General features: G+C 43.1%; 1 protein-coding gene across 1 annotated transcript; it reads right to left on the bottom strand.

Moving 5' to 3' along the window:
* Positions 1–104,011: 104,011 nt before the first annotated feature.
* Positions 104,012–216,632, bottom strand: SI (sucrase-isomaltase). Its single transcript, XM_082223813.1, has 71 exons — positions 216,564–216,632; positions 214,105–214,222; positions 211,480–211,553; positions 205,184–205,304; positions 204,628–204,737; positions 202,302–202,453; positions 198,653–198,824; positions 197,208–197,307; positions 195,677–195,789; positions 194,905–195,030; positions 187,122–187,253; positions 186,874–186,993; positions 182,983–183,096; positions 182,334–182,418; positions 181,456–181,573; positions 179,317–179,488; positions 178,637–178,753; positions 178,377–178,531; positions 176,323–176,407; positions 173,936–173,992; positions 172,388–172,512; positions 171,642–171,730; positions 169,401–169,450; positions 168,239–168,409; positions 161,391–161,540; positions 159,722–159,925; positions 159,171–159,325; positions 155,924–156,092; positions 154,867–154,963; positions 154,120–154,232; positions 153,862–153,987; positions 152,256–152,384; positions 151,876–151,986; positions 151,219–151,281; positions 149,679–149,813; positions 148,298–148,382; positions 147,387–147,525; positions 142,480–142,613; positions 141,212–141,246; positions 141,003–141,119; positions 137,180–137,328; positions 136,114–136,198; positions 135,971–136,027; positions 133,509–133,633; positions 131,430–131,518; positions 130,250–130,299; positions 129,416–129,586; positions 128,322–128,471; positions 127,878–128,084; positions 126,658–126,812; positions 123,463–123,631; positions 121,899–121,995; positions 121,667–121,779; positions 121,270–121,395; positions 120,258–120,386; positions 118,758–118,868; positions 118,502–118,564; positions 117,882–117,998; positions 116,625–116,709; positions 115,320–115,458; positions 114,839–114,972; positions 114,375–114,409; positions 114,161–114,277; positions 112,366–112,514; positions 111,018–111,102; positions 110,864–110,920; positions 109,523–109,647; positions 108,815–108,903; positions 108,192–108,241; positions 107,495–107,659; positions 104,012–104,607 (listed from the first exon to the last, which is right to left on the bottom strand). The coding sequence occupies exons 2-71, from the start codon at positions 214,220–214,222 to the stop codon at positions 104,530–104,532; spliced, it is 8,109 nt and encodes a 2,702-aa protein (XP_082079939.1). The 5' UTR covers positions 216,564–216,632; the 3' UTR covers positions 104,012–104,529.
* Between the last annotated feature and the right edge of the window lie 71,726 nt (positions 216,633–288,358).

Genomic DNA, 288,358 nt, shown 5'->3' with positions numbered 1-288,358 from the left:
ACGCCACACTGGCTCTCTTAAGTTTGGAAATGTCTGGGGGCCCAAGGTTGCAGAACGCTGGCATTAACACTGGAGAAGAAGTAACAAGATGCTTTGGAAAAGAAATGCAAGATGCTTTGCACGAACCATTTAAGCCTATTTTGAAATACCCATAAGGGATCATGCCTTTTGGTATAATGCATGAACCAGATTGTGCTTTTGACAATGTTATGAGGGCTGCAGTCTCCCACACACTGACCTGGGAATAAGTCTTCTCTTCTGAGATTTACTGAGATAGATATGCATATGCTTGGTGTTTTAGTCTACAGATCTGGATTGTTTTGAGTTTCATTACACACCAAAACCGAAGCAAAGGAAAACAAACACCAGCAAATAAAACATAAAGTAAAGGTCTTTCATAACTCTGCTGTGGTGGAGAGAAATAATTATGGCATTCTTCACAGCAATATATAATTTTCATCTGCAGTAAATTTATAAGACTTTTAACATGATGGTTATGGCTTTTTATGTATTTTGTTTACATTTTATTAAAGCTTTCAAAATATACAAGGAGCAAATACTTGTTTAAAAAAATTAAAGAGAAAGAAACCCAATAATGAAATATTAACTCGGATTCAACAGCCCAGATACTGAATATATTTTCTTTATAAAGAAAAATGCATCTTTAAATGTCACATCATTAGTAATACAAACTCTTTATTCTCCCACAGAGAGGGAAAGATATGATTAGAAGATGCTGCATATAGAAGAAGTAGCATGTAGTTAAATAACTGGTATCTTTAATAACCTATTTCAAAACATATTGAGCATATTTGCTTAGCTCTTTAGATCAGCAAAGCCTATAGGGTAACTGTTAACCCTGCTGTCATCAAAGTTAAGTTGCTCTTGGTTATTTAATCCACTAACTAATATCTTCACTCATACAGGTAGCCACTTCAATCACTGAACAACAAAGCAAGCCACAGGTTTGAAATCCCGTTTCCTGATTTATAATTAGATTTTTTTTTTTAAAGAGTTCTTGCAATTCCACCTCTGGCTGTGTCTATGCAATTTACTAAACCACATCCCCCGACCCCCAGCTCTTCTGGAACGATAAACTATTTATGTAGCTCTGTCCAACTTTTTCACCCGGTATCCCCTGTTGAGCACTGTAATTATTCACACTCAATGCTATCCATGAGTGTGAGTGAGGATAAAACGACATTCTGTTAGACCATTTCCATGCAGCACAAAGAGCTGGATATGCAACTATACAGCTGAAATATATTTTGTGGAATGCCCTCCCATCAGATGTCAAGGAGATGAGAAACTATATAACCTTTAGAAGACATTTGAAGGCAGCCCTGTATCGGGAAGCTTTTTAACGTGTAGTGTTTTATTATGTTTTTATATACATTGGAAGCTGTCCAGAGTAGCTGGGGCAACCCAATCGGATGGACAGGGTATTATTATTATTATTATTATTATTATTATTATTATTATTATTATTATTATCTGAAGTAGAAGTGGCAGAAAAGAGGAAGGGGAACAGTGTCCCCCCAAATATAGTCCTGATTTCTAAATTCTGACAAATGCATTAAATATTTAGAATTTCCAAGCAAAGTAAAGCTAGTCTGATGCTCTGCTGTTTGAACCGTTACTTTGACGAGGCTTTGTAAGAAATCATGGAAGGAATTCCAGATATAAGCATAGCTGTCAACCGTCCCTTATTTGTCGGGAAACTCCCTTATCCCAGTGTCGTGTCCTGCTGCTGTCCCTTATTGATGATGTCCCTTAAATTTCCCGGGTTTCAAACAAAGCAGGTCCTCTCCCTCCCTCCCTGCCGGCCAGGGAGGAGGGAAGCTCCAACTGTGTTGCTTGGCTGCATTGCTCACCCAATAAGGAGTCTAAGAACGACTGGGGGGTGGAGCTTGAATGCCTTGTGCCTATCAAATTGGCCGTGTTGCCTGGGGACTTGCCTTTGCTCAGCACTTCCCAGCGGAGAGGTGACGGTGGTTTTCCTTGCTGCATCTCCTTTGCCGGGTTGCTGCGCTGTGGGAACCACCGCTCAAGGCTTCATTTGGCTGCTGGCTGGGCTTTCTGCTTTTGGCTCGGAGGGGCTCAGAAGTTGAACATACCTGTGCTTGGAAAATCTCTTATTTTGGCTGCTGATACCTTATTATTGTTAGGCTGCTGGTCCCTTATTTTCAAATCTGTAAGTTGACAGCTATGGATATAAGGGGCTCTTATAATGTCTTCATAGTAAGTCATTGCAGCACTATTTTAATAAGGTGTCTTCAAGCAGCTCATCTGTGTAAGAGAATCTGCAACCTCAAACTTCCCAGACGCCTCTCCTTACCGGAGGTTACATGGCCGCATTGGTTCAACTTTGATTAATTCCATCAGCGAACATTCATGTATAACTTCTCTAATCCACATTTGAGAAATCAGCTCCGTGTCTCCGGGAAAGACTTGAAAGTTATTTTTCAGCTTGAACTGTCTCAGTCTTCGAACATGCATAAAATATGAGCTGGAAGTCTTGGTGTTAAGGATAAGCAAACTGACAACCTGAACGGATGCCAGGACAACAAATGACAATGGAAGCTCCTTGAAGTGTGCTTTAGTGCATCGTAGGCTCTTAATTTATAAGGAACATGTTCTGTTCTCCCGCATTTGGAATAAGGTTAGACCATTAGTGTAAAAAGTGAGCCATTTCCCAAGCCACCTGAGCCTAAGCATTTGCAGTGACATGTCAGCCTATTATGTCACTGTAAGCTCCTGATTTTTGTGTCTCGGATTCTGTTCTCCTATGCATTGATGCAACTAATCACAGCAGTGAGTTGCAAGCAACGTAACTGAGCAGAATTCAATGGTTCGATCAATGGGCAAACAGCTCGGTCTACATTCCCAGTACATAGGCTTCCTCCAAAGGGACTAATATTTAGTACTGAAGTCTGGACACTCTTCATATATTAAGGTAAAGGTAAAGGGACCCCTGACCATTAGGTCCAGTCATGACCGACTCTGGGGTTGCGGCGTTCATCTCACTTTATTGGCTGAGGGAGCCGGCGTACAGCTTCCGGGTCAGGTGGCCAGCATGACTAAGCTGCTTCTGGTGAACCAGAGCAGTGAATGGAAACACCGTTTACCTTCCCGCAGGAGCGGTACCTATTTATCTACTTGCACTTTGACGTGCTTTCGAACTGCTAGGTTGGCAGGAGCAGGGACTGAGCAACGGGAGCTCACCACGTTGCGGGGATTCGAACTGCCGACCTTCTGATCGGCAAGTCCTAGGCTCTGTGGTTTAACCCACAGTGCCACCCACGTTCCTTCTTCATATATTACAATGTGTTAAATTCCAGAAGGGTAATGGAGCTAGGGGAACTTAATGCAGCTGTAGCTTCTAGGCCAATGATATGGGTCCTTAATGGCATGCAGTCAGAGTTTCCACACCTGCCCACTCCCACAGGGCTGACTTTATATTTTGTATTATTTATCTGTTTTAATATTTGAAAATTGTAAATTATCTTGGTTGCTTTGGTAGAAAGGTGGTATATACTGTAAACGCAATAAACAAATAACGGGTAGAATAACTTAAGAACTGTATAAAAGAAAAACACCGGCCTACTGTAGTGGCAAATGGAACTGAAGGAAATTATGTTCGGGAAGAGACAACTATAGATTATTTCTCTTCTTAAAAAGCTATTAAAAATGTCCCTTCTTTCTCCACTCCCCACCCAAAAAAATATTAAAAAATCAATTGCCATTTGAAAGTTCTTCATATCATCCTCCAAACTGCTTATTGAACAAAATGTACATTGAAATGTTTCCTCTTCCATTTATCATTTAAGTACAATTAGAAGAGCACTATAGAGATCTGAGAGTATCAAGTGCAGCAATTATCAACTGATCCAATCATTTATGTGCCATTTCAAAAGAACTATGGATTTGCTGCTCATTGTTGTGCTGTTTCCTCTAAGTTCTACATAAAAGTTAACAAGGTTAGAAAAAGAATATGATACGAGAAGTTGCATGCAGCATCCGAGGATCCTGCAATAGAGACTTTATCCTGTTGCAAATTCCCAATGTGCTTGGGCAGCAATGTACAGTGGTGCCTCGCAAGACGAAATTAATTCGTTCCGCAAGTTTTTTCTTCTTGCGAGTTTTTCATCTTGCGAAGCACGGTTTCCCATAGGAATGCATTGAAAATCAATCAATGCGTTCCTATGGAGACCGTCCGGGGACAGAGGGGACCTGTTTTAAAGCAAGGGAAGGGGCAGTGGGGAGAATCGCTTCTCCCCGTTGCCGCCCCTTGGTTCAAAAGGGGTCCGGGGACAGAGGGGAAGGCGCGCGCGTGCCTTCCCCTCTGTCCCCGGAGATTGCGGGGCTGGCAACGGGGAGAAGTAATCTTCTCCCCGCCGCCCCTTGCTTCAAAAGAGGTCCGGGGTGCGGGGGCAAGCTCCGTTTTGCGAAGCAAGCCCATAGGGAAATTCGTCTTGGGAAGCAAATCGAAAACGAAAAAACCTTTCGTCTTGCGAGTTTTTCGTCTCGCGAGGCGTTCGTCTTGCGGGGCACCACTGTAACTGCTTGCCTATGCAAGTAACATTTTGACTCCATAGAACTTCTTACATATTAAGAATACGGACTTTGGGCAATAACTAGCGCTGAAGCTGTGCACATGTTCCTGAGATCCAAAGCATTCTAAAAAGCAGATGGCAACACTATATAGGAGTGGAAGTAGAGGTCTGAACAAGTGCGACAAGCTTATCTCAACAGGAACAATGAAGGCTCAGTGGCGGAGCTTCATGCTCCAGCACTGGGGGGTGGGGTGGAGAGCAGGTGGGGGCAGGGCTGGTGCGTGTCCTGGGGGCGGGGCACCCAGCATGGGCGGGGGGGCAGCCACGATGGCACCCTACTGGGATCGCGCTGCCGGGGGCGATGCGCTCCCCTCGCACTCCTCTTCCTCTGCCAGTGGATGGGCTCACACCTCCTGTCTGTTGTGTTGGGATTTTCCATTCCACCTTTAGTTGCAGACATGGGATAGTTACATAGAATAGAATCATAGAGTTGGAATAGACCACAAGGGCCATCGAGTCCAACCCCCTGCCAAGCAGGAAACACCATCAGAGCACTCCTGACATATGGTTGTAATGGCCTCTGCTTAAAGAGCTCCAAAGAAGGAGACTCCACCACACTCCTTGGCAGCAAATTCCACTGTCGAACAGCTCTTATTGTCAGGAAGTTCTTCCTAATGTTTAGGTGGAATCTTCTTTCTTGTAGTTTGGATCCATTGCTCCGTGTCCGCTTCTCTGGAGCAGCAGAAAACAACCTTTCTCCCTCCTCTATGTGACATCCTTTTATATATTTGAACATGGCTATCATATCACCCCTTAACCTCCTCTTCTCCAGGCTAAACATGCCCAGCTCCCTTAGCCGTTCCTCATAAGGCATCGTTTCCAGGCCTTTGACCATTTTGGTTGCCCTCCTCTGGACACGTTCCAGTTTGTCAGTGTCCTTCTTGAACTGTGGTGCCCAGAACTGGACACAGTACTCCAGGTGAGGTCTGACCAGAGCAGAATACAGTGGCACTATTACTTCCCTTGATCTAGATGCTATACTCCTATTGATGCAGCCCAGAATTGCATTGGCTTTTTTAGCTGCTGCGTCACACTGTTGGCTCATGTCAAGTTTGTGGTCAACCAAGACTCCTATGTCACATGTCTATTTACATTCCAGCACAGTTTGCTGGTGTAAGCGGAACTTCCGCTGTATTGCTTTTGTTTTGACTCTCTCTCTGAGAAGACTGCAAGGAGAGATGACATGTTTCTTTGTCTTGATTTATGATTAATAAATCCATAGTTCATAGTATGTATCCACAGCCTCAGCCTCTTCTGTTTGTGCGGTTTACACTGCTGAATATAGTGTGCTCAAGTCTGGGAGGCTTGAGTCACTGATTTATGTCGGAGCCAGAGGTTGATGGATCTTCGCAGCGGCACAACTGGAAGGAGACAATCCAGCTGTTAGAATTCCTCCTCCATGATTGCAGTCATGGGCTTGTTGTCTATCACATGACAGTATATGTTTTGACTCCACAGAGTGGGAAGTGACGGAGACAGGATGTTTGTTTTACTGTGTTCCATGAAGTGGGACAATTGTCCTTTGTTCTTTTTCTCTTTGCTGTCTGATGCTAGAGTGGGGACCAGGTTGCAGTGCTCCGTGTGTGTTTATATGTAAATAAAGTAGATTAGCCAAAATGCTGAGTTGCTGAGGTCTGTTATGCATGATGTGCAAACTCTGTGATCCCTAAGTGTGCCGGTGACAGTTGGCATCAGTCACTGTGATGTTCGGGCTGAAAAAAGATTTTGAAGAACTTCCGGGTTGGTGCCTCCGGCAATGGCGGAATTCCTCTGATCGGGAGCAATTTGCCCTGTGGGAATTTGGGTCTGTACCGCCACGGCGAAGGCGGAGACCCATAAAAATCACAGGCGGGAGAAGCCTGTGAAAGTGGGATTTGGCGGGCACCTTTTGCGCCTCCCCTACTCACGAGGAAACCCGGTTTCGGGGATCCGGAGCAATGTGGGGTGAGTGGCGCGGTGCTTCGGATCGTCTGCTTCTTCCACAGAGCGAAGCCGCATAGCTGTTGTCGGAGAGCACTGACTTTTTCCTGTGGACAATTTGACTCTAAAGTAATTACCCGTGAGTAGAGCTGAATTGGGAAGAATTGGATTTTTAAACGTTTAATCTGGCATCGAAACGGGGAGGTTCAGTACAGGAAGTCCGCCTCCCCCTTTTGTAGATAAACTGAAGCACGGAGGCTGCAAGCTAAAGTCTTGGAAAGCCTTTTGTAACAGACTAAATTTCCACCGGTAAAGAACTAACCCCCCCCCCTTTTTGGAGACAGGAGAAGAGGGGGGGAGTGGTGGACTGAATATGCCTGTAGGAGAGAGTTAAGAGAGTTAAAATACCGCCGCTCTGACCCTGGAAACGGGCTGCTAGCAGGATTGATGTTTTTTGGAACATCCATTGACAGCGTTTAGAACGTTCATTGACAGGTAGCTAAACAAGAGAATACATTGTTTCTACCGTCTCCGGTTGTTTTCAAAAAAAGGAGGAAAGTAACTGAAAATTGAAACTAACTTTGGATTATTGAAACTGTGATTAAAAGAGGACATTCCCCTAGTGGAAGCTTTTGAAATTGGTTACTTTACAGGAGCTGGGCTGGGGGAATTTCCAGCTGCAAGATAAAAAAGTGTGAGACTTTGGAATTGACCTTGAATCTCTTAAGTGTTATGGCAAATGGAAAGGAAAAAACAGACGGGATGCCGACAGAAGAGGCCTTTAGTGGCTGCATTATTGAAAATAAATGATTTGCTGGAACAACTTCATAAGAAAACAGACGTGATAAATGTGAAAATGGATGCTGCAAGTATTGAAATTGACTTAATCATAGAAAGTTTAAATAACTTGGGACAAAAGGTGAATACCAATTCAGAAATCACCCAGAAACTGACACAGGAATCTACTCTGATACGGCAAAATGCAGATGAAGTCAGGGAAAAAACCCTTGCTGCTGAATCTAAAGCAATACAACTGGAGAGGAGAGTCCCATCCATACAAAGACAACCTGATGAACATAAGCTGACATTCGTTATGATTGAACTTAAAGAAGAACAGATGAATTTGAGGACCAGAGCCCTATCTGAACTGGAAAAGGAAAGCTTGACAGAGTTTCAGGAGGCGACAGGACTAACATCGGTTGAGAAAGAGAGGTATTTGGGGGTTAGTATGACTGCCAAAAATGTGAATCTGTTTAAGGATAACTGTGAAGGATGTTGGATTGAAGAGAAGGGGGATTTGGAAATATGGACTAATCAGAAGTTGTTACTGTTGGGCCGAGTTACTGTGGTGGGGATGAGGGCTGCTGTGTTGCTGTGGATGTTGCTTTTGTTTCAAACATTGCGAACTTTGGGTGGGATGGTTTGTTTCAGGAGGTGGCAGAGGAATGTTTCTAGAGTTGTTTGGCAGGGCAGGAAGCCTCGAGTAAAACTTAAGATATTGATGGATGCCAAAGAAGGAGGTGGACCTGCCCTGCCAGACCTTTAAATTTCGTTGTGAACCATCTGCTTTTTGCTGGTTGAGAGAATGGCTGCTTTTTGAAAGCACTGAAGTGTTGGATAATGGCAGACGAAGTTGATGGACTATATGGAATTGGCAGAAATGACTGGCAAGATCCGAGACCAGGGAGAAGAGTCGGTGGAAGAAGATTGGAAAAAATTTAAAGACTATTTATAGAAATATTGTAAAATTAAGGAATGTTAGAAAAATGTTGGAATGAAGTTATATGGCTTTAGTAGAAATGTCATAAGGAATTAAGTATAAATAGATTAATAGAAAATTAAAGGAAAAATAAGGCAAGAATGTGTTAAGATAATTACAGGATAGAAAACAGAGTAGAATGGAAAGGAATTGCTGAAACAATTAATAGAAGTGGAATACAAAAAGGGAGGTGTGAGGAGGTCGCTGGAAATAAGTGAATGAAATATAAGATATTGAAAATGTTTGAGGTGTTTTAAAATTGTTTTTGTTTGTTTTTGCTTTGTTTTGTTAGTCCATGTAGCATTTTTGTATTGTATTTGTATTGTTTTTTTCTTTTCTTTTTTGTTTGTAGTGTTGTGCTGAAAATGTTGAAAAACTAATAAATATCATTTTTTTTAAAAAAAAAAGAAAGAAAAAAGATTTTGAAGCTCCCGAATGATTGACCAGGAGGAAGAGAACATGCCAGTCAAGCATGTGCCTCTACTCAAGTGTAGGCTGGCCCGTCAACCCCGGATGCCGACATGTTGAACCCAAAAGGAATTCTGCAGCTTTGAGTGCCATATTCAAACATGGGGGAAAACTTTGAGAGTGTTTTTGAGTGCTTGATGGGGCATTAGAAGCCTGTTCATGCACCACTCATATGAAGGGATCGATAAATCTGTTTATTTCAGTTTCTCTCAATTTCACATTCTTCCAGTCTTCGATTCATCCTTTCACATTTCTTTAGCAACTTTCTGCTTAAAAAAATCCTCATGGAAATTCATCACCATTTCAGTGCGAACGCATTTTTGCATGCAGATTTGCCTAATATACACAATTCCTGCAAGAAATTTTCCTTCATAAGTTTGTATGTTATTTTCATCATTATATGTGTTTTCATACACCTTGTCTGTTTGGAGAACTGCATCTCAAAATTCAGAGAAGGGCAGGTTTTGCTTATTGTTTTGGTCCATGTGTTGGTTTGACAAGCGTGGGTCAAGCAATTTCTCACCAATGCAAGGCAAATAAAGTTTTATTTCTTCCCTATTTCTCACCAATGCATAGGGCATTGCATGTTTAATCTAGAGCACGACTATGCTTTTAACCCAATGTGGGCATCCCAGTCACAAAGAGCATTCCCATGTGAGTGGTTGCTTGTGCTCTAGGATTTCTTTCCAGGCAACCATGTACAACATTTGGTTGTTGGAGGAAGGTGATGTAACATTGCCGTAGGGCTGAATGCCCGATCCCACTCCATACTAAACACAGGAATGGCTGAATGCATGGGCAGGGCTTAGAAATTTCCTCTGTTCCTTTCTTCTTTCAGGCCCCTTTCTTCCAAAAGCTAATGAAGGAGAATCAATAGGAAACTAATGCGAATCCTGGAATGCTTCTATTCCTTGTTACCAGCGACCCTTTCCCAAATCTCTTAGTATTTCTGCTGACCTGCCAGAACGGTTTCTAAAACCACAATTAGGTTACAATATTAATGAAGCTTTTCCATAAGTCAGCAGATCAACTGCATCGCTTGCTGCGTGCTTAAGTCAGAATTTAGGTTTGTCATTTTTTTAAAAAAAAACACACCACACCACTGTTTTAATTTATTTTCATGGTACAGAATATTCATTTTGAGAGAACAATTGTTACAACCGTAAACAACAACCAACTTGTCCCAATAAAATTACAGGCTTTTATCATGCCATGTGTTAAAGTTTCATCTGATTATTCTAAGTGATCATGCCATGTTTCCCTGTGAGTGCTGGGTGGGATCCTGCCACAGTCTGAACAGTTTATGTATTCAGTAAACATTTGCCATATGTTATAAAAGGAATATGTTATAAAAGGAATATGGATTGTGTTTGCCCTTTGCCGCTCTCACCTGGCATGTTAGTTTCTCTGCCATACTTTGACCATGCTCTGTTATACCATATCAGTGTTCAGCCCATCACCGGTTTTCCAACATCTGGCTATCTCCATACAAGCAGCGGTCAATAGAAAGGCTAAGGAGTCATCGTTAGGATAATCATGAGCAGACGGGATCCTAAGCCCAAGTATTGCTAGTGCAGGGGACAATTCAATTGTTTTGTTTATATCAAGCTTCTATGTGGCGGCGGTGTGACATCATCAAACCCTTCGGGAATGCTGTCTTCAAAGGCTCATATTCTTAAACATTTTTATAGCCACCAAGTTGGCTTGTTATCTTGGCAGTTTCCCCACCACCACCACCTCTTGGACATCCCTTTTCAAAATCCAACTCCTTATGCAATCCAACGTAGCTGTACTGCTTTACTTAGACCTAAAAAATGAACACAATAGGAAGGAAAATGAAAGAATTGCTAGGAAGCTATGGACATGATATGCCTTTGCTGTCACTGTGATGGTCATCTGCCAAGACATTACTACTTACAATGGGCTCATAGGTTATAGCTGCCATGCGATGAGCTGCTTGAAATTCTTCCCTATGGTGGTTGTTTAGATGCAGTGTGGCTATACGGCATGAGAACAACTCATCATGTGGATTTCCTACATTCCTTTGGTCTGTCTTCACTTCATTGCGATGTGATTGCAATTTCCCACCCAGTGGTCAGCAACTGCACTTTCTCAGCATTTTCATTGTCATTTTGCTGACCACCTGAGAACACCTCTCAGAGATGGAATGACTTGTCAATTTCAGTTTTCCATTTTTCAAATATTAAGCGGAGATTGTCCTGCGTCAGTTTGTGCATTCCTCCATCGGTGTCCTTTATAAAAGTTCTCATAAAACTTTGGCCACATTCAAGCCATACATTTAAATCACTATGATACCACTTTAAATAGTCGTGTGTGTGTCCCCCCCAAAAAAAATAAATAAATAAATTCTGGGAGCTGTAGTTTGTTACAGGTGGTGAGAATTGTTAAGAAACCCCAACTCCCTGGGGACCTTACAGAGCACAGATGTGACAAAATTGCTAAACGATGATGATTCTCATGGCACCATAAATATTATCAAATTTTCTTATGGTGCAAGCTTTCATGGGCTAGAATTTACGCTATCATAAAATTAGTCTTTAATGTGCCACAATATTATTTGATGGCTTTGCTTCAACAGGCTAACATCACCACCATTGTTGTTGTTGTTATTTCACAATTGTTCAAAGCAGACATTTTCTATGTACAGATGATTCTCAACTCTCAATTCTCAATTCTCAACTTTCCGCAGGGTCTGTAAGGCAGAGTTGTTCTGCCTGGCCTTTGGCTTGGAGCCAATTTGATTCCCTCCGCCTCTTTCTTTTTCCTTTTTCCTTTCTCCTCCTGTGATGAGACTGCATTTTAATATTTTAATGTTTCAATATTTTAATGTTGTATTTTAATCTTGTTTTTAAGTTGTATTCATTCATCTTGCTTTTATTATTGCTTGTTAGCTGCCCTGAGCCCGGCCTTGGCTGGGGAGGGTGGGGTATAAATAAAAATTATTATTATTATTATTATTATTATTATTATTATTATTACTACTACTACTACTACTACTACTACTACTACTACTACTATTACTATCTCTCCTTTTTTCCAAAGCCCAAAACATGAAGTGCTCCTTGTTCATCTTCAGACCAATCTATAACTCTCTACTCAACCTGTGCTCTGTTGAAGAACATTTGTTATGGAAGTGGTAAGGTTGTTAGGAGACATCCATTTAGACATGGTGTATTTCTTTAATGAGGATGGTCATCCTGCAAAAAAGCACATAATTGATTCCTAACTATATTACATGCCTGCAGAAACAGAATGAGATAAAATCACTCAGACTGCAAATGGACACTGTATATGCAACAATTAAATTGTGGTCAGAAAACGAAAACTATAGTGTAGCTATCATCTTCTAATGTTGTTAAAGTGCTCAGATTAGGGTTTCCTTGATCACAGACGATATGTGATACAAGAGATATTTTTTTTAAAAAAAGAGGAGATGAGGAGAAATCTTATTCAGATAATAAGGTGCTCAGACACCATTACCATTCTTTGTGTAATGGATCGTAGGCTCAGCTCATCTTGAATTCCAGCAGTGCTGCTGTAGTATAGATCAAGGATAGTCAATGTAGTGCCCTCTGGGTGTTTCCTGGGCTACAATTGCCAGCAGTTCCAGTGGTTAGAGATGATAGGAGTTGGAGATCAGAAACATCTTTGGGACTGCAAGTTTCCCACCCTTTGGGGGCAATAAAAACCCAGCTACATGCTGCCACCAACCATAGCTCAGGAGGCAAAGGAATGTGCAAGATGGCCTGAATATATGTGTGTGTGTGTGTGTGTGTGTGTGTGTGTGTGTGTGTGTGTGTATCTGTATCTATATCTATAGCTATAGCTATAATTTCAGTGAAAAAATAAAGTAAAACAAAAACAAGAACTAGACTTTTTTAAAAAAAATTACAAATATCTAATTAATAAGCAAGGAGTCAAATGCTTGGGTGAGAATTAAGGATGCCAGAGGATTCTGATCCAACATGGATTTTGCTATGCTGCCCTCCCTGCACCACATACATTTGTCCCATCAAACTAGTCCTTGGAAGAGACTGCAGAGCTGTGGCTTTGTCTGCAGATCTACAGAGCCTTCTGAGAGTTCCCTGGATGAAATGAGGTCTAGCTGTCTCATTTTCTTGTTTTACCACTGTGGAGCTATTTGGAGCAGCTTCAAAGCATAGCACCTCCACTGTGCTGGAGGGAGAAAACACTTTTAAAAACCAGGCAGGAAGTAACTACATATTCCCCCCCCCCAATAATTGTATGTACAAAGGGGCATTGTACAAACATAAAACGTCTGTCCCCTCAGTACAACATGGAGGCAGATTTCTTTTTGTAAGTGCAATGCCCTTTGTGCCTACAGTTACATAGGAAATTATGTGTAGATGCTTCCTGCAGCATTTTCAAATGTGTTTTTACCTGATGTAGTAGCTGTAACACACTCTGAAGCAGCTCCAAACAGCTTAATAATTTTAAAACATAAAAAATAAGTGCATGTTGTGACTGTTCTATGCACTGTTTTGTTTTTATGATTTCCCAGAATTATCCTTTAAAAAATTGAACAGGAATGTGGCAGGGTGTAGTTTAAGACCTCCAGACCTGAAACTAGGTTGAGATGGATTAGGATAGATCCATCCACCCCTAATGGAAAAATGACGGACAAAGTTGGTGAGTGTTTGAGATAGAGAGGCAGGAAGGGAGAGAGCACTAAATATCTGGAAGTAACTTAATTTTAGTTTGTAAATTGGAGGTTGAACAAGCTTAAAGGAAGGTAGTTATGTCTAATTTGTAACCTGAGGCTTCTGAGGAACCCTACTGAAGTCATTTGGCTGACAAAATGGCTGATGCAGTGACAGCCATTGAGAGAGAGCCTGGCATTGCCATTTGCTTTTATCTAGCAAATCGAAAAAGAAGTACACCACACATCCCTTATCCCTGTCTCTGTGCCATTTGCGTGCTGCTTTCTCTGTATCTGTGACAGCTATCTGAACAATTTCAGCCCTATAACATATCATTTTGCGCTTTCTCAGAGCTTACTGTAAGCGTTAACCGACATCCCTTGGCAGACTGAAACTGAGCATAAACAAGGAGGAACAGGTTTGCCAACAACGGAATGAAAAACTATTGCTCCTACTTTTCTTTTCTTTTTCTTTTTTTGTTAACTTGCTTAGAAAAATCTACTGCTTCTAAAGCTGTCATCTCAACAGACCAATATGGCTGCCTCTCTGGAAACAGTTTCTGAACAATTGTTAATGCACTAAGCCAGGAGTGGCTGATGTTCTGTCCTCCAGATAGTGTTAGACTGCAAATCCAATCATCCCTGACCAATGGCCATGCTGGTCTGGTGGGAGTTGTAGTCTAACCACATGTGATTAGGACCCCTATAATTCTAGGCTCACACATCATCATCATCATCATCATCATCATCATCTAGTTACAGGTAGGTAGCAGTGTTGGTCTGCTGTAGTTGAAACAAAATTCCTTCCAGTAGATGCACACAAAAGCTCATACCAATAACAAACTTAGTTGGTCTCTAAGGTGCTACTGGAAGGGATTTTTTTATCATCATAATCATCATCATTTTATTTGTATGTCGCCTTTCCACAGTTAAAAACAATGCCCAAGGCGGCTTATAACATGACAAGATTCACGTAATTACAAAGCGTGTTCTTGTTCTCCCTCATGGAGAGCACGTGTTGCGGGTGGGGCTGACAAGACACCTCACTGTTGCTGGGCAAAAGAGTTTGGGCATTTTTAAGCAGGGGCGGGCTGTTACTGGGGAGATTTATATGTTGCCATTTATTGATTGACAGCCCTGTTTGTTAAATACACTGCACGCAGTGACAAGCTTCCTCTTTTGCTGCGTGCTTCGGATCACCCGCCCTCCCTCCCTAATGTTAGGCTGTTTGCTTGACCTTGCTATGCCTGTCATGGGGTCGTCCGCATTGGTGCGGGGGCCCGGTAGGAATTTTGTCCATTTGGCTGATTGGCTGGTGCCATTTGGTTTTTGCCTACTGCGTAGTAAATCATCACAACTTGTAAGGTTGCGGTTAGGCATTGGTTTGGGAACTGGTTGGTGGAGGGGTATGGATTTGGCTGTGCCTGCCCCTCCAAAATGCTGCTGCTGCTGCAAGGGTTTTCCATTAAAGGAACCCAGGGGCTCCCCATGCTTTTGTCCGAAACCCCCTGGCAAGGGGCTAGGGCCACGCAAGCCCCTGGGAGCATTCTGGGGAGAGGTGAGGCATGGTTCCCTGTCCCGTCTCTCTCCCCAGGTGACTTACCCTTTCTGACTTCGCGGGGGTGCGAATGTCAGAGCTGTCCCCGTGCGGGGTCAGTTAGTCGCTACCAATGCCTAAGCAACCACTCACGTTGCTGTATTTTTAATAAAGTTGTGGCCAAAATTATGCCAAAAACAAAAATCAAATGTCATTGTGTTCTTATTTGGGGTGTCTTGGGGACCTCGACGCGCAAAAGTCATAATAAATAAACCACATAAAAAAAAATACATACAACCAAATGGAAAACAATTTCCACATAAATCAAAATCTAAAACTAAGAATACAGGATTAATATCACAGTTTAAAATTACATAGGTAAAAAAATTACAGCAATTTAAAAACAACAACAACACAGAAGCTTGGAGGACTCAAAACCCCTTCCATACAGCCTGACGCAATGAGATAATCATGTAGAGGAGTCGCAACCCACCTCTGAAACCATGTTCAAGGGTGACATCTCAATATAGCACCTTGGGAAGAAATTCTAAAGGAAGACAGGATTTCTAGTGAAAAGGAGCGGAACACCTCTATTTGTTTTGATAGATGGATGCTCTTCTCATGGCACTCCCTGTTCTATTTAGGCCAGTACTTTTGTCAAGGGCAGTAGTTCTGATATGGATTCATAGAATCATAGAATTGTAGGACCCCGAGTATCATCTAGCCCAACCTCCTGCAATGCAAGAATCTCAACTAAAGCGTCCATGACAGATGGCTGTCCAACCTCTGTAATGAAAGCTTAAGCAACTAAACAAGTAGCTTTGTCACCCAATTTATCTACCCACAAGACCAAAGCATCCAAATGCTACATTTTCATGTGGAAGGCAACAGCAGAATAAAAGAGTGTTGTGAGGCAGCTACACCGGCAAGATAAAGTATTAATTGGGTCAGAGGAACACAAGAAGCTGCCTTCAGGGCCGGCCTACTTTTACCTTTACCCATGAGAGAGGCTGAGGCAGACGCCTCAGGCGGTGGAATCCCGAGAGACGCTGCCCCTGAGGGTGTCCTGCCTGCCCCGCTGCCAGCAGAGAAGCGCATCTCACCAGAACCTACCAGGTAAGGGTGGTGGCAGTGTTGCTCCTTCCCATTTTACCTCAGGTGAAACAGGACATGCTGCCTCTGGCTGCCTTATACTGAGTCAGACCTTAAAGGTAAAGGTAAAAAAAGGTAAAGGGCCCCTGGACAGTTAAGTCCAGTCAAAGGCGACTATGAGGTTGTGGTGCTCATCTCACTTTTCAGGTCGAGGGAGATGGTGTTTGTCCACAGACAGCGTTCCAGGTCATGTGGCCAGCCTGACAAAACCACTTCTGGTGCAATGGGACACCGTGATGGAAACCAGAGTGCACAGAAAGGCTGTTTACCTTCCCGCCACAGCGGTACCTATTTATCTACTTGCACTGGCGTGCTTTTGAACTGCTAGGTTGGCAGGAGCTAGGGCAGAGTAATGGAAGCGCACCCTGTCGTGGGGATTCGAACCACCAAATTCTGATCGGCAAGCCCAAGGGGCTCAGTGGTTTAGACCACAGCGCCACCCGCTCCCTCGGCCTGAAAGCATGATGAGTGCTGCAATCCCATAGTCACCTTTCACAGGACTTAAGGAGTCCTTTACCTTTTAGTTAGACCTTAGGTCCATTTAGCTCTGTATTACATTTGGCTCAATATTATCTGAACCTTCTGGCAGCTGCTCTCTAGGGTTTCAGGCAGGGGACACTTCCAGTCCAAACTGGAGATGGTGGGGACTGAAACTGGGACCTTCCTACATGCAAAGCAGATGATCTGCCACTGAGCGATGGTCCACCCCCCATCTAAGTCTGACCCTTATGGTTTATATCCCCGCCTTTCTTTTATTGTGTCTACTTCTCTGCCTCTCTGCCCATCTATCCACCTGCCCATAGTGAGAATCGCCTCCTCACCGAGGGCTTTGTTTTGATTACCTCCTACAATTTCTCACAGCTTGAAGCACAGCTGATAGTTTTCTTGGTTTAACAGCTTCTTTAAGACTGGCCAGATTTTCACCTCAGGAACTCTTAGACACATACACGTTGATGCATTTTACTTGAGTGCCCTAAAAGATCTGTGTCACCTTTGTTTGTAGCAATAAAAGGGGCAAAAAGCACAAATTATTTCTTTTTTTACTGTAATATTCCAGATAATTTCCTAGAAGCTTTTATTTCTTTTTTTAGTTCAGCTAACAATGCTTTTATAGACAAGTTTGTTTTGTGTTATCATCTCTGTATCATCTCATTTTGGTGTGTGAGAAACAGTAAAAAGGCAAGGTTGCAGCTGGGTCAATGAGACTTGAATGTTACCACAGCGATTTGCTACTTTCCGAAAAATATTTTCTGATAAAAATTAGAATTTTGAGACATGGAAACATGAAACAGATGCATCACAATACTATGCATGCTTACTCAGAATAAGTCCCCTGAATTCAGTGGGACTTACCCCCAAGTAAGTGTGAATATTAGACATATATCCACGTGGTTACTGGTCATATAGAAGCTATATAGAATCATAGAACTGTAGAGTCGGAAGGCTCCTGAGGGTCATCTAGTCCAGCCCCCATCAATGCAGGAATCTGAACTAAATCATCCATGACAGATGACCATCCAATCTCTCCTTAAAAACCTCCAAAGAAGGAGAGTCCTTCCACCTTCCAAGGGAGACCGTTCCAGTGTCGAACAGTTCTTACTGTCAGAAAGTTCTTCCCGATGTTTAGTCAGAATCACCCTTCTTGAATCCATTGGTTTGAGTCCTACCCTCTGGAGCAGGAGAAACAAGCTTGCTCCATGTACTACCTCAAGATCAAAGGCAGCAGGAGAATGCTTCCCATTCCTAGCTGCTGAACTCAAAGTTGAAGCAGAAGATTGAAGCATCTCATAAACATCTAATCAAACATAGACAATTGCCTAACGTTTTTGTTTTTGTTTTTAGGCAGCTGTTGAAAAGAGGGCTTTCCCTGAAGGGGGACTCAACCATTTTATATTGTAAACTGTGTTTGGTTGTGACCCTCCTTACAGCAATTGTCACAACCTTGGCAGTTTAGGCATTGGGTAAGCCTTAGTGTCAGGGAGTCTTGCTAACAAATGAGCATAGTTTATTAAAAGGAAGCTTTATTGCAAAAAGAGTTCACTGGAGCGGCGATCACAGCCATCCATCCATAAATCAAAGATGTCCCTTCTAAGGAGGGTGTTTCTGGCGAGACCAGAAACAACTGAACTTCCTCTTGTGACATATTCTGTCTTCAAGACCCCCATACACCTACACCTTGGGCTAAGGGGGTCAGCTCCCACCCCTTCCTCATTCTCTGAGAGTGTACTTCCATGGTCTTTCCCGCTCTCTGAGCTGCTTTCATTTCTAGCCCCTGCATTTTGTCCTTCACTTCTCCGCAGCTCTGCTATATGTTGGCATTCCTAAGGGTGGGGGAGTTGGCACTCTGCTATGCTCCTCTTGTCTGGTAGTTGTTGTTGTTGGTGGTTTTTTTTACAAATCAGTTTCATTTGTTGAGACATTAGGAAGAATAGGGGGAAAGAGGTGGAGGGGGAAAAGATGAGTGGGGGTGGGGTCAGGTGGTGATCTTTCTATTTTACTTAATATATGTGGGGTTTTGTGTCAGCGTTGCTTGTGTCGGTTCTCTGCTGTTCACTTGTGTTCCTTTGGTGGTGAGAGAGGTTGGGGTTGGCCTAGGGTGTGGCTGTTCATTTGTGGTTGGCTGTGGTGGTCTTTGTTTTCATGTGTGAGTGGGGAAGATGGATGTTTTGGATCAGGTTAGCCATATTGATTTGTATGCTGTTGGTGGATTCTTCTCATTGTATTGTTGGGATGTATGTGATAAAGGGGAGCCATACCGGGGTGAAGGCGTCTGCTTCTATTTTTCCCGTGTCAGTTTCAGTTTATTGGTTAATTTTTCTAGTAAAGCTTAATCCCATACTATTTGGTACCGTTGGTCCATGCTTACTCCTGACAGGTCTCTCCAGTGTCTGGTTATGATGTTTCTGGCTGCTGAGAGTAGGTGGGTTATGAGTTCTTTGTGGTGTAAGAAGAGAAGAAGAAGAAGAGTTTGGATTTGATATCCCGCCTTTCAGTCCCCTTCAGGAGTCTCAAAGCGGCTAACAATATCCTTTCCCTTCCTCCCCCACAACAAACACTCTGTGAGGTGAGTGGGGCTGAGAGACTTCACAGAAGTGTGACTAGCCCAAGGTCACCCAGCAGCTGCATGTGGAGGAGCGGAGACACGAACCCGGTTTCCCAGATTACATGACTACCGCTCTTAACCACTACACCACACTGGCATTGTTGTCTTGGAAGATGTTTAGTAGGACTATTTCTGGGGTGATTTCTAATACTGGCTTGGTTATTTTACATATTTTTTGTATGACTATTGTCCGGAATAGTTGGAGTTTGGGACACTCCCACCACATGTGGAGGTATGTGCCTGTGGAGGTGCACCCTCTCCAGCATTTCTCTTGTCTGGTAGTTAACTCTCTCTCTTCCTGGCTACTTCCTTCACTGGGAGCTGGCTGGGCTGGCTCATTCATGACACTTAGTCTTTGTTGGGGGGGGGGGAAGGTTGTAGACTGTCTGCCCCTCCAGACTGCTGGGGTGTCCTATTAAAGGGATCCATGAGAAGTTGCTTCTGTCTGGATGCCCTGGTGGTAGGTAGCTCCTGGTCCATAGAATGGGCATCCTGTGTAATGTATGAAATCCAACTAGAGCATCCCCCCACAAAAGAAATGGAATTTGAACTTGGTATGCAATGGTTTGTAGCTCATTCCCTTTAATACTAATGTAGCCCTGCACTCACTTTCATAAAATCAGCCAGACAGAGCATTGTAAGATTTAGATTCAGGGTAAACCAAAAACCAATCAGAAGTCCTTTGCCGCTGCTTCATTTAGAGTTTTGGCTATGTAGTGCCCTTATAGTGAGTGACATTCAGCAACTGGACTCATTTTTCATCTTGCCACAGCCTCTCATCATTTGAAGAAGTGGACAGGATTTTTCCAAACAACAGTTGAGGGCCATGTTCTTGATCTTAGTAATGCCTTTTCTAATGCATAATTTAGGTTTTTTTATTAATGTGGAAAAATGGCCAAACTAAGTTTTCTATTCATTACAGAGTTTTCCAAATGCAGCTAAAAAGATTTCTTAATGTCAAACCAGAAACTGACCTAAAAAATATAATTAGATCTTTCCTGAAAAACAACACTTGACTTTTGCTCATGGTATAAGATTAATGATGCTTGTGTTTTGTCATCAAGAAACAATAGAAGATAAAGTAGCTTGGTATTTTCATCTCTATCTTCCCTTTATGATACAATTCTGTGTTGATAGCTACTAGGTGGCTCATTTTAAGGCTCTCAGAAACAGTTGCATTAAAAATACAATTAAATTTTTCCTAGCTTTTAATGAAATGCTATTCTGGTTATCATTTCAGCATAAGTATTCTTAAAAGTTAGCTATGAACAAAATCGTAAACTTGGGCCTCACTCTACATGAGCAGATGGGTCCATTAAAACTTATGGATCTAGTTTAGCTGCCTGAATTGGTTGCCTGGGTTTCAGAGGCACCCAAGGTTAACTGAGATTAACAGGAACTGCTGCTCTACAATATTTCTGAAAGACTAGTCTTCTGAGATTGGCTGTTCTTTTGGATAGGATCCCTGGCTGCACAAATAAGGAATTAAATTCCAAAATATTCCATTAACAAGCTGCCTCTCATAGATTTGGGTTCGATTGCTCCCTAAATTGTTAAAATTGAATGTCTGTGTTCCAATGGCCTTAAAGGAGGGGAAAGCGGAGCAGGACAGAGTATCCTATCAATGTAGAAAAATAATGAGTGTGAAAATGCCCTCTTGTCTTTTCTCCCAAAATGGTAGGGCTGAGATTTGTCCTTGTGCTGTCAGGATATATCTCTGAGTCTACACCAGGGCTGTTAAAGGCTCTAGTCTGAAACTCAGGAATGAGGAACATGAAGTGTTATTGGACTGCCATCAACCACAGCCAACATGGCCAATGTTCATTGATAGTGGCATGTAAGTTCCTGCCTGGCTCCCACCCCAAAACATGCAAGCAGAGGCTCATGTAAGTAAGAAAGAAATCTTGATTTAGGCAAGTAATGGGTCAGGCTAAGCCACAGACACAAGACGCAAGAGTCACAGTTCGGGAGCTGAGGAGCAGGGCAAGAAATGCAGAATTGGATGGAGTGACAAAGATGTCTCAACAGGTTTCCCTGCCCAACCACCAAGCTTTGAAAGTCAAGGCATAGACCACTCACTCATGAGACTTTATGGGAATGTTGGGATTGAAAATGCACACTCTAGCAGGGCCTATAGATGTGCTCCAATCTGCTCCTGTACAGGCTCCTGTTCAGTTGCTGCCACCTCCTGTTCTGCCTCCTCCTTCCCCAGCTTCCACTGAGGAAGGTTGGAGTGAGGAAAGAGTCATCACTCCTGCTTCCTTTTACCAAGTAGCTGAAATCAAAGTAGAAAGGGGAGATTGCCCTCCAACCCATTTTCTCACTACCTCTTCCTCCTGCTGCTGCATTAAAGCTTGTCAATACAAGTCTGATCTTGACAGCACTGTGTGGCTCTGGGCACTTCTCCTGAAGCCTACAGGGCATCTCCAAACTGGGCTACAATATGAAGTGCTTCCACACATAATTTTCACACAGAAATGTAAAACAGGGCAAGAGTTGTACCAAACATATACTTGCACCTATGACAGAAGTGGAGCACACGCCAGCATTGCATACCTGTCAACTGCCCTTAAAAAAAGGGACATCCTGTTTGTTTGTTTTCTCATGAGAGTACAGTGGTCAATCTGGGCACCTTGCTCCCATGCAATTTTGAGCCAAGATCTCAAACCCATCCCCAAGTGCTCTTTGATCTCAGCATGGATGACTCACACAGGATTTCAAACACAGAAAAAGGTGTCCTGGATTTGGGCTGTGCCGCATTGGAAGGTGTGGCATTGTGTTTCTAAAAGCAAGATTTCTTCCAGGGCATTTATTGCTCTCGGTAATGGAGTGTTGGGATTGAAGAGTTAAATGATCGAAATGTTACACCGCTGTTATCAGATAAGGCATATGTTTGCCGCGTTACTACTTTGGCCTCTTTACATGAGATACAGTGGTACCTCTGGTTACAAACTTAATTCGTTCTGGAGGTCCATTCTTAACCTGAGGTACCACCTTAGCTAATGGGGCCTCTCGCTGCCACCGCACCGCTGGCACACGATTTCTATTCTCATCCTGAGGTAAAGTTCTTAACCTGAGGTACTACTTCCGGGTTAGCGGAGTCTATAACCCAAAGTGTTTGTAACCCAAGGTGTTTGTAACCCAAGGTACCACTGTACCGTAGTACCTAGGGTTACATACGCTTCAGGTAACAGACTCCACTAACCCAGAAATAGTACCTCAGGTTAAGAACTTTGCTTCAGGATGAGAACAGAAATCATGCGGTGGTGGTGTGGTGGCAGCGGGAGGCCCCATTAGCTAAGGTGGTACCTCAGGTTAAGAACAGTTTCAGGTTAAGAATGGACCTCCAGAACGAATTAAGTTCTTAACCTGAGGTACCACTGTACTGTAAAAGTTGGTGCTGACCCTCTAGAGAGGTTGGGCAGGCAAAGACTGGCAGACTGGTAACTTCATACACCATCTCTCCCCCCCCCCCAATAATACTTAGAGACTCCTGTCCTGTTAGCTGTAACTGATGCCAGCTAGGGATTTACTGACCTATATTAGGATGGAGTTTCCTCCTGATGGAAATGCTGGAGTATTCTATACATCCATTTAATTAGGCTTACCCAATGACTGATTCCCACGGAGCCAAACATAAAATTCTCTTAGCTAAAGGATGGGGGAAGAGTGACTGCAGAGTTTAACATGTGATTAATTTGCGGAAATGCTGCCTCAGATGACGGATGCCAGGATAACTCTGCATCTTACGAGATTCTGCAAATACTGTGCTTCCCAAACAAATTTGCTCCAAAGGGGATTCCCATAAAGCCCAACTAAATAGGTGTGTATTCTCAGCTGAGTCACGGACGCTCTATTTTTAACAGCCTAACTCCAGGCGCTACATTTGGAAAATGCCACTAAGTAAGCATTTTCTTTTCGTACTCTGTGGAATACTGAGCAACAATTTCTATTCCTAAATAAAAATGGTCACCTATTTTTAAATCTATCAGTGCAGGAACAAAGATGTGTGTTCTGAGAAGGCAAGCACACTGGGAGAACTTTGCTGGGGTCTCCAGGGTTTTAATTAGAGATCTTGATAGCTTTTGTATAACACCTCTAAGGCCTCTTTTACTTCAAAATAAATTCCAACTTTTGTACTCCCTTGATCAGATGTAAAGCCAAAAATAAAGATAGGTAAAGAGACCATCCTTCCAAGTTAATTAATGTCATCCTCAAATCAAGGAGAATTGCTAAATTGCAAAGAAGTCCCCTGAGTGAGTGCTTGAGGGCCCTGCTCTTGCCACTTACCATCTGGCCTGGGGCGGGGCCTGGGGCCTCACAAGGACTGCGTGCTACTTGCTGCCTGCTGCCCAGGAGGACTCCCCTGAGTGAGTGCTTGAGGGCCCTGCTCCTTCCTGCCACTTACCATCTGGCCTGGGGCAGGGCCTGGGGCCTCACAAGGACTGCGTGCTGCTTGCTGCCTGCTGCCCAGGAGGACTCCCCTGAGTGAGTGCCTGAGGGCCCTGCTCTTGCCACTTACCACCTGGCCTGGGGCGGGGCCTGGGGCCTCACAAGGACTGCGTGCTGCTTGCTGCCTGCTGCCCAGGAGGACTCCCTGAGTGAGTGCTTGAGGGCCCTGCTCTTGCCACTTACCATCTGGCCTGGGGCGGGGCCTGGGGCCTCATAAAGGACTGCGTGCTGCTTGCGGCCTGCTGCCCAGGAGGACTCCCCTGAGTGAGTGCTTGAGGGCCCTGCTCTTGCCACTTACCATCTGGCCTGGGGCGGGGCCTGGGGCCTCACAAGGACTGCGTGCTGCTTGCTGCCTGCTGCCCAGGAGGACTCCCCTGAGTGAGTGCTGGAGGGCCCTGCTCTTGCCACTTACCATCTGGCCTGGGGCAGGGCCTGGGGCCTCACAAGGACTGCGTGCTGCTTGCTGCCTGCTGCCCAGGAGGACTCCCCTGAGTGAGTGCCTGAGGGCCCTGCTCTTGCCACTTACCACCTGGCCTGGGGCGGGGCCTGGGGCCTCACAAGGACTGCGTGCTGCTTGCTGCCTGCTGCCCAGGAGGACTCCCTGAGTGAGTGCTTGAGGGCCCTGCTCTTGCCACTTACCATCTGGCCTGGGGCGGGGCCTGGGGCCTCATAAAGGACTGCGTGCTGCTTGCGGCCTGCTGCCCAGGAGGACTCCCCTGAGTGAGTCCTTGAGGGCCCTGCTCTTGCCACTTACCATCTGGCCTGGGGCGGGGCCTGGGGCCTCACAAGGACTGCGTGCTGCTTGCTGCCTGCTGCCCAGGAGGACTCCCCTGAGTGAGTGCTGGAGGGCCCTGCTCCTTCCTGCCACTTACCATCTGGCCTGGGGCGGGGCCTGGGGCCTCATAAGGACTGTGTGCTGCTTGCGGCCTGCTGCCCAGGAGGACTCCCCTGAGTGAGTGCCTGAGGGCCCTGCTCCTCTCTGCCACTTACCACCTGGCCCAGGGCGGGGCCTGACAGGCCTCACTAGGACAGTTGTTACTGCCGGAGAGGCACAGAGTGTTTTTAAAATGTTTTTAAAAATTTTCTCTGGATTTTTTGTATGTGGGGGGTGGGGGTGGGATTGATGTTTGGTTGGGCTTGGGGAATTATTATTTTTTTATTTTGATGTTTTTGTAATTTTTACATTAATTTGTTTGTATTGTTTTATTGGTTTTGTTTGTTTGTTTAAGGTGTTATTTTGTTTTTAGGGGGAGGGTTCAGGGCTGCCGGGGAGTGGGCCCCAGCCCATAAAATGGCTGGGGCATGTTCCACAGGGGGGGATGCACTGGGACAACCGATCTCAGTGATCACGGGCAGGAGGAGGAGTTACGCTAAGACCAGACCATGTCATTACAGAGGAGGCAGGTTTAGTCGTTGTCTGAGGACTATCCCTGCCTCCGGGTCTGGTCCTGACCGGATGGATACTAGAATCAGCAAGGGATACCCACATGACCTGAAGGTGCTGCTGTGCAATGCCAGGTCAATGATTCATAAGACCACTGCCATCCATGACTTGATCATGGATGGAGGATTTGACCTGGCATGTGTAACAGAGACTTGGTTGGATGAAGCAGATGGGCCTGTCCTTGCCGCTGCTTGTCCACCAGGTTTCTCTTACGCACAGCAACCCAGGTCATGTGGGCGGGGAGGGGGGGTTGCAGTGATTTTTAGGAAGTCATTAGTTTGCACCAGGCGTCCTATTGGGAAGACCCAGTTTTCTGAGTGCATGTTCTGGAAGTTGGGCAATAGGGGCAGTACAGGATTCCTTTTGGTGTACCGACCTCCCCGCTGCGCCAAGGATTCCCTGCCCGAGCTGCTTCAGGTCGTGGCGGATGTTCTCCTGGAGACACCTAGCTTGGTCGTCCTAGGGGATTTTAACATCCATGCCGACACGACCTTACAAGGGGCCGCTCGGGACTTCGTGGAAAGCATGGCCTCCATGGGGCTGTCCCTGAATAAGTTTGGCCCAACCCATAGCCGTGGACATGCCTTGGACCTGGTGTTTACCTCTATGGATGTTGGTGATCTGACACTAAGTAAAAGCGAAACGAAAGAAGTGCCATGGTCAGATCACTTCCTGGTGCAACTGGACTTCTCTGCGACCCATCCCCTCTGCAGGGAGGTGGGACCAATTCGGATGGTCCGCCCCCGCCACTTAATGGATCCAAATGGTTTCCAGAGAGTGGTAGGGGATGCTTTATCCCATGTTGATGGCCTTTCAGCTGATTCCCTGGTGGCCCGCTGGAATGTGGAGTTAACCAGGGCTATTGACTGTTTGGCTCCGAAGCACCCTCTCCGATTGCATGGAGCCCGGACAGCCCCGTGGTTTTCCACGGATCTGAGGGCAATGAAACAATCGTTGAGACGGCTAGAGCGCCGGTGGCGGATAACTCATTCCGAATCTGACCGGACACAGGTTAGAGCTCAACGTCGAGCCTACCAAGTGGCGATAGCGACGGCGAAGAAGAATTTCTTCACCGCCTCTATTGCATCTGCAGAAAACAGCAGCAGGAGACTTTTTCAGGTGGTTCACAATTTAGCGGAACCACCTGCAACATCAGGGCCCAGTACGGGCCACATGTTCTCCTGCAATGATTTTGCAAAGTTTTTTGCAGATAAAATCGCTCAGATTCGGGAAGAAGTAGACTCCACCGTGGGAGCAGGGCCGGGGCGGGAGAGTGCTAGAGTTCTGTCTAGTCAAGTTGAGTGGGATCAATTCCAATCTGTTACCTCCGAGGATGTGGACAGGCTGCTTGGACGAGTGAAACCAACCACCTGTCTCCTGGATCCTTGCCCATCCTGGCTTATAAAAGCTAGCCGGGAAGGACTGGGCGATGGGCTTCGTGGGGTGGTGAATGCTTCTCTCCGTGAGGGAGCCTTCCCAGACCCGCTGAAAGAGGCGGTTATTAAACCGCTTCTTAAAAAAACCATCTTTAGATGCGGCCACGATGGCCAACTATCGCCCAGTCTCAAATCTTCCATTCCTGGGCAAGGTGATTGAGCGAGCGGTTGCCGAACAACTCCAGGCACGCCTGGAAGAAGCGGACCATTTGGATCCCTTCCAGTCGGGATTCAGGCCTCATCATGGGACTGAAACTGCCTTGGTCGCACTGGTTGATGATCTCCGGCGGGCTAGGGACAAAGGTGAGAGCTGTTTCCTAGTTCTGCTGGATCTCTCAGCGGCGTTCGATACCATCGACCATAGCATCCTTCTGGACCGTCTTGAGGGGCTGGGAGCTGGGGGCACTGTTATACAGTGGTTCCGCTCCTTCCTCCTGGGCCGTGTTCAGAAAGTGGTGGTGGGGGATGAGTGTTCAGACCCCTGGGCTCTCACTTGTGGGGTGCCTCAGGGTTCTGTCCTCTCCCCCATGCTTTTCAACATCTACATGCGGCCGCTGGGAGAGATCATCAGGAGGTTTGGGCTGGGTGTTCATCAGTATGCGGATGATACCCAGCTCTACCTCTCTTTTAAATCAGAACCAGTGAAGGCAGTGAAGGTCCTGTGTGAGTGTCTGGAGGCGGTTGGAGGATGGATGGCGGCTAACAGATTGAGGTTGAATCCTGACAAGACAGAAGTACTGTTTTTGGGGGACAGGAGGCGGGCAGGTGTGGAGGATTCCCTGGTCCTGAATGGGGTAACTGTGCCCCTGAAGGACCAGGTGCGCAGCCTGGGAGTCATTTTGGACTCACAGCTGTCCATGGAGGCACAGGTTAAATCTGTGTCCAGGGCGGCTGTTTACCAGCTCCATCTGGTACGTAGGCTGAGACCCTATCTGCCTGCGGACTGTCTCGCCAGAGTGGTGCATGCTTTGGTTATCTCCCGCTTGGACTACTGCAATGCACTCTACGTGGGGCTACCTTTGAAGGTGACTCGGAAACTACAACTAATCCAGAATGCGGCAGCTAGACTGGTGACTGGGAGCGGCCGCCGAGACCATATAACACCGGTCTTGAAAGACCTGCATTGGCTCCCAGTACGTTTCCGAGCACAATTCAAAGTGTTGGTGCTGACCTTTAAAGCCCTAAACGGCCTCGGTCCAGTATACCTGAAGGAGCGTCTCCACCCCCATCATTCTGCCCGGACGCTGAGGTCCAGCGCCGAGGGCCTTCTGGCGGTTCCCTCATTGCGAGAAGCAAAGCTACAGGGAACCAGGCAGAGGGCCTTCTCGGTAGTGGCGCCCGCCCTGTGGAACGCCCTTCCAGCAGATGTCAAAGCGATAAACAACTACCTGACATTCAGGAGACATCTTAAGGCAGCCCTGTTCAGGGAAGTTTTTAACGTGTGATATTTTATTGTATTTTTGGTTTTTATGGAAGCCGCCCAGAGTGGCTGGGGAGGCCCAGCCAGATGGGCGGGGTATAAATAATAAATTATTATTATTATTATTATTATTATTAAGCAGGGGTTCTTTCCTTTCTCTCTCCTTTCCCTTTATTAAATGGGACGATTTACACATTCTCATCAATATTATATATTGCACCACATTTCTATGTATTTGCAGAGAGAGAGGCTACTTCTGCAGCATACATTTAAAGAACGATGATACCACTTTAAACAATCCTGGCTTTCTCCGAAGAATTCTGGGAGTTGTAGTTGTTAAGGCTGCTGGGAGTTGCTAGGAGGGCCTTTTCGGTAGTGGCACCCACCCTCTGGAACACCCTCCCTTCAGATGTGAAGGAAATAAGCAGCGATCCTATCTTTAAAAGACATCTGAAGGCAGCCCTGTTCAGGGAAGTTTTTAATATTTAACGCTGTACTGTTTTTAACGATTGGGAGCCACCCAGAGTGGCTGGGGAAACTCAGCCAGATGGGCGGGGTATAAATAATAAATTATTATTATTATTATTATTATTATTATTATTATTATTATTATTAACCCCCTATTTTCCCCTCCTGAGAGCTACAGCTTACAAAGTGGGTCTAGGGATCTCCTAACACCTCTCAGCACACTTAACAAACTACAGCTCCCAGAATTCTTTAGGAGAAGCCCCAGCTGTTTGAAGCGGGATCATAGAGCTTTAAATGTATGTTGTGAATAGGGGAAGAGAGAGAGAGACCCAAGGAAGGGGTGGGGAACCTGTGACCCCCCCCCCCCGAGACTACATATCTCATTGTCCATGATGATTGGTCAAGCAGATTGAGGCTGATGGGAGGTGCAGTACAGCAACATCTGGAGGGTCACAGCTTCCTCACCTCTGCCTGAAGGAAAGAGAAGTTGGTATTTGGTTTCCTAAGGTTGCTGGGCAAGTCAACTTCAGATTCAAGACTCAACACATCTCCCTTCAGGGACTCGTTTCCTTTTTTGACAGAGAGCTAGTGCTATGGATTCTGACACAAAATAAGGGTGTACTGAGGCTGCCTCCTTTCCAGCACTGTTGGCTCGGTGGCCAAGTCAAATAGCGAAGTATGGAGAACCTTGGCATTTAAGATATTAGAGTATAAATGAACCCATAGCTAACTCCCTGAGTAGTTGTAACAGCCTGCTGAGTCTCATCAATCATGCACCAGCCCTTGCTGGGCCTGAAGAATGAAGATGCTGTAAGAAAGCATGTAAATACACAAAGATTGCTTTATGATTGACTGTGATGCCAGTTTCCTACCTCTCGCACCTCTGATCTCAACTCTGCAGTTCAATATACTTGTTATCTTCACCAGTTCTCTGGGTGTGTGTGTAGCCGTATTGTTAAATTAGGACTTTTAAACACTAGTTTAAATATGATGGTGGTGGGCCAGAGGGACAAAGAAGAATCTCTCATTGGAAGGATGTAGGAAATGGATTGGTATTGGGCCCCATTGCTTTTAATATAGTCTACCACTTAGATATAGCACTTTCTCTCGATCCAGAACTGAGGGCCTTCTGGTGTTTCCCTCACTGTGAGAAATGAAGCTACAGGGAGAGGGCTTCTCAGTAGTGGCACCCACACTGCGGAACAGCCTCCCGTGAGGTGTCAAGGAGATGAGTAACTATACAGTGGTACCTCTAGTTATGAACTTAATTCGTTCCGGAGGCCCGTACTTAACCTGAAACTGTTCTTAACTAGAGGCATGCTTTTGCTAATGGGGCCTCTTGCTGCTGCTGCGCCGTTGGCACACGATTTCCATTCTCATCCTGGAGCAAAGTTCTCAACTTGAGGTAACTCTTCCTTGGTAACCTGAAGTGTTTGTAACCTGAGGCGTTTGTAACTTGAGGTACCACTGTATAACCTTTAGAAGACATCTAGAGGCAGCCCTGTATAAGGAAGAGTTTTAATGTGTAATGTTTTATTATTTATATATGTCAGAAAGCACCCAGAGTGACTGGGGCAGATGGGTGGAGTACAAATAATAAAAATATTCTTATTATTTATTATTATTATCAAAGTTCAGTGTCTGGTACTCATACCACTTATTCTCATCACTGCAACTTTATTTAAAGAGCAGAAGTAGCTACTAAAATGCATATGTATCTGTCAGGGTTACTTCCAGATCCTAGCTCACAGAGGATCACGCTAGCCAGCGGTTGTTGATTAAAAGTCTTTATTGAGTTACAGTCTCCATTCTTGAGCTGCTGCGTGCAACCCTACGCCTTATGCTTAGGTCGGCGAAGCTCCTTCTGAGTCTCCGCCCCTTGCGCACCAACTTAATATCCTAGCCCTGCTCCACCTTTTCCGCCTGACAGTTCTCCTCTGGGTCCCTCTGCCCCCCTGGGTCTCTCCCTTCCGGGATTCTTCTGACGCTGACCCCCCTGACTCCCCTGTCTCCTTGCGCCGGGCTTTAGGACCTGGCTCTCTTTCCGGGCTGCCTACTGCGCCACCTTCCTGTGCATTTGAACTTGGCGCGCGCGCCCAACCTTCCACTTTCCGTCTAACCGTCACTTCGCTCCCCGATGAAGGTGTGGCCACTCCTGACTCGTGCCCTCCCTCCTGTTGTGAGCTGCCAGCGCTAGTTCCCAGGCGCTCTTCCTCTTCCCTACTCTCTGGCGGTGACGTAGGTCCCGATCTCCAACTGCTCCCCTCTGAGTCCCCTCTGGCTCTTTCTTCCTGGGGTGTCCCCCTAGACTCCCCCCTTGCCCTTGCCACTGGTGCTCCTCTTTGTGAATCTTCTGATTCACTGGACAGACTCGGAGATCTCGGGTCGTCGTCGTCACTCATCCTTTCTTCTGCCTCCTCCCCCTCGCTCTCTGTTTCCTCCCTTGCCCTCGCCTCTGCTCCTGAACCCCTGACATCCATCCCCCCCTCAAAGCCCCCCCTTCCCCCCTCCCCTCCCTCCGGTGCGGGAACTGGGTGCTGCAGTGTCAAAGGGACGAATGTCGGGTACAGTTCGCTTCCCGTGGCCGGCCTCCATCCGCAGACTCCCGGTTCTTCCTCCCTGCTCTCGTCAACGACGGTCACCTCTGCTTCCATCTCCGTGCCGCCGTGCTCGAGACCCTGGTTGTCCCCGAAAAAGTCCATGTCGGTCTCTCCCTCGCTTCCTTCTGTAGGCGTAGCTCGTCCTGGACCCTCCAGCCACTTCCTGCACCACTGCTCCTCTGGTCGATCATCCCACCAATACGAGGGTTCTGAGGCAGATCCCGAGGGTGACCCCTCCGGGGAACGGGCGTCTCGTGTCGGTTCCTCATCCGAGTCGAACCCCCGGAACGTGCTGGCTGAAAGCGTGGGCGTGAAAAGCCAGTCGTCGAAAAAGTCCGCCGGCATTGGCCTATGGGGAAAGAGGGCATGAAACTCTTCCTTGAGCAGAGGTTCATCTAGAGCGTAGCCCGGCACCCAGCTGTTGGCATTGGCCGGGGTGCCCTCCTTAGCGAGAAGGTATTCTACCCCCTCTTCCCCCCATCTGGAGTCCAAAATCTCCGTGACTTCGTTGAGGCGCACCTCCTGTGCCACTCCCCGTTGCCTGGTTCCCTCTCGGAGCGGACTCGGCGCCGTGCCGGGTTCCTGAAACCTGTGCGGTGCCTTGTAGGGAGTGAGCACCGATCTGTGGAACACCGGATGCATTCTGGAACCCTCCGGAAGCGCCAGCCTGAAAGCCACCGGGTTGACCTGCTCTTCGACTTGGTAGGGCCCCAGTTGCTTATGCCCTAGTTTCTTCTTGGCCAACGACCTGGCCGGCACTGCGTGGGCTGCTAACCAGACCCAGTCTCCCACCTGGATCTCTTCGCCAACCCTTCTGTGTTTGTCTGCCTGCACCTTGTATGCGTGTTTGGCCAGCTCCAGGTGCCGCCGCAGCTGATCGTGAACCTCTTGCAACTCCGACGCGAACGCATCTGCTGTCTGCGGCTCCCCCTCCACCAGTCTTTCCAGTCCCGGGAAGGTTCTGGGGTGCCTCCCGTTGTTGGCGAAGAACGGCGTGACCCCCGTGGACACGTGCTTCGTGTTGTTGTAGGCGAACTCGGCGAGCGGCAGGTAATCCACCCACGTCGCAGGCTGTTGATTCGCATAGCATCTCAGGTACTGCTGCATGATGGCATTGACCCGCTCCGCTTGCCCGTTGGTCTGCGGGTGTCTCGCCGACGCCAGGTTGATCTTGACGTTTAGGAAGCCCATCAGCTTCTGCCAGAAGTTCGAGATGAACTGCCGCCCGCGGTCGGACAGAATAGACCGTGGCAGACCGTGAACCTTGAACACGTGGTCTATGAACAGTTTGGCGGTTTGTTCCGCCGTGGCCACCTTCGCACACGGGATGAAATGCGCCATCTTGGAGAACAAGTCCACCACCACCAGCACGGCCGTCTTGCCCCTCGAGCTGGGCAGATCCGTGACGAAGTCCAGGGCGACTCTCTCCCATGGCTCGACCGGAGTTTGCAGCGGTTCCAACAGTCCGGCCGGCGGTCTGTGCACTGGTTTGGCCCTCTGGCAGGTGTCGCACCTCGCCACGTAGTCCGCGACCTCCCCTCTCATTCCGGGCCACCAGAAATCCCTGGCGACTAATTCCACCGTCTTCTCCTTGCCAAAGTGCCCGGCAGTGGGCGCGTCGTGCAGCTGATGCAGTACCTTGGCGCGAAGTTCGTCTCCCGGCACGTAGATGGCCCCTTTGCGGATGAGCAATCCATCTCTCAGCTGGAACCCGTTGGTCGCTGCCGTGCCCCTTCGCATCTCAGCCATCTTTGCTTGCGCGAAAGAGTCATTCTGCAACGCTTGTCGCACCGCCTCCAGGTCCACTGTCGCCGCAGCGCACGCCCACACTGTTGGCGCGAAGATGTGCATGGCGGCCGCTGGCGTGGCGTCCTCCAGATACTGTGGCTTACGGGATAGCGCGTCCGCCATGATGTTGGTGTCCCCCGGGACATACTCTATTCGGAAGTCGAAATTCGCAAAGAACTCAGCCCAACGTATCTGCCTCTGGTTCAGGAACTGTGCCGTGCGCCAGTGCTCCAGATTCTTGTGGTCCGTGCAGACCTGCACCGTGTGCTTGGCTCCAATCAGGAAGTGCCTCCATGCTTTGAACGCTGCATGAATAGCCAGCAACTCCCTGTCCCAGATGGTGTAATTCTGTTCGGACTTGCTGAGCTTCCTGGAGTAAAACGCTCCGGGCCTCCAAACCCCCTGCGGGTCCTTCTGCAGCAGGACTCCTCCGACGGCCCTGTCCGAGGCGTCTGTTTCAACTCTCATCGGCCTGCTAGGATCGACATGAAGCAGCTGTTCCTCCGAGGCGAAAAGACGCTTGAGTGCCTGAAAGGACTGCTCCGCCTGCGCTGTCCAGATGAACTTCTTTTTCTTGGAACTGAGCGTGTCTGTAATGGCTGCAGTCTGCATAGCGAAGCCTTTGATGAACTTGCGATAGAAGTTCGCGAAGCCGACAAATCGTTGGACCTCCTTCCGGTTGCGTGGGCTTTTCCAATCCAACACCGCTCGAACCTTGGCGCTGTCCATGGCGAGCCCCTTGTCAGACAACCTGTATCCCAGGAAATCCACCTCCGTCACGTCGAATTGGCACTTCTCCAGCTTGGCGTAAAGCCTATGTTGCTGGAGCCTGCTCAGCACTTCCCTGACGTGTCTGTCATGCTCCTGCTGCGATTCCGAAAAGATCAGGATGTCATCCAAGAAACAGACGCACGTCTTGTAGAGGAGCCCCGCCAACACGTGATGCATGAAAGCTTGAAAAACGTGGGAGCCATTTTGCAATCCAAAAGGCATAACTCTTTATTCGTAGGTGCCCAGGGGTGTGAACATGGCTGTCTTCCACTCATCTCCTTCCCGCATGCGAATCAGGTTGTACGCCCCTCGCAGGTCCAACTTGGTGAACACGCTGCCCTTGCGTACTTTCGCGAGGAGGTCGTCGATTCGGGGCATGGGGAAGTCCGACGGCTTGGTGACACTGTTCAAAATGCGGTAGTCCACCACGAGCCTTTTCTGGGGCGTGTCTCGCTTCTTCACAAAGAATACAGGACTGCCCCCCGCTGCCTGGGACTCTCGGATGAAACCGCGTTTCAAATTATGATCAATGAACTCCTTGAGTTCCTGCAGTTCGTCTTCAGACATGGAATACAGCTTCCCTTTGGGCAGCGCCGCCCCCGGCAGCAGGTCAATCTTGCAGTCATATGGTCTGTGGGGGGGTAGCTTGTCTGCCTCCTTCTCGCAGAAAACCTCCAAAAATTCTGCGTACTTGTGGGGAATCGCTTGCAGCGTGCCGAGCAGCAGCTGTGACTCCTCTTGCTCCCCTTCTTGCTGGGGCATGATGCAGTGTTCAGCACAAAAGGAAGAACCGAAGGTCAGCTGCCTCTGGTACCAAGCCAGCGTCGGGCTGTGCCTGTCCAGCCAACTCATGCCCAATACGATAGACGTGTCTGAGAGTTGAGTGACGTTGAAGCTGATAATCTCCTTGTGATTTCCAAGCCGCAGCACCATAGGTGGCGTCTGCTTCACCACTTGCCCCCCTAACAGCTCCCTGCCATCCACCGTGACAACCTGCAGTGGCAGCGCGGCAGGCAGCAACTGTATAGCGTGCCGGTCGACAAAGTCCTGCCCTATGAAGTCTGCATTGCTTCCCGAGTCGACGGTGATTGGCACGTCCATGGTGATTCCATTGGGTAGCTGGAGCGATGCGGTGAGCCTCACTACTGGCTTGGGCGGGAGGGGGTCCATGGGCGGTAAAATCTCTGGGGACTGCTTCACTGACACGTCTGGCTGGGCCCCAGTGCCTCCTCTTCCAGCCAGACATCGTCGTTTCCCTGCTGTGGTTCTCCTTGCTGCGTTGCTGCAGTCACCATTGCTGAGGCTGCAGTGTGCTTGTGGAGCCTCCGGGGACACTCTTTCGCCAAATGGCCTGGATCCTCGCAGATGTAACACTTCCTGTTCCCTCTAGGAGGCTTCGCTTTCACTGCTGCCGGTGCTAGGGCTCTGGCTGCTGACTGAGCCCTTGCACTCCCAACCTCCATCGGTTCCACCCCTCCCCCTGTTGGGGGCGTGGATTGCGCACGCGCTGCTTCTCTGGGAAGGAAGGAGGAGCCCCTGGCTGGTTCGCGCCCGCTGCGCCCTTCGTCCCTGCTCCACGGACGTTCTTCCAGCCGCACTCCCACCGCCAGCGCCCTCTGAACGATCTCCTGCGTGGTCCGGGGTCTCTCCCCCCTCGCAATCTCATCTTTCACCGAGCTGTTCAAGCCCTCCCAAAAAAGGTCTCTGACGGGAGCCGAATCTCTGTCCCATTCCAGGGCACTGACCAAAGCGAAAAAGCGGGCATGATATTGCCGTACGCTGGCCCTCCCTTGTCTTAGTCCGTGCACCTCCCTTCGGGCAAGATCCACGTCAATGCTTGATAAAAAACAGCCATCCATCGCTTTAATAAAGGCGTCCGCATTTTGGAGCGCAGGATCCTTATCCCTCCACAAATTGCGCAGCCATGCTTTAGCGTCTCCATGCAAATGGGACATGATGAACCCCACTTTCTCTTGTTCATCTCTAAAGTCTTTGTGCAGTAGTTGTAGTGCACACATTACGTCTGCTCTAAAATTGGGGTACTGTTGCAAATTCCCATCGAAGTGCGAGACCAGACTGCCTGTGCGTCTCCCCAACCCAATCCCCTCTGATTTGGGTGTCTGTTGCCCCTGCTTCGTAAGCACGTCCAACCTGACCTGGAGATCCCTGTAGGCGGCCGCTGCGTCCTCCTCTCTCTTCCTGGACGCCACCGCCTCGGCAGTCAGTCGTGAAACCGCGTCTCTGAGTTCCGTTATTTGCTGTTCGGCCGTCATATTGTCTACCGTTCGTGAGCTTTCTTGTAGGCACCCGCTTTCCCTCCTCTCCGCGAGGTCGTGGATGTCCACAATTTGAAGAGAAGGAGCTTACTGTCAGGGTTACTTCCAGATCCTAGCTCACAGAGGATCACGCTAGCCAGCGGTTGTTGATTAAAAGTCTTTATTGAGTTACAGTCTCCATTCTTGAGCTGCTGCGTGCAACCCTACGCCTTATGCTTAGGTCGGCGAAGCTCCTTCTGAGTCTCCGCCCCTTGCGCACCAACTTAATATCCTAGCCCTGCTCCACCTTTTCCGCCTGACAGTTCTCCTCTGGGTCCCTCTGCCCCCCTGGGTCTCTCCCTTCCGGGATTCTTCTGACGCTGACCCCCCTGACTCCCCTGTCTCCTTGCGCCGGGCTTTAGGACCTGGCTCTCTTTCCGGGCTGCCTACTGCGCCACCTTCCTGTGCATTTGAACTTGGCGCGCGCGCCCAACCTTCCACTTTCCGTCTAACCATCACTTCGCTCCCCGATGAAGGTGTGGCCACTCCTGACTCGTGCCCTCCCTCCTGTTGTGAGCTGCCAGCGCTAGTTCCCAGGCGCTCTTCCTCTTCCCTACTCTCTGGCGGTGACGTAGGTCCCGATCTCCAACTGCTCCCCTCTGAGTCCCCTCTGGCTCTTTCTTCCTGGGGTGTCCCCCTAGTCTCCCCCCTTGCCCTTGCCACTGGTGCTCCTCTTTGTGAATCTTCTGATTCACTGGACAGACTCGGAGATCTCGGGTCGTCGTCATCACTCATCCTTTCTTCTGCCTCCTCCCCCTCGCTCTCTGTTTCCTCCCTTGCCCTCGCCTCTGCTCCTGAACCCCTGACAGTATCTTATATTTGTTATTGTCAGTATTTGCCCCTTAAACACAACCCACTGCGTGCTCTCCCCAGAAACCACATGGAACTTCCCTGATATCTCCTTTGACTCCATCTTCACAGCCACCTTTGCAAATGAAAGCCAGGCTGTGCCACAGTATTCCTTTGCTGTGCCACAAATCTCCTTGTTCATTCTTGTTAATTGAGACCAAGTAACCACAAAACTAGGGACGCGGGTGGCGCTGTGGGTTAAACCACAGAGCCTAGAACTTGCTGATCAGAAGGTTGGCGGTTCAAATCCCCGCAATGGGGTGAGTTCCCATTGCTTGGTCCCTGCTCCTGCCAACCTAGCAGTTCAAAAGCATGTCAAAGTGCAAGTAGATAAATAGGTACCGCTCCGGCGGGAAGGTAAACGGCGTTTCCGTGCGCTGCTCTGGTTTGCCAGAAGCGGCTTAGTCATGCTGGCCACATGACCCGGAAGCTGTATGCCGGCTCCCTCGGCCAATAAAGTGAGAAGAGCACCACAACCCCAGAGTCGGCCACGACTGGACCTAAGGGTCAGGGGTCCCTTTACCTTTACTAACAACAAAACTGGGGTGGAGGGACGATGCACATCACAGGGACAGCACAGTGTAGACAGTACAATTCCTCCTTTCTTGGCTCCTTTCTTGTTATAGCTAGTAACTGTGTTTGCCACCTGCTACAGCTCTCTCTCTCTCTCTCTCTCTCTCTCTCTCTCTCTGTTTTACTCTGTACTCCAGGCCAAGATATTGAGTTTTCATTAAGGCGATGTGCTGACAGTAACTGCCACAATCAGACACCATGAGAATCAAAGAACCAGTTGTTTACTAACTCAATTTCTAGTTTGATCCCAAATACCTGATGATTTTGTTTTTGCTTTTGCTTTGTATCACTCCAAGTCTTCCCATAACCCACCAGGCCAGCAGCAAATTGGTCCATTGACCCACCCAGGGATGTTGTTGTTCTTGTTTTTGTTGTTGTTGTTGTTACACCATTTGAAGGAATGGATGTGGGCTCATTCTCCACCACTGCCTGTCATGCCCATCTCCCTCTAACAACCCTCTCAAAATGCAAACTTTTTCCCCAAACCCATGCTTAACCAAACCAACCCATCTGCATTCCCGCCACATATTTCTATATATTTATTTACAGTTACTGCCTGTTATGACTGAAGTGAGACTGCATCTTCTTTTGCTCACCAAATTATAATTTAGCTATGAAAAAACAGAAAAGCAACTTGGACCTTCTGTTTGGCTTTTGTTTTTTGCCACTGTGCTGGAAGAAGCAGAGGTCCAAACAGAGGAGAAAGAGCATAAATGGTCCCTTGGCAAATGAGAGCAGACAGGAGGAGGGATCAGAATGTCAAATAGGAACACGCAGGGACTGACTTGCACTTCTTTTAAAGTTTCTTGTTTTACACAGATGCGAACTTTTTAAAAGCCTGTGATCTTTTCCTGTTGATATCGCTCAGTTGTTTGTTTTAATTACTGTTCTTGTTTTTCCCCTTCCATTGCTCCTGGTGTTCCACTGATACAAAAAGAATCACTGGAGAATATTCAGGCAGCACAGGAAGAGAATTATGAACCATAATGGAACTGGCTATTAAGTGATCCTTTTCAAATAAGAAAGTTTGCCTTGGAAAATTACATTTACTAATCATTGCTCAGGGAGGCTCACGGTTTTTATTAAAATGAAAACACATTACATTTGGGTAGTGCGGAAATTGAAAAAGAGATACAAGCCAGTTCTCAGAAGCAGGCACAGTTTAGGATTACCACATGCTCAGGACGCAAATGGAGATGTTCCTTTGGAACAGGAATGTAGGGACATCTCATTGATTCCAGGCACCTCGACCTTTGGTAGTTAGGCTGGAAATGTCCGAAAATCTCAATGCCAAGCTTATCAACATGAATATTGTTCCCTCTCATTCCCATCTTGCTCTTTCATCTCAAAGACTTGCAATTTTATTTTTACTTTTTTGAAGCTGCTTCACTAAAATACAAACAGGTCTTATATATTATAGGCATTGTTGGGGTCACTATTATATGCATTATTATATAACAGTAATAAAATCTGCAATCAGTTCAACCAACTATGAAAGTGTGGGCATGCGGGTTCTAGATAAATCAGGTAGTGATGCATCCTTTCATTTCCCTGGGGCTGTCCTCAGGCCCCGAAGTGGAAGAGGAAAGTGTCATACTTCATCCCCCACAATGGCAGTCATGTATTTGCAGACCTAACATCTGCACTCAGCAGTGTAGCATTCAGCAGGGCACACATATCATGCTCAACAGAGGACCCATCAAGTTGAGTACCAAAAGAAGGCGGTTGATTAGCACCCTTCACCCTATGATGCCTCAGAGAACTTATCCTTTATATCTCAAAATCCATTCACCTGCCCATATCAAATGCCAAGCAAGGAGTGGTATGCAATGCCATTTCTACTCAAGAGTAGAATGTAATAGTGACTTTAGAGTCGTCCATCTCAATGGCTTTAATCTGAGTAGGATTTGGTTGATTACAACACAATAAGAACGCCAATGACCTGGAATCACTCACAGAAGCCAATTTAATTTCAGGTGGTCTGGAGTAGGCAAAGAAAATGGAAGGAACCCAAAAGGCTGTTCAAGAATGCTTCCCTCCACTTCCTATCCAGACCCCACAAAGGAGGACTGGTACAGCCCACACCATCAAATGTGCTACAAGAAGAGAAGAAGAGTGGTCAGAGGGCTTAAATACTCAAACTTCTACACTTCCACAATTGGCCCTGGCAGCCAGGGGAATCTCCCTCCTCCTTTCTTTGTGAGGAAGTCTCTCAAGACTTCCTCTCATTTGGGGTGGGGCAAATTCACTGCCATTATACACATATAGACTCCAGGCTTCCTAAATCAGCATGGGGAACCTTTTTCATCTAAAACAGTTTAACTGTGCCAGTTTAATGTTAATACACAGGGAGTTCCAAATCTTATTTATTTATATTAATGTGCATCTTATTATTTTTAATTGTTTTCGTCTTTGCGTTTTAATGTTTTTATTGTATCGTGATTTTTAAAAATTGTTTAGTTTTTTAAAAATGGGTTTTGCATCAGTCTTTTAGGACAAGGAAACCTTAAGCTGTTAGTAATATACTATACATATAAATTTTACATAGGGCAAGTAACAGCCCGTTCGATTATAATTTTCTTGGGTGGTATTTATTAAATGTACGCTGTGAAATTACTATGAAATTGCAGTTAGTAATATTCAATATGGTGCATATAAATTGTCTAATAGAATCTTTGCAAGTAATTTATAACGTGAGTCGAACAGGTGTTCAGCGATGCTAAAAAAATCTGATGCTGGTGAAATTAGGCATGGCTATTGCTTGCGGCCTCATTGGCTGACCTGTGAAACAGTCCTCTCTCTCTCCCTCTCCCCCCCCCCCGCACAATTCTAAATATGATGTACCCAACTTTCATATAAGGAATGCATTTACCTAAAGTAATCATGAGGCGTGGGATGGTGGGGAGGGAGGGAAACAGGTATCAGCTTGTTCTGAAAATGGAATTTCCAGTCAGGTATCTTTCATTTCAGGTAAGGCAAACAATAATCCATGTGATAATTACCAGGTTTGGACAGTCTGTGCAGAAGGAAATGTCTCCATTAAGCAATTTTAGGCTTATTTCCTAAGTATTAAGCTTGAACCCAAGCCAGCTGAAAGCTCCTTAACTGGATAACAAGGGAATGAATTTTTGGATGCATGTCTATATGAGCGCAAGAGGACATATCATAGCAATGTCTGTAAATTGATGGAAGAAACCAGCACACTTAGACACTTCTCATTCCTTTCTACATAGATCCCATCTCAGAACCTCTTCCTTTACACCCCTTAAAAACAAAACAAGAAAACCTCATATTACTACCTGAAACTATGGACAGGTGATCCTTTGCAGGATTGATGCACAAATCAATTAGGCTGCTAAGTCAAACACACCGAAAACCTCAACCTGAATATTCAAGCAAACCCAGTTTCTCCATTCCACCCCATTTGCTCTTTTCCCCCTTCCCCAAGAAAAGAAACTTATCATCTGCAATCCCACTGTTTTCAAATATAAGATTAATTCAAGAACTTCCATCCCAGCAGAAAGAAAGAGGAATGGGTTCGCTCTTGGACAGACAGATTAAGAACGCAAAGTGTCCTCTTGAATCAGGTCAAAGGACCGTCTAGTCCAGCACCCTGTTTTCACAGTGGTCAACTAAAAGTATAAGTGATCCAAGTGCAGCAGTGCTGTTCTCACTTGTGATTCCCAGCAATGGGTATTCAGAAGCATACTGTCTCTTATACTGGTTTAACCCACAGCGCCACCCGCGTCCCATAATGGCAAGTGGCCAGATGTTAATACTCTTATCCTCCATGAATACTCCTTTTCTGATTTCTTTTTAATCATCAGTATAATATTCACATGTTAAACCATAGAAATTACCCATTCAACAATAGTAGAGGTTATCTGGGATTTATTACCAGAGGCTCATGGCACAAATATCTCCATCACAATATCCAGGTCCCTCTTGACCTGTGGGCTAGAGATATAGCAATTTCTCATGGTGGTTGGCAATGTTCTTGTATATGAATGAGTATGGAATGGCAGGATGCAGTTCTGGATCTTTGGACTTCAGCTACGTTCTCCACTTCTTTCCACTGAAAGCCCTGAAACAGACAGATGTGAAGTCCCCCAAACCCCTGAAGCAAATATGGTGGAGGGGTGAGAGGAAGGGAAAGCTCCATTGCATGAGTGGAAATCTGTTTTGCCAGCAGACATGAACAACTGGGTATCACTACAGACCATTCATCCAGAATTAACTCAATCTGACACCAACTCAAGTCCATTTCATGTTCTTTAAAGTTTAAAGGCTGCAGCTTCTGACCGAATATGTTTTGGCTGAGAAAAAGTTGAAAACGATTAAACCAGCCGGGTATGGGGAAATGTTTTACTGCAAATGAACCAGTGCCTATTAATGTCCAAGAGAGCTAAAGCTAAAGACTTTTCAGTACAATAAAACATTTTTGTGGTTGGATGGAAAAAGAGTCTTCCTTTTGGAAATGGAACGAGTGGCTAGTTAAGGCTTTTATTTCATTGAACAAGCAAAATGCTGGAAGGATGACTTGAAAACGACAGACTTCGTGTCCCTCAGTAACAAACCTAATCTTTACCTTTGTACGATAGGCAAGTTTCTGCACACACACACCACTTTGTATCCTCTATCCACGCAAGCAAGAGTCATTATCAGAGTTCAAATGCACTCAAGGATCAGAAGAAGAAAACTGGAATTCCTCATGGACCCTGGCCCAGGTGTTCCCCAACCCTGTCCTAAGAAGTGGTTCAATGAATAGCTTGGTCCTATGAACTGCAACAAACCATAGTCTAACCCTAGAATGATCCCTGGTTGAAGCTACTCAATCCATTGCAAAGCTGAGGTACAATCCTATTCTAGAAAAGCAGGGCCATGACCCTCCAGGGACACCATAGTTCTTTGCTTCTTGTTTGAGACAAGCCACCACATTTCGTTCCGAAGAGCTTGTTCCTGTTTCACAAAATCGGCACATGGAGGTGCCTTAACTTATTTCCCCCAGAGATGTGTAATTTCCCAGAAATAACCCTAGAGGAGAGCTGCTAGGAAATTCAACCTCTTCCGCTCATCCCAAACCACTATAACTGGGAATGTGAGAAGTGTTTAGCTTGTGGGAGGTGGGCAGCAGCCATCTACAATATTTGTGTAGGGTTCAAATCAAGAGTGTTGACCAAAATGAAGACGGTACCTCTCTTTGTTTGATAAATATCTTCCCTTGTGTTGACACTCTTGATTTGTTTCTTGCACAATCATTGCATATGGTTTTGTTTCGTTGTCTGGTTGGATGGGTGGTCTGGTCATGTAGTTCAAATGCAATCAATGAGAGCTTAATTGAGTGTAAGAAGCAAGCATTAAAGAATTTTATAGTTCTGTCAAGCAGCTGGCTTTGCAGTTCTCGTTGTTTTAGCGGCAATTAAAGATAATTTCAACGAAAGAAGGGGTTTAACAGAAAATAACTTCTGGGCACCTACGATGCATGTGTCCCTGTAATTCACATAGGAAGAGTTTCAATGACAGTAAGGGTGAAATCCTATGGGCCTTTGGAAGGCATCTCAGGAATGATTAGATAGCTCCAATCTACCCTTCTAAGGCAGATCAGAAGGAAATACTGCTTTAAATGTATAGTTCAGACAGGGGCAAATCTACTATAAAACCAATGAAGCTTAACCCTCAAGGCCCTTGAGCCCGGAGAGGCCCTAGAAGCAAAAAGTCCAAATTGCTTATAAAATTGGGTCTAGTAGAGCCAATTTGAGTTACATGACTCAATTTGATTAATTCTTTGTTGGATATATTTCAACAATCCCAAAGTCTGAGAGTCAGTAGATGCTGGTAGTTGCCCAGAGTGGCTGAGGCAACCCAGTCAGATGGGTGGGATACTATTGTTATTATTATTAGTCATGATCACTTCATTGAAGAAGATAACAGTGGTTGCCCAGACCTCATTGCTGGTTGTGAAAGGGCCCCCATAACAGTTCAAGTTTCAGGGCCCTAAAAATGTAGGTCTGTCACGGAGTGCAGATGTATCATAGAACTTTAAGCAGCAATGGCTTCCCCAAACAATTCTGGGAAATGTTAGGAGGCCACTATTGTCCCCACAATTCATGGAGTGGTTTAACTGTCAATCTCTCTTCTCAGAGAACCCTGAGAACTGTAGCTCTGTGAAGGGAATAGCAGCAATCAACAACATTAACTAAGTACAACTTCCAGAATTCTTTGGGGGAAGCCATGACAGTTTCAAGTGACATGATACTGCTTTAAATGTATGGTACAGATGGGACCTAATTGGCTTGCTCCCACTAAATCTGACAAATTAGCCAAGTTACAGAAGGAGACTGCGCCAACAGACTATTAAAGACTTTGGGAAAACTTGCAGTTGATTATGAGAGATGAAAACAAAGGAAAAAATGTGAAATGGTTCAAAAACTCCTCTGTATTTATCTTAAGGTGAGGGGGGGATTTCTTTTGTAATTCAAGTCTCTCAATGCGAGGATCACATCTAGGCAGTGAAAATGTTTCATGCTTTGTCGTGATTTCATTAATAAATTTGGGACGCGAGTGGTGCTGTGGTCTAAACCACTGAGCCTAGGGCTTGCCGATCGGAAGGTCAACGGTTTGAATCCCCACAATGGGGTGAGTGCCCGTTGCTCAGTCCCAGCTCTTGCCAACCTAGCAGTTTGAAAGTACGTCAAAGGGCAAGTAGATAAATAGGTAAGCGGGAAGGTAAGCAGTGTTTCCATGCTCTGCTCTGGTTTTGCCAGAAGCAGCTTAGTCATGCTGTCCACATGACCTGGAAAAACTGTCGGCTCCCTCAGCCAATAAGGTGAGATGAGCGCCGCAACCCCAAAGTCATTCATGACTGGACTTAACTGTCATGGGTCCTTTACCTTTACCTTTACCATCAATAAATTTAGGGAAGTTTTTAATGATTGATGTTTTAATGTACTTTTAATATTTTGTTGGAAGCCACCCACAGTGGCTGGGGAAAACCAGTAGGGTTTCACACGATGGAGGTGGAGGTAATGTAGTCCTTGCTCCCCACAGGAATCAAGGTCTCACCCTTCATAGATGACCAGGTACACCAGGGATGGAGAACCTGTGGTGCTCTAGATGTTGTTGAACTTCAACTCCCATCACTCTCAGTCAGGGATGAGGGAAGCTGTAGTCCAACAAAATCTGGAAGGCAACAAGTTCTCCACCCCTGAGATATGCCATGTGCTGTTGTTGTCTCTAGAGAGCTTATGCTCACTCCTCTTTCAACAAAACTTTCATATTTGATGTCTCCTACACACCATATGCCCTGACTCCAAGTAGGGATGGAGGATAAATTTGTTCAGTCTGAATTTCAAGGCAGAAATTCACATGCTTCCCAAACCAATAAGCAAACTAAAGGACAGAGAGCTTTCATAACTTGCACTTCTCTGAACATTTTAATGCAGCTTTCCAATCTAAGAGTGTGCTCATAAGGCATACAAAACTACCTTACATTAGGTGGGAAATGTTTGTGATAATGTGTGTATTAGGCAAAATTGCACACAAAAATGTACATGCTAGGGGCTAGGCAAAATGTACATGAAAAAGCTAACTTTTTTGTCTGATCTTTTAAAAAGAAACTGCAAATGGGTGAAGAAGTATGGCAATCTGACCAGTTAAGGCTGGGAAAATGAGAAATGGTAGTAAGCCAAAATGGACAGATTCATCCTTCAATAACTATAAGTACCTTTATTATTTCTTTTTTTTAAAAAAAAAAGCCTTAAATGCTTATTGTTTGAGAATATTTGAGCAGGATTTGTTCAGGATTTTTAAAAAGTTAAAAAGAAAGAAAAGAAAGAAAGAAATAGCATTGGCTGCCTTGTAAGGTTAAGTGACTACCACCCACATCCCAAAGCTTTTATAGAAAAAGAAGTTTTTTGGCAGAGCTTTAGTAAAGAGATCAGCAAAAAAGAGAGAGTTTAAAGTAAATAAATAAATGCCTCTTGTGCCTTTCTTGCGAAGCTGCATTGTTAATTAGTCTATAATATTGCTTTATTATTGATTAACACACCTCAACTCAGTCTCATTAAGTTTGTAGGTTATTACTAGCAACGTTATGAAGAACACTCTGTATGAGCGGCAGTGAAATGTGGTTTAAGTTTGGTAGTCAAGCATCAGGGAGACAGCTCATTTAGAAAACGGTAAGCCCAAAGGTGCCATTTGTGAGATGAAGCTGTCCACAATGGACTACGAGGACTTGTCTTCTTCAAAGTTCTCTTTACTTACTTACTAAAGTTGAAGAACTGTCAGACACTCAAGCTGTCAGCGGAGGGTGTGTGGGCCTGAGTGTATTGATCATCTAAATTGCATTCTTCTCCAGACGGAAATATTTATCTAATGCTTCTGTGGAAATTTAAGTCTGAAAGTGCCGTGCTTGCTCTGCTCAGTAAAATATATGATCATTAAAACCTCAAGGACAATAGGGGAGAGAATGCATTGCTTCTCTTTCATACGTGTGCTAAAGGTGAGCTTTTGAATGGTAAACTAGTGAGTCTTTCTTCACGGTTTGGTAAATTAGGAGAAATCTAACTAAGGGGTTAGAAGGAAGAATGAGCACCAGTTGAGAACCTGAAATGAATATTGTGTCTCTTTTCAATTATAATTCCTTCAGAGAAACGGCAATATAATGGCAGGAAAGCAGAACAATATTATTATTTTATAGTTTTAGAAAGCAAAAGTTAAAAAGACTCTTTAAAACATCCTAAGAAAGTAAAAAAAATAAAAATCTAAACAAAACAGTCTCAGCGTATTGTTGGAATGGGCCAGTTTACAGAAGTAAAAGTTTAGGGATATAGTAGGAGTAGTTAAGAGACCCGTCAACTATGGCATCATTGCAGGCATACAACATACTGATCCATGTCCTAGAGGCATGCAAAATGGTTTTGAGGACTGAATAGATCCATGCAGTGTGTGGTTAGATGGCCACATATTTACTGCACACCTGTTCCCTGACCCAATCCTTTTTTCAAAGTTCTCCCTGCTTTTTCAGGTATAGTATTCGTGGGAGATAATAGCAGGTAAATCACTACAGGGCAAAGGATAACCTGAATTGTAGAAATGCACTGTTTCAAGATATAAGACTGTACAACAGATAGCCAAGCCTTGGTCCCATTGGTTCCTGTCATCATGGCCCATGGCCAGGGATGATGGGCGCTGTAGTCCAACAAAAATTGGCAGGCCACAGACTACCCACCTCTGAGCAACATAGACATTTCCTCTTATTGCCTATTTTCCTAAGCATCCTCTCTTGCAATGTGAATAGGAATCACTGCTTGCAGGGCTGACTTAAGCATATGTGGTACCAGGGTACAAAGATCTGCCGGGCACCCCTAGGTTGCCCAAAGTTGTTGACCTTTCTCCTTTTTGTAAGGAAATAGTTTAGAATGGTTGCAGGACGCACAGACTCACAGCGCTAACCAATGGGGGTGCCAGTGCCCCATGCACAGGAGCGTACGAAGGTGGGTGCAGGTTCCATGCTTGGGGGGGGCAAAATGTTGGGTTGCACAGTCGCACTCCTATTCGCCGTCGGGTTTTGTTACTGCTGTTGGTGCTGTCAGCGCACGGCGGATCTCGTCCAGAGATGTTTCCTCTGCTGCCGCTTGCATTCCCCATCGTTCTGCACTGGCACCCCATGTTGGGTGGTGCTGGGACCGTGCGCTGGCAATGGAAAAGCCAGCAAAGGAACCCACACCTTGGCGCATGCAACAAGATGCATCGCATAGCACCCACAATGTTACACGGTGCTCTCGGCGTGGCGTCAAAACAGTTAGCCGCCATGCAGCTGGGGCAAGAGCTGACAGCTGAGTGGAGCAGAGCCCATTGGAGTGCCGTGGGCTCTTCTGCTGCGGGCTGCTTGGTGCGAGTTTGAGGGCGAACGTTGGAGTCTGGGGAAGAGCCGGTCGCAGCAGAAGAGCCAGTGGTGCTCCGACAGGCTCTGCTCTGCTCAGCTATCGGTGGCTCTTCCCCGGACTCCAACACTCAGCCCTGGACTCTCGGCTTGGCACCCCTGAGAGCCCAGTGCCCAGGTGCCATGCACCCCTAGCACCAGCGGTTAAGACAGCCCTGACTGCTGTCTTGCATTCTTTATCAGGTCACATAAGTTATATCTAAAAATTTAAATAATTTTAGGACTCAAAAGACATGCGAAGGGTGTTGGAGCACCTCCCTCCAAGTTACGAGTTTTGGATGGTTTGACACCACACTGTGAGCTGCTTATAACTTCAGTGCTTCATAATTGCTTGTGCCCATTCATTTTTAGTTGATGAAATATAGGGAGTAGTTGTTCTAAGGCATTTTTTCTATGTACTAATTCATTTTATATGTGTTACATTGAGACAGGATGTTTGAAGGCACTATGTAATCATGGAGATTGTTTGAAGAGGAATAGAGAGACGGAGAAACTGTCAGAGGCAGTTGATAAATGGTTATGGGCAACTGGAGGCTTTATTTGAGGGGAGATACAGTGACCTTGTCAAAAAGGTCATTCCTGAAATATTAGATTCAGTAAGAGTTACTGTTAGGACTGAACCCAAAGGAAGGGGAGATACGATTTTTGATTATGTTTTCATCAGCCTCAAAAGGCATGCCTTGTCTTCTATGTTCTTTCATGGATCACTGCAAAATGGATAAAGGATTCACCTGTTCAGCAAGCCTTGCCCCAAATAGGCTTGGCCCTAATGTTTCTGGTTGGCTAGGCTCATTGCTGTCACTGACCCAAAAAGTGTTACACTTTCTTTGAATAAACTTTATTCACTTTCAGAGTGAAATCAAATCTGATTTGCTACATAGTGTCATGGTATCATTGTGTTCGCTATGTTATCCCATATTGGCTGAGATCACTTTGTGTAGAAGAAAGAAACCCTCCAACCACAACAACAAAAAAAGGATGCTGTAGCAGCCACAACATATCATACATATGAATAGGTGAGTCCAAAAGGTAGCGGGTTCTCAAGGAGCATTTTGAGGTCCCCTGAAAGCACAACTTTTGTTCAAAAACCCTATTAAGAGTCTCATGCTCTACCATGTTGTGTCTCCCAAGGAGAACTCTGCTTCTTAATTCCAGGTGTGTGGGTAAATAAAAACTGCACTGGATCAATTGTGAGCAATAGTCAGTCTACGGGTGCTCCACAATGCACCTTGAGTTATTTCTGCTTAATAGTTCTGGATCTCAAATTCACCAAGTGATCTTGGTCTAGCCATTCATTGATTTGCCTCAATGTTCCTCAGGCAATGTAAAATGGGACTTTCTGTAGATATGGGACTTTCTCTTCTTTCCTCCCCTCCCCTTATGTCCTCCCCATGGCCTCTTAAAATCTGCTTCAGAGGGTTTGGAAGAGATTTAGGGCCACTTGGGGGAGGAGAGAGGGGCTTTCCATAGTGCAAGCAGAAATCCTTGTGCTAATGCACTTGTAGCACTACATTGGAGACAACCTATATATTTGTTTATGGCAGTTTGATTTTGCCATGTAATCTTTGATGATATTGTCAGAAAACCCATTATTGATCCATTAGTAGCATAAAACCAATGTTTAAGGTGGGCTAAGACTTCTGTTGATATACAGAGAACTGATATATATGAGCGTATAGAATCTTTCTCCCAGTTCCTGACTCTTTTTTGGTTTTTGGTTTTTTTAATGGCACCCATTCCTGTTATCTGATCAGGCTAATAAGCTCCACATGATACTAAGTGGGTCTTAGAAGTCCTTTAAGATAGTACTGTAAACACTCTAGAAAGAAACTGTACTATTACTTAAATGTCAAAACGTCTGTAAGAGACCCACTTTCATTAAATGCCGTTTCTCATTTGAAGTCAAAGTACTGTCATTCCAGTCTACGTAATAATGTCAAGGCAGGATATCACCCTCATTTTTGCTGAGGTTGACTTCATGGCTTCTGGCCCACAGGTAACAGAACTCTGCAATAAACAACAATGGGTTTTACAAAAAGCTCAAATTGGCCTCAGGCATACAAGACCCAGTGTATTTCCGCCTAAGGCACATCTATGACTTGGTCCAAATATTATGTCTTCAGCAGCTCCTTTGTACAAAAACAATAACAGAAAGGTCATGCTGAGAAGGAAGAATCTAGAAAGTTTTGCCAGGAGTTTTCATAACTCTATCCATTCAATACAAAGACACTTGCCAACTTTCCAGGTGCATCATTATTTTTTTTTAGGAAGTCACTTAGAGATATATATTTTTACTTTTGTATTAAGTGACTAAAAAGTTGACTCGGAGATGCATAATGTTCATTCCTATGTTCCAATGACATCTAGTAGCTGAGAGAGTCTTCAGTCTAGTCTTATTAAACCCCTTTTGTAATTCTTTTGAAATTCTCTAGATGTTTTGTCCAAACAGAAATATCCAAATTTGTGTTGAAATTTCACTTTGGTAGCCACTGGGTGAACTGCGGAATCCTCCTTAGATTCCCGCCCCTGCCCCCATCCCTATGTCACTCTTGTACAGTCATACCTCAGGTTACAGACACTTCAGGTTGCGTGATTTCGGGTTGCACACCCAGAACGGATTACTTCTGGGTTTCGGTGCTTGTGCATGTGCAGAAGTGCTAAATCATGCTTTGTGCATGTGCAGAAGCACCGAATCATGACCTGCGCGTGTGCAGATGCGCCACTGCGAGTTGTGAACGCTGTGGGTTACAAACGTGCTTCCCTCACAGATCACGTTCGCAACCCGAGCATCCACTGTATTTTGTTTTTAATTTAAAAAATACTAGGAGTGGGTGTTCATTCATGTAGCTGGGCTTATCCTTCCTCAAATGCACCTCCTTGTGCACCTCAAAAATCTGCTCCACAGTATTGGGGTCCCTCTGGGTCAGATTTTGAGGGCATGCATGCTGCTGGAATTGGAAAAGATAAATCAGTAGTTTCATTGTGCAGATTTCTGCTGCACAGATGGGAGAACTTCATGGCACGTCATCCTGTGTGATGGTGCTGGCTTTATCAGGAGCATAGTGCATGTGCTTCTAGCCACAATCCTGAGAAATTGACCCCCCCTGAAGCTATAAGGATTATACCTTATTGTCAGGGACTGGACGTCAGAGGAGGAAAGGTGGAGATTGCTCCCCCCTTCTCCTGCACTTCACAAAGAAGAGGGAGACAGTATAGATTTAGAACAGTGGTTTGCAGAAGGTCTTGGTTCAGAGGCTGCAGAGGGGAAAATCTGGGAAATATTGGAAGAGGAGCAGGAGGAAGAAGAAGCACCAGGGGAGAGACAGCTGACAGACTCACTGTCTTTAGAAAGCATTCCAGACCCCCATTCCCAGAACCCGGCGGGCACTGAAAGTAGGAAAACAAAAAGCTCAGAGACAGAAAGGACAGAGCAGCCAACACAGGGATGACATATAATCAGAGCCTTAGCTAGGTGTTCTTGTGCCCCTGGCAGAACCATCCAGATTGCACCCCCTAGCCAGGGACAAATTAGTTCTTTTTCCCACCTCTGCTCCACCCATTCAATTCACCCTCTATTTAAAACCTTTTCTTATGAGATAATAATTGATATTTTTATTTATAGACATATTATAGCCGATTTTGCATGCCCCCTCGCCTGCGCCCCTGGAGGGGGCTCACCACACCACCCCTTAGCCGCAGCCATGAGTATAATAGGAGAGATGGAGGGGGTGGGACTTTACTCAGAGCAACGCCATTATCCTAGAGACGGCAGCCTACATCTCTCTCTGTGAATATTGCATAAAATACCTTGGTAAGAGCTTCTTGCTTTTTCCATTACTGGCAGCCTGCCGTGAGGGAGGGGGATCAGATTCCCTGAAGCCTGACACGTATATCAACATGTTATATTTTTCTGAGATTCATTGTTGTGCAGGGTATATTTTGGGGAGGGATCATAACTGGGGAAGGAAGTGTTGTGCCTCACCTCTGCAGATACTTTGGTGCCAAACGAAATTAGCACCCCAAACCTATGATGCTGACATCCCATTGGGACCAGGTCATGAAAATGCATGGCAATAAAAACAGTTTAAAAAAACAACAGCTAAACCATGGGTCAGCAAATTAAGGCCCGGGGGCTGGATCCGGCCCAATCGCCTTCTAAATTCGTCCCGCGGATGGTCCGGGACTCAGCATGTTGTTACATGAGTAGAATGTGTGCTTTTATTTAAAATGCATCTCTGGGTTATTTGTGGGGCCTGCCTGGTGTTTTTACATGAGCAGAATGTGTTCTTTTATTTTTTAAATGCATCTCTTGGTTATTTGTGGGACATAGGAATTAGTTCACCCCCCCAAAAAAAAAATATAGTCCAGGCCTGCTGACCCCTGAAGATAGAATCAGAAGTTCATTCCAAGGGACTGCTCACTTAAATGAGTGTGTCTTCAGGAACTGGTAGGATACGCAGCGGCGTAGCGTGAGTTGTCAGCACCCGGGGCAACGCAAGTAATTTGCACCCCATAACCTGGGGCAAGGCAAGTAATTTGCGCCCCCCCAACCCCTAACCTGCGAGTTGCCGCTGGCGCTGCCGCCCAAACGACGCCGCTTGCCCGGAGGAGGAGGGGGGCAGAGAGGCGAGGAAAATGCAACGGCCCAGCAGCTGCAGCAGCACCGGCGGAGGCGGGGCTGTGAGGAGGGGCTGCCTGGCGCGTCCTCCGCGGCGAGCGCTGAGAGCCGCTGCCTGCCGGGTGCCTTCAGCCCGGACGCGCGCACAGCTCGTCGGTTCTGCGAGACATGCGGCTCCGCTACAGCCTGCGCCCGAGGCTCTTCGGCGACTCCGGAGGCAGCGAGCGCGCCCCCCCCAGATGTTGCGCCCGGTGCGGCCGGCACCCCTGGCACCCCCCACGCTACGCCACTGAGGATACGTCTCATATTCCAGCATCTAACTCAATTTTATCTGCATTGGATGGCAGTGGCTCTCCAGGGTTTGATGGAGGGGAATATTTCCCATTCCTACCTGAAGATGGCAGGAATTGAACCTGGGACCTTCAGCATGCAAAACAGATTAAAGGTAAAGGTAAAGGTACCCCTGCCCGAACGGGCCAGTCTTGACAGACTCTGGGGTTTGTGCGCCCATCTCACATCTATTGGCCGGGGGCCAGCGCTGTCCGCAGACACTTCCGGGTCACGTGGCCAGCGTGACAACGCTGCTCTGGCGAGCCAGAGCCGCACACGGAACGCCGTTTACCTTCCCGCTGGTAAGCGGTACCTATTTATCTACTTGCCCCCGGGGGTGCTTTCGAACTGCTAGGTGGGCAGGCGCTGGGACCGAGCAGCGGGAGCGCACCCCGCCGCGGGGATTCGAACCGCCGACCTTTCGATCGGCAAGCCCTAGGCGCTGAGGCTTTAGCCCACAGCGCCACCCGCGTCCCTGCACTACTCTACCACCAAACTATGGCCCTTTGTGGTCCCACTGTGGTCAATGAGTGAGTATGCATGTTGTTGTTTAGTTGTTTAGTTGTGTCCGACTCTTCGTGACCCCATGGACCAGAGCACGCCAGGCACTCCTATCTTCCACTGCCTCCCGCAGTTTGGTCAGACTCATGTTTGTGGTTTCGAGAACACTGTCCAAGCATCTCGTCCTCTGTCATCCCCTTCTCCTTGTGCCCTCCATCTTTCCCAACATCAGGGTCTTTTCCAGGGAGTCTTCCCTTCTCATGAGGTGGCCAAAGTATTGGAGCCTCACCTTCACAATCTGTTCTTCCAGCGAGCACTCAGGGCTAATTTCCTTAAGAATGGATGTGTTTGATCTTCTTGCAGTCCATGGGACTCTCAAGAGTCTCCTCCAGCACCATAATTCAAAAGCATCAATTCTTTGGCGATCAGCCTTCTTTATGGTCCAGCTCTCACTTCCATACATCACTACTGGGAAAACCATGGCTTGTACTATACAGACCTTTGTTGGCAAGGTGATGTCTCTGCTTTTTAAGATGCTGTCTAGGTTTGTCATTGCTTTTCTCCCAAGGAGCAGGCGTCTTTTAATTTTGTGGCTGCTGTCACCATCTGCAGTGATCATGGAGCCCAAGAAAGTAAAATCTCTCACTGCCTCCATTTCTTCCCCTTCTATTTGCCAGGAGGTGATGGGTCCAGTGGCCATGATCTTCGTTTTTTTGATGTTGAGCTTCAGACCATATTTTGCGCTCTCCTCTTTCACCCTCATTAAAAGGTTCTTTAATTCCTCTTCACTTTCTGCCATATGCATAGTATGCATAGGAATGCACTAGTCAAAAGATGGGGACATATGTGCCAAATAAGTATATTTTATGCTTGCTTTGGACCTATTGGCGCTAAGCAACCAGTTTCACACAGAAAGAGAAAGTGAGCTCATTATTTTCATGATACCGCAGAGTCTTTTTAATGCCAGGTAAAAAAAGAAACCCTTTTTATTCTCCCAGGTCTTCTAACACCATCTAATTTTAAACACCATTTGATGGTATTTTATCATTATTTAACTTCATTCATTTTAGCCTCTGCAAATTGATTGTGATTGGCATGTTTGGGGCTCTGTTTTGTTGTTGGGTTAACTGGATTGGTGGCTGGTTAGGTTTTGTGCAAACTAGCTGCTTATTTTGGGGTTTTATGGCTTTATTCTTATATGGTCACATTTAGGTTTTTTTAGGTTAGTTGTATACAGTTTTATGTCACCAGGAGAATATGAAATAACTAATAATAAATGGAGAAAACAAATAAACAACAGCAGAGCCTAGGATATGCATGTATGTGTATATTTATTAAATTTATCTCACACTTCCCACTAAAAAAAGAGAAAAAGGTCCTAAAGCAATTTTCAATGTCAGTTCTCCATATTTCTGCTAAAATTTCGAGAATGTGGCATAATTTGTTAGCATTTTAGGGCATTTTTTTCTAATAAGCGTATTTTGTTCATAGGTTTCCCTAATATAATGCATTTTTATATGTTGTTTTCACTAATATTTTCGTTTTATGCACACTATCTCCTAACATGTGCATTTCTGTAAAAATGGGTTGGTTGGAGAACTGCATAACAAAATTCAGATATACGTGAATTTTGGGGGGTGGTTGTGTTTCTGTAATCATACTGTTTTCAAAAGTGACAATTTTATAGATTCACTTTTAAATAAAATTTCTTGCTCATCCCTACAGCAAAGGGGGGAAAACACAGAATAATAAAATCACACAACCCTACTTAAAACGGACTTCACAGTGCAATATCATATCATTGGTTTAGTCCAAATACCTAGTGTTGGAACAATGACAAGATTGACACCTGGGGGAAAATAGCCTAAATCTTTAAGGGTGCATAGGTGGGTCTTGGAATTATTCCTGAGACATAGTGGCAAACTATTTAGAAATAGAAACTTTCTTTGAGCACAGCTGAAATGCTTCTAACCCGTTCGAGAGAAGATAAATTGAGTTCTGTTACCACATCCTGCATGTTTCTGTGGTGTTTCGAGGTCTGACATAATTTTAAAAGCTGCTTAGGCTTCCGGAAACAGCTGCTGCAAGATCCAATCGGCTGCTGACTCCCAAGTAAAATGACTGAAGGCAAACACAGCTCAGCAGCATTTAAGAATTATTTTCTTCATTAAATCCCTTTACTAAATTGGTCTGTAATTTCAGTTTTAAAAAAACGTGGCGAGAAAAGCTCAGGGTTGCTATCAGCTATGAAATTATACAATCTTTAGTTTAAATTCATTAAATAGTTATGTGGAAAGGGGAACAAGCCATCTGTAATAAGCCAAAATTGCTGACACAGTCCTCATAATAGGTTCTTTCCCAGAGGTTTTTATTACAGTTATATAAGAAACCATTGACTATGAAGTTCAAAGAAACTTTCAAAATAGATCTCCCTCTCTTGTTATATTTTTGAGTGATAAAGCTAGAGACTAGGAAGATGTTGCACGTAGTAATTAGAACTGTGACACCATAGGAAAAATATGCCCAGGGACTAAACATCTTTTTTTTTAATTATTTACCAGAAGTTAACAGTGCTTTTAAAGCTAAAGGAACAGAGATACCTTTGACTCTTAGGACAGTGTAGACATCTAGCTATTCTTTTCATTAATTAAACCACAGCTGAACAGCACACTCACTCAATGTCTCGCTCACTCACCCACCCACCCACTCACTCACCCTTGAGTGCATTTTCTGTTAGCTTTGCAGTGCTGATGTTCTAATTTGTGGAGAATATAGATCAACCACTGAGCCAGTAGTGCAGGCAAATACTCATTAGAAATAATGATGCTGCACAGATTGTCTGGATTGTAGTCCAAGCTGAGGGGAAATCCCTTTCCTCCTCATTCCTCCTTTTCTCCTGCCACTCTCTTATATGATCTGGCAGTTTCCAGCCTCCCTCCCTGTGTTGCTTTGATAATCCCTGCATCGTTGCCCTAGACACCAGGGAGAATGGGGAATGTGTTTTTGGTTTTTTTGTGGCAGGGGGAACCTGAACTATTTGTATGGATGCTATATTCCTGGAAACTTCATGTTCCAGAGCTCTTGCTGCCAGAAGTTGCTGCCACTAAATAACAAATAACATGGTGAAAGGGATGACTATTTGGGCTTACAGAAAGACATCTAGGATGGTTGAGGGAGAGACTGAGAGATAAATAAGCCCAGTTCTCAGACTGAGGGAACTTTACTCATCACTAGAATCAAACTGTTTGGATGCCATATTAGAAATGTCTTTAAACAACACAAGGGAACCAAAATTATTACTACCAGAATGAGAGCGAGATATCCCTGATTAGAAATTGACTATGAACACACCTGGATGAAAAAACAAAAAACAGAGGTCCAACTCCAACCCCACTCTGATAAATTGAGATCCAAAGGCCTGGGTGAGTAATAGTGTTTTTGCCTGGCACCTAAAAACAGCTAAGGACAGTTTCAGGCATGCCTCCCCAGGTGAGCATTCAACTGACAGGGGGCTACCACTGAAAAGGCCTGTTTTTGTGTTGCCACTCTCCACACTTCCCTCGGTTAATCCTCCCGATTGTTGAGTGGAGGTTGGGGCAAAATCCCATCCTTATGGCAACCAGTCCTTTGTTGTGAGTGAAGAGAGGATGTCTGCTTGATGATGCTCCTACCAAGTATTATTCAGGGATCCCAAGACTTACCTTGCACCACACGGACAGCATGAGCTTGGAAGCCAGGAGCTTGGAAAAAAGGACTCCAGGAGGATGCTAACCTGGTATATTCCTTAGTAAAGGGGTAAAAGGGACTCCAAGAGCCACAGCTGGGATCTTCATTAGGACCAACCAAAACATTAAAAAAAGGAGTTTGCAAGCTTTAGAGTCCTTATGGACCACTATGGATACATTTGTTTCTTAGAGCGGGAAGATAGCCTGAATAAAATAGGCTGCTTTTCATGGTGTTCTTTTGATTTCCATCCTCATCAATCATTTCATTGCCTTGACCATAGGTCAGCCCAAAATAAATGCAGAGACAATAGCAGACAGCAAAACATCCAGTTATCCACCCAACAGGCTACTGTTTTAGTACCCAGGTAAATTTGCCATAGCCTTTCTGCTGCAAGGGCAAATGAGGCCACCTTCTCTGCTGTTGACCTTTCTTAGTTTACAAGCACGAACTAAATTTCCTGTTGATTTGATGAAAGCCCAAAACACATAAGGAGTTGTATGAAGAATTTAGGTCTTGCCTCTTTGTAGATACAAACTTGAAACATATACTGTACTAGAACAGGGATACCAATGAGCTGACTTCCAGATTTTGTTGGACTCTCGTCATCCCCAACCAGACTGGCCAATGGCCAGGGATGTTGGACCTTGTTGATGAGAGGGCACCCACTGGCTAGAAATGGATTCAAAAACCGTCTGTGCATTTCATGCCTATTCCACCTTTCCTCCAAGGAGTTCAAAGTGGCATACATGGTTCACCTATTTTATCCTCACAACAGCTCCTTGAACTAGACTAGGTTAAGAGATAGTGTTCTCAGACGTTTGCCTGAACAGACAAATCCTGTGCCTATTTCTATTTTCTATCATATTTTCTATCATATCCCTTTCTTTTTAGAATTCTTCCAGTAAAACATCCAAATAATCCTGCAAAACCAAGTTTTCTCAGTCACAGGGAGCATTGTAAGCACATCCAGCCAAGTGACTTTCCCAGTATTACCTAGATAGCTTTATGGCCAGCACTCAATTGAACTCATCAAGGTGGAAAAACTGGACTGTAGTAATTCAAATGGTGCAGAAGGGCTCGTGTGTTTATCATAGGATCATAGGATCACTTCATTGCCTATTTAGAATCGTAGAACTGTAGAGTTGGAAGGGACCCTGAGGGTCCTCTAGACTAACTCCCTGTAATGCAGGAGTCTCAGCTAAAGCATCCATGACACATGACTATCCAAACTCTACTTTAAAACTTCCAAGAAAGGGTAGTCCACAACCTCCTGAGGGAGACGGTCAGAAAGTTCTTCCAGATGTTTAATTGGAATCTCCTTTCTTGTCACTTGAATCCATTGGTTTGAGTCCTACCACTGGAGCAGGAGAAAACCAGATTGAATTCTTTTTGAATTGTTGCTGTTGTTGTTTTTTATTAGATTTTCCACACCACCAAAAAGAGCTCAGAATGACCCATCTATGTCAAAAACATGTCAAAAGTTTTTTTGAATCCAGCCGATGTATTTTCTGACATGCTAATTTTCCATCTTTGGTGAATTTTATATGGAGGACCATTCAGTCATGTGAACCCTTAGCTGTCTTCTGAATTAATACAACCTCCATCTCAGTAAGAATGATGCTCGCCTATGCATTTTTCAGTTTAGGACTGGATGGAAGGGTTATGTTTCTATTTAATGTATATTAATATGGCATGCAAGAAAATGGGCAGCACTGCCTAATGTATTAAGTTGTAATCCAAATATAAAGAAACAAATTGCCCTGAGACCGAAGATGCCATTTCCGTTCCTTTATTTCCCAAACATAATTAAAGCTTAAGGTTGATAAGCGTGCTGAAAAGTGTTCCTTAATATTTGTTTACCGTAATTATAATGTGGGTTGCTTGAACTCTCGCTGCACCTGCTTAAAAACACACACAACTGTTTCATTTCTTCCGTGGAAATAAATTAATGTGGTCCATTACACTTTAATAATACACTCGGTAAATATAGCTATGTGATATTGATCACAAGAAAATTATTTCCTTTGACCTAATTAGCATTCTGACATGCTTAAAGATATCCTATAACCTCTTGAAAGGTTTGGTTTTCATGCTAGCCGTGATGAAGTGCTTACATGGGTCAAGATTTTCAAACTTATCAATTTAACCTTTTAGAACAGAAGACGTAAAAATAAGGATTATATTGTGCATGGCTCTGTGGCTTCCACTACAGAAAGCAGGGAGATACTGAGGATGAAGCCTTAAACTCAGAGCTGCTGCCTTATGTTTAATTGAAAGTGTTTAATCAGGCAGTGGGCTGCCTCCATGGACCAAAGTTTCTTTCCCCTTCCTGTACAACATCACTTTTCTTAAAGATGATGAGGATGAGGATTATTTTATTATATTCCACATTTCCCCTGATGGAACTCAAGACAGCCTACAGATATTCTATATAATTTGCCAGTGGTCCTCAGCTGGCATCCCTGTCAGTGTGACAGGTATTCTGTGTGTGTGTTTTCCATAATACAATACAATATAGAAAACTAATGTAAATAATAGTGATAACAATAAAACTGTATCAATCTCTAGGTTCTCATAGTTTGTGGAGTCGGCATGTCTCTTGTTTGCCAATAGGAAAGAGCCTATCTCTTATATAAGAGTCCGTTTAAACTGGGGAAACAATGTGAATGCAACAGTCAAGCTGAATTAATGGTGTTGTCTGTTGCAAATGACTATCCAGCCCTGGACATAAGAGGGAATGTGATATTATATGTGGAAACGTTGCACTAGACATTTTTGTTGCTGCAGCCTGGACTATATGGACTGTGAGCCAGTGTGGTGTAGTGGTTCAGAGTGGTAGTTTCATAATCTGGTGAACTGGGTTTGCTTCCCCACTCCTCCACATGCAGCTGCTGGGTGACCTTGGGCTAGTCACACTTCTTTGAAGTCTCTCAGTCCCACTTACCTCACAGAGTGTTGTTGTGGGGGAGGAAGGGAAAGGGGAATGTTAGCTACTTTGAGACTCCTTAGGGTAGTGATAAAGCGGGATATCAAATCCAAACTCCAATTTATTTTATTTTATTTTGACTGCGTCAAACCAACACGGCTACCTACCTGAATTGTATTTCACCACCAGGGTGACACCCTACCTTTCCTCCTCCTTGAAGACCTCCAAACAGCTGCTTTATATGTTTGAGAGACACTCTGAAGAAGACTTGGGGTGCATGGGGGAGCAGAGCAAAGGGCAAAATGGAAAACTGAGGGTATTCCACCCACAAGATAGGATTAGCAATCAGCAACATATTGTTGTCTAGATTCCCCCTGTCACAATGAAATTTAAATGGAGTTATCAGATGCAGCAAATCTATGGTCCTTCAGATGTTGGAATCCAACTCCCATCAGTTCCAACTAATATGTCCAGTGGTCAAGGATGATGGGAGTTGCAGTCCAGTGACATCCAGAGGGCCTTCCTCATCTGTGGAATAGCTAACATGTGCTCTGTACTTCAGATATACCAGCACTGAGCTGTGGATAGCAATTCCTCATTTAATTTATGATGATATAAAGGGCTTTTCCTCCCCTCTCCCGCCTCAGTCGACTGACAAACCAGCAGCTTGACATTTTCTTTGCTGGCCTGCTTCATTATGCTGAACATCTACATTAGTCCCATTGACTATTTTCATTAAGTTTACTAATGAGATTTAAAATGTTTATGGACCCTTGACCCCTGTTAGCACTCTTTTCAGCACTAAAGCCCTATAGAGTGGGCTTTATTTGGTTCGGGAACTCTGAACAGGGAAATCTCATTTACATGAGCCCTGGTTTTCAAAGTGGGGAGGGAAGCTTTACCATTTTGTTTGTTTCACAAGTGTTTCCCTATACAAGCATCAAAGGACTTTAAGAATTAGAATTATATGACTCGGCTTTATCTAAGTCAATTGTCTGATGATCAAGAAATGCTAGTGCAATAACAAATATTTGAAAAATTCATTTAAAGCATTATTCATTTATAGAGTCACATTATTTTCTGATTAATGCGGCAGTGTGGATAGATGAGTCAAAGAAAAGCAAAGTCTATTGTACTCATTTGGAGGCTCATTAAATGACTCCATCTCTCATTGTATCCCCCCTACAAATGGTTCTCAAACCAAGGAGACAAGATCGTTACCATGCACATAAAATGATTAGCTCTGCTATTCAAATACAACAAATGTTTTAATTAGGGAAGCTTCTTTAATAGCCCCAGAAAGTTTTTTTAGGGTGTTTTTTTAATGCATTCCAATGGGTTTTGAGCATCTCTCACTGAAATCCAAAGTAAGACCTCAGGACTATACTCTTTCCATTAAAGAATGCATTGTATTTTATCATGGGCTATTTTAACCCACATATTCATCAACTCCTCTTACCTGTCCGCATATACATAACTGTTGAGAGGTTGGAACAAAGGAAAACTACATGTTGCTCAAGACTGATTCAACTGTGCATGTGCATCAACATAGTACAAGACCACAAATTTGAGGGCCACGGCTCAGAGATAGAGCACTTCCCACCCTGAGCTTCTTCAGGGTAGATATAAATTTTCTCCTCTTCTTCTTCTTCTTCTTCTTCTTCTTCTTCTTCTTCTTCTTCTTCTTCTTCTTTGCCCTCCCTTCCAAAGGACCCCAGAGCAGCAAACAAGAAGACAGCAAAACTGGCAATTTTCTTCTGACAATTTAGGGGTCAATCCAATTGCAAGATTTATCAGGATGAGCACCTTAGACTACAGTGGACATTGGCTGTGAGTCCTGCAATACCTACTCCCTGCCCATTCATTTCAATGGCTCCATCCTTGGTATGATTTAGATATTACCCCTCCACCCACTGCCCAGTGCTATCTTATTACAAATTGGATGAGTAAAAAAAAGTCAGACTGGCTTTGGAATATAAGCAATGCTCTTTCTGCTTTTTCTTCTTCTTTTTTTTTGCCAGATGGCTCAACTCATTTTCCAAGACAATCCAAACTGAGCGACAGAGAAATTCCCCATGTCTATTCAAGGCACTAGTGCCATTAATTTCAACCCTTATATATATAATCCAATAATCGAGTGATGTTCTATTATAATGGCAGTTAGATTTTTGGCCTGTTGTACTGAAATTGCATACATTTTTAACTGGTTCTTTGGACAACTTTTTTTCTCTCTTTTAGTGATAATAGGTTCTGCTATACAATCCAGTGAACAGCTATCAAGGAGTATATAATAGCTCCTTTGTCCACCTACACACCCCTTTATTACCTGTACTTGGGCAGACCAGTATTGTTACATAAAGCCTAATTATTTTCTTCTTCATCTTCTTCTTGTGCCTACCTATTTTATGCTGTCATGTAATTTAAAAACCCAAATCAATGTGAAATATAGAACAGGGTAATATGGGAGAGAAAGCCGGAGGGGGGAGGGGGGAGAGAGGGAAAAGGAGAGAGACTCAAATTTTCTTTTGTTAAAGCTGATTTAACGGTGGTAGACTGACACAGAGTTACTATAGTTTTACAGGTATCTGAATTATACCTAAAAGACATTAACTCTTGGCTGTTCCGTTTTTTTGCAGGGATTTAAAGTGGAAATTGTTATAAGGGTATTGTATACCATCCAAGATCATAACTTATCAGAGTAAACGGATGCCTTACACAGAAGAATCAAATGTAGGTGAATGAGAAAATTGTATGGTTTGAATGGATTAATCAACTGACTCCTGCCATCACTTAGGGATAAATCCTGTGCACAAGAAGCTGGCATAAAGCAAGCAGGTTTATGTTAAAAAGGTAAAGGGACCCCTGATCATTAGGTCCAGTCGTGATCACCTCGGGGGATGCGGTGCTCATCTCGCTTTATTGGCCGAGGGAGCCAGCATACAGCTTCCGGGTCATGTGGCCAGCATGACTAAGCCACTTCTGGCGAACCAAGACAGCACATGGAAATGCCATTTACCTTCCCAACGGAGCGGTACCTATTTATCTATTTGCACTTTGACGTGCTTTCGAACTGCTAGGTTGGCAGGAGCAGGGACTGAGCAACGGGAGCACACCCTGTCGCGGGGATTCGAACTGGCGACCTTCTGATCAGCAAGTCCTAGGCTCTGTGGTTTAACCCACAGCGCCACCCTTATGGTTTATGTTAAGCTGGTGTAAATTTACCTCAGATCCAACCTCCATTCAGCAGCTGGGCTGCTAGGCTGCTGATGTTCTGCCTAAACCTGGAAGATGGAAAACAAGCCTGTAAAATAGACTGCCTCTTTTTTTACAAACACTCTTGAGCAGTGCTTTTATTTTCTAGAAAAAGAGGTGCTGGAACTCACCATGAACACCTCCCTTGTTCTCTTATAATGGCAATGGCGCCCACCTGAGAGGTGCCGGAACTGAGTTCCAGCAAGTTCCAGCTGGGGAAAAAGCCCTGCTCTTGAGTATAAAGATTGGCAGAAGGGGCTCAACTGGATGTTCCACCATCCTGATGAGATCGGGGGCCATTCTCTGTCAGAGAACCTAAATTGCGGAACTCCCTCCCCACAGAGGGGTAAATGGTAAAAAAAGAAAGGTAGACGATTCCTGGATGGTTAAGTCCAGAGAAAGGTGACTATGGGGTTGGGGCGCTCATCTTGCTTTCAGGGTGAGGGAGCCAGTGTTTGTCTGCAGACAGCTTTCTGGGTCATGTGGTCAGCATGACTAAACTGCTTCTGGCGCAACGTGACACCATGATGGAAACCAGAGCAGTTTACCTTCCCGCCACAGCAGTACCTATTTATCTACTTGCACTGGTGTGCTTTCAAACTGCTAGGTTGCCACAGAGGTGTACCTAGTGTCTTCATTATACAAGTTTTAATGAATGCCAAAGACACACCTCATTGCCCTGACTTTTGACACTTGAGGTGTACATTTTTAAGACCCATCTCACTTCTGCCATTGCATGTTGTTTTAAACTGATTTTAAAAATGTGATTTAATTCTTGCAAAATCACATATATTAGGCAAAGGTGTTTTTTCCCCCCCTGCCACTATCTGCTTACATTGGCTGGGAGAATAAGCACACCCCATGGCAAAAATCAATGCATCTCTGGTGCATTTTATGCTGAAGGTGTTTTTGTTTCCAGTGGCAACAGGTTGAAATCTGGCGATGTTGTGACAATTTGTTACAGTGCCCTTGAAGGACTCACAGAGGAATTATACCAGAAAGATATGGATGTCTCGTACACCCCAGGTAGTGTGGTTGCCGACCTTGAGCCAGACATCCTGGAGAGTGAAGTCAAATGGGCCTTAGAAAGCACTGCAAATAACAAGGCCAGTGGAAGTGATGGTATTCCAGCTGAACTATTTAAAATTTTAAAAGATGATGCTGTTAAGGTGCTACACTCAATATGCCAGCAAGTTTGGAAAACTCAGCAGTGGCCAGAGGATTGGAGAAGATCAGTCTACATCCCAATCCCAAAGAAGGGCAGTGCCAAAGAATGCTCCAACTACCACACAATTGCACTCATTTCACACGCTAGCAAGGTTATGCTTAAAATTCTACAAGGAAGGCTCAAGCAGTATGTGGACCGAGAACTCCCAGAAGTGCAAACTGGATTTCGAAGAGGCAGAGGAACCAGAGACCAAATTGCAAACATGCGCTGGATTATGGAGAAAACTAGAGAGTTCCAGAAAGACATCTACTTCTGCTTCATTGACTATGCAAAAGCCTTTGACTGTGTGGACCACAGCAAACTATGGCAAGTTCTTAAAGAAATGGGAGTGCCTGATCACCTCATCTGTCTCCTGAGAAATCTCTATGTGGGACAAGAAGCTACAGTTAGAACTGGATATGGAACAACTGATTGGTTCAAAATTGGGAAAGGAGTACAACAAGGCTGTATATTGTCTCCCTGCTTATTTAACTTATATGCAGAATTCATCATGCGAAAGGCTGGGCTGGATGAATCCCAAGCCGGAATTAAGATTGCCGGAAGAAATATCAACAACCTCAGATATGCAGATGACACAACCTTGATGGCAGAAAGTGAGGAGGAATTAAAGAACCTTTTATTGAGGGTGAAAGAGGAGAGCGCAAAATATGGTCTGAAGCACAACATCAAAAAAACGAAGATCATGGCCACTGGTCCCATCACCTCCTGGCAAATAGAAGGGGAAGAAATGGAGGCAGTAAGAGATTTTACTTTCTTGGGCTCCATGATCACTGCAGATGGTGACAGCAGTCACAAAATTAAAAGACGCCTGCTTCTTGGGAGAAAAGCAATGACAAACCTAGACAGCATCTTAAAAAGTAGAGACATCACCTTGCCAACAAAGGTCCGTATAGTACAAGCTATGGCTTTCCCAGTAGTGATATATGGAAGTGAGAGCTGGACCATAAAGAAGGCTGATCGCCGAAGAATTGATGCTTTTGAATTATGGTGCTGGAGGAGACTCTTGAGAGTCCCATGGACTGCAAGAAGATCAAACGTATCCATTCTTAAGGAAATCAGCCCTGGAAGGACAGCTTGTGAAGCTGAGGCTCCAATACTTTGGCCACCTCATGAGAAGAGAAGACTCCCTGGAAAAGACCCTGATGTTGGGAAAGATGAAGGGCACAAGGATAAGGGGACGACAGAGGATAAGATGGTTGGATGGTGTTCTTGAAGCTACCAGCATGAGTTTGATCAAACTGCGGGAGGCAGTGGAGGACAGAAGTGCCTGGCGTGCTCTGGTCCATGGGGTCACGAAGAGTCGGACACGACTAAACGACTAAACAACAACAACAGAAGGACTACCTGGGAGGTATACTTATGTACACACTGAAAAGTACACCTGGGCTAGGATCCCAACCCCATAAAAATGAATGGAGGATACATTGTACAGCCTAAGTAATTTTAGGTTATTCACATATAAAATATTAGGACAGTGGCAGCAGTGATTCACATTGATGATGATGAGAAAATAAAGCTAATCCATAGGATCAACATGGAATAAATAATGGGACTTCAAAGCACAGTTTTTGTCCATAAGTTTTCAAATGCATAAATCAGGAGTAGCCAATGTAGTGCATTCTACTTGTTGCACTACACCTTCCATGAGCCCTGACCATTTACAATGCACAGTGGACCTGATGGGAGTTGGAGTACAACAATATTTTGGGGGGGGCAATACATTAGCTACCCTTGGCATAAACTCTAACTCTTTCCTTTAATTCAAATAAAAGCTGTCCCAATAGATATACAAAGCCAACTGCAAGATATTGCACCACTGCAGCAAAACTCTAAACTGAATACAAAGGAGAAAAGTGGAGTGAGATTGGGGTGCTGAACCCTTAACAGAAGTATTCCAAGTTAATTAATGCCTCTTGTATAAGCTGCCTTTCAAGTATGTCTAATATCAGGTGCTTTTCTTCTTTTTTAATATCTTTGATCACATTTCCTCTTTCCTGTCCTCCAACACACAGGCCAATGGGGAGGGGGCTATTTCTATGCAAATACTGCACGGTAAAATAGCACTTCTGTGTAATCAGATCTTCTTTAGGGGTGCTGTTTATCTGCTGTGTGTCTTTCAATATTGGCAGCGTAGTGCTAGTGCGGTTTGCAACTCACACGGCACAATAATAGTGCTCTTGCACCTCATTTAAATATGCATGTGTTGCTTCTTTGGTGAGGATCATATGTGATTTTTGGAATAACAATGTATTCAGAAGAAAGGCACAAACATAATTGTTTCAATTCGTGGCAATAGCAGGAGGTAATTGGGATGAAAAGCAGACTGAGGATGCAATTCTGTACACACTTACCCACAGACAACAGTGGGTTATGTTTAGCATTGGACTGTGTGTTCATCATCTGCAGTTGTTGTTGTTGTTGTTGTTGTTATTATTATTATTATTATTATTATTATTATTATTATTATTATTATTATTATTCTCCATCTGATTGGGTTGCACCAGCTGCTCTGGGCGGCTTGCAAGATAATAAAGACACAGCAAACATCAGACATTAAAAACTATTGAAAACAATTAAGATAAACTAGTGAATTAGGGGGCTTACATATTTTTCTTCTTCTCTATATAGCTACTGATGATCTTCCTATTAAAAAGAAAACCTACATGTCATTTCCCAATGGTTCCTTTGCAGGATTGTCAACAGACCACATAAGACCAGCTACATTTGCTCCAGTGCCTAATGTAAAAGTGATTTATATAAATTGGAAGTTTAAGTGTTTCCTTTATTATGCTTTACGCCCCTTCTGAAAATGTATTTTTGCCCAGGCTTTTCTTAGCAGCTAATGCTGGTGTGTTAGAGGAAGGGTAGTACCTCTGATGGAGGGCATGTTGTGCTCCTTCTGGGGTAGTTTGTCCACCTTTGGTCCCCGCTTGCACTCAACTCTCACCTGTGGCTCCTAGAAGCTGTCAGCATGTGGCAGCAGCCACACTCCAGGAACGGCTACAACTGGCCGGCTAAACCAGATGAGGGTAGCTGATGGGTCTCAAAACCTTGGTGAGTTAAGGACTTCCCCTGCATGGGAAGACAGGTTCTGGAAGACTGAGTGGACAAGACTAGGTTCCAAAGCGCAAGAAGGCGGTTTCTGCACATGCTCTAGAGGGAAGTGAGGGACTGAAGAACCTGGGAAGGTCAGCTATCTAGGAGAAGGAAAACTCTGGTCCTAAACCTACTGCCTTGTGGGTTATCTTCAAGAGAAGAAAAGGCTAAGGAATAAACCCTACGCAAATCTGGAGTCCCTGTGATGTTGGATGGCATCTTATATGCCACCTCCTGGAAACTCTTGTAGCCAGGCAAGTGCCAAAAGTATTGCTCCACTTTCCTTTGGACCGCACCAGAAAGGCTTGGTGTGTGTGTGTGTGTGTGTGTGTCTTGTCATCTGGGCAGCCCAGCACCTCCATACACACTGCCCCCCAGGGAGGTCATTTTGGTGCTGCTAACATAGCAATTTGACTTCACACACACCCGGTATACTCATTATCTCTCTAGACAGATGGATGTCAACAACAATGTTGGGTTTATTGCTCATCGTGCATTCCGCTGTCTTCACACCATGTTTTACATTATGTTTTACATTATGTTGCATTTTATAGAATGCCACTTCAACATTTTTAAATGTTTGATAGTATGGGATTTTTAAAAGAATCAAATAATAAAGTATATTAATTATGCTTCTGCTAATGACATGCTTTCAGGTGCAGGGATGGGAACCTGTGGCCCTCCTGTTGTTTTTTTGGATTCAAACAGCCATCAGGTCTGGCCAGTATGGCCAATGGCCAAAGATGATGGACATTGCAGTCCAACAACCTCTGGAGAGTCACAAGTTCCTCAACCTGGTTCAAGAGGTAGTTGAAAAATTAGCAACACCTTGTTCCTTTGGCCTTCTGTCTCTATGCCCTTCTATCTCGATCTCCTTCTCCATCCATCAGGCCACCTCACTCTTCTCCTTCCAAAACTTCTACATAATCTTTCTTAAACCATAATGGTTTCACTCTGTCTGCACTTTTCAGTTGATCAATATTTACATTTTATGCACTTCGCATTCCAGTTTCAGTACATTTCTTAGAGTAGCCTAGTTTGACTGATCAGCTAAACAAATGTCTGTCAGAGTGCCAGCCATAATATCCCATTCAGGGCAGCAACTTGCAGATATATGGATCTAGTTTGGCTCTTTCTGCTGATATTGCTTGGGCCTGCCATGACCTTGTAACAAGTAGTTTGCTAGTGGAAGGCTTGCAGTTCACATAATAAGGTGGCTGATTCAATTTGTCTGCTAATTGAAGTTTACTTCATCTAACTCATCTCTGAAGATGTTTCCTAGACCTTTTATCTAATTAATGATTTGTGTAAACACAATTGTTCTCTCTCACTGCCTTGGGATTTGCTCTTTCTAATTTTTGTTGATATTTGTGCTGAATAGATGTACCAGTTGGACATTTGGAGAAGCTGACCTCTGTGATTTCTGGCAGTGAAATTTTCTATAAATACTTCGGGCTTAGAGTGTCACTATGCTGAAATCAAAACTCTGCTGAATTAATCCTTAGCTTCTTTGAAGCTTTGCAGCTTATGCTTGGAATCTGTCTGAATTGCCATTACTTTTGCATCTGGGGCATCCACGTAAAAAAAGAAAAAAGGAAAAGGAAGGAAGGAAGGAAGGAAGGAAGGAAGGAAGGAAGGAAGGAAGGAAAAAACCTTCATAGAACATTCATGTTCCCAGCTTACCTTGTGCGGGGAGAACAGCTTTGCTTCTACCTGTCTGGAGGATGAGGGAAGCATTGAAGTACTCTGACCATGCTGCTGGGGGATTGGATCTGCTTTGAAATTTAAAGCTGTTGGACCTCTCTGTGTGGCTATTTCTCAGTGCAGCTGGGCCTGCCATCAGACGTCAACGTGGTTGGGTGCTGCCAAGGACCCTGGGCTCACAGCAGCCCATCGCTAATCACCCAACCTATCGGGACTACCTATCAGGGCAACCTATCAAGTTGTAGATGCGCATGCCAACACTGAACCATGATTCGGGACTTTTTCTGACCCCCATCTCATCCCTCACATGTGTTTGTTTTTGTGGGCAGCAATAATGTTAGGACTTTTGGAGGGGGGTGAAGCCGGTGTTGTCAGTTTGGAGTTCAGTAAAGGTTCAGTCCTCTAATGCAGTGCCAAAATCTGTCTTCCAGTTTCTCAAAAGGTTTATTCTCCTGCAAAAGAGCCTTCCATTTTTCTGCCTTGTTTTCAGGGGACCTTTAGAATTTTGGAAGGTTCAGTATTTGGGTTTTACCATACTGTTGCAAGGTGGTCAAAGGTGATCTATGTGTTTTCCTCCTGAGAAAACATTTCTGCAGCACTCAGCAATCTTTCCTGCTGCCCACACTTCCTGATGTGAAAAAGGCCCAGGGAAGAAGTTGCATCAGTTGCGTGTTGAGACCCTGAAACCACCCCCTCGTTGATGAATAAGCCACAAGGCCACAGATATTAGGTTAATGTTCTTGGGCAAATATAGGCCACAACTTTATTGGTTACAGAATGTGAGCAGTATTGGCTTAGGCATTGGAATTGACCCGACTATATCTGACTCCTGCCCATCACGCAGGCTTTTAAGGGTCAACCAGTAGTAGGGTGATCCCCATCAATGCAAACCAACTCGAGCTCCCCCTGGGTTCCCGAAGGGGTCGTGGCTTGGCCCTAGCCCTGCCCCAGGCTTTGGACAAGATCCACACACACACACTGGATTCCTTTAAAGGAATACCCTTAAGCTTGGAGGGGCAAGTGATGGCCACACCTCCCCTCCCCCAGATAATCGAGAGAGAGAGAGAGAGAGAGAAAGGGACACTCACAAACACTCTTGGGTTACCCCAAAGGTAAGGTAAAGGTAAAGGTAAAGGTACCCCTGCCCGAACGGGCCAGTCTTGACAGACTCTGGGGTTTGTGCGCCCATCTCACATCTAGAGGCCGGGGGCCAGCGCTGTCCGGAGACACTTCCGGGTCACGTGGCCAGCGTGACAACGCTGCTCTGGCGAGCCAGAGCCGCACACGGAACGCCGTTTACCTTCCCGCTGGTAAGCGGTACCTATTTATCTACTTGCCCCCCGGGGTGCTTTCGAACTGCTAGGTTGGCAGGCGCTGGGACCGAGCAGCGGGAGCGCACCCCGCCGCGGGGATTCGAACCGCCGACCTTTCGATCGGCAAGCCCTAGGCGCTGAGGCTTTAGCCCACAGCGCCACCCGCGTCCCTAAAGGTAAGGTAAGCTGACCAATATCCCCGAATTTCACCAAAATGTTCTCTCACTTTTGATAATTTTTCAGAATAATTTTCATAGAATCATACAGTTGGAAGGAACCCTTCGTGTCATCTCGTCCAACCCCCTGCAATGCAGGAATATGCAGCTGTCTCATATGGGAATCGAACCTGGAACCTTGGTGTTATCAGCACCACGCTACAACCAACTGAGCTATCCAGCTGCATCATCTTCTCTCTTTGTTGATAGAGAATGGTAGGGGGAAATTTTGACATAGCGCCAGCCCTCTCATGCATGGTCATGGCCTGAGCAAACTGCTGTATGAGAGAATTAGAATTCATGTTTGTTTGTATGTTTAATTACAAGCAGAACTTTAAAAGTTCTGCTGCTCAGTGATGAAAGGAAGTGATCGATCGACATTGAGCATGCTCAGTACATTAGACCAGTGGCCTAGAACACTTACATTTTGTAAAATGGGATTGTGAAGCCTTGTAAAATGCAACCATCATCATATAAACTGTTTTGTAGTTTTATCTATACCTGGCGCTATTAAAGTGTCTGCCTGAGCATAGCAGACACACTAGGAGATGAATAGCCCCTGTTTCTCTCTTCACTTCAATGTTTTCACGCAATTTGTTGTTTAACTGGCTGCACTGCCCAACTCTTGTTCTGTTGTTGGTATAATTTTGCTCAATTGACCATTGTTTTTAGAGGTTCATGGTTTTACATTTTTCTTCAAAATTTTACAAGATTACATTTCAACAAGGCAGCCTAGGAAATTACCTCCCTTGCTAAACCCATTTCCTTGGGAACCAGCAATCTTCCTTGCTTATTGTCACCTGTAACAGCTGCCGGTACCTGCTCCCATTTAAATGAATGAGAAAAGTCATCATAAAAGATTTATTTCCCCATTTTTTCTTATTTACTCCTAACATTTGGCTCAGGCTTTCACACATTTCAGAAAACAGCTAGTCTTCCTGGAGAACAAAGTGTGCTATTTAGTTCTGACCTCCAAAGAAACAAATAGTTTAGTAGCTGAAATATCCATAACCATGAGGAGAATGGAAGAAATGCATCCTTGCTGAACAATTTCCAAGAGAAATCAGGACATCTCAAGGAACTCAAGACAGGCTCCCTGGTTCCTCCTCCACCTGCTTTTGGAAAGACTAATTGTGATTTGAAAAGCAGTAGAACCCATTCAGACAACTAAATCACCTTGGGAAAAGCTCTCTTATCCTGGGGTGGTTTGGAGATTTTGTATCCAGGAATGGGCAAAATTGTCTCTTTTCTGTCCATGTTAATTTTGCATAGCTTACACATCCATTTTCAGAATTCACCTGTGCTTTTCTTTTTTTAAAGAAATACTCTCAAAATACATATTTAAACATATTAAAATTTGTATTTTGTCTCTAAACATGTACAGTGGTGCCTCGCAAGACGAAATTAATTCGTTCCGCAAGTTTTTTCTTCTTGCGAGTTTTTCGTCTTGCGAAGCACGGTTTCCCATAGGAATGCATTGAAAATCAATTAATGCGTTCCTAGGGAAACCGCCTTCAGACCAGGTCCGGGGACAGTCTGTCCCCCGACCTCTTCTGAAGGCTGGGGGGGGGGGACAAGGGCTTTTCTTCCCACTGCCAGCCTTCAGAAGGCTGTTCTGAAGGCTGACGGTGGGAAGAAAGGCTTTTCTTCCCACCTCCCGCCCCGCAAGCTCCGGGGACAGGAGGGCTTTGCTGCCGACCGCCAGCATTTTAAAAGCCCCTGCTGTCCCGGGGCGATTTTAAAATGCTGGCGGGCGGGAGCGAAGCCTCCGCTGTCCCGGGGAGATTTTAAAATGCTGGGGGTCGGCAGCGAACACTTCGCTCCCGCCCGCCAGCATTTTAAGATCGCCCGGGGCAGTGGAGAAGTCTCCGCTGTCCCGGGAAGGCAGGCGGGGGGGAGCAAAGACTTTTGCCCCCCATCGGCCTTCAGAAGAGGTCCAGGACCTCTTCTGAAGGCCAGCTGTGGGCGAAAGTCTTTGCTCCCGACCGCCAGCAATTTAAAACAGGTCCCCGGAGATTTCCCTATGGGCTTTCGTCTTGCGAAGCAAGCCCATAGGGAAATTCGTCTTGCGAAGCGCCTCCAAAACAGAAAACCCTTTCGTCTTGCGGGTTTTCCGTCTTGCGAGGCATTCGTCTTGCGGGGTACCACTGTATTTAATTGTAGGTTTTACCTCAGAGTCATGTTTTAAACATTCACATTTTTGTAAGTTTAAACTGCCCAAAATTGAATTGAAATGTTTGGATAAATGCAAATTCTGGTAACGGAACTCACACTGAACACCTCCCTCATTCTCTTAGAATGGCAATGGTGCCCACCTGAGAGGTGTCAGAAATGAGCTCCAGTGAGTTCCAGCTGGAAAAAAGCCATGGTGATGATTAATTTCTCATACACACACACACACACACACACACACACACTCACACTCACTCACTCACTCACACACACATATGGATGGGGGGATTGCAAAGTGGTTTACAGCACATTAAAACATTAACTAAAACAAGCCAAAATAAAACATTACTGAAGAAAGCTCAATAAAAAAGTAAACATCCAAAGCAGCATAATAAAAAGGAGTTGACCTGAGAGAGGACATTCTCTGTGGCAGCCTCTAGGTTGTGGAAGTCCCTCCCCACAGAGGTTCATCTGGCAACTTCACAATACAGTGGTACCTTGGGTTAAGAACTTAATTCGTTCTGGAGGTCTGCTCTTAACCTGAAACTGTTCTTAACCTGAGATACCACTTTAGCTAATGGGGCCTCCCGCTGCTGCCGTGCCTCTGCCACACAATTTCTGTTCTCATCCTGAAGCAAAGTTCTTAACCCGAGGTACTATTTCTAGGTTAGCGGAGTCTGAGGTTAACTTCATTGTCCAGAAAGTGGGAGAAGCAACAAGAGGAACAGCCATTTTAGATCTGGTCCTAACCAATGTTGATGACCTGGTTAGTGGGGTAGAAGTGGAAGGATCATTAGGCGGGAGTGATCATGCTCTTCTGAAGTTTACTATACAGCGGAAAGGAGCAGCCAAGCATACTAGGACTCAATTTCTTGACTTTAAGAAAGCCGACTTCATAAAACTTAGGGAAGTGCTGGGTGAGATCCCATGGACAACAATACTAAAAGGAAAGGGAGTTCATGATGGCTGGGAGTTTGTTAAGAGGGAGATACTAAAAGCACAACGTCAGGCAATACCAATGAGACGGAAACATGGAAGGTGCCTAAAGAAGCCAGGGTGGCTATCTAAAGAACTTTTAACTGAATTAAGATTAAAAAAGGATGTGTACAAAAAATGGAAAAGGGGGAAAACCACCAAAGAGGAATTCAAACAAATAGCCAGCACGTGTAGACACAAAGTCAGAAAAGCTAAAGCACAGAATGAACTCAGGCTTGCTAGAGAGGTTAAAAGCAACAAAAAAGGCTTTTATGTTCATAGCAAAAGGAAGAACAAAGAAACAGTGGGGTCACTCAGAGGAGAAGATGGTGAAATGCAAACAGGGGACACAGAAAGGGCTGAACTCCTCAATGCCTTCTTTGCCTCAGTCTTCTCCGATAAAGAAAACAATGCCCGACCTGAAGAATTTGGAGCAAATGATTCAGCAAAGGAAACACAGCCCAGAATAACTAAGGAGATAGTACAAGAATATTTGGCTAGTTTAGATGTATTCAAGTCTCCAGGGCCAGATGAACTGCATCCAAGAGTATTAAAAGAGCTGGCAGATGTGATCTCAGAACCACTGGCAGTCATCTTTGAGAATTCCTGGAGAACAGGCGAAGTCCCGGCAGACTGGAGGAGGGCAAATGTTGTCCCTATTTTCAAAAAGGGGAAAAGAGAGGACCCAAATAATTACCGCCCAGTCAGTCTGACATCAATAGCAGGGAAGATTCTGGAGCAGATCATTAAGCAAACAGTCTGTGAGCACCTAGAAAGGAATGCTGTGACAACCAATAGTCAGCATGGATTTCTGAAAAATAAGTCATGTCAGACTAACCTGATCTCGTTTTTTGACAGAATTACAAGCCTGGTAGATGAAGGGAACGCAGTGGATGTAGCCTACCTTGATTTCAGCAAGGCATTTGACAAGGTGCCCCATGATATTCTTGTAAAGAAGCTGGTAAAATGCGGTCTTGACTATGCTACCACTCAGTGGATTTGTAACTGGCTGACTGACTGAACCCAAAGGGTGCTCATCAATGGTTCCTCTTCATCCTGGAGAAGAGTGACTAGTGGGGTGCCACAGGGTTCTGTCTTGGGCCCGGTCTTATTCAACATCTTTATCAACGACTTGGATGATGGACTCAAGGGCATCCTGATCAAATTTGCAGATGACACCAAACTGGGAGGGGTGGCTAACACCCCAGAGGACAGGATCACACTTCAAAACGACCTTGACAGATTAGAGAACTGGGCAAAAATAAACAAGATGAATTTTAACAGGGAGAAATGTAAAGTATTGCACTTGGGCAAAAAAAATGAGAGGCACAAATACAAGATGGGTGACACCTGGCTTGAGAGCAGTACATGTGAAAAGGATCTAAGAGTCTTGGTTGACCACAAACTTGACATGAGCCAACAGTGTGACGCGGCAGCTAAAAAAGCCAATGCAATTCTGGGCTGCATCATTAGGAGTATAGCATCTAGATCAAGGGAAGTAATAGTGCCACTGTATTCTGCTCTGGTCAGACCACACCTGGAGTACTGTGTCCAGTTCTGGGCACCACAATTCAAGAAGGACACTGACAAACTGGAACGTGTCCAGAGGAGGGCAACCAAAATGGTCAAAGGCCTGGAAACGATGCCTTATGAGGAACGGCTGAGGGAGCTGGGCATGTTTAGCCTGGAGAAGAGGAGGTTAAGGGGTGATATGATAGCCATGTTCAAATATATAAAAGGATGTCACATAGAGGAGGGAGAAAGGTTGTTTTCTGCTGCTCCGGAGAAGCGGACACGGAGCAATGGATCCAAACTACAAGAAAGAAGATTCCACCTAAACATTAGGAAGAACTTCCTGACAGTAAGAGCTGTTCGACAGTGGAATTTGCTGCCAAGGAGTGTGGTGGAGTCTCCTACTTTGGAGGTCTTTAAGCAGAGGCTTGACAACCATATGTCAGGAGTGCTCTGATGGTGTTTCCTGCTTGGCAGGGGGTTGGACTCGATGGCCCTTGTGGTCTCTTCCAACTCTAGGATTCGATGATTCGATGATTCGATGTAACCTGAAGCGTCTGTAACCTGAGGTAAAGGGTAAAGGGACCCCTGACCATTAGGTCCAGTTGTGACCGACTCTGGGGTTGCAGCGCTCATCTCGCTTTACTGGTCGAGGGAGCCGGCATACAGCTTCTGGGTCATGTGGCCAGCATGACTAAGCCACTTCTGTCAAACCAGAGCAGCGCACGGAAACGCCGTTTACCTTCCCGCTGGAGCGGTACCTATTTATCTATTTGCACTTTGACGTGCTTTCGAACTGCTAAGTTGGCAGGAGCAGGGACCGAGCAACGGGAGCTCACCCCATCGCGGGGATTTGAACCGCCGACCTTCTGATCGGCAAGTCCTAGGCTCTGTGGTTTAACCCACAGCGCCACCTGAGGTACCACTGTACAATTTTCAGGGAATGGTGAAGATGTTCCTCTCCTGAGATGTGTATTTTTTAGGACCCACCCTGTTTCTCAATGCTCTGTTTTAAATTGCTGAGATTCCTCCTGGGACCTTGGAGTGAAGGGTGGGAAATAGGACAGCAACAGTTCAGCTCTGGTGATGGAACAGCATCCACCATATTGCACCTGAGAGCAATAGGTTAGCTCAGGGAGTGGATGGCAGGCTGTATAACACACACCTCACTGCTGCTGCCTGCTCCTCATGATAATATGCCTGGGGCTGATGCCTCACTCTGTCTAATAGTAGGACTGGTCCTACTACCTTGATTATCACATGACAGCTATCAGCAATTTCACCTAGCGAATCATCCCCAGCTGCTGCTGAATACTCCTTTTGCTCAGCTTAATTTCTGAAATTTTTATGTTGTTATTGCCCCTGCACGTTATGTATGAAGGACCCCTTTGGCATGGAATCGTTTTTCTTTTCTTTTCTCTGTTTCCCTTCGCTATGCATTTGGTTCATGGCAAATAGATGCTAACATCATAATTATGTGTTTGCATTATTTTCTTCTTCCTTAGGAAATCCTATCAAGATCCTATCAAGATATAATTATATTTTCTCATTATCTGATTTCCCTCTGTAATCGCATTTTTGCACCCATAGGAACTGCTGTGCTGTTGCCTTTCAGTCTCAGACGACATAATTTGGAGCCTATTGTTTCAACCGTAGAAATCCCATCAAGAATTATTCACACTTTGCCATCAAATATGATATTATCGTGCTTTCCCCCAAAATGCTTTGCTCATGTTGCTTTTTTATAATATCTACAACTGGGTTAATTAAATTATGTCAGGAGGATATCCTCATTGCTTGGCATTTGGTTACTGCAGCTGTTTCTTTGGGGCATGGCAGAATGGTGGAGCACATACTTTGCATTATTTTATTTAAATCACTGCTGGAAAAATACCTAAAGGTGATTTCACAATAAAAAGGAAATAAAAGCAATTGCACAATTTCATATATATATGAAAGCATATATGCTTTCGTAGAACATATTGTTAGAATATATATTCTAACAATGAAAGAAGAAAATAAAACATGTTCGGATCTAAAAACAATTGCAAATTCATTGCAAAAGCAAATTTTCACTTCAAAGTCTTGCTGGCGAAATCTTCAATAGAATCCCAAATAGTGTTGCCAAGCAAAAAAATCCTGGAATATATATATATATTCAGGAGAGCTTCATTTCCACCTCATTCCATGGAGTTTGGGAGACAAAGACTCAAAGGCAACTCCCTTCAAAATGGAGATTTGTGACTCAATACCATCATCACATGATCTAAGGTTACATGTTAGCTACCAGAGAACAACAACCAGTTAAACTCATATTGCACTTTGGGAAAAACCCCAATGTTAGTAATTCTCACTTAGCTATTTTCCCTTTTAAGCCATTTTCCCATTTAAAACTTTCATTAATACACATACATTTTTATTACAGTGTCAGTTAAACCAATTATACACTAGGGTCCAGCTCCAAGGGCCTTCTGGCGGTTCCTTCAATGCGAGAAGTGAGGTTACAGGGAACCAGACAGAGGGCCTTCTCAGTAGTAACACCTGCCCTGTGGAACACCCTCCAACCAGATGTCAAGGAAATAAACAACTATCTGACTTTTGGAAGACATCTGAAGGAAGCCCTGTTTAGGGAAGTTTTTAATGTTTGATGTTTTATTCTGTTTTAATATTCTGTTGGGAGCCGCCCAGAGTGGCTGGGGAAACCCAGCCAGATGGGCAGGGTATAAATAATAAATTGTTGTTGTTGTTATAAATTATTATAAAACAAACTGCTCTCTGAAGTGGACCCACCCCACTTTTCATTTCTTTATTTTTTATTTTATTTATATCTGCCTTTTGACTGTCTTTTCCACACTTCTATTACAAAAATAACAAATCTGCCAAAACCCAGTGTTGACAGGAGAACTATGAAGCAGCAGGAAATGGTGGAATGGGGGTCGGGTGGGGACAAAAAGAGAGAGAAATAAAGATGCAAGATTCGGTTCCTGCACTGTATAGCTGCCATAGGTGACAGAGGATCACAACATTTCTTTTAATAGAAGTATACACTGTGCCTACATATATTGGGTCTGTTCTCCTGAAAAGGCTCTTTCTTTAAAATCCTTCCTGTCTCCTTGGGCAAAACGATCAAATCCATTTACTCTTTCACAATCAGTTGGAGAGAAGGTAGGCATGGAAAGATGTCAGCATTTCCGATAACAACCTATATTTTCAGGGATTTATAATACCTATGAAAGACATACACTGGCATTTGGCCTTACAGCTTTCTATTCAACCACTGTAGGCTTTTCTATTGATTCAGAGAAGAATAAATGTTGGGGTATAATCCAGTTCTGTGAAATACAATGGTGAGGCCATATATTCTGAAGATTTCTCACTCTCCTCAATGCACAGAGAAGACTTCCTCTTTATATTTTAAAATGCTAGACCTTTTTCATCTTTCTTCGTAAGTAGAATTCTTAAGAGGTACTCAAGAAGAGGAACAAATCTAACTTAAGAGCTAGGTTAGATGGCCATTTTGAGAGAAAACCTTTGCTATGTCTCCAGGAAACAATAGCTGGTTGCCATTGTGTTGAGGTGCTTGGCTGCTCTTTCTGCAGTCATACTCTGATGAGCACTCGATGCACCATTTGTGCTTCAGGTTTGTGTTCACTTCCAGCTTCCTGGCTGTGATTAATGGCATCCTTTGGATTTGGAAGAGCAAGCAAGCAGGTGGTTTGTTAGATTGCGTTTGAGATTCTCTCCCTTACACCATGCTCATTTCAGCCTCATTTGTAGAGCAACCTTACGCATGCTTACTCAGAAACACTATTTTGCTTAACGGGGCTGACTCACAGGTAAGATTTCAGCCTTCATATTTTCTGACTGGAATTTTGAAACCCCATCAAAATCAGTCTGGTGGAAGAGTGCCTAGCTTTTTGCCACTGGATCCTAAGAGAAGTTAATTCAATGAAGTTTGTTGAAGTTATAGGATCCAAGGCCTTGCCAGGCTTTCAGTCTAGCAGTAGAATCCAAAACACAGAAGGCCAAATGACACATGTTCCAAAAACCATTCAGGAATTTGACTTATGCCACATTTTTACCAGCTAACTTTGGCTAGGCTGCGGAAAGGGATTTGAAATAGGTGCAAGTCTCTCCCAGCCCCTGCTAAATCACCATTATGCCCCTTTTGGGGGACTTACAGCTGTGTAAATTACATTGGCTTAGGTTCCTCTAGCTGAGCTGAGGTGATGCTCTTATGCCAGATTAGCCAGGGTGAGGGATTCAGTCCCGGAACAGCAGGGAATGCCCAAGATCCACTGCATCCAAATTATCCCATCCCAGTGGGCCTTGGACTTGAATTGCACTATTAGATTCCAGTTCTAAACACTGTTTGCAGAGAAGTGGGTCAAATGTAAGTTTCTGCACTTAAGCATGAAGAACCTGCTACACAAATATAAGATAAGGGACACCTGGCTTGGAAGTAATACATTTTAAAAGGATCTAAGGCCAAGCTTTACATGAGTCAACTGTGTGATACAGCAGCAAAAAGTACTAATGCTATTCTAGGCTGCATCAACAGAACTATAGGGTCCACATGGAGGGAAGTAAAAATATCACTCTATTCTGCCTTGGCCAGACCACATTCTGTCCAATTCTGGGCACCACAATTTAAGAAGGCTGTTGACAAACTGGAACATATGCAGAGGATGGCAACCAAGATGATCAAGGGTCTGGAAACCAAACCTCATGAGGAATGGTTGAAGGATCTGGGTATGTTTAGTCTTGAAAAGAGGGGACTGAGAGGATATATGGTAGCCATCTTCAAATATCTTAAGAGCTGTCACATGGAAGATGGAGCAAACTTGTTTTCTCCTGCCCTAGAGGGTAGGACTCTAACCAATGGCTTCACGTTACAAAAAAGGAGATTCTAACTAAACATCAGGAAGAAGTTTCTGGCAGTAAGAGCTGTTTGACAGTGGAATGGTGGTCTTCAGGAGGTTGAGGACTCCCTTCGAGGTTTTTAAGCAGAGGTTGGATGGCCATCACTCAGGGATGCTTTAGCTGAGATTCCTGCATTGCAGGGGGTTGGACTAGAATACCCTCTACAATTCTATGATGCTTTGATTGCAATAGAACTTACTTTCAGTTGAAAACTAATGCATAGGATTGTGCCTGGCCTGTATCTTACGTATTGATTTCTGCAGTTTGTGGATTAGTGCATAGACCAAATAAGGCCATACTCCATGGTAAATAGATCACCAGTAGCACAACTGGATTTAAGAAACTCACATATGTCTTTGAAGAATGCAGCCTAATATTTCTGTGAGTCAATATTTTTGAAATACTCCTTGAAAGCTTTTCTTTAAGAAAAGAAAATGCATACAAGAAAATGACTGGCTATGCATTTCAACTGGTGTGGCTGTTCTTTAAAAAGAGAAAGTTCTAATGTGTTCACCTCCTTGAACTTGTTTCTGTAAAGCTCCTATTCACAGTGGATGTGCCATTATCTCTCCATCTAAGTCCCAGTTCTGTCACTGAAAGCTTCTTGAGTCATGTAGGGGCACCGTTTTTTTATTAGCTTTAACTTATAAGGGTTCATTTTCCCTTTGACAAAATACAGTCTTTGAGGATGTGAGCTCTCCATAATATCAAGAAGGATCTCCTTAAAATGAGAAGTTAAGTGCCCGTTGCTTTGATGGTAGGTATTTCAGGTTCGTGGCATTCAGTTTATTTTTTATATATTTTCCCTCCTCACACTTTGAATTTATTTCCTGGGGATTTATCTACAAGTGAATATCATTTCCCCACTGTTTCTGTACAATAATGATGCTGAAAGCAAAGGACTGAGGACAGTGTGGAATAGAAACCATCCGCAACAATAGTTCAGCAGCTTTATCATATTCCATAGTTCAGGGATGGATCTTGAGTAGGTTTTGTAGTGGCTTCTTTGAATGATCCTGTAAAATGTACACCATCTGCAATGGTTCTCTGCACATGCTTCTATAGATTGCATTATAGCTAGAGCCATTTCGATTTATCACTGGGGGAAGAAAGAGAATGGACAACTGATGTTCCTCAAATCTTACCCAAGATTGATCTTAGCCAATTGGTCTTGATGTTCCTCGTGAGGAGTTGTGCGAAATGAATTCTGATGGTGTAGGAAAACCACAGCAAACCAGAGGCCCAAATCAAATGAGATTTTTGCTTTCTGCACTCATTGTTAAATCAAAGAGAAGACCCTGAAATCCGTGGAAGGGAGCAGAAATTAAAGGGCTGCTATATCTATCATTCCTGTAAATTAAATTAAGGAAACTAAATCGAAAAGATTAAAAGCTGATAATCACGAACAACTGACTTTTAAGAACATACTGTACATGCAAGACCTGGAGCATCTCATTCATTATACAAATTGCATGCATCAGCCCCATCCTTCACATGAACTACTGAAACTATTTGGCAGGAGTGGTTGACAAGAGACATATGTCCCAACATCATTTAGCAGGCACATGTTAATATTTAGTTGCTACTCCTCTCGTATATTGAGCAGCACCTTCTCTTTCAAATTCTATCCCAATAAATATTTGACAGGTGCCTCCCTTGTTCCTTTTTGTGGTGGTTACTGAAGACCTTCCTCTTCCTTTACCTGTGAAAGTTTTTTCTTTAACAACCCCTCCCCCCCCCAGTAATATCTGATGAATATTAAGCAATCTATACCAAAGTATCCCTGTCTATCTGGTGAAAAGCTAATGATGGGTCTATGGGAGCAAGATAAAAATGTTGACCCTTTCTTGATGCACATTTAGTATTCAAGAAAGAAAGCACCTTGAGGCACCGGTGCTCTGGATCCCATGGGACCCAGCCTCTGATTATGTGAAGGGACCCTTTGTGTTTTGCAGAGGATGTTGAGGTAACCCCTCAATGCCCTGGATGCCCCTGTGCTTTCTCACCAGGTGGTACCCGGTGCGAAAAATTTCTTGTCACATCCCTACACACTGTTTTGGGGGGGTTTTTTGCCTGCAAAAATGGTTTTACATTATTTCATATTTTCTTGCAAAGGAATAATAATAAGTAATAATAATAATAATAAACTTTTATTTATATCCCGCCCTCCCCGGCCAAAGTCAGGCTCAGGGCAGCTAACATCAGATACATAACGTTGGTATAAAATCAAACAATAATTAAATTACCTCCTAAAAACATATCAAAATCAAATTAAAGTCTGATTAGATGGCTTTCCGCTGGGTTTGGGTTGGGAACAGTAAGTGCTCCACTGAATTGAAATTTCAGCCTTCACAACATAGGAAAACAGCCAAGTAAACATCTATTTTCAAGGGTCAAGATATGCATGAAACATATGCATGAAATTTCATATATAGCTATATAATCCCTAGTGTAGTAAGATAAGACCTTTGGAGCAGGCATTTTTTTAAAAAAGTTTTTTTATGAACTGCCCTAGTAGGGCAGTAATTGTTCCTTGATAATTTGTCATTCCCCTCCATGATGGAACCCTATGCCCCTGACTGACACAGCCTTGTCCTCTGTAACATTTGCTTTGGGGAGTATCAGGTGGTGTTCCCCCAGTGGGGACATGATAGTTACGTCTTAATAGGTATCCAAAACAGTCCAGTTCTAAAAAATTCAGTCCACCACCGTGCTTCAAAATGGCACCCTATCATAGACTGAGACCTATTCCTTGATCTCAAGAACCATCATGCCAAATTTGATGGAGATATCTTAAGGGGTGTCCAAATGCATAGAGAACAGATGGGCGGACAAGCAGCTTTCTAAAATATAGATGCAGAAGAAAGAAGAAGGTAAGTGGAAACTAGTGAGAGTCCTGGTTGTTGTTGTTGTTGTTGTTTGTCTCCTTAGTGAGGACCTTCCAAATTGAGCATTTTGTTTCTTGGTCCACCTGCTTTTCCCAAACACACACAGACACTCACACTTTTCCATGTCAAAATCTGAATTACCCACTACATTGCTTTTATTTACAACCACTTCCAGTGTGAGACTGTTTGCTTCCCATGGTGTGAGGTCGGAAGGGGGCCTACCATGCTTTAAAAAAGGAAAAGGAAAATAAAGTGGCCTCCAGTTAAACTCACTCAGGAGTTCAGAACCTTGTTCTGCAGGAAACTGATGATGAAATGGGCAACGTCCTGCCCTGATGGCACATCCTGCTGTTCAGTAACTGCTGGTTAATTTTTGCTAGCTTATTTCACATCTTTTAACTTGAATTATCCTTTTAAACTTGAATTGGAAGGCAGTAATTGTACAATCAGTCACCTGGTAGGAAGAATGTGTTCCCCCACCCACTCTTTCTGAGCTGGAATATATGTTGCTGGAGGAAGCAGGCAGTGCTGAAGTACGTACCATGCATATTTCCTTTGTGGGTGAACATGCTCTCATTTTCATTTCATTTCATTTCTTATATCTCTTGTGCCACTTTTCACTCAAACAAATCACAAAGCAGTTCATGAGCAACAAATAACAGTACATCACAATTACAACATAAATCATATAGAATAATTATTCTATAATCATATAGAATAGATCATCAGCAAAACAATTACAAATCATCAGTAAAACAACCACCTTCTATGAAAAACTATTAACAAAGTGACTAAAAGAATAAGCTAAACCATGCAACCATGACAAAAGTCATATTACAGTGATACCTTGGTTCTCAAATGTAATCCGTTCTGGAAGTCCGTTCCAAAACCAAAGTGTCCCAAAAACCAAGGCTTGCTTTCCCATACAAAGTAATGCAAAACAGATTAATCTGTTACAGACTTTTAAAAACAACTCCTAAAACAGCAATTTAATGTGAATTCTACTATCTAACGAGACCATTGATCCATAAAATGAAAGCAATAATCAATGTACTATACTGTAAAATAAATAAGACAGTATTGTAGATGATAAAAATTAAAATTATTATTTTTTCTTACTTGCACTGATGATAGTCATTGTTTGGATCGGGGGGGGGGGCTTTTATCCATTTCCATAGTCACATAATCAATCAATCAATCAGTAGCTGGACTGGGTTCCACATAGTCACAAAAACAAATTAACTGAAAAAAGCCTCAAAAACAGAAATGCAAAATAAATAGCAAAAACTAAAGCGCCAAACTTAATCCGTTCCGGAAGTCCATTTGACTTCTGAAATGTTCAAAAACCAAGGCGCAGCTTCTGAAAAATGTTTGATTACTGGAACGCTTACTTCCGGGTTTTCGGCATTTGAGAACCAAGGCACCACTATATAACTTTTCGCAAAGCACTGCAGCACTCATAATCCACAAAATAACATTAACCACATGAACAAACATGAATGAAAACAAACTAAGCACTGTTGGATTCACACACACACTCTTCCCACTCCATGACTCATAAGCTTCTACTCAGTTCATCAAATGGCAAATACACATAATGTCGATGACAGCAACTCGGTTCTGCAGGCTCCTAGGGCTGGAGGGTGAGGCAAGGCAGGTGGGAAAAGCCTTTGCCTGATGGTCAGCACAAAGTCTCACTCCTCTTACAGTTCTTCCTCTGGCAACGGCTTCCCCATGAAGGCCACTAGAGCTGGAGTCTCTGTCCCCCTTGGATCATAATGCACTGAAACCGAGTAATACATATGTCACTGGGTAACATCTGAAACACTCTTCCAGGACATTGTTGTGTTTTTAATTTCAATGCCTTTCCCGAATATTATGCTGATTTTGATGCTTATTTTCAAAATGGATAAATAGATAGATAGATAGATAGATAGATAGATAGATAGATAAGGGGTGGGGGTGCTAAATAGAAATTTAATAAATTGGGTTGTGGATTTGCTTCTTTCTCAAACTATTTGCATTATTTCAACATTGTTTTATGTCCTCGTGTTCCCGTTGCCATTCCTTTGTACTCACTGACCCTGGCATCATCTGTCTTCACTTTAATTGAATTAAATAAAGTGTCTCTCATTGTATTAATTGCCATTTAATTGTTTTGGCTATGGCAACCCATATGACTTAAAACAAAACAAAACTTGCAGACATGTTCCTATTGGGGAATGCTGATGACAAAAGCAAGTCAACATGAATTTCGGATGGCAGAAACAAATTTCTACAAAAAGAAGAAAATTTTAGACACTGACTTGTATCTAGGCTAAGGTAGCTGAATTGCCTTCCTATTGAAATCAATGAGACTTAAACGAAGTCATGACCCTCTTATCCCATTGATTTCCTAAGTTGAATCTGAGTGCAACAAACTTAGTCTGGACTCAACCAATCATATTTTCTTTCAAAGTGGGCCTAGAAGACATTCCCATTTTCAAAGGGCAATTTATACTGCAGTGTTTTGCTTGGAAAGAAACATCACTTTTAATTTGTGTAAGCATGCATGACAGAAACAAGAGGAGATTTTTCTTTTTAAGATATGTCATATGGTTCAGTGGCATTCTAAATGCAAATGTGGACCCAAACGGAAGACGCTCACCAGTCCCTAAATGAAACAGATGTTTCTGGGTTTCAGACCTTTATTCTCATTATTTTCTTAAAACAGTGTGAAGAATATAAACCATATTCTTTGTAACCATTGGTTACAAAATTCATGTTGTCAAAAAGTTTTGAGTCAATAGACCGCTGCTTATTCCCTTCTCCTTCAGTCTGGTTAAAAAAAAAACCCTTGCAAACGTTTAATACAGAGTTCTAAATTAGGTTGCTGGTGTCACAATTAATATTTTAAGATAGGCCTGGGGGTCAAATGCAGCCCTCTATGCCTCTTTATCTGGTTCTGAAGATATCTCTACATCATGCCACACTCCAAACTATCCCCTTTTCCACATAATCCTTGAGTGCTTTTGTCTGATTAGATTGTGTCTTTGATCTGTAATGATGCCTCTTCCATGCATATATGGAGGATAGAGAGCAGTATCTCTCCCTTTGTGTGTTTAGAAACCTCTGTCGTTTACCCACCCATCCCCAGCCCTGTCCACCACCACCTGCACTAGCACTTGGGGCAGGCATGTGGGGCAGGCTATGAGACAAAATGGCCCCTTCCCAGAATCACAGAATCACAGAGTTCAAAGGGACACTAAGGGTTATCTAGCCCAGCACACAGAATGCAGGAATTGCAGCTAAAGCATCCGTGACAGATGGCCATCCAACCTCTGCTTAAAAACATCCCATGAAGGAGAATCTACTGCCATCTGAGGGAGTCCATTCTGCTGTTGAACAGCTCTTATCATCAGAAAGTTCTTCCTGGTGTTTAGTGGGAATCTCCCAGAGTAGGAGAAAACAAGCTTGCTCCAAATTCCATATGATATTTCAAGATGGCTACCCTATTTCCTCTCAATCTCCGCTTTTCCAGGCTAAACATGCCCAGCTCCCTCAAATGTTCTTCCTAAAGCTTGGTTTCCAGATCCTTGATTACTTTGGTTGCCCTCCTCTGCACATGTTCCAGCATGTCAATAACCTTAAGAAATGATACCCAGAACCAGACACGGTATTCCAGCTATGGTCTGACCAAGGCAGAAAAGAGGAGTTGAGTAGCCAAGACTTTTAAGCTCTTTGCCACCCCATCCACTAAGGGCTCTTGTGAGATCCTGAATTCAGGAGGAGCATGGTGAGAGGTAGCTTATTGTATAGAAAGCCAACTGTTAGTGCAGCAGAGTGAGCTGACAGGTAGATTTTCTTTGATTTGCATTTGCCCTCTCTCTTGCCGACAAACTAAATTGGGAAGGAAGCCCCAGAATGCATTTCCCAACCTATGAAACTATTCAATAAGAAATAAATGTAATGGGTTGGAATCAGACTTCACTTTTTGTAGGTGAGTCAAATTCTGCCTAAGGGATTCTCTCACTGGTAGATAGAGGGGGTGATTTTCCCCAGCTCTCTACCCTTGCAGCCCCTGGGACTATTTCCATACTGTTCCATGGAGCTCTCCAGTAGGGGAACTGGAAATTACAGGTAAAAAGCCCCTTTCCCCCAATTCTGCCAGTGGGATCTCTCTAATGGATCAAAAGCCTTCTTTGAATTGAAGGCACCATTGCATTGGTGGGAGGTGATGTCTGCCTCTATCCCAGTGTATGCAGTCATAGACAGACAGACAGATGGATGGATAATCTTTACTCTTATATTTAGTTTCTATACCACTTTAAAGAAAAAATATATTCTAAAAACAGTTTACAACCTACATTAAGACATTGGATAAAACAATCCAATGTAATTAACAGGAATCTAGAAATGTCATCTTAAAGATTTCAAAATGAAACATTACAAAGGAGGTCAAGTAAAGAATGCACATTTAATGCATCAAAGTTAACACAAAAAATTATCTTAAACATTTCAAAACAGAACATTAGTAAAAGAAGCCAAATGTAAAATGAACATTGAAAACAGCATACTATCAAGAGAATAACATATTAACAGAATGTATTGTAGCAGGAACCCCCCACCCCAATCATTCTGTTTGCACAAACTTCACACACACTCACACTCACACACTACATACGCCACATTTCTGTTATAAATTCATAGAAAATCAACCATACATCGGATTTGCACTGTTCCATTTTATTTTACTCCATGTGACAAGGACTATCAAAGGGGGGGGGGGCTTGGTTCTGGTCAGCCATAATCCCTTCAGCATACCAGCACATCCACAGGAGCCCTGCCCAGTTGCTATGTCAGCCCTGATAATCCCAGACAGAAGACAATCAAAAAGACAAAGAACTTGCATATGGGAGTGGATTCAGCACAGACTGAAACAAAGGACAATAATCAGATTTTCCCTCTGGGGGCAGGAAAATGCAAACTCCCCTTTGTCACCTGGAAAGTACTCATGGGGAGGGGGAAAGGAGGAACCAGCCAGGTAACAGGACACTCAGGTTACCACCACAACTCCTCCCTCAACCCCTCCTTTCTGTAATGTATGCATGATGTCAACCCCTTCTGTAATGTATGCATGATGTCAACCCCTCCTTTCTGTAATGTATGCATGATGTTTCTGGGGGTGGGCTTGACCTAGAGGAGGGGAATTTCAAAAGTTTTTATAAGGTCTTGCACACCATCTTTCTGGGTCTTTCCTCTCTCTTGCAAGTGAAGGGAATACCCTGTTGCAACAGTTCAATAAAGGCCAAGCCTACAGGCTGCTGTTTTGCTCCAAGTTATCCTGGTTGGTGTCTTTGTTTTTGTCCAAGGGAGCCCTCAGATTTTTTCCGTTAACAGTATCAGCTGCCAGTCCTGCCAACAGTGGTTCATGGCAGGCGGTGGCTGTGGAAACTCAGGCTTAATGACCTGGGGTCTGCACTAAGAGACCAGAAGAAAATGCAGATTATTGCAGAGCCCCAGACTGATACCAATCCACTGGAGTGCAGCCATTCCCTTCTTCCAGCCAACAAACACACAATCATCAACATACACCCAGCACATCTGTGTTTTAAAGCTGTTGATATCTTCAAGAGTTGTTTGCTTTCAAAGAGGTGCCACTCTGGTGCCAAAGATCAAAATAAATGCTTAATCAAAAGTAATACGTAGGTTGCTTTTTTCTTTTCTTCTTTTGCAAATAATACCTAGGCTGCATGGGGGCGGGCAGTATGTTATCTACTATGTAATATAATAATTGTCTTTTCTTGATGCGTTGTCTTCCCAAGTTGTCATTAGCAGAAGAGAAAGTGTCATCTCTCCCCCCACTCTGCATCTTTATTTCCAGGACCAGATCTTTTGTCTTCCATCTCTTGTCAAAATGTCAGCCGCAGAGGGCATTCGTCTTTTTTCCTCCCTTTTGTGCTGGAAAATATTCTTGAAAGATGCTGTAAACTTCACTATCCTTGTGTTGCTTTAAAGTGGAACCTTTGAAGCGATGTTGTTATATTTGAAAGTTGACTCTGGGGTAGCTGATATCCATCTTTGTTATCATTGCACTCTTGTTCCTTTATACTAAAAAAGAAATAATCTGGTTTGGACATAATAAAAGTCATTGCTGTACTGGTACCTTCTAGCTTTTCCCATTTTATCCATTGTTTGTCACTCCATTTGAATCAAGCTTGCAAGAAAATATGTATACATTGTTTAGACAGGACAGTGGGGGTGGGATTGATGTTTGGTTGGGCTTGGGGAATTATTATTTTTTTATTTTGATGTTTTTGTAATTTTTACTGTTTCTTGTTTGTATTGTTTTATTGCCAGTGAGTCTTGGGGAGGACCGCTCCCCCTGCAAGCCCATTCTCCACCTTGGGCCTGGGGGCGGCCCCCATACTCACCACCGCCACAACTCTAAGGACACTGCTGCTGTGGCAGCAAATGTTTAAGCGTGTTATATATTTTAAAATGTTTTAAAGGTGTTTTTACTTTTTATTTTGTTGTACCACCAGAAACGGTGGTTTTTTATCCATGTATTTTTATTTTGTTTTGTTTTATTTTGGGTTGGGGTGGGATGGTTTGTTGAGTGGGGTGGGGATTGGTTTTGTTTCGGTGTATTTTTTGTTTGCTTTTATATTCTGTAAATGGAGGCGAGTATGAGGCTTGGGATTCCTACTGTGGAGGGGCGAGGGAGGTATGGCGGTGGGGGCAGATGGCATAGGCGAAGGGGATCGAGATACGGATATGCTCGTACCCCTTCCAATCTGCACCCCATCCCGAGAGACGAGGGTAGGGTGAGAAAGGATTACTCACCTCCGTCACTGGTGTTGTGCAATGCCAGGTCTATAGGCAACAAAACCGCCACCCTGCGAGATTTCATCATCTCGCAGGGGGTCGACCTGGCTTGTGTGACGGAGACCTGGGTGCGCGAAGGGGTAACTGTTACCTTACGAGAGATGGCGCCCCCGGGTTTCTCCGTCCTCCACCAGTCACGGACTGTGGGCCGGGGGGGAGGGGTGGCATTATTAATCCGGGAAGGTTGTTCTTTCAGGGCTCTACCACCGCCATCGATCCCCGGCATTGAATGTGTTGGCCTAGTGTGGGGCTCCAAGGTGAGCTTGGCTGTCTGGCTGGTGTACCGGCCACCTAGCGCACCAGCAGCCACCCTGTCAGGCCTGCTGGAGGCGGTGGCCGGCTGGGCCTTGGAGTTCCCTAACCTATTGGTATTGGGGGACTTCAACATCCATGCTGATGCCACTCCCTCCTCACAGGCTCTGGACCTGGTGTCTTCCATGGCGACACTAGGGCTCTCCCAGTTTGTTTCGGGCCCCACACATCAAGCAGGCCACACGCTGGATCTGATCTTTGGCGCTGGTATATATGTGATCATGTTTCCTTCGATGAAGGTGCCATGGTCTGATCACTATGCTATGAAAGCCAGGATTGATGTTCCACCCCCACCCTGCTTAGGTGGTGAGCCGATTTGGGCTCGCCCGCGGAGGCTGATGGACCCTGATAGATTCCGCCAAGCCTTGCGGGACCTTTCTCCCCCTGGCGACTCATTGACTGAGCTTGTTGAGGGCTGGAATACCCAGCTCCTGGCAGCCATCAATGAGATCGCACCTAAGCGCCCTCTGCGACCCCGCAGAAACCGGGCTCCCTGGTTTACTGAGGAGCTCCGGAAAATGAAGCGGGACCTCAGACGGCTAGAGCGAGTATGGCGGGGTGCCCGTGACGGAGCCTCAAGAACATCTTATAGGGTTTTTATGAAAACCTACGAGATGGCAGTGAAGGCCGCTAAGAAGTCCTACTTCTCGGCCTCCATTGCATCCGCTAGCTCTCGCCCGGCACAATTATTTAGTATAATTCGGTCTTTAACGTCCCTCGAAGGACAGCCAAATTTAAATAACAATTCGACACACAGCTGTGAGGCATTTGCGAGCTTTTTTGCGGAGAAGGTCCTGTCGCTCCGCCATGACCTCCCTGCCAATTTGGATACAATAAAGGAACTGGAGGCCCCTCGACTGTCCTCGGGTCCAGTACTGGACCACTTTGACCGGATATCCCCAGCCGATGTGGACAGACTCCTCCGAGCTGGAAAGCCCACCACTTGTCCTCTCGACCCGTGCCCGTCTTGGCTGATTAGAGCATGTCCAGACGAGGTGCGGGCCCCCCTGGGGGATATCATCAATTTGTCCCTTGGCACCGGGACATTCCCAGGGGAACTGAAGGAGGCAGTGGTGCGTCCGCTCTTAAAGAAAACATCATTAGATCCCTTAGATCTATCCAATTACCGCCCAGTTTCGAATCTTCCATTCCTGGGTAAGGTGATTGAGAGAGCGGTTGCTGAACAGCTTGGTAGGTTTCTGGATGAAACATCGGCTCTGGACCCATTCCAGTCCGGCTTCCGCGCTGGTCATGGGACCGAGACGGCTCTGGTCGCCCTAACAGATGATCTTCGTAGACAGCTGGATCGAGGCGGGTCGGGGCTGCTGATTCTTCTAGATCTGTCAGCAGCTTTCGACATAGTCGATCACGAACTTCTGGACCACCGCCTCGCCGACGTGGGGATCCAGGGCACAGTCCTTCAATGGCTGTGCTCGTTTCTCTCTGGTCGGGGACAGAGGGTGGCGCTTGGGGGGGAACTGTCATCCCGCCACTCCTTGGTATGTGGAGTGCCTCAGGGTGCGATTCTCTCCCCGATGCTTTTTAACATCTTTATGCGCCCCCTCGCCCAGCTTGTCCGGAGTTTTGGGCTGGGCTGCCATCAGTATGCTGATGACACCCAACTCTATCTGTTGATGGATGGCCATCCTGACTCGGCCCCAGACACACTGATCAGATGCTTGGAAGCTGTGGCTGGATGGTTACGTGGGAGCCGGTTGAAGTTAAATCCTTCGAAGACAGAGGTCCTCTGGCTGGGACGGGACGATATGGGATTGAGGGGGCAACTCCCATCTCTTGCGGGGGTGCAATTAGTGCCAGCACCGTCCGTCAAGAGTTTGGGTGTAATCTTCGATACCTGCCTCTCTATGGAGGCGCAGATTACAGCTATAACAAAGGCGGCATTTTTTCATCTCCGCCAAGCTAAGCAGTTGGCCCCTTACCTCTCTCGCCCTGACCTAGCCACTGTGATCCATGCGACGGTCACCTCCAGACTGGATTATTGTAACTCGCTCTACGTGGGGCTGCCCTTGAGACTGACCCAGAAACTCCAGCGGGTGCAGAATGCCGCAGCGAGACTCCTTACGGGGTCCTCGCTGCGAGATCACATTCATCCGGTGCTATACCAGCTGCACTGGCTCCCGGTGGAGTACAGGATCAGGTTTAAGGTGCTGGTTTTAACCTTCAAAGCCCTATACGGCCTAGGACCCTCGTATCTACGGGACCGCCTCTCCTGGTATGCCCCACAGAGGAACTTACGGTCCTCAAATAAAAACATCTCGAAGGTCCCAGGCCTCAGAGAGGTTAGGCTGGCCTCAACTAGAGCCAGGGCTTTTTCGGCTGCGGCTCCAACCTGGTGGAACGCTCTGTCACAAGAGACAAGGGCCCTGCAGGACTTGACATCTTTCCGCAGGGCCTGCAAGACAGAGCTGTTCCACCAGGCCTTTGGTTGGGGCACAGCCTGACTCCCTCCTTTGGCAATCCTTACAATACTTTAGTTTATGGTTGCCATCAATTCTGATTTTAATTAATTCTTATGATGTTTTTATAATGTTGCACTATTTTAGTGTTGTTAGCCGCCCTGAGCCCGGCTTCGGCTGGGGAGGGCGGGATATAAATAAATAATAAATAAAATTTATTATTTATTATTATTATTAATTGTGTCGGAGGGCCACATGCACTATTTGCAGTCAAACTGGTAAAAGCTTGAGTATTCTTTGGTTCTGAGATCCTGAGATTGCAAGATAGTTCTTTGCCCTGAATTGGACAAATACAAATCAGAGCAAAGCAAAACCTACTTGGCCATGGAGGGTGAGCCTGTCAGTTCAGGGAATAAGGGAATCCGCTTCTTAAAAAAAATTCCCATTATTATATAACACATTTTCTTTTTATCTCTGCAGAGGGATTCCTGCAAATTGCATCAGGGCCATCTCCTGTGCAATCAGTCTCAAGTGTTTAATTTTGCTCAACATCCTCGGTATTTAATGGCAGTAATTATTAATGTATGGTGAACACATTCAATTTAAATGCACATTGTAATTCCTCGGTGGAAGGTTCTAAGTAAACAATGGAAGGTCCTTTTTGGAGTGTGCTTGTGTGGAGAGAGAGAAAACATTTTTCTAAAAGCAATACAATACAAATTCTTTTGTATTGTTGGCTGGCACAGACCCGGTACTAAACACTCTTTACCAGAGGTGGAAAACCTCAAGTCCTCCAGACCTCTCTATCTGACCTTTGGGACCCAGCTGCACCCCATTCCCCGTCACCCACTTTGCTAAACCTGCTCTATACCCTCCTTGAGTGATTTTCCCTGGCTGGAATATGTCCTTGAACTCTAAGAATATTGCTTGCTTGCTTGCTTGCTTGGGGGATGGAGAGATTTTTGCATGGCTGGAATGTAGTCTGCCTACTGCACAGAGACAAGAGACACATCCTTTGCTGAAGAAGGTTTCCCACCTGCCAGGGACCATGCTGAGAATGGCTACAATGAGGAGGCATGGTGGGAGCTGCCTCCCCCCCGACCCTGAACCTTCCCAGGAGCAGGAGGACAGTATAGATTTAGAGCAGTGGTTTGAAGAGGGGTATATTTCAGAAGGCAGAAGCTGGGAAATACGGGATGAAGAACAGCTAGGAGAAGAAACACTGGAAGAGAGAGAGTTAACAGATTCACAGTTGTTGTATAGCATTCCTCTTCCTTCCCTCCCCAAGTTCTAGAAGAGCTGAGAAAGTTGCCAAACAGAAATCACAGCGACTACAAGCTCAGGTTACCTGATGTAGGGGTGACGTGGATTGAGATGGCCGGGGTGTAGAGCCTTAATTGAAAGCACCGCCGTTCTTAGAGGGAGACGTTCCGTTATCCCTCAGTGTGATTATTAAAGAATTCTAACTGGTAAGAAGACGCCATTCACTTTGTTCTGCTTATCTACTGCCAAGGAGGTAGGAAGCCAATTCCTTGAAGCCTGACACCACCCCTGCTCCAAATATATATTTATATAGTTATTTGGAAATTCTTGCTACCTGCATTCACAATGTCTTCTCAAAGAACTTCCTTTTAGAACCCATTGGATCCCATGGGAATAGTTCAGTTTTCCAGGTTCTGGTCCAAAACTCTATCTATAACCATTACACACCCACTGTCTAGCAGTGTTAAATCTTTATTTAAAATGATGTTTTGTTTTGTTTTTTGTTAGTAATCAGAGGTTCAGCAATAATACGCAAAACATGGTGCCTTGGATGGAGTAAAAAGGTAAAGGTAAAGGACCACTGGATGGTGAAGTCCAGTCAAAGGCAACTATGGGGTGCGACACTCATCTCGCTTTTCAGGCCGAGGGAGCCAGCGTTTGTCCACAGACAGCTTTCTGGGTCATGTCACCAGCATAACTAAACCGCTTCTGGCACAATGGAACACCATGTCATAAGCCAGAGTGTACAGAAATGCTGTTTGCCTTCCCACCACAGCGGTACCTATTTATCTACTTTCATTGGTATGCTTTTGAACTGCTAGGTTGGCAGAAGCTGGAGCAGAGCAACAGGAGCTCACTATGTCACGTGGATTTGAACTGCCGACCTTCCGCTCGGCAAGTCCAAGAGGCTCTGTGTTTTAGACCACAGCGCCACCTGCGTCCTTCCTTGTGTGGAGTACAAAGAAAGAGGAAGTGAAGAAGAATGGTTAAAGACATGGAGCACTTAAAACTACTAAATGAACTAAAAGTCTCAGGTAAAGGTACTGAATCTTGGAAAAGATGTATCACAGAGCTTTGAGATATAGGTGCAAGCAAAAGGCTATGCAAGAAAAGGAGATGAGCCTCAAACAGCCAGATTGATTAACATAAATGGAAATGAAGCTATGGATATACTGAAAAGCATTCAGCTAAACCAGGATGAGCAATAAAGTTAAGAGGAGTTTGCAGACCAATGCTCAACCAAAACAAGTGAGACACCTGAGAGAGAGATCTGAAAAAAGAAGGCAGATCTTTTGAAGAATTCTTAACAGACCGGAAGTTGATCAGAATCAGTATTTGCATCAGCCACTAGGCATAGCAATAAAGTAAAATACAATGCACTGAGGTAAAGGGACTCCTGACAGTTAAGTCCAGTCATGAACAAATCTGGGGTTGTGGCGCTCATCTCGCTTTACAGGCCAAGGGAACCGGCGTTTGTCCGCTTCGCAGACAGTTTTTCCTGGTCATGTGGCCACCATGACTAAGCCACTTCTGGCACAACAGAATGCCAACACCAGAGCAGTGCACAGAAACACCGTTTACCTTCCTGCCGGATCGGTACCTATTAATCTATTTGCGCTTTTTGGCGTGCTTTCGAACTGCTAGGTTGGCAGGAGCTGGGACCGAGCAACGGGAGCTCACCCTGTCACGGGGATTCGAACCGCCAACCTTTTGATCGGCAAGCCCAAGGCTCAGTGGTTGAGAGCACAGTGCCACAATGTACTGAAGATAGAGGCAAAAACTTAACAATACAAGATACATTCTGGAGGTTTGCACCAGTAATCAAATAATAGATCTTATTCTAATTGCCCATGCTTAAATTTTTGCAGTTTTTGCTGTCACCTCATTTTCTTGATATGCTAGGAGAAAAGACACAGTAGCAATGGTTGAGACCTAAGTTGATGAGTCAGGATTATAGATGAGATATACTGCTAAATAAATAAATAAATAAATAAATAAAGCAGGCAAGGATAACAGGGTTCTTCTCCAAAAGAGGCACCTGAAATTGCACTGAAATGGCAGGTGCAAAATATATTTTAGTTTTGGATACATCCTCATGTTTGGGGCAAGTACTGTAAGATGCTGAGAGTGCAAAGTTATTTTATTTTAATGCAACCTTTTGGAGGCATCGTTTTGGCAGGTTTTCCCAGTCATGGACTGCCTTGCTTTTGATGATGGGGCAGGGGTCTCTGCAGTTGATGTCAATGCACAGTGGGGTTTAGGTGAGGAGAGAGTACATTTTCTCTTCCAGACACAGTCCTGAAGTATAAAGTCTTCTGGTGTTATTGTTGATCCACTTCACTACCACCTTTGACTTGAAAGCAAAAAATAAAATAAAACAAATCATTCTGCTAGGAATGAAAGGAAACAAATAGTTCTCATGTTCTTAGTCTGTGGCTAACGGATATATATACTGGAGAAAGCGTAAGTCTCTTATTTTAGTTTATTTCTTGTCCTGTAAATAACTATTCCTTCTCAGAACTATTTCTACAAAGCAAACGTTGGATAGTCAAGAAGAGAAATTGCATCATACTGAAAAGGGGGAAGTATATCCAGCTTCTCCAGAGATTACTCCAGATAATTTTGATGAATGCTCCACTCATCAAATTGCTTTCAGACTCTTTAGAAGTGATTTCTTTCTGAAACGTGATTGTGCTGCTAGAGGTAATACCAGAGCAGTTTGTCTGGCTTCATGGTTGTTCAGCTTGGGAAAAAGCCACAGAGGCAGAGATATGGACACAGCAGCGAGGGAAGTTATACTTCTTTTGCCATGGTGGGAAATGAATACAAGAAAAGGAAAACCGTGCATTCTCTCTTTGCATCTTAGGAGCAAGTTTGTAGTTGTTGCAGTAGAAGCAGGACAGGGTTCTGGAAGGCAGAGTTAGCTAGATGCTAGCAGAGCAGGGACATTATTTGGGGCAGGGGAGGCTGGAGGAGCCCAAGCCTCAAATATTTTATGAATAATCCTGATTTCCTGCTCCTGGGGTCTCACAAGCACTGTCCCCTTAAAATTGAGACCCCTGGGGCATTTCCAGAGGCATCTATACATGATGTATAGCCTGGAGAAGAGGAGGTTAAGGGGTGATATGATAGCCATGTTCAAATATATAAAAGGATGTCACATAGAGGAGGGAGAAAGGTTGTTTTCTGCTGCTCCAGAGAAGCGGACATGGAGCAATGGATCCAAACTACAAGAAAGAAGATTCCACCTAAACATTAGGCAGAACTTCCTGACAGTAAGAGCTGTTCGACAGTGGAATTTGCTGCCAAGGAGTGTGGTGGAGTCTCCTTCTTTGGAGGTCTTTAAGCAGAGGCTTGACAACCGTACATCAGGAGTGCTCTGATGGTGTTTCCTGCTTGGCAGGGGGTTGGACTCGATGGCCCTTGTGGTCTCTTCCAACTCTATGATTCTATGATTCTATGTTTGTGCAAATGGACCAGCGATTGGAGTCTTGGAAGTGCATTGCAAGATGCTCCTGCACTTTTCACAACAGTACAAAAGGGAGAACACTGGTCAGGAATGTGTTGTCATGTATGAATCAGAAAAGTTTCACCCACTGAAATTACCGTTGGGCATCCCTACTAAAGATACAAGTGCCCTGTCTTAAGTGGTGGTGTCATGGATTAGCATTGTCAAGCAGATGACAAGACACCCTCCCTACAGCAGGGGGCGGTACTATTGATCCCTACAGTGTTCTAGTCCTGGTCCTCTTCTTCCTTACTGTTTACCTGCCCCTGTCCACTTGCTGTACCCCCTTTCTGATTTGGACTTCAGGAGGAGTGCAGTGGAATGGGAAACTATTACATTGGCAAGGAGACCAATCCACTCAGGAGGGTGTCCTGTAGATGGCACCCTTCCAAAGATGCCTATCCAAATAATATGGAGCAACTACTGCCTGTTCTCCTTTATACCAGATTACCTTTGCTCTAAGCAAATATCGAGCCACGTGGAGCACTTAAAACTATCCAATGAGCTACGTAAAAGTCTCAGGTAAAAGTACTGAATCTTGGAAAAGATTTATCACAGAGCTTTGAGATACAGATGCAAGCAAAAGGCTATGCAAGAAAGGGCGATGAGTCTCAAACAGCCAGATTGATTAACAGAAATGGAAATGAGCCTATGGATGTATTGAATAGCATTCAGCTAAACCAGGATGAGCAATAAAGTTAAGAGAAGTCTGTAGACCAGTGCTCAACCAAAACAAGTGAGACATCTGAGAGATAGATCTGAAAAAGAAGGCAGATCTTTTGAAGAATTCTTAACAGACCTGAAGCTGATGAGTATCAGAACCAGAAGAATCTTTATTTGTATCAGCTAGCCGTAGCAATAAAATAAAATACAATGTACTGAAGACAGGTAAAAACTTAACAGTACAAAATACATTCTGGAGGTTTACATCAGTTGCTACCTCTCTTTCAAATCAGAAACCTCTCTTTCAAATCAGAACCAGTGAAGGCGGTGAAAGTCCTGTGTGAGGGGTATGTAGTCATAGGTAGAAAGTATGTAGGATGGAACTCACAAATGCAATAGGCAGATAAAACACAGGTAGATTTTATTTATTTATTTATTTATTTATTTATTTATTTATTTAGGTGACAGGCAGGCAGGCAGGCAGGCAGACAGACAGATGATAGGAACTCCAGTGTCCACAGGAAGATAAATAAATAAGCTGTTGAGTTTCCTGATCATCCAGGTCTCCAGGATTCCTGTTCTACAGTTTTGAAAGATAGTTCTCCCTGCATGTTTAGTTTCTGCAGTACCCTTGTGAAAGTCAATGTGATCTGTTAGAACCATCTGCGAGGCTGTAATAAGAGTTCATCCATGCAAGCAACGTCCACTGTGTTACAATTACCCGCTGAGTTGTCTGTGGCAAGCTACAGCTGCAGCACAGGGCTTGCCAGGTTTTGCTGCCACGTGCTTCAGACAAAAGCCGCCCGTACGGGAGGATGCTGTAGATTTGCTTATCAACATGCTCACCCTGTCGTGTTTCAAAGTGAAAAGAAACAGCATCAAATATCCTCCTTTGAATTGTGTGGGTTTTTTGTTTTGTTTTTAGGGGGGCTGTTTTGAAATGTGGGTTTTATTTTGGAAGCACTAGGGATGGGATGTGGAGCTCCCAAAGAAGATGTACTTAAATTAGTAGAACTTGTCAGGGCTGATTTGGAGCAAGGAAGCAACCCCAGGACACTTTCTTTTTTTACCCAACAATGGAATGTAAGAGCAGAAAAATAGGTTGCCGCCAAACCATACATACTCAGCAGCCTTCCCCAGACTTGGTGCTTCCTAGATATTTTGGAGCACAACTCCCACCGCTCCTTCTGTCTGAGGGCTGATGGGAATTGTGGACCAGAACATCTGGAGTGCACTATATTGGTGAGGGCAGGTCTGTGCCCATCTGTTGCTGAGTTGGTAGAGCAGGATAATCTGAGGGATGTGGGTTTGAGCCCCACTTTGGGAGAAATAGTCCTGCATTTCAGGGCTATAACACCCTCAGGACCTCTTCCAACCTCAAAAATCTATGATTCTATGGTTTAAGTGGACACTTGGTGCACATTTTATGTAGTGCTTTGTATTGTCAGATTTAAGTTGGGTCTTAACTGAGGAATTGAAGATCTCCAGCTGTTTCTGGAAAGTGGGGCAAGCCAAGTATGGGAAAATGAATGTTACATGTATTTAGATACAGCAGAACCTCGGTTTTCGAACACAATCCGTTCCAGAAGTCCGTTCGACTTCCAAAATGTTCAAAAACCGAGGATCACTTCTGGGTTTTCGGCGTTTGGTTTCCTAAACATTTGGCAACCGAGATGTTTGAAAACCAAGGGTTGATTGTACTGCCTTTATGCCAGAGCAGTCAAGACCAGATATCAGTTACACAGTATCATTCCAGGATAAAGCTCTGGTACCTGCAAGGGATAGCTCTGGTGTCAGGACATAGGAAGCCATTTATACTGAGGCAACTGGTCCATCTAAGTCAGTTTACACAACACTAGCAATGGCACTCCAGGGTTTCAGAGAGGGATCTTTACCCACCTCACCAGAAGATGCCTAGTAATAATAATTATAATTTATTATTTATACCCCGCCCATCTGGCTGGGCTTCCCCAGCCACTCTGGGGAACAAAATATTAAAATACTGTAATACATCAAACATTAAAAGCTTCCCTAAACAAGGCTGCCTTCAGATGTCTTCTAAAAGTCTGGTAGTTGTTGTTCTCTTTGACATCTGGTGGTAGGGCATTCCATAGGGAGGGCGCCAGTACCGAGAAGGCCCTCTGCCTGGTTTCCTGTAACTTGGCTTCTCGCAGTGAGGCAACCTCCAGAAGGCCCTCAGAGCTGGACTTCAGTGTCCAGGCAGAAAGATGGAGGTGGAGACGCTCCTTCAGGTATACTGGACCAAGGACGTTTAGGGCTTTAAAGGTCAGCAGCAACGCTAGGACTGTATTTGGGGCCTTCTGCATAAAAAGCATTTCTTCTTCTACTGAGTTGTGCTCCCAGCCAGGCCCCTGGATGGGGCCTCCTCATGTCACCGCTCTGTTTGATGCAGCCAGGTTGAGCAGAGGCAGAGGACCAGAGTGAAGCCTTGTTCCCTCTGGTCTTCTGCTGAAGCCCTGCCAGCTTAGAAGACCATGACTGGACAATTTAAACTAGCAATTTGGGCCGGCAATCCCGATGTCCCTTGCAGCCAGCTGAAGCTGAAGCTGAAGCCAATGGTCAGCCACAAAGGAGGGAGGGATAGCTCTCCCCCCGGGTCCCGAGGAGCCATGTCAGGCCGCAACGATCACCCACCCCAAAAGGGAAAGCAACCATTTCTGGGAAGAGATAAGCCAGATGGCAGTTTGTTCCAGCCATGCGGATGCTTTTAACAATAGTAGGCTTGCCATACGTCCAGGATTTCCTGGACATAGACAGGATTCGTGCAGAATTCGCTGAAATGTCCGGGAAAATCCAGTTTTGGCAAATTTACTTAAAAATAGCTCAGAAACTTCTTAAGAGGTTCAACAACACACACAAAAACCCTAACTCAACTTTTGTGTCTGGAATTTCACTTTTTGAAATATGGCAACCCTAAACAATAGCCAGCTGAGGACATTTTGCTGTTTCAAGAGAAGACCTTCACAAGTTGTGACTCACCACATTGAATGCAGTCAGGAACGGTTTTATGGTATTGTGACCAATGTGGCCACACTGGGCACCACCCTGTAGAGGGAACCAAATTTTAGTGTTGCACAGGGCAGCACTGCCATTTGAGAGCCCAATGTCCACCGCTGATACAGTCCACCAGCCATGGATTGTGTGCAGTAGTCACGCAATAAAATCAGGTGGTTTGTCAAGTGGACTACCATACATGGCTGGTGAGCTGTTTGGCTTCACCAATCCCAAGTCTTTCCTTGAGTTTGTATCACCTTTATCTGACAGGTTCACTCCAGATCCACTTGAAAGTATTGCCCGTCCCCATGGGTTTCTGGTGGAGTTAGGTTGAGCCAGCATTTAACATAAAACTAAGGCTACCTGAATGGGTTCATGTATAAAAGTATGTAAGGCCTCAAGAGCCTTTAGGTTTTAAAAAGCTGACAGATCTCCTTGGTTAATCAAAAGTCATAATCAAATTGACATGAAGGCAGAAAGTTAATATTGCGGCCAGTTGGGGTTTTTTATGTCCATTTTCTTTTATCTAACCACAATCACTCACAGCACGTGTTTTAATCTCCCTCAATTCTGTAGTCATCTTTCCCTTTGATTTTACTAGCAGTCTTGGAGAAATCTCTTTATTAATCTCTTTCAATACAGTTGTCTGGCCAACCTTCTTTCTCACTTGCCCATATTTTGTAAGTTATATTGTCTTTTAAAATAATCTTCTCGACTCTGAAGTCTGACAGTGAATTGTTTGGGCATTAATAATAATCTCTTTGAGAAATGCCTTTAATGATAACATAATATCTCCATAATTGCCCATTGCTCTTTGATATTTATATCTCAAGTGAAATCTTGTGGAAGTATCTCTCTCAAAGCATTTTCTGTCTGAACTAATTGCTCTCTGTTTAGAATTTTATGGGGGGGGGGGAAGGTTATGACTGTTTTCTACACTCGTCTGCCACATTTTAGAGAGGCACCCCTCTATCTTGAGATATGGTGGCTGATGGAAGGCAGAGATAAAACAAGAATTTGCCTTGTGATGCATCCAAGGTGTGCATTAAAAAACTGGGGAGGGGGGGGGAGTTGGGAGAATCCCACCACTGTTGATCACATGTGTCAGAGTTGCTCCCCGATCCTAGCTCACAGAGGATCACGCTAGCCAGCGATCATTTAGTAAAAGTCTTTATTGAGTTACAGTTCCCATTCTCAAGCTGCTGCGTGCAACTCTACGTCTTATGGTTAGATCGGCGAAGCTCTGTCTGGGTCCCCGCCTCCTGTACACCAACTTAATATCCTAGCCTTACTCCACCTTTTCCGCCAGACTGTTCTTCTCTGGGTCCCTCTGCCCCCCGGGGTCTCTTCCTTCCGGGACTCTTCTGACGCTGACCCCCCGGACCCTTCTGTCTCCTTGCGCCGGGCTTTAGGACCTGGCTCCCTTTCCGGGCTGCTTACTGCGCCACCTTCCTGTGCATTTGAACTTGGCGCGCGCGCCCAACCTTCCACTTTCCGTCTGACCGTTTCTTCGCTCCCTGATGGAGGTGTGGCCACTCCTGACTCGTGCCCTCCCTCCTGTTGTGAGCTGCCAGCGCTTGATACCTGACTCCCTTCCTCTCCCCTGCTCTCTGTTGGTGACGCTGGTCCCGATTTCCAACTGCTCTCCTCTGAGTCCCCTCTGGCTCTATCTCCCTGGGGTGTCCCCCTAGGCTCCCCCCTTGCCCTGGCCACTGGTGCTCCTTTCTGTGAATCTTCCGATTCACTGGAAAGACTCGGAGATCTCGGGTCGTCGTCATCACTCATCCTTTCTTCTGCCTCCTCCCCCTCGCTCTCTGTTTCCTCCCTTGCCCTTGCCTCTGCTCCTGAACCCCTGACAACATGCATTCCATGCTTTGCTATGCAGGGATCAGAGTGTCCTACTAAGGTTAATTGCACACCATAGATTTATAGTGCACCCCTCCAAAAGATTAATGGGAGCTGTAGTTTGTTAAGGGTGCAGGAAATGTAGCTCTGTGAGGGGTAAATTAGGCTTCCTGGGTGGGTGGGTGCTTTAAATGCATGGTGTGTATGCAAATTGGGGAGACCAAGTTTCAGATTTCCCATGCAGTCATAGAGGTCATTGGCTGCAGGTGTCTTGAGGGACCACCCAGACATCCTTTGGTGCCTTTAGAAACAGGTCCACACTTTACATTGTCGGGTCTTTCCCCTTTTAGCCCCCAATGCTTTCCCTGGGAAAACCTGCTCTTTAATGCTGAATTGGAACAAATGGCAATTCAGGTTTTCTTCATACTGCCATTTGCTCCAATTAAGCAGTAACAAGCGTGTTTTCATGGGGGAAGCACCAGGGCAAAAGTGGGGGGTCATGCATGGAGCTTTAAATCACAAAATGAAGTCTGAAGTGTGCTTTGAGCTCTAGAATCAGAAGTAAATATCAAACCACTTATTTTCTCCTTTTCATTTTTGGAGAGTGGAGTGTCCTTGATTCCCTTCGGTCTTCAGTTACCAAGATTTTGATCCCTTTAGCGATGTAAGTTTTTGCATTTTTAAAAAAAGAATTGATGAAATCTACCCTGAGCCCACAGGAAATCAATTCAAACAAATCTATAAACATTCTATTATTTTAAAGTGAGCACAAGACCCATTTCATTAGTAGTGATTCAATGTTAGGTGTGCAGCAGATGCTCCAAAAAAATTGTAGAAAAATGGAACTGCAGACTTGGAAGGAACCAAATGGTCATCTAGATGCAATGCAAGAATTACATCTAAAGAACCCCTGGCAGATCCAAGCACGTAAGCAGCGTTCCTCATTGAGAACCATGCGCTGGATCACAAACCATGTATGCAGGTCAGCCAAAAGAGATCTCCATCCACATTGTACAATGTTGATGGGGCTGTGTAATGAAACTACATTTCCCAAGAATTTCTGAGGACCTAGTACTGAACAGTGAGGCGAAGAAATACTTCCCTGATATGTCTTGCCACTATTGCAACACAGGTGTAGGTGGGTGGGTTGGGAGAAGACCTGTCTCCTATTCTGCCCCCAATTGTTGTCATAGAACCACCATCGTACCAGTCCCATAAGTGAGGTGGGAGCATGTGGTTAGAAGTTGCTGGATAAGTGAGAGGAGATCTAAGGACTGGGAGGAAGGGCGAATAATCCATAGCTCTGATTAGAAACTGAGCTTCAGAAGTATATGAAGCTTGAAAGTGAGGGTGAGTATTATTGGCTGGAAAATCCAAGTCTTAGTGACACTACTAAAGTCTTTACAGATGTGCACACGCACCCACAAAATCTAAACGTGCAACTATGTACATTGTCGGTGGAGTTTTATTGTCACATTAGTATAATTTACAAAATAATAAGAATGCTCTGTTGCATTTTATCACACACTCTTGCAGAGATATTTATAAACATCATAATAAACTACAATTGCATAGTTCATCATGTTAGGCATTTTAACTCCTTTGCAAAAGAGACCAAAAATGTGATTCCTGACATACAGATTGTACGGCTATAATTGATATATATATTAAATACATTCAACCGCCTATTTTACAAATTTATCCCCTGCCCCTGCATTTCAGTGAAATAAACATCCCTTCTCATTTTAAAGGCCGAAAGCAGTATTCTAGAGTTGTCAGATACAACAGAAATGGTTTGCCTTAAAAAATGAAAATGCCTTATTATATTTTAACTACAGTTCAGTCCCACCCATTCCTTCGTTTGTTTACTGCTAACATAACAAAACACAGTTTTTAAAATATATTACAATACACATTCATTAGAGCCATGGCGAGGTTCTCATGGAGCATGTTTTCTGCAGACAGTTAAGTGCTTGTCACCCATCTAACCTGGGCTAATTTATGAATGAGGTAATCTTTGCTGGTGAGATCCACTTTTAGTATCTGAATAGGAGAGATTAAAAGAGGGGTGGGTGGGTTAATTCAGTGCTATTTTGAGAAATTCTTACAACCACAGATGCCTGATTTGTGAAAGCAATACCAGTCTCTCAGAAGGATTTTGAAACACATTTGTAAAATGACACTCACTGCAAATGCATGCAGGTATTACTATAAAATGCAACACACAAGGTCTCAGGCTTGTTGGAAAGCACATTCTTTCTACTTTGCACTGGATGTTTAAAGAACGGGGAGAATTTTGATATTATTTGTATTTGAATGAGAAAACCACCTAATTCGCACTTCTCAATATGCAAGTGAAAACACAGCTGTCTTCAAAATGTGCACCTCTCCAAAGTTTGCAATGCACGATTCCAGCAAAAGTAGTGTGTACATAAATGCATCTACTAGCATAAAATGTGCACAAAATTAGTGAAAACAGTATGCAAAGATTCATTCTATTCATCAAAACTCTTTTCCAAAAAAATGTGCATATTAGTCAAAACCTCATACAAAAACATGTTTAAGTAATTAGAACTACAATGCTGGCAATTTTTTTCTGAATGGGAGGAAGGGAACTTGGCTGCTTTCATTGTAAAAAAAAAAAGACTGTTGTGTTTCCCATCTTTCATTCCCCCATCAGTGATACGCCACATAGGGGAAGCTTTTAAAAATGATGATGATGAATCATAGTTGAATTGTGAGAAACATAGCTTGGGCTCAAAATATGTGTGTCCCCCCCTCCCACAATTCCCCTGATAATTGTCACTGAAAACTAATAGGTCTGTACAGCAGAACACTGCTCTAAGTCAGAAAAGACGATGCAAAGAAAAGCTGCGGGGGGGGGCATCCTGACTGATTTGGGAAGAATTCTATTCTATAAGGTAAAGTTATGCAAGTGTGGAGGGAGAAATGGGGCAAAGATAACAAGGAATGGATAGTCATCCAAAAGTTCAAAGGTAGGCAGATGATCAAAGGTTAAACAAAAGAGAAGAAATGGTTCTATTCAAGTTGAAAACAGGACACTGTAACCCAAATAAATGTTTAGCTTTAATTAAACCACTTGGAAACAGACTTTTGAGTGCCAGAAAAAAAGTTCTCAAAGTCAGAACTTAGGATCTCTCCCCATACTAAGCATTTGCTTCCAATTCCAAATGTGAGGTGTGAAAAGAGGGAGATTTAGCTATCACTATAGTATGGTGGATAATCTCAATTTCATTTAAAAACATCTCTTGTTATAGAAAAAAGAAGAGGGCCGGGAAAGATAAGATACCTTTTATATTACTGCATGGACATGTGGCATGAAAATATTTTAGCCTTCTAAAGCTGGTGGGAAAGAGATGGAAGAAGCAGAAACTTGAAAGCATTTTCTCCAGACTGATAGCAGCAGAAGGTCAGCAGAAGAAGGAAGGAGGCTGGCAGTGAAAATGAGAAAAGGAAGAGCAGGGAGAGATTAGCCCAATGTGAGATGCATTTTATTAGAGGCAGAAAATGAGAGCTGCAAGAAGGAGCAGGCTTACAGAGATGACTAATGCACGTTTCTGTTGCACTGAGCAGCAATTAGCTGAGTGATAATATTGGGAAATGCAGGACATGAAAGGAAAGCAAACAAAAATGCAAAATGGAAGTAAAGCAGGAGGATATAAATGCAGGATTTTGATGAATTTACTTGCAGGAGAAGCGGCAATTAGGCCTATTGCTTGGAATGCTGCTGACCGCTTTTACACTGGGGTCTCGGTGGAAGGCAGAACTAATGTGGCAGCAGGAGATGGAGGAGATTCATCTAACCAGCGGAAGCTCTGCACAAGGACTTCTGCGTACCCCCTCTCTTCCCTCAAAACTGGCTTTGAGAGGGTCCCAACTGTGGAGGGAGGTAGCAAGGCACATCCCATCTGACAAGCTGAAATGCTCATGCAGATGGAACAACTGGAAGAGTGTGACATTGATTTCTATCCTTTATATTTACCGGGCTGGATGGGAGGGGAGAAAGCAAAATTACCACAATGATGATTGAGGAAGGAAAGGATGGTTTTCAGTCCACAGCGTCAGAGGGTATCTTTCCTATGCACCCCCTGGTTACGCTGTGGTACCAAACCAAGGGTCTCTAGAATCTAATGACATAGGAGAATCTGTACATCCTTTTCTGCATGTCGTAGATGCACAAGATGTGCTTGCCAGTGGTTTCGGACTATTTTGCAAATATTTACGCAATTGTCAGAGATGTGGAAATGATGCAATTTCTGCCATCTCCTTTGTGTTCCATATTGCGTTCCAGCTTTTTCCTCAAGGATCTCCGCCTCATCTATCAAGTTTTATGCTACAGTGCCACAACCAGGAGAGGAGGTTATTCATAGACCATGTATAAGCAGCTTCATGAAAGGTGCCAAGTTGGATTGAGCACACTAATATAGCAGCAGGAGGGGACCTCAAGCTTGGAGGCCACATGCCTCCCACCACATCTCCCCTCAGGAGTCTTCACAGACTACGTCATCACACCGGGCCACACTCCTCCTCATCACTCCCAAATCAAGGAATGTGGCCCTCAAGCTGGGGAAAAATACTCCCCGCCCCTTCTGTGTAGGTCGCCAGCATACCAGTGCATGCCTTCACCTTCAAGAAGCATGTGCCCACTACGCACCAAAAGATACAGACATTTCTTAGGCACAGTGGTGCCATTTGTGTCAGATGTTAGCATCTCTTCTAGTTTGGATTTAGATTTGAAATCTTTATTATGAGCCTGTATACATATTTTGTTCTCATACCGGGTGAAAAGAAAATCTTAGAATATAAAGTGGAAAGGAATACTGTGTTGATTTTAGAGGACTGGAAATATAAGTAACATGAATAGGGGAAAAAATGTTTTCACTAATAATTCCAATATTTTTAGACTTACCTGGTTTGCTGAATCATATTCTAGGGTAGCTGGTTCTGTTTGCCCATCATAAGTAACAGTAACACTTGTAACTGAGGATGTGACTCCCCAGATGTGCAGATAACCCATTCTTAAGACAAGGGCATCAGGTAGATTGTTGTGGACCACAGTGACATTCAATGTATTCTGAAAAATTGAGAAAAAGAGGCTGTATTTTTAATAAATGGGCCCTAAATGCTATAGACAGATTCCATCAGCACTCTCCAACTTCTAACTCAACCACCTGCACATGTGCAAGTAGCCTGAAGTTCACACATTTATCTTCAGCTTGCAAAGGCTGCACGTCGGGTGATGACATTTATGCATGAAACCTATCAAGCACTACAGACAAATCTTTCACATCATCTCTGAGCAATGACTGAGGTCCAAAGAGCTGTTTTTGGCATGCCCAAATAAAATGTGTGACATGAGTCTCTGTTAAATCTCCTCTGGTTGTATATTGTCAGCCTGGGAATCTCTGAATCCAGGCCAACATTCTACAATGGAGAGATGCATTGTGGAGATACGTTTTATGTGCATGTTTGAATTATATAGAAATTGTTTTATAAGGAAAGGTATGCAGGGGGAATGAAAAACTTGAGTGCAAAAATGTATTTGTTGTTACAAGGAATATGCATCTTTTCTTAAATTATTTGGAGGGATAGGTTAATAAGCCTACCTGCGTTACTTGAAATGTTGAAAAGTAGTAATTGGCAGTTTCATATGCATCTGCAAAATAAATATATGTATAAATATATATTACTATAGTTTCTCAGAATAGTAAACTAAGTTTGCACATTGATGGGCAAAGCAGGTTGATGGGTGAACAAGAGACAGAGTGGGCAGTAGCATATTGGAACGGGTTCATAACCCAATTTGACACAAATTTCATTGGATTAATTTGGGCTAGTCACTTTCTTTCACTAAATTTTTGTCCTGTGAGAATAAAATGAGATAGCAGCACCCCATAATCTAATGAAGAAGGATGGGGTACCAAGTTCATACATAATAAATTACAGTGGCACCTCTGGTTGTGAACTCAATCTGTTCCGGAGGTCTGTTCGTAACCAGAAACCACTCATAACATGAGGTGCGCTTTCACTAATGGCGCCTCCAGCTGCTGCCGTGCCGCTGGAGTGCAATTTCTCTTTGCATCCTGGGGCAAGGTTTCCAACAAGGGGCATCTACTTCCGGGTTAGCAGAGTGCGTAACCCGAAGAATTCACAAGGGGGACAGTTCGCAACATGAGGTACCACTGTAGTCACCAAATCCGGGGCCTTTCCTGTCTGACAAGGCACTTACCAATTGTAATTCCATCATCCCAGTAAAGTTCTCCTCGAGAATTGCCATTATCATCCAAAGCAACAGTGAGCCCCAGAGGGTTCTTCCGGCTAGAAAAAGTACAAGAAAAGAAGTAGAAAACATTCCTTAGGAAATGCCTATTGCTTTGATTTGATTTGTAGATGCAAAGGGCAAGGGCCACAGCTCAATGGTAGAACATCTGCCTTGCATTCAAAAGGTCCCTGGTTCAATCCCCAGTCACTCCAGGTAGGAAACGTCTGCCTGAAGCCAGGGACAGCCACTACCAGACAGTGTAGACAGCACTGGACTGGATGGACCAATGGTCTGACTTGATATAAGACAGCTTCCTATGTTCCTGTGTTGTTCCTAGGCATCCTGCATGGAGAAGGGGGTTGGACTGATTGACTTCCAAGGTCCTTTCCCAACTCAGTAATTCTATGAGAATTCTGAAGACTGTCCAAGAAACCTCTTTGGCGAGTGTTGGGCTCCTGTGTGCCCATGAACCTCCCTACCTAACATAAGGAACTTCCCATTTACTGTGAAAGCGAGAAAGATCTGCAGGCACACACTGAAGGTCCATTTCTGACAAGTCAGCTGGTTGGCCAGTTTTTGAATGGCTGATCACCTGAGATCAACCATTCAGCTACTGCTAAAGCGGAGTCAAGTCTTCATAAAATTCAAGTTCATTCCATGAGAAATTGTACTCACCTGGCATTGGTAGTAATATCAGGCTCTTGCCAGGGGATGATGTAGCCACCCCGGATATGAAGATTTATATGCTCCAAAGGTGCATCCAAGTCCTGGAATTGTCTTCGCACTCCGATATATTTCCCCTACAACCATAAAAGCAGAACTTTGAAACGGTGCTGTCAAACCTCTCCTGTCAGAATTTCTCCTTCTCCGTGAATTTTACAAACAGAAAAATTCTGTCCTCTGTTTAAGGTGGAAAATATTCCCCATGGGCATCTGGTTGGCCACTGTGAGAACACAATGCTGGATTAGATGAAACATTCACCAAATCTAGCAGGCTCTTCTTATGTCTTCCTCTCCTTCACTGGGCTTCCATTCAAAACCAAACCCTCTATTCCCCACTTTGTAAAGGATGGGCACCAGTTGAGCATTAAAGATATGGTTCGGAAGAGGAACGTGCAATTATATTCCTCAAGATATTGAACTTTGACTGTGTCACCTATGCAGTGCTTTTTTCTGGGGGGATGCAGGGGGATGCATACCCCTAAACATTTTGTGAATCTATTTTGAAGAAACTATTTTTTAAAAAAGTAAATATAGCATGGTGAATCGTCAGTTCCATTGCTACCCCCGATGGCGACCTCATTTCCTTTTCCGGTGTTTCCTGAGTCTCAAACGGAAGCGAGCGTTTAATGTGTGAAGCAGTGTGAAATGTGGATGTGTGGTGTTTTACTGATGAAAGTTTGGCTTCATTGAGGGACAGTATTTCAATATGAGTAGGAAGATGTTAGTGCACACAACCTCATGTCAATGTGGAAGTGACTGTGGGCTGTCAGCTGTGTAACATGAGGTAATGTTCTTTGTACTTTTGTCCATTTACTATATCTATTTCCCCTGATTTGAACTATAAAATGGTGATTTTCTCGAGTCAAAATGAGAGTACCTCTAAAAATTTTTTTTAAAAAAAGCACTGCACCTATGTATCCTTGAAATGATCCTTGAAATTAGTCTACTAGTTGAGTTCAACTAAGGAGATTGTTCCATCAGCACAACCATTTTTATCTGCCAACAGGACAATCTTGCCTCTTCCTTCTGGCAGTTCTCCCAAGCACCCACCCTACCCCAGAGCAGACTTGGAGGAGGTGCAGGGGCTGCCTTAGGGGAAGAGAGGGGGGAAATCCCTCTTGAGCAACTGCAAATACTTGAGCGAACTTCTGCTAGTGGAACAGGTTAGTTGATATCTGGCTCAGTGCCTGGAAGGAGCTAACCTGATTGGATAGGACATTTTAAACTTGCATCTAACTTGCCAGTATCACCTGATTTAAGGTTACTCTTGACAAGATTTATTAAGCTGCTTACCGTGTGATAATCATACCACCGCGCATCTGGTATATAAGCATGTACTGTCACAGCACCCTAGAATTTAAAGAGATGAGTGTAAAATGAAGACAAAGCAGAAAATAGCATGCACAAACGTTCCATTTATAAGTGACAGTATTATTTAATGGCTTACTTGGTCAAGTACTGGGCTGATGAGAAATGCTGGGCCCCATAAAAATTGTTTGTAGATGTCCCATGTTGTTTTGTCACCCACAAACCTGAAGAAACATGGTACACCATGGTTATTTCATCTTATCAGACTTGCAGTCTCAGTACATTATAAATCAATTCCAGTTCTAAAACATTGCCCAATTTTGTTTGTGTTTTTTTTAAATGGACTTCTCGATGTAACGAGACATCCAACTGGGATGCAGAGTAGCTATTTCAGCTGATTTTCAAAAATAAAGAGTCAAGTCTTGGTACCAGTCCTCAGTCAGGTTTAGTTCCCAAACCTATTCATTTCACTGAAGCTTGGCAAGCTCACTAGATGGATGACACAAGTTATTGTACATGATTTCTAAAAACTCCAACAGCCTAATTCTAGGGGCGGGGAGGTCTGCTCAGGGATATGGGAGAGAAAGTGAGTTTCTTAATTTCACTTTTTTAAAAAAGTAGCAATTTGCATCCATCTACAAGGTGAATGTTAAAAACCGCAGCTCACTTTTCTCCCAAAGATAGGAAGAAGCCTTGCTGTGTTGCCAGATGTTATCATCAAGCTGTTTAGTTCCAGCATTGAAAGACTTTTTTAAGCACCTGAGTGAACTTCTTTTTGTTCTTCCCAGCAATCCTTCTGCCAACAAAACAGAGAACTCTTGGTGGTTGACTGAGTATTTGGTTGTGATAGTGAAATAGTTTGGGCTGGCTGGAGGATCAAGGGGGAAGCAAGGTAGTAGCTTTATATCCCTTTTGCCTCCACAGATTTTGGAGGAACCTGCCAATACTGGAAGAGTCTCATAAAGTACAAATTAGGTGTGATCACTGTTAAAAGTGAATTGAATCGTAATTTCTCCCTCATCCTTAACTGATGCTTATGGGGATGTTTGGGGATATGGAAGAGGGGAATGTGTAGGTTTAAAGCAGGGGTCAGCAAACTTTTTCAGCGGGGGGGGGCAGTCCACTGTCCCTCAGACTTTGTGGGGGGCCAGACTATATTTTTTTTGGGGGGGGACACATGAACGAATTCCTATGCCCCACAAATAACCCAGAGATGCATTTTAAAGAAAAGGACACATTCTACTCATGTAAAAACACACTGATCCACGGGCCAGATTTAGACGGTGATTGGGCCTGATCCGACCCCTGGGCCTTAGTTTGCCCACCCATGGTTTAAAGGTTTGTAGCAATGAGTCCAAAGCAATAATTATGCTAAAACATAACCTGATATATTTTCTGACTTGGTGGGGAAGATGTATTGGTTTGTTGAGCCCATGACAAATTTTCACAACAGTATCCCCCACAGTGTGTTGTCACTTAACACTTACTCATGCAGCAAAGGACGGGCAACAGTGTCGCCGTTAACATGGGCATTATGCATCAATGTGTAGAGATAGGGTAGCAATCTGTAGCGTATGCTGAGCACATCCCTTGATATATTTACAAATCTTTCATCAAAGGAGACAGGATCTTGCCTCTGTAAAAGAGATAAGAAGTTCATTCAGGCTGCAGAATATCTTGCCCTGTTCCCCCCCCCTCCCCCGGAAGAAAATCCCAGTAAGCATCAATCAAAAGGCTTTCAAATTTCCATAGAAAACTCACATCATTACATATAAGAGAATACAGGGCAGGCAACATATGTTGAGTCAAACAGAATATCATAAGAAACTGGCTGCATTTTGTAGATTTAGTCTGTGTCTTGCTGCAGCCTGGAGATGGGGCAGGAAAGTTGAAAGCTATTTTGGATGCTAATCTCTACCTGGGTGAAACCTCTAGTAAAGAAATCCTTCTATCATCTGTCTTTGGAACAAAATACAAGGTAAATGAAATATTAAATGGAACATCCTTTGGGAATTAATTAATATAGATGACACTTCTATCTTTCAGCCTTTGAAACAACTCCACTTTCTGAAACCTGTTCTGAGTAAGCCTTCAAAGCGATGCACCCATCACTGACCCAGGGTCATTATTCCCTCCAAACTACCCATAGGTTGTGTTTGTGTAAACCACTAGGGAAATCTGTGTTTCTAGACACATGTGTGTGCTCCCCTGACTGCTGGCAGTGAGTGGGGACGGATTTGTTGTGCCTCCTGTGGCACATCAGACACGTACAGATGCATGTTATATCAGTGCTGGGAGCAGGGGCAGAGCCAAGGAAGTTACGCAGGTCTACAACACTGTCACACCAAAACTTTTCACATTTTGCAATGGCCTACAACCCCCCCACTTTGGGCATAACTCAGAGCAGAGCTTTTAGTGTGGCTGCCGCATTCTGTGGAGCAGCATTCCTGATAAGACATGGCAGGCACTAGATAGCTGCATTTATTTTGGAATCTGTTAGGGATACACACAGAACCACAGCCAATATAGAATGTTGGAGAGTGAGTAGCAAGGAGGCAGTCTGGTTTTTATTGCAATGTTGAGCAACATAGCCTCTTTCTTCCCTTCACATGTCCACTCATTGCAGGGTTGAGAAAATTCAGGGCTGAGAATTCATGGTTACACAGCATCCAGAACAGCTCACTGCTCTATTTTCATCAGGGAGGAATGAAAATCGGAGTAGGAAATCAGAAGAGGGGTGAGTGTCTAAACCAGCAACTAACCATACTGTCAGGGAACTGACATCAGAGCAGCAGGAGAAGGAGAGGCTCTCCGATTCTGCTGGGGAAGGTACCAGCACTAGGGGGAAACACAGCTTGATAGAGGGGGAAGGAAATCAGCATAACACCAAGGATCCAGGAGAGCCAATGGGAGAAGAGGTGGAAGGGCTCCGGGATTCTTCCTTGGAAGTCAGTGAGGAGAGCACTGGTCCTCCACTACCCACGCCCTCCCTGCGAAGGAGACTTCCGCGCAATGAGAGGCGGAGATGATTGGGTGTCAAACAGCTTTTATGCTGGCAAAGGTTTAAGAAACGCCCACAGACAGATTCTGCTAGCGACTGAGGCAGCCACACTGAGATGGGCTGTGAAGTCAAGACGGTTTAACCTAGGCAGCCAAGCTTCCAAACGGGAAAGTTTACGCACGAGTAACTCCCAACCACTACACATACATTTTTAGATTACCAACAGTATTACAGTTGCTTTACTACTGCATGCAACACACTGCCAAAACAGGTAGACACACCCTAGTTCCCATCACATTATGATTTCTTGAGAAGGTGTAGAAGGCTCCAAGTTCCATCCATCGGGCACACATTTCATAGGTTGTGTCATTGAAGAAGCCACAGATGTCAGCACCAGTCTGGAAGCATGGAAAGGGGAATGAGGTTAGAATGATCTCTGCCACATTAGATTATTCAAAAGTGTTTCAAAGACTTTGATCCAGGAGCAGAACTTACATAGGAGATTCCAAAGAGGCTGAACTCCATGATACCTGTCAAAAGGAAGCACAATAGGATTTTCTTGAGCAACCTGTCTCTTTAAAGGAAGTGACCAATGCTCTCAGGATCCTTTTTGAATGCTAATATAACGTCTCCGGTTTCTGCTGCAAGTACAACGGTTTGTGGGGCCAGATGGAAATCATGGAAATAGTGAATAGTTTAAATTATCCCCATTGGCTCAGGAACTTGGAGGAAAGGGGTGACAGTGTAGATAGCTTGCACTGGACACACTGGTGGGACACCAAAACACACCCAATTATGGTTGAGTCCAGACACAGGTGAGGACATTGCCGGTAACATGATACAGGGGGCAGATACTGGGAGCCACCACTCCAATTAAGATTCTATCCCCTTACTAAAAAAAAAAAGCAGACCAGACACTTTTGTGGCAAACCTTGGATAACGTTGAAGATTCTCCTTACCAATCACAGATTTTGTAAGCTGATCCCATCTTGCATAGTTATCACCAAGCCAATGTCCTACCCATTGTCCACTGGAGGGATAAGTTGAACGGGTAATAATGATCCCACGTTCCTTTGTGGCGTTGCGCATACCACTAATAGGAAGATAAAAAGGCGCGCGTGAATATAGTGTTTCATGCGAATTATTATGCTACTTAAAGATTCCACTCGGTTTGGATTTCAAAGCGGCGGCTGCAACTTCCCCTGCTCCTCCCCACAATAACCTATAGCAATCTAAAGGGTGAGTTGTGGCATCAATGGACAACATCAGTTTCACATGGACTACCATTTTGCCACCGCAAGAGTGCAAGGGATAATGTTGGTGGAAAAATGCTAGCAAAAAATTGCAGAACGTGAGGTGTGGCACACCTTTACTGTCACAACACCATCTTGTGTAAAGAAAGCAGGATTTCCAGAATATGAAACAGGGGAAACAGCTTACTAGTAAGTTGGTTCTGCTTGAGACCATCCGTACAGGTTATGCACATCATAGTGCCTCACGGGTGTTCCGTCAGAGAGACGTTGTTCAGTATCCATGCACAGCGTCACAAGATCCAGTCCTCGTTCTCTTAAAACCAAGGCTAATGAGGAGACAGGGTAAGACCACACAATGAGGTGGGCCATTTTCTAAGGGAATAGGACATGTTAATTTTCTCTTAGAACGAAGGATATATAGAGTCCAGGCTGCTGCAGCAAAAATGTCTACGGCAACATTTCCACATACAGTGGTACCTCGCAAGACGAATGCCTCGCAAGACAAAAAACTCGCTAGATGAAAGGTTTTTCCGTTTTCGATTTGCCTCGCAAGACGAATTTCACCTATGGGCTTGCTTCGCAAGACGAAAACATCTCGCGACTTTGTTTCCTTTGTCTAAAAACAAAGACATGTTTTGTTTATAAAGTTAATTTATTTTCCCTTCAATTTTTGAACTGCTCTTTACAGTATGTGTGACTTTAAAGAGCAGTTAATAAACTGTTGTTGTACCAAATTTGGCTTTGTTTGGACTTTTTTTGACCATAGGAACGCATTAATTGATTTTCAATGCATTCCTATGGGATTTCGTGATTCGCAAGACGAAAAATTCGCTAGACGACAAAACTTGCGGAACGAATTAATTTCGTCTTGCGGGGCACCACTGTATATTATTGCCTTCCCTCTTATGTCCAGGGCTGGATAGTCATTTGCAACAGACAGCACCATTAATTCAGCTTGATTCTTGCATCCATATTGGTTTTCCAGTTTAAATGGACTCTTATGTAAGAGATAGGCTCACTTCTATTGGCCGGCAAGAGACATGCAGACTCCACAAACTATGAGAAACCAGAGGATCTCATCTGTATGTCAAGGCAATCAGTAAGGGAGTCTGCAGTTGTGTGGAAGAAATATTATATAAAAATTATTTAGATGTTTAATGGGACTTATTATAAAGGTTCAGAATAGATAACCTTACAAGGAGGGATTTATTTTTGAAATGAAATATTAGAACAAATGTAAAGTTTCTGGTGCTGTTTGAAGGGAAGTACACAGAGGTGACAAATCAACAAATATGTTACATGAAACTAGATGTAAAGCAGCCGAGCAATTTTTTGGTGTTTGAATAATACAATTCTAAGTTAGCAAGATATAGTCTCAAATCCTGTAGTGAGTATTAAATGAATGAATGGAAAGCCATGGGACAAGGTTATTATTCCTAATTTAAGTCTCACTGATCCAAGGGAACCTATGTGTTTTAAGAACTTCCCTTACCTGGCATATAGGGAGGTTTGTTTAAGTCTTGATCCCTGCAGCCACCAACAGCTCCATCAATGAAGTTGGATGGTTCATTCATGTCCTAAAATATAGTTTGAAATTCCAAAATATAAAAAATAGCACATTTTGTAAATGCTGGTGAGCATCTCCAAGCTTCAGCTCACAGCAGAAATTCACAAATGCTCACCTCAAACACCTCCCTCCTAGTTTGCATTCTCTAAGCCATACACCCCCAGTTAGCTTCACTTTTCTGTCCAGTGGGAAGAATATTAGTTGCACGTTGGTGGACATTAAGAAAAAAGCCTGATTCTTTCCTTCTCCCTCTTCTTTCATAGAATCATAGAATCATAGAGTTGGAAGAGACCACAAGGGCCATCGAGTCCAACCCCCTGCCAAGCAGGAAACACTATCAGAGCACTCCTGACATATGGTTGTCAAGCCTCTGCTTAAAGACCTCCAAAGTAGGAGACTCCACCACACTCCTTGGCAGCAAATTCCACTGTCGAACAGCTCTTACTGTCAGGAAGTTCTTCCTAATGTTTAGGTGGAATCTTCTTTCTTGTAGTTTAGATCCATTGCTCCGTGTCCGCTTCTCTGGAGCAGCAGAAAACAACCTTTCTCCCTCCTCTATGTGACATCCTTTTATATATTTGTACATGGCTATCATATCACCCCTTAACCTCCTCTTCTCCAGGCTAAACATGCCCAGCTCCCTTAGCCGTTCCTCATAAGGCATCGTTTCCAGGCCTTTGACCATTTTGGTTGCCCTCCTCTGGACACGTTCCAGTTTGTCAGTGTCCTTCTTGAATTGTGGTGCCCACAATTTGCTGTGCAGTAGTGTGCTGAGAAACCTTGTGATTTTTTTTTCCCTTCCCAATGGCTACTCATACTACTCTGGGATGTGCCAGGTCAATTGAAAAGGAGAGGGGAAGAGCTACACCCTCCTGGGTTGGAAGGAGGGTATATTTCTGATGGGCGGGACAATCACTTTCCAAGCTTTATGCATGCTAGGGGAAAAGTCCTACATCTTCTGGCACCTTTAACAAACTACAGATCCCAGGATTCTCCATGAGTGTGAAAGTTATATAAGAATGCTTTCAATATATGGTGAGGCTGTGCTACTTAGGAGCAATGCTAACCCCATCTGGGAATGGCAGGACCGAATGGAGCAGCAGACTCAGCCATTTCTGAATGGGGATATCGAGACCTTGGACTGAGAGGCAGCAGGGAAAACTCTCAGTATGTGATACTTACAGTCCACAGCCCATCATATTTGAGTACATTGGCATGATAGTCCACTAGCTCTCTTTGCCACCACTGCGATGTGGAACTGCGCAAGAAATCTGGGAAAGCGACATAAGCCCGGTACAGCTGACAAAAACACAGAGCAAGGAAGAAAATTAAAATATTTCCATATCACCCCTTTCACAAAGATTCCAAGGGGCTTTGCAAAACAAAGCAGAATACAAATATAAAAATAAAGCAATTGACAGTGTGTTCAAATATTACGTGAGAAAGCTGGGAGAAAACTGCTTTGAAAACTGGTGCCAAACAGGCAACTCTAGGCAGTGAAATTCACACTGGACCCCCACCCCCACAGCAAACACTTCACCTAAGATGACTGGGAGGAAGACTGGCAAATTAAGTAACTCCAGTTAGTGCACTGCACTTCTCTGCTTTGACAAACTATATACTTTAAACTCTAAAGAATAAATTCAATCAAAGAACCCTGTTGTGGGCATGTGCCATTATTGTCATGGGTCACAGGAGGTTTTGAAAAAGAAATGATCAGGACTGAGATTTTCTGTAACCACTGAGAGTTAATTGAGGAAACTGGGTTTGGGGTTTTGGGGGGGTTGGTTTTTTTTAAGTACCTCCAGTTGAACTTCCAAACTTGCATTTTCATCGACTGTTACATTGGGATAATCTGGCCACACCTTGTGGGAAAGGAAGAAATGTAGCGTTAGATGCGCTGAATTCTTGTATGCATTTGGAAACAATCTATGCTTTTATTTAATGAAGAGTGACTCCATTTAGGCTGAGTAGGAGGGTGGATAGGGGCAAACTATGCTTTTCATCAAATTGAATTTGGGTTGCGGCAAGTAAGGCAATGACATTTTGCTACAATACCTTCGCCCATGCAATGTCTGAACTGTTGATCCATTTGATAAAAACATCCTCCTGAACACCACTTGTGAAGGTGTTATATGGTTCAGTTTCATTGCCTGATATGGCTGGATCCTAAAGGAAAATCGAAAATACTTTTACTGTTACATTAAATGAGCAGTGCTAATGCTTTTCACTCATTCATTCATTCTGCTCTGTACATGACATGACTTCTTCCGCACCTCCCAACCTTCTTGGAGGATGCAGGTTTTCAGTCTGAGTTTCTGAAAGAATGCAGTGAGTGATGCTAATGGAACTCTTTGTGGTAGAGAATCACTAATAATAATAATAATAATAATAATAATAATAATAATAATAGTAACAACAACAACAATAATAATAACAATAACAATTTATTATTTGTACCCCGCCCATCTGGCTGGGTTTCCCCAGCCACTCTGGGCGGCTTCCATAGAAACCAAAAAACATTAAATATCATACATTAAAGCCTGAACAGGGCTGCCTTAAGATGTCTTCCGAATATCAGGTAGTTGTTTATCATTTTGACATCTCGCCACTACCGAGAAGGCCCTCTGCCTGGTTCCCTGTAGCTTTGCTTCTCGCAATGAGGGAACCGCCAGAAGGCCCTCGGCACAAAAACAAGATTATCTGTGGATAGCAGCATGACCTCTGATGGAAGGGAAACCCAGAGCAAGTTCTCATCCAGTTATTTCAAGGGATTATATAGAAGGAGATCCTTATTCAGCTTTTGCATAGTTTATATATTTCACTCTTATAAGTTTTGAGGGGCATCGCCTCTCTGTTTATCAGATCCTGGGGAACAATGTGTAGGTGAAAGCTATTGCCTTGATGACTCCTGAAGCTATCTGGCCGTCCATGGTTGGAAATGAGATACTGGTGCAAATGGACCCTGGGTCTGATCCAGAACCATGGTTATTATATTGCCAGGACTGGTAACACAAACTATCCAACAGAGCACAATGAAAACTGCATATTATCCAAAGTGCATAATGAAAGAAAGAACTAAGCAGGATGGCAACGAGCCTTGAACATTCTGATTTTATTAGATAAAGCAAACAAAAGCTGGTTAGGACTAGATAGACACACTGGCAGAGCACTGGATTGGCTCCACCTGTGTACCATGTAGGCTCAAACCTCCTGGCCCCACGGCTCCCCAAAACCACAAATGGGGGGCATTCAACTCTACCAAACCCCATGGGCTGCTACTCAGGAGAGATTGTGCAGAAGTTGGATTGGTGTCTTTGAGGCAATGATGGGCTTCATGAGAACCAATAAACTGAAACTGAATCATGTTGAGACAGAAGTGCTGGGAAGAGACAGTTCCCAGGGTTGAGTAATTGAGCAGACTGCCTGTTCTAGTGGGGTTGCACTTCCCCTAAAGGAACAGGTACATAGCTTGGGTGTACATTGAGGTACTGGACCAATAATGCATGCTACCAGCATTCCACAATGGTATCTCAAGAATGATTAATAATTACTCACCAGGATGATGATGTACCTTGAACCCTCTGATTTTATTCGATCAACAAAAGCTGGAAGGTCAGAGAAGTTTTTGCCAAGTGTGAAGTCTAGCTTCCGTTCCATGTAATCAATGTCTGTATATTGGACATCCTGTGTTAAAATAAAACAGCAAAGACATGTGTGAAAAATAAACTGAAGACCTGGAGATGATTAATTTAAAATAATCTCAACATGTTCAAGATGCAAAACACAGAAAGCATGGACTTTCAATATCAAATATGCCTCAATACAGTTAAGAATGTTCGAGTTCAGATCCATATATCCAGAAGCATACTTGATTCTGTGAACCGCCCTGAGACCTTTAGGTATAGGGCAGTATATTAATTAATTAATTAATTAATTAATTAATTAATTAATTAATTAAATACCCAAGATTCTTTCAGTGTGCATCTACAGCATGCATAGTGTGAATGGGGCAAACAGGTGTGTCATCAGTACCGTAGATCATATTTTTGATAAGATTATCATATATTCTAGGGTTGGACCAAACAATTTAGCCCCAACTTTTTGTTATTGTTTTATTAACTATTAAAATTCAAAACTACAAGGCAAATAGCAAACCCATCAGGTTCAATTTCAAGCATGTCTAAATGACATTAGGAAAGTTGAAGGGCCACTTCACAAACGGAGCCATAGCTAAGACACAGACACCTAAAAATGTAAACCTTAAATTTTCTGAGAATGTTTTATTGCTTTTTAAAACGGTTTTCACTTTGAGAGATCATTGGGATAGAGAAGGGCAAAACTGTTTCTTTGCTGACCTTAACCATACAAATTAGGTCTGTGTCTCTTTCCTCCACTCTTTCTTCTTCCCTTGGTTTTGTCTGCATAGAACTTTGAGTAATGTTTTATACAGAACTCAGTTGGGATTGATATAGTCCTGATTTTCTGAATCATTTTGAAATCTTCTTCCAACAAAATAATTATCGATTGGAATCTGAAGAGCACCGGATCACAGCTGCAAGGCACTTACGTAGGGTATTCTAGCTGCCCTCATTGCATCGTACACTTCGGCAACCTCAGACGTGTTTTTGTACCCATAGCGGCAAAGCTGGAATCCCAAGGCCCAATAGGGTGGCATGACAGGCCGTCCAATTAGCTGCAATTGAAGAGCAAATTATAGATTTAAAACAAAAGTGAAATAGGAAAAGGGGGTACAGAATAAAAGTAACATTTGGTGGACTCCATCCCATTCTGGTAGCGCACAAGTAGCCTCATGAAACAATTAGGAACTCTTGCTGGATGAACTCCTTCTCATCAAAAGATGTTGTGTGTTTATACTGAGCTGACATGTGGAGAAGCCTCCTACTAGAAACTAATATCCTTTTCTGGATCGTGACACTTAAGATACTAGAGCAGGTGTATCTTACTGCAGTGTATTCCTGAACCACTTCTTCTGGCGTTGGCCCCAAAACCATGTAAAAGTCTAGAATTCCTCCAATCGTGCGATATGTCAGAGCAGGTGTTGGCTGGAAGGTGACATCTGAAAAATCCAGAAGGAGGAGTTGGGAATTAATAATAAATTGCTACAAATATATCAGCGACAAAGGCAATTGTGTTTTTTAAAAAATGCATACATATATATAAATGTTGTTATTTTACCCATGGCATTGCTGTTCAGCAAAAGAACTCCATGAGCACTGCCATCATTTTCCAGGCCCATGTAGAAAGGGTGGAAACCATAGGAGTTTAGCTTGTACTGTAAGAGACAAAAAACAAAAAACAAAAAACAAAGCAAACAGAAGAATTTCATTTCTGCTGGAACAAAATCCATATATTGGTGGAAGTGCCTCAGCCCTTCTTAATAATAACCCTGAATAACTACAGATAAGTGATTGACGAAAACACCTTTGCAATTACAGCACATTTCCAGGCCTAGGCTGAACACTCCCCCTCCCCTCTCCAATAGAATACCAGCAAAAGACACAACACAGTTGAGTGGGATCAAATCAGCTAAGGAAAAGACACTAAGGCAAACAATAGGGAAGGGAGTGTTGAAAGGAAACAGCTGATCGGTGGGATTGGAAGAGAGATAAGGGATGCTAGGGAGGCTGCCTGGGAGTGGGGAGGTAAAAGCCAATGGATCCTCAGGATTTTTACATTGGGTCACCCCAAATTTACCCCAAATTCACCATCAGATCACATAGCATGTCCATGGCTACAGCCCGCACCCAGAAAATCACACGCCCACTGTTGTGTGGGGCCACAATGGCACAAAAATGTGTTACAAAGCACAGATCCATATGGATCCTCAGGATTTTTGCAATGGGTCACCCCAAATTCACCATCAGATCACATGTCTGTGGCCACAGCATGAACCACAAAAATCATACGTCTACTGTTTCATTCAGAATATTTTTTTTCTTGTTTTCCTCCTCTAAAAATTAGGTGCATCTTATGGTCAGGTGTGTCTTATGGAGCAAAAAATACGGCAATTTACTCTATCTCTGTCCAGGCAGGGACACAGTCGGTCTATGGCCAAAGCTGATGGAAGGCATTCTGCACCATCGAGGCTACCTGATCCTCAAGCAACAGTAATGGATCCAGGAGTACCCCCAAGATATGTACTTCAGGAGAGTAACCCCATCAAGAGCAGGCAATGTCTCATGCATCCAGGGCAGCACATGTCTAGGAGCAATTCCTCAAGTGAATGGTGAATGGTTGGAAATGAAAGGGATTGAACCTCAGACTTTCTGATTGCAAAGCATATGACCTACCACTGAACTATGCTTCCTCCCTGCTATACCACACTGATCTGAAATCTCTGCAATTATGAAGATTTTGAATAGCTGAGCTCAGGCTCCGAAAACACCTTTCTGGACAATGTTCTGCAAGTGCAATCCACTTAACCTGAGGATAAGGCGCAGTGAATTAAATATGACTTACTTCTAAGTAGCCATTATTAGGACTGTGCTATAAGTCACTTACTCTCAGATATCATTTTTGTATAGAGCAAATCAAAATGTTCTACACTCCTGCATTCTCTTTCTTTCTTTCTTTCTTTCTTTCTAGAAATGTTTTACATTCTTAAAAACTGAGAGGTTTAGCTGTTTAGGAGAAAGGAAAAATGCTTCCAGATTTCCTTATTGGCAATGGCACTAGCTAGGAAAACAGCAGTAAGTTTTTTTGGTTTTGTTTGTTTTTTTAAAGTAGGAGCAGTGCTTACGCCAGGTGGCTGATCTTTTGTGAACATTCCCCAGGTCTGCCAGTTCATATCCCTCCGGAACTGTGTGTGCTCAGTTTCTCCAAATCCGTACACATATTGTGATGGTAGGCGAGTAGCAATCTGAATGAACATGTCACTAAAGGTGAAGCCCGGCACCTGAGAATTCCAGCTGTAAAAGAAGGATGGTTAGTCTATATCAGGCATGTCCAACAGGTTGATCGTGATCTATTGGTCGATCACGGGATGTCCCTGGTTGATCTTTCAACCCCCTGAGAAATTTTCTAAAAATAAAAAAGCTCAACAACTATGGTTAATCCTCCAGTGACAATGGGTGGATCACTGCCAGTTCTTTTATACTGTGAGTAGATTGCAGTCTCTTGGGAGTTGGATGTGCCTGGTCTATATCATATGGTGCAACTCATGCAAAGCAGAAAAGTGGTCATTTCTCATGAGAGACAGCCAAGAAATAACCAATGCTTCTGAAAAGCACATTTGGCCACATTTTCAAGATAAGAGTCAGGGTACTGGCTCCAGCTGAACTTAGGTGGCAACTTCAGGTTAAGTTATTTTCCAAATGTGTATTTCTGAGGTAGTCCTATCTACATATATACTCTCTCTCTCTTTCTCTCTCTCACAAACACACACACATACACGTGTGTGTGTACCTTTTGGCCGGATGACACAGAAACCCAGCTTATTCTAACCTTATATTTTCTCCCACCCCCAAAGGATAGAAGGGACATAATTGTTGTCTGTTTGCCAACCCACATGTCCTCATTCTTGCAGCCCCTCACACATTGGAGACAGAATGTCTGCAGTGGGCTATCTGCTCTATTCCAATAGGCTCTCACGCAGATCATAGAAATCTTCTCTTTCAAGGTGCTTAATTATACAGGGAGCCTAGTAAAGTAGAGCAGGTTTCATGCTCTAGATAGCTAGCCCTCAAAACACAGAGGAGAAATGCAAGAATAATGGTGGATTAACATGTGAGTGAGTAAGGTGAGGAGCCACTGAGCTCATTTCCACCCATCTCCTTCCACAATCAGGGGTGGTGGTGAAAAATGAAAGATTATAGTTTATTTTATTTATTGAAGTTATATACCACCCTATACCCGGAGGTCTCAGTTTCTGGGATGTGGGTACCACATATTACCGGTTATTGCTCTGTAATTCTCAACCTTTCTCTTAGTATGGCACAGGCACATCTTGGTGTTCAAGTGCAAAGAAATTATCTGAGTCATTGCTAATTTTATTACAGAATCAGTGAGATTCAAACTGAGAACACTTTTCTTCTGGAGAAGAATATGTAGTAATTGAATGGCCACTTGTCACCAGAACAAAAATGTTTGTGCTAAACCTACAGGTTATTCCAAAAATCTCCACACCCCAAATTTTTGGAGTTATGACACACTTGTCCTTGCTTCCAAAGTGGAAAGGGTTTCACCATGTTTCTGTTTGATATTTTCAAATTTTGTTCAGAACTTCAGTTTTCCCCGGTACATCTCTCTCTGCGCCACTACATTGATAATACAATGCCCTCTTGATGTGAACATACATGTTAGATTAAATCCATACTCTATTTGTTTTAGCAAAGTAAATGTGCACTTGCCTGCAGTGATTTTTTTTTTAACTCAGCAAATATTTGAACATACTTTACATGTTCCCCACTTCAGTGAGTGGGTGAGACATTCCGGGGGCAATGCTTACCAGGATTCGTCTTAATTTGGGGAAAAAATTACTCACTGCATTTTTGTAGTATTTTTTTATTAATTTCTAAAAAGTACAAGCAGACTATAGGTGGAGGCAGACAGCACAAACCCTCTTTAGCAACCTCACATCAAATCCTCACAATGTTCTCAGTTATTATAGATGTCATGATGGAATGCCATCCATGAGAAACATATTTAGAACTGGCAGCTCTCTAGTGCTAGGCTAAGCATTTATGCTTTTCAAAACAAATGAACAACAATTCTCCTTCAATTAATGAGGGAAAAACACACACATTAAAAATGATCAACTGGGAGAGAAAAGTTCAAGAAAATTCTCATGGGTAAGGTGCAGGGTGTTGTTTTATATATTTATATATATACATTAACAAAAGGGATGTTTAGTTTGTTTGCTGCGTGCAGACCACTGGTCAGGCAATTACAGTGGTACCTCGGTTTTCAAACAGCTTAGTTCCCGAACAACTTGGAACCAGAACGCTGTGCTCCTGAGTTTGTTGCGCAGCAAATTTGAGTCCCCCCACATAGTAATTAAGCCTTTTTTCCTCTCGCTTCTGCCCTTGCCCCGCTCATTTGAGTCTCCCCTGCCATCATAATTAAAGTCTTCCATTTCTGATTGCAGTGTTCTGAGGTGATATTTGGTGCTTTTGTTTTTGCTAATTTTTTGCATTTCTGCTTGTGTGGTTTTTCATTTTTGTGACTGTGGCTTGTTTTTCATTTTATGACTATCATCAGTACAGGTAAGGAAAAAATAATAATTTTAATTTTTATCATCTACAATACTATCTTATTTATTTTATAGTACAGAACATTGATTATTGCTTTCATTTTATGGTCTGTTAGATAGTGAAATTCATGTTAAATTGCCCTTTTAGGGGTTGTTTTTAAAAGTCTGGAGCAGATTAATCCATTTTGTATTACTTTCTATGGGAAAGCATGCTTTGGTTTTGGAACGCTTTGGTTTTGGAACGGACTTCCAGAACGGATTAAGTTTGAGAACCAAAGTACCTACCACTGTAGTAGCATGAAACCGTCTTTCCTGAGGCCTACATTTCAATACCCACATGATACAATTAGAGCACAAATAATCCCAGAACTGTAGCTTAGCCCTCGCAGAGCTATGACTCCCAGCCCCTCAGAAACTACAGTTCTCAGGATTCTCTGGGAGAAACCATGCACTTTAGGTATGTTTTATCTGCCTGGTGTTGATGAGGTAATGCCTTCTATGGACCTTTTTGAGATCAGGAAGAGTGGATGGCCAGGCAGATGCCAGGATGCTTGATAAATGTTTAGTGGAAATAACAACAACCACACACACACACACACACACACACACACACACACACACCTTGTCTGAATTTGTGTGAATGATACCATAGCCTCATAAGCAAATTAAGACCTTGGTTCAGGGTGTTTTCCTGCTGATCCTTGCTGAAATGAACCTATCGATAAAATCAAAGGTTCCACTTACATAATAGTTCCTGTGCTTTTGCGTCGGATCTGAAGGCCAAATGGGTTGTTCACAATGTCCACTTGATAGAGCCGGCTGGCTTCTGTACTTTGAGAGCTGCTTGGCGTGAAGAGCGGGACGGGAACTTCATATCTTTTGTGGTTGAGATCATAGATCTACGGAGAAGGGATCATTCTTCAGCGTGCATAAGATATGTAACAAAACCAAACATCACAAGGACCTGCTTGTCTATAAGAGTCAATGCAAAAGGACAGTTCAACTACTGTTTTATTACCCATTTTATTTACATGAGAATCTCTATCCCGCTTTTCCAGTGCCCATGCACAGTTCACTCCAATTTAAAATCACAGTTTAATACATTGCACACTAGTAAAAGGTACTTTTAAAAATATATTCAAAAACATCCATGGTAGAAATCACAATAAAAAATGACTTCAGCAGGCAAAAGCTTCACAGAATTATAAAAATGGTATTGACCAATCTAGCAAAGGACAGCCAGAGAGAAAAAGGGCCATATTATTGCCCCATTGTAGAAGTGCTCTGCTTGTTGGCACTGACTTTTCAAAGCTTCTTATCATGCACATTCTAATAAGTTGTCTGCAATGTTAGTTCCACTCCAAGGAGACCCACTGAAAGTAATGAGCATAACTAAATCAACTATTAATTTCAGTGGATCTACTCTGGTAGAATGCACTGGAGATACATCCCAGTGCTTATCCACACTTACTTTTTCTCTGCTTTTTCCAGGTATAGTCTGCTCTTAAATGCTCCATATCCGAGGGCCCATTTTAATTTTATTTTTTGCTCTGGAACTTTTCCGCAAAAAGCATGCTCATTAAAGCTCAATCGGAGCAAATGGCAATCTGCAGAAAACCTGAATTGCTGTTTGCTCCGATTAAGCACTAAAGAACGGGTTTTCGTGGAGAAAGCTCTGGGGCAAAAAACAAACAAACCCAAACCCAACAACAGCACTCAGACATAGAGCTCTTAAGCATGAACCTGTGCCTGGAAAAACAGAGCAAAATGTAAGTTCTGATAAGGCTTTGATGTCTGCATACTGTAAGTACTTTTCTCCAGCAACAGCTGCAATGATGGGATTATCATATCATGGAACTGAGAGGATGCACCAAAAGGGTTCATTAAGAGTGCCATCCTTGGGGGAAGGTTTGTTAGCTGCAGCATCTTAAGGGGGGGGTGTACTCCATGAGATTACAGTTTACCTTAAACTGCAGCATGTTGTTGTAATGGTAGGTCACTACCAAGCGAAGCTGGTCCACAGCTGGTGATTGAGACCCATAAGGATTAGGATAGATTGTGTTCCTCTGCAGATCAGCTGTCACGCCCTCAGCACTGTGTTGAATGTTACTGGCGGTGTAGCCATAATTCTTGGGATAAAAGCAGTGAGGCACACCAGGAGTGGAGACAACCTGAAATAAAATACCATATTAAGTAAGTCAGCACTATGAGAGAGGCTTCAGCAATAAACAGTAAATAGGTTTGACAATAGGCAATGGGAGGACTAATGAGGGCTAAGGCATACAAAGAGCTTAAGGAACAATTTAAGGGTATCTTTCACAAGTAAAATATGGTCAAAGCAACTGGGTAATTTTTTGGCACATCAAATGGTTCCATTTCACCTGTTTCACCAATTCCCAGTTGCTTACCTGCCAGAAACAGCCACGTTCTTCACAAGTGCTTTGCGTTGGTTCTGGGTATGGATAACAATTGAATTTTTCTGTATCTTCTGTAGGCTGCCCCCATTTCAAGGTATACTTTTGCCCCAGTGCAAGCTGAAGACCTTGAATGTGCAAGAGCTTTGGAAATAATAATAAAAAAGCAACAAATGACAAAAATCATTTCACAGTTCTGTGTACATTAAACAGCAGCCTCATTTAAAAAAAATGAAATGTAGTTTTATTTAATTAGTTTATATGAAGTAGAGCTGGCTCTTTTCAGCATACAAACATAGCTATAAATGTATATGACAGCAGGCGGTAGCAAAAGGAAATGGAACATTGGGAAGAAGGCACTGTCTCAGTTCATCTATAATAAGCCAAGATGGCATGGAGAAATTTCCCCAGGGACAACAGCCAAGTGGAACTCAGAGGTTCCATGTCAAGACAAGCTTAGGCAATTTCAATAGTTCAAATAGTGGGAACTGGGTTAGAAGTCTAAGGATGGAGATCTTCAACAGGCAAAGGAGAAAACTGTCTAGGATGCAGAAGACAAGCAAGTTAGATTAAATGTGGTAGCAAAGACCTGAATTCTTAGCTACTGACAGAGGCAGAATATCGAGGACCTGGATGATGCAGTTTGAAAGAGGTGCCACTCTTGAGAGCTAATTGGGACCCGAGACATACTGTAACCACTAAATGAAGCTTACTGCAGGGAACAGAGCCTGAATGGTTTCATCTGCAGCTTCACAAGGGCTCATACCTGACTGGACACCTTATTTTCCCAACAAGTAATCACAAAGCAAAGAATACTTTGCGCACCCTGCACCCTGTTACTTGCCTTCAAGACCTAAGCAATGTGGAACTGAATACAACCACCATTTTTATTCCTCTTCCCCTTTCAATTGGGGGGGGGGAAGAGTGAGATTTAATGGTGCACGGGAAGAACTTTTACTAAAGTAAGTATTCTGGTGTCTATGTAAACATGAGGATAGTACCAAAATGAAAGCACACCTAATGTAGAGATTTGGAGAAATTCTCTTAAGTAATGAAAGCGGTTCATAGTGTCAACATTTTTTCCTTACCTGAGTTGAAGAATCATAGGTCTCATTATGACTGGATGAGATTGGCGCACCATTTTGAAACACCATAACATTAACAGGTTTGCTTGACAGTCCTAAAATTTTAATTTCGCTGAATTTTAAGTTGTTTGGGTCAAAATATCCCTCGTGGGCGAGGCTGATGTCCAAAGCATTCTGAAAGAAAGGGTATGGGTTTGTTTTTTTCATTTCATGCTGTTATTTATGATTTCACAATTGCTTGTCACAGCCTCTCTCTTGCTCCAGTCTGATTTCATCATACAAACTTTTGCTTGAGAAATAGCATCAAGATGGAGGACATTGCACAAATGTATTAACAAAGCATTTATGATACCAAATTCTACAAATCTATTTGCATGTATAAATGCTCAAAGCACTTGGATTGTTAGCCAGATTTTGACTTCTAAAGCTGCCAGAGACGGCTATTTAACATCTATTTTGAACAATTTAATTAGAACATCACTTAATGGAAAGGGTTCCATTGACTCCACTAATTACTGTGGGACAACCCAACTAAAATAGAAACTAATTGCACACTAAGGTTTCTTGACCAAATGTGTGTGTGTGTTTATTTCTTTTTTCATTGTTTGTTTTTGTACATCTACTGCAAATGTTCTGAAACCTGTTGCTACGTGCAGGATAATTATATGCAGGTGCAAATGTACCGATTTATCACATCAAGGGTTTGCTATTTTAATTAAATAGAAGAAACATCTAAGGGCAGTGCCTGTCAGTCAATCAGAAAGACCTAATTCTACACCAAAACTCCGCATCATCTAGGAGCAGGAGCAAGGATATAAGATTAGAGATTATACCTACCTGACTGACATTAAATGTGTGTAAGAGGTAAAGGCCATTCTCATATGCATCTGTAATAAGAAAGCAGCAACAGAATGATTAAAGGGGAAGACTGCTAAGAGGACAAAGAAGCAGTTTCCATTGGTGCATGGGAATGCAAGAAGCAATGACAGCAAGCTTTAGACAGCGACAATAAGTACCCTACAGCTCTCCTAGCAATATCATGGATTTTTATTTCTGTAGACAGGTTCTACTTTATGGGCACATTGATTAGGGACATTATAGTTTGGGGGTTTCCTTCTTCAGACCTGTACTGGGCATGAGCCAGGCAAATATAAGCACTCTTAAGTAGGGTAAATATATGAAATTAATGGAAGTGAACTTTCGTTCAAAACCACCGAAGACATATTTACATTATATACTTAGGTATATGAACCAATCTAATTTGGATGTTATCCAAGGGGCTGGAAGACACCGTAGTGCAGTTCCTATGAACACCACTGAGGCAACATCAGGACTCCAGGCCATGTGGAGAAGTGCAACACAATTTCTTTTCCATGTTTGTGTTACCCCTGTATTGGAAGGATGCAGCTGTTGGAGTGAGAATAATCAGGATATGGGCTCCTCTTATATTGTCTTGAACTACTTACTGATAACAGATCAGTGATGCGAGGAGGATGTGAGAAGTATAGCTGAACACATGGTACTGGTAATTTTAGAAAGGGCCGTAGGTTTATGTTGTTAATCATCTTTTTTAAAAAATGGTTATTTGTATTCAGTACGTCTGCTATTAAAATACTTATTAGTGACTTTTCTATGTTCATGTGGTGGTGTTCTTCAAAATCTGCTAAAACAATATTGTTCGCATTCCAGCGTTTCCCATTTCAAGAGGACAATGCTGACACATAAGAAGGCATGTTGCACCTTCTTATTAGGTGGTCCGGAACTTATTTAGCATCTAATTTGAATTTCACATATTCTTAATAAGCTGTGCAACAGCCTTGCAAAGAAGTGGAAGGCTGTCACTCAGTGACAGAGCACATGCTCTGTGTGAAGATGCCTTGGTTTCAGTCCCTGGCAGAAAGGGCTGGGAAGGACTCCTGCCTGAAACCCCAGGAAGCCCTTGCTATTCATGGCCAACGGTGCTGATCTAGATGGGACTAATTGTCAGACTCTGTAGATGGGAGCTTTCCAAACTTACCAATAGTTTTTCCATCGTCCCAATAAAGAAGCCCTTGAGCAGCACCATTATCATCCAGAGCAACCGTAAGACCCATTGGTTGCTTTCGACTAAAAACAAAAGAAAACATTTAAATGACAAATAATTTATTTTTCATCACTCTTATGAATTAAACTGGGAAACCATTGTCCTTTGTCATCTGCTCCTACTGAGACATACGATATGCCATGGATTCCTGCCTATTTGTTGTTGTTTAGCCATTTAGTCATGTCCAACTCTTCATGACCCCATGGACCAGAGCACGCCAGGTACTCCTGTCTTCCACTGCCTCCCGGAGTTTTGTCAAACCCATGTTGGTAACTTGTATAACACTGTCCAACCATCTCGTCCTCTGTCGTCCCCTTCTCCTTGTGCCCTCCATCTTTCCCAACATCAGGGTCTTTTCCAGGGAGTCTTCTCTTCTCATGAGGTAGCTAAAGTATTGGAGCCTCAGCTTCAGGATCTGCCCTTCCAGTGAGCACTCAGGGCTGATTTCCTTCAGAATGGATAGGTTTGATCTTCTTGCAGTCCATGGGACTCTCAAGTGTCTCCTCCAGCACCATAATTCAAAAGCATCAATTTTTCGGCGATCAGCCTTCTTTATGGTCCAGCTCTCACTTCCATACATCACTACATTCCTACCTATACTGTGTCCCAATTTGTATGGGCGCAGGGAGTAGGGAACAAGCCTGATTTGAAAGGGCATGTGGCAGTGGTGGGTGCTCTCCCGCTCACCTAGACCATTCTCAGAGAAAGTACCACCCTTGGGAACCCAGCAGCAGCAGCAGCACCAGTGGACTTCAGGGCCTGAGGCTGGAGAACTGACCTAAAAGAGAACTTGCTACCTGTGGTCTGTCCCTGAGACATAAATTGAGATCAGGCCTCATGACTCTCAAAGCATCATCCCTGTCTTCACGCTCCCTGTTGTAAGTGAATGCTGTTTGCTGGTTGCTGTGGATGGAGTTTAGCTACCAGATGACTTGCCACTGTTAAGGTCTTTGCCATCCTCATAGTAACATTTGGGGGTTTTTTTGGGGGGTGGTTATTAGTATTAGTACACTAATACTTGTTGAAACGTTTCACAATAGGGGTTGGAGTCATTGGGATCCATAGTCAGGTGTAATGATCTCTGGCAGGCAAGGAAGCCCGGATAAGAAGTAATGACTCTCCGGCAGCTTTATGTACATTTATTACAAAAAACCCCACACACATCCAGAGCACGGCTTTACACCTGCTCGCATTGACAATAGTTGTTCAGTCTGAAACTTCACCCCTCCCACAGCAGGAAGGATGCCAAACTCCTGCTTTTTCCCTCTTGCCCTTCTGTTGCCATCTGATCTTTCCAAGCACCTAGAGCGGGGACTGAAAGGCTGGCCTCCCTCCTCCTTTCACTCAGTCTTATACCTCTGCTTATCTGGTGATTGCCTAGCAATGCTCTGACTGCCCTCCAACTCTCCCTGTTCTAGAGAGCTAACAGAGTTTTCCCTTGGAGGGGGGTTCAAACTGCCCTCTCTCGACTCTGTCAGCCAGCTCTCATCTGCAGAGTCGGTCCCTCATTCATTGAGTTCTATTTCTGAGTCTAACTCTTCCCCTGCACTTGGGGGGGGGGGCATGTTCCTGACACCAGGAGGTTGGCCCTTCCCTTCCCTCTTACAGGTCTTAGGCTGTCACTTCAAGGCCTTAGTCTCACCTCTGGGAACCAGCATGGCCACCACACTTGCATGAGTGGTCTGCCGGTAGCACTTAAGGCTATGGAAGGGACCCAAGAATCTCCTTTTAATCTGGGTGGGATGGAGTACTGGCTGCTTATCACTGGAGCCCCCACCCTATGCCACACCAAAGGTGTGCAGTAACCAATAAGAGTTGTGGTTATCTGACACCAACTTGATCATTTGCCAAGTTATTAGCCTCCACACAACACAGCCTTGATAAGCCCTATGGATAGAAACAGGCAATCAGTTGTAGCTCCTACTGAATATCTATGTATTTTTTTATTTGATCTACCTATATAAATAATTTGTAAATAAATAAATAAATAAAATCCCACATATCTGACTGTACCTGGCATTGGTATTCAGATCAGGTAGTTGCCATGGGATAATGTAGCCACCTCTGAGATGAAGGTTGATGTGTTCAAGCTCAGCTTGTAAGACAGAATAATTTCCTCGGACTCCAATGTCCTTGCTCTGTTCATGAAAAGGGGGAACTTTCAGTCTTATTTTCAAACGCTAAAATCTGTGCACACACACAAACATCCAGCCAATCGTTAATTACAAGTACAAGAAGTAAACTGTCTCCTCCCCAAGACTCACTGCTTTGGAGGTGGCAGCACAGTTCAGTGTCCTTGACTACGTCCCCAATCTATTAAATCAATACATTTTACAAATCTGTGGGCCAACATTACATTTTGGGTAATTTAAAATGGCAGCCAGCCATTTTGGGAGCTTGGCTCCCATTCAGCAGCAGCATTGTTGGCTGCTGTGGTGACACATTTAGGGAGCCTAGTGGGGAATGTGTGCACAGTTGGGCAGGCTGGTGAGGGGTCCTTGGCCCAAGACCTATCTCTCTGCTGGTGCCAGGCCTGTTCCTTAGGACTGGGGGACCCACTGGAACAGAATGGGCTATGATACAGAGAGCTGAACAGGTGGGGAGGGGATATTGCACAAGGCAAAAGTGCTTTACCAGGCAAAGCTACCAGTGGATCTTGCTTGTTGATCCTGAAAGACCTACATTGACTCCCAGGACATTTCAAAGCACAACTCAGAGTGTTGGTGCTGACCTTTAAAGCCCTAAATGGCCTCGGCCCAGTATACCTGAAGGAGCATCTTCACCCCCTTCGTTCAGCCCAGATACTGAGGTCCAGTGCCAAGGGCCTTCTGGTGGTTCCCTCACTGTGGGAACCCAAGTTACAGGGAACCAGGCAGAGGGCCTTCTTGGTAGTGGCGTCCAAACTGTGGAATGCCCTCCCATCAGATGTCAAGGAAATAAACAACTGTTTGACTTTTAGAAGACATCTGAAGGCAGCCCTGTTTTAGGAAGTATTTAATGTTTGATCTTTTATTGTGTTTTTAATATTCTGTTGGGAGCTGCCCAGAGTGGCTGGGGAAACCCAGCCAGATGGGTGGGGTATAAATAATAAATTATCATCATCATTGTTATTATACAGTTAGCAAAACATGTTGATTGTATAAGCTCCCTTCCAACTCTTATCATTCTATGTGGATGGTACTGATTGCCCCTGAGTATTTTCAAAGTGGTAGCTTCAGTTTTTCAAGGACAGTCAGGAATCCAGAATGGGCAAAGGATGTGTATGATCCAGGGGGGGGGGAAGCCAATGTTTTGTGGGGATCTGTGCCACCCATGAGGCAGGGGGGAGAGGAATAGTCTAGGAAGTCAGAGACAGGAGGGGAGGAGGGGGAAGATTTGCAAGAAGGTGAAGCGTTGGAAGAAACCATACTAGAGAGAGTCAGGCCATTCGAATCCTGTCTGTCTCCTCTGCCACTGTGTCCAAGGAACAGGAGGGGCTTATAGCAACAGAGCAGCTGGAACTGCCACATGGGCAAAGTTGCCGGTTATTTGCCTGCGCTACGTCAGAAGAAGGCGTTTAAATGTGCTGATGGAGGGATGGTTGTGCTGTTGTTCTGACTGTCTAGACTGGAGCATAAGTTTGAAGGAGGAGATGCTTAACTAGCTATTTAGCTGGAGTGGTGCATGTAACTCTTCCACCTTTGGAGCTGATGTAACTGAGTGCTTTGTCGATTTGTAATTTGAGTGCTTCCAATCTCACGTCCTCAAGGTGGGGCTGAGTGTGCTCGGGACACAGTTGCATGATGATGATGATGATGATGATGATTAATTTATTGATTTATTTATTATTTATACCCCGCCCATCTGGCTGAGTTTCCCCAGCCACTCTGGGCAGCTCCCAATCAAATGTTAAAAACAGTACAGCATTAAATATTAAAAACTTCCCTGAACAGGGCTGCCTTCAGATGTCTTTTAAAGATAGGATAGCTGCTTATTTCCTTCACATCTGAAGGGAGGGCATTCCACAAGGCAGGCGCCACTACCAAGAAGGCCCTCGTGTCTGGTTCCCTGTAGCCTCACTTCTCGCAATGAGGGAACCGCCAGAAGGCCCTTGGTGCTGAATCTCAGTGTCCAGGCTGAACGATGGGGGTGGAGACGCTCCTTCAGGTATACAGGACCGAGGCCGTCCTGTATAGCTTCATTTGCAGAGTCTCCATGTGTCTACTGCAGTAGACAAACTTATATGGAACTTAGTTGCTCTCCTCTGCCAATGGCAGCCATTTAAATGCCAAGGAAATAGTGAAACTGAAATTAAACCCAGGATAGGCTACCATGAAACATGAATATTGGCTATGTAACATGTGCATTAAAGGCATGACCCTCAGCAGTTGTGATTCCCTGGAATTTTGGAAAGCCCTTAATGCAACATATTACATTTTTTTCTTAATTTAATCTGTTTTCACATTTGGAAGATGATTCAAAGGAATTTCACTTACTGTGTAATAATCATACCAGCGGGCATCAGGAAAGTAAGCATTCACTGTTGTTTGATTCTGTAATTTAAATACGTACATTAATGTTGTAGAAAAAAATCTTTATTATTCTTATTCTTAAACTTTGCCTTTACATATGTACTTACTTCATCCAGCACAGGGCTGATGAGCAATGCCGGTCCCCAGAGAAACTGTCTGTCTATGTCCCATGTTGTTCTATCATCTGTAAATCTGAAAGCAACACAATAAATTATTAAGTGTGATAATGCTACTGGAAAAACAGTCTCACTATATATTAAAAAGGGATATAGATTTGGATCTGGAATATCTTAGCAGAGTGATCAAAATATTGAAGAATATTGAAGCAGTTTAATTTATATGTCTAATCAATAATGGGTGCAGATGGGGGGTGTGTGACAAAAAAAGGAGACAGTTTTTCCAGTATCTTTAAAAAAGAAAAGAAAAAAGCCCCTAAAATCTCGACATAGATGCTCCATTTCTGGCAATAAATTGGGCTCAGAGCACATATAATGTATTTATTTATTATATTTATCAGTTGCTTTTAGCCTAAACATGCTGCTAAACTGATGTACTCACACAAATACAGAGCACACTTAAGCTATCTTCAGGTGTTTGCCAAAATATACAAGATTTAAAACATATAAGTCCTGGCCCCAAGATCCCTGGACATATTTGTGCTGCTTGCTCAGTTCTTGACTTTACAGGCACCTCATCAAGGAATTATCTACATGAGTGAGGAAGTCTTCAAAAGCAGTTATGAGATCCTATCCTTAGTGACTTCATTTACATATTTCAATTTTTATTCTGTGTCTTCTCCAAGGAGCTGTGGGAAGCTACGATACTCTTCCCCCAGACACGCTACCTTCATAACAATCCCTGCCCACAAACTGGCTCTGAGGATGTTGGGAGAACCCTAAAATGGTGCACAACAGTGGGAGGAGAGGAGAGATCATTCTATCAGGCAAGCGATTCCCACATAACTATGTTGAACTCATCCCCCTAAGTCTTTAATAAACACAGAGAACTGAAATACCAGTCAGTGTCGTAGGCCATGCTACAACTCACGCTACAAGTCTGCACATACATTTTAGTCTTTTAAAAAAGAGCAAACCTTTTAGCATTGGTGACCAGGACTGTTTTGTCTAACAAGCTTACATTTCAAATGAACTTGGTAGAACATTTAATACTTACTCGTGGAGTAAAGGGCGCACAACTGTGCTTCCGTGATCATGAGCCTCATATAACAGTGTGTAGAGATAGGGGAGCAAAGTGTATCTGGTATTGAGCACATTCCTGGATAGGTCTTCGAAAGCCCGATCAAAGGATACAGGATCTTGCCTCTAAAAACACAAAGCAGCCTAGTCATTAGACCTACTGAAGCTCTCTCCAGCATTTATACATGGCACACCTAGAACCACATATATTGTGTGTATATTAGGGAGACATTTTAAGTCATATAACTGTTCTCTTTCAGCTATCTGAGTTCTTTTAACTCTATTTTAGGTCAACATAAGCTGGGCATGCTCTCAGCTTTATTTGGCCCCCACAACTATGGTATCCAACGATTGCCACAAGAGGGCTGATTTACTCAATATATGTCTATAATTTGATTATACTTCAATTGATTATTTGTAGCTGAATCAGTGGCTTTGCCTCACTGAAAAACACTGTACTTCATGTAAGCATTATTTCAACAGTGTTAGATCTGTGATGGATCATTCGCATAGGCAAGTCATGAAGAGAAAGCTTTCAGCATGTATGAGAACCAGTGTGGTACAGTGGTTAGCATGTTGGACAAAGAGAGAGAACGGTTCAAATTCCAACATAGCCATGAAGTTCACTCAGTGACCTTGGGCCAGTCACCACATCTCAATCTAAACTACTTCACGGGGTTGGTATCAGGATATAATGGGAAGAACCAGGGATATAATGGGAAGAACAATGGAGAAGTTCATGGTGAGCTCCAGTACCTATTTTTCTAGAGAAATAGCACCGGGGAGAACCCAATATTCCACCTTGAGCTCTGTGGGGAAAAGGTGGGTATAAACGTAATAGCATTAAAATAAATTAATATGAAAATCAGAACAAGAATGCAAATGTGCTTTTCTTGTTAAATCACGTTGAGAGTTTTGATAGGAGGTGATACAGAAATGGAATTAAATATGTTAATAAATATGTGAACCAGACCCTTCTGAAACAACAGGGAAAACCCGCTCTCTGTCTTACAAAACCCTCATGCTCTACTCCTTTGGACCAGTTCTACTTTTTATCTGCCCCAGCTTCAACATTTATATCAGCCATGTTAAATCTTTTTAAAGTAGTGCTGGGCCAGATACTCTGCACACTAATTCACAGAGTGGTTCATTCCCTACAACACAGTTGTGGATGGGAGAGAACCCAAACACCCCTCTTAAATGTCTTGGGAATTTCTGTCCCAAATTAGAAAATGTAGCAGCTACACTGCTGAGAGTCCCTCTGCCATAGACTGAGGCAGCAACAAAGATTTCTGGGGTGGGGTGGGGAATCTCTCTGCCACTTCATCTTGAATTTCCCCTCCCAAATTCCTACTATTCACCAATTTTGTCCCCCATCCCAAAGAGATAAAAATATCTGGGCAGAATTCTTGGGGCCAACATTATTTTAAGCAACAAATGATGGAACTTGGTCCAAAGTGATATTCTGCAGAATGGAAAAGGAGATAAGGAGGAATGAGTTGTGCCCCTGATTCACAGTAGCACCACTCACCTTTGAAAACATTTCACAAATTTCAAGTGTGTGAGACAGAAGGGAAGAAAAATTCCCAGTCCGGTCTACAGAACATGTGATACATTCTGCTAAATTCGCCTTCTTTCCTGCAGGGCACCACTCAGGACTTTTAAAGGGGGGAAAGGAGTGCTAATGAGTGATGTCAAGCGGCCCTTTCAATCTTTATTAAAGGAAAGGAACAATACCTTGGCAAATTGGGTTAGACTGGAGGCAACATGATAACCCTGAATCTACATTTTTAAAGGCTTTTTAAAAGACCTATTGAAAGGTGTGCTGCTGCAAGATAAAGCACTGCCTTTTTTAAAAAAGGAAGTGGCAATTCTTTAGAAATGTGCAATAAAAATAGATCTTGCTACTCCAGAATAGTCCTGGTTTTTTTTTTTCTATTTAACTTATCCCCACTTTTTAACCCATTTTCTACAATACCCATTTTCTAAGCGTGATCTGTTTTTCTGTGCTTTCAGGTACCGTGCTTCCTTTAAAAGAAGGGACGCGGGTGGCGCTGTGGGTTAAACCACTGAGCCTAGGGCTTTCCAATTGGAAGGTCGGCAGTTTGAATCCCTCCGACGAGGTGCGCTCCCATTGCTCGGTCCCTGCTCCTGCCAACCTGGCAGTTCGAAAGCACCTCAAAGTGCAAGTAGATAAATAGGTACCGCTCCGGCGGGAAGGTAAATGGCATTTCTGTGCACTGCGCTGGTTTCGCCAGAGGCTGCTTAGTCATGCAGGCCACATGACCCGAAAAAACTGTCTGCGGACAACTGCCGGCTCCCTCAACCAGTAAAGCGAGATGAGCGCCGCAATCCCAGAGTCGTTTGTGACTGGACTTAACTGTCAGGGGTGACTTAACTGTTTAACAAGGTGGTTCCTAAGATGCCAAAGCACAGTAAGCTTTATGTGGTGTGCCCCAGGTGGCGGAAGTGCTTGAGGCAGTGCTCCACCTGCCCCACCACTGCTGAGAGGGAGGCATTACATTCTGCAGCATTGCCACTCACCTTCCCTGCCCCTGAGCAGAGAAGTTGAGCAAGCAGCAACACTCTTTGAGCAGCGCTCCAGCTCCTGCCATGTTCAGTGAGAAATTGGGCACAGCAGCAGCAGAAGTTGGGTGTGGCAGGAGACATGGGGTGCCCTAAGGTGGGCCAGGATGTGGTGATTCCCATTTCGCCTCAGGCGGAGAAACAGGATGGGCAGCCTGTGTGGTATGCAAAAGGGGATAGCAATATTTCTTTGTTTTTTAACATTTTCCATGCTTTATTGTCCATAATTACATCTGTACAACAGAACTGTATCTTCACTGTTATCTCTAAACCAAATTCATTAAAAACAAACAAACAAAAGAATACAAATCTTCTAGCAATAATTTTTTCAACATAAACTTTGACTTTCCATCCTTTCCATATTCTTTTTATTTTAATAAACCTATTGCATAAACTTATTAACATATTTAATAATAAAGAATTAATACTCTTTTTTTCTTTTAACATGGATTATTTACAGAGATCACTCAAAGGCTGCAACCGATTATTCTTTAAATATCTCTTAAGAAATTCCCAATTTGAAATGCTCCTGCTTAGATTTATCTTTAATCTGTTCCGAGAGATTATCTAGCTCAGCATATTCTACCAGTTTCAATAACCATTCTGATCTAGTGGGCATAGCAATCTAGTGTCTGAGAAGAGACATCATGTGGACTGGACAGGGAATGCTTTGGCAGCAAAGATCTGCTCAGAGGTGGTGACCAGGTATTGTGGAATGCACTCCTTATTGACATATGAGATGCCCCATCTATATTGATATTCTGCGGGCTTTTTAAGGCACACCTCTTTACAATGGCATTCCCTTCTTCTCTGAACTGGAGACTCCCATTTTCACTGCTGTCATGTTTCAATTAGATTGTTTTGTTTTAAATCACGGTAGATTATATTTTAATATATTAGTAGGGTTGTTTTAGTGTACATTTTAATTATTGCACATTCTATTATTAATTATCTGTGTTTTAAAAATGTTGTCTAATTGGTGTTTTGCAAACTGCTTAGAGGCCATCTTGGCATTAAGCAGTATATTAATTTAAATATAATAAAAATAATAATAATTGAAGATGATGCGGCAAGGGAATGCTCAGGAGGAGGAGACTGCAGCAATGAGGTAAGGATTTGACCATAGCGGTTTTAGATGAGGGCACAATGGAAAAGTAGCAGATTTTCACAATGTAACTAAAACAAGTAATTTAAAAATGCATAGCAAAGCTTACCATATAGCCTATGCCGTTGTGATTCCTGGCAAATGGATAAAAGGCTCCCAGCTGCATCCAACGGGCACACATTTGGTAGTTTGTATGTTCATTGAAACCACAGATATCTGCTCCAGTCTGAACATATTAAAATAACTAAGTATTAATGCCACATATTATTTCAAATATAGGATGATAGGTTAAATTGTGGGGTTATGACTCAGACTTACGTAGGATATTCCGAAAAGGCTGAACTCCATCATACCTGTAAGAGCAATAGTCTAAGTTTATCAAATGCATCTCCCTTCACTGTAAAAGTCACTTATCTAACATTTTGTTTGGGTCTTATTCAGTCACATACATACAAGCCATTAAGCTGAATGCTAGTTAACTGGCAGGCCAAAATGGAAGCATAGGACAGAGCATGTGTCAAAAGGGCTTTAATTTGACTCTAGGAATCCTTCTCGTTTGCCTGTAACTGAGATCACTTAAAGTGACAGGCACAAAACACAGGGCTAGGGATGAAGATATAATCCAGTTGCATTTATACATGGAATTTGGCAGTACTAACCCAAACAAGCTTGGCATGCATTGGACCTCCATGCTGCATTACATTTCTCCCACATAATTGTATCCCTGATATTGCTGCATGTGCATTTTGATACAGTTATGTACAATTTTTTATGTGCTGGAAGCCTGGAATGTGTGTGTGCATATCATGTACAAAACTTCTTTGCATTTTTAGCAGAAGGGGGGGGGGAGCTTGCGTGTCAGTGAGAATAATAAGTGAGATGCAAGTTAGACACAAATCAGTGGAGGTAAGTTTTGCATCAAGATTTTCAGATGATTCTGTCAGTAGACAAGGCTTTTTCAGTGGTGACCACTAGCCTTTGGAACTCTCACCCAAGGACATGAAATCGGTCACATTAGTACCAGCTGTTATTCAGAACTCACAGGGTTAAGGAGTTCTGGTGACGTCTCTTCCCTGAGGCGTGGTTAGAAGCTCTACAGGAAGTGTGTAAAGCTGGGGGCGGAAGCAAGGGCTGGGAGATGGCTGCATCGGAACAAGAGAGGCAGAGGCCGGAAGGACTTTTGCATCAGCACGGACAGGCAGCAGAGCTCTGCAGGGAAACGTGCCAGGCTCCATGTTTGTTTTTCTTGGCACTCATGGCAACTTTGGCCTCTCCGTTGCCATACCAGCTTCTCAATAAAAGCCTTGAGAACCCACTTAGGATTTGTACATACTTTGTAAATACTGCTGAATACAGTCATCACCATATTAGGAGTGCAACATAAATCTTCCATTGTTGGCCATTAGTTTCTATGGCCATTAGTTTTTATTTATGCACTCTTGTTGCAAAATGGGATACCAATTCTCATCAGGCAACAACTTTGTAATATCACTATTAAGAAAATCTTGCTCATTAAAAACAAGTAAAACTTCCAGAAAGCATACTACCCATCATAAAACGTATCAACAATGTATAATTTGACTCACCAATTATAGATTTCAAAAGCTGATCCCACCGCGAGAAGTTATCACCAAGCCAATGGCCTGCCCATTTGCCACTCGACGGATATGTTGAACGAGGAATGATAATGCCACGTTCTCCGGTGGCACTTTGTAAAGCACTAGGGTTGGAAATTAAAACAGAAACCAAATGAGTCAGAAATAAAATCCAGTGAATATTTAGGGCTGGAAGGTGTTTAAAGGATACTTGCAATATCATACTGAAAAATCAGAACTCCTATTAGAATAAACAAGTTCTGTTATAAATACTGAAATGCTAAATAAGATGGATAACAATGTGTGACAGAAAAAGAAGTAGAAAATTGGTTTAAAAGTGTGTGAAAGAAAGTAAAAGAAGTGGAAAGAAATTGCAATTGAGTAGATTGGAAGTCTAACACAAGGGTGGGGTGAGGGATGGTGGTGGGAAAAGGAAGTATCTGTGGGACTGAGTGTGGGTATGTATGAATATTTTTAAGGATTGTATGAAATGTCTGTTTGTATATTAGTAATATGTATGTATTAATGTTGAATTATTTTAATAATAAAATATTTGAAAAAATAAAAAAGAAATAAAATCCAGTCAATATTTAAAACCAATATATAGAATTAACAGGTATGTAAATAATTTTTTAGAAGCATCTATTCAGATTCTACTACATGGAGGCTAGGGTAGAACATTTACTCCAAAGCAGTGCAATTGTAAGGAAGCAATCCTATAGGAAAATCTGCAAGGATAAGCAGATTGCCAGCTGTGTCAGGATGTGACAGCTTAGCTCCTACATCCTTGATTCATCCAGAGATATACCAGCATATTCCGGCTCAGCCAGGATCTACGCAGTTGACTCAAGCCAAGTTGATCTTAAATTGCCGTAAAATGTGAAAAGGGGGCATAGCGGAAGCATGGTGTGGCAAGAACAGAGGGGGTGGTACTTAGGCTGTATCTTAAGCCCACTCAGCTCGATGACCTGGCAACTCAGCATAAATTAAACCAGCAAAAAAAGGGTGGTATAACCAAAACACTATTTAAAATACTTGTTCTGCCTCTGCCAGGCTTAAATCTTCACATTTAAAGTTAATATTTTCCACTGGTCTTTGCACTTACCAAATGTTTCAATGCAGTTCTTGGTTCAAAAGACATGACCAAATTTAATATGAAATGCAAGCATATTTAGAATATATTATTTTGAGAGAAAATGTGCTGTGATAGATTTCTTAAAGCTATATTTAAATCTGGATTCTTTTTCAGCTTTGTTTGTTTGTTTAAAAAGCACTGTTGATTGTGGAGATGGGGCAGAGTAAACTTATGAGTTCTCACATGCAAAAGCGACAAGGACTGGATATAGACAAAGTCACACATCCCTACGCAAAATATGGACTTTTAATTCTTTATTTAATATCTTATTTCTAGTTGGATATGTTTTTCTCTCTTAAAAAATACATATTCCGATCCATATGTTCTGTCAAAATAACCCTGAACTGTGAATTTTCAATCATAATATGTATTGTGATACGTTGAAGTTGCAAACAAAGTGCAGTCACATTCGGAGAAGTGTGAGCATAAGAACAACCATATTGGATCACACCAAAGGACCATTTAGGCTAGTATTATGTTCTCACAGTGACCAACCAGTTGCCTATGGAAGCTTGCAATCAGAACACGAGTGCAACTGCAGCACTCTGCCCAATTGTATCCCCCAGCAACTGGTGTTCAGAGTGTGACAGGCAGGCCTAATGTCCTCCAGTGAGTTTTGTGGCTGAGTGGGCATCTGTTTCCACAATCTTCGTCTGACCTTCTGCTGCATGGACTGGCAAGGATGGTTTCCAAAGATATTTGGTCAGTTGCGGGGAGGGGAGCTTTCAAGATCTTAGTCTGAGAGGCTTAGGAATTAGAAAGCTTCTTGCCTTCCACTGGCTGTATTCTGAGGGCTAACTCAGAGGATGGCACAGTTCCCAGGACCCTCAGTTATCAGTTTTGAAAGTCTTTGTACACCGCCCTTGATTTGCTAATAGTGTGGAGCAGCTGGAGGAAAAAGAGATGGATGTTTGTCTGTTCACACTGAAAAAGGGAGCGGCAATTTGATAATAACAAAAGTGAAACCAATAATAAACCAGGCTGCCTTGGCTCAGCCACATTTAGTGGATAGGTAAAGGGACCCCTGACCATCAGGTCCAGTCATGCCCGACTCTGGTGTTGCGCGCTCATCTCGCTTTATTGGCCGAGGGAGCCGGCGTGCAGCTTCCAGGTCATGTGGCCAGCATGACTAAGCCGCTTCTGGCGAACCAGAGCAGCGCATGGAAACGCTGTTTACCTTCCCCCCAGCGCGGTACCTATTTATCTACTTGCACTTTGACGTGCTTTCAAACTGTTAGGTTGGCAGGAGCAGGGACCGAACAATGGGAGCTCACCCCGTCGCGGGGATTTGAATCGCCAACCTTCTGATCGGCAAGCCCTAGGCTCTGTGGTTTAACTCACAGCGCCACCCACGTCCCTCATTTAGTGGATAGCTATCCCTTCATAAGTTTGTAATGAATGAAACCGGTAAATAGTTTCAAAGCAATACTTGGCTTAGCAGTGTCTTCTCTACAGAAGAAAGCAATTTTTAATGCATTATTTACAGTTTTAAAGATACCATAATCCAGAGTGCTGAGTTATTGCCTGCTGATAATGTTCAAATCATACTTTAGTCTACCTGATACTAGAGAATGTGAATCCACTCACCCATGTCCATTCAGCAGTTTTGCAAGTGTCATGAGTGACAGCAAAATGCCAAGAGCCTGCCACGTATAATGTGTACTCAGGGTTTTGGTGTGTTTTTTTTAAAGGTGGCCTCCTGGCCTCTACTTCCCCCACCCCACTTTCTCCATAGTAATATCAAACGTATCAAGGGCTTCAAGGTCATTAAGGTCCATGGAGTGTTTAAGGGGAGGGGATGTTGTTCTTTGCTTGCTCATTGAATTGGAAAGGAAACAACCTAGAAATATTACCATTAGATTGGAGATTATCTAAAAGAGAATATAACTCAATAAGGAATTAGCATGTAATAAAGTTGCCTCGGAGCTGAAGAAATAAATTGTTGAAGAGCAAGTCTTGCCCATTTTCTTTACATGATATGCACCCTCTTGCCCCTCTTTAACATTTACTTTTTAAAAAGTGAATTGTTAAGGTTATTAATTTAAGAATGGGTATACAGAACACTTAATTTAAAATCATCATTCAGTGTAGCCTACGTGGAATCCTAGCCAAACAAATACAAGCTTTTTAATTAAAGTAGTCCATCACATATGAGGCTTGGAGCAAGGGGTTATTTTCAACTTTAATTTCTTATGCTAGTCTTAATGGCCTATCAAAAATGCTGAAAACTGCTTTGTGACATCAGTGAATGGCAGAGCAGTCTTTATTACAGTTGCCGGAACTTTCTGCATCACATAGGACTGTCTCAAGATGGCCTTTGAATACCTCTCATAAGAGGAATCCCATTTATATGTTCCCTGTGTTGCATCTGAATGCACGGAAACAAGAGTGTTTGGCAGGATGTAATTAAACATCCATATTAAAACCACTAAGCTGGCCATTTGGTTTCACAAACCAGGTCAACAATTAAGTTTGCACAACATAATCTGGTTATTAGAATATGTGTACAAATAATTTGCTCCCAGCTAAGTGAGGAATCAGGTCTCTTAATATCGTGCCCCAATGTACTTGCAGTCTTAGAAACAAGACAATGAAACTTGATGCTTAAAAGGCTATGCAGGCTGTTCCCATGGCACTCAGCATCTACAGATACATTGCGCATGCACTGCCATGGTGTTTGCTAACATGAATTGAAGATCTTGGACGTCATCCACATCACTGGTGATGGAAAGTGGGAAGGGAGTGACAAATTACAGCCCTAGCATGTAAAAATGTTTTTCCCACCTCAACCCCACTGCCACTTCCCTGGATTTTCAACATGTCAGTTGAAGTACACAGCATACCAATATGGCCAATATCAGACCCTTCTTCATAAACTTATTGTAACCTTTTTAACAGAAACTTTCAAGGCTACCAGCCTTCAGAATCTACCACAGAATACTATGCAGCATAATACCAATGAATGGCATAGTGTTCCCTAGATTGGTTAACTACACCCTGCCTGAAACTTTGGGAAATGGCTGCCTGTCAGTTGAGATGAATTGGGCCAGGTAGACCATTGCTCTGACTCAGTATAAGGCAGCTTCCAATGTTCCATGAAGAGATTATTGATATTGCAGAGTTCTCTGGCCACTGAAGGAATGCTAATCGTGTAATCCAATGCATGTCTACTCAGAAGTAACTCTCATTCAGCTCAGTGGGACTTACTTAGTGTTCTAGCGGTAAACCATAAGCCTGTGTTTCCCAAACTTGGGTCTCCAGCTGTTTTAGGACTACAACTCCCATCATCCCTAGCTAGCAGGACCAATGGTCAAGGATAATGAGAACTGTAATCCCAAAATAATTGGAGACCCAAATTTGGGAAACACTGCCATAAGCACTTACTTGCTAGTTGTGAGGGAGAGTAGTACCTTGGAAGCCAAACAGAATCTGTTCCGGAAGTTCGTTCAGCTTCCAAAACGGTTGAAGACCAAATCGCAGCTTCTTGATTGACTACAGGAAATTCCTGCAGCCAATCAGAAGCCACAGAAGCCCCATCGGACGTTTGGGTTCCAAAACAACATTCACAAACCAGAACAATCACTTTCAGGTTTGCGGCGTTCGGGAGCCAAAACGTCCAAGTTCCAGGGCGTTTGGGATCCAAGGTACAACTGTATTTGTACAAATTGTTTCTAGTAAATGGAGAACTGAATTGTTTAAAAGGTAAGACAAGCCCCAGGGAAACAATGTACCCAAAAAGGAAAAACAGCAACATGTAACTTACTCATATGTAGGCTTCGTTTGTGACCAGCCATATAGATTGTGGACATCATAGTGTCGAACTGGGGTTCCATCCGCCAGAAATTGTTGACTCTGCATGCACAAGGTTTTACTACTCAGCCCAACATCTCTTCCTAATAAGTCTAATGAAGAACAAAACATTAAAAGAGGTTAAACAAAATCTTACCCATCTTTTGCTTTCATATTTAAAAATCAATTTATAAAGTCATGTTGGAGTATCAAAATTAAAATTTCTGGTTTGGAATAGACCCAGAGGTATGATATTTGAATGGCATAGACAAAATATTAATTTGATTCTTCTGAATTTGTGTGGTGTGTATATGTCTATGTATGTATGTATGTATGTGGGGGTGGTAAAGGTATGACCGTGGCCCCTTCATGATTACATGATTACTCTTCTTAAGGAAGCTGCGCCTGGAGGAAGAACTTTGAGGGGACAGACTTCATCAGGCAAGGCCTTCGTCCACCTGCCTTCCTCCACCCTCCAGTCTCGACTTCTCAGTTTGTATTGTATTATTTTATGTACTGTGGCTTGCCATTTTATTGATTATAGTTTAGAAATTATTTATTGTAACTGTTGAGTGGATTTCTGTTTAACTTCTTTTTGTTGATATTATTATTTTATACTATTCTAATAATTGAATGTTACTTTTTTATATAGGATGCTTATTTTAAAGTTTTGTTTTATTATTACATTTTTGTAGTGCATTAGATTGTTATAGGATGTACATTTTTTGTTTCTTCAGCTTGTAAACCACCTTGAGTATTTTAAGATAGAAAGATGGTATACAAATTAAAAATGATGATGATGATGATTTGTCCCAAACTCAGCACACACCTGGTATACAACAACATTACAAGTGATCTAAAAGTAGGCATAGTAATTACACTTACTTGGTATATATACAGGAAAATTTAGTTCGGAGTTCCCACAGCCACCAACTGCACCATTGACAAAATTTGCTGGTTCATTCATATCCTTACATTGAAAACAAAACAAAACATATAAGCAATATGGACCATCCTTTGTGTTTCTGATAGCCTTTGATTATACTATGAAAATATATGAGGAGGCATCATGTCTCTCCATTCAAGGTGTCCAAGAATACTGAAGGCATGCCAAGATGAAATGAAGAAATGAGCCCAAGAATATGCTGTGTATGTGTAGGGGACGTATATGTGGAAGCTATAAAATGATTTATTAAAAAGATATTTCTACTGTACATTGCTTGGGAGCATCAGGTATCACAGGTCTATGTGAGTGTCTGGATTTAGGACAGTTCAAGGTTACGTTTTCTGTTGTTGTTGTTGTTGTTGTTGTTGTTGTTGTTGTTGTTGTTTAAAATGCTATTGTTTTGATTTAGAAAATGGGACCCTCTATAATTATAGATCACACATCCTTTTCCTCTTGGAATGTTTTATTATTGACTCAGTAAATTTCATAGCTGCATCCTATATTCCTTTATCAACAATTGTGACTATTCTTTTCTCTTTTAAATCTATTTATTCTTTCGTTTTCTTCTGTACCTGACTGTTGTTGTTAGAACTCCAGAAAAAATAGTATTTGGGGGGGTGGATTGTATCCCATCCTTCATCCAAATAAATACAGACTTCCTTCATCCACCTCCCAAACATTTCTTGTACTGTGTTGAGGAGCAAATTCAGTGTCAATATATTTCCCCATAACAAAAACCTTGGGTGTCTGTGCTCTGGTAAATGCTAATATACATTTATTTGCATCTTGCACTGAAATGATGGACAACATTCACAGGGTCAAGACAACAAAGCAGATGAAAGCAGATGAATGCAGAAATAGGATAGCAATGATTTATGGGTAGACACACATATTTGATATGGTCCAGACAACCCTTTAGTAACAAGGACTCACCTCTTTGCCATAACCTCTTTGACACTTGAAGTGTATATTTTTAGGATCCAACTTATTTCTATAATTGTAAATTGCTTTAAATATTGCATTGTAATGTTGTGTTTAAAGGTTTGCAACCCACCCTGGAACCTTAGGGTGAAGGGTGGTTAATAAATTAAATCTTCATAATCATAATCTACCCATTAATGTAGACGTATCCTATTACTAGCGCATTTCAAGATAATTTGGATAGTTTTCTCTGCATAAAAACATAACTGTTAGTGTAAAAAAAAAACTAAAATGACATTAATCCACTGAAAATATGAGTTGCTTTTTCCAGTATCTGTTTTCCACATCCATAGCTGTAGAAAACAACATAGACAATGCTAAAATAGGTGCAGGACTTACAATCCATATGCCATCAAATTTAATGCTATTTGCTGGATTGGTAGGGTTGGTGTGGAACTCCTGAATTTCTCTTTTCCACCACTGCACTGTAGAGTTGCGGAAGAAGTCTGGGAATGCAACGTAAGCTCTGTATAACTGGAATAATAGAGAATGTGAAGAAAAGAACATATTACTTAGATACAATTGCTTATTTGTAACTAATAGGCAAGAAGTGTGCATGATCCATCGCTGGAAAAGACTGACACCATGTGAATCACAGAACTTTCAAAAGCAGAGATGGGCTGCCAAGTCTTGAGAGATCTGACTCCTCATGGTCTATGAATGCATTTTCAGATTCTCTTAACAGTTTAGGCAGAACTAGTCCGCATTAGTTTTTAATGACTGATGTTTTAATAAATTTTTAATCTTTGTTGGAAGCCACCCAGAGTGGCTGGGAAAACCCAGCTAGATGGGTGGGGTATAAATAAATTATTATTATTATTATTATTATTATTATTATTATTATTATTATTATTATTATTATTATATCATGGGTCTGCATACTTCCTTAAGAACAGAAGATCTTTTCAAAACTAGCAAGTGGGTAGCAGGCAGAAGGTGGTTCAACATCTGAGCTCTATCTTCTGCCTATCCCTGCTTTACATAATATGCCCACACACATCTCCATGGTCATTATGGACAAAGTCTAAAGAGCCATTCAGGTGAAATCCTATCCACCAGGCGCGTCCAGCTCTGAGGAGACTACAGTCTACTCCCAGAATAATAAAACTGGCAGTGATGTACCCATTGTCATTGCCAAAAGTTTTCAAGATTTTTTGGGGGGGAGCATTTTCCAGAGTTGTTGAGCTTTGAGCTTTCAAGGAGTACAACACAGGGAATATAAGGTTTCACAGCAACGACGGCAACGTTTATGAGACACAGCACCAGGGGCGAGACGCAGATCGATCAATCAATCAGGAGCACACAGGCGAACAATTTTCTTAAGCCAGCGATCAACCTGAAGCACTCCCAGTATCTACCTGTAGAACACGGATGACCGGCTGGACATGTCTGCTATACACACTTAACTGGGAGCAATTCCTATTAAACTCAGTGGGATTTACTTCTGAGTAGACAAGTACAGGATTGCATTGTTGGGACTTTTGCATAGGAATTCTGCTTGCCCAAAATAATTTATGAATTCATTTCTCAAACATGACTAACAATTGCTTGCATCACTCTCCATGGTGCCAAATACACTTTGCATTATGGCACAAATGGACTGCTTTTTTAGGGGAAGGGGGATCAAAACTACCTTGGGCTTACCAAATTCTTCCCCCTCTAGCCTTGCTGTCATTAGTTCATTATTATGTGGGGAGGAGGGTTATTGGTTTGTGGGTTTTTTGTATTTTTACATTGTATTTTTATGTTGTGAACGGACCTGAGATCCATGGCTGAAGGGCGATATACAAATTTATTATATTATATTATTATTAGCACTACTGCATTGTTTTCACAATTACTGGGGATTTTTAAAGGAGAGACACAAGTGCAAACTTACCTCTGTTTGCTCATCCCAGGATATTGATGTATTCACAACTACACCAGGGTAATCAGGCCATACCTATGACGGCAAAGTTATTTGAAAATGGTTAGCATAATGAAATAATGAAATGACAGGGTTTGGGGAACTTTTCTTTACAAATGAACCACTGCAATTCACTCAGAAAGGTGGAGTGGAAATCCATCAAGTGATAACAATCGAGTAACCTTCTTTTTAAAACAAAATCAAGGGTTACGGGATCCTGCTCCAAAACTGAGATGGTGGAGAGATAAATAAAAGGATGCAACACTTCTCACTTTCATTACTCCTTTCTTAAAATGCCAACATATGGCTGTTTTGAGCATGCACCCTTCTTCATTGGAATTTGCTAATACCAGACCATAATTATACTGCTAGCAGCAATTATTATCTGAAATCAGATAACTTCTAATAGTCTTTTCAAGAAGAAATTCTAATTTATTTATTTTTACATAAACTAAGGAGTTTCTCAGCTGGTAGACTATGGTTGCCACAACCTGGCAACCATAGGGAAGACAAACCACCTTTACTAAGATGACCAGAGGCCCAATTTAACCCAAAAAAAGAACATTTAAGGCATTTTAAGGCACTTGTACATGGGATTAATGCTAATGATAGTATGCAAAAAAATATTACCTTCCCCCACACAATATCACTGCTATTGGGCCATTTAATGAAGACATCATCCTCAACTCCTCTTGTGAATGGCGGATAAGGCTTGGTTTCGTTCCCAGAAATGGCTGGATCCTGAAATGAAGAACTTTGGCTTAAGAACTAAAGGCATAATAGTTATTAAAGGAGCAATCCTGTTCTCCTAATATGCCAGCTTTTAGGATATCTTGGTGCGCAAGAGCGGCTCGAACGGAAGGCTCTACCAGTGCAGCCATTCCACTAGGGGAAATGCAAAACAGGCGCAGCAAAAAACAGGTCAGAGTTCAGGGTGGCACAGTGGAGGAGCCCACTTAGCCCAACATTAAAGTCATTAGATCAAACAGGAGCAGAATATATGTACTGACCAAAATGATGATAAATCGCATTCCATCCAGTTTCATTTTGTCAACCAGAGCCGGAAGCTTTGAAAATTCTGGACCGATAGTGAAGTCCAGCTGCCGTTCCATGTAATCAATATCTGCATATTGAACATCCTATGGAGAATAGGATCAAACGATCTTAATCTACAGTTTTAAATGACTAATTTACAGACAAAGGTGAGGAGCCAAAGTGTCACATAGGCCAAAGCAAGGTAGCTCTGCAACATCCAGTGAAATTTTCACCTCTCTTTCTTCCTTTTTGTTGTTTAAACAGCAGCTCCAATACTACACCAATACTACAAACTCTCTTCAGTTTTAATACAGTTTGCTAGGTGACATGTTCACCAACACTTTGAAAGTGTATTTTTATCTCTTTTTCAATTCCCTTTTAACTACTCTGCTCATTTTTGAGATCTTTCCTGTTTTGAAATCAGTCGTGACCATCTTGTTCCCTCTGGGAAACTTTTCACTTAAATATATACAAGGTGTGACCGGAAAGTTTGGTGAATGGTCACAGAAATCGTACAGTGAGAAATATTCAAACATACAATCGGCATTAGAAACCCATGAAATGCTCACAGTTGTTTACAGAGATGAAGCCCTAACTCAAAAAACAGGATATGAGAGGTTTAAGCGTTTCCGTGAAGGGCAGCAAACCATCGAAGATGACCTTCGGTCTGGCAGACTGTCGATGAGCAGAATGGTAGCAAATGTTGACAGAGTTCGTGAGTTGTTCATGTCGGATCTGCGTTTGTCCGTCCAAATGATGGTGGAAGAATTGCATATTCCGTGTGAAATCATTACTGAGGTTACTGAACTGTCCCACCCTCTGTTTTCTCTTGATCTGGGTCCACCAGATTTTTTTCTTTTTCTAAAACTGAAATCTACACTGAAAGGGCACAGATTTTCCAAAATTTCACATGTCCAAGCTGCTGTGACAAGGGAACTGAAAGCAGTATGAAAAGAGGACTTCTCCAGAAGTTTCCAACAGATCTACAAACGTTGTCAATGGTGCATTGTATCAGAGGGGGGCCTGCTTTGAAGGCCTGTATGTTCGAATATTTCTCACTGTCAGATTTCTGTGACCATTCACTGAACTTTCCGGTCACACCTTGTAGAATTGGATAGCATTGTGGCCATTGTTCTCAAGTAGTTCTTTGACACTTAATCTCACACCAGGTCTTGCCTTGACTCAGGAGTGAATCCAGGGTAGTTCTCCATTTTGTCAGCTTCATTGCTAACTATTCCAAGGCACCTTAATTTTTTCATATATAGAAATGCTGACTCTTTCTTAAGAGTCACAACCTAAATGTACATTTTCCCAATTCCTATGATTGTTCAAATAAATATTCTATGAACTATCACCACTGACACTCACCATGAAGAGAATATTATCACTATGAGTCCCAATTTACATGCCTGCTTATCATGCTGTTTGCTGGATAACTTTAACCTAGCCATTATCTCTCAGCTTAACCTAATTCATATGGTTGCTGAGGTGACAACAGGTAGGGGAAGGAACCTACTGCCCTGAGCAAAAGGGCAGGATTAAAACAGAATGAATGAATGGTCATGTCTACACACAACTTACATAGGGTATCTTAGCTGCTCTCATTGCATCATAAAGATCGGAGATTTCTGTGTCATTTCCATATCCATAGCGACACAATTGGAATCCCAGACTCCAGTATGGTGGCATGACCGGACGTCCAATGAGCTAGAAATAAGAAAATTAAATACATGATATTTGCGTTACCTTACTCTGGCAAAAAAGAAGAAGAAGCAAAATGATAGTATCTTTAGTATAGGCTTTGTAAGATAGTTTCAGATATATTACTGAATCACTTACTGCAGTGTATTCCTGAACCACTTGTTCTGGAGTTGGTCCCAAAACTACATAGAAGTCCAAGATCCCTCCAATAGTACGGTAAGTCAAAGCAGGAGTTGGTTGGAGCTTTACCTCTGGAAATTCATAAACAGGAAATGAAACTATCAAAATGACCAGTAATTGCCAAAATAACCCTCTTCCCCACCTGCTCCAGCAGGCTGGCTAAAAATAACTTGGGCCCCAAGGGCATTCCCATCGATAAATGAGAACTCCCTAGAATTCTCAGGGAATGAGCCAATCTCTCATTTCTTAAGGTAGGGGCACCTGCAGTTAAGAATTAGTCTGTGACTTCCACAAATAACCTTTGTGTTCGCTAATACTGTTTCTTGACCAAGTCACAGGAGACTGACTTAACTTGAAATATGGATGTCGCACCAACCTTTGCACTGTTGGTGCCCTTGCTTTCTGAAACTGAAAGGTTGAGCTCTCTATAACCAATATCAAGGAGTTCAGTGCAGCACGGGCACAGTGGAAGGTGTTCCAGATTGGCTCTGCCACTGTCTCCACCACCCCTGCTGCCAATATGTAAACAGACAGGGCGCTTGCCAAATAAGAGGCACCAACTCAAGATCTCATTCCAGCATGGGGGAAAGGGACTGTAAAAGTCAGGTTGGGGACTGGCATGGCTCACAGGCCATACACCTGTCAACCTGAGACAAACTATGATTCAGAAATGCAACGTTTTCAGAAAAATGAAGGGCGACTTACCCATTCCATTGCTGTTCAGCAAGAGAACTCCGTGAGCATTTCCATCATTTTCTAGGCCCATGTAAAAGGGGTGAACTCCATAAGTATTAAGCTTGTACTGTAATCGTGGAGGGAAAATAACATGCTGTGAGCAAACACCTTGGCCAATTGATTTTCTCCCCAGCATGCTTCTACACATGTCAGCAAGGGTTACACATTTCAAGATCACAACAAGGTAAATATTAATTTCCCAATTTTTTCTCATATTCTGCCTTCAGTTTGCCATGAGCTGAGACCATTCAAGCAGAAAACTATCATAAAAATACATATAAAATGAAAGTTTCTTAAAATGTTTAATTTGTAGGGGCCAGGGGAGAGGGGATAAAGTGTGGGGATACATCTGTGTGCGCAATGTATACTAAGATTGAGCTGTAGTGCTCTCTAACATTCATACAGCTCAAGTACACACACACCCAAGGTTCTGTCGGGGCTCACGGTGCATTCTAAGCGCCTGGGACTGATGTAAACTTCTGTTGATGCTAGATTTCTTGTGTATTACTACCAGAGTCATGTGCCTCTCTAGATTAACCACTGGCAGCAGAAATTGTGAGGGACTCACGATTAGTAGTGGCTGTAACATCCACATGGCAGGTATATAGAAATAATAATAATAACAATCATAATAATTTCCCTTTGGTATTATTTTTATAGAAAATGTTGCCTTTCTCTGGGAGTACACCAGCACAGTGACTGGGTCCAAATTGGACCGGTGTCAGGCAGCACCAGCTTAAAGAGTGGCTTGGGATTTAGCCAATCCCAGGGCATCACCTCAACACCACCTTCCTCCTCAGAGTGCCCTGGTTGGAGACTCTGTGCATGTTTGGCAGCTGAGCTGGCAAAAGCAAGCGGAAGAATGCTTCCACTCCATTCACTGCCTTTCATCCCAGCCTGGTATAAGGAGCTGGTGGACTGCGGCCTAATTATTTGGACGCAAGTCCAATTAATTCAGTCCGGATTCAACACATCCTGATCTTTTTAGCTGGACGTTGTAATGAAGATGGTAAAAGAATGAACTCACCCCAGGAGACTGGTCCCTTGCAAACATCCCCCAAGTATGCCAGTCCATCTCATGTCGGAAGTGAGCATGCTCTGTTTCACCAAACCCATACACGTACTGCGAAGGGAGGCGAGTTGAAATCTGAATGAACATGTCGCTGAAGATGAAGCCAGGTACTTGAGAATCCCAACTGCAATCAAAATATTCAGCAGTTTTCATTAGAAAGAAGTAGAAAGCAGACTGGATTATATTCCATATATGAGGATGGCAAGGTTTCAAAACATTTGCAGGGTGAAGGGGGGGGGGGTGTCATTGCTGATCATCGGATATTGCGACACTCAATGTTACAGTGATGGAAAAACCTTTGTGATTATATCATAATGGGCATTTATTGGCTATGGTTGATCAGTTCATTCCACAAGGTCTCTATGACACACTATCAGTGGTAAAGAGGGACAAGCCTACCCTGGTATGCATATATTTTCCCCTCAAGAAATGCTGCTAATTAATATTAGGTTCTAGATTTGTGCTGATACAACTTTCTCTGAGGGTTCCACTGTGCCTTCAGGATGATGCAGAGTTTGCCTTCCATCTTCCTCCCATGCCCTTATCACCACACTTCTGTTTTGCATAATGAAACTATATCAGATATTGTATAGTAGCTGACATGTGTGGTAGGGGTGGGTATTGAACTTCACACCTCTTCTGTTTTGGATAGTCGTGGTCTGAGAAGGACTTCAGTGAAGTCCTGGAGTATTCTGATGATGTGTCATTTCCCAATGATTCATGGTGAGCAATGTGTGAAATTCGAACCTTGACAGGGCTAGCCAACATGTTGCCCTCTAGATACTGTTGAACTCCACTTCCCATCAGCCCCTCCAAGCAAGGTCAGTGGTAATATGACATCAACTTCTGGAGGACCCCATTTTAGCCATGTTCCTTTAGAACAAACCTCTTTTAGATGCTATGCTTAGGCACATTCCCCAGGGACCTAGGTTCTCAGAACATAATTAGCCTCAACCATGCTATTTCTGGTAAAAAAGAAAAGTAGAAGAAGAGGTCTGGTTCTCATATCTTGATAAATTTGCTGTGGGTGCCACCACAAAATGGTTACCATGGCTAGCAAAAATAGTTTTCCCCCCTCCCAGAGCACAGCCCTGCCTCATATTGTATCCAGTCCTGCACCTCACCTTGTCTTATATTCTAGTTGAGCCTTGCCACACTGCAGAGCAGGACATACTGAATGTCAAGAACCCAGGAAGGTGTAGTGTTCCTAGGCCTAGTATTAAAATCATGGAGACTGCAGATACATCAATAGCCTTTAGGCCTGTGATGTCACACTCACCTACCTACAATTGTAAATAGTGTCCCCAACAGAACAAAGCTTGAGGAAAGCTCATCACCTAGGTAAACCAGCATAAAAACTGGCTGTGACAAAATATTTGAGTCCCATCAAATATTTTACCAGTACTTCTATTTTTAGCAATTCTCAAAACAGTGGGTTGAGATGGGGCCGGGGAAGGATAGACATCAACATTCCTTCTTTTCAAATTTAAAATGATGAGCTGTTGTGGCAGAGGTGGGAGGAACAATCAGAAATCATTTAGAACCTGTGAGGGAAATATTTTAAGCACCAATGGTGCTGAAAAGTGTTATGATGATCTATAACATATCTGCGATGCTCCTGTCTGCTTAATGGTGTGCTTGTCTCTCTGCGCTATCTGATCATTTGAGATGACAGGTATGGAGAGGAAAAGCTAAACTAAGCTTAGTCTGTTTCCTGCTGATCCTAAAAGAAACAGAGTGAATACTGCAGTTCACAAAGTATTTACCCAAAGGCTTACAGGAGAACAGAACACTTCTAGGGGTTTTAAGCATGAAACAGTAATATTTTCTCAGTTCACCCATTCTTTAAAAACTAGCATACGTACACTGAAATCTATTAGACTTTTCCAACTTTATCTAAACCCTCATCTCTATTCTTCACCAAACCCCATGGATCCCCATGACCAATCACCATTTTAAATCTCCCAACCTTCCCCCATATTCTGCCTTCAGCAGCCAGCGTGACATGGGCCTAAAGTTAGACTCTAAAATGGTGTGGCAAGCATTAAGTCACATCCTAACAAATATGCATAGCAGTCTTCCTCTGGCCTGGGGATTGACAAATCTGTTAATTTTGCTCCTTTAAGGGAGCAAACCTGTACACAAGAAGCTGGGGGTAAAGCAAGCTGGTGTAAGTTAAAATGGAGTAAAGTCACACCAGATCCAAATTCAGGTGTGAAGTTAAACCAGATCCAAATTACACCAGATTCAGCAGAAGGGCTCTGCTTTACCCTGGCGAAGAGAAAACATGCCTCTAGAACAGTGGTCTACATTGAGTTGCAAGATCACATGACAAGGCTGAAGAGGCTTAAGATCCAGCCTAAATCTCCCTGCTATGTGTCTCCATAGAAAAGCACTTTCTGATAGTTTCACTAGAGGGAAAGTCTCTTCTGTAGTGGTGCCCATATGATGGAGACACCTTTCCTCTCAGCTAAGGGAAGCACTGACATTAATTACCATACATTTAGGGATCTTTTAGGAGCACATTTATCCTGTCAGGCCTTTGCCTGACGGTATATCTCAGTATGTTATAATTTTATAGTTTTATAATTTTAGCTCTCTCCTAGTCTTTTGGTTGCATTTTTGCTTACATTCTAAGGTTTTCATATGTATTTTAATATTGTTTACTTCCTTGAGAATTGACACAGGAGGATCAGTGACGCACGCAACAATCCACCTGATTCTCTCTCCTTCTAAATTCAGTTTTAAGAATGATATTCATAGTTCATGCTAGTTGCCGTGATAATAAAGTTGTATAAAGTGGCATGTTCATACCCTTTCAAAGGTCAGTCAGTGAAAAATAAGCATGTAAGATAAATTGGTGGACGATTGGATAGATGAAAGTCAAATACTCAGAGCTAGCTAAGAAGCAAATAATAATAATAATAAAGCAGTAGGGAAGTTTCTTAAATAAATATAACTGCCGTGTGCTAATTTTTGCAGAAAACAGCCCTTGAATCATGTGGTTGCAGAAATACACTGCAAGTAAAAATAAGACCATATGTGTAAGTGTCATTTGAGAAAAGAAGCAAAACAACAACAACAACAACAACAACAACATCTCTGCCCCCCACCCCATGAACTTTGTAGTAACTTGGGGAACAACTTGGTTTGTTTTCACACTTGTTCTATTTATTGCCCAGTTGTACAACCATCCACTTACATGACTGTTCCAGTGCTTCTGCGCCTAATTTGAATACCAAATGGATTGTTCTGAACTGCCACATCATAGAGGCGTTTCTCATAGGTGCTTGCAGGTGTGCTGGGGACGTTCAGTGGCACTGGGACTTCATACCTTTTGTTACTGTAATCATAAATCTGCAAGGAGGAATGGGTATTGCTTCCTTAGAACAAAGATGTTGCAGAACATAGATCACAAGGCTGGAATCTTCCTGTCCACCCCCCACCCTGCCCCATTAATAATAGGAAATCTCTTTAAAAACAACAGAATGTTCCTTTTGCTTTTTCGGGGCAAAGGAGAAACATTGTTAGGGCCAGATGAACAGCTGCACACGATTCGAAATCTTTGATGGGTAGCGCCATCAGCAACATTTGGGAATATATTTCCTCTTTCATATTTTGGAACCAGCAAGGTTACAACTGCTTTGCCAGGCTATAACTAGTAGTATGAATCAAAAAGCTTTTGCGATTGATGCGAAAGTCACAGGCAGATTGTTTCAAGATAACTAGCTGCGGTATTTGCCTCAAATTTACCTTAAATTGAAGCATGTCGTTCTCATGGTATTTCACCTCCAAGCGAAGTGTGTCAATGGGTGTGACAGAAACTCTAGGGCGTCTAACAGGTCCATTGCCTCTGCCAAGGTTTACCGTTAAACCGGAAGGTGTGTACTGAATTTCTTCAACAGTATAACCATCGTTGGATGGGTAGTAGCAGAATGGGACAGGTGAAACAGCTGGCTGTTGAGAGAAAAGACCTTCTTGTATATAAGGCTCAAGAGCAGGCTTTCCAATGAGGTGAATGGAAGATGATAATTTCATTAGCTCCAGACACAATTTTTTCAACCAGGAAGTACTGGAAGCAATACTCCCCGTGAATTCCAGCAACAAATCCTATTTTCGTTTGTTAAGAACCCTTTGTTGGTGTTAAATGGCTCACCAAGTCTGTTTTGACCAGGTCTGCAGATTCTATGGCTCCCACCGGAGGAGTCTTACCATTTGCCTCCCTGAGTTTCATATACTCCAACCCATAGCCACTATGCCCCAGTAGAGAAATTATATGGCAGATTCTAAGTCGCCTGCAGCATAGGTGTGAACAGAAAGAAATCCATTGGATCACTCTCAGTAGGGAGAGTTAAAGGTAAAGGTAAAGAGACCCCTGACCATTAGGTCCAGTCACGAATGACTCTGGGGTTGCGGCGCTCATCTCGCTTTATTGGCCGAGGGAGCCGGCGTACAGCTTCCGGGTCATGTGGCCAGCATGACTAAGCCGCTTCTAGCAAACCAGAGCAGCGCACAGAAACACCTTCCCGCCGGAGCGGTACCTATTTATCTACTTGCACTTTGACGTGCTTTCAAACTGCTAGGTTGGCAGGAGCTGGGACCGAGCAACGGGAGCCCACCCCGTTGCGGGGATTCGAACCGCCAACCTTCTGATCGGCAAGTCCTAGGCTCTGTGGTTTAACCCACAGCGCCACCCGTGTCCCTTAAGCACGCACTTAAGTGAAGAGGAATCCAGTAAGCAAAACTTTAGCTGGATCTCAGCCAAATATAGCTTGGCTGCAGTGGTTACAGTGTCGTATGAACAGGGCCTGAGAATATTTGCAAGGGCAGGAAACATCAGCAGCAGCACTTCCAATAGCAACAAGGTGGTGAGTGCTACCGGGGCTGTAGCCAAAACTGGGCAATCTGAAAGCAAGAGGGAAACTAAACTGAAGAGGCAAGAAGCTACCAAACAACAACAATAACCTGATGGGGACTAAGCAAGCCTGCTAACCATGGAATGCTGAATAACGCTGTTGGAGTTAAGGGAAGAAATAGAGCAGAATGGACAGAGAAGAATGCCCTGCTTGGAAGGAATGCCTTCTTGGAACCCTGAACAGGAGCGCTCCTTTTAAAATGGTGGATACACTGAAACATTTTGTTGCCAAACCCACTTTCTACATTTATTTACCAAGCCTCCACCATTGCACTGAAATGCTTATCTTTTTTAAAACAGGACCAAAAAAGTTTCAAGAAAAATGCAGCAAGATATTGAGAAAGAACAAGAGGGATAGACATACTTTTTGTCTGAAGAGGCATCTTCTCTCACATCCATGACTGTGAGTAAAAGGGAAAGGACTGAGACCAGTGTGCTGTGCTCATGGCCAACACACCCCTAATCATCAAAGCATATATGGGTTTATGCTGTATGTGTGTTACTTACACTCCAGGTACAGCCAAGAGCCTCACATTTTTCTTTTGTTGCATCTGGCTCAAAATGACAATCAAATCTGTTACTATCACTGAAGACCTGTTCCCAGGAGACTCTGTGATCTTCTCCCAGTTTAAGCTGAAGGTTTGTTATGGTGGCAACCTACAAAAATGAAGAGTAAAATCCAAGCTGTAAATACCACATGCATAAAAACTGTATTTATTTATTTATTTAATTCATTTATGAATTACTTCCCATGAAATATCCCAAAGTTATTAAAAAAATATCCCAAAGTTATTAAAAAATGAAAGCATCAATAAAAAGTTGGTTAAAAGTTTTCACAATTTTTTTACTGATAACATAGATAGATAAATTAAGATATATAAATTAAGGATCTGAACAGTTTTTTAACATGCAGAAAATAACATATGTTGATAAACCAGAGAGAGGAGCTGAGGGAAGTCTGGGGGGGAGGGGAGGGGGGTTATGTTTTGGGGAGGGGAAAGGGAAAAAATGGGGGGGATTCAAGGATGATATTTTTTGGGGGATAAAATGTCATGTTGAAACGACTAATAAAAAAATGAAAAAAATGAAAACATCGGATAGATAGATAAATAGATAGGTAGGATAGATACGGTATTTTTCCATATATAAGACTACCGGTATATTTTTTCCTAAATTTTTGAAGTTTAAAATAAGGGGTCGTCTTATACACGGATAGTGCATAGTGCATTTTCTTAATTTTGAGTCCCAAAAAATAGGGGGCATCTTATACACAGAAAAATACAGTATATTCTAGTCTGTATCTATAACAGATTTAAATCCACTATAGATATGGACTGGACTATACCTATCACATATTTCATGTGCCTGATACTTTACAAGTGGCAAAGGAGAGGACCCTGTTTTATGGGGGTTACAATCTAAAGTTCAGCACACAAAGAAAGGCATTGTGGGAAGCAGATCAAGGCATAAGACATAGCAGGGGACAAAGCAGAGGCAGTAGTTAAGGGTTGCAAACCTGGGAGAACAACTGCCATTTGCATTTGAGTGAGAATTCTTAGGCGGGAAGCTGCCTTGAGATTAATGACTGTGCAATAGATGCCTGACTATTATTATTCAGAAGACCAATATCCATCCAAATCTTGGCTTCTTAGTTCAACATGTATTGGGTTTTTTTTTTTGGGGGGGGGGAATCAAGGGCGCATGATGTATGCACATGTGCTAAGTATTTATGACTGCAACAAGAGGGCCAATAGATTCCCCCCACCTTTGAAACAGGCTTTAAGTGACCGAACTGCATCCACAGAGGTGCAGAACTCTTTGAAGGACTCCTATCCAGCAGGCATTTGTGGAAAGACCATGTGACCCAGGAACAGCTAGTATGGTGGGGCATGGCTGCTTATGGGGTGCTTATAAAAGTTAACGCTCTAGAATTGTATAAGAATGAAAGCCAACGTGGTGTAGTGGTTAAGAGCAGTAGACTCGTAATCTGGTGAGCTGGGTTCGATTCCCCGCTCCTCCACATGCAGCTGCTGGGTGACCTTGGGCTAGTCACACCTCTCTGAAATCTCTCAGCCCCACTCACCTCTCAGAGTGTTTGTTGCGGGGGAGGAAGGGAAAGGAGATTGTTAGCCGCTTTGAGACTCCTTAAGGAAAGGTGGGATACCAAGTCCAAACTCCTCCTCCTCCTCCTCCTCCTCCTCCTCCTCCTCCTCCTCCTCCTCCTCTTCTTCTTCTTCTTCTTCTTCTTCTTCTTCTTCTTCTTCTTCTTCTTTTCCCTACTGCTTAGCAGCAGCCAATGATGTGGATCAGATATAGACAAACTCGGCCCTCCAGATGTTTTGGGACTACAATTCCCACCATCCCTGACAGCTGGTCCTGTTAGCTAGGGATGGTGGGAGTTGTAGTCCCAAAACATCTGGAGGTCCAAGCTTGCCTATGCCTGATATGAATGCACTGATGCTAAGAATGTGGCAATTTAGAATTACACATCACAGAAGAAATGAAGGAAGTGGATCAGTGGGTTTAGCACAGTGCAGTGTGCAGGGACTCGCTGAGCGGGCGGCTTGGTTCGGGGGTGGCTCGGGGGCCGGTTAAACGACCCCCATGGGCCGCTTGTGGCCCATGGGCCTTAGGTTGCTGACCCCTGCTGAATAATATATCACAGCCTACTTGAGGTTGGACATGTCTGACATAAAGCAATGGTTGGTGCTCCTTTTACTCCTGAGTTTGCAGGGCAGCAGTTGAAGAAGGAGCAAAAAGGGTTTTCTTGTGTGTGTGTGTTTCTTTGTGGCTGATTAGCTGTTTTCCCTGTGTAAAGGTCAGAGGGGGCAGGGTTTCTGTTGAGGCAGGGGATTAGCTGTGGGAGGAGCTTATCAGAGTTTGCAGGGCAGCAGTTGAAGAAGGAGCAAAAAGGGTTTTCTTGTGTGTGTGTGTTTCTTTGTGGCTGATTAGCTGTTTTCCCTGTGTAAAGGTCAGAGGGGGCAGGGTTTCTGTTGAGGCAGGGGATTAGCTGTGGGAGGAGCTTATCAGAGTTTGCAGGGCAGCGGCGCGCGCCTAGCGGCGCGCGCAGTTATACCCATCTTTTAGATTTAGTGGAGCTAGTCTCAAACGTTTGTTGGGGGAGACCTAGGGTTTTTTTTGTGGGGGAAGTTATTTGTCCTGTCTTCAAGCTTTTTATGATGGAGGACCTCTGTAGCCACCCCCAACGACACGATCTCAAACTGGAAGGGGAGGGAACAGCTGCAGTCGCCTGTGATTCCTGCGCAATGTTTGCCATCTTGCCAAAGGTTGCAGGCAGCTTTACCTGCAGCAATTGCATGTTGATTGCCCTTTTAAAAGACAAAGTCCAGCAACTGGAGGAACGTGTAGCTACGCTCCAAAGAATTAGAGAGCTGGAGCTCTTCTTGGAAGCAACAGAGCACACCATCCCCACCAAGGAGGAGACAGGGGACTCCCCTGAGAAGGAGGCTAGTTCACCAACACAGGAGCCAGATATATGGAGAAACGTGACTCAAAGAAGTAGGAGGCCCAGGGTTCACTCTGATTGTTTAGAAATACACAATCGCTTTGAGGTCCTCTCCCCTAGCATGGAAGACGGAGAGCAGACTCCATTTGAGGATCTCTCCCTCATTACAGTCGATCAGGTATATGAAGATGAGCAGCAAAGTCAGTCCTCAGGGAATGTGCAGGCGACCTTGGAACGGACAGCTCACGGAAGAACCCCGACCAAACCCAAGAGGAGGCGTGTAGTGGTGATAGGGGATTCCCTACTGAGGGGAACAGAAGCAGTGATCTGTGGGCCTGACAAGATGTCTCGCGAAGTGTGCTGTCTCCCCGGGGCTAAGATCCAAGATGTAACTGAACGACTGCAAGGAATCATAAAACCCACTGACAATTACCCCTTCCTCTTGGTTCATGTGGGAACCAATGACACTGCAAGCAATAGCCTCCAGAAGATCAAAAGAGACTACGAGGCTCTCGGCAGGAAATTGAAGCAACTAAATGCACAAATTGTCATCTCGTCTGTCCTCCCAGTTGAACGGCGTGGCTCAGGGAGAGAGGGGAAAATAGTGGAAGTGAACAGCTGGCTTCGCAAATGGTGTAAACAGGAACGGTTTGGATTCTTAGATCACGGACTGCAGTTTCTTGAAGATGGACTTCTGGCAAGTGATGGGCTGCACCTCACAACGGTTGGGAGAAATGTTTTTGCCAAAAATCTCAGAAACCTCATCAGGAGGGCTTTAAACTGACTAATGTGGGGGAGGGAGACAGTGCTCCTGAAGGTAGGAGTCTATCAATTAATGAAGATGATCATCCAAATGTCATAGACCAAATGGAGCAAACAGCACGCGGACCTAATGGTGGGAGGAAAAAATCCTTCAATAAGAGACACGGGGGAATGATTAATGGACTTCAATGTCTGTACACTAATGCGCAAAGCATGGGAAATAAACAAGATGAGCTTGAGCTCTTGGTACAGCAAACTAAATATGACATAATAGGCATCACTGAAACCTGGTGGGATAAGTCCCACGATTGGAATGTAATAATGGGGGGATACAATCTATTTCAGAGAAACAGACCAGACAAGAAAGGAGGAGGAGTGGCGTTGTATGTCAGGGATGTGTATACCTGTGAAGAGATCCAAGATTTAGATCCTCAAAGCCAAAGTGAGAGCATTTGGGTCAAAATTAAGGGAGAGAAGAATAACAGAGACCTCATTGTGGGAGTTTACTATAGATCCCCAAGCCAAACGGAGGACATAGATGATGCCTTCCTGGAACAGATGGCCAAGCATGCAAAAGGAAGGGAGATAGTAGTAATGGGGGACTTCAATTACCCGGATATTTGTTGGACGTCAAACTCAGCCAAGAGCATAAGGTCAAACAGATTCCTCACTGGCCTTGCAGACAACTTCATTGTCCAGAAAGTGGGAGAAGCAACAAGAGGAACAGCCATTTTAGATCTGGTCCTAACCAATGTCGATGACCTGGTTAGTGGGGTAGAAGTGGAAGGATCATTAGGCGCGAGTGATCATGCTCTTCTGAAGTTTACTATACAGCGGAAAGGAGCAGCCAAGCATACAAGGACTCAATTTCTTGACTTTAAGAAAGCCGACTTCATAAAACTTAGGGAAGTGCTGGGTGAGATCCCATGGACAACAATACTAAAAGGAAAGGGAGTTCATGATGGCTGGGAGTTTGTTAAGAGGGAGATAGTAAAAGCACAACGTCAGGCAATACCAATGAGATGGAAACATGGAAGGTGCCTAAAGAAGCTAGGGTGGCTATCTAAAGAACTTTTAACTGAATTAAGGTTAAAAAAGGATGTGTACAAAAAATGGAAAAGGGGGGAAACCACCAAAGAGGAATTCAAACAAATAGCCAGCACGTGTAGACACAAAGTCAGAAAAGCTAAAGCACAGAATGAACTCAGGCTTGCTAGAGAGGTTAAAAGCAACAAAAAGGGCTTTTATGGGTATGTTCGTAGCAAAAGGAAGAACAAAGAAACAGTGGGGTCACTCAGAGGAGAAGATGGTGAAATGCAAACAGGGGACACAGAAAGGGCTGAACTCCTCAATGCCTTCTTTGCCTCAGTCTTCTCCGATAAAGAAAACAATGCCCGACCTGAAGAATTTGGAGCAAATGATTCAGCAAAGGAAACACAGCCCAGAATAACTAAGGAGATAGTACAAGAATATTTGGCTAGTTTAGATGTATTCAAGTCTCCAGGGCCAGATGAACTGCATCCAAGAGTATTAAAAGAACTGGCAGATGTGATCTCAGAACCACTGGCAGTCATCTTTGAGAATTCCTGGAGAACAGGCGAAGTCCCGGCAGACTGGAGGAGGGCAAATGTTGTCCCTATTTTCAAAAAGGGGAAAAGAGAGGACCCAAATAATTACCGCCCAGTCAGTCTGACATCAATACCAGGGAAGATTCTGGAGCAGATCATTAAGCAAACAGTCTGTGAGCACCTAGAAAGGAATGCTGTGATCACCAATAGTCAGCATGGATTTCTGAAAAATAAGTCATGTCAGACTAACCTGATCTCGTTTTTTGACAGAATTACAAGCCTGGTAGATGAAGGGAACGCAGTGGATGTAGCCTACCTTGATTTCAGCAAGGCATTTGACAAGGTGCCCCATGATATTCTTGTAAAGAAGCTGGTAAAATGTGGTCTTGACTATGCTACCACTCAGTGGATTTGTAACTGGCTGACTGACCGAAGCCAAAGGGTGCTCATCAATGGTTCCTCTTCATCCTGGAGAAGAGTGACTAGTGGGGTGCCACAGGGTTCTGTCTTGGGCCCGGTCTTATTCAACATCTTTATCAACGACTTGGATGATGGACTCAAGGGCATCCTGATCAAATTTGCAGATGACACCAAACTGGGAGGGGTGGCTAACACCCCAGAGGACAGGATCACACTTCAAAACGACCTTGACAGATTAGAGAACTGGGCAAAAACAAACAAGATGAATTTTAACAGGGAGAAATGTAAAGTATTGCACTTGGGCAAAAAAAATGAGAGGCACAAATACAAGATGGGTGACACCTGGCTTGAGAGCAGTACATGTGAAAAGGATCTAGGAGTCTTGGTTGACCACAAACTTGACATGAGCCAACAGTGTGACGCGGCAGCTAAAAAAGCCAATGCAATTCTGGGCTGCATCAATAGGAGTATAGCATCTAGATCAAGGGAAGTAATAGTGCCACTGTATTCTGCTCTGGTCAGACCACACCTGGAGTACTGTGTCCAGTTCTGGGCACCACAGTTCAAGAAGGACACTGACAAACTGGAACGTGTCCAGAGGAGGGCAACCAAAATGGTCAAAGGCCAGGAAACGATGCCTTATGAGGAACGGCTAAGGGAGCTAGGCATGTTTAGCCTGGAGAAGAGGAGGTTAAGGGGTGATATGATAGCCATGTTCAAATATATAAAAGGATGTCACATAGAGGAGGGAGAAAGGTTGTTTTCTGCTGCTCCAGAGAAGCGGACACGGAGCAATGGATCCAAACTACAAGAAAGAAGATTCCACCTAAACATTAGGAAGAACTTCCTGACAGTAAGAGCTGTTCGACAGTGGAATTTGCTGCCAAGGAGTGTGGTGGAGTCTCCTACTTTGGAGGTCTTTAAGCAGAGGCTTGACAACCATATGTCAGGAGTGCTCTGATGGTGTTTCCTGCTTGGCAGGGGGTTGGACTCGATGGCCCTTGTGGTCTCTTCCAACTCTATGATTCTATGATTCTATGATTCTATGATTCTACTATTTGTCTGTAACCTGATCCTAAGCACCATATAACACATAGCATAAGAGATTCACTTCCATGTGTTTATTCAAAGACATTTACCTTATCTGCAGCACTGTAAGTGACTTGGAGATTCTTATTCTGAACCACACCATTTGAAGTAACCATCACTCCTGTGGCGTTATAGGGCAATCCAAGGATTCTAAGTTCATCAAATATGAAAGTATTTGAATCTGTATAGCCATTCTGTGCCACTGTCATATATAAGACATTCTGAAAAAACAAAAGGTATGCAGACAATATTGTTACAGAAATCTTGCAACAAAGAACGACGATAGTTATGCGTATCTGTGGCTTTCTGTGAGTAATCTTAAGGCCAAAGTAAGTCCTGCAACATAGAAATGAACACCAAGTCATAATTTTCATTTTGCTGATTTTAAATATGATATGTTTGACAAATTCTGGGGAAAACTGCAGTTGAAATCTAGCTGTTATAAAATAAGTGGTTCACTAGAGCTTATAGAAGAAAATCAATGCAATTTAGACTGCACACTTCAGAGCTAAACCCTATTGAGTTGAATGGAACATATGGTCAGAAAAGTGTTTATATGATTACTGCCTTACGAATGGAGAACGTATGTTTAGTACTCTTGTGTAAGTTGCACTGATTTCATGTTAGGAAAAGAGAATAAAACTGATTTCTCTAGGATTTTCTCTACAATAGTGTTTCCCAGCTGAAGCATTAAAAAAATTATAATAATGATGACACGTTTTACAGTGATTATCAAAAAAGTTTGAGCCTTGAAACAGTGGCTTAGAAGGCAATTAATAAATCAATAGTAATAATATTATAGTAAATTTTCTGTCTATTTTCAAGCATGGTGCGAAGGTGGAAATGTGCATCCTGGCTTGTCATGAATCCGAAGCAGTCTAACACTTCAGAGTGCTGTGTCTTCCAATCAGTTCTTCTCCATTCTACATTCTACATTCTACATTCTAAATTCAACCAAATTTATGTACTGATAAATTGCTACAGTCTAGGACTGTAGTAAAATAGATAACTGGGTCAAGTTCAAGATTTCTGTGCTGATATACAAAGCCCTGAACAACTTAGGTCCTTATATTCCAGCCAACCACTGGAAGCCAAAGTCAATTAGGCCAACTTAAGTTAAGATAGTGGAAAGCACACCAGATCCAAACTCCATTCAGGACAATTTTGGGGGCAATGTCATCACAGCTCTAATGCTAATGAAAATATACTTACATTGGTGACATTAAATTGATATAAGAGATAGTGTCCGTTTTTCACTGTATCTAAAACATAGGGAAAAGAATGTACAATTTTTAACCAATGTGTCACAAAACAAAGATGTATTAATTCATATTGACCACAACATGAGGTAAATTACTCTGCAGAACTGTTTGTAGGTGGGTGTGTTTTTGTACGGGGGGGGGGGGGAATAAAATATCAACTTCTCAAAATTTGCTGTTCCTGCTGGAAGACATCTGACATGCAAATCATGTAATAACTAAATAAAAAGTCAAAATAAAAAAATTCCTTCCAGTAGCACCTTAAGGACCAACTAAGTTAGTTCTTGGTATGAGCTTTTGTGTGCATGCACACTTCTTCATACACACGAAAGCTCATACCAAGAACTAACTTAGTTGGTCTTTAAGGTGCTACTGGAAGGAATTTTTTTATTTTGACTATGGCAGACCAACACGGCTACCTATCTGTAAATAAAAAGTGTTTTGGTTTGCATGTTGTTTCAAATGCGTGAATCTGTTAGATTTTTTTCTTTAAATGCAAAGTGATTCAAATTGCTAATTTACTGAGGATGTTACCCTCCCCCCCCCCACCTTGCCAATTATCAGTGATGGTTCTGGCTGCCTTGCCCTCCCAAGAAGCTCTCCAAAATCAGACCAGGAGTGGAACAAAAGGCAATGACCATGACATGAAGGCAGTACAGCTGCTGCCACTATACATCAAGAACAGAAGCATAATGAGCACTGGTACAGATCTGCAAATTATCTTTGTGAATCATATGTTAAGGCTCACTAGAGTTGTCAGTTTTTAACCCGCAGCTGTGGTTTTTAACATCAGTTTGCTGTATACCAAACTTTCAGATTTGCTCGGATCAAGGTGCTGTTAAAAGTCACGAGATGAGGCCAAGGCCTTTTTAAAAAATAATAATACATCTGTCCAATTTGCAACTCCACCTCAGCACAGACGCAGTCACTGCTCCGAGGAGGAAAATAAGGGGAAAGTGTGTGTTGAATAATTTACAATTTACTCTGACATTCTAATATCCTGAGCTTTACGCATGGGATTCACTGCACTTGTGACATTTCACTCCCACTCTCATACTTTCAAAGTTCAAAACAACATGGCATTATGGAGAAAGAAAGCTTAATAAACGGTATGCCTGTCAAATGCATACACAACGTTTGGAGTCGCACTACATTTCAGTCCCAGAGAATCAGTGTTACAAGGGTTCTTTTCCTACACTAACATCTGTTAACAAGTGTGTGTGGTTGTGTGTGTGTGTGTGTTCAAGTGCAGCTGAAGAAATCGCCCCAGCATAGAAAAAAGTACAGTCCTGATCTAGAGCTTCCAATCAGGTACAAGAACTCTAATATGGATATTGAACTAATGTACTTTTAAGGTATTTTCTAGGAATTTTAAATAAGACTGGGACAACTACAGAAACACTCCAGGCATATCTAGCTCCCAGGTGATCCAACCAAATCTTAATCAACTTGGAGGGAGGATTGCCAACAATTTCACATGTAACTATAAAAGGGAGTTATAAAAGTTATAAAAGGGAGTTGTTTTCAAGTTATAAAAAACAAGGGTTGTAAACTGAGTGAGAGAGCATCTGCTTTGCATATAAGAAAGGTTCCAAGTTCAATTCCCTGGCAAGTAGGGATAAGGATGTCCCCTTGTCTGAAATCCTGGACAGCTGCTGCCAGTCAGTGTGGACAGCACAAGGCAAGACAGATCAATAGTCTGACTCTGTGTAAGGTAGGTTCTTTTGTTCCTCTGTCTGGAGAAGAAAGAGGCTGTTGAAAAGGGAGAATGTAGAAGCCACCTTTTCCTATGCTATAAATATTGGCCATGGGCAGGATTCACCTAATGAGCCCCATCAGTCGTTGCACGACGACTTCTGCTTCTACAATGTGGCTTTCTCTCCCCCTCTTCCCCCTGCGTACCCCCCAAAACTGGGAGACCAGGGGGACCCACACAGCAGTACACAAGGGGAGGACAGGAGGGATCACTCCATCTGGCAAACTGCAATGCTTCCACAAAGGGAATATTGAATCATAATGCAACATTGAACTCCATTCCATTTCTTTGAAATACAAAGCATGTTTCAAAATACTGTTCCCAGAACTTCTAAGTTTCTCTGCCCACAGATAAGATGGAGAATTTGAAGAGGCCATCTGCACACATCTGGCTTTTATACAATTATCACTTCCATTATTCTTACATTAGTGGGCTTACCTCTGGTTACTCCATCATCCCAGAATAATTCTCCAATTGCTTTCCCGGCATCATCCAAGGCAATTATAAGTCCCATAGGTTTTGAACGGCTATTAAAAAAAAACACATGACCATGTTTTAGAGGGTTGACAAGAGCTCAAGGATTACAGCTTGACAAGTTGTCATTATTAGAATGTGGACATCATCACTGATCTACTGTCTACACTGTAATGAATGTGAATATGAACATTTCATTCACTGTCACAGACATTGATAACGTCCTGGGTAAGAAGAAAACTTAATCTAGATGCTAAGCCAAATAAGCACCTCCAATCATTGTAGCATTGTACAGCCATTCATTTGTTCCACTCACAGAGCAGCTGAGTATATATGGGCTAAGTAAACTTAGGTGGAGCAAGGGACACTTCTTGTACAATCATTTTGCAAAAACATGCATGTGTTTCCACATACGTCATTAAACGAGACAAATGCAGAGATGTCCATTTCACCAAAATTTACCACCCTATCTCCTACCCAAATCATGGGTGGTTATTTCTGAGTAAATAAGTAAGGCATTCCTCCTAGAATCTGCCTGCTACTATGGGTCATTTCACATCCACAGAAGGAGAAATGGACCCCAGTGAATTCTACTGTACTTGTTCCTCAATAAGATAAAACAATAGCTTTCAGAAAACTCCACTCCATGGTCTACAATCATAGAAGTCATGGAAGATTAAATTAATGGCTCCCAACCCAGCCATCAGTACCTGTAAACAGTTGTGTTAGCTGGTTGTTGAGTAGGGAAGATGTAGCCTCCTCTGAGGTGAAGTCCTATTTTGTCTGCCGGGAGACTCAGCTGAACCGTTTGCTTCCTCAAAGGAAATACTACGCCCTAATATTTAAGAAAAATGGAGGACACAGTAGATATTTACAAAATTCGTAAGTTAGATATGTACAATATCCATAACTTCTATCCAAAGTCTTATATCAAAACTTGCAATCTCCTTGTAGAATCTCAAGAAAGTATATAATAAAAACAATTTATTTACTAAAAGATTATGAAAGCTGAATGCTGAAAACAACTTCTTAACACCATATTTCCCTACTCGTTACAAATGCTGGTCATCCAATTATACAACAACTTTTAGAAGCCAAGGCACCAGAGCACCAAAACAGCACCAGGGGAATTTCATTTCCTCTTTTCTCCAGTGCACCCCCAAAATCTTATCTATCCTTCTAAAGCTGATTTTGAGGGCTCACAAGGAGCTGAAAATAAGAGACATTTAAGTCCACTTGTCCAAATTGACTTGCATGGCAAGGACCTGGACCAGCTTTCCTGGAAATAAAATATACTGGGTTAATGGGATAAATAAGGCCACAACTTTATTGGTTGCAGATGTGAGTGGTACTGGCTTAGGAAATTGGGTGAAACAAGACTATAACCTGACCCCTGCATGCCCGCAGGAAGCCTCTTTGAAGGGTTAACCACCAGAAGGGGGGAGCCCTCTGATGTACATCAAATGAGCGCCCCCCCAGGTCACAGTTGGGGATGTGCCATGGCCCCAGCCCACGCCCAGGCTTTGGATAGGGACCACACCCTCGGAACCCTTACCGTGGAGGGGCAGGCAGAGGCAACAACCTCCCCTCCCATAAAAGGCTTTCCCAATGCCTAGCCTCACAAAGTTGTGATGATTGCTACAAGGTAGGCAAAAACCAAGTGGCTACATCAGGCTTCCTCAACCTCGGCTTTCCAGATGTCTTGAGACTACAATTCCTATCATCCCTGACCACTGGTTCTGCTAGCTAGGGATCATGGGAGTTGTAGGCCAAAAACACCTGGAGAGCCGAGGCTGAGGAAGCCTGGGCTAGAGCCAATTCTGCCAAGTGGAAAAATTCCTACCCTGCCCCAACAACCAGGCAACCGACATAAGTCATAGCAAGGTCATAGTTGAACCACGAAAAAGAAGGTGGGTGGGCTGGGAGATCTGACGACTGGAAGCAGAAGGGGCAGCATCCCCGGCCGCACCAACATTTAAGTGGGCGGAGCCATGCCCCTAAGCAAGCCCAATTGGTTGGGCTGAAGGAGATGCAGCCAGGGACCCAGCTGACGTGGGTGGATTACCTCCACCCACTCCAAGGTCGCTATGGAGACTCAGTTCCTGCCCACAAAGCAGACTCTTCCTAAAGGGGAGCTGACCTAGCAGAACAGGAGTGTTGGGTGACACCATCAGGGTTTTGTCTGAACCAGCACACATAGAGACTTATGCAGAACATTTCCCTTTTTTCTAAAAGAAAACAAAAAGTTATATACTTACTGTCTCATAATCATACCAGGCAGCATCAGGCATGTATGCAGTCACTATATCTGTACCCTGAAATATAAATAAGCAAGAATTTCACTTGTCAAGTGAAGTCAAGGTGACGGGATGACACAAAATTCATAGGTAACAGTAATTCCTTAATAATAAAATTACAGAATATAATTTATTTTAATATTTGCCATAAGGGAATTGAAGTTCATCAGAAAAGTCTCCTGTACAAGCCTCAGCAAAAATGCCTAGGAACTGTTGCTCCATTCATTTCACTGTGATGTGGGTAGGTGAGTATCCTACTGGATTTCTTTCTGGCTACAGAACTTTTGAAACAGCTAAATAATCAGTCAGAATTATTTTTATCCATATTAAAAATGAAACACCAGTCAGCAAATGCCAGCACACTAATGCAGGAGAAACAAGAAGACCAAACAAGACCATGTAAGTGGATCAAAACCGATAACCAGTCAGCACCTACTGCCAATTAAAAGAATGTTTGAGAAAGTTCAAATTTTAAATGATAAATGCATTTTTGGTTCATTTTTTGCAGGCATGGGGAACCTTTGGTGCTTCAGGTGTAGCTGAACCAAAACTCCCATCGTCGGTGCCCATTTGTCATGCTTGCTGGGACTGATTCAGCAATATTCAGAGATTCTGCAAAGCTTACTTAGCAAACCAGGAAGTTCTCGTTTTAGAACCAATACATTTCTCCCTAATCCCTATGCCCAGATAAGTGCATTTAGGAATACATGGTAGGGCTATACTCAAGATTTGGCCAAAATGAAAACAGAATTGGGCTGATTCATGCCCATTTGTGCCCAGTCCCAATTGGGCTGAAGGAATTACAAGTCACTAGAGAGTGGTCTGATTTGAGCAAATCTGTAGCGCAAAACAGTGCCTCAGAAAATCAGACTGTGTCCAAACTGTTGGATTTATTAATTATGACACCATATAAGGAGCACATTAGGGAGGGAAGAGTGGGGAGGACACTTTGAATGATCTTACCCCGCTCAAAACTCTCCAATCACAGCACTTGGGGGAAAGGTGGCAAATCCTTAAAACGCAGAACTCTTCTTAAAAATCACTTCTCTTATAAAGTGTTAGGTGGCATTTGCTGAGCTGGTGTTTGTTTTCTATCCTTTCCCAATCCATCCCAGTCCAATCTTTATCATTTTCAATGAAATGTTTGTTACCTTTGTTTTAGCATTCCCACCCACTCCCATTTTGGCTCTGTTTTATGTAAGGTTTATTTATAGCTGTGTTCAGCTTTCTATTTCTGTCTTTATTAGTATTTTGTTATGCAATTGTATGTCTTCTGAGTATACTGTACACAGTCCAGTACATTACTACAATATAGCTGTTTTCTGATTATTAATACTGTACTTCCAACTGCTAAACAGGCATCAGATAGCAAGCAATACAACAGCCTAATTGTGTGGTGAACAATTTAATTTTCTTCTTATTGGTAATTATTATTAATATTATTATCATTATATCCAATTGCTAACTACAAACAAGAAGCAGCCAGCTTGTGTGATGTAGTCTAAGTGAGGTTACACAATTTCATTTTATCTGTTATTAGTAACAGGTCAGCCAGCCAAATATTATGGGCATATCAGCCAGCCTTATTAATTTTCTTATTATTCAGCATTATTACTACTATTATGACAGTTATGGTTCTGATAATCACAGGGAACATTATTTATTTCAAATAATATTTTTATTTCCCCCTCACTCACTGAAATCTACCCCATATGACAAGGTTTGTTCTGTGACTCCAGTGAATATGTTACTCTTTTTTTCACTGCTGACTATCCGTCCCTCAAAAAAGACTTCTGTACCTGTATTATTCGCCGCATACATATATTCTTGCTGCTGTGTGCTGGTGTCTGCCTGAAGCTGCCTGCCCCTGCCTAGTATCTTAAGCATGGGGGGGGGTTCACTTTCTTTTTCTTTCTTTTAACTTTCTTTAAAAAAGCAAATTTTAAAGGTGGCTAGCTTGCAGGTTGTAAGGATGCAGGTGGCACTGTGGGTTAAACCACAGAGCCTAGGATTTGCCGATCAGAAGGTCGGCGGTTTGAATCCCCGCAACAGGGTGAGCTCCTGTTGCTCGGTCCCTGCTCCTGCCAACCTAGCAGTTTGAAAGCACGTCAAAGTGCAAGTAGATAAATATGTACTGCTCCAGCGGGAAGGTAAACAGCGTTTCCGTGTGCTGCTCTGGTTCGCCAGAAGCAGCTTAATCATGCTGGCCACATGACCCAGAAGCTGTACGCTGGCTCCCTCGGCCAATAAAACGAGATGAGCACCGCAACCCCAGAGTCAGTCACGACTGGACCTGATGGTTAGGGGTCCCTTTACCTTAGCTTGCAGGTTACTAAAATTAGACATACCGCATCCAGGACTGGAGTAATAAGAAGACCAGGCCCCCACAGGAACTGCCTGTCAATAGCCCAGGTGGCTGGATCTGCATAGAATCTAAGTGAAGAAGACAATGCTAATATTATATTTGTTGACAGAAAACTTATTGTGTTACACTTCACGGTTTAGTGGCATCTGAATGTCCTTCCTTCCTTCCTTCCTTCTCCCCTCCTCGTTCCTTTTTCCTTTAGCATTTTATGCATCAGATTCTGAACCTGTGAATCTGCACAGGTCTTAGGGAATTTCAGGCACGTTTACAATTTACAACTTAATTCTGAATCTGTGGCAAAAAATGGCAAAACTTCAAACTTGGAAGTTTAGCATATATTGGCATATTTTAGAATTCCACTGATGACAAGAAACACACTTCTGTACTTCTCATAATTTAATATGACACCCTTGTAATGGAATGCAATTTTATCAGATGAAGGCATCTCAGAATTTGGCAGTGCCTCTTGCAATATACATGTAAAATGCATACCTTTAATTTCTTCCCCCTTGTCCAAAAAATATGCCTACTTTTCACCCACAAAGCTCAGGGGAAAATGCATGGGTTTCCTGGCCAGTCACCAATTTATTTATTTATAGAAGAAATATATGTACCATTTTCCATTGTATGTCCTACTGCAACTTATGATTAAAAATAAAAGATACCAATCCATACACTAATGGCTCACTCTCTGCATTAATGGAACTTCAGAATGGGAGACCATAGTGTGCAACCCAAAATATTTTAAACTGAAAACATGCAACATTGCAATCAACCTCACCAGATTATTTTATTTCAGCATAGAAGAGAGGCTTGTTAGTGCTCCTTCTGCTGTCTAGCTTGACTTCATATTGCTTAGATTCATTTATATAAAAAAATTGTAAACCCCATTTATTTTTTAAAAAATCAATGTGGTTTGCAATAATTATACATATACAGTAAACCTTCTTCGTGTGCCTCCTCCTAGAGAGGTCAGGAGGGTGGCAACACAAGAACAGGGGCTTCTCTGCAGTGGCTCCCCGTCTGTAGAATGCTCTCCCCAGGGAAGTTCACCTGGCGCCTTCACTATACACCTTTAGGTACCAAGTGAAACTGTTCCTTTTAAACCAGGCCTTTGCCTGACTTGATCTACATCCTAAACCCTTTTTTAAATGCTGGCTCTTTTGTGGGGGCATTATTGGGTTGTTGATTTTATGTAATTGATATTTTATGTGAACTGCCCTGAAACCTTCAGGTATAGGGCAGTATAGAAATTACTTAAATTAACAACAACAACAACAACAACAACAACAACAACAACAACAACAGTTCTCTGTGTACCAAGACCTCTAAAGAATTTAACATTGTGAATAATCTTTAACATTAAAAATAATTCTAGGAATTCTGGGAGTCTATCGAATGAAAATAAACATACATGACTGTAAAGGGAATTGGGGGTTGCTTGTGCGTAAAGGGTGCGGATGCTCTAGGCAACGTTCCCTGGCTAGACCTTTCCCTGGCTGGACAGCCTTTACTCCGTGGCTGTGTCAGTCACTGGCAGAATCTGTCAGTGGGCGTTTCCTAAACTTCTTCCAACATAAAAACTCCTTGACACCAAGTCTCCGCCTAGACTCCCTGCGCAGAAGTCTTCTGCGCAGAGTGGGCGTGGCCAGCGGAGGTCCTGGACTCTCCCCGCTGGTCTCTGTGGAAGAGTCCTGGAGCCCTCTCTCCGAAGTCCTTCCCTGCTCCCCTTCCTCCCAGGTGTCACACTGATTTCCTTCCCCAAGGGAAGTGTTTTCTCTCCCTCTGCTGGTCCCTTCTCCCGCATCGTCGGAGAGCCTTACCTCCACTCTTGGCTCCGATGGCAGTTTCCTGACAATGACCAAGTTAGGTCCATTAATTTCAATAGGTCTACTTTAGCTGAATACCACCTCCAGGATTTAAAATAGAATAATGGAAATGCATCTTATTTTATTCTGGATCATAAAAAGAAGGAACATCAAAGGTCACTCCCCTTCACAAACAATTATTTATTCAGAGGGAAAACAACGGACTTACTCATGCTGAACAGGTCTTGAAACTGTATCTCCCCGGGAATGTGCTCTGTAAAAGAGGGTATAGAGATACGGTAGCAAAGTGTAGCGTATGTTCAGGTAGTGTTTGGTTGTGTTCATCAAAAGAGAGTTCTTCCCCCAAAACGCAGGGTCTTTATGCTGTAAGGGAATGTTACAATTGTTATTGACACAAAGAAGGAGAATTGAAGCCACTAAAAACTGTATCTGTTTGCTTGCTTGCTTGTTTTTTCAAAGGAGACCTACATTGCGTATTTCTTCATTGTGACTCCGAGAAAATGGGTAAAATGCTCCAAGTTGATACCACCGCCGGCAGAGTTCTTCATCAACATCATAAGCGAACCCACAGATATCTGCTCCAATCTGAAAGTTATGTACACATAAGAAAAGCGCTGAAACATAGTATGACTTTAGAATTAGATCTACATGCCTAGGTATATATTCCTAACTTTGTACTAAGGTAAGCAGGGATCTTGAAATCCTCAGTTTTGATTTAGTTCACTGTTTCGTTCCATTTATTTAATACATTTATAAACCTGCAGAAGGGGGGCCTTACCTTACCTAAGGACCAAAGTCAAAACACTTGTAAGGTGTTCAGTCTTAAGACTATTATGATTTATTGAATTGTTTGCATATATTTTTGAGCTGGTTGGTAATACAAATTTATTCAAAATTACATTCCAGAAATGAAGATATATTCTACCAAGCCATCCTATAATATTGCTACTGAATTATTTGAAAGATATCGTCCCTGAATCACACCTGGAAGCTGCAATGAATATGTTAATTGCAGGGGAAATAGTAAATAATGCTAAGAAGCGGGGGGGGAGAGGAGGAGGAGGAGGAGGAGGAGGAGGAGAAGAAGAAGAAGAAGAAGAAGAAGAAGAAGAAGAAGAAGAAGAAGAAGAAGAGTTAAAGTATCTTACATAAGGGTATCCAAAGAGACCAAATTCCAAAATTCCTTGTATGGACCATTTAATATCATTCCAGGTAGCAAAATTATCTCCCAGCCAATGTCCTGTGAGTTTTCCGGATCCAGCAAAAGTCGATCGTGAAAGAAGGAAGCTTCTCTGCCCAGGGAAAACTTTCTGGAGAGCACTGAAAACGAAACAAATTTGTAACATTAGAGCTGAAGGTGGACTTCTGCTAACGTGAAAGGACTGCATTCTGGGTCATGTCTCTCAGATCATATGCTGCTTCACTGGTGCCTTCAGAAATATTGCCATCCCAATCAGTTCTAGGACAAAACTGTACAATCAGAGAATGTTATTTTGCCCCCCCCCCTTATCCATGAGATTTTTTATCAGTTACAGGGATGGGGCTGAAGATATAGTCCATAAGACTAGTGCAGCTGATGGTGGAGGGTGCCACCAGTGGCTTCTTATGGCGGTTCAGTCTGCATGTTTCTCCACTGGGAAAGAGAACATGCCGTGAGCATTAAGTCAGCTACAACAGGCTAACCCTGTGTGGAGTTTCATCTTACGAGTTCCTTGTGAGGCAAAAATATAGGGGAAGAAGAAGAAGAAGAAGAAGAAGAAGAAGAAGAAGAAGAAGAAGAAGAATAATAATTTGGATTTGATATCTGGCTTTATCACTATCCGAAGGAGTCTCAAAGCGGCTAACATTCTCCTTTCCCTTCCTCCCCCACAACAAACACTCTGTGAGGTGAGTGGGGCTGAGAGACTTCAAAGAAGTGTGACTGGCCCAAGGTCACCCAGCAGCTGCATGTGGAGGAGCGGAGACATGAACCCGGTTCCACAGATTACAAGTCTACTGCTCTTAACCACTACACCACACTGGCAGGGCACTGTAGCATGGAATGTTTACCAATGATGGACCAGTGGAAAAGGAAAATATGGGACATAATGCTAATGAAGAAAATTATGTGCTGCAAAAAACCATTATGAGACAGAAGGATACGATCTAAAGAGGTGCTCAGACTAAAGTGCACACCGTTTATTGCATGCAGGAATCAATGTAAAACAAAGTGGTGTTCGTGCATATATTTATTATGGTATAGCTAGATGTATTTTTTATTATTTTTTAAAGGATATTATCTGTGGCATTCTGAAGAATGTGGAAAAGCAAATATGGTCAGTGTTGATAGGAATTATAGTCCAAAAACAGCTGGAGACCCAAGCTTGGGAAACCCTAGATCTTGGCTTCATTTATTTAAACATCTAATCTGTAGCATTCCCTTTAAATGCAAGGTTCCCACTGACTTGGTGTGGATATGCATACTGCCAAGGGCAACAGCTAGAAGACAAAGTCTTCTGCTACCCATCATGTTTGGGCAACCCCTTAGAGTACTCTGAAGATCACATCAGCCATATGTACAGGCCACTGGAATCAAGAGGGGTGCTGTGTAGCATCCCTTCAGGGAAGTAAGACATAAGGGATTTATTTGTGTAAGCCTTCCTTCATATGCCAAGGGGCTCAGCAAGTTATCCCACTCCTCTCTTTTTCTTCTATCCTGTACCAAAGCTTCCAATGTGGCAGCAAGCTATGGCTGTGCCACCCTGGGACTGGTTTGAGTGCTCCAGACTTTGCAGGGTGGAAGAGAAAGCCTGTGTATAGCAGATTGGGGATGCTGATCTAACTGAGCTTTGATTACCAATATAAATCAGAACATTTCATAAAAGCCCCCCACCCCACTGCAAGATCTGAGCTGTGACTCTACTTTGCAATGTAGGATATATACTTTTTTCCGACTTACTCAACATTTCATCAATAATTTCTGCATTTTTCTCAATCAAAGCCCATTACAGTGGCACCTCGGGTTAAGAACTTAATTCGTTCCAGAGGTCCGTTCTTAACCTGAAACTGTTCTTAACCTGAGGTACCACTTTAGCTAATGGGGCCTCCCACTGCCACCCCAACGCCGCGGCATGATTTATGTTCTCATCCTGAAGCAAAGTTCTTAACCCAAGGTACTATTTATGGGTTAGCATAGTCTGTAACCTGAAGCATCTGTAAACCAATGTACCACTATCCTTGCAAAATAAAAAAACCCTTTTTGCAAACCATCACAAGTGAGCTAAAGAAGAAAACAGCGGGTTCCTTACTTATCAGTAGCTATAGTCATGAAATATCCATAGAGGCTGTGGACATCATAGTGTTTGCCTGCAACCTGCACGGCATCCATGCAAAGTGTCTTTGAGTACATGACTTGATCAAGAATCTCTGTAGAACAAAGGCAGAGCAAGTTACATTGAAGTAAATCCCTGAATCAAATATTTCAGGAAATAAAACTTAGTCATATTTATGGAACTCGCTGCATTCAGAAAAGTCACAAGCGTGTGCACTTTGTATACGCCACACTAGATTCAATCATGTATACCGGCTCTTTTATTGTTTTATGGAAAGGGTTTGCTTTGGAGCCTAAAACCCACCATTAGTTTTGCCCCTCCTTAAATCTCCTAGCAATCAACAAACCACACAATAACCCACTTATTAGCTCCTAGCACTTAGATTAAAATACATGTATCATAGCAGAATGAATGCTAGCATGCCAAGGCAGAGTTTTTCCCCTCTTGTTCCACATGCAAGATCATTAGATTATAAACCAGGCATTGGCAAACTCGGCCCTCCAGATGTTTTTGGGACTACAACTTCCATCATCCCTGACCACTGATCCTGTTAGCTAGGGATGATGGGAGTTGGAGTCCCAAAACATCTGGAGGGCCGAGTTTGCCTATGCCTGTTATAAACCATCTAAAGATTTGAAAGGATTTTCAAAGCCACTGCTTTTCAATAGAATTAGCTGCCGTATAAGTTTTTGGGAGGTGGGGAAGATTTAATAGAACTGGATTAACAGAGAAGATGTCTCTAGTCCCCATTTGTTTGTTTTCTTCCTCAGACATTGTTTACCCAAATAAGCAAAAAGTCAACTGATCCTGGGACAAAACAGCTTTTGCATTAGGATTTACATGCAAGAACTTACTTGGAGTAAAAGGAGGGTAATTCAAGCTGTTCACTGGGCAGCCATTTTTTGATCCTTTGACAAAATTGGATATTTCATTCATGTCCTAGGAGGATATATTTGCAGAAATGCATGAGTATATGGCATCTGTTAAATCATCATCTTTATTTATCTGATTTTTTTAAGCAGGAGTGAAGAATGGGTGGCCATGCAGCTGTGGCAGGACTGCAAATCCAAACACCCCCAGCCAGCATGGCCAATGATTAGGGAAGAGGGGAGTTATGGTCCAAAAACATCTGGAGAGACAAAGAAATCTTAAAAACTATTCAGTAATCTTTTATTTTATTTAAAAAAACAGCTCTCGCCAAAAGCAAGAGGGCAATAGAGGGCAATTTTACTGAACATTTTCTTCTTTTTTGTGACAACTGCCATTTTCTCCACTATGGAGAAAGCTATGGTTGGGATAAAAATGACAGCAGGCCTGCCAACACAGAATTTCTTCTGGAAAGAAAATAAAACTTAAGATGCCGGGATCCCTCAATGGGGGGGGGGGCAAGTTGGTGCCCCGATATACAGTGAAGAATTTTGAGAGGTTGTCTTTACTGAGTGGTAGATGGGATTCCTTCTCAAAACATTAGTGTTCAAATTATACTCATAGTACAGTACTTACAATCCACAGTCCATCATAGGGGACCTCATTGTGAAAATCACTGCACTCCTTAGTCCACCATTCATCAGCAGCAGGATTCGAATAATCAGGGAAAACTGTTAATCCTGGCCACACCTGCAGATAAGAAATGGCATACAACAGTATATATATTTGAAATGGATTTGGAGCTTTGGGCAAATAATTTCTGCAATTTAAAATACATGGTGTCTCCAGCCTATCAGCCTTCACAAGAAGGCTCTACACACAAGCCAGAACTTAAGGTTTGAGCAACTGAAGTGGAAGAAAGGGCTCTGTCACCCTAGCATAACAGATCCAATTTATTAAAAAGAATCAGACTTATTGAACTTTGCAAAGCTTTAAAGATGTAGATGAATGAATGGCTAATGGGAAGACAAACACCTCACAAGGAAACCAGGATGAATGTGTATGGTCATATAACTGTCCCACAAACAAATGAGAACAAATGCTCTATACAAACTAGAGATAACCTAACACTGGATAAGCTTTGTGCAAGCAAATCAGGATGGACCCTCAAAAAATAGGTCTTCTATAGCGGTCCATAAACTGGAACCAACAGAAGGTAAAGGTAAAGGGACCCCTGACCATTGGGTCCAGTTGTGGCCAACTCTGGGGTTGCAGAGCTCATCTCGCTTTATTGGCAGAGGGAGCCGGCGTACAGCTTCCAGGTCATGTGGCCAGCATGACTAAGCCGCTTCTGGCAAACCAGAGCAGCGCACGGAAACGCCGTTTACCTTCCCGCCAGGGCGGTACCTATTTATCTACTTGCATTTTGAAGTGCTTTCGAACTGCTAATCTGCTAATTCTGATCGGCAAGTCCTAGGCTCTGTGGTTTAACTCACAGCGCCACCCGCGCCACCAACATAGATGGGTGTAAAATCTTAAGAGCAAAACAAATGAAGTCTTTCATCTTTCAGATGAGGAGTAACTGAACAAAAGGCAATCTTTTTTCTGATGCTTAGATGTGAGAACCATTGCTTATCAACCCATGGTGCAGGATGTTGCAAGGCACACACCCCTCCTGCTTAAAAAACAAAACCAGAATGACCTAAAAATAATTAGTGTGTAGGGAAAGGAGTTGGAGGTGTGTGTTCTTTCACCAATTTTTATTCATTTTCCCCATTTCCTAAAAGACAGCTCCAAAAGGACCTTCACTCAAAGGTCACATGTGTCCCATACATTTAAGGAATACTTAAAGCACTTCACTTTCTCCCAAAGAATCCTGGGAACTATGATTTGCAAAGGTTTCTGGGAATTGTAGCTTTGTGTGGGGTAAACTACTGGCCCCATGATTCTTTGGGAGAAGCCATGTTCTTTATATGTGCTGTAAAGCTATTGTGTGGATGTGACCATATATAGACTCCTCTTATTTGCTTATTAATAATGATACTAGCAGCATCCTTGTACTCTATGAATTCTAAGAAACAAAACAAAAAGAATCAGTGTTGTTTTGAAAGGTTCCCTCCACCATCTTGATTCAACATAGCATCTAATTGTATCAATACATAGAAGAAAACCTGTTCCTTGATCTCTGGAACCAGTATGCAAAATTTGGTTACAGTATCAGAAGAGTGTCCAAATGCACAGTAAACAGACTTCCGGGTTAGCGCCATCGCCGAATGGCGGACTCCCTCCGAGCTCCGGAGGGAGTCAGCCCGGCAGGGGCTGGGTCCTACCGCGCCGGCGACGCGGGGACCCTTAGAAACCACGGGAACGGATCCCGTGGACATGGTGACTCGGCTGGCACCGTTATCGCTCTCCCGGCTCGTGAAGGAGCCTTTTTAAAGGCTACGGATCGGGCGCCGGGGAGTAGCGTGGTGCTTTGAGTCCTCCGCTTCCCCTGCTGGGCGCAGCCGCATGCCATCCGGCGGAGAGCGCTGGCTTCTTCCAAAGGAAATTCGGACAATTGATCAACAACCCGTGAGTAATTGGGCAACCGGGTATAAAAGGAGGAAAAAAGAAATTTTTTTCCGGATTTGGCACGAGCGGGAGGGGATCCAAAAAAGGAAGTCAGTCCCCTCCCTGATTGTAAACATGCTAAAACAAGGACTGAGAAACCAAGATCGATTCAGAAGCTTATTGATGATAAAAATTACCAACTCCACGATGTGAATTATAAGAACTGTGCTGGAGGAGAGGAGTCGAGGGTGAGGAGAAAAAAGCAACCCCCCCCTGGGAACCGGGGCGATTCGGATAGCCTGGCGAAGAGAGATGGAGATTTTGACAGCTGTCAAAGGAGCTGTCAAAACTGGAAAATATAAAGAGGACTTTGCTACAAGTTCTTTGCTGGTTAATTTTGTTACAATTTGATATAAATATGGATATAAACTGTCGGGGAAAAGAAACAACAAATTGACTTTTGGATTAGAGGATACAAAGTTACTGTAATCCCTCTAGAGGGGATTCGGGACATTACAAGTGTCGTATGTGGAAAACTACTCTGGGATGTGCAAAGGTCTTATCTCCTGGGAAAGCTGCAGAACTGAAATATTATTTTGTCTACAGAGGTGACTATAATACAATAGAATCTTCTATTGAAGCAAGAAAGGAACTGGATGTAAGTCTGTGTCCCTGAATAACAAACCTCTGTAGAGACATTAAATTTTGGAACAAGAATGTTTTGACAGCTGAACAAGACAGAAACCTGAGAAACCAAGAAATAAAAGAGCAAATGACTGAATACGACACGGAAAGAACAATGGGAGGAGCAACAAAAGATTAAAGAAAATTAAAGGCCTCTATTAGATTGGATTTTTGAAGTTAAACATCATTAAAACAACCAAATCCGAAGAAACCAGCAAGATGGACTGAGATAAATTTGGCTGTGGACTTAAGATCTCCAGGCCGACAACATACAGACAAATGGACATGGGGAATCAAAACCGGGGAAGGGAGGGGGAACCTTAGAATCCAAAGGCTTTGTAACCAACTTTTTGAACTTCTCTATACTTTCTATCTTATATTCTTTATAACTTTGATATTATACGTTTCTGTTTTTTCTTTTTTTTAGAAAGGGGGAACTCGTGGAAGGAATGAGAGCGGATCTTGGGGGAAAATTTTGTTCTATTATAAGACGAGGAGTGATGTTAAGATGGTGTAAATTTAAATTGGTTTATGAGTAAAATATATTAGGTTTAATTGGGGATGAGAACTTGTGGAACCAACTTAGATAAAGGGGAATACAATCGGGAGGGGAAGGAGGAAGTCCCAGAAAGAAGGTTATGAAAAGAAGGGTCTAAATTAGTTTCTCTTTTGCTTTCTTTCCTTTATCTTTCTTATTTTCCTATTCTGTTATTATTGGAAATTTTAATAAATATGATTATAAAAAAAACAAATGCACAGTAAACAAACAACTTTCCAAAATATATAGTAGATGTGTATCTCGCTTTAATCTGCAAAGAACAATATTTCCCATGAAGGCTAAAAAATAATAAAGAATGCAGGCACTGGAAATGTTGGTAACATTGTAGAATGAAAGGGACTTGCATACATATGTAGTGTGACTATCTGAAAAATAAACCCTTTGGGGAAAAGATATTAAGAGTAGTCAGGGAAAGGACACGTTATAGATTAAACTGACAGTCTAGATACTATTTTAGTGAGCAAAGCCATAGGTCTGCAAAGAAAGAATAGAAACATCTCAGACGTTTACTTGAGCTTGGCCCTTTATTGCTCTTCCTCAAACCTCATTCATTTCAATATGGTCAACTGTATGGGAGGGATTATTATTATTATTAGTATCCTTTTGTTTCTATACTGTAAACCGCCCTGTGATCTTTGGATGAAAGGCAGTATATGAATTTAAATAAGAATAGCAACAAGAAAGAACCTCCAAGGGGATTAAGCTACAAGTCTGTAAAAGCAGCTACTTACCTCTCCAAGAAGGGGAGTCACTCCATCTGATTCATTGACCCACACTTTCATCTGATTACCATTTTCATAGGCCATATATGGAGTATTATTACGGAGACCATTAATAGAAATGGCAGGATCCTGAAAAATTAGGAACAGAAAATATTATCCTCTCACAAACTGTCCAGAATCAATAGTTTCCAATAATATTTAACTCTACAAAAAAAAGGGGGGGAATCAATGAAATAGTAAAACGTGCTGAAAATTACCAGTATTATGACATATTTCTGGCCATTGTTATGAAGTTCTTGAACCAGCTCAGGGAGGCCTGCAAACTTTATTTTATCATAAGTGAAGTCTTTTTTGTCTTCCATGTAATCAATATCAGTGTACTGAACATCCTAAAAGAAAATGGAAATCGCTGTAAGTACAAAAACATATTGAAACTTTGAAATTGTTCCAGTCTCATATTCCCCCTTTACAATGGACACAATGTATTATATTGGAAAGGATGTTGTGCTGCCTAACAGTGACAAAAATGTTACCACTCTTCTGTTCCTTATCAGAAATCTGAGCATATAGGGCCAAAATGACAGCTTACCAAGTCTGTATATGCATAACAAGGTAGGTTACCATGTATAAAATGCAGGAAATTATGCACTTTGTAGGAAAAATGGATAGAGAACAGTTTCTCTCCTTCTCTCCCAACGCTAGAACTCATCCTTCTACAAAGCTAGGTGTCGGGGGATCCAGGGCAGGAAATAACTTCTTCACACAGCTTATAGTTAAACTATGGGATTTGCTCTCGCAAGACATAGTGATGGACACCAGGGCACAATTCCACAAGCCTGCCCCCTCACATATGCAACATGGACAAGTAGACACAACGGCCATGGCAAAAGACTGTGGGGAAGGATAATTAGGTCTGAAGCACAGAGCAATGCTACCTGGCAACAGCAGAGACCCCTGCTTGGGATGCAGCTGCTCACACCACCCTCCAAAAACCCCGTTTGGGGGATTTACGCTGAACCTGCCAGTTGAGATATGGCCAGCCGGTAAGTGCATTGGCCAGCAGGAGGTCAGAATTAAACACACCCACCCACCCAGCACAGCACAAAGCTTGCTCTTCCAGTTGTATCTACAGTGGTACCTTGGTTTACGAACTTCATCTGTTCCGGAAGTCTGAACCAAAGCGTTCTTAAACCAAGGCATGCTTTCCAGTAGCAGCAGGGGACTCAATTTACAAATGGAACACACCCAACAGGAAGTGAAACATGTTCTTATTCCAAGGCAAAGTTCACAAACCAAAACACCTACTTCTGGGTTTGCAGCGTTCTTGATCCAAGTTGTTCATAAACTAAGCTGTTCTTAAACCAAGGTACCACTGTATTCATCTTAGTCCAGAAATAATGTTTTATGGGTAAGAACTCGTAAGTGAGCTCCCTTCCCTTTCCCACACAAGTAATGTGCTTCTTTTTTATGTCATCTTCAGAATAGCACAGTGATTAGCATGTTGCATTAGGACCGGGTAAACAAGGATTCCAATCCCCAATCAGCAAAGCAGCTCAGTGCACTAGTCACTAACTCTCATTTGCTTACTATCCCTTGCTTTTTCCTGTAGGCCTAATTGTAGTTGTTAACAGGGGTCAACAGGTTTACCATACCCATTGAGTCAATCACCCATCTCCTACTACCCTACTGAGAAAAACCCCACCCCACCCTCCCACTAAGGGTCTGGTGACTTCTGTTCCATTGTATCTGGAATGGACACACGAAAGCTTATACCAAGAACAAACTTAGTTGGTTTCTAAGGTGCTACTGGACAGTTTATTTTTTTACACGGGAAAGAAAAACTAGATAGCTTCCTCACACATCTCAACAGCCTACACCCCAAAATACAATTCACTATGGAAATAGAAGACAACAACCAACTCCCCTTTCTTGACGTCCTAATCTACAAAAAACCTGATGGCTCCCTAGGACACACTATCTACCAGAAAAAAAACACACACCAACCGCTCCCTAGGACACACTATCTACCAGAAAAAAAACACACACCAACCGCTACTTACATGCACAATCACACCACCACCCTGCACAAATAAACTCCGTAGCCAAGACTCTCATCTCCAGAACCAAACGCCTGGCTGACAAAGACCACTTGACAACTGAGTTACAGAATCTCTCAAATGTGTTAATCGCCAATGGATACCAGAAAAACAGGGTTACGAAGCTAATCCAAAAAGAAACACCCCCCAAAAACCAAGACACAGAAGAAAACAATGGCATGGCCCTCCTTCCTTATATCAAGGGCACTACAGACAAAATCAGCAAAATCCTCCATAAACACAATATCAAAACAGCCTTCTGCACCAACCAAAAAATAGCCAATATCCTCAGAAACCCAAAAGACAGGTTTTGGTGTCTTCGGGTGTCTTCCCGTGTAAGAGTCGGGGTGTCTGTGCGACGTTTCGACGAGGTCTCACTCGTCATCTTCAGGCTGGTGCTTTCGGCTTCTTGTTACTGGAACAGAGCAGAATCTGGTGTTTGAGTTCCTATAAATACTGTTGAGGGGTGTGGTGTATAGCCTCCAACGTTCTGGGCAGAGAGGAAGTTCCTAGATTAGTGTGCCTTTTCTTCTTTTGTTCCTTAATTACTTGAGGGATATCTTGGGTGATTTCATGAGTGATATTCTGAATACCACTGGGTGGGTCATTAAGTGTAGATTAGTTGCTAAAGCTTTCGTGTCTTGACCTCTTGAGCTTGTGAAGAGTTTTTCTGAGAAGATGGCTGTGCTGCATTTAGTTGTGCTCTGGCTTGGCTTCGTGTATAGGGGCGAGCTGTGGTTTTGTGCCTTGTGCCAGCCAGATCTGTGTAGGGATTGCAGGGGGGTGCAGCATCCGGAGGTGCCACTATAGTTTGGCTACTGGATGGAGTCTGTAATATGTCTGTGGAGAGGGTCTGGGTTTGGGTCTGGTGTGGTTGATTGGTGACGGCGTTCTGTGTGCCTCTGGTTCTGGTGTCGGTTTTTGTGGGGAGGGCTAATTTCCAGATGTCTGGCAGGCGGGACGTGTCGTCACGCTTGTTCATGTTGTGAGGGTGTTTCTCTATCTCGATGGCTTCCATGATTATTCTCTTGTGGTGATGTTCCCAGTGGTATTCAGAATATCACTCATGAAATCACTCAAGATATCCCTCAAGTAATTAAGGAACAAAAGAAGAAAAGGCACACTAATCTAGGAACTTCCTCTCTGCCCAGAACGTTGGAGGCTATACACCACACCCCTCAACAGTATTTATAGGAACTCAAACACCAGATTCTGCTCTGTTCCAGTAACAAGAAGCCGAAAGCACCAGCCTGAAGATGACGAGTGAGACCTCGTCGAAACGTCGCACAGACACCCCGACTCTTACACGGGAAGACACCCGAAGACACCAAAACCTGCATTCCTGTACCCGTGAAAATCTACGAAAGCATATATATATATATATATATATATATATATATAGACGCGGGTGGCGCTGTGGGTAAAAGCCTCAGCGCCTAGGGCTTGCCGATCGAAAGGTCGGCGGTTCGAATCCCCGCGGCGGGGTGCGCTCCCGCTGCTCGGTCCCAGCGCCTGCCAACCTAGCAGTTCGAAAGCACCCCCGGGTGCAAGTAGATAAATAGGGACCGCTTACCAGCGGGAAGGTAAACGGCGTTCCGTGTGCTGCGCTGGCTCGCCAGATGCAGCTTTGTCACGCTGGCCACGTGACCCGGAAGTGTCTCCGGACAGCGCTGGCCCCCGGCCTCTTGAGTGAGATGGGCGCACAAACCCCAGAGTCTGTCAAGACTGGCCCGTTCGGGCAGGGGTACCTTTACCTTTACCTTTACACCGTATTTTTCACTCTATAAAACGCACCAGACCACAAGACGCACCTAGTTTTTGGAGGAGGAAAACAAGGGAAAAAAATTCTGAATCTCAGAAGCCAGAACAGCAAGAGGGATCGCTGCGCAGTGAAAGCAGCAATCCTTCTTGCTTTTCTGGCTTCTGGAATAGCTGCGCAGCCTGCATTCACTCCATAAGACGCACACACACATTTCCCCTTACTTTTTAGGAGGGAAAAAGTGAGTCTTATAGAGCAAAAAATGCGGTATATTTCCACTTTATGGGGTTTCTGAAAAGGTAATGTGGGTGATAACCACACAGGATGCCCTGAGCACCTTGAAGAAATGTAGAATATAAATACATTTAGAAAACTGGTGCAATGTTCCTTCTGCCCTGGTACGATCTTTAAGATTTACAAAACTCCCTTCTCAACCTGGTTTCAAACTCAAGTTAAAAACTGCTCTGTTCAGTGAGAATGTCACTGTGGATGTAACACAATATTATGATCAATGCTGAAAAGAGTAAGGCAGAGGAATTTGCACTAGGAAAAAATGGGGGGGGGGGGAATGTGTGCTTGAGATCATGGGCTACTCCCAATTTTTAAGCAACCAATGATGGAATCTTACAATCCTACCATGAGTCCACATGTAGTAAGATCATTTTTCTATAAAGTGGCTTGTTCATATTTGGTGTATAATTTTACTCAGGCTCCTTCCCATCCCCAAGCTTAGAAAGGCAAATTCAGAAACTTAAATGGTTTCCAACTGTGCAGTTCATGCATGTAAAGCCCAAATAAGAACCATTTACTGTGCGTTATATAATTCATCCCCACCCTGCAACTTCCATTACTATGGTAACTTACGGTGTGGCTGTATTTTATGCGATTTACTCCCTAATATACATGAAAAGTAAAGCGGGTTGATGAAAAGTGGACTTCAAGAAGTCGAAAAAGAAAGAATCATCACAGGCATCCCCGTCCATTAGCGTTACATTAGAAACCTGGTTCTCCCAAAATCCAAAATCTTTAATCATAGCAAGAAAATACATTTTCACAAACTAATTTCACAGACTTGTCAGCAAGGGCAGCTGTTCTTCGCAATAACTAAAGATTCTCAGGTGTAAGGGAAATTAGCACCTGTTCTCGTTTTAGTTCTTCAGCCTCCAGGAAGACATACTTCCTACCAGGCTCCCAGTAGGGATAACTCTTTCAAAAATGACATCCTTGATTTTGCCATCTCCACATTCTTTTGATTTGCTTGCTCAACTTAGAAAACTTTATTGAAGACGTTTCAGACTCTAGGCTGCATTCAGATTTGGGATTTAGTTTTTCTGCTTAGTAATGCTAGCACTTCTGCCCCAATTCCGAATGTTCCTTTTGCACTGCACTACCTGTTGCGTTACGGAACGGTGGCTTCTGGATTGATATGCCATATCACACTAAATTATAAGCATTTGGAAAGAACTGCATGCCAGGAAACCACCTCAAATTTTGTCACATGAAATTAACACCCGAATTTCCCATGATTTTTTGAGCTGGCGGGGTTGCAAATGGATCCCCCTCCCTGGAAACATTTGACATGGAAAATCATGTGAAAACTCTGCTAGATTCCACTAGACTCCAAGAAGTAGCTTTTATGTTGTGTGAAAGATTACATAAAATGCAGAAATGAGCAAGTAAGGAATAAAGTGTAGTCTAGTTTGCATGTTCAGACCCAGAGACCTCCCCCCTAAATAAATTCACACTTGACTCAAATTTTAGTTTGGCTTTTGGCAGAATTTAGGCCACAACTTTATTGATTGAAGAAAGTGACTGGTTGCATAGGCTCTGGTTCGACTAGCTCCCTGCACCCTTGCAGGTAGCACTGACCCAGGGTTCCAGCATAGGTCAGCCAAGGGTGAATGGGCTAACTCCGCCACCCAAATGTCCCCCTGGACTCAGGCACGGGCACAATCCCCTGTCAGGGGTTGACCAAACCATCGAGTCCCTGGATTCCTTTAACGGAATACCCTTCACATAGGGATGGTGAGAGCGTTCTCCCATCCCTATCACCTGAACCAGAGTCTATCCACAACCTTACAAGTTGTGATGATTTGCTACGTGGCAGGCAAAACCCAAATCAGCCAATCAACCAAGTAGGGAAAATTCCTGCCATGCCCCTGTCCCAATGACAGATGACACACGACGGCATAGCAAGGTCAATCGCAAAATACCCTAAATATAGGGAGAGGTGGGCTGGCGTTCCGTTTGCATGAGCCAAAAGAGAATCTCTGGGTCATGTGCAAGGGATTAAATAGGTCCCTTGAACCATTTAGTCTGCACCCCATTGGCCAGATTACACCCAGCAATGGCGGATCTACCAATCGGGTGTTGTGGCTATCCAATAGACCCACCCACAACCAGGAAGTCACCGCAACACGTGCCCTCTTTTAGGGAGGACACAATTTCCCAACTAAGAAACAATACTTCTGCTATTGCAGAGGCAGTGAACCTCCGAATACAGACCTCCAGGGCTCTTTATCTGGGGACTATACCTAATTTATACCCCTCACCAGTCTTGGTCGCTTCATACAGTGGTGCTTTTCTGTGGGATGCAATCCACTGGAGCAGTCAAATACAACATTCCTTGTTTCCCTAGAGTGGATACAGCCAGGGGGATGTTACTCCAGTCAGTATAACTTCCTGTTCCACTGGCCTGGAGTGTCCTCCCCCTGCATGTGACCAGGGAGATGGACATGACCCTGGCTGACTCCATAAAAGAGCAGAGTCACGCAGCCATCTCCTTCTCTTGATGCTATATAGCTGCTCTCCTGCAGCCATTTTGTTCTCTTAATGTATTTTGCTGTCTGCTGGCTCTCAGTCAGCAGCACATGGGCTCAATCCCCATACGGGGTAAACTCATACCATGTTCTGCAACTACAAGCTTAAGTCTGCCTTCAGGGATCATACTGTGAACTGAATATGAGCAAACCTCTTGTTACTTTTAAGGAAAGATGCTTGTGTCTTTATTCTTTTAAGAGGGATCAAAGGGGACACCAGGAATAATCCATCCTGATCAAGCCAGACTGGATTGCTTAACTTTGTTATTGTTGTTTAGTCGTTAAGTCATGTCCGACTCTTCATGACCCCATGGACCAGAGCATGCCAGGCACTCCTGTCTTCCACTGCCTCCCGCAGTTTGGTCAAACTCATGTTCGTAGCTTCGACAATACTGTCCAACCATCTCGTCCTCTGTCGTACCCTTCTCCTTGTGCCCTCCATCTTTCCCAACATCAGGGTATTTTCCAGGGAGTCTTCTCTTCTCATAAGGTGGCCAAAGTATTGGAGCCTCAGCTTCAGGATCTGTCCTTCCAGTGAGCACTCAGGTCTGATTTCCTTAAGAATGGAGAGGTTTGATCTTCTTGCAGTCCAGGGGACTCTCAAAAGTCTCCTCCAGCACCATAATTCACTTCGGCGATCAGCCTTCCTTATGGTCCGGCTCTCACTTCCATACATCACCACTCTAAAGAGATTCAAATGAATCTGCAAACTAGATTCCTGCTGTATTGAGGGGAATCTGCTCTGCTACATGACTCATTAGTGTGAGTGAAGGAAGGATAATATTTAATGAATATATCTTCTCCTACTATCCTTAACATCCCCACATTTTCTTGGGGATGTAATGTAAACATGCCTCTTGCTTCCCCTAGGCAGAGCATGAACAGAGGTGTATTGGGAGGGATTATAGAGAAATCCCTGGTTTTTTCTTAACCAGAAAGTAATCTGCTGAACAAAGGTAAGTCATATCCATTGCTCTGACCACTTCCTCTACCTGCTTGTGACATTCAGTCCCCAGAAAAAGGTTTTCCATGGGGAGATATGGCTCTCAGGCTAAAAGCGTTCTCCAACATGGGCTTGTTGTAATTCTAGCTAAAGATGTCTCCAAGTTCACAGCATCAACATTCAGAGAACAAATTTCAAGTTACTCCAAATTTATGCCACTCCTGTCGAGCCATTTGTCAGTCGCTGTGAGTTATACCCATCGGATATAATAAGTCTATTAATATTTACATAGTTATTCAACTCCATTCATATATTCTGCTAGTGGCATGGGACCTGCTTCCCCAAGCCAATATCACATTACAATAATAGCATGCGTATGAATAAAGGGCAAATTTCCCAACTGATCAGAACTATTATGCTTACATATGGTATGCCAGCTTCCCGATTCCTTTGAATCGCGGCTCTCAGGTCAGCAATGTCTGTGTAACCCCAGCGACAGATCTGGAACCCAAGATTCCAGTAGGCAGGCATTCGTGGGAGTCCTATCAGCTGCAAGTTTAAGACATGAAAAGATGATAAAAGGTGGTTTTTGCATCACTGTATTTCTAAATGAAAGCAACAGTTTAGTGGAAGATGGGCAAAAAAAACCCAGTCTGCCCAAATTTGGTAATGGGGGCTTTTCCCTTCCAAATAGGCTGTTGTCTTCAGATAATCTGTCTACCATTGATTCTTATACCATTGTTTGGACTACAGTGGGGGGAAGAGGAGCTGGGGTTGGAATGGGACTATTAGCAGTGTCAGCCAGGAGCAGACTCCCTTAGTTTGAACTACTGCTACACTAAAAAAGGACATTAGATTTGAACACATAAACAAGATAAAAGGGGAAGACATCAAGGGAAGAGAAAGAGAGCGTAGTATAAAATCCAAAGAGCACAGGAGTAGTTAATTTGAAAATCATTTACTGCATCCTGGAGTCTTTGGTTCATTGTTTCTTTTGTCTTCAAGGGCATAATTAAAGGCATTTATCGCACATGGGCGTGTTCAGTTTTGGCTCAAAGAAAGGGAATATGCATAAAAATAATGATTAACACATCGTTTGACTAAAAGCAACACTGCCCTTGCAAACTGCTTTTCACAGACACACAAGCAGTTTACCATTGCTAACGGTAAAATCTTGCATGCCACAGAAGCATACCGAGAGATATTCTTGAACAACTTGCTCTGGAGTATTTCCCAAGAAGACATAGAAATCTAGAATCCCACCAATTGTTCTGTATGTAACAGCTGGAACAGGTTGGAGAGCAAAATCTGCCAGGGGAAGAAAAAGCATATTAAGGTGAGCTAAAACAAAAGCATTCTCCTTTGCCATACTGCCGAGATCAATTTGCAATGTGAGGGAGATGATAGCACACCTGTGAGTAATGTCTTATTTCTGAATTGTTGGGTCGCATCATGCGTGGGAATTACGTCACTATCAATCTGTGCCCTGAGGTTCTTTGTATTTAGAGTTCATGATTAACAGAAAGTGATCCATGACTATAATCCACAACTGCATTACATTTTCACTATGCAAACCTGCTGGCCTACAAATGTCGTTGAACTCCAACTCCTTTCAGCCCCAGCCAATAATGTAGTCCAATAATACAGTATATGAATGACACAATGTTGTGGAAGGATAATGTAAATAAATGGAGAGAGTTCATATATGCTTGTGCTGTTTCAGTATAGTAAAGACAAAACAGGTTTCCCAGAAAGGCTGCTGGGAAATTCATGAGGGCAGTTTAAAATAATAATACTTTATATTTTGAGTTTTTCCAACACTTTTGAAGAAGTTCAGTCTTCTCTTCCCCTGAGGTATATTCTGTGTAATGAACTCCCCAGCTTCACCATGCAGGAATTTTGGACGCAAAGGTGAATCTATTTTCAATATTGTTGGAGCTTGGCTCCTACTCCTCCTAGTCTTCCTCTCTTAAGCCAGTGCTTCCCTTCATCCACCACCATGAGCTAACAACATAATATCATTGGGCACAAAGTAATCTGAGATTTCTCAGAAGAGAGCTTTCGGAGAAAGAGAATTTCACCTTCCCCACACACCATTATACCACCCACGCGTGAAGAATTTGGGGAGGCCAATTTCTAAAACTTGAAAATTCTGAGACTTTTCTGGATTCCTTATCTGCCCACAAAATATGTGGGGGACCTCCTTGGCAAATTTATATAATCAGATGTCAAAGAAATAAACAACTATCGGACTTTTAGAAGACATCTGAAGGTAGACCTGTTTAGGGAAGCTTTTAATATCTGATGAATCGTTGTATTTTAATATTCTGCTGGAAGCCACCCAGAGTGGCTGGGGAAACCCAGCCAGATGGGCAGGGTATAAACAATTTATTATTATTATTATTATTATTATTATTATTATTATTATTATTAACCACTTTTCTCGAACGTATTCTGTATTTGTAGCAAATACAATTATTTATTGATTTAATAAATCACAGATGTGATTTTAATCCAATGGCTATTTTTATATCTGATATTTTCCAGGTGACAAAAATCCTGCAATTGCTGCAATTGCTTTACTAATGATAGCCTAGAGTGTCATTTAAGAATGATAATTTCTAAGGTGTCAGAGGCATCCTTCCATATGTAAAATAATGCAGGAGAACGGGAAGCTCCCTGATCAAAAGCACAATGAGAAGCATAATCACATTCATAATCCTTACCCATGGCATTGCTGTTCATAAAGAATACACCAAAGGAATGTCCACTACCATCTTCCAGGCATAAGAAGAAAGTCTGCGCACCATACAGGTTGTGCATCTCCTTTGGGAGGGGGAAATAGCAATTTAAAATATGCAGAGCCCATATGCATGTCATGAATCTTCAAAACCTCTTTGGAAATGCACTTTAAAAGGCTTTATAAAATCTGCCCATCAAAGAACCAAAATGAGATGACTGAACTAAATTTCGTTCCCTAGGATTCACATCCCTAATACTGATCAGTATCATTTATCTTGGTAATCCAGCATAAAATCTTGGTTTACTGTTTTGAGCGGAGGGCCATCTAGTTGTGACAGATGTATTGGAATTTAGTCCAGGGCCAAAATGAATTTAATGAGCGCATTTTTATCAAGTTGGCTTAATTCAGCTGTATTAAAGGTCATGGTTAAATTGACCAGTAAATTTCCATTCAGGTGGTGTCCCTTTTTAATGCCCCTGTTTATTTAGAACCAGCTTTTTAAGAGCACATATGGGGAAAGTTCTACAGGCTGAATTCCTGCTGTTAAAGGCATGAGTGTGGGGTCAGTTGAAAGTGTCAATTATAAATTAAGTTCTGATTCTTATGCTCATTTCTGATGTGGGGAAAGCAGTAAATGGTTCTTTTGAGCCCTCATCATCTTGAAATTGGTCCACCTGAAGAAGTACATTGGGGTTGCATCTAACACCATATTCCATTTCACAGAAGACACTTTGACCTTGGTGAAGGGTTTTTTGAATGGAAGATAATTTTGGCAAACTCCTTTTTTTCTTACACTGGTGGTTTCTAAACTCCTCCTCACCCAATGGACCACTTGGAAATTGTTCTGGGTCTTGGCAGACCACTTTATTGTTTTGTTCTGTGAGAATGTGCTATAGTTGACAGATAAATCATTGCTAATTCTGATCAGACAACTAAAATTGTGTTGTGCTTTTTCCTCTTGCAATGGGCATAAACCTCAGCATTCCAGAAGTCAAGAATTTTCTTTGAACAACTGGTAGCAATGTCAGGTCTGGATAATTTATGCTCTTAGGCAGTTTCTTAGAGAGGCAGTTTCAGTGATAAACACATAGCAGCATGTTTGAGCAGAAACTGACAGTTTCTTCATAATACATAGACATATGGCTCAGACAAAATGCCATATGAGGCATTCAATCCTATTAAAATCATGAGTAAGAATTCTAGTCAAAATATTTCAGACGCAATTCCTTTCACGGGTAATATTGAAAGCTTAGACTTCACCTCAAAATAAGCAAGAGATTTGGAGGTGTTGCTAATAGTGCCCTTTAACAACTGTAACTTCCCTCCGATTATAGTAAAAAATGTTTTCACATTTCAAACACATTTACTCCGTTTGCATATCTGATTCGTCTTTCACTTCATAATAAAAACATTTTATTTGTCCCTTACTCCAATAGGTGCAGCATCCCGAGTGAAAATGGGCCACGTTTTCCAGTTAAAATCATGCCGATACTGCCTGTGGATCTGTTCTCCGATACCATAAACATTCCAGCTTGGCAGTCTGATGGAGAGCTGCAGGAACTGGTCAGAATACAGAAGTGGTCCTATACTGGTGTCGAACCTGTTTGAAGAGCGACAAGAACATAAGTGGAGCCTGGGACCACATGGTAAAATGTGGGTAAGAAATCTACCAAATAAATGAAGTGCCTAAATATTTTCAAAAGTAGGCCTATGTATATCCTATTATGGGACCAGACATCTCTTCCCCTCTGAAACAAAAATTAAAGAATGTGCAAGATGCCAGGGAGATTCTTTAATTCGGGGCTTTAGCAGCTGATCTCTAGCAATACCTTAACTCCTGTATCATCAACACTCGGGATCTTCTGGAAGTCACACATCCTAAACCTTAAAGAAAAGAGTGCCTTCTAGGATGCAGTTCCAGCTTGAAAAGTATCAGCTGACATGCCAGCTTGATTGTTGTTAGCTGATTCCCCAAGCCAACAGGAATTTACAAGACTCTGTAGAGGTCTTGCCTTCACAACAGCTCACCAGTCTAAGCAACTTGCCTTAAGTGTGAGGACTCTGACCGCTTTCCTACTTTCTCAGTTGAACTGCTGCCTCAGAGCATAATCCCTGCTATCATTTGTTGGTGCTGATGCTGACCTTGAAAGCCCTAAATGGCCTCGGTCCAGTATATCTGAAGGAGCGCCTCCACCCCCATCTTTCTACCCAGACACTAAGGTCCAGCGCTGAGGGCCTTTTGGCTGCGAGAAGCCAAGTTACAGGGAACCAGGCAGAGGGCCTTTTCGGTAGTGGCACCCTCCCACCAGATGTCAAAGAGAACAACAACTACCAGACTTTTAGAAGACATCTGAAGGCAGCCCTGTTTAGGAAAGCTTTTAATGTTTGATGCTATATTTTAATATTTTGTTGGAAGCCACCCAGAGTGCCTAGGGAAGCCTAGCCAGATGGGTGGGGTATAAATAAATTATTATTATTATTATTAATTATCATCATCATCATTTGACCTTTCATTTACTTCCAGTTCCTCCAACCTTCTACTGCTACCTCAGTTATTGATTTTCTGCTTGTCTCCCCCCAACCCGTTCATTTCTTTTGCTCCACTTCGACTGCTTCTCTGTCCCTTTTCTGCCTGATCTGGTAGCTGACCTCCTACCTGCCGGTGGTGCCATTTGTTTCCCTTCTGTTCCTTGCCTGCCCATGCCTGATGAAGAACCACAGTTGCATCCTGAAACCAAGGACTGACTGACTGACTGGCTGCAGTCAGCATTGGTCAAGGTAATGCAAACATCATACACTACCAGGCTGGCTGTGCAATGCCCTTGAAGGGCTTCCTTTACATTTCTACAAGGAATGATAAGAAGTTCCTAGTGTCTTTCGGACCAGGCTACGACATGTTCCTGTATGAATTGACATCTGTCTTGGAATATATTGCACTTATAATAATGAAGACAAGGAAGTGAGTGGCTTCTCATCTGGATAACATCCAGATGGGAATGAGTTTTCCCATCCTCTCCTCCTCCTCCTCCTCCTCCTCAGCATCAAATTGAATGTGTCTCACTTGCATGTGCCATCTGTGAGAACTGTATCATCTCAAATTGCATGCAGAGGTGGGTTGAATGCAACGTGTTCCTCATATGAAAATGGACCCAAATAAAAAATATACGATAACAAAAAGAGCAAACTTTTTCTTTCTTTGTCTGATGCGGAGGTCATTTTTACACACCCTCTGACATTTCACTGATTTGTAACATCCCCAAATTTATAAACTTTAAAATGGGTTCACATGATTAAACAAAGTATCTTCAGTCCATTTGTAGTAAGGACAAAAGAGAATAGCGTCAGACATGCACATGTGGAGAAAAGACAATGTGAAATATGATATAGATCTAGCTTTCTCGGTCTAAAAAGGAATGCATGTAAGTATATACACCCACAAGAAGCAATTCCTGTTTCAAACCACGTCCAAATATCTGACAAAGCTGCATATCAAACAAACAAAAAAACCCCTGCATTTTATAAAGATAGTGTTAAAGAGGCTAAAGGGACGCAGGTGGCGCTGTGGGTAAAACCTCAGTGCCTAGGGCTTGCTGATCGCATGGTCGGCAGTTCGAATCCCCGCGGTGGGGTGAGCTCCCGTCTTTCGGTCCCAGCTCCTGCCCATCTAGCAGTTCGAAAGCACCCTTAAGTGCAAGTAGATAAATAGGTACTGCTTTATAGCGGGAAGGTAAACGGCGTTTCTGTGTGCTGCGCTGGTGCCGGCTCGCCAGAGTAGCTTCGTCACGCTGGCCACGTGACCTGGAAGTGTCTCCAGACAGCGCTGGCCCCCAGCCTCTTAAGTGAGATGGGCGCACAACCCTAGAGTCGGACATGACTGGCCCGTACGGGCAGGGGTACCTTTACCTTTACCTTTTAAAGAGGCTAAAATCTCACAAGAGGTACTAACCAGAAGAAATCTCTCAAACATGGAACTACTGCTATTTAATTCCTCTTGTAAAAATAAAAAAAAATAGCTATAAGCTATTGTTCTCATGAATTCTCAATTGGACTGTGTAATCTGCTTCTGGCTTTTGTTAGCTATACAAAGCAGGTGTCTTGCACCTGCCTCCCAAATACATAGGATGCTTCAGAACTTTAAATTCCACAGCTCTATAGTCTAGGATTGTTTTCACTGTAATAGGTTGTGCTGAAGCCAGCTCCAAAGCTAGGAGAGGTAACTAATTAATTGTCTTTTGTTTGTCACGGTAATGGTGACCTCGAAAGGGCACAGTCTTGCTTCAGCCCTATTTTTAATTTTTGCTGCTACATGAGAGTTTATCAAGAATGGAATATATATTTTCTCTTTCCCTGTTACCTATCCCCACAACTGAGTTTCCAGACTATAATTTTCTTAGGTTATGAATGCACAGCTTTTGTCCAGCTGTTACAGGGGTTCCAGGCACCCAAACTCTGATTAGAACATCAGTTGTGAGGGAAATGAATTATTCCAACATTCGATCTCCAATGCATGTGCATAGGTTCTGACGTTTAAAAAATGTGTTAATATTTTACTGCCTTCTCTTAAACTGCTGGTTTCAAATGACTGAGCTACTCTTAAAATGATTTAATATTTGATAGCTTATAAATAATCATATATATTTAGTGGGAATAATAAATAAGTTTCCCTGAATGACAGCTTGCCCACTAATTCTGACTGTCACCCAATAAATGTACAACCATGGTGGACTGCTAAATTTGCCACAGGGTGAAGTCTCAGTGCATGCAGAGCAGGTCTGACAGGTCCAATTAAGCACTTTGATGTGGGTCCCAGAATAATTGCTCACTCTAGAACATTTCCCAGAATCCTTTTCAACAAGCTAACTTCCCCTAGCTAATGTGCAGGGTTTACACAAAAGTTTTATCAATGTGGAAAAGGTTTAATTTATCGATAAATATTGAGATCTGCTGCCTTATTACATTCTTTTATGTTATGGTACTAATTTTATGGGGTAGTGGAGGGCAGGGATGGAAGTGCTTGGACTATTAATGAACAGTTGATTGCAATGTTATTTGTGCTAAAAATAAAATGGTGACTTACAGGACGTTGTTAGTGCTCATCCTGATCACACGGATGCTGAAAGGATTCTCTGTTATTTCAACTCTGTAGTTCATATTTGTTGCTTTAGGTCCTTGAAAGGGTGAAACATTTGGATGGGGGACTTCATATCTCTTATTATCAGGATCTGTAATCTATTTAAAAAATGAAACAATTAAAACAAAGTTCATGGGGAACCCAGAATTAACTTCTACTTATTGAATACCATCTTTACCTCATCACAATGCATTCCGAATCAGTGGTATGCATGCTACATGTTTAATGAACATAATTAATTGTGTTAAGACTGCTGTACAGTTAAACACTGTATTCATTAGCCAACTCTCTGCAGCTGTAGTTAACGAGTCCATGCAAATTTCCTGATACACTGCGTGTTCTTCAGACTCATTCATTAAAAACACATTTTTATCAATTTCATCCCATTAGCATAAACTAACATAAAATAATTGTTTTTCTGACCAACACATTTTCACTAACATTTTTTTTTATAAAAAAAGGTGTGTTTCAATCTGTCTGCGATAAAATCAAAAGAAGTAGGAGACTTTCATGCTCGACTTCCACTACCTCAAACCTTTACAATGATGACTCTCAATCAGCTTATAGAATCACAGAATTGTAGGGTTTAAGGGTCATTTGATCCAACCTGCTTAAATTTGGGGGACATACACGACCAGACCTGTCAATATTTTAGGAGACCCCTATTCCCCTCACAGGGAAGCGGGTGGCACTGTGGGTTAAACCACTGAGCCTAGGACCTGCCGATCAGAAGGTTGGCGGTTCAAATCTCCACGACAGGGTGAGCTCCCATTGCTCGGTCCCTGCTCCTTCCAACCTAGCAGTTTGAAAGCATGTCAAAGTGCAAGTAGATAAATAGGTACTGCTCCGGCCGGAAGGTAAACGGCATTTCCGTGTGCTGCTCTGGTTCACTAGAAGCGGCTTAGTCCTGCTGGCCACATGACCTAGAAGCTCCTTCAGCCAAGAAAGCGAGATGAGCGCCACAGCTCCAGAGTCGGCCACGACTGGACCTAATAGTCAGGGGTCCCTTTCCCTTTACCTTATTCCCCTCCCAGAGCTACAGTTCCTAGAGTGGTTAAGCAGGCAATCCCTATGCCTAGGGAACTCTGGGAAATGTAGCTCCATTGGTGCAGATCTTCAGGGTTTCAGAAGAGGAACTGTCTCATCCTAAGTAGAGATGAACCTGGGACCTTCTGGATACAAAGCAAATGTTGTACCACTGAGCTATGAGCCTTCTCCTATCTTGAACTCTCCTCCATTGAAGATACCTGGGCAGTCTAAGGATTAGCTACTCACTGCTGGAGATGCTCAGCTAATCACTGCTTTTGTCGCCACCAGGAAATCTCAGCACTCTGCAACCTTGCTAAGATTTACCCCAATTTCCAAATAATTGTGTTTATATTGATATTCGTTTTCAAATACCACATGCCAGATTCGGCAACCTGACAATATGTGATTTTCAATGACAGCTTTTCAAGTGAATATTTGGAAATTATTGGGAAATTTGACAGTGACAATGTGAACCATCAGGCCCACAGTATTCTGATATAAATCTGACAGGTCCTGTTGCAGCATATATTCATGTAAAATGATCTTCAATATGCCTTAAGTTTTAAAGAGCTTTGGAAGGTTACTTTGGGGCTGTTTGAGACATATTCTATAATGTGTGCTTCCTTTAGTATTAAAATCACAGTCTACTTTGCGGGATTCCCTAAATCCTCAAAAAGGTTTATTTACAAAACATGCAACATGGAACCAATGTTGTCATTTATTTTTCTCTTTTTTTAACCATGTAAGGTGAAGGTAAAGGTAAAGGACCCCGGATGGTTAAGTCCAGTGAAAGGCAACAACGGGGTGCAGCACTCATCTTGCTTTTCAGGCCAAGAGAGCTGGTGTTTGTCCACAGACAGCTTTCCGGGTCATGTGGCCAAAATGACTAAATTGCTACTGGCACACGGAGGACTGTGACGAGTGCCAGAGCACATGGAAACACTGTTTACCTTCCCACTGCAGCGGTACCTATTTATCTACTTCACTGGCATCCTTTCAAACTGCTAGGTTGGCAGGAGCAGGGACCAAGCAACAGGAGCTCACCCCGTCGTGGGGATTTGAACCGCCAACTTTCTGATCGGCAAGTCCAAGAGGCTCAGTGGTTTAGACCACAGCACCACCCGTGTCCTTTTACCACATACGTGTATGGTGGAGCTGCAGTGTAAAATGCCTTTGATCAACATGCAACCCAATTCTGAGTGTGACCCGTCAGTTGGACTATTGCTTTAATAAACAATCTAACCTTGAACCGGAAGCGATTTGCGGTCTGATATTCTGCAGTCAGGACAAGCCTTTCAATATCATTTCCGAACAAGGATGGTGCAGGAATTCTTGTCAGTGTAGCTTCAAATCCTTATCAAGAAAAAGAAGTGATAAACAAAGGGTGTTGCTTCCAATATTGCCAGGAGTCAACAACTAACAGCTCTTGGGCCAAATGCATCACCAGGATACAAAAGAGGCAAAAGAGAAACATGGAAGTAGCAAGTGATACAATGGATTTGCTGATAGACAATTTGGGTCAATCCCATTGTCTTCTGCAAGCGGCCATGGGTGGGGGTGGAAAATGAAGTCATGGCTGTAGCATATTTAAGTGCTTAACTTCACAGTTTTAGTATGCTTTTTTATTTAGTATTTTGGTTAACAACCATGTGATGGAGAACAAATTCTTTGGAAAGACTTTCAACCTTAGTCTGTATTATGCATATCAAACAGCGGATCAGCCTAGTGGTACTGGCCTCCATACTATTTAATGAAAGAGTGTGCTTATTATTCCTGGAGTACAACCTACTTCTGCCTACCTGTTTCTGTGTCTGTCTGGCCTCCTTCTACTTGGTATCCGTGGCTGTTGGAAAAGTAGCACCAGGGTATGCTTGTTTCATTCTCAGGGCTCCAGCAGCAGCCGCGGAGCGTGCATATGTCCTACATTATAAAGAGAGAAAAGTGGCATTATTTCAGAAGCAGCAATACTCTCCAAATTCGTTTTCTGGACAATGGCATGAGCCCACCGGACTCATTTATGTCATTGCTCTGTAAATGCTGATGCCAGCAGATTAAATTGTCGTCTTCTGCAATTTTGGCATTATCCATGAATGGAAAGAAAGCTTCCATTCTGTGACTCAGGGAGCAATCATATGCATGGGAAGCTAGTGTAAAGCAATCTGGTGCAAGTTAAGCCAGTGTGAAGTTGCACCAGACCCAAACCACATTGAGTGGCAGCGATGCCCCATTAAGCTGGCAGAGACAGAAGCCCTGGATTCCACGGTGTCCTCTTATCACATCATTCAGGAACACAAGAGCTGTAGCATTCTTGAGATAGTCAGGAAACTCATTTCATTGCTCTGGATTAATTCTGAAGCAGACGTGGGCAGGTCCACTGATCATTAAGTGGAAGTGAAATGACTGAACACTTCAGAAAAGTTCAAATTTAAGCCCTATTATGCAGACTGAATAGTTATGCAAATACCTCTGCTCATCTTCCTGTTGCAAGAGCCAATTCTAAACTTTCCGACATTCACCTTTTATATAGCCAAGGGGGAGAATTATACATGTTCAAACACATCTTTCCCATTCTGCAGACATTTCTGTGCCAGCAACAACAAAATATACAATGGTTGCATTCTCCGGGATGAAGTGCTCACTCCTTCATTTCGATCACATTCATTCAGTGACGACCTCTCTTCCCACACCAATTCGTAAAAGAGGACTTTAAAACATTCAGACAATTGCCATATCAATCAAGAATCAACTGCGAAGCAACCTTTGGATGTTATCCCATAATCTCTGTGATTCATCTTACAGTACATTGTAAACTAATGAATTTATATAGAAGCTCTTAATCACCAACACACATTTGCCTTCACAGAAAGGCTAGTTCCTTATCACAAGGAAATTGCCCGTTAACAAGAGAAATATTTGGAAGGAAAAATGTTTGTGCACACTTCTGAAGTTCTTAACCCAACCCCCACCCTGGTCTTCCAACAACCAACTTAAATTGCACGGCTTCTGTATTTCAATTCCCCATTTCAATTATCAGCATTTCATGAGTTTGATCCATGATTATTTTTTAATGCAAAAATTGATGGTCTGTACGTGAGAAAGTTTCTGTGAGATCCCTACATTTTTGTACCTGCTCACCTGTTTTCCCCAGTCTGTTGTTTCTTAAGGAATAGCATAAATTGAGAGGGTTTATTCAAGCAAGGTTCACATAATTAACACAATGACATTAGAGTGCTCTGTATCCAAGAAGTTCTGGCTATGTGGCTAATTCACATGCATGCACACACACACACACACAGAGAGAGAGAGAGAGAGAGAGAGAGAGAGAGGAGCTCTGTCTTTGCCCTCACTCTGAACAATAAAATAAAGATAAGCAGTAGCCTCCAATCTTGCCACACCACAGTGGTAGCTTCACTGCCCAACACAACCTCGTTGCAAAACATTCAACCCAGTCTAGAAGGAATCACATGAAGTTGGGCATGACCAAATGTGGATGATTATACAAGTTCAGATGAGCATGAATGCACATTCTCATTCTACCTTCAGTGACCAGAAGCACCTTCTACCTGTAAGCCTGGTAGGACAGCTAAGGCCACTCCAGAACAGGGAGAGCTTGACCACAGTACTAAAGGCATTGCGGCTCCAAGGCTGGATTACTGCAGTGCGCTCTATGTGGGAGTGCACCCCTTGGCAGTGGTGAGGTCTAAAAGGAGGTGTGTCAAGGTCTCAGCCTTTGCTTGCAAAATGCACCTTTATTCCTCCATTTCTTTTTCCTTGTTGGGAAAGGGAGAGAGAAAGGTGTGCTTGTGAGCAAAGGCAGGGGACGTGTTGGAGAAGTCCTCTCCATTGCCCTTGCTTCTGAAACACATCTTCATTTCCCCGTTTCTCTTCAAGCAAAGGGGCAGAGGCAAATTTTGGGCAGTGCAACCGGTTCCATCACACTGGGTGCTGAGCCTAAAGGTAAAGGGTAAAGGAATCCCTGACCATTAGGTCCAGTCGTGACTGACTCTGGGGTTGCGGCACTCATCTCGCTTTATTGGCAGAGGGAGCCGGCGTACAACTTCCGGGTCATGTGGCCAGCATGACTAAGCCGCTTCTGGTGAACCAGAGCAGCGCACGGAAACACCGTTTACCTTCACACCGGAGCGATACCTATTTATCTCCTTGCACTTTGACGTCCTTTCGAACTGCTAGGTTGGCAGGAGCAGGGACCGAGCAATGGGAGCTCACCCCGTCGTGGGGATTCGAACCGCCGACCTTCTGATTGGCAAGCCCTAGGCTCTGTGGTTTAACCCACAGCGCCATCCGCGTCCCTGGGTGCTGAGCCTAGGGAGCGCTAAAGGGCGTCACAACAATGACATAATGAATTGAGCAGAACGGAAGGTGAGAGGCGGTAGGCACAGATTTGGCCTTCGACAGAGTGTCACTGAAATCTGAAAGACCAACATCCATCCCTGAAAGGGGAGGGGAGAAGGAAGGGTATGTTTTGCCAGCAAAGGGGACTTCTTTCTTCCATTTCTTCTACCTTGAAGAAATTATTTGCTAGAAACATTCACTTCTAAATCTATGCACCAGCATATCTGCCTTCTGCTTGCAGAGTCCCTGCAGGGCACTAAAATGTCAAGGTCTGTCACATCCCTCTATCACAGTACTCGCTGGGCCCTGGTAGCCTGTTCTGCTGCTGTGTTATCTGTTGCTGTATTTTTCCTCACTTGTAAATATATACAGTGGACTGCACATTCACACTTCTCTAAGCCATACTAAGCTTTATCCACAAGGGTCCCCTGGATGTGACCTACAGTCTAATCACAATGGATTGCATCCAGTTGCCAGCATGAGTGGAAGGAAGTATCCTCCTTCCTGCTGCAGCCTCCTGTTAACTGGGGAAGAAGCAGAGAAGGCAGAGCTGCACATGATCACAATCCTGTTCTAAAGCTTCAGTGCATGGGAACAGAGATTGAATCTTCTGAAAATCTCAATATCCAGTTTATCTGCACAGATTTCTCGCCCTTCTCTTCTTGATCTTGATAAAAAGATGGGCTGTTTTCAGGTTCCAGGTTCTGCTTTTTAAAAGCCTCAAATATTATATTATACAATTATTATATGCATAATAGTATACACAGATAAACTCCATGTTTTCTAAAGCAGTCCCCACATAAACAGATGTGGCAGAAAAATGGGCAGTTGTTCTGTCAGTGCAAGGACTGCCCTCTCATCTCCTCCCCCCACACTGCACATTTCCCAAATCTGCTCTGAAAGGTTGAGGTGAACCCCAGAACAAATATAGGTTTTGCACAGAGCAGGGGGGGGGAGAGATAGGGAAAGATCAAATGTTCAAGCATATATCATTGAGCTGACGGAATGAATCAGTTGGATATTGCTCAATGCATATAATTGTATTTAAAAAATACTTTAAAGGTAAAGGTACCCCTGCCTGTACGGGCCAGTCTTGACAGACTCTGGGGTTGTGCGCGCATCTCACTCTATAGGCCGGGAGCCAGCGCTGTCCGCAGACACTTCCGGGTCACGTGGCCAGCGTGACCAAGCTGTTCTGGCAAGCCAGAGCCACACATGGAAATGCCGTTTACCTTCCCACTACTAAGCGGTCCCTATTTATCTACTTGCACCTGGGGGTGCTTTCGAACTGCTAGGTTGGTAGGTGCTGGGACCGAGCAACGGGAGCGCACCCCGCTGCGAGGATTCGAACCGCCAACCATGCGATCGGCAAGTCCTAGGTGCTGAGGTTTTACCCACAGCGCCACCCGCGTCCCTTAAAAAATAATAATACTCTAGGCAATATCTAATTAACTCATTCTATAGTGGAAGGACAGATCCTGAAGCTGAGGCTCCAGTACTTTGGCCGGCACATGAGAAGAGAAGACTCCCTGGAAAAGACCCTGATGTTGGGAAATATGGAGGGCACAAGGAGAAGGGGACGACAGAGGACGAGATGGTTGGATAGTGTTCTCAAAGCTACTAACATGAGTTTGACCAAACTGCGGGAGGCAGTGAAAGACAGGAGTGCCTGGCATGTTCTGGTCTATGGGGTGACGAAGAGTCGGACATGACTAAACAACAACAACAACAAATAGTGCAAGGATTTATGCTTGCACAATGGAACAGTCCCTCTTCTCCTCCCTATTCCCAGTACCCTTCCCAGATATGTCCCTATGGGATGAGGGGCAACCCAGAATATAGGTAGGGGAAAGGAAAGGAGGGAAAGTTATGTTGCACAAATGTGAATTCTCATGCTGACAGAATGTGTTTAGATAGTATTATGCTGGAATCAAGCCTTAAGTATTAATAGTTTTACAATTATGCTACAGAAATATAGTAACACACGGGGCTTGACTTTTTCATACATATTATTTATGTTATACATAGGTTTTTGCATAAGTGACTCATATATAAGCAAATGTTCAATGCAAGAGGCAATCCATCATGGGCAAAGCTTGATCAGAGGCATCAAATTCCATTTATAATGGAATCTCTCCTCTGTACCTAATGGGGACATTTGCACAGATGGACATATGCCTCAGGGACACCTCAGGGACTTCTTGATTAACATATCTTTGGAAATCAATCAGCCCATATCAAAAGTGAAGGGGGAGGGAACAGAAAATAACGAGTTCCTCATCAGTATTAGAAATAACTTGAGACACCACACTATGATAATGATTGACCAAGCTAAAAAAAGATAAGAGAGTAAAAAGGTTAAAGCTTACCAACCGTTAATTTCACCTATAACCACATAAATTGTTCATGAAAGCAAATACTACTGGAGAAAGGACTTTTGCCACTGAGAAGAACTTCAATACAGGAACGTTCTCAGGAACGTTCACCGGCATAAATAAATGATAGTACAGAGCTAATTGCTTTCTGGTTTCCCCAACTGAACAGAGGTCAATGCAGATTTTTCAAGTCCAGGAGCTGCTGACAGGAGCTCCTGAACCACAGAAGGCTGGCAAGCCAAAGTTTCTGGATTTCATCTGCCTGCATTTCCATTTTCACAACAATTACTGTATATTTCCATGTATAAGATGAGGTTATTTTATCCAAAAATTATGCTGAAAATTGGGGGTTATCTTATACAACTTTCAGATTTGAAAATAAGGGATCAGCAGCATAGCTGTCAACTTTCGAATTTGAAAATAAGGGATCAGCAGCCTCACCTGACCCGGAGACAGTCTACGGGATATCTAACAATCCAGGATAGCAGCAGGAAGCAGTGGGAAACGGCGCTGAAATAAGGGAATTTCCCGCAAAAAAGGGAAGGTTGACAGCTATGCTTATACATGGACAGTGGAGAGATAGGATGGGCGATTGGTGGCTGCTGCAAGCAGGAGATTTTCAAGGGCATTATTTGCTGGTGATTGGTGGGCGTGTCAAGGTCCGCTGGTTATTGGCTGTTGTTGGAATTGGGTGGGTGATTGGCGTTTGGTTTCGGTGAGCATGAAGAGGATTGGTTGCTTCGTTGATGTGCGTGCAATTGGCCGTGGCGGCCCTGCGGGTGATCAATTTTTGGAAATCCCCCCCCCCCCCAGATCAACAACTCTCGGCAATCTCCCCCTGTTTACTCAATTTGGAGTCCTGAAAAAGAGGGGGCGTCTTATACACAGGACTGTGTTATACACGGAAAAATGAGGCAAGTATAGACAGCGTGATATAAACCACTTGCAGATCTTTGGTAGGGAGAAAGTTGCAGCAGCATCCAAAATAAGCAGTGGCATAGGAGCAGCCATGCTTTCTCCCATAATTTCCTCCATGGGAGTAACAGAACATGATCCAGGCAAGGGGTTGGGCTAGATGACCCTTGGTGTCCCTTCCAGTTTCACAGTTCTATGATTCTGTTATTCTTATGCATAACAGACCCCTTGAAATAAGGAATCACCACAATGGCTGAGTGTGGCCAGGCATCTCCTTCCTCTCTGAAATAATTCCATGGGGAGGAATAGCCATTTCCAATTCCTCAATCCTTCCATCCTTGCTAACTTTGAATCCTAATATGTTCTCGTCCACAGACAGCTGATAACAGATTTCCTACTCTAATTATTTATTTATTTATTATTATTATTATTATTATTATTAGTAGTAGTACCTTTGTTGCCAGTGTATCTGGGATGCAGTCTATTCTCTCCGACGGTTGCACAACTGGGCAAGTTGGAGAAAATTCTGCAAGAGATCAACCAATTTATCGCATTAGTCAGAGGCCAGAGCAAATATAACAAAATATAAGAATGTACTTTAAAACAACACAAATTATGGGTGCCGAGAGCCCCAGCTTTCATTTATCTTTTTATATCAGAGGTCTGTAACAAAAAACTAATTAGTGTACTTCTGCACCTATAGGCTGAGCCTAGGATAGTCTTGGCCCTTGTTTTTATTCAAACCAAACAACTCTGAATCTAAGAACTAATGTTTGAGTTTATTTTTCCTTCTCCCTGCCATTCCCTTTTCCTTCTGTGTCATCTTCTACTGTGTACCTGAGGACAGGTACTTATTGCTGAGCTTTGAAATCTTCTGTGGGAGTCCATTCAGCTATAGAGTAGAAACGCTTTACATATTTTTTTACTGCATTTTTATACCACCCTTCCTCTAAACTGCCTTCCTCTAAACTGAGTTCAGGGTCAGGGATGCCAACTTGAATAAAATATTGTGGGGGCCCAAGGAAGCCCCGCCCTGCATAATCAGTCACATGACACAGTGCACACCCACCATTTGAATGGGAATGTCCATCAACTTTCTGGGGGCCTGGCCCCCTCAAATATTTCATTGTGGGGGGTGAAGCCCCAATGGTTCCTAGGAGTTGGCTCCTGTGTTCAGGGTGGTGTACAACTAATATTTTACCAGCGGCGTATATAGTTGTCAGCACCCGGGGCAAGGCAAGCAATTTGCGCCCCCTAACCCCTAACCTGCCGCCACTGCCAGCTTCTTCTTGCTGCTGCCTGGGCTGGGCTGGTGTGGTTCTCTCCTGCGCTCAGCGCTGCGCTGGGCGGCCGCTGCACTGTCCCTCCCCCAGATAGTCCCTCGCTCTCTCTCTGCACTGCACGCCTGGCACCCACCCCCTCCACAGTGGGCGACGACCCAGCGGCTCGGATTGGATTCGCACAGCCAGTGAGAGAGAGTGAGTGAGCCAGGTAGGGGCAGAGAGCTGCAAGTGCGAGCGCCCCCCCCCCCGATGTTGCGCCCAGTGTGGCCGCCCCCCCTGCACCCCCCACGCTACTCCACTGTATTTTACCTTACAACAAATATTAAAATGACAACATACAACCACCCCACAATAGCATGTCAATGGACGCCTGTTTCTGTTCAGAAAAAACAACAGAAATCTTTCATTTTCTGCCTTTTAAGCTAACAGCTGAAAATGTGAAAACATTGCAAAGCATGAAATACTTCTGTACTTTTCCCCTCAGAGTGTTTGGTTTAAGCTACCATGCTCTCATCTAAGGAATATTTTCCACAAAAAGCCTTATTTCATAACAACTAATTTTTTCTCCCCCACCCTTCTTCCCCCCTCTCTCTTTTGCTATGAGACTAGAAGTCTGATTTACTTCTCAGTTCAGACAAATTCCTTGTATTCAATCCAATTTGCTTAAAGTAACTATATATATTTTGAAAATGAATTGTTGCTTGTTTTGCTTTTGCCCTCCTGCCAACCTGTTCATCTGCTCAGATTGAATAACGTGGTTTAAAGATGAAGATAAATGAAAAACTAAAAAAAGCAGGCAGGATCCTCCTGCAGTTAAGAACTTCTAAAGCCTCACCGACTTCAGCGGAAGAGTTAAGCACATGCCAAATCTCTCCCATCAAAATCCTTGGAATGGATGCTAACTAAAGAATCATTGATTGTACCATATTATAACTACATTATAAAATATATAGTTTATTAAAATAAGCCCCTACTGGTTTGAGTAAATCCCAGCCTAAACTGAAAAGCATCAGTTTGTTTATCAGGGGAACAAACAAGAGAAAGGAAATTCCATACGTGAAATGTCCCAGGTTTATGGATGCAAGGTTTTCAGCACATAATTTCCACAAACATGGGAGAAGCGTCTATCATATCTCACAGCTCAGTGCTTTGAGTGCAAAAAGTCTCAGGTTGAATCTCCAGGTTGAATCCAAAAGATTGCAGTCTTAAGCCTTAGAGAGTTGGGTGTGAACCAGTACTATTTTTCTAGAAAAAGAGGTGCTGTAACTAAGCATGATAATAGCCTCCATGTAATCAGATTAATTGGCTTAACATTCATGTCATTCATTAAAGTTAGCTGTATATATTCACTAATTAGTTCCTTGCTGCTGCTAACCATGAGGCAACCTGCTTCCCACAAACATTTTGAAGACGACATATTTTCATACCTTTTCATAAAAATAAACTTGGGTTTTGAAAGGTTGGAACCTGTTCCACGTGAGATGGAAAAGAACCGTCACCTTATAGTTCTTGAGCATCTCCCCAGGAAAGATACACCATATTTGCGAGACTGCTGTGGTATCTTATCAACTGATCTATTGCCTAGTTGTTAGACATGATGAACCAAATTCTTCACTTCTTAGTGGGACTAAAATCAACAAGCAAACAAAACACATTGCTAACAGCAAGAGTATACATAACTGGGGGGGGGTGTAGTTTTATTTATTTTTGTTTCAGAAAAACTACGACAACCAGTGTGCTAGATTGCCGTATGACTCACTGATTGCTGAAATTCATGGATTTCTGAACCATTACCTTTGAATCCAGTATGGCCTGTTGCTAAAAGCCCAATCAAAACACTGGCAACAATCGCTGCCAAAAGGAAGAGGGTGATCAGGGAGACTTCCAATCCAGTAAATTCTTTCCTTCCCATCTAGCAAGGGAGAATGAGAGAAACAAAAACATTAAGAAAAACACAACATTAAGAAGGAACATTCGAGGAAGGCGTAAATGTCTTAAAAGCATTTGCTTGGGAGGGGGGAAGTATCCTTTGATCCCTGTAGTTAAAATATAACTATGCCGTTTTCAAAAGCACTGAATTATACAGCTCACACTCTTCTGCACCGTGCTATTAAAAGAACCATCTCCTTAACGATTGAGATGAATTTTGTGAATTTTCTTGGGGGGGGGGTCTTTTTGAGGAGGGGGAGGTCTTGTCTCATGGGCCAAGATATGTTCCTCCTGGATAGAAAACATTGCACCAGTGAAAATAGAAACACTTCCAAGAATCTTTTCCCTGTTTTGATGCCATAAAGTTCTTGAAAAATACGCAACCCTGGTTGACTATGTTTATTTGGAAAGGGAAGCCAACATGAGCATAGACTGAAATACAATTTAAGTTTGATCTCTTAGCGTGATTTGCAAGGGGTGGGGGGAATTTACCAGCTGCTCATCTTGGCTGAAATCCCTAGGGAGACAGGATGCTTAGTAAAGTTAGGAATGATGCCCATCTTTGACAAACAGGCACTCCTGAAGTGTTAGGGCTCCACAGCCAACTGCTCAATCTTGTGTGAAAAACAACATGGAACTATTAATGTTTAACTGTATCTAGCAATAAAAATGCATTTAAACCAGTGTCTAGCATTCAGTAAATCAGTGGCTGGATTTAGGCTTGTCAATGGGATGAACACATTTTCCCTAAAATACAACAACCCCTAGCTTTTTTAACATCAACAACAAAACATCCATAATGAAGATGAGTGAAATTGATTTCTAAAATAATTGAGAGTGTTCAAATATCTCTGCAATGAAGTAAATAAATTTAAAAATGTATAAGTTAAAACTGAACTACCAGTTGCATTATTTCAATTCGTTCTTACCCCCTTATCTCTGATTTTCTACATCTATGCATTTGGAAGGCTATCAGCCAGAAGAAACAAGAAATGAACTAGTGCTTGCATTTTAACAGATTGGCTTGAGATGATTGTTAAATGACAATAACAAAGTACCGTAAAGAAAAATAAAATTGCAAATAAGAACAGAATTCAGGCAAAATTACAGTATATTTTACATTTCATTATAGACTTTCAGAGTGACAAAAAGACCCTCACATTTATGTACAATGGTTTTGATCCTATCATTCAGTTCATGAAAGGGGGCACAATTTATGCCAGTTTCTCCTCAATCTACAACTCCCTGTATCACATCCTAAGCCACCCTCTGCACTGCATGTTTCAGGAGCATATTATCAAGGGCTATAAAAGAAGGCAGAATTGTTGAGCTAATTTACTAAAGAGTAATTTTAAGCTTTTGGAGCTGTTTCCGCTGCTTTTTTCCATCGTGCTGCCATACATCCAGGTCATGGGTAGGCAAACTAAGGCCCAGGGACCGGATCCAGCCCAATGGCCTTCTAAATCCGGCCCGTGGATGGTCCGGGAATCAGCATATTTTTACATGAGTAGAATGTGTGCTTTTATTTAAAATGCATCTCTGGGTTATTTGTGGGATATAGGAATTCATTTTTTTTTCTTTTCAAAATATAGTCCAGCCCCCCACAAGGTCTGAGAGACAGTGGACCAGCCCCCTGCTGAAAACATTTGCTGACCCCTGAGGTTTTCATTGACATTTTGCTGATTCGACGCCACTTTTACACCCGGAAACCAGGAAATGTCAGGAATTTTCCTTTCATATGGCAAGTCTAATATTATCTTCTCACATTCTCCACAAGGTCATTACTACAATTATTCAACAGATAAGACACTCTATAAGAGTCAGTGCAATAAATCCCCTCCTTCAATAAGGGGCCCAAATAATTATCACATATTTTTGCATAAAATGGACCATAAAATAAAATGTGTGTGGTGGATTCAACCTGTTTTGTGCCACAAAGGCAGAATCTTTCAGAGTATGGGATTTTCAAAAATCTACCTTGCAAGCTGCGGGCAGTAAGACATTAAATCTTGCAAGGAAAAGGGCTCTGCATAGGATCATAAAGCTGGTGTAAATATGGAGTGTCCTGGCCACGCGAGGGTGGAATTCCCAACCCCAGTGGGGAACAGGTTTTATTGGCTGCACTGCAAAGGGTTTGGAATTCAATCTCTAGGATTCTGCAATTGATTGCCTGGAATGTTTCCAATTGTGGGAGCATAAGCAGCAACTCGAGTAATAGGTTCTGATTTTGCTACATTACAGTTACCACATATTTGTCACAAAAGAAGCTACTGAAACTTTTTGTTTTGTTTTGTTATATATTTAAAAAACCCAAGCAAACCTACCTCTATGCTCCTGCGGCTTCCTCCATGTATTGCTGCCAAATAGTCCTGTGTCAGAAATGATGCCTTGCCTTGCAGACTCTTAACTATATACTGATTCCCTATCAGTTCCTTGTATTATATTTTAACTAGGCTATCAGTAGATTATACACAAAGCCACAGGCAGATTGTGGATTCTCTTTGCAGGCAAGGGAATGATTAGTTAATTAATAATTCCCCCCCCCCTGCATATCAGTCATGCGACATTTGGCAGGTATAATCACACATGCAGTTAGGTATCGTTTCTGCATTCGCCACCTTCGCCCTGAGCCACTGTATGACTCCCAGTTTATTATTTTTATTGGACTTTTGCTTATCAGTCTTTCTCCATTTCTCCTGCTTAATGTCAGCATAAATCAGTTGAAGTTTCATGGAGGTTAAAAAGACATTCCTAAAGTTCGGTCGCAACACAAAGGATGCAGTTTTGATCGCTAGGAGAGTACTCCTAAGCAGTAATTGGGAGTATTCATATAACACAATTGTGAAGCATAAGAGGAAGAAAATGTAGAAAGTAGCAGAGGAGAATGCTCTGAATCTTTTTTCCCCTGTGAAGGGGGGAATAAACCACTTTCCTTTAGCTATCCATCCATTTTTCAACAAACAAAACACTGCATGCACTGTTTGCGCAATATCAGCTAACCATAAAAGCATTGCAAACTATATGTGATGTCAAATATAATGCTGCTGGAGAACACTGGAACATTTCTTTAAAAATGACACAGTATAGTAATGGGGCTGCGGTCTGCTTTAGAGCATCCATGAAGTAGGGCAGGGGGGGTGAGAGTGGGCTTTTAAAATCTGTAGTCTCTGTACTCCCCCACCCAAAAAAAAAAAAATCACTCACTCCAAATGCATTTGTGGCTATAGAAGAAATCACAACATTATTCATATATGTCTGTCCACAGAAAGCAGTTGTGATTTTCAGCTGAAAGGCTGCAGGGTGTGAATGGGTTAAAAAGTCCTTCCTCCTCCAACTCTAGATGGGAGAGAAATGTGCTCATCTCACCTTTTAGCCTTCAAAATTTTGACTTCAGTTCAAAATATGAACTAATACTAAAATCCTTTGAAATCAAAACTTTTCTGAAATTTGCAATGCAATTCTCCAACACACACCCCTTGTGAGGGGGGAGTGTACAAAATGCACACATTAGGGTAAACAATTGCATAGAAGAAAGAGTCTATTAGAAGAAATGGGGACATAAACGTGACAACATTTTTTGCAAGGCTACTCTTCTCAAATGCAAGCCGAGGCAGAAACTGGCCAAGCTGAAGGCTGGAATTATGAGGAAGTGAGAGAAATTGAAAGTGACATTCCCACCTTCTCCTCCCTAAGGAAGTTGGAGGCAGACTGTGGGCTGCATATTCTTTCAAGAGAGAACTTTTAAAAACACACACACTATGTGTGCCTCAACAAAAAATGTTGTTTGACCCTTAAATTCCGAGCTCTGTCTAAGCCATCAGAAATGAAACTACCGTCCTGGCCCGGATATAAGCTGCACTTTTAGAAAAAGTTAAAGGGTGGCTTATATTCGCAAGCTTACAAAAATTGGCTTTTACGCACCAACCATTTCAGTTTTAATGATGGGGCGCGGGCAGGGGAGGAGGGAGGTGGGATCTCTTCTCAATCCTCCTTCCACACCCCTGCAGGTTCTTTTTGGACGCGAGTTCCCACAGACCGGATCCCTTCCTCCCTCCATCTTCCTGGGTGGAGCAGGAGCCTGAAAGCTGGGCCAGGAATTCAAGAAGGAGGCTCCCAGTTTTTGGAAGCAGAAACACAGCTCTGCCCCTGCCCTTTGCCCCATCTCTTTCCCTGGTGCTTCGCTAAGGTGTGGCCTTTCTTCCAGCAGCGAAGCAAGTCGATCGGGTGCCTGGGGTGGCGCACATGCCCTGTGTTTAGGGGTGGGGCCAGCTGTCTGTGGGGCAGGGCAAGCCAGGGCAGGACGCTCCACAGGGCCTCCAAGGATTCTGCCTCCCTCCTCCCACTCAGCCGCCCTACAGCTGGGAGGAGGCAGCGGGCAGAATGTTTGGGGCAGCGTGCAGCCTGGGGGTGCCCAAGCCACCGCGTTACTCCCAGGAGAGACACATGGCTCGGGCATGCTGCAGGCCCCATGGTGAGTGCCGCCCGGCATTTTGTCACCCCCCTCAGTGGTGACACCCGGGGAGGTCTGCACCCACCACACCCCCTTCCTCCACACCCACTTCCTGCCCCTCCCTGCTGCTGATACTCGTCTCCTTCGTGAGGCGGAATGAGCCTGGATCCCAGCCACTCCCCCCCCAAAAAAAAAGATTTGGGGGGCAAGCAGGACCACCCCTCCTCAGCCTCTCCTCCTCCCGTTTGCCTTTGCCAGGCCATATATACACAGGGAGAGGAACACACTCCCCCTTTTCCCTTGGCTCACGTTTCCCTTTTCTTCTCAATGGGGCTTGCTGACCGCCCCACTGAGCCTCAGTTGTTGAACGTTTCAGAAGCCGAATGCATTTACGGGTGTGAGTGCCTGCGGTATTTTAAGGGAGCAGCTTATATTCGGGCATTGTCTTTTATTCTTTCTCCCCCTTGAATTTTAAAGGTGCGGCTTATATTCGGGCCCGTACGGTATTAATAAGAGCACGTTCATTTCGATTAAGAGCAATACAGAAAAGCAGAGCTGATGTGATTGTACACTTTAGCTTGTGCAGTGTTATATACGAAAAATAGCTCACAAAACGTAGTTTGGAGCAATCAGGCGTAAGATCACATGGTGGCTGTTTAAGAGTGCTGTTGTCTCAGAACACATGTGCATATCAGTAGCAAGGGTAGACTGCAAATGAATCCAGCATCATAAAACTGCATCAAACATGCTTCAATTCCAGAATGTGTATTAGAAACCTTCCTGATACAGTGGTACCTCGGGTTGCATACGCTTCAGGTTACATACACTTCAGGTTACAGACTCCGCTAACCCAGAAATAGTACCTCGGGATAAGAACTTTGCTTCAGGATGAGAACAGAAATCGTGTTCCGGCGATGGCAGCAGCGGCAGCAGCAGCAGCAGCAGGAAGCCCCATTAGCTAAAGTGATGCTTCAGGTTAAGAACAGTTTCAGGTTAAGAATGGACCTCCAGAATTAAGTACTTAACCCAAGGTACCACTGTATTATACTATACAAACTGAGAAAGATTTATATGTCGGCACAAAGCAAGTGTTGAGCAAATTTCTTTTTCTACGTAGATTTTGTAAAAGTCTCCATAAATCAGACTTTCTGGATTGCAGTTCAAAGTTTAAAATGGGGATAAGACTGGTTACTTATTGCCACTAGATCTGAAGGTTTTCTTACTGGGTTTTATCTCAAGGACTCAAGTCTCAACGTTGAATTGAAAATGGCCATTAATCTCCTTCATGCTGCTAGAATCTCTCCCCTGTTATCAGATGGTTTAGTAAAATACAGAGCATAGTAACTATATCTAAATTAACATATTAGAGAAGAATAAATAAGGAACAACAGCCAAATAAATTTATCGAAAGAGTTTATTTGTGATTCTGAGGAGTGATACATTTCAGGACAATATCCAGCTGCATATTTATTTTATTTTATTGCAATTGTCCATTCCTGTGATGTCAATATCTAAAATTATGTACAGTTGTACCTCTACGTATGTATCCCTCTGGATACGTAAACTTCAGGTTGCAAACCCGGCAAACCCGAAAGTGTATACTTCCGGGTTTCGCCGAATGTGCATGCACAAAAGCGCTCTTTACCTCCAAAGTAGCCCCACATAGAGCGCATTGCAGTAGTCCAAGTGGGAGATAACTAGAGCATGCACCACTCTGGTGAGACAGTCTGCGGGCAGGTGGGGTCTCAGCCTGTGTACCAAGTGGTGCTGGTAGATAGCTGCCCTGGATACTTAAAACATTTTGTGGGGGGAAATACCAGGTTTTACCTAAGAATAGCTTCTTGCATCCTCTGGATATGTTTTTAGAACATTCTTCATTGGGTATATTTGCTTAATTCTTACCAGGCATTTTCAAGGTTTCTTGTCACAAAAGATGTTTACAAAAAATAAGTCTGTGTCGCTTAGTAGTTCACCTGTTCATGTTGCTTAATTCTGGGTTTTTTAAAAAAGACAATTATGTCACATTTCAGAGACTTACAGATGTTAGAATCTTAACGCGCCACTCCTCAGAACTGCAGGATCAAAAGCAACTTCTCTGCCAGCAACTGAGACAAGTTTGGTCAGATATATTCAGCCCGGTTATATTTCTATCCCTGCTCCCATCTGGAAGCTTCTGTGCACAACAACAATATTTTAAAATAGCTGCCAGAAACTTGATGTGGAACAGTGCCATGGATAAATATTAACAAAAGAAACTGCTTTTGGAGCCTAACAGAAGTTGTGACTGAGAACACCAGGAAAAAAGGCAAGGTTCTCCATCAAGCATGTGCAGAAGAACTATGCAAATCTACAAAATTAATACCTATAGATCAAGGATGAGGAAAGTACTTGTGATTATACCCACCCTCACCTGCATTCATTGATCACCTGAAAGAGCTTTCTTCAGGTAGGAAGAAATACATGAAGAAATACAAAATCCATTCATGAAACATACAGTGATTAATTGAGCTGGTGCCTTTGAAGTTGCAGAACCTCTGAATTTTTGATCCCAGAATTATTCCTAACCCCAGCAACCTTGGAATTTGCTATAGGTACATATCCTGTCTGCAACTCAGTGAAATTAATAATTATTGACCAGCACAAACCTATGTGCATTTATTCTAAATAAGTCCCATAAAGTTCAATGTGATTTAGTAGTACATGTGTTTTGGGCTGCAGTTAAATAGTGCAGCCCTAGGCAAGGACGGGCAAGAAGTTTGTTTAGTTCACATTTTGATGCAAGCCTACCTAATTTTTATATCCTGAACTAATAAGAGAAATGAAATTCACCTATCCTTTGGAATTCACACTTCCCCAAATTCTGTGGTGCAGTTGACAAACCGAAAAGTGTTCACAAAGGTGAAAATATTAGTGCAACTAATGCACAGAACGACATTGCATCTCAAGAAATTGCTTGCAAAAATACATATGTGGGATAAAATTGCACACACAAAATGCACCTATTAGGAGAAATCTGCATTAAAATGAATGTGGCTTTTGGTGCCTTTCCCCCCCAAGAAAAATGTGAAAACAGATGCAAACCGAATTGAAGGTTTTAAAAATGCGAAACTCAGAGACACTACAATTAATAGATTCATCCATCCCTAGTTCCACGCAAGCTTACTCAGGAGGAAGCTCAATTGTAGTAAATAGGGCTTACCTGCAGGTAAGTGATGTGCATTAAATTGCAGCCTCATAACATATTCCTAGTTGTGTCTATTCAGAAGTTAGTCTCACTGAGTTTTATAGGATATAGTCCAAGGTAAAGTGTGCATGGGATTGCAACCTTAAAGTTGAAAAGTTGACTGGCCTGCAGTAAAATTCTTTTCTCTCACACAGGCAATTTTAGTCCCTCGGCTACTACTAGTGGACATCCTAAAAACATGACATTAAAGAAGGTGCATGAAATGGACCAAAGGGAGAATTTAGCCTTGGGCACTAGGCTGGAAGCCTGTGCCTTAAGCCTTATTCTTGGCCATGTCCCTAGAGCCTGGAAATATAATAATAATTTTCTAATCAGCCTTCCTCCTTCCACAGAACGACTCTGGTTGCTAGGAGGCAAAATCCACTTTGGTGGAAAGGTTAGTACTGCAGCTTGGCAGTATGAAATGGCAGACTTCATAGCCAATGAGTAGTTGAGATAAGAGGCACAAATCATTTGAGGAAATTTGGTCTGACATTTGCAGATTTGGGTTGAATATTGACCTCCTTTCGTTTGCTCCTTTCATCTAGCCTGTCTTCTATGACCATGGCATATACTGTATGTATAGTTGCTCAAATCTTTTAGGACTTTCTGCTTCCGATTCTCCCTAAGTCCTTTGGATCTTTCTTGTTTTCTCCTCTTCTTTATTCTTTTCTGAAACTACAAGGGTTTAAGCTCAGATGTGCAATAAACAGTGTGGGACTGCATGAGAGCCAACCATTCACTGATCTATCCAGTTAAAAGTCTTTGTATGGAGGATTTTACACAGTTCCACCACAACTTGACACGTTGCAGCAAGTATCTGCCTGTGACACTTTGCATTCATGTCAAAATCACTAACAAACAGGATAAGACACAAGCAGCTTGCCACCTAGGCACTGTTTGCTGGTTATCTGAACTCTCGCAGGGTGGGAGCAGGATCATTTCAGTGGCAGGCTGCCATATGCTCTAAACAGTGACCACACAATTTCAGCCATAAACATTGAGCGATCTCTCCCTGCATGCAATCAGGAATTCTGCTTTTTTGTGCATTCAGGGACTATTACTAATAATAATAATAATAATAATAATAATAACAACAACAACAACAACAACAACAACAACAACAACAACAACAACAATTTATTTATACCCTGCCCATCTGGCCGGGCCTCCCCAGCCACTCTGGGCGGCTTCCAACCAAATATTAGAATACAGTAATACATCAAACATTAAAAGCTTCCCTGAACAGGGCTGCCTTCAGATGTCTTCTAAAAGTCAGGTAGTTGTTTATTTCCTTGACATCTGGTGGGAGGGTGTTCCACAGGGCGGGTGCCACTACCGAGAAGGCCCTCTGCCTGGTTCCCTGTAACTTGGCTTCTCGCAGTGAGGGAACTGCCAGAAGGCCCTTGGCACTGGACCTCAGTGTCCGGGCAGAACGATGGGGGAGGAGACGCTCCTTCAGATATACTGGACCGAGGCCATTTAGGGCTTATAGGTCAACACCAACACTTTGAATTGTGTTTGGAAACGTACTGGGAGCCAATGTAAGTCTTTCAAGACTGGTGTTATGTGGTCTCGGCGGCCGCTCCCAGTAACCAGTCCAGCTGCCGCATTCTGGATTAATGGTAGTTTCCGGGTCACCTTCAAAGGTAGCCCCACATAGAGCGCATTGCCGCAGTCCAAGCAGTAGTCCATGCAGTATACCATGGCTTGGATCTGAAGATAAATTAGCTTCAAGAGGTGCCTGGGATGAAGATTTCCTGACTTCTCCTCCTCTCTGGAAAGGACACCCCCCTCCAGGAAAAAGAGTACCATCAGATAGCTGGGTGAATCCACCTGAACAAGGTGGGTGGAGGCTGCAGAGGGCTGCCGGGAGGACAAAGGGACATGGAATAATTCCTGGGAGCATCCTTAAGTCAAGCTGGCATGCTGCTGCTTACAGGGGCTGAGGAAGGGGTGTGTGGTAGGGGCGGGCTGCCGCAGGTGTCACCACTGAGGGAGGATGACAAAATGCCAGGTGGCACTCACCGCGGGGTCTGCAGTGTGCCCAAGCCATGCGTCTCTCCTGGGAGTGACGCAATGGCTTGAGAACCCACAGGCTCTGCGCTGCCCCAAACATTCCACCTGTTGCCTCCCCTCAGCTGTAGGGCAGCTGAGTGGGAGAAGGCAGGTAGAATCCTTGGAGGCTCCATGGTGCGACCCACCCCTATGGGTGGCTCGCGCTGCCCCAGGTGCCCAAGTGCCTTCGCCCCCCACTGCCCACTTCTCTCCACACACATTGGGATAACATGCTGTTAGAGTGATAATAAAGCATCTTCAGATGTACAGTTGGCTGCATTCCAAAAGGCTGCCATGCCACTGTTTGCATGAATGGATGAGACCTGAATTAACAACCTCTTGGATGGGTTACGAAGCTTTATAACATATTTTCTGTTTGGGGGGAAAAGGGCAACTTTATGAAGCTGTCATGAAATTCTCTTTCTAATCTGCCCACTTTAATACAAAACATTTCTAAGTTAACATGGTGCATATGATAAGCCTTATGAATCTTTATTTTTTTAAAAAAAAATCAACGTAAAATCTAAATTAAAGTATGACCTGACCTTCCAGTTCTCTGCAAACCAGTAACAGTAGAGCCTCTGTGCATTCAAATGAGGGCTGCGCTACATATGAAAATGAGTTTGGAACAGAGATTGTGTGGATGTACAAGACAATGTGAAAACACATTTTTGCTTTCAGAATTTATTGTGCTTAAATCCTGTTTTTCATCCAAGGAGTTCATGGGAGAATACACACCCCAAATTATATATACATAGTGACTGGCCCAATGTCACCCAGTGAGCTTCATAACTGAGAGGGATTTTAATCTAGGTGTCCTTGGTCAAAATTCAACATTTTTACTACCAAACCATGCTGAGCAATGTTCTTTAAAATAAATTACACGTCACCCAACAAAATGATAGTGGAGTGTGTGTGTGAAACAGAACGGGTTCACCCCTTCGACTTCATCTCATCCTGATAGCAATTTGTTCTACCAGAAATCGCCAAATGTACTACCGCCAAGACCATATAACACTGGTCTTGAAAGATCTACGTTGGCTCCCAGTATGTTTCCGAGCACAATTCAAAGTGTTGGTGCTGACCTTTAAAGCCCTAAACGGCCTCGGTCCAGTACAGTGGTACCTCAGGTTAAGTACTTAATTCGTTCTGGAGGTCCGTACTTAACCTGAAACTGTTCTTAGCCTGAAGCACCACTTTAGCTAATGGGGCCTCCTGCTGCCGCCGCACCACCAGAGCACGATTTCTGTTCTCATGCTGAAGCAAAGTTCTTAACTTTAAGCACTATTTCTGGGTTAGCGGAGTCTGTAACCTGAAGCGTATGTAACCTGAAGCATATGTAACCTGAAGTACCACTGTATACATGAAGGAGTGTCTCCACCCCCATCGTTCTGCCTGGACACTGAGGTCCAGCGCCAAGGGCCTTCTGGAGATTCCCTCACTGTGAGAAGCCAAGTTACATGGAACCAGGAAGAGGGCCTTCTTGGTAGTGGCACCCGCCCTGTGGAACACCCTCCCAGCAGATGTCAAAGAGAAGAACTACCTGACATTTAGAAGACACCTAAAGGCAGCCCACTGTATTTTAATACTTTGTTGGAAGCCGCCCAGAGTGGCTGGGGAGACTCAGCCAGATGGGCGGGGTATAAATAAATTATTATTATTATTATTATTATTATTATTATTATTATTAGAGGGCTGGTGCCCATTTCAGTTACATATATCATTGTTCAAAGCAGATATATGTGTGGTCTTCTGAGACCTGGGAGGGTTAAAAGGAAGACTCTGAATTCAGACTACATTTAGCAGATGCATAGTTCCTTCCTTCCATATAGCTAACAAAATCTTCTTTTCCGAATTCTCTGTGCCCCATGCCAGGCTAGTAGTATGTCCCAAGGCAAACTAGTCTGTGTTTAGCCCAAAGCACTCTGAAATCTTGGTCTGGGCCGATGTTCTGCCATGAACATTGCAGAATGGAGAACCCTAGACACATAAGGAAAGTTATCGATGGTGGGGATCCAATGGTGGGCGGAGCCAGAGCTGCAGTGGGTGGAGCCAAAGCCCCAAGTGTGTAAAGCTTAGAATCATAGGATTTTAGAGCTGGAAGGGACTACAAGGGTCATCTAGTCCAACCCCTTGCACCACACTAATCTTTTTGCCCAGTGGGGGGCTCAACCCACAGCCCTGAAATTACGAGTCTCATACTCTACCGACTGAGCTATCCAGTTGTCCTGACATTAAAGAACAAAGGATCTGCAAAAAGGCCTTTCCGCTCTTCCCACCAACCAATTTATTATTATTTATTTTATTGCACACAATTTATACACTGCTTGATTGCAAAACAAACAAACAAACAAACAAACAAACAAACAAACCTCAAAGTGGTTTACAAAGAGATCCAATCCAGTGTCAGTACAACGTACTCTAGATGAATGGCTTGGTTTGAGAGGAATGTTGTTTCTTCCTTTTTTATTATTGGATTCCTCTGCTATAATATTGGCAGACATCAAGATGTAATTAGGTGCCCTCTCGCTTTAGGGCGAGAGAACGGAGAAAAAAGTGTCACTAGAGAACTTAAAAACATGAGATCAGAAACACTCTCTCTGACTGTTCCTTATCATTTCGATTCTTCTGTAGGCTGGAAAGGGCCCCCCCTTTTCTTTTCCTTTTTTTAAAAAAAAAACCAACCCAAAATAGAAGTATGTGTGGGTGAAGGAGAAAGATAAAAGAGCCACTGCTGGGAAGCAGAGAACAGAGAGGAGAAAAGGCAGGTGAACTCTTAAGACAAACAGGAAGCCACTCACAGAGAGAGGCTGCTGGGGAAGGAAAGCAAAAGGCACGGTGCTGAGAACAGTAACCAACTCCAAATTTCTCCTGACACCTGGTTAAAAACCTGCTAACTACAGAAAAAAGTGGAAAGTTTAAAAGGCAAAGACTTCCACACTGAACCAGGCAGAGGAATACTGTGAACGATGAAAGCCGTTTCAGGGGAACAAATAATCTTCTACTGTGGTTCGAGGTGCAGGAAGAAAAACAAAGATCTCTAAAGCAAGGGTGGGTAATAATAATGATAAGAATAAGAATAAGAATAAGAATAAGAATAAGAATAAGAATAAGAATAAGAATTATTTATTATTTATACCCCGCCCATCTGGCTGGGTTTCCCCAGCCACTCTGGGTGGCTTCCAGCAAAATATTAAAAATAGAACCAAACATCAAAAACTCCCCTAAACAGGGCTGCCTTCAGATGTCTTCTAAAAGTTAGATAGTTGCTTATTTCTTTGACATCTGGTGGGAGGGCGCTCCACAGGGCGGGTGCCACTACTGAGAAGGCCCTCTGCCTGGTTCCCTAAAAACTCACTTCTCACAGTGAGGGAACCGCCAGGAGGCCCTCGGCGCTGGACCTCAGTTTCCGGGCAGGACATAGGAAGTTGCCTTCAACCAAGTCAGACCACTAGCCCATCTAGTTCAGCAATCTCTACACTGCATACTCTACAACATTTCTCCGATGAAAATAGGAATGTCCTATTCTATATTATTATTATCATTATTCTACCGTGCCCATTTGACTGGGCAGCTTCCAACACATATAAAAACATAATAACACATGAAACATAAAAAAACTTCCCTATACCAGGCTGCCTTCAGATGTCTTCTAAAGTTTGTATAGTTACTTATCTCCTTGGCTCGGAGGTTGCATAGCTCCATACCCTCCAACATTTCTCAGGGACATCCTAAGGAAAAGCAGGACAACTTGGGATCAAATAAAAAACCAGGAAGGCTTCTGTCAATCTGTGACTGTCCCTGCAAAATAGGGACACTTGAGGGTCTGTGAGTGCCAACAGGTCTCCGTGGTTTGGGACAGGGTCATTCTCCCAGTCCTACCTGCAGATGGTAGGACTGGGGAAATGACTTGCTGATCAGAAGGTTGGCGGTTCGAATCCCCACAACCTAGTGAGCTCCCGTTGCTCAGTCCCAGCTCCTGCCATCCTAGCAGTTCGAAAGCACGTCAAAGTGCAAGTAGATAAATAGGTACCACTGCGGCGGGAAGGTAAACGGAGTTTCCGTGCACTGCTCTGGTTCACCAGAAGTGGCTTAATCATGCTGGCCACATGACCTGGAAGCTGTACGCCGGCTCCCTCGGCCAATAAAGCGAGATGAGCGCCGCAACTCCAGAGTCGGTCATGACTGGACCTAATGGTCAGGGGCCCCTTTACCTTTACCTTTACCAGCAGATGGCAGGTATTGAACCTGGGAACGTCTGCATGCAAAGCAGATGCTCTACCATTGAGCTTGACTGGAACACCTGTGCCCTGTTTGTCTTCCTGCTAATTCATGCTTTAAAAAAAAAGTGGCAAGAAAACCAGAATATGTTCATCAGAAAGAAGGGAGAAGAATTCAAATGTTGCTCCTAAACAACTTTTTGGAATTCCTTTCATTTGAATGCACACACATTCAGATGCACACACAAAGGCAGATTTGCACACAGGCTTAGCAAGCAGCTAAGGGGCCCTAAATAAAATATAAAATAAAAATATCCCACGAAGATTTCAATGACTTCACTCTTCCCCTGCCCAACATGTTTTAAATTTTACATTATGTGCATGTTGTTTTACCTCTCCCATCTAGTAAGTGCTAAACTATGTGTGTAGCTTCATCTGTACTGCCGTACATTAAAAGTTTTCAAAGAAGAAGAAAACCCACTGGGCTGATCCTGTGTTTTGCAGCAGCCTGATATGCAGAAATCAGCTTGTGGAACTGCATGACCGGCAGATAAGCATTATCACGGCTGATACATGCGCATCAAACCACTGCTAAAGGCACAGTTACAGATACCAACTGAACAGGTTCCTTTGCTCTCACATGAACAGGCACACTGTAGGTGGCCATGTGACCTACTTTGCAGTGAATTCTTTATTTAAAAGAGTTTTCCATTTAAAGTGTAAAAAGGTAAAGGACCCCTGACAGTTAAGTCCAGTCGCAAACGACTCTGGGGTTGTGGCACTCATCTAGCTTTACAGGCCAAGGGAGCCGGTGCTTGTCCACAGACAGTTTTTTCCGGGTCATGTGGCCAGCATGACTAAGCCACTTCTGGCGAAACCAAAGCAGCGCACAGAAACGCCATTTACCTTCCCTACTTGCACTGTTGTGCTTTCGAACTGCTAGGTTGGCAGGAGCTGGGACAGAGCAATGGGAACTCACCCCGTTACAGGGATTCAAACCGCTGACCTTCTGATCAGCAAGCCCAAGAGGCTCAGTTGTTTAGACCACAGCGCCACCCGTGTCCCCATTTAAAGGGAAAGCCTGTCAAAATCTGACTGAAAGGTAAGGAAGTATAAGGAGAGAGAGCTGGGACCTTGAAAGAGCCAACAGTTAGTACCTGAAGTGCAGGGTAAGCCAGCATGGAGGTCCCCTGTCCACAATGTTCTCCACTACAGTGAATTATGTTATATATCTATTTATATTGTAATCATTTTTAACTTCACATGCATAGATATAAATTAACACATGCAAACAAATAATGTAAATCTGTATCCTTTCTTGTCTGTTGCTTTGTTTGTTTTGGGTTTTTTGGTGATACACTTTCTCCGTACAATGGTACCTCGGGTTACATACACTTCAGGTTACATATGCTTCAGGTTACAGACTCCACTAACCCAGAAATAGTACCTCGGGTTAAGAACTTTGCTTCAGGATGAGAACAGAAATGAGAACAACTAAAGTGGTGCTCCGGGTTAAGAACAGTTTCAGGTTAAGAACGGACCTTCAGAACGAATTAAGTTCTTAATCCGAGGTACCACTGTATTGGTGATGTGTTAAATAGCCACTCTATAATCTACTGTCTGAGACACATGTCCTGTCCACACAGGTGGATAGTGACTAGGCTTTTGCTGTGGTGTTGTCCCTGCCTTTGGTGAACAACACAGCATTCTTAAAGTTAGTTGCTGCTTCTGTTTAGCTTATCATTTTACTGTTATTTTATCAATTAGATCTTGGCACGATGCCCTGTATACTAGCAGCCTTGTACATGGCATTGCATGCAGTTCTGGGGATTTTAAAGAAGCCACAACATCAAGAAGAAGAAGAAGAAGAAGAAGAAGAAGAAGAAGAAGAAGAAGAAGAAGAAATGTACTAAAATAGCCTTAATGATGTGGGGAGTATCTTCATGCACTGACCACTGTTTGACTTGTCTTCAGGTCAGACCTGAGGGGATGCAAAGGGGTAAAAGCCCCAGGTCCTGAACTTCTGGAGGACTCAGGTTACTGGGGACCTGGCCAGTTTATTCAGCCTGGGATATGTTTCAAAGTCATCATTGAGGGAGATAGTGAAAGCTAGTCATGGGATTCTCAAGCACTGGAGTGCATGGGTGGATTCTCTAAGACTAGTTGCAGCTGATTTAGAGAATATTGTCATTGCTATGTGGTTTGCATAAGCCGAATTTGTCGGCACAGACATGTTCTGGGCAGAGGTTTTTTGTTAAGAATGTATCGCAAATTCAAGCGATACATAATCGTGACATCAGTCTGATTAAAGTTGCTGGTATAAATTGGCTACAGAAGTTAACTGCTACAAGCTGGAAATGCTACCATTGATGCTGAAGCCAAAAACATAGAAAGCTTCTTAGCTGACTGCAGCTTTATTTGAGGAAGCAGGAATGCCACTCTCTCTGAAGCTAAAGCTGTTTTCAATGCAATGAATATCAGGGTGGAATTTATAGAAAAACACACTTGGAAGAGGTAGTGTTTTCATGATGAATCCCTGGATGAAGTAACAATTAGAAATCTAGAAGAGCTATTCAAGTTCTCTGGTGTTTTTTGTGTTTTTTTTTATGTATTGTTGACAAACTGATTTCCAGCCCTAAAAAGCATTATGAAGCTCTGAAGTTTTTAGATGAGAGACCTGGGTTTCTGTGGAAAATACACAAAGATTACTGAAAACCAGACTGAACAAACATTAATTGAAGAGTTCCATTCTGATGCCGCTACGGACTTGAGTGAAGAAGCACAATATTTGAAAGCAATTCATGTGGCTCACTGTGGAGACATTACTTTGGGAACACTGAACCTCTTAAAGAGCCATGAACTTACAATTTCACTTATTTTCAAATGTTTGTGTAGTGCTGTGTATCTTTTGCACCCTTGTGGTGACCGTTTCTGAAGCTGAGAGGCCATCAGCACTCTGGCTTGTGTCAAAAACTGCTTTAGGTAAAAGAAAGAAAGAAAGAAAGAAAGAAAGAAAGAAAGAAAGGAAAGAAGAAAGAAAAGAAGAAAGAAAGAAAGAAAGAAAGAAAGAAAGAAAGGAGTAAAGGACCCCTGGATGGTTAAGTCCTGTCAAAAACAACTATGGGATGTGACACTCATCTTGCTTTCAGGCCGAGGGAGTCAGTGTTTGTCCACAGACAGCTTTCCAGGTCATTTGGCCAGCATGACAAAACCGCTTCTGACGCAATGGGACACCGTGACGGAGACCAGAGCGCACAGAAACACCATTTATCCTTCTGCCGCAGCAGTACCTATTTGTCTACTTGCACTGGTGTGCTTTCAATCTGCTAGGTTGGCAGAAGCTGGGACAGAGCCATGGGAGCTCACCTCATCGTGCGGATTCGAACTGCCGACCTTCTGATCGGCAAGCCCAAAAGTCTCAGTGGTTTAGACCACAGCACCATCCACGTCACACAATGTACCAAGAGCACCTCACAGATTTGGAAACCTTGGCCGTTGAATCAAAATGTGCAAGAAAACTAAACTTTGATGATACAAGTGAGACATTTCCTCACAGAAAAGGCTGCAAAGCACTCTTATATGTGCTGAAGACCAATAGATTGATGATCAGTCATAAACAGTATGCTTTCATTCAGATGCATTAACACTACTAATTAAGTAGTTTGGTAATACGGCAGTACAGTACTAAAAATGTTAAGTTTATTTATTCTCACTTGGGTTTATGATCAGTGGGTGGAATTCAACCCCCCGCTGTGATGAGCATTCTGTCTGCACAATCATTTCAGCTTGCCAGATGGAACAATCCCCTCTCCTTTCCTTCTACGTGCTGTTCTGGAGGTTTCTCCTGACGCCCCGTCCCCATCCCTGAGCCAGTTGCAGGGTACTTGGGGTGCATGGGGAAGCCCCACTGTGCAGACGGAGGTTCTTGTGCAGGGCTTCCACTGAAACAGCTCTTTGGGGGAATCCTGCCGATGCGTATTTTTAATAAATATTGTCTATCCTGTTTTGATAAAGAAACAAAATCATTTATTTCCCTTGGGAGGTGGTGGACTCTCCTTCCTTGGCAGTTTTTAAGCAGAGGTCGGATGGCCAAATTGTCATGTATACTTTAGCTGAGATTCCTGCATTGCAAGGAAGTTAGTTGCTGCTTCTGTTTAGCTTATCATTCAGGACCCCTTTCCAACTCTAGAATTCTGTGACTCTAAAGTATTATTAGTTAAAATGCTTCTGGGCAACAGACCTTTGTTATACCCAACACTGTCCTTTGCATGAGCAGAACAGGCTTCTGCTGGTGCAATGGAACTCTAAGCATTATTATTATTATTATTATTATTATTATTATTATTATTATTATTAGTGCTTTTTTCTGGGGCAAAACATGGTACACATACCCCTAAACATTTTGTGAATCTTTGTCCATTTGTCCATTTACTGTGTTTATTTTCCCTGATTTGAACTATAAAATGGTGATTTGATTGAGTCAAAATGAGAGTACCCCTAAACACTTTTAAAGAAAAAAAACACTTCTTCTTCTTCTTCTTCTTCTTCTTCTTCTTCTTCTTATTATTATTATTATTATTATTATTATTATTATTATTATTATTATTATTTATATGCCACCCTTGCGGGCTCAGGATGGTTCACAACATAAAATCACAATATAAAATCACAAAACACTTAACAAAGCCAAACCCAATAATCTTCCCACCCCCAACACATTTTAAAAGGGGATCGGTTGTCAGTCATCCAAAGGCCTGGTTAAAGGGAAACATTTTTGCTTCGGCCTCCCACACACCCTCAAAACCTGCTTCCAAATGACTGGAGGATCAGCCAAAGCAGATTTGGGAGGGTTGCATGAGACAAAGAGGAAAATGAAATCCTGGTGCTTCTGCAACATTAGATTCCACCATTGAAGATGGAACAAAGGAAACTGCCTCATACAGCGTCAGATCCTTGGCCCTTGCGGCAGCTTTCTGGCTTTCAGATCAGAGACCTTCTGTCTGGACATGTCCCGGACTGAACCTAGGACCTGTTACTACATGCAAGCCACGTGCCCTGCCACATGATCTATGGACTTTCCACACATTCAGGCGGAGAATCTTTCTAAGGAATTTCTTGCTCTTTCGTTTTCCAATAAGTTTCTTTCTTTCTTTCTTTCCTTTCACTGGCTTTCTTCATCTTTGCTGAAGACGGCTCCCACGCCAGCTCCAGCACTTCCTGCTGAGTCTCAGCAAGAAAACAAAGTGAAGCCAAAGCTCCTTATTAATGAATCCTTGTCTATGTATTGCTCTTCCTTTCTGAGCCTTTTCTTGTTTTAAATTGGGTCCTACCTTAAAGAGGGCACGTATTGCAGTGAGACCTGGACAACTGACACCCTGTGTTGTGGGTGGGTACGTTTGGACAACTACAACACCTGATTGGTAGGTCCCTTAAAGCTGGGTGCAATCTGGCCAATGAGACGCAGTCCAAATGATTCGAGGGAACTATTTATGCCCATGCACGTGACCCAGAGCTTCCTCTTTTGGTGTGTGCATTTGGAACACCTGCCCACATCTCCCTACTTTTAGGGCTTGTGCTTGACCTTGCTATGCCGTCGTGTGTAGTCTGTCATTGGGACAGGAATTTTCCCCACTTGGCTGATTGGCTGTTGCCATTTCGGTTTCACCTGCCGCATAGCAAATCGTCACAACTTGTAAGGTTGCAGATAGGCTCTGGTTCATGTGATAGGGATGGGAGAACGCTCTCGCCATCCCTATGTGAAGGGTATTCCATTAAAGGAATCCAGGGACTCGGTGGTTTGGTCAACCCCTGAGAGGGGGCTGTGCCTGTGCCTAAGTCCAGGGGGGCATTTGGTTGGCAGAGTTAGCCCGTTCCCGGCTTTCTGCTTATCCAGGTGTTCACGCTTGGCTGACCTATGCTGGAACCCTGGGTCAGCACTACCTGCATGGCAGTGAACTAGTCGAACCAGAGCCTATGTAACCAATCACTTTCTGTAATCAATAAAGTTGTGGCCTAAATTCTACCAAAAACCAAACCAAAATTTGAGTCATGTGCGATTTTTTTTTTTTTGGGGGGGGTAGTTCTGGGTCTGAACAGGCAAATAATTATAAAACAAAATTTAAGAGGTATAAAGTCAAGAGTGGGGTGTTTTTCATAAACAGCAATGGAAAAAGAAGATTTGAGACCAGTACCAAGAAGCAAGCCTTTTCTCTTCCCCAAAGAAGAGAGAATCAAGCCATTACACATGCTTGCCTTCACATATAGATGAACAGAGCAATTCCAAGCAAGGTTAGGAGAGCAGAGGCCCTCTGTCATTTCCATAGCACTGCCAGCTTCTGCCAACCAGAGGGAAGCAGGAGGGCAACAGGTGTAAGAAGACTGGGCCTGATTCAGGAATGGCTTCTACTCTGGAAAAGGGAACAGCCTAGGACCCAGGAGATCCATGATTGGCCCTGATGTGCCCCCATTTGGGGGTCTTATATGAGCTACCATGTTTCCTTCACTGCGGCTACAGTGGGGTTCTCTGTGGGCAACCAAGTCCCCTACTCTTGAATCAAACTGATAAAAAACATCTTTATGCTGACCTTTGAATCATATACAGATAGGTAGCCGTGTTGGTCTGCCATAGTCAAAATAAAAAAATTCCTTCCAGTAGCACCTTAAAGACCAACTAAGTTAGTTCTTGGTATGAGCTTTCGTGTGCATGCACACTTCTTCAGATACACTGTGTGCATGCACACGAAAGCTCATACCAAGAACTAACTTAGTTGGTCTTTAAGGTGCTACTGGAAGGAATTTTTTTATTTTGACTTTGAATCATAAGATGTGTGTTTTCTGAACCCACCCCATCTCTGCAACTGAAATTTGTTTAAACCATATTAAATACTTACTTGTTTGCTTGTTGGTTTATCACATTTATATCCTTCCTTTCGTCAAAGGAACTCACGGGGACATACATGTACAGATATCTGTACAGATATATGTTTAGGGTTATGCGTCCCCCTGCGTGCCCCTCCCCCCAGAAAAAAGCACTGCCTAAAGGTGAACATAAGCATAGCCCTGTGGTATTATATGGGCTGGGGCACAGCTTTTGAAAAACATTCTGAAGTTTTTCATTGGCTAATCTAGATAACAAGAATGGATTACATTTGTGTTTGGAGCTTTGCATTCATTTCTAAGTGCAAAGGAAAGTACAGGTTTAGATCTTGAAAGCCCTAAACAGTATAAGCTCGCAATAAGATGAGGATACAGATGGGGCGGAAAGCAAATCAATCCCTTACTAATGGGAGAGAAAAGACTATTGCCTTTATGGCAGCAAACATCTTTAATTAAGCACCTACTAGAACAGATTTCCACAAAGCCCTAGCTAATGGTTGTGGAAACCAGCATTATGGAGATCACTACGAAGAAAATGTGATATTATAAGAGTTCATTTAGTGCTAATACAGAAGCTATCATGCTGGGAAAGAAGGATAAAAATACCATGTGAAATGTACATTTTCACAAAAATGAGTACTAAACACTGAAGTTTGCTTTTTTCTGAGTGCATAATGATGTCAGGCATTTCAGGGAGACAAATTACACAACCTTGGTAGTGTATACCATATTCCGAACATTTTGGTATTGTGCCTGGGCATAAAAATACATCTCTCTCTACGACCTCTGGATATGAAAACTTGAAATATGAAAATGTGAACTCCCAACTGCAAGAAAGTGTCTGCACTAAAAGTTAGCATTTCAAATATCCTTGTGCAGCCCATGTAAGTATAAGTATACTTGCGCATTGAGCAAGCATGAGCTCATGTGACTGGAGCAGCCATGGCTGAGACCAAGGCTTCTTCTGCCAGTCATTTCACTACTGGGCTTGCTAGTCAGGAGTACACAGTGGGGTGGGACACCAATGCTCACCTGACTTCTCAACAACTGAATTGCTGCTGCTTAATGGAGGAGAAGGGGCGACAGTGGGAAGGCCAGCGTGGTGCAAATGAATTGTTGCATCCAGTTGGACATACTGTCTGTGAATTTCCAGTGTGCCCGCCTCTCCGCCCATATCCCTTTCCTCCAGGCTAGCAGTTGTAACACAACTGTTGGGAAGTCAGATAAGCCTTTCCCCCAGCCTGTCCCGTCCATTTCTGTTGAGAGTATGCATATCTTCATGGTCTAAGCCATGGTCCGGATTGCCATGTTGTGTCATTGTCTTCGCCTTTTGGTTTCCTATCCTTCTTCACTGACGTAAAAGAGTTGTTTCTGTCAAAGGAGAACCTTTCAAAAGACCAACCAGGATACTCCTGTGTTCAATTATGTCATGTCTGGCACTTCACTTCCTGGAAAAGATGAGGCCAACAAAAGTTTTGTTCCTCTGCTTTCAACCCTCTGCCCTGCAAATCCCCTTCTACTGAAAATATTGGTTTGTGGTTTGGTGTGCCTTTATTAAAACAAAGCACAAAAATCAAATAATATATGCTGGCTTTTTGGTTTTTTGTTTACCTCACATGATAGTTCAAAAACCTGAAAGAAATACAATCAATTATTGCTCCTTTGTGTTGGAAGGTGAGAAGAATAATGAGTCTCCAAGGAGGAAGTAGGGAATAATAGCATAAAAGACTGGAAGATACCAAAACAGTTTCATCATGCTCAGAGGCAGGCCTATGATTCATAAGCTGCCTAAGTTGAATAAAGTGGCTTAACAGTAGCTGGAGTATCCTTTATGTGGGCTATTCTTACTGGATATCTTACACCTAGGGAGAACTGTACCAGTTGTTACCCAGTACAAGCCACAAATCTGCAGTAGCTTTGGTTTAAACCTTTACAGCTCTTTGCAAGATCTGGCTCCATGGATTAAAATAAACATGTTTTCCCCATTCAATCTCCTGGTATAAATTGGTCTTCAGCTGCAACATTGCTTTTGGAAACATTGAACCAGTAAAACTAGGGAAGTATCTAAAAGAATTATAGCCCTTTTAGGTGTTGTATCCTTTTGCTGAATTCCCTTGCCAATAAGATGTTTGGAAAGACCTTTGGGAAATTACTTGAATGAAAATTTCCCAGTGTTTCAGTGCACCTTTCTGAATATACATTTGCAACAATTTCCCCTAATTACTTTTCCCTAACTAGGTGCCATGCAGACATATGCAGTTTATACAATCTTTCTCCTAATATTTTGCACACATAGTTTTGGGGCTGGAGAACTGCAGCAAACAAATTCAAAGATGTGTGAGTTTTAAAAGATAGTTTTGGACCAGTTCTTATTTTGTTTGCAGAAGTTTAAGAATAAGTAGGTTCACATTAAAATGGGAAGCAGAATTTCTTCCTCATCCCTACACTGTAATGATTCATGTGTCCCATGTGGTTGGTGAGAATTCCAAAATCTGTAGGCCCTGGAATAAATCTGGTTTCAAGCACTTGGAAGCAACTTTATTTTTTTTGCCTGTCAGTGGTACTTTTCTGGTTTTGTGGCTGATTAAATGTCAGGTATGGTAATCATGGGGCTGAGGGAGAAAGCAGAGGGAAAGCTGGCAGGCAGGAAAGGAAGAAGGAAGGAAGGAGTCAGGCTGAATGTTTTCTGAAATGCAAGAAAATGCAAGGGGCTGGAGAGAGAGGCAGAAGTTTATACAATTTATCTTCTAGTCCAACACTTGGGTATTTCTGGTTTCTCTCTCTCCAGCTACCCATGTCACATAGAAAAATAACATTACTGGCTGAACTGTTCATGGATCAAACCGATCAACTGGATCACCCTTACCTGCTGTAGACAAAGCTACAAGAAGCAAATGTGGTAGCTTGAACATGTCAACAATGGGTGATATTCATAGAATCATAGGATTGTAGACTCACACATTGAAACTAATGGACACGACTTGTTAAGTTGTGGGTGAACATATCAGACAACACAGCGATTCTTCCAGGAGATCTTGTTTATTCACAGGCCAGAACAGAACTGAACTGAAGGGTTCAGCCAGCCTGCTTATATAGAGCTCCACTAGAACACAACAGTAACCACTTTCTGTAACTATCCAATCACTGAACATCACTTTCAATCCCTTATTTGCATATGTGGATTTGAGTGAAAACTATCTACAGTATCCCCCTGCTGGCCCAGGGTGAGAACTTCAGTACATAACTTAGGTTCATTAATTTCTATGGAACAGATTCAACAAACCCATTCCACTAGCAGAAGCCAGGAGAACCCCTGTTAGCACAAGAGAGCCCCTGCCACTGTGCCTTTCCCAAATCTGGTGAGGGAGGTGTCAGAAGGACCCCAAAACAGCATACAGTGGGGAGTAGAGGGGAGAGTGTTCCATCAATGGAACAATTCTATGTTGAATTTTATTCAAAGGGTTTATAATAGGTAGAACTTAATTGAATACAACCCTGAGTAAGAGATGTCGAGGTCCACCCTACCTGCTGGTGGAGGAACATAGTATTTAATAACCCTCCTCCCCAAAAAACTATCAGAAAATGTAGTGGCAAGGGGTGTTGCCTGCCCCAGGTCCAAGCTAAGGTGCTCCCCTCTAAATCCCTTACTTGACACACATATTCTACAGGGGAAACAAACAAAAAACAGCTGGCACGGTACAAGCCTTTTAAATGCAGGTAGACCAATGTCACTTGAGATAGACAACAAGAAAATAAGAAGATGGTCTAGGGATCATATGTTGGAGTTGAACCAAGAAATATTGCAAAACATTTAGTGGTAGTTCCAAAGAGTTTTCATTTGTTTGTTTAAATGTGGCTGTAACCTATTGAGGGTTCAGTCATTTCAGCCATGTCATCTGCAAAGTCCAGCTCTTTGAAAGCATGATCTATGCCAACGTTTTTCCTTTCCTGTAGTCTCTGTTATGTAATCAGTCACCGGCAGAAGACAACACTGGGACCTTTGGATATGGAAAACAAACAGCTCAAATATATTTTGGTATGCATCAACTTGACTGCTGGTTTTTGTGGAGAACGGTGATGGTTTCTCTATCCAAATTACTGGGGACTTCAAAAACTTCCAACCAAGTTCAAGTACATGGGGCAATGAAGTGCATGACTGCTAACTTTTTTTCTTTTTTGCTTAAAACAAACATTTTGAAACTTTGCCCAGACTAACCATAAGTTTAACGGTAATCCACATTGTTGATCAAAATGACTCTGTAAAATCTTTTTTAAAAAAATAAAAATAAAAATTGCAACATCAAAAATAGGAACAAACCTGTGCTTTAAAGCATACTGTTACCCAAAGAAAAAGAAATTCACCTTTTACCACCCATTGAATGAAATTTCTGCTGCAGCAATTCGTCTGATTTTTCTCTAAGTGCTTTTGTGGTCTTAAACACATCACTCAATGCAGACAACCCGTTTACTCTTTTTTACCCAAGCACTTTAACAATGTCAAGAAACACTGTTACAATTTCTTTCACTTCACTTTTCTCTTTCCATAACAACTCCTTCCTCCACACACACTCATACTACGGGGGTTGTCAGTGACTGTTAAACCAAAGGATAGGATTTTCTGAAAATGCCAAACAGGTAATCCACACAGGGAATTTTCCCCACTGATTCTCATCTTGCTCCTTTTTCTTGATGAGAAGTGAGTTGTTGCTACCCCACACCCCCAGTTCCAAATATAAAGCCCATTCCTTGTTGTTGTTTAGACATTTAGTCGTGTCCGATTCTTCGCAACCCCCATGGACCAGAGCATGCCAGGCACTCCTGTCTTCCACTGCCTCCCGCAGTTTGGTCAAACACATGCTGGTAGCTTCAAGAACATGGTCCAACCATCTCGTCCCCTGTCGTCCCCTTCTCCTTGTGCCCTCAATCTTTCCCAGCACCAGGGTCTTTTCCAGGGAGTCTTCTCTTCTCATGAGGTGGTCAAAGTATTGGAGCCTCAGCTTCACGATCTGTCCTTCCAGTGAGCAATCAGGGCTAATTTCCTTCAGAATGGATAGGTTTGATCTTCTTGCAGTCCATGGGACTCTCAAGAGTCTCCTCCAGCACCATAATTCAAAAGCATCAATGACAATACACATGACAATACACATATGTGAATGTACATTTTCCACCCATCAGCTAATAGGTAAAATTTTGCGCCCAATATTCTGTCACACTCTAGAGAGATTAACAAAACAACACAGAACCTAAGATGAAGGTTAAAGAGGAGGGCTCTGTCAATAGAACGCACCTTGATTTTTAATGACTTGAATCAACCACGAATAATAAGTTTTATCAAAACGTACCTTGACCCATTATCAGTAAAATTGCTTGCTTCAACACTTTCCATCATTGCAGAAGCAAATTGCACCTTGCTGAAGTCAAGCCTCTTCCTCATCAAGACTCTTGATTCAAGAGCTTGCATTGATAGGGGGATGTCCTGCTTTTCCTTAGGACACCCCTATTTTCATCAGAGAAATGTTGGAGGGTATGGAGTTATGCGACCCTCGAGCCCAGGAAATAAGTAACTATACAACCTTTAGAAGACATCTGAAGGCATTCCTGCATAGAGAAGTTTTTTTAATGTTTAATTTTTTAATTATGTTTTTATATATGTTGAAAGCTGCTTAGAGTGGTTCAGGCAACACAGTCAAATGAGTGGAGTGTAATAATAATAATAATAATAATAATAATAATAATAATAAATGCTTTGTGGGAGGTGTGGGGGAGGGGATTATAGGTTTGGTTTGTTCTTGTTCTAATTATGCATTTTAGGTTTTTATCTTGTATTTTTATGCTGTGAACCACCCTGAGATCTACAGATGAAAGGAAGTATACAAATTTAATTAATAAAACATAAAATTGAGGATACATTCCAGCCAAACACTCAAGTATGTGGCTTGGGAAGGTTGTGGCCTAGGGAGAGGTCCTGAGAAGTTTAGAGAGCTGTATTCAGTTTCCAGACTGGAGGTTCCCAACTCCAGTTCTTTCTGGTTTATCATTCTAGTTTCACCCTTCTTTTCTTTTCTCTCATATTTCCACAGGAAAGCAGGGTTATAAATAAAACCTGCATTATCATAGCTTCTGTGAATATAGTAAAGAAGGCCTTGGGATTCATGTTTCTCATTATTTTGCATCTGCCCATATATAATTCACCATTTCACTCTGAATGTGCTTGCCTCTAATTGTGGAGTCCGGTTGCTTTGCAAAACAGCAGCACGCCTCTTGTTTATTTTCACATGATATGACACCTGTCAGATGCTGCTCACCTTCTTGCTTGAAAGGTTAGGCATGCTTCTGTAATCTACTTTCTGTCAGACATTTCTAAGAGCGTTTGCTCCAAAGACTTAGATTTCAAAAAGATTCCTTAGTCTCTTTTTATGACCTCCATACCAACAGGCACAGGTACCGGGTTGCGCCCGACATTGGGGGATGACATCACACGTATGTGTGTGATGTCACATGCATTGAGCGTAGAATGTGTGAGGACTATTGCATCAGGAGAGGCCGACCAGGCCTCCTCCCAATGTGACAATCACACGCCAGGCCATACTGGTCCATGTGACGTCTCCCAACACTGTGTGACCCAGGGTGACATCCTGCCACGCCTCCTCTGCCCCCTCAAGATGGGGGGGGGGCTGAGCCCCATCCCAGTGGACATGGGGGGCACTGTAGAGGCCTCATCCCCATAGGGTTGGCACTCCTGCCAACAGGATTCACTGCCAGTCCCTGCTTAGTTAGCAGGAATAATTATAAAAAATCAAGGGTTAGCAATCTCACTTCTCAAACACTTGGTGGTATGTGGCTTGTAGTCTTCACTGGGCTTAGTGCTCACACATGTTGCTGAGGAAAAACAGTGAGGTTAGATCATAGCTCAGAAGTTCACTTATTTGCCTAAGCTGAGAAACCCAAGAAGCCGACCAATTTTATTTTATTTTATTTCCACCAGGGAAAACGAATGCACAAAGTATTGTGCATGCTGGTTATGTGTGTGCGTGTCTTTAGGTACACCAGTTTAGAGATTGGTGTACAACGGCTGCAAAGCAAAGGAGTGGAAAAATGAAAATTACACAGAGTTAGATATATGTACAATCAGTTTTAAATGAGCAATTTGGACAGGGAGAAATGTTTCTAAGTGCACCACAAAATACTTTATAATTTGCAAGGGGTACTCCAGCATTCTCCATGACACTGACAAGCATCATGCAGTGGGTCTCAGATTATGTATTGCACCTAGCCGAGGCAGCAAATTGTGCCCTGGATAAATGCTCTTTCGCCAGCTTCATTTTGTGATTTATTTATTTTTTAAAAATCTATGCCTGATTATTGGCTTACTTTTACTTAGATCCAATCATTAAATGCCTTGTTCATTCAGTGCCTGCAAATTCAGTCAGTAAATGCCAAATATTCTCTGAATACTAATCTGGAGCAGCATTTACAGCTTCATCTCCTATGTTCCCTGTAGTATGCAGTTCACTGCCTGCTTAGGTGGACATTGTGGCTTCAAGTTCCTTGACCATCTCTGTGTGCCCTCATTGATCCTCCTTCTTTTCTCTCCCTCCACACTTCAGATGGAGGGGCACAATTGTGCATGCAGCATAATAGCCTTGATTAAGCTGGTCTCTGTGAGGCAGCTATAGGGCAGCCCCAGGCGAAGGAAAGCGTTGTGACACCCGGGGAGAGCCTCACAGCATAGGGTGCATGTGTGGTGTCGTTACATACGGCGCATGCGCCGTAAGTAGGGCCACCCCACATGCGCTGTATAGCAGTTTGCCACCGGCGTCACTCCAGCACTGTACGGACGGTGCTGGGATCCCTCTGTTGCCGCTGCAGCCACAACCTGGGGGGGGGGCAGACTATGTTTTTTTTTGGGGGGGGAATCAACAAATTTCTATGCCCCACAAATAACCCAGAGATGCATTTTAAATAAAAGCACATTCTACTCATGTAAAAACACCAGGCAGGCCCCACAAATAACCCAGAGACACATTTTAAATAAAAGGACATATTCTACTCATGTAAAAACACGCCGATTCCCAGACCCTCCGTGGGCCGGATTGAGAAGGCGATTGGGCCGCATCCGGCCCCTGGGCCTTAGTTTGCCTACCCATGCTCTGGACGATGTGTCGTGATAATAACCAGGTTCTCCAAAGCTCATGCAGACACATAGCTGCTCTTCTAATCTCTTATGAACCGACAAGAATAGTACTCTGAAATACTAAGCATTAAATAAGCTAATAAAGATTAAGAAGTGGTGAAAGGGTTATCTCTATGTGCATGCCCATAACACCATTTGCTGGCTGCGGGAACAGGAGGGTAAATAAGAAGCACAACTAAAGCCACAAAACTTCTCAAGACTTTTCAACTTCTCAAGATGGGCACAGCTTGGCATTAGTGTAGAAAGGAAAACCCTGCACTCACTCATTCTCTAATAAATTAACATGGACCAAAGGTGCAGACAATCAGCTACAAATTCACTTCTAAAAATGGTAGATCAAACAGCCACTCTACCACCATAAATAGTAACTGCTGAAAGGCCATTGCTCAACCATTTTTTGTTGCTTCCTTTTCTGCTTTCCTGAACCTTGTAAGTCTATTGCTTTGGCAAACAGCCTCCTTGGTGAGCTATTCTCATGACTAAATTAATCGTTACCTATCTTTTGTAGTATTAGTAGTTGTAATTAGTAACAGATTTCTTACTTGCCTTTCACCAGGAGGTCCCAATGCGGGTTGCAGCAATTTTAAAATACAGTATTAAAATTAGTTAGAACAAGTCACAGTCCTAGGTGCTGAGGTCCCTTCTCCCCCCCTAAAATATCTGAGGGGACCAGGAGCCCCCCCAAAGTTGATGGGCGTTGCCATTCAAATAGTGTGTTTGTGTGTCGTGTCTTGTGAGTGATCATGCGATGCAGAGCTTTCCTCCCTCCACCCAATATTCAACATATATTCAACATAATATATTCAACATAGAATATATTAAGTATGAAAATATTAACTAGATAGAAAGATTCAGTCCCATGATTTTTATTTATTCTTTTGGTCTCAGCCCTTTTCACCTTGTTTTTAATCATGGTATATTTCTGTCAAGTCAGTGTTTAAAAGTCAGACCTTTGCCTCCCCCCGCCCCTTACACTTCCAGCACATTCCTAAACTCGGGTGGTCGGATGGCAGCAGACAGCTCAGATAAAGAACTCAACAGAAGATGCTTGAAATGCAAGGTCATAGAAAGGGCACTTTTTATCCATGATCTAAAAGTCAGTGGCTTTGGTTTTTTTTTTGTTTTTTATCTAAATTGATTTATTTAACAAATGTATACACCACTTGATGGTAAGAAAACCTCCAAGCCGTTTACACAAATATAAGGCAAAACATTAAAAATTATCGGCGAGGAGCAATGAAAAACATTCCAAAAGCCACTGGCTTAAAAAGAGAGGAAAAAACCACACACATAATTTTTACATTTCCATGTAGGGTTGCCTGAATAAAAAGGTTTCAAGCAGGTGTCAAAAAAGAGTACAGTGAAGATAATAATAATAATAATAATAATAATAATAATAATAATAATTATTATTATTATTATTATTATTATTATTATTATTTATCATTTATACCCCACCCATCTGGCTGGGCTTCCCCAACCACTCTGGGAGGCTTCCAACAAAATATTAAGATACAGTAGTCCGTCAAACATTAAAAGCTTCCTGCCTGGTGTCCCTAGGCAGGGAGTTTCAAAATGTAGGTGCTGCCACACCAAAGGATTGATTTCTCACAATCATGGATTGAGTATTACAGATCCTCCAAGTGTCCCTATTTTTCAGGGGCAGACCCGGATTCACAGAAGCCATCCCAGTTTCTGATGTGATCAAAGAATGTCCTGTTTTTCTTTGGGACATCCGTATTTTCATCAGAGAAATATTGCAGGGAATGGAGTCATCCGACCCCTGAGCAGTATGCCACATGCCTGGAGATCATAGAATTGTACAGTTGGAAGGGACCATGAGGGCCATCTTGTCTAACCCCCTGCAATGCAGGAATCTCAACTAAAGCATCCCTGACAGGCGGCCATCCTACCTCTGCTTAAAGACCTCCAATGTGGTATGTTGATCACATGCACACTACAATGTGTTTCACATGGACAGTCCACTCTGTGGCCGTGCAATTCCGTTATCTACTGATTATTTTATGGAGGCGAAACCAATCGAGAAGGAGTAATGTAAAGCAGAATAGAACCACATATAGCTTTATAACTTGTTATCAAAAAGGAAATTGATTCAACGGCATTAATGGTTAACAGTTCATGCTTTCTCCTTGTGTGTATGGGGTTTTTTTAAAAAGCCAAAATAGCAGAGATTTCCTTTCAGGCTACCGTATTATGATAACATTCCAAAGGGTACTAAAAAAAAGGTAATAAATCATGATTGTGTGGAGTATTTATTCGACTCACCTTGTGATCACCTTGCTTAATCAGGGTTCAAAACCCAGATTGAACCTGCATGAAGAAGTGGGTGAAGTAGCAAAGGCTCTTCTTTTGTTCTTGATCAGTCACGATGGAGGAGAGAGAAGGAAAAGTGCCCATTCCTCTCCTCTCCCCTACACACGCTGCTTGCATTTGCCTGTTTAAACAGGGTTTAAAGCTCTGATTAAACATGTGACCCAGATTGGTAAGGAGAACCTGTGCAGAAAGAGACCATAACAAAGTGTCACCCTTCTTGCTCAAGGTCTACCTCCTGATAGCCCCAGGATGCTCCAGGGGTCCTAACCCAACCTGGGTTAGCTGATCTCGGGCTGTCTGGAGAACTTAGTTGAAGTCCAGAACTGCTTAAATCTCCCCAGTTTGGCTTCAGCCTTCTCAGGAGCTGGTGCACAGCCCAAGTTTTAATATCACGAACTGCTTTAAGAGGTTCGAATGGCAAGTGACATAGAATATTTAAAACAAATAAATTAATTTACATAATATATATGCAATTTATATTTCCTAAGATCCCTGGGAAGGCATCATTCAAAGGCAGTCCTCACACTACCTCATCATGGAATCCTCAGGACTGCAGATGCCAAACTGGACACCAGATTTAATCTGCTTCCTGGCCCAGGTGGTGCAGATCAGGTGAACTTTGGACCACAATTTCATTGGATGCAATCTCCATCTTAATAAAATAAATGTGGGTCAATAAGCATGAATCTGAAGGTGGCTGAAAAAATATGTATCATGTAGATATTGAAGAAGAAGGCACAGGCAGGAGCAGGTGAAAGGCTTCTGGGACTGATATTTCTCCATTTTCTAAATGTGCAAGCTGCTTCTTTCAGATAAACACAAAGTCAGAAGCTAATCTAACCGAACTGTAGGCTAATTTGAAATTCCTTGACACTTATATGTCAAATGATGAATGGAGTATGTCTGATATTCCTCTCCAACTCCCATCAGAAATGCCTGACTTGTTTAGATTATGACCTTGAACTATTCCACAGACTTTTTCAGATTTCAGAGTGCAAAAGACACCTGGTCAAATGAAGCTTCAAAAATGTTCCGGTCCGTATCTGTATTATTTTGACAATATATGCATTTATTTATTTTTTCACATTTTCTGAACTGCATCCTCATCCAAACACAGATTCCACATTGCTGCACATATAACATACTCCAATATCGGTAGAATAATGAAACAAACATAATTTTTGTTAGAAATGAAATGATGCAGAAGATTTAAGAATCCTGGGAAAATTAAAATGCCTTAACTTTCATATTTGTAAGAGTACAGTGTCATTTCCAGGCTTCCTTTGGAAGGGTATTCTAAAGGCAGAGTAAAAATATTGCAGTCTTTGAACTCATGGGGCACATGTGGTCTCTGTCATCTACCCAAACCTGACAACCCTTTGTGTGCAGGCCCGGGGGGAGGGCACAAAAATTGTACCTCTCCATGTTGATACATCTTCTTGCCAGTCCTATAATCAATTCCCTGGGAGTACAGCCCATTGAACTCAGGGGGGACTTATTTCTCAGTAGACCTGCTTAGACCTTCACTGGGGTTAAATATTCATTATATATTCATTTAATAGGAGTTAGGACTAGAACTGAAAATATTTGACAATAATCCTTCTATATAAGATGTATCTGAGCCAGTTCATAAAACAATTTGGAGTTGCTGAAACAACGCTTGCCTCCCAGGAAAAAAAAGTTAGAAACTTTAAAAATACTAATAAGCCTAAACCAGAATGGAACCCATATTTTTAATAGTTCAGTTGTTTCCCCCATTCTTTTATCTTAAGCAGAGTGTTTTCTCTTAGTTTCCATTTAAACACAGAAGCAAAGCAATTTTCTATCGTTATCTATGCTTGGAATAGAGTTTGAAGTTAGTAAATGAGTATCAGGAAGATTGTGTTGCACCAAACCCCATTATCAAAAAGAAAGGTGATACATCTCAAACCCCATTGCTTCCCTTGTTAGATAATTCCCCAGTCTAAGTTGCAGGCATTTTCAAAGGTAAGTGAGATCTACATCAGTATTTGATAAATGGTAAAGCTACCAGGCTTGTTCATCCTCTTGGTGGATCAGGACCACAGCTTTCCAGAATGTACCAATGAGCAAGACCATGCACCTGAACAGGTTCTGTTAAGAACATTGCACAAATCAATGGTATGTGGCTGGCTGTCCTCTTGACTGACTCAAAGGGTATGGCAGCATTGATATGCTCCTTTCTGAGTGTCCGCTACGCATGCATCTTATTCTGAAAAAAGCATTCCAGTCTCAGAGATCTCTCTCTGGCTTGTAGCAACTGGAGAGTGGGCCTTCTCAGTCATGGTACCACACACATGGAATATCATAATAAATAGCCAATAAATCTTGTCTCTTCTGAGAACAGGGGTGATGGTTTTGTATGAATCACTTAGAAAGCTTTGTTCCATAGTTTATATACAAATAGCACTAGTGGCATGTTTCATTTCATCAACTTGTATAAGAACATAAAAAGAGCTACCCAGATCACACCAATGGCCCATTTATCCAAGCATTCTGTTCTCATATTGGCCAACAAGTTGACTATGGGAAACCCATAAGCTTAGCCATCATGGTTACTAGACATTAATAGCCTTATGCTCCTTGAATTTGTCTAACAGCAGAAGTGTGTAATGTTCAGTTGTACAGAACTGCTCATCAACGTTTGTGCCATACCATAAAAAATATTTTCTATCTCAAAAATATTCATTATTCTGCTCCTTCAAAGGAAACCCACAACCCATTGATCTACAAGGTATTTTGAAATCTTTACACTGCCTTTCTCCTCATGACCAACAATCAGGAGTACATTGGAATGATTCAGAGGACTGCCTAGAGAATAAAGAGTAATATGAAATATTGTATTTTTCCATCTATACGATGGGGGTAGATGGCCCAGAGTTGTTGAGCTTTTTTAGGGAGGGTTGCCCAGACTTGTTGAGATTTTTATTGGGGGGGGGGGTTGTCAAAAATTGCATGAACCGCCATTCAGTTGCCAGCTCATCACCAGCAAGCACATTCGACTGCCCGCTCGCTGCAGCACCAGCCTGTCAACAGCAGCCCTTGTCACATGCACCAATCAACAGCCCTATCGCCAATGACAAAATCTTGCTCGTGGCAACAACCAATTGCCAGTCCACCCTCAGCACTATCCGTGTATAAGACGCCCCCTAATTTTTGACATTATTTTTTTTAGGAGGAAAACCTAGTCTTATACACAGAAAAATACGGTAGTTACTCCATGACATACTTCATTCACCGTGTCAAATTTATTTTTTTTATTTTCCATGAAATTTATACAATGATTGAATGTGAAATAATATCCATATGGTTCACAAAATATCTGCCAAAAGTGGTTATTGTGGTCCTCTGACTCACTGGCCCCCACACCTGATCCAGCACTGTGCAGCTCAAGTGACTTTGGGTCAACTCAAATTCTCATGCATGTGTGTCTGCTTTCATCCATGAAATGCTGGATAATATGGATCATATGCCATTGTCCTTCTTCAATGATCGTAGTAAAACTTACCATGAAGTGTATTGAAGTTGTCCCCAACTCATATGTTTCAAGCTCTTTCCCTCCAGATGTTCTCATCAGCACAACTTCAATTCATTTTTGTTTGTGTATGTACCAGGGAGTGCAGAAGAGGGTTGAAAATGGTTAGGATCCTGAGAGCTTTTAGGATACCCCTGTTATCCTAAAAGAGTGCTTTAATAATGAATCTCACTTCCCAGGGAATTCTGGGAAATGTAGCTCTCTGTGGGTAGAGGTCTCCTAACAACTCTCAGCACCCTAAACCAGCTACAGTTCCCAGGGTTTTTTGAGGGAAGCCATTAGTGTTTAAAGTGGTATGGTACTGCTTTAAATGGAAAGTGTAGATGGGGCGTTAGAGTAACCCACAACCTTTTTTTAATCTAAAGCTGTTTCGGCTGATGTTTAAGAAGTGCAAATCTCTCATTATATCCCACTAAGCCCTTTTACATCAATATCACAGTAGCTGAATATTTTCTAGGCCAGCTTAAATGACCTTGATAGAATCAGATGAGGTTTTTTATTGGGGGGGGGGGAAATTGCTGGAAGATCTCCAGTCTTGATCTGCAGTGACGCTGTGTTTTGCCAGGGTTTCCCCCACCCTCTGTATCTCCTCCAAACTCAAACCAATCATTTCTGGATACAGCTAGTGTGAGACTGACCGATTGCCTCTTTTTCCAAATCACATACAATAAATCCTGACACTGGGCTCAGAAGGACAAATATTTTGTTGACTTCTGCAGCAGGTTCTGTTTTACGCACCAGGATTGTTTGTTGTTTTGTTTTTAGGTTGTAAGAAACAGCTGTTCGATGGTTTGTGTGCAGATGGTCCTGAATCTTACACCATCACGATTCCATAGCCTCTCAAACAATATTTAGAAATTGCTGCAATATCTACAGAGCTTCTGCTTTCATTTCAGCAAATAGTTAGTCCTCATGGCTTGAGTGAAATTGGGGGGGGGGAGTGTGTAACTCTTCCATTGAATACTTTGGTGTGTGTGTGTGAGAGAGAGAGAGACAGAGGGAGGGAGGGAGAGAGAGAGAGAGAGAGAGAGAGAGAGAGAGAGAGAGAATTTCAGTACAGTGGTACCTTGGTTCTCAAACTTAATCCATTCCGGAAGTCCATTCCAAAACCAAAGCGTTCCAAAACCAAGGCATGCTTTCCCATAGAAAGCAATGCAAAAAGGATTAATCCATTCCAGGCGTTTAAAAACAAACCCCCAAACAGCAATTTAATATGGGTTATACTATCTAACGAGACCACTGATCCATAAAATGAAAGCAATAATCAATGTACTGTACTATAAAATAAATAAGACACTATTGCAGATGATAAAAAATAAAGGTTTTTTCCCCCTTTCCTGTACTGATGATAGTAATTGTTTGGATGGGGGGCTTTTATCCATTTCCGCAGTCACACAATCAACCAACCAACCAACCAGTAACTGAACTGGGTTCCACACAGTCACAAAAACAAATTAACCGAAAAAGCCTCAAAAACAAAAACGCAAAATAAATAGCAAAACAAAAATGCCAAACTTAAATCTGTTCCAGAAGTCCGTTTGCCTTCCAAAATGTTTGAAAACCAAGGCGCAGCTTCTGATTGGTGCAGGTGTCCCTGAAACAATAGCCAACTGCATTGGATCTTTGGCTTCCAAAAAACATTTGAAAACTAGAACACTTGTTTCCGGGTTTTCAGCCTTTGGGAACGAAGGCGTTTGAGAACCATGGTGCCACTGTATTCCAGACAACATTAATCTCAGCTTGCTCCTGTCCCCATAAAGCCCAGAATCTATGTGTCTATATCCTTACAGTGATACCATCTGGAGGGCGGTGGGTTGCATGTGCTTGGATGCTTATCATGTTATGGTATTTTTTCTTGATAATTTTCAAACTATTCATCCTTTCTTTTGAAATTTATTCTAGAGTCTGCCTTTCCATTGCAAAACGTCATTCATGTGAAAGTCTAATCTCATGGTGAATATATCCATTGAGACTCACTTACAGCAGGGGTCAAAGATTTGGTCAGAGACAGACTGGCAATGATGGTGACCAAAGTATCATTTGATAGAGGTTCAGCAAAGATGTGCTCAGGAAGTTAAAAAAAGATTGGAAGAAGCAAATGAAACTAGAGCCAAATCAAGCATCAGACAAGGATCTTTAGCCATTTCAAGAGATGAAAGCCAATCTAGGTACAAGGAAGTTATACTCAACAGGTCCAAACAGGACAAAGGCATTGCTAGAACAAGGTGAGGCTGAGACAATTTCAGACAAAGCAAGTTGATGGCAAGCCAGACTGGAAGATCAGTTCTAAAGCAAATAGCAGAGAGAACCAAGAAAACAGTAGCACTGCTAACTAAGTAGAGGTCACACTGCACACCTGTGTTTTCAAATAAATAATCATAAATCAACAAGTGTGCTTTCTTTCACACAAACACTTGTGTACCTGTTCATTGCAACCTGTGAATGAGTCTTGTGACATTCTTGCAAAGCCCAGAACTGTGTGGCTACACAATTAATTAAAAAGAATAGATGCATGCACAAGCGTCAAATCTGACTAATGTATAGGTTGAAAGAAAAAGGACCGTGATGTGAAACTGTTACTGCATCCACTTCCTCTTTCACCTTCAGTTCTTAAGTTCTTTTGTAAACACTTCTAGTGCCCAGAGGCTTGCTGCTCTTATAAGCCAGTTTGCTGATCTTATAAGCCAGAGATGAGGGACCTGATGCTCTGCAGATGTGGTTGGGCCATAACTCACTACCCTTGATAACTAACCATCCTGTCTGGCACCAATGAGAGTTGAAGTCCAATGACGCCTGGAGGACCAAACATTCCCCATCCCTGTCATAAGCCATTTCCACAAAGCTCCATTGTCAGCCACTATCCTTCATTCTCTCCCCCCACCATGCATTATTTGACTTGGAATAGGCCTGTGTAGATAATAGGCTTAGCTTGTAGTTTATCTTGAGAATAATCCGATACAGTAAAGGGCAAAGTCAATTGAGGTGCTGTTGACATTATTCCAGTTGGGTTGTTCATTCAGAAACCATCTGTTGATTATCATCAAACCTGTTGGCAACAAGAGTGCAAATCATACCCACCCCCACCTCACTTCTCTTGATTTTGTTCTGCTTGCACATTGGCAACAATGCAAGGGAGAAAGAGACAGATTTAGGGTGCTGTGACACAGCCAGGAACAATACAAATTGACACAGATCATGTCACTTTCTGAGACTAGAATGCCATAATTGCATGTTCATTCTCAAGTTGCTATTTACAGAGTTCACAGCACTAACTCAGAGTTGACTTACATTTGGAAAACAGAAACACAGTAATGAGTGAACAGCACTTCTACTAAAGTAGATCCAGTATCGGGGTAAGTAATCTCAGATTTGGATGATTAGTATGGCCCCCTCTCTGCCTGGTCCTTGAAACTCTCCCTGGGCCACATTCCTCATTGGCCCAGCATCGTACTGGATTGCTTTTGGTTATCTGGAATGTGCCCTTGAAGAATGATAAAGCCTCTTGTTTGCAAGGACGGAGAAAAGAGTGGTGTGATGGGATGTGCCAAAACCTCTGATTTTGCTCTGCTGGAATGTATCCTGCAGAAGTAAGAATCATATCTATTGCTCCAACCAATATTTACCTGTAGTCTATGAGGGAATGTGGCTCTGCAGCTGGAAAAAGTCTCCCATTCATGTCCTATAATAATATCTGACCTTGAGTGGGGTGGAATTGGTATACAGTGGTACCTCTGGTTAAGAACTTAATTCATTACGGAGGTCCGTTCTTAACCTGAAACTGTTCTTAATCTGAGGTACCACTTTAGCTAATGGGGCCTCCCACCGCCGCACCGCCACTGCCACACAATTTCTGTTCTCATCCTGAAGCAAAGTTCTTAACCCGAGGTACTATTTCTGGGTTAGCGGAGTCTGTAACCTGAAGCATCTGTAACCTGAAGCGTCTGTAACCTGAGGTACCACTGTATAAACACAAAATGTGACATTTGAAACTTAGAGAACACTTCGAGAGGCAGCATGTGGTTATATTCTACTAAAATATCTCCTAAGTTTGATGCCTTTTAAGAACATAACAAAAGCCTGACAAAGCCTAATAATAATATAAACGTTTCATACCTGGAATAGCACTCATTCACCCTTCAGTTTTCTAGGTTGTGTTAGTTGCTGCTCCTTCTGTTCTTCAGAGAGCACAATCTCCTTCACAGAATGCATTTAAGATCTAATGCTTCAGTCTTAAAAGTTCTGCTTCTGAACATACTTGAAAAACCACTGAAACAGAGTCTTAATCCAACCCATTTGTGCCATTGCTGTTGCTGGTTTGGGTAACAATGCCAAAATATTTTGATGTTGTCTCCTTGTCACGCTCTTTGGAGCTATACAATTAATATTTTTTTCCCAAGGTTTGCTTTGGACTCACCTTGCAGATGCATGAGTCATGTGAGAGCTAAGCCCAGCAACTTTTAAAGCTGCACAGAGAGCCTCTTTCATTGAAGTCTCCCTTCATAGCCTTTGGCACGCACTTCAGGAAGTGTGTTAAGCAGAATGCCTACATGGTGAAAAGTATTAGACTATTTGGATGAACTGCTCATTTTGTTGGTTGCGGTTTGGATGGTCTAAGGTTGGATGGATCTGTCCATTTTGGTCCATCTCATTTTCTCACACACACCCCATCTCAAAATCAGTTTCCAATTTTCTGGATCATCATCATCATCATTTTAAAATATGTGCATTTCTTCTAACACACACATTATTATAAGCAGTTTTGCCTAATGGACACATTATTTGCCAACAATCCCCTCTGATATAATGCAGGTTTGTATTTTATTTTCCCTCATGCATACGTTTTTATGTATACCTTCCTCTAATGTAGACTTTTTTAATATTCATTTTGCTGTTGCTGGAAAACTGCATTGCAAAATTTGGAGAAGTGCAAATTTTGTGCATTGTTTCAGAAAGCGTAAATAAAGGCACAACCTACCAGTGGGGCTTTGTGGACTGGTGGTGTTACCATTACACCTGTAGCCCTCCTGGTATTGGCAGCCACAGTAGAAGGTGTGAGGTTAGGAGAATTGGATTGAGAATGAGCCTGACGCAGTTGCTTGATGACTGTGAAACCTGATAGCATGTCCCCTGGCTAGGAATTTATTGAGCGTAAGTAGGAGTTTGATGCTGGCAGAGTGGAGTGGGTGGCTGTCTGAGCCAGGAAAGCTGGGCGGGGTGACATTTTGGCCTAATTTATCTGCCCACCCTGATATAAAGAAAAGGAGGGGATTATGCTGAACTCTATCATCTGTCTGTCTGTCTATCTATCTATCTATCTATCTATCTATCATCTATCATCTATCTATCATCTATCTATCACACACCCTCTCTCTCTCTCTCTCTCTCTCTCTCTCTCTCTCTCACACACACACACACACACACACACACTATTGGACAAGAAACAGACAAGCTAAGCAAAATAGACAGATAAGGGAGCAATCTGGGAGGAGGTTTGAAGGACCATTGGATGTGATCAACCTTCCTCTCCACCTACACAGAGAGAAGTCTGTGAGCAGAGAAAGTGATGAGAGATGAAAAGATGTGTGTTTTGTGTGAGAGAGGGACAGACTGGGGGAGACCTTGGATCTGCAGAGTCGAAAGTTGTCAAGTTCTGCTGACAAATACCTAAGAAGGAAGGAAAACTGCCTCAGTTGTGGATCTAGCTTAGTTGCTCTCCCTTTCATTGAGACATACAGAAAGAACATTTCCAGAAAGCAAGATAGAAGAGGGTAGATGGACTCTGTCCCTCACACACAAATACAAGCTGTCCTGGCCAGTGCAAGCCTTGCAGGGCTTAGACAGTCGTGGTTCTTCTGCCACAGACTCTCCACCCCCACCCCATAGGATTTCTGTACATTGGAAGAATGAACTATCAAAGGCTATGAGATGCAATGTAGCATTAAGGGCTACAGAATTTGGGATGGACAAATGTTTCAATGTTAATTTTTTTGTTTCTCCTTTTCCCCAATCTTAAATTCAGTTCTCCACATTTCTGTAGTAGTTTGTCACCTTTTTAGTGTAAATTTCCCCTTATAAACACTTTTTTCTATGCCATTTTGAGAAGTGAAGATTTCAAAGGACAATTGTGCTTCAGTTCATGTATTGGTTTGAGAAATATGAATTAGATGGTTTCTCACTGAAATGCGAACAAAATCCCATTTCTCTTCCATCCCTGTTCTGTTGTTGCCTTCGTGCTCTTGGGTTGTGGATTTTGTTTCATGAGATTATGTTAAGTGTTGGTTCTGCTTTAACATTTGTGTTAAGTTAATATAGTTGATTTAAAAACAAACGCCACACATATTAAATTTTTCTTTTTTATTTTTCATACATCTTCAGTCTGCTATACCCACTTGTTCTGAATGCATGTGCATACATATATAATCCTAAATATCATACATTTGAGATAATGCAACTTTTTCCTAGTAGGTCTTTTTATTCTTTTTTTAAAAAACAAAACCAAACCACTGCAATAGTTTTTCCTTGGTATGGCATATGGTATTTACTTTCAGCACATTCTTTGAGTAGAAGTCTGACATTTGTAGAAAAATGACCTATATTTTCTTGAGCACGTCTGCTAAATATCACATTTATGTCTGATGGGAAGTGGAGATAGGCAAGCAAAGAAATCAGCTGTTCATGGAAAAGACCACGGAAGAGTCTTCGGAAGCCTACAGCCCTTTTCTGCTCATTCAGCCATCCTCTCCCTTTGCAGTTTGATATCAGCTTTGTGTTTGTCCACTGCAATCCACAAAGAATTCAGTTTGCCTAAATAAACCTGAAGCCTAAGGGCCAAACTAGACCTGACACAAGAGACACATCAAGTATCCACGAGGATTAAGGCATTCAGCATTGGGTGCCTGGTTCTGTGGCATTCCCTACCAGCTGAAATCAGCCAGGCTTCTTCCATGGGGAAATTGACAACCTCTTCATGTGTAAGGAATGGGCAAATTTCACCGAGATATGCTCTTAGGTTCAAAGCTGATGTGAGATGACAGACACAGAAAGAGTGCCTTCCAGTAGGTTTATTCATTCATCCATTCATTATAATGGAGTTGTGGGTGAGTATGCACCAGTTTACTTTCAGACCACCCTAGGTGAAGGGCAGGCTATAAATGTCTATAAATAAAGAAACAAATTCTAATTGGGGGGAATAACCCCAAATGGCAATTAAACACATGCACAATTTTACTGCACTGATAAAATCCATGCACATGCCCATACCTATTGGTGGAATTTCACAGCCAGGCTTTGCCAATTTCTCACACATGAAGAGATTGTCAATTTCCCCTTCTGGTGCAGCACCTTGAACCAACCTTGGGGCAGGCATGCAGACTTGTGTTGTTCATAGGAAGCCTGAAAACTTTCAAGCATGTATTCCCACTGACCAAGGTATATTATACATAGCACTGAAATGAACAGATGTCATTCTGTGGAAAGTGGCACCTACTTAGGAAGTCAGCAGCTCCAAGGATCATAGTTTTTCTGGCTTCCCCTTGTGTTTGCTTCAGCGTTGGTTTTCTTCCAGTCCTGCTTGCCATCAGCTTGTTTCATCCCAGCCCCACCTTGTTCCAGCTGTACCTTGGCCCCATTTTGTAAAGCTAAGCACAAAATCTTTGTTCTCAAATTGGCTCCATTCCTCTGGAAGTCACTCAGTCAGATTGTCTGATCTGCGATGGCTGATTTGGCTCTGGTTTCGTATCTTGCTTCCAAACCCGGTTTCATTTCTGACCACATCTTTGCATGACCTCCATTGATAGCTTTTACGACTGTCATCACCAGCTTGTTCTGTGACCATGTATTTGGTACACACCTGAGCAATCTGGATCCACCTGAGACTCAGCTGACAGTTAAAGAGCTGAGAGCTCTTGCATGGCGGATGGTGTCTGCGCTGGGAAAGGGATGTGGAGATGCAAGATTTGGAAGACATTAAAAGAAAAGGGTGGCAATTAATGATAATAGCAGATTTAGGAAGTGGGTGTGTTTTGATTGGAAAAGGAATCTACCTTGCATATCCTATACTCCCCTAAGAATTCAAATTTCTTCCATATTGGGCTTGGTTGATAAGGCTTAGCACCACAATCAAACTTCCCCTTTCCTAAAGTTTTACATACTCTTTCAATAAGAAGAGCCCTGCTGAATCAAGCCAGTGGCCCATGTAGTCCACTATCCTGTTGTCACATTGACCAACCAGATGCCCATGGGAAACCTGCCAGCTGAACCTGTGCACAGTAACCCTTTCCGCAGATGTGATTTCCAGTAACTGGCATTGCAATGGGGGAACATGGTGAGCTTTCACCCTTGTGCTTGTCTGCAGCAGTAGATGGCTCTAAACACACTCTACTAATGCTTAGGAACTCCAGGAACTGCAATTCTTAATACCTCCTGGCTGTATGGACCTAGCCAGAAATAATGAAACAAGAAAGAAAGAAAGAAAGAAAGAAAGAAAGAAAGAAAGAAAGAAAGACGCATCCTACAGATTTCAGAGTTCCCAACAGCATTGAGCACATCTGAGCTGCTACAAGATCTGCTCATGTGTCAATGCACATGTATTTGTCAACGTATATCTGACAAGTTCATTCATTGTAAACACTAACTTGGGGATTAGCAATACTACTGGAGATGATTATGTACCACAGACTTCATTGCAATCAACCCAATCACCACACTTGTGTTGGTAGAATTTAGCAATGAACTAAATGACTTGCTGTGGGGGAATTACTTGGGGAAAGTGTCTCCCCACAATTATTGCTTTGATTCTAGAAGAGTAACCATGAGGAATGGGCAGAGCCTGGCAAAGTTGAAAAATGACTTTGGACTGTATGTCAAGGTCCTTCTAACCCCTGGATCCAGCAAGTGTTAAAATATCAGCCAGTCTAGCTTCCAGGTGAGGTGATGGCCTGGATAATGGCACATAAATGGAAGTGGATCTGTGCCGGATGGCAAACGGGTGGATCTTTGTCAAACAGAAAATGGGTGGAGGTATGCTCCCTCAACTTGCAGGAAGTTAGAAGGAGAAGGGTGAGGGTTGAGAGTTGAGTGATGTGAGCTAGAAGCTAGAAGAAAAGCTGCCAACTGGGAAGCCAGAGAGAGTCAGAGTGATGCTTGATATCTGCTTGAATCCAAGACTGCGGCTACGGGGGGGGGAGGCCCTCTTGGAGTGTTAAATGCTGTGAACTCCTCTATTGTATGCTCAATTTGTAAAGGTAAAGGGACCTCTGACTGTTAGGTTCAGTCGCGGACGACTCTGGGGTTGTGGCGCTCATCTTACTTTATGAGCCAAGGGAGCCAGTGTACAGCTTCCGGGTCATGTGGCCAGCATGACTAAGCCACTTCTGGTGAACCAGAGCAGCACACGGAAACACCATTTACCTTCCCGCTGGAGCGGTACATATTTATCTACTTGCACTTTGACGTGCTTTTGAACTGCTAGGTTGGCAGGAGCTGGGACCGAGCAACAGGAGCTCACCCCGTCGCGGGGATTCAAACCACTGATCTTCCAATCAGCAAGCCCTAGGCTCTGTGGTTTAGACCACAGCGCCACACACATCCTTTATGCTCAAGTTGTATATACATGTAAATAAATCATATATCATAAAGATACCACAGCCTCTGCTGTGCCTCATTCCAAAGGCAAGACGAACCATGGGTAAGTGCCTGGAATTACGCACCGCTCGAAGGTTTGGGTGGCATGCAACAATACATTTTCCTATGCACTTTTCTCTAATGCACAGCAAAGCAATTTCCCCTAATGTAATGCACTTGTGCATGTTGTTTCCACTAACATATACACCTTTATGCACATTTGCTTATTTGCACCTATTACTTGACTGGATAACTGCATTGCGAAATTCAGTACAATGGAGATTTCAAAGGATGGCTACATTTTAGTTCATGTATTGTTTGGAAAGTGCAATTTGGGCACTTTCCAAATTGCTTCAAAATCCTAACCAACCCAAATCCCCCACCCCCATCTCTAAATGGATTAAATGGACTCTACCTCTGAAATTATATGATTCTAGGTCCTAAAGTGGCCATTGCATGTTATGCCTAAAGAAACATTCAAAGCGAATTTCAGGTTTCTCCTCAGCTGAAGCATTCTAATCTTTTTTCAAAACATGAAAAAAATGTTTCAAAAAGACATTGCAGCTGTTTGTTTGTTTGTTTAAAAAGTTTGATCAAATTGGGCAGTTTCTCTTCTCCAGTAGACTGTATTGTAGTACCAGAAAAATCTAAATAATTTACTCAGTTGTGATATTTATTTATTTTGTGGCATTGCCTCAATAGTGCAATGCAGACGGGGTGGAGGATATCCTTGCTGCACCAACAAACATTCTACAACAGAAAAGCATGAGTATCAATGCTGCTGACTCATTTTGATAACAAGCTTCTAAAGTTACTAGCGGTTATATTTTGCTTGGTACAATCATTTCTGAATTGGCTTTGCATTCATAAAATAATCGCTAGATAACAGGATCACATAGCCACAGAGCGCTTAGCCACGTGATTATACAATACCGAGTCTAGTGGATATAATATGATTGACATCCAAGCTGGGCTTCATATGAGTCATAGTTTGCTTCTGGGAATCTGCTTTCAGGTTCAGGCAGGCGGATCTTGCCCACGCACGTGCTTCAAGACTGGATATGCTACAACCTCAAGCCCACCAGTGATTGTGCCTTTATCAACTGCTCTGTAGGAAGGAGGAAGAGCAGGAAAAGATAGATGTGCACATGCATTTATGTGTACTTCCACAGAGAAACTAATCATTCTCAAGGCTTGTTTTCTCCTGCTTTGAAGGGTAGGATTTGAGCCAATGGCTTCAAGTTACAAGAAAGGAGATTCTGACTAAACATCAGGAAGAGCTGCTTGACATTAGAACGGACACCTGAGCTTGTGGACTCTCCTTCCTTGGAGGTTTTTTAACAGAGGTTGGTTAGTCACCTGTCATGGATGCTTAACTTGAGATTCCTGCATTGTAGGGAGTTGGACTTGTTGACTTGGGGTTACATCCAACTCTACAATTCTATTCCACATGTGAGAGGAAAGGCTGTAGCTCAGTGGTTGGGTACAGGACCAAGGTTTGTTCCTTGACATCTCCAAGTCAGGCTGAGAGAGAGAAAAAACTCCTTTCTGACACCACTGTCAGTCAGGATAGACCAGGCGTCCTCAACCTCGACCCTCCAGATGTTTTGAGACTACAATTCCCATCATCCCTGACCACTGGTCCTGCTAGCTAGGGATCATGGGAGTTGTAGGCCAAAAACATTTGGAGGGCCGAGGTTGAGGAAGCCTGGGATAGACCATAGATGGGGTACGTGTGGCCGTCCAGATGTTTTCAAACTCCAACTCCCATCAGTTCCAGCCAGCACAGCCAGGGATTATGGGGGCTGTAGTTTAACAGCTTCTGGAGGGCCACCTGCTTCCCTGCTTGCTGTAGACAATACTGAGCTAGATAGACTAAGCTAGATAGACTAAGGTAGAAGTCAGATATCTGTTCTTGGTTTAGAATACATCAATGCCTTTTTAAGGGGGGGGGCCACAAACAAGCATATGGAGTAGGTTGGATTTCCCATACCTTTTCATACTGTTCCTTTCTCTCTCCTGCCAGATCCATTTAAGCTGTCTGTTTTAACAGTCAACCTTTTAAGGTAGATGGGCCCATATGCACAGTTCAACAGTTGATGGCTACCCTGAGCAGGCAGAGACATTAAATGTTTGGCCTGGAGCACAGAAATAAATAATGCAGAGAATCCCTTTTATTGTGCGCCGAATGCTTTTGCTTGCTCTTCTCATAACCACTTTGGCGCCTGGTGGCCACAGGACAATTGGTGGATTGGCACACAGCCCATGGCAAGTGAAAATGGGAAGGGAGACGAGAGAGGAAAATGCTTTCAGCCAGTGAGTTCAGACAGATACTCCGTCTTTGTCCTGAGAGGGAAATTTCAAACCATGAGGATCACAGAGAACGGTAGTGAATTTGAGACCTCAGAAAACAAGAAAGAGGCAGCCACAAAAGATGTTCCAGGAGATTAGTGTCAGGGGGTATTTGGTATTTATTGACTAAACTGGAGACACTGAGTGAACACGATGTTTAAAGATCGGATTTATATATCTTGCAGGAAGTAGTAAAGGGAAGCCAATTTACAGGCATAGGTAAAAACAAAATCAGACGGATGTTCATTAAACTAAACCCCCTTCAGGCATTGAGCTCACACATTCTGTGCACACACATACTGGGAAAGAAGCAGGTTCTTCATTGACATCAGTTCCTTGAACATCTGAGCTGACCCATGTTTTGTACAGTTGTGATTGTTATGGGGATCCCTGTCACAGAATGGGCTCCTGATCCTATTTACAGAACTCTCCACGTGTCAAACTGGTTCATTGCCCTACCCTTACCTGTGATACTTGAATCCACCATCTGAATGCCTGAACAGGGCTTAAGCTGGCAAAAGAAGGTATTGCAGGACTGACACAAGATATTTTGCTTCCTTGAGGGGATGCAATGCATGCTTGGGCCATCTGAGTGGTGTGTGGCAGGATCCTTTGTATAACCAGGTGGCACCGTGTTTCATGATGCACCCATATACATAATACACTTAGATTGCTTGCACAGTTGGGCTAGCCTTGGGGAAGTTAAGCAGGCCAACACATCTGCTCTCCTCGCCTTTTCTCTCTCTTTTGATGTTCCTGACAGGGGTGCCATCTCACCCTCAGGATTGTGGGTGCCCACCGCCACAATGTGGACGTGCAGGCATGTGTGTGTGACGTTGCTAATCTGTGTTGCGGCGGCGGCTCCTTTTCCTCCTCTTCTCTGAGCCCCCCACCCACTGGAAAGGGTGCCTTGCTGGCTGGCTGCAGAGGGCAGAACTGAACTGCATGTCTCTCACAAGCAGCACCACTGCTGCCTGCCAGCTTTTCTCATTGTCTTTGTGGGTGCTCAGCCCCCACAATTATATTATTGTGGGTGCCCAAGCACTCATAACCCCCTGCAGAGTTGGTGCCTATGGTTCCTGACCATTGGATTTTGAAATTATGGCTGGTGGGTTAACTTGAAACCTCTTGTACATTTAATAAACAAGTGAGAAGTCCATGGGGTTGTGCTGCATAGCCTCTACCTTTTGCTAATGTGCATAAGGCCCCTTCGCATGACCCCAAAACATGCAGCTGGTGGGGTTGGCTGGCATGCATATTGGTGATGCAGCATGACCTCAAGACTCACCTCCTCAAATGTTCTTTCAATGCATCGCTTTTAACCATGGAACTTCAAACACTCCAAGCACCTGCAGGTTAAGATGAATTTGCTTTTAGAAATAAGATGATAGGAATTAGCTCAGATTCCCATGCAGGTAACTATCATTCAGGGGGGGGGGGATGAACATGAAGGGATAGCACGATTCCCCCCGAATGCTTGTGCCTGGCCCTTGCCCCCAGTGTACACACAGACTCTGTACCTACAAATATGCTTTCATCAATTTCATCTTAATGAGCATCTCCATGATCCGCAGCAATATCATTGTCTTAATCACTAGAACTCCAGGTGCATGATTATGCTTATTACCTGTCTCTAATTAAATTTCAACACTAATAATGTACATCCCTGTATTGCTGCTGCCTCTGCATCCCTGGCAACGCAGTGTCGATACTGAGCCTGTCCTCTTGTGTTGCCGATCCACATCTGAATGCAGGAGGTTAATGTGTTATCTCCTTTAACACAGGCACAGACGTCTCTCAGCATCTAAGTACTATGCACGGGTTGTGGATGTTCAGCATTTGAGCATAATTTTGTACTAGCTCCTTCATCACTGTGTGTTGTCAGTGAGGCCCCATGCAGGGTATCAGCTCAGAACTTTAAAGTCCTCTGAGCAGAATGATCTTATGGATACAGTCACATCGGTGGAGTTATGCCAGATGTGGCGAAACCACAGTGATAATCTCTGCTTCACCAGCAGAAGTTTTTGGATGGCAAATGTGCTGGTGTGCTGAGGATGGTGGAGGCAGATAATCCACCAGCTCATCCTATAGGAGTTAGATACCTCTGTACTTGAACTGGGAGTTGCTTGAGATGAAATTTGGCCTCTCTCTTTTAGACCCCTTAATATTCATAATTTCATCTCTGCTTACAGCAGGGTCATGTTTGCCCCCCCCCCCATTCCTTAAGGAGGACTCAGCAGATTGACTCCCAAAGGGCAAGTGAAAGGGAGGACCATGTGAGGGCCCAACAGCCAGTTGGCACCCTACTTCCCTACATGCTGTGGGGACTTTGATTAGCTGCATGTTACAAGGGTGATCTCTTGATTGACCTTAAGCTCCCTCCTTTTTCACCCACTTCATACTAGTGGGAAGAATTAGATTGGCATTTGGGAAGGGTGTGGTTTGGTAGATCTTTAGCATTGAGTCCAGGTAAGTGAGGAAGTTGGAGAGAGAAACACCAAGCACACAAGGCATTATTGGACTAAGGGCACCCTCTAGGGATCTACCAGTACATTATACCTAGTGGGAAATGGAGTGGGTGTGACATTTAGCCCTGACATATGGATCTTTGGTGAATGCATGTGTTGGGTTCATACCCAAGGTACACCAAAACAGGCTGTCTTCCCACCTCCTGGATTCAGGAACTTAGATCACATAACATCTCTGTCTTTTCATGATTCCACTTCAGTTGGCCTGCATCCAGCCTACCACGTCCTCCGAACACCTTTCTAGCACCTCAATCACCTCTCTGATTCATAGCTGTCAACTTTTCCCTTTTCTTGCGAGGAATCCTATTTGGAATAAGGGGATTTCCCTTTTAAAAAGTTGACAGCTATGCTCTGATTCAGCTGGAAAGGAGAGGAAGAGCCATTCACATATTGATGATGTTCTACTCCTAATGACAACTCCTAGTGGCTTTATATAGATGTTAAATAATACAGGGGGGAAAACAAAATTCTCCAGGACACCACAGGAAAACTCCCATGGTGTCAAACTGTGGCCTCCCATAACTACTTTATGGAAACAGCCCTGGAAGTAGGGGCAGGGCCACTAACCCCCAATTCCATTGAGCCACTCCATTGACCATGGTCAATGGTATTGAAAGCTGTTGAAAGGTCAAGAAGAACAAGCAGGATCACACTGATAAAATGAAAGAACTGTAATGTTGGAAGGAACTCCAAGGATCTTCTTGTCCCACCCCTGCCATTCAGGAAAAGAATGGCCATGGAATGTCAGTTCAAAAATCCCCACCTTCTTTCTCCCACCTGATGTCACCAACCAGGGTGACCAAGACAGTTTCAATGCCATGGCCAGGCCTAAAGCCAAACTGAAATGATCAACGTATTCAGACACCTCCAAGCATGGCTGAAGCTGGACTGCCACCACCCTCTCAAGCTACTTGCTGGAAAAAGGGAATATTAGTCACTAGGTGGTAGTTTAGCGCTTCTGGGTCCAAGGAGGACTTCTTCATTCATTCCTGTGAAGCATCGATCACTTCCTGAATCCACCTTTCCCTCCCTCTCAGAAGTAGCCGGTGGTGGCATTCTGGATGCTCTGGCATTTAGCAAACAACTAAATAACAAGGTCACTCTTCTCCTTGAATGTTGGCTTGCTGTTCGGCAGGAATTAGTTGCCACCAGGCACTATTGAGGCTTGGGACAGCAGTGATTATTCTGGCTGACTGGAGTTGTTAGGAGATCTGGTTAGCATCTGTGCTTCATTGCTATTTATTAAAGAGCATGTTTGACTGTGTGATTTGCAAACCTCACCCCTGCACAAAAAAACCCACAGGTACATAATAAATAAAGGTCAAGAATTATGTGATGAGAATACAATGTCTTAGCAATACCCTTTGTTAACCAATAGCTGATTTGCCATTACCTGAAGATGGCAACGTATAAGTGGAAACTAACATTCTGCATGGGAAATAGTGCCCTTGTATAAAGGGTTGCTGTGTGTATGACAGGGGAGAACACAAACTTGACTTGAGCCAACAGTGTGATGTGGCAGCTAAAAAAGCCAATGCAATTCTGGGCTGCATCAATAGGAGTATAGCATCTAGATCAAGGGAAGTAATAGTGCCACTGTATTCTGCTCTGGTCAGACCTCACCTGGAGTACTGTGTCCAGTTCTGGGCACCACAGTTCAAGAAGGACACTGACAAACTGGAAAGTGTCCAGAGGAGGGCAACCAAAATGGTCAAAGGCCTGGAAACGATGCCTTATGAGGAACGGCTAAGGGAGCTGGGCATGTTTAGCCTGGAGAAGAGGAGGTTAAGGGGTGATATGATAGCCATGTTCAAATATATAAAAGGGTGTCATATAGAGGAGGGAGAAAGGTTGTTTTCTGCTGCTCCAGAGAAGCGGACATGGAGCAATGGATCCAAACTACAAGAAAGAAGATTCCACCTAAACATTAGGAAGAACTTCCTGACAGTAAGAGCTGTTTGACAGTGGAATTTGCTGCCAAGGAGTGTGGTGGAGTCTCCTACTTTGGAGGTCTTTAAGCAGAGGCTTGACAACCATATGTCAGGAGTGCTCTGATGGTGTTTCCTGTTTGGCAGGGGGTTGGACTCGATGGCCCTTGTGGTCTCTTCCAACTCTGTGATTCTATTCTACGATTCTACATGCAGCATCCAGGTTCCTAAGAACGGTGCTTTCACACTGCACTAGTGCTAACTTGGGAAAGAATCTTATGCAGAGGACGCTGTCATAAAGCATGCCAGTTTACCAGAAGGATTTTTGTTAGGGATTGTAGGACAAGACTTGCCAAGGAAAATAAGGAACCTATTTATGTATGCTACAACAGCGGCAAGAGCCTTGATAGCACAAGGATGGAAGAATGAGGAAACCCCGACAAAAGAACAGTGGCAAGAGAAATTGATGAACTATGCAGAACTGGCTAAATTGACGTACAAATTGTGAGACAAGGACAACTGTGACTTCAAGGAGGAATGGGAACTTTTCACAAATTATTTAAAAATACAGCAAAATGAACTGGACTCCTTGGCAGGTTTTGAATAAACATACACAAATTTATTGTTGATGACATGATGGACAGATATGTAAGGATATATACAATTTTATAATATGCAGAGAACATATGTGCAGCAAAATCAGGAAGAGGAGCTGAGGGAAGTCTTGGGTGTGTGTGGGGGAGAGAGAGTGGGGGGGAAATAAGGGGGTAATTATGTTGGTGATTTTGTTATGTGGAAATTGAGCAATAAAAAATATTTTTTTTAAAAAAACACATAAAGCATGCCAGTTTAATTTTAGCTAATGTAAGCTGGTGTTATACCAGCAGTGAGGCTGCTGTTTCTCTGCCTAAGTCTGGCAGAGGGGAAACAAGCCTTGTTGAGGTCGCAAGGCTAAACTAAATGGGTTTAGGATCCAGCCTGAGTATCTCCTCTCTGTGTCCAGTTACCACCTAAGTATGATCCTTAATCTGACAAAGTAAATTGGTCTGTACCGGAGGTGCTTTTTTCACCTGTCCCCTAAATTGTTGCACCTTCAGAATTTTACTTCTCCCAAACTCCTGAAACCTGTACCTTTTTCATACCACACCTCCAAATATTTCAAGTGCCTAGAGATCAATGTTCTTCAAGCCATCAAGAGACACACATTGATGAGGAAGGGGTAGCATCAACCGAACATTATGCTCAATGCATGGTTTCTAGAAGGAACATGCCCAGTTCACTCTCTGTAACTTCTAGTAGAGCAGTACGTACTCATTTGCTGATATCAAAGTGCTCTAAATGTACCCATCACTGCTCTGATGTCCGGACAACAGAAACATTTTGGACTTGGAACACACCATCAAAAATACTTCACGATGCCTACCAGCATGAACATTGCTTTTGACCATGCTTTGATCACTGAATGAGCACTCTGTGATCACCTGTGTACTGATAAGGATGCTGTATCATGTCCGGAATTGTTTTATTACTGGATACAAGAAGAAAAGGTTCACTTGTACACAAATAGCTCTTGTTATCATTTATAATTATTATCAAAATGCACCCTGACCCACTATTAGGAAGTAAATCCGTTTCTATGCTGCCATTACTGGGAGATTGATGACTCTTTACTGAGGGCAGGCACATCCTCCAACATTTATCCAATGAAAATAGGGATGCCCTAAGGAAAAGATGGGATGCAGGTGGCGCTGTGGGTTAAACCACAGAGCCTAGGACTTGCTGATCAGAAGGTCGGCGGTTCAAATCCCTGCAACGGAGTGAGCTCCCATTGCTCGGTCCCAGCTCCTGCCAACCTAGCAGTTCGGAGGCACGTCAAAGTGCAAGTAGATAAATAGGTACCACTCCGGCGGGAAGGTAAACAGCGTTTCCGTGCGCTGCTCTGGTTCGCTAGAAGTGGCTTAGTCATGCCGGCCACATGACCCGGAAGCTGTACGTCGGCTCCCTCGGCCTGTAAAGCAAGATGAGCACCGCAACCCCAGAGTTGGCCATGATTGGACCTAATGGTCAGTGGTCCCTTTAGTCTTTACCTTAAGGAAAAGCTGGACATTCCGGGATCAAATCAGAAACTGGTACGGCTTCTTCAAATCTGGGACTATCCCTAGAGAATAGGGTCAATTGGAGGGTCTGATAACTGTATTTCGCCACATCCTCTTAGGGAAGTGTGTGCTTCACCTACCTATAGAGAGCCAGTGTGGTGTAGTGGTTAAGAGCGGTAGTCATGTAATCTGGGTAACCGGGTTCGCGTCTCCGCTCCTCCACCTGCAGCTGCTGGGTGACCTTGGGCCAGTCACACTTCTGTGAAGTCTCTCAGCCCCACTCACCTCACAGAGTGTTTGTTGTGGGGGAGGAAGGGAAAGGAGAATGTTAGCCGCTTTGAGACTCCTGAAGGGGAGTGAAAGGCGGGATATCAAATCCAAACTCTTCTTCTTCTTCTTCTTCTATAGTAGTGCAAGTGAAGTGATGGTGCATCAGAGCCTCCCCACCTGCTGCTGCTTACTTGATGGGGCTGGGAAAGGATGTCTCTAAGGCCAGGGCTCTGTGGGTGCATTAATGGAAGAGCCGGATTGATGCTGGTGGTTCCACCAGTGCACCCCTGCCCTTATTGCTGTCCTGCTCCACATCAGACTCATCCATGAAATCAGCATTGACACCAGTGTATGGAGGGCACACATGCCACTTCTGCCACTTGCCAATGGGTTAGGAACCATAACAGGTCCAGGAAGACGACAGGAGGCTCTGCTGATGGAAAGGAAATTTTGGAGTTTTGAAGGTGACACCTTCAACAGCACCCCATTCCTAGGACCCAATGGGGTTAATGTGCAGAGGTTTAGAGAGCATCAAATGTTTGGAAAATGCCACGAAAGAAAGAAAGAAGGAAAGAAAGAAAGAAGGAAAGAAAGAAAGAAAGAAAGAAAGAAAGAAAGAAAGAAAGAAAGAAAGAAAGAAAGAAAGTTGTTGTCTCTACATGTCCTTTGGGAGAAAGTTGGCTGATTGTAAAGGGAACAGAGGGAAATAGCACTTGTTGATATAATATGTATAACCTGAAGCTCAAATGTGGTTTTTAATTGTGTCGTATAAAAACAGTGATGCAGCTCAGTTCTATTAATGTTTACTCTGAAGTAAATCTGATTAGATTTCATGGGACTTACTCCCAAACCACTACCCACTGGATTATACACAGCCACGGCATGCCTTTTCCTTCTATAATGCCTTGCAAACGAGTTCACAGATACACTTTAGGGAAATGCAGTAAGAGGATAACTAGAAATGTAAGTGAAACAAAAAGCCATTTGGCTGTAGGCACTGAAGATATTTAGAAGTGAGAGGTAAAAGAGGGGGGAAGAGAGGCCACTGGCTTGGATCCAAAGATGCCCATTACTCAAACAGAGAGCATATGAACACAAAGAAAGCCTTGATGGAACAGGCTAAAGTCTCATCTAGTCTAGCAGCTTGTTCTCATATGGACATACCAGATGCCAAGGGGGAAAACCCACAGGCAAGACCTGAGTGCAACATGCCTGAGACATGTCCTTTTCGAGCTCCCGCTGTGCTGTTGGATAATTTCAGTAACGTTCCCTGGGAAATATTTGCCAACATTACAAAATGATGTATAATTTCAGCTTCAACAGAGGATCTTGTGAGCCTTGGAAGATTCCTTATACCAGGCGTAGGCAAATTCAGCCCTCCAGCTGTTTTGGGACTACAACTCCCATCATCCCTAACTAACAGGACCAGTGGTCAGGGATGATGGGAGTTGTAGTCTCAAAATATCTGGAGGGCCGAGTTTGCCTATGCTTGCCTTGCATCGAGTCAGATCATCTACCCCAGGATTTCCTACACTGACTGACAGCAGCTTTCCAAATAAGTATATTGTAATATTGCTGACAGTCCCATGGACTGCAAGAAGATCATGGACCTATCCATTCTTAAGGAAATCAGCCTAGAGTGCTCACTGGAAGGACAGATCGTGAAGCTGAGGCTCCAATACTTTGGCCACCTCATGAGAAGAGAAGACTCCCTGGGAAAGACCCTGATGTTGGGAAAGATGGAGGGCACAAGGAGAAGGGGACGACAGAGGACGAGATGGTTGGACAGTGTTCTCGAAGCTACCAGCATGAGTTTGTCCAAACTGTGGGAGGCAGTGGAAGACAGGAGTGCCTGGCGTGCTCTGGTCCATGGGGTCACGAAGAGTCGGACACGACTAAACGACTAAACAACAAATATTGTTGAAGGAAGGAATGGACCTCATGTTTGTCCATACTGAACCACCACATTTGCTCTGAAATCATAGCTTCTTTGTAGTTCTATGTAATACTGAGAATTTCTTTTTTTTACATGTATCTTTTGTGAGAGAATTCTAACCCCAACCCTCCCATGTGAATATTCAGTATTGATGGCAGTCATAGAATTATAGAATCATAGAGTTGTTGAGTTGGAAGGGACCACCAGGGTCATCTAGTCCAACCCCCTGCAATGCACAAATCTTTTTGTCCAATGTGTCACTGAGGAATCAATATAATATGTGTCCATAATAATGTGAACCCTCTCCCACACCACACACACACAAAATGTAGACTCTTAGATTCCTTGTTTCCCAGGAACACCATGGGGGGGAGGGAGAAGATGTATCCACTGTGTGTGTGTGTGTGTGTGTGTGTGTGTGAGTGAGAGAGAGAGAGAGAGAGAGAGAGAGAGAGAGAGTTATATTGAATGCCATTTATTTTTAGGGAATTATCTTGACTGTCCTTATTTGAAATCATAATTCCATGTTTCTGTCATCACAGCTGCTTCCTAGGAGATGGTTATGATGTTTCCAGCCAAGGAAAGTGATTACAAATGAGAATTAAGCAACAGGAACAGATGAAGTACTAAGCAACAGAAGCCCTAATTTTATATGAATATATTTCATGGCAAGAAACCTTGGAAATTCATAGGTAAGGGAATATTCACAGACAGCATTAGCTTTTTAACACCTTCAGGTTATAATGAACATTGATTCTTAAGTACTGCTTGGCCAATTTTCCAATAGATATACAAAATATCCAGAGCCCCTAACATGCCACGTGAAACAGCATATTGTAGGTATACTGGTGCTACATTACTATAAGGGCCAGTCATTCAAAATGTCATCTCTCCAACTGGCTTTGAATTCCAATAGTTATTCTGCACCTGTGGTTCCTTCAGAGGTTCCTTCAGAGGTTTTGGACTACTGTGGTTCCTTCAGAGGTTTTGGACTAAAATTCCCATCATTCCTGATTGTTGGTCATGTTCTCCAAGGCTGATGGGATATGTAGTTCAAAACCTTTGGAGGGCACCAGGTTAGTAAGGGCTGTTCTAAACTCTAATATACCATGGGTGGGATTACCATATTTAACCCACAATTGAGATTCTGTGTGTGTGTGTGTGTGTGTGTGTGTGTGTGTGTGTGAGAGAGAGAGAGAGAGAGAGAGAGAGAGAGAGAGTAATTATAGTAACAGGGGAATATATACACACACACCCTAGAAACATAGAAGGAATGCTCAACAAGGATGGAAACAGTGAAAACAAAGCTAGAGGAACAGAAGTAATAAAGGTCTGGGAGTTAGAAGAATAGTTAGGATTAAAGCAGTGCACCAGTGAAATTATACGTGGATAAACATTCCAACCAGAGCAATTTATGAGCTTTAGCAATATGTCAACAGGTTGAGTGTTGGTTTGCACAGGTCCTTTCGGGACCAGGTGATCCATTTTGTATTCTAAGAAAGTGTTGGTGATGCCAGTCACAAAATGGCTGCCACTGGGGCGCTGAATCACACAAAATGGCTGCTGTGGTACATGGAATAATAGAAAAAGGTTGCCTCAGGCTCCTTTAGAGGACTGTATGGGATATAAATTTAATATAATGTATATATATATGATTATATATATATATATAATGTATGCAGGTTTTGGTGTCTTCGGGTGTCTTCCCGTGTAAGAGTCGGGGTGTCTGTGCGACGTTTCGACGAGGTCTCACTCGTCATCTTCAGGAGTGAGACCTCGTCGAAACGTCGCACAGACACCCCGACTCTTACACGGGAAGACACCCGAAGACACCAAAACCTGCATTCCTGTACCCGTGAAAATCTACGAAAGCAAATATATAATGTATATATATATATATATGAAGATGACGAGTGAGACCTCGTCGAAACGTCGCCCAGACACCCCGACTCTTACACGGGAAGACACCCGAAGACACCAAAACCTGCATTCCTGTACCCGTGAAAATCTACGAAAGCATATATATATATATATATATATATGCAGGTTTTGGTGTCTTCGGGTGTCTTCCCGTGTAAGAGTCGGGGTGTCTGTGCGACGTTTCGACGAGGTCTCACTCGTCATCTTCAGGCTGGTGCTTTCGGCTTCTACGAGTGAGACCTCGTCGAAACGTCGCACAGACACCCCGACTCTTACACGGGAAGACACCCGAAGACACCAAAACCTGCATTCCTGTACCCGTGAAAATCTACGAAAGCAAATATATATATATATATATATATATATATATATATATATATATATATATGCAGGTTTTGGTGTCTTCGGGTGTCTTCCCGTGTAAGAGTCGGGGTGTCTGGGCGACGTTTCTACGAAAGCAAATATATATATATATATATATATATTGCTGTTACATCTGAAAGAGTCAGGATAACAAAATGGAATGGATATGCCCTCAGAATCAGCGACGAAAAGGCAGCTAGTACTGTGCTTTGTTTTTTGCACCTCTCTTTTGTTCGGAATAAATGGGAGGGTGGTTATCCAGTCCTGACAAGGGAATGTGGGCAGTTTAAGGAAATGTGTTCAGTGCAGGAGGGGCCAAACCAATTAAAACAGGAGCAAATAATATAATCTGGTTCATCCTCCTTTACTCACACTGGGCAACCCGATGCTCACAGGAAGCCCAGAAACAAGAGCGAGCAGGATGAACAATCAACTCCTTGTGAATTTTAGATTTTTGAGGATATATTTATGGGGAACATAGTGAAGTACTGATGAGTTTGTTGGAGCCCTTTGAAAGCTATGTCTGGAAGCTGGTTAGTTTTAGAAAGTTCATCCCACAATTTTCTCTCTCCCTTGTATCATGAACTGCTTGGTCTTCAGAAAAACGAAACCTCAAGCCTTTCCACATCAGGAGCATGAGAGAGGATGTTGTTGTTTAGTCGTTTAGTCGTGTCCGACTCTTCGTGACCCCATGGACCAGAGCACGCCAGGCACTTCTGTCCTCCACTGCCTCCCGCAGTTTGATCAAACTCATGCTAGTAGCTTCAAGAACACCATCCAACCATCTCATTCTCTGTCGTCCCCTTCTCCTTGTGCCCTCCATCTTTCCCAACATCAGGGTCTTTTCCAGGGAGTCCTCTCTTCTCATGAGGTGGCCAAAGTATTGGAGCCTCAGCTTCACGATCTGTCCTTCCAGTGAGCACTCAGGTCTGATTTCCTTCAGAATGGAGAGGTTTGATCTTCTTGCAGTCCATGGGACTCTCAAGAGTCTCCTCCAGCACCATAATTCAAAAGCATCAATTCTTCGGCGATCAGCCTTCTTTATGGTCCAGCTCTCACTTCCATACATCACTACTGGGAAAACCATGGCTTTTACTATACGGACCTTTGTTGGCAAGGTGATGTCTCTGCTTTTTAAGATGTTGTCTAGGCTTGCCATCGCCTTTCTCCCAAGGAGCAGGCGTCTTTTAATTTCGTGACTGCTGTCACCATCTGCACTGATCATGGAGCCCAAGAAAGTAAAATCTCTCACTGCCTCCATTTCTTCCCCATCTATTTGCCAGGAGGTGATGGGCCCAGTGGCCATGATCTTCGTTTTTTTGATGTTGAGCTTCAGACCATATTTTGCGCTCTCCTCTTTCACCCTCATTAAAAGGTTCTTTAATTCCTCTTCACTTTCTGCCATCAAGGTTGTGTCATCTGCATATCTGAGGTTGTTGATATTTCTTCCGGCAATCTTAATTCCGGCTTGGGATTCATCCAGCCCAGCCTTTCGCATGATGAATTCTGCATATAAGTTAAATAAGCAGGGAGACAATATACAGCCTTGCCGTACTCCTTTCCCAATTTGGAACCAATCAGTTGTTCCATATCCAGTTCTAACTGTAGCTTCTTGTCCCACATAGAGATTTCGCAGGAGACAGATGAGGTGATCAGGCACTCCCATTTCTTTAAGAACTTGCCATAGTTTGCTGTGGTCAACACAGTCAAAGGCTTTTGCATAGTCAATGAAGCAGAAGTAGATGTCTTTCTGGAACTCTCTAGCTTTCTCCATAATCCAGCGCATGTTTGCAATTTGGTCTCTGGTTCCTCTGCCTCTTCTAAATCCAGCTTGCACTTCTGGGAGTTCTCGGTCCACATACTGCTTGAGCCTTCCTTGTAGAATTTTAAGCATAACCTTGCTAGCGTGTGAAATGAGTGAAATTGTGCGGTAGTTGGAGCATTCTTTGGCACTGCCTTTCTTTGGGATTGGGATGTAGACTGATCTTCTCCAATCCTCTGGCCACTGCTGAGTTTTCCAAACTTGCTGGCATATTGAGTGTAGCACCTTAACAGCATCATCTTTTAAAATTTTAAGCAGTTCAGCTGGAATACCATCACTTCCACTGGCCTTGTTATTTGCAGTGCTTTCTAAGGCCCATTTGACTTCACTCTCCAGGATGTCTGGCTCAAGGTCAGCAACCACACTACCTGGGGTGTACGAGACATCCATATCTTTCTGGTATAATTCCTCTGTGTATTCTTGCCACCTCTTCTTGATGTCTTCTGCTTCAGTTAGATCTTTACCACTTTTGTCCTTTATTATGGTAATCTTTGTACGAAATGTTCCTTTCATATTTCCGATTTTCTTGAACAGATCTCTGGTTCTTCCCATTCTGTTGCTTTCCTCTATTTCTTTGCATTGCTCGTTTAAGAAGGCCTTCTTGTCTCTCCTTGCTGTTCTTTGGAAATCTGCATTCAATTTCCTGTATCTTTCACTATCTCCCTCGCATTTTGCTTGCCTTCTCTCCTCCGCTATTTGTAAGGCCTCGTTGGACAGCCACTTTGCTTTCTTGCATTTCTTTTTCATTGGGATGGTTTTAGTTGCTGCCTCCTGTATAATGTTGCGAGCCTCCATCCATAGTTCTTCAGGCACTCTGTCCAGCAAATCTAAATCCTTAAACCTGTTCCTCACTTCCACTGTGTATTCATAAGGGATTTGGTTTAGATTGTATCTTACCTGTCCAGTGGTTTTTCCTACTTTCTTCAGTTTAAGCTTGAATTTTGCTATAAGGAGCTGATGATCTGAGCCACAGTCAGCTCCAGGTCTTGTTTTTGCTGACTGTATAGAGCTTCTCCATCTTTGGCTGCAGAGAATATAATCAATCTGATTTAGAGACGACTCTACACATGGACATCCCCAGATGGGCAACATCGAAATCAGATTGAGAGAGGATACACATGTACAATTAATAGATGTAAAATATGAATAATATTGTGCACTCTAGACCAGCATCTGTGTCTGTTAATTTTAAATTTATTCAATGGAAATATATGTTGAAACGTACAGGTATCATTCCACCATCACCCTGGGTTCTGTTGCAATATGCAGCTTTCTTTTTCGAAATCATCTTTTTCGAACTCAAACACTAATGTAGTTCATTGTTTTACCTTTATTATTACCGTTGAATGACCAAATGTTGCCAATGAGACTCAGATCGCTGGAATCCAAATGGTTTGTCAGAATGACCTGTATTTCTCTGGTTATCCTCAAAATACCTCAGTATAGAACAGCTGGGGAGAGGGAAGGGGGAAGTATACTGAAACTTCATTTTTAGGCTGCACTCCTTAAAACATTTACTGGGGAGTAAGCACACTGACTTACTTGTGAGTAACTGTGTAGGGTTGTGCAGCACATCTATTTAATTTTGTCCACTTGCTACACTCTGTTGATATTTCACACTTAAAATGATTTCTTTTTTTAAAAAACAACAACAACCACCAAAAAACCTCTAATTTGATTACAATTGGCAGATGTAATCCAGGTGGCAGGTGGTGGGCTTGATTTTCCAGGAGGTCTGTTGTCTTCAACAACAAATTATTGCCTAGGTTCTCTGGTGGAGAGGGATCTGTATTCCTCCCTTCCCACCTTATTTCTCCCAATGAACCTCCATCTCCACGGCTCAGTGATGGAATGGAGCACAGAGGAAGGAAAAGAACTAGGTTGGCTCAAGAGGGTGAGGGGCTTATGAGTGCATCTGGTGTAAGCTTCAGGACTTTCTTCAACAACAAATTATTGCCTAGGTTCTCTAGGGGAGAAGGGTCTGCATTCCTCCCCTCCCGACTTATCTCTCCCAATGAACCTCCATCTCCACGGCTCAGTGGTGGGATGGTGCACAGAGGAAGAAAAAGAACTAGGCTGAGCTCAAGATGATGAGGGGCTTATGAGTGCATCTGGTGTAAGCTTCAGGACTGCAGAAGCAAACAGAGCTTGTGAGGAGGAGCAACAGGAGCTACCTCCGCCACCTGGATTTTGTTCTTCTCAAGTAAGTCTTAGAAGGTGAGGGCAAAAAAAAAAAAAAAAAAAGACTGAGGGATACTAGAGTGCTGAGAGTCTGGAGTGGAGGCTGGAGAGTCTAGACTGGAGGAGGTATTTATTTTCATTTGAAATGGAGACTGGATGCATCCTTTCAAAGGGAAGCTAGGTGGGTGGGTTGGGGGCTGCCTCATAGGCAGATTAGAAAAAATATGGATATGGGAAAGAAAGAAATGATGGTGGGGGGGAATGAAAAATAGAGGATTTTTCCAAACTAAAATCTGGATTAAAGACAACTCAGTTGTATTTTTGCCTTAAACACACAGCTTGGGGAATAAATTGTGTCTGTGTGTAAAGTAGAAGTTTGTAAAGGTATGCTTGTGGTGTGAAGAGAGGATACTTGAACTACAGCTCAGTTGGTTAGAGCATGGTTAGATAACTCCATGCTCCAAGGTTGCAGGTTCGATCCCCGTATGGGGCAGCTCCATATTCCTGCATTGCTACCCATTTCCCCCCAACAGAAATGTATAAACATGGAAGATGGAGCAAGCTTGTTTTCATCTGTTCCAAAGGATTCCAGTTATGAGAAAGTTAGAGGAAGCCAATGGATCAAAGTTATAAGAAAGGAGATTCCGACTCAACATCAGGAAGAACTTTCTGACAGTAAGAGCTGTTCAACAGTGGAACGGACATCTTGAATTTGTTTAATCAGAGATTGGGTGTCCATCTGTCTTGGATGCTTTAGCTAAGATTCCTGCATTGCAGGAGGTTGGACTAGATGACCCTTGAGGATCCTTCCAACTCTACAATTCTATGATTCAATGATTCTATAATCTTTTATAGTTCTTTCATTTGAAGCAAATATATTTTGCTGTACTTCAGCTGGCACAATCAGATGCAAAGCGTCTTCTACCCAAATGACAAATGTAATCCTCATTGCCGGTTTATCGATCTGAATGCTAGAGATTAGATTTAATGTGTTTTATTGCTAGTTACAGTTAAACATTAATGGTACCATGTTGTTCTTCACACAAGATTGAGCAGTTGGCTGTGGAGCCTTAACACTTCAACACTCCCTGTTTGTCAAAGGCAGGCATCATTCCTAACTTCCCTAAGCATTCTGTCTCCCTAGGGATTTCAGCCAAGATGAGCAGTTGGTGTGTTTTTCCCCCCTTGCAGATCACAAGCTAAGAGATCAAACTTACTTTACATTTCAGTCTACATTCTTCTCGGTTTAACCTTACAAATAAGCACCATTGACCAGACCTGCATATTTTTAAAGAACTATAAAAAGGGTGGGTGGTTAGAGAAGTGTTAATTTTATATTTGCACTGCTACGAGCTTTTCTTTCTGGACTGTATATATCTTATAATACTAATACTAATACTAATAATAGTTTATTTATACCCTGCGCATCTGGCTACATTTCCCCAGCCACTCTGGGCAGTTCCCAACAGAATATTAAAAACACGATAAAACATCAAACATTATAAACTTCCCTAAACAGGACTGCCTTCAGAAGTCTTCTAAAAATCAGATTGTTTAAACATTTTTGTCTACTTGAAGAAGCCATGACCCCATCTGAAAAATACAAATATTTAGGTTACAAAACTATAAAAATAAAGAAAACTTAATTCTGCAAAACAATAATTACCATGTGGTTAGGGTAGATCAACGTGTCAGTGTCCACTTATCCCCATAGTAAATATGACATATCTGCAAAAGTCAGAAATGGAAAGATAACTATAGCATGTACACGGAAATTGATTTCAGATTTGAAATCAGCATTGAAAGAACATATAAGAACAGTTGAAAAATCTCATGCAACAGAAAATGGGGGGGGGGGAAATGTTCCTCAGTGATCAGAGCAAAAGGTCAGGAATGAGGCAGCATTTTGTGTTGAAAAACACTAAAGTTGTATCCTTGAACAAGCACAGCTTATTTGTATAAATGCTTTTGTTAAAAGATCCCACCCCACACAGTTACATAGAAGGTTGCTGCCAGAAGGTTTAGGACTGGATCACATGACTGGAAGTTCAGCAGGGGTACTTACATAAATACAGTATGTATTATTTGGCTTAAATCGTAACCTCACTCAAGTGATTCATCATTTTTCTTCCAGTTAGGGATGAATGTACCCACCCAATTTTACTTAAAAATTAATGCAGACTTTGGATATGATATACAGCTTGAAGAATGGGAAAGGTTGTGGAATGAAAGGATAAAATTTACAGCCTATAATGCTTTGAAAGAGAATATGATGAAAATGATGTATAGATGGTATATTACACCAGTGAAATTAGCTAAAATGTATAAGACAAATAATAAATGTTGGAAATGTAAAGGAAAATAAGGAACATTTTATCATATGTGGTGGGAATGTAAAAAAGTAATGAACTTCTGGGAAATGATATATAATGAGATGAAAAAGATCTTGAAATATACATTTTTTAAAAAACCAGAAGCATTTTTGCTTGGCATTATAGTTCAGGACATTAATAGGCAAGATGTTAAATTGTTTTTATATGCAACAACTGCAGCAAGAGTATTTTTATCCCAGAAATGGAAACAAGAAGAAATTCTGACGAAAGAAGAATGGCAGAAGAAATTAAAGGACTATGCAGAATTGGACAAAATGACAGGAAGGATTCAAAACCTGCGGGACCAGAGATTTACAGAAGATTGGAAGAAGTATATGAATTATTTCAAGAGCAACTATAATCAACAAATTACGCTAGTAGGACTACAAGAGGTTTTGTAAGGAGAAATATACGAAGTGTTACAAAGTAGAAAAAGATAGAGATATTGGTTATGAGTTTGAAATGTAATAGGGAAGATAGGAAATGCATACTGAGAGATTAGATTGGAAAATTTTCAAATAAAAATTTGAATAAGATGTAAAAGTATGTTTAATTACTGTTGAAAATGATATGGTAAAAAACTAATAAAAATTATATATTTTTTTTAAAAAAAGAATTAATGCAGGGCAATCTGAATGCAACAAGGGTACTGGGAACCACAGAAAATATGGAGCCCTTGGTCACTTGCACCCCTGGATTCTGTGATTAGCAGATGGAGGCTCAGTCCGGGATTGAAAAGGGAGGGGGAAACAAGCATGAATCAGTTGCCCCCCCTCCAGTAATGCATCTGTAAAATGTCCACAGCATCCAGGCCACAGCTCCTCCTGCAGAGTTTTGTAATCCAAGAATGAGGAATCTGTGGATCTTCCAAATGTTGCTGGAGTTCCCCCACCCACATTTGCCACAGCCAACATGGCCAGTGGCCAAGGGTGATCAGTATTAGAGTCCAGCAACATCTCTTGCTAATGAACCACATGAGCTAGGAAGCTTCCAAACCGAATTGTTTGTGTTAGAGAAAGATTCCCTGACTCACTTGGATTGTCAAACAAAGACTCCAGCCAAGATTATAGGAGCAAAACAGCAGCCAGTAGGCATGATCTTTATTGTTGCAACAAAACTTCAAACTACCACATGGAAGAAGCAGAAAGAAGCCCCCAACAAAGGATGGCTCCTCTTTTCATAAGTTTCCTAAATTACTCATAACATCCTTAGTAAAACATCATATATTTGTCATAACTATGTCATAAATTGGGAGGGGTCTTCTGGCAGAAACGTGAGTACCAGGCTTGCCCCACCCTCATACAAAATGAGTTTAATGACTGCCTACAAAATGGTGCAAAATCTTTTTTTGCCAGCCTTTTTCTTTTTGTTATGCAAACCGATGTAGAAATGGGGCAAACCCAAAGACTTGAAATATGCGGAACTAAGAGAAACCAAAACTGGCAATGCATCCATCCCTACACAAGGCTATCTACATTTCAAGCTTTGGAGCGAAAGAACTTCAAACTGACAGGGACTGTATCAAGCACCCCAGGATCACGATGGAAGGTGGTGGAGGTGAAACGAAAAAGCCTGGTGCTGGTTTCTGAAGAGAGGACAGAAATGCAGGTGATAAAGCAAGCGACGAGGATGGGGTTGTGAAATTGGTTTCGTGCAAGTCTCTAGTTGCACCTGTGATCTACATAGCTGAATTCAGATACTACATAGACGTTATTTTTTATTTTTTAATTAATAATATTTTATTAAGTTTTATCAACAGAAAAGTTCAGAAAAATACAAAAACAGAAAAATACAAAATTACAAAATACAAAAATACAAAGATTAAACACAAAAAAGAAAAAGAAAAAACACATATAAAAGAAAACAAAACTCCCTCTTTTTTAATTTCTCATCTTTAGTTAACTTATTTTCCTGACTTCCTCACGCCTCCCTTTTTTGTATCCCTTTTTTTAAAATTTGGTTCAGCAAATTCATATTCAATTTAGCTTATCTATTATCAATCCCATCTTACATTTTACCTTGTTGCTAGAATTTTACAATGTTTCTGTAAATAAGTTTTAAATTTCTTCCAATCTTCTTCCACGAGCTCTTCTCCCTGGTCTCGAATTCTGCCAGTCATTTCCCAGATACTACATAGACGTTTAAGGCATGCATTCACCACGAGGTTCTTCAGTGCCATTGAGTTCCATGGTGGGTTACATCTATAATAAATGGAAAATGAAATTCAGCAAATATCGACCGTTTTAAGGCCTCTGAATTGAATAGGCGATATCTAGTGTTATTCATTCTCAGAGCAGACTCATTGAAATAATGGGCTTAAGTCTATTAGTTTCAATTGGTCTACTCTATGCATGACTGACATTTGATATCACTGTGTCTGCATCTTTTAGGTGGGGGGTTAAAGAGAGAGAAAAAATCTCAGATCTTTTTCATTTTCCTCCACAGGAAGATTAAGACACGCCATAGAAATACCTGTTAGTGAAACTGTGTTGGTCAGGGTGGACACCCCACAATTCAATTTCCCCTTCAATTTACCATAATGGGATTAAATTGATAGAAAAATGCTTTTAATGAATGAGACTGAAGAACACTCAGCAATCAGAAAATTTGCATGGATTCATTAACTACAGCTGCAGAGGCCTTGTTAATTAATAGTGTTTAACTCTACAGTAGTCTAACACAATTAATTATATTCATTAAACATGTAGCATGTATACCATTTATTCAGAAAGGCATCCTGATGAGGAAAGGCGCGCGATTAGACAAGTTCGTTAATTCTGGCATCCCTGTTAACCTTATTTTAATTGTTTCATTTTTGTAGAAAAGCAGTTGTGTGAACTAAAAGTTATAAAGTCCCACATGAGAAGGTTAAACCCTTTGAAAACATGAAAGGAACCAATTGAAAGCTCAAGGTTCAGCTCATTTGGAATCCGCTAAGCATAGGCTTCACAGCATGTTCACAAAGTCTCAACTAACTTTATTTGGAGAGCAAAGGGTGCATCTTAAGAAGAACAAACAGTAAATGGCTACGCATCTCACCCTCACAGGCCTCCGAGACCCTTAAAGATATAGCAACACTACTGTATTTTTTTAGGATTGCTCCTTAAAACACCACATCATCCTTTGACACCAGAGATCATGATGTCAACATTCCATAAGCTATTCTAATTTTTATTATGCATAGCGGTAAAGTCAATTGTTGAAGCATTCCCCTTAAAATTCATATATTGCCATAAAGCACATGATTTTGCCTGCGCTTTACAAAACGCTTAGCTTTCGAGATATTTTTGCATGGATTCGTCTGTTGTGGGGCCCTGGCACATTGGCAATGCAGCTTCTGCTTCTTGCAGAGGATTCTGGGAAGTTGTTTCTTGGTGGGTTCACCTTGTGTCCACACCAGAATAGCAATGCTACAGTATAGTTCAGGGCCGTGACATGCAACTCCAGCTAAATCTCCCCCACCCTACCCAAAGCAAAATGAACATAACCACACTGTATTACTTCATAGGCATAATCCACACTCCCTCAACCACAGTCCCACATTTTCCAATAGGGGTTCAATAATGATGGACTTCATATGCAATGGCTGGGTAATTCTGGGTGGAATAAGATTCAAGTTAAAAAGATCATGTCTTTGCTACTACCTTTTGTTTGAAGCTGGTGCACTATTGCCCATTCAGATACTAAATCATCTATACCAGAATGGTTTACCACAGGGTAGCAATCATTTCTTCACCAGGAAGGACCAAAAGGCTTAAAAATAGAGCCAATAAGTTTCTGATCTAGAGTCTAGACAATGGGTGTATCACACAAACCATTTATTTGTCTAATTGGCTAGATCTGCTTTCCTTATTGTCAGTAGCTGCTATGACTTCATTTATTGGCTAAAAACACTGAGAGGTTGGAGCAGAGCCAGGCTCAAACCTCCCATTTTAAGGTTATTTGTTCAGAACCTCCATATCGCACCTTTCTTCCATCATGGAATTTGATGCATAGTCCATGGGATTCTCAGATGGTTTTTAGTCCAGGCACTGATGAAACTGCAGAATTTAACCAAGGTCAGACTCTGCCCTAAATATCCACTGTAGGCAAATCCAGGCCTCAGACTTTGCCCTAAGCTTCCATTCTTGGCAAAACTAGAAAGCGAAGAAATCAAAAAGACTGCATTGCCTGTAAATATTATTTTTCATTATTTATTGCTATTGGCAATTTGATCTGCAAGGCAATGTTTTCTCATAATTTTCCCCTCCCCCCCAAAAAAAGAGAAATCTTTGAAATTTTTCTTGGCTGCATTCCAAATGTACACAGAAGAGGCAAACTATGTTATGCTTTCAGGTTTCGGATCACAACGACCTGTTAAATGAGAGTCTATAGAGAATTGATGGTGTAAATTCAGGTGTGCCAAACATAAGCTGCTGATTAAAAATAATACAACATTCATTTGCTGCTTGTCGTTGCTGCTGACCTTCTTTTTTCCATGCTTGACCCTTTCTATTCTGTTGGGGATGCAGATAATCATATTGTCTTCCTATGTTCATGCAGAAGCAGTTTACTAAGGCATGTAAACATCTTCATAACCAAGAATTGCAAGCTGTAAGATCAGGAAGGGGCAGGTGTCTCTTTGGCTCAAACTGCAAACATTTTTGATGTGGAAAAGTGACCACATGTCAACTTTTGCACCTGATCATTTTCCCTCCCTTCCTGTTGCCCTCATGTCCCTAGTCCAGGTTCCCAGCTTGATAACACAGTAAGCACAGGTAATTAAAAAGGAGGATTTATTGCAAAAGAAAACAAAACAAAAACAACAGATCGCTCCAGATGGCTCTGACAAAGCCTCCAGGATCATTACTCAAGATGACCCTTCTGAAGACTCCTTCCAGCATCTCCAGAAGATATTGAACTTACGACCTTTATGTCCTTTGTTTTGCTTCCCATCTAGCAGCCCTCCCATTCGCCGACTCTTCGGACTTTATGGATCAGCTCCAACCTCCTCCTTTTTTGAAAGGCTGTCTCTGAATCTATTCGTGCCTATTTGTGCTTCTGGTGAACTTTGGCTGTATTCTAGCCTGCTCTCAGCTACTGCCTAATCAGCCTGCCCGTCAAGGTCAGGACAAGCCGAAGTCTGCAGCTGCCAGCACTCCCCTGCCTGACTAACATCTAAGCCTCTCTGTTCCTGACTGCTTTCTGCAGTTGACTACAAACCTTCACTTGGAGTTGGCTCATTCCTGACACCTCATGTGGCAACATTTGCAATATACCCTTCATGGGAAATGAAAAATATCTATTTCCCCCCAGATACAGTTAATTTCCAGAGGCCAAGTGGCAGGTGCAGTACTGCTACATTGCTACCCTTCTGATACTGGTGCCATTACTGCTTACCAGGATGGGGGCAGACTAGGGCATTGCCAAAGGCACTTCACAGGCAAAGGGAATGCATACGGAAGATAGTCAACAATTTATTGTCAAAGATAACACAGTCACTTCTACAGCTTTGTATACTGACACTTATCTAGCATCTAGGCAGCTTTCCCCAGGTCCCTGTTCTATGGAGGAATTGCAGCAACAGGGGCCTCCACCTGTTTATGCACCTTTCCCTGCCGGGCTGTGCATATGCAGCCAGAAATTTCTTCCTCTCATCGTTTCTCAATCTGCTCCTGGTTCTGGAAGACAGTGGGGCAGGAGAGTGGTGTTATAATAAAAAAAGGGGGGAACTGCTCCTTTTCTCTTATGGGGTATTCCAGAACCTGTATAGAGTCCTTAAGGGGGTTCCCTTTCAGTAGGAGAAAAAACAGAGGACAACCAGAGTAAATTAAAAAGCAAAGTGGCTAGTAAGCCTGATCTTTATTCAAGGAACTGTTGCAACAGGGTCACCACTCACCATGCGCAGAAGGGAGGAGAACCCTGAAAAAAGGTGCACAAGCCCTTATATAGACTTTTGAAATTGCCCACCCTGTAGCCCAAGACCACCTGCAAAACATCATAGCTACATACATCACAGAAGGAAGCGGTCTACAGCAGAAATCCTGCCTGCCAAGGTATCCGATAATGATCACTGATTGCATTCCCTGGGCAGTCTGGCCAATACTTTAGTTCCTGAATCCAGCCTGATTATCGTCTTCCAAAGCAACTACTCTATTCTGAACTTAAAAATGGAAAGCATAATGCTGGTGGTCAACAAAAGAGGTTTAAAGACTGTCTCAAGGCAAATCTTTAAAAAATGTAGTATAAACACCAGCAATTGGAAAACACTTGCCTGCGAGCACTCCAGTTGGAGAACAGTCTTTACCAAAGGTGCCATGGGCCTTGAAGACACTCAAACTCAGGATGCAAGGGAGAAATGTGCTAAGAGGAAGGCACACTTGGCAAATCCACACCGTGGTCAACTCTCACCTTCAGATGGCTCTGGGGTCGGATAACTCCATACCTTCCAACATTTCTCCAGTGAAAATAGGGACAACTAAAAGCAACCCGAAAGCATGTAGAGTTTTCAGAATCAACTATGTCATTTTAGAAGGAATTATCCCCACTGGGAACCCAGTGGGGATAACTCCTTTCCAGGAGACTGAAAATGAGAGCAGGTGCTAAATTTCTCCACAACTGAGAAAACTTAGTTATTGCGAGAAACAGCTGCTCATGCTAAAAAGGAGAGGCAGTTTCATCAGATAGCAAAAAGGTATTTCCTCGCTACGATTAAATGTTTCGGACTTGAGGGAAACCAATTTTGTGCGTAACATTAATGTGCGCCATTGCCTGCAATTCTATTCTATTTTATTTTTGCTTCTTGGAAAGTCTGCTTTTCATCAACCTATTCTATTTTTATATATATATTAGGGTGGAAATTACATAAGATATAGCCACACAGCAGGTTACCATGGTAATGGAAGAGAAATGAATTATACAATGTGTAGTAAATGTTTCTTATTCAGCCGCCACATGCATGAAACGGCACAGCTGGGAAGCATTTAACATTCTGCATTTACCAGGACAAACAAGGGGAACCGATGGAGTGAGACTAGACATTAAATAGAATCGTAAAACCATAGAATTGTAGAGTTTGAAGGGACCCCAAGACTCATGTAGTCCAACCCTTTGCAATGCAGGAATCACAGCTAAAGACTTATTGACAGATGACCATCTAACCTTTGTTTAAAAACCTCCAATGAGGGAGAGCCCACTACCTTCTGAGGGAATCCGTTCCACTGTCAAACAGCTCTTACCATCAGAAAGTTCTTCTTGGTGTTTAAACGGAATCTTCTTTCCTGTACAGTGGTACCTTGGGTTAAGTACAGTGGTGCCTCGCAAGACGAAAAGAATCCGTTCTGTGATTCTCTTCGTCTAGCGGTTTTTTCGTCTTGACGATTGCCCATTGACGGATTAGCGGATTAGCGCTATTAGCGGCTTTTAGCGGCTTTTAGCGGCTTATCTGCTGATCGGATCAGCTGATAAGCGGCTTAGAAAAAGGGGGGAAGGGGGGGAAAACCCCGCAGGAACTCGTAAGACATTGTCGTCTTGCGAAGCAAGCCCATAGGAAATTCGTTTTGCGAAGCACCTCCAAAACAGAAAACCCTTTCGTCTAGCGGGTTTTCCGTCTTGCGAGGCATTTGTCTTGCGGGGCACCACTGTACTTAATTCATTCTGGAGGTCCGTTCTTAACCTGAAACTGTTCCTAACCTGAAGCACCACTTTAGCTAATGGTGCCTCCTGCTGCCGCCGCGCCGCCGGAGCACGATTTCTGTTCTCATCCTGAAGCAAAGTTCTTAACCTGAAGCACTATTTCTGGGTTAGCGGAGTCTGTAACCTGAAGCGTATGCAACCTGAAGCGCATGTAACCTGAGGTACCACTGTAATTTGAATCCATTAGTTTGGTCCTACTCTTTGGAACAGCAGAAAACAAGTTGGGAAGAGGAACAAAGCACAAAGAATGGAGGGGGCCTTACAGTATTTTGTTTACCAATTCTCCAGAAAAACCAAAGACCAATTCCAAAAGTTTCTACAGTGGTACCTCAGGTTACAGACGCTTCAGGTTACAGACTCTGCTAACCCAGAAATAGTACCTCGGGTTAAGAACTTTGCTTCAGGATGAGAACAGAAATCGTGCGGCGGCGGCGCAGCAGCAGTGGGAGGCCCCATTAGCTAAAGTGGTACCTCAGGTTAAGAACAGTTTCAGGTTAAGAACGGACCTCCAGAACGAATTAGTTCTTAACCCCGTGGTACCACTGTACTTGTGGCTCACTTAATAGAAACTAGTTTTACAGATGTATACAGTGGTACCTTGGGTTAATAACTTAATTCGTTCCAGAGGTCTGTTCTTAACCTGAAACTCTTCTTAACCTGAGGTACCACTTTAGCTAATGGGGTCTCCTGCGCCGCCGGAGCATGATTTCTGTTCTCATCCTGAAGCAGAGTTCTTAACCCGAGGTACTATTTCTGGGTTAGCGGAGTCTGTAACCTGAAGCGTCTGTAACTTGAAGCATCTGTAACTTGAAGTGACTGCAAACCGAGGTATCACTGTACTGTTGTAAATTGTGGTGGATGTTACAGGAGTACAGGTTTTCATAATGTGTTTTGGGGAGTCTCCAGGGAAATTTGAATAACAATAAAATAATTAAAAACAAGCTTGCTCCATTTTTCCATGTGACAAGCCTTCAGATATGTGAAGATAGCTATTCTACCACTTCTCAGTCTTCTTTTCTCCAGGCTAAACTTACCCAGCTCCTTCAACCAATCCTCATAAGGCTTGGTTTCCAGACCTTTGATCTCCTTGGTCGCTCTCTTCTGCACACATTCCACCTTGTCAATATCCTTTTTAAACTCTGGTGCCCAGAACTCCAAATGGGGTCACCAAAGGCTGAAATGCATCTTGAAATCTGGACTATACTGAAGCATAAGTAAAGGGCACATTTAAAAATACCATAAAATATCCTGGAAAAGCTACCTTCCTTTCTATAGCCAAGACACCAGACCAAAAAAACTAAAACCCAAAACACGAACCCGTCTTCCTAACACGATGGAGTTTTACTCACCAGCTCTTGGAAACTAATTAACTACAGAAACTTCCGCACATGAACAGGAACCCTTGGTGGTTTCCAGTGCGTTTTAAGTTTTAATCTGATGCCTCTCCTGAAAATTATTTTCCTTTCCTCTTGGCACTTTGCTATCTTGTTACTTCTGCATTTGATGAGGGAAACACAGCGTGGAGCTGCTTGCAACCTTTAGGTAGCTTTGGATAATCTACTGCTAATGTTGCTGACAAAGGAGAAGAAAAGAATAGGGCTCCTTTCTTATCTGAATGTTTCTGTTCTATAAACAGCTGCATTGTTTTGCAAGATGATCTCCCTTCTCTCTATAAGGACATAAAAGGCACCTCAACTTCTTTCAGTGCTATAGCACTTTAACTGCAAAAACTTTAATTTCTCTCTATCTCTCTCTTTCTTTCTTTCTTATACACGTTCTTCTTAGGCCTTTTATGTGACACATGTGCTCCGTAGCACTTTTACTTGCAGAAGTGCAACTTGTGTGCCTCTGTGCACCAGTTGTCATGAATGCACAATAAAAATGATGTCTGGAGGGAGCAGCACTCATCAGCCAACAAACCTGGGTTACTAGACAGCAGTCTACTTCAATAAGGAATGTTCAATCAGCAGCATAGGAATCTCGGCCTTGATTTGTGGCAGAATATTCATAGAATGGGGACCACAAAATGGGGATTTTCTGCTATCCCCATGTACTGTGGAATACCATTCCCTCTTCTGTATCTAAAACAGTTACCACTAGTTGCTTCAGACATCTTTTGAAAACTTTATCTATTTGCCTTGGTTTTCC

This window comes from Podarcis vaucheri (assembly GCF_965113315.1).
Source record: "Podarcis vaucheri genome assembly, chromosome: 5".
In the NCBI taxonomy this organism is placed as follows: domain Eukaryota; kingdom Metazoa; phylum Chordata; class Lepidosauria; order Squamata; family Lacertidae; genus Podarcis; species Podarcis vaucheri.
The sequence above is the reverse complement of the archived record's forward strand: the minus strand, read 5'-3'. Positions and strand labels throughout refer to the sequence as shown.

Coding starts and splice junctions, on each gene's coding strand:
- SI (XM_082223813.1), bottom strand. CDS start 214,222: ATGGGAAGGAAAGAATTTACTGGATTGGAAGTCTCCCTGATCACCCTC. Junction 168,410..169,400: donor ATCAATTTAATGTCACCAAT/GTAAGTATATTT, acceptor TTGTTTTTTCAG/AATGTCTTATATATGACAGT. Junction 152,385..153,861: donor GAGCAGCTAAGATACCCTAT/GTAAGTTGTGTG, acceptor TATTCTCCATAG/GATGTTCAATATGCAGATAT.